At 32.7% G+C, this 276,264-nt stretch overlaps 14 protein-coding genes, 5 long non-coding RNA genes and 3 pseudogenes across 23 annotated transcripts; 10 read left to right on the forward strand and 12 right to left on the reverse strand.

Moving 5' to 3' along the window:
• Positions 1-1,120: 1,120 nt before the first annotated feature.
• LOC134237464 (uncharacterized) lies at positions 1,121-50,071 on the forward strand. Of its 2 annotated transcripts, none has more exons than XM_062719551.1 (10): positions 1,121-1,197; positions 42,826-43,039; positions 43,619-43,692; positions 44,628-44,738; positions 45,336-45,545; positions 45,836-45,951; positions 48,604-48,718; positions 48,915-49,140; positions 49,485-49,549; positions 49,851-50,071. In XM_062719551.1, the coding sequence occupies exons 1-10, from the start codon at positions 1,146-1,148 to the stop codon at positions 49,997-49,999; spliced, it is 1,332 nt and encodes a 443-aa protein (XP_062575535.1). In that variant the 5' UTR covers positions 1,121-1,145; the 3' UTR covers positions 50,000-50,071. The 2 variants fall into 2 exon arrangements, with proteins under 2 accessions (XP_062575535.1, XP_062575534.1); XM_062719550.1 differs by lacking the exon at positions 1,121-1,197 and adding an exon at positions 40,129-40,351.
• Positions 4,480-8,276, forward strand: LOC134237480 (uncharacterized). Its single transcript, XR_009985832.1, has 7 exons — positions 4,480-4,580; positions 5,166-5,374; positions 6,741-6,862; positions 7,025-7,139; positions 7,240-7,461; positions 7,936-8,000; positions 8,173-8,276. It is a non-coding gene; the product is annotated as an uncharacterized LOC134237480 (long non-coding RNA).
• On the forward strand, positions 24,984-37,812 carry LOC134237465 (uncharacterized). Its single transcript, XM_062719552.1, has 10 exons — positions 24,984-25,085; positions 27,806-28,016; positions 28,608-28,681; positions 30,930-31,040; positions 34,344-34,553; positions 35,505-35,620; positions 35,803-35,917; positions 36,193-36,418; positions 37,312-37,376; positions 37,580-37,812. Exons 1-10 carry the CDS (start codon positions 25,034-25,036, stop codon positions 37,726-37,728), a joined length of 1,329 nt encoding a protein of 442 aa, XP_062575536.1. The 5' UTR covers positions 24,984-25,033; the 3' UTR covers positions 37,729-37,812.
• Positions 50,072-52,453: 2,382 nt separating the features above from the next.
• Positions 52,454-53,571, reverse strand: LOC134237482 (zinc finger protein 182-like). The gene has a single exon (XM_062719567.1). It carries the CDS (start codon positions 53,530-53,532, stop codon positions 52,663-52,665), a length of 870 nt encoding a protein of 289 aa, XP_062575551.1. The 5' UTR covers positions 53,533-53,571; the 3' UTR covers positions 52,454-52,662.
• Positions 53,572-64,064: 10,493 nt separating this feature from the next.
• Positions 64,065-89,953, reverse strand: LOC134237467 (uncharacterized). Its single transcript, XM_062719555.1, has 13 exons — positions 89,821-89,953; positions 85,129-85,342; positions 84,396-84,486; positions 83,052-84,125; positions 81,700-81,815; positions 81,396-81,483; positions 81,007-81,092; positions 78,256-78,318; positions 77,889-77,980; positions 76,613-76,686; positions 76,057-76,288; positions 75,061-75,163; positions 64,065-64,269 (listed from the first exon to the last, which is right to left on the reverse strand). Exons 2-13 carry the CDS (start codon positions 85,335-85,337, stop codon positions 64,065-64,067), a joined length of 2,433 nt encoding a protein of 810 aa, XP_062575539.1. The 5' UTR covers positions 85,338-85,342; positions 89,821-89,953.
• LOC134237466 (uncharacterized) lies at positions 68,039-71,007 on the reverse strand. Of its 2 annotated transcripts, none has more exons than XM_062719553.1 (2): positions 69,821-71,007; positions 68,039-68,123 (listed from the first exon to the last, which is right to left on the reverse strand). In XM_062719553.1, exon 1 carries the CDS (start codon positions 70,939-70,941, stop codon positions 69,835-69,837), a length of 1,107 nt encoding a protein of 368 aa, XP_062575537.1. In that variant the 5' UTR covers positions 70,942-71,007; the 3' UTR covers positions 68,039-68,123; positions 69,821-69,834. The 2 variants fall into 2 exon arrangements, with proteins under 2 accessions (XP_062575537.1, XP_062575538.1); XM_062719554.1 differs by having other exon boundaries at positions 68,060-68,120.
• Positions 89,954-91,624: 1,671 nt separating the features above from the next.
• Positions 91,625-94,736, forward strand: LOC134237483 (C-signal-like). The gene is made up of 3 exons (XM_062719568.1): positions 91,625-91,966; positions 93,066-93,243; positions 94,436-94,736. Exons 1-3 carry the CDS (start codon positions 91,637-91,639, stop codon positions 94,714-94,716), a joined length of 789 nt encoding a protein of 262 aa, XP_062575552.1. The 5' UTR covers positions 91,625-91,636; the 3' UTR covers positions 94,717-94,736.
• A 1,091-nt stretch (positions 94,737-95,827) lies between these two features.
• On the reverse strand, positions 95,828-106,950 carry LOC134237470 (26S proteasome non-ATPase regulatory subunit 4-like). The gene is made up of 11 exons (XM_062719559.1): positions 106,923-106,950; positions 101,957-102,097; positions 101,341-101,455; positions 100,882-100,968; positions 100,563-100,631; positions 100,240-100,301; positions 98,149-98,302; positions 97,707-97,815; positions 96,928-97,080; positions 96,409-96,485; positions 95,828-96,124 (listed from the first exon to the last, which is right to left on the reverse strand). The coding sequence occupies exons 1-11, from the start codon at positions 106,946-106,948 to the stop codon at positions 95,957-95,959; spliced, it is 1,161 nt and encodes a 386-aa protein (XP_062575543.1). The 5' UTR covers positions 106,949-106,950; the 3' UTR covers positions 95,828-95,956.
• A 428-nt stretch (positions 106,951-107,378) lies between these two features.
• On the forward strand, positions 107,379-117,788 carry LOC134237471 (3'-5' exoribonuclease 1-like). Its single transcript, XM_062719560.1, has 6 exons — positions 107,379-107,506; positions 108,114-108,277; positions 109,810-110,020; positions 113,529-113,612; positions 116,535-116,644; positions 117,180-117,788. Exons 1-6 carry the CDS (start codon positions 107,426-107,428, stop codon positions 117,628-117,630), a joined length of 1,101 nt encoding a protein of 366 aa, XP_062575544.1. The 5' UTR covers positions 107,379-107,425; the 3' UTR covers positions 117,631-117,788.
• A 572-nt stretch (positions 117,789-118,360) lies between these two features.
• On the reverse strand, positions 118,361-126,524 carry LOC134237468 (uncharacterized). Of its 2 annotated transcripts, none has more exons than XM_062719557.1 (10): positions 126,501-126,524; positions 125,005-126,103; positions 123,958-124,033; positions 123,270-123,299; positions 121,847-121,969; positions 120,922-121,022; positions 120,298-120,403; positions 119,951-120,124; positions 119,538-119,698; positions 118,361-118,563 (listed from the first exon to the last, which is right to left on the reverse strand). In XM_062719557.1, the coding sequence occupies exons 2-10, from the start codon at positions 125,812-125,814 to the stop codon at positions 118,465-118,467; spliced, it is 1,680 nt and encodes a 559-aa protein (XP_062575541.1). In that variant the 5' UTR covers positions 125,815-126,103; positions 126,501-126,524; the 3' UTR covers positions 118,361-118,464. The 2 variants fall into 2 exon arrangements, with proteins under 2 accessions (XP_062575541.1, XP_062575540.1); XM_062719556.1 differs by having other exon boundaries at positions 123,832-124,033.
• Positions 126,525-136,233: 9,709 nt separating this feature from the next.
• Positions 136,234-140,819, forward strand: LOC134237454 (uncharacterized; annotated as a pseudogene).
• A 17,799-nt stretch (positions 140,820-158,618) lies between these two features.
• On the forward strand, positions 158,619-160,959 carry LOC134237455 (uncharacterized). The gene is made up of 2 exons (XM_062719543.1): positions 158,619-158,633; positions 159,166-160,959. Exons 1-2 carry the CDS (start codon positions 158,619-158,621, stop codon positions 160,957-160,959), a joined length of 1,809 nt encoding a protein of 602 aa, XP_062575527.1.
• A 966-nt stretch (positions 160,960-161,925) lies between these two features.
• On the reverse strand, positions 161,926-192,335 carry LOC134237456 (uncharacterized). Its single transcript, XM_062719544.1, has 37 exons — positions 192,233-192,335; positions 191,782-191,888; positions 191,420-191,544; positions 191,011-191,162; positions 190,526-190,759; positions 190,034-190,267; positions 189,481-189,714; positions 184,752-184,861; positions 184,441-184,521; positions 184,007-184,081; positions 183,468-183,540; positions 182,782-182,890; positions 182,289-182,345; positions 181,485-181,566; positions 181,051-181,245; positions 180,679-180,805; positions 180,260-180,376; positions 179,542-179,648; positions 179,147-179,271; positions 178,698-178,852; positions 177,751-177,987; positions 177,428-177,541; positions 170,983-171,092; positions 170,175-170,249; positions 169,959-169,976; positions 167,921-167,993; positions 166,862-166,991; positions 166,649-166,730; positions 166,063-166,257; positions 165,207-165,336; positions 164,439-164,555; positions 164,072-164,178; positions 163,615-163,739; positions 163,155-163,309; positions 162,484-162,720; positions 162,158-162,271; positions 161,926-162,006 (listed from the first exon to the last, which is right to left on the reverse strand). The coding sequence occupies exons 1-37, from the start codon at positions 192,285-192,287 to the stop codon at positions 161,984-161,986; spliced, it is 4,596 nt and encodes a 1,531-aa protein (XP_062575528.1). The 5' UTR covers positions 192,288-192,335; the 3' UTR covers positions 161,926-161,983.
• LOC134237473 (uncharacterized) lies at positions 184,011-184,857 on the reverse strand. The gene is made up of 3 exons (XR_009985830.1): positions 184,752-184,857; positions 184,441-184,521; positions 184,011-184,081 (listed from the first exon to the last, which is right to left on the reverse strand). It is a non-coding gene; the product is annotated as an uncharacterized LOC134237473 (long non-coding RNA).
• An 828-nt stretch (positions 192,336-193,163) lies between the features above and the next one.
• On the reverse strand, positions 193,164-197,469 carry LOC134237457 (blastula protease 10-like). The gene is made up of 10 exons (XM_062719545.1): positions 197,442-197,469; positions 197,107-197,210; positions 195,628-195,708; positions 195,161-195,232; positions 195,012-195,038; positions 194,733-194,805; positions 194,486-194,615; positions 194,211-194,289; positions 193,538-193,729; positions 193,164-193,305 (listed from the first exon to the last, which is right to left on the reverse strand). Exons 1-10 carry the CDS (start codon positions 197,467-197,469, stop codon positions 193,168-193,170), a joined length of 924 nt encoding a protein of 307 aa, XP_062575529.1. The 3' UTR covers positions 193,164-193,167.
• A 3,314-nt stretch (positions 197,470-200,783) lies between these two features.
• Positions 200,784-202,367, forward strand: LOC134237484 (uncharacterized). Its single transcript, XR_009985833.1, has 4 exons — positions 200,784-200,891; positions 201,353-201,469; positions 201,693-201,853; positions 202,286-202,367. It is a non-coding gene; the product is annotated as an uncharacterized LOC134237484 (long non-coding RNA).
• Positions 202,368-207,777: 5,410 nt separating this feature from the next.
• On the forward strand, positions 207,778-209,719 carry LOC134237485 (uncharacterized). The gene is made up of 2 exons (XR_009985834.1): positions 207,778-207,895; positions 209,422-209,719. It is a non-coding gene; the product is annotated as an uncharacterized LOC134237485 (long non-coding RNA).
• A 4,246-nt stretch (positions 209,720-213,965) lies between these two features.
• LOC134237458 (uncharacterized) lies at positions 213,966-234,789 on the reverse strand (annotated as a pseudogene).
• A 10,717-nt stretch (positions 234,790-245,506) lies between these two features.
• LOC134237486 (uncharacterized) lies at positions 245,507-250,305 on the reverse strand. The gene is made up of 2 exons (XM_062719570.1): positions 250,269-250,305; positions 245,507-247,796 (listed from the first exon to the last, which is right to left on the reverse strand). Exon 2 carries the CDS (start codon positions 247,765-247,767, stop codon positions 245,731-245,733), a length of 2,037 nt encoding a protein of 678 aa, XP_062575554.1. The 5' UTR covers positions 247,768-247,796; positions 250,269-250,305; the 3' UTR covers positions 245,507-245,730.
• A 3,749-nt stretch (positions 250,306-254,054) lies between these two features.
• Positions 254,055-257,854, reverse strand: LOC134237459 (uncharacterized; annotated as a pseudogene).
• A 2,464-nt stretch (positions 257,855-260,318) lies between these two features.
• Positions 260,319-265,302, reverse strand: LOC134237474 (uncharacterized). The gene is made up of 5 exons (XM_062719563.1): positions 265,207-265,302; positions 263,725-263,956; positions 262,959-263,036; positions 262,243-262,479; positions 260,319-260,567 (listed from the first exon to the last, which is right to left on the reverse strand). Exons 1-5 carry the CDS (start codon positions 265,297-265,299, stop codon positions 260,323-260,325), a joined length of 885 nt encoding a protein of 294 aa, XP_062575547.1. The 5' UTR covers positions 265,300-265,302; the 3' UTR covers positions 260,319-260,322.
• A 3,546-nt stretch (positions 265,303-268,848) lies between these two features.
• Positions 268,849-272,008, forward strand: LOC134237487 (uncharacterized). 2 transcript variants are annotated; one of them, XR_009985836.1, is made up of 4 exons: positions 268,849-268,907; positions 269,037-269,283; positions 271,654-271,763; positions 271,990-272,008. It is a non-coding gene; the product is annotated as an uncharacterized LOC134237487 (long non-coding RNA). The 2 variants fall into 2 exon arrangements; XR_009985835.1 differs by lacking the exon at positions 271,990-272,008 and having other exon boundaries at positions 271,654-271,818.
• The last annotated feature ends 4,256 nt before the right edge of the window (positions 272,009-276,264 follow it).

Below are 276,264 nucleotides of genomic sequence, written 5' to 3' on the forward strand. Positions count from 1 at the left end.
GGCTCTGGTGTTAGGGCGGGGCTCTATTGATTATATACTAGTGAAAATACATTAAATCTTTGAAAATTTTCTTCTCTGTCTCTGGGTATGAAGCAGATGAACTACCTAAATAGTTATGATGAGCAAGGGTCCTAATCTTGCAGAATTGTGAATTCAAGGCCCCAGGGGGGGGGGCTCTGCTTTTATACTGAAAATGAATCAATTGTTTGAAATCTGCTCCTTTCTATTTATAAAACATGTATTTATTGTTTGATAGGCAATTTTAAGGGTACCTTTTTAAAATTTGTGCAATGTGTGGACCTAGGGTCAGGGGTTTACGTCACAGTGTTAGGGGCACTACTGATTATTGCTGAATATTACTGATTAGTTGGAATGCAATATTGTTCCCCTACCCTGCGTATGGGTATTCAGTAACCAAGCTAAGCAACTGCTAAGTGTTTTGTTATGATGATCAATGGTGCCTCTTTCAAAATTGTGAATGCCATATAGCATCTGGCTTAAAACATGAATCAAATTCAATCACTGGAAAGTTGTTGCATAATGCTCAGGTGACCTATAAGGCCCGTGGGCCTCTTGTTGTAAATATATACATAATTTGGAGTTTACTTTTTTGTTGTTTAGCCCCCCTCCCCCATTTTCAATTTGCTTCCGACGCCGATGTTCAAAAATTGAAATGACAAAATGTATGCAAATTGCTATGAACAGGATTTGAAAAAAAAAAATATTGTGACATACAGACCTATCATAATTCCGAAAATTGTTTTAAATTTTATGCCAATGCTATTGTAATGTTATATATTGAGTTAAGGTTTGTGTCAAGGCTATATATATTTCCTATCACCTATTGGCTCATTTTTCTCATCAGACACTAAGACGGATCGATTAACCACTGGCTAGATATATTTTCCACATATAAATTCATTCCATCTGCCTTTTCACGGAACTCTCACTTTCTGTGAAAATGGTATTATTTTGATACAATCAGTAAAGTTTAATACAATGAATTATCTCTTATCTCAATTACATCAGAAACTACGACAGATCGATCACGTGAGCTGCGTTCAACGTCTGGACTAGCGATGTTTTTCCACATATAAATCCATTTCATCTACTTTTTCACAGAACTCTTGCACAAAAGCTTAGAAATGGTTGCGTTGCAATACGTAATATGTTTACTTTCAATTCTACATGTGACCAGTAAGTTTAACTTTTATTTTATACATTTACATCTGCATGCTTAGAAATGTCTTCTACATAAATATCTATACGTCTGTGAATTGCATATTTTAAATTTACATTGTCTTTAAAACACCAGACTTGTTGCATTGTATTTAAAACACCTGACTTGAGAAGATATTGGTGCCTCGAAATGTTTACCAATAATATATATTAAGTGTTGTTGAGGAAGGGGTGGTAGAAAACAGTTATTTTTATTGTTCAAGGGTATTTTTGTAGCTATCCTTACGTTTTTTTTTTACTTCTGGGATTGTGAATTTACGGGAAAAAATCACATTATAAAAAGAGCACAATTTAAGTATCATAATTGTCTTCCAACACAAATAGACAGATAACTAATCATTCCGATTTCAAATCGATTTGCTTTCCATTCAAGTTTAAGGTAATCCTATTCCCAGGTTGTGAAAATCAGACATTGAGTTATTGAAATGCTCACAAAGATGTCACCTAGTTCTCAAATTAATGAATATTTCTTGTGTTTCTTGAAATTCGATCTTTAATCATAAAAAAATGCAACTTATTTTTTAACAATAGTCTTTCTGGAAAATTTCTTCTCTAAATATCTATTTTATGTTGAGAGGATATTGATCGAAAAACATTTAAAGCTACAAAACATAAAAGCTTTCATCTAGATTATATAATTTGCTACTGTTCCCTTTTAGAAAATTTTGTAACTACGCTTCAAATATGTATTATTGCTTTTTTTGAAAATTCATTTATACAATATGTGTTACCCCTTTTATCTGTTTACCTTATAAAAACCTTAGTTTAAAAAATTGTAATGAAGATGTAAATGACATTTATAGCAAAAACTGAACCTTTCTTACTTTAGTGAATTACAGATTGCTACAATTAACTATCTCGGGAACTTTAAGTTTAAAATTTATTCAATTCGATACTAGCGACGAAACGGTTGGTAAAAATATGTAAATATATAGATTTGTTTGTTTTTTTTTTTTTTTACTATGGTTAGAATCTTTATTTGCTATAGTATTTTTGTCAGGGGTGGTACCAATTAAAAAATAAGAATGCACTTTTAAAAAAAAATGATTTATATTGCAATTATTTTTTGAGCAACAAACTATAGAAGGGTTTAAAGTATAAAAAAAAAAAAAGGCTTGCAAAAAGGTAAACTTTTGAGCATCTTTAAAATTTAAGAAATTGTTAATATATTTTTTTTTAAATTTACTTTTATTTTGCATGATTATTTTTATTACAATCACATTTGTTAAAATATATATATATCAATCCAGATTTCCATGTTTTGTTTATATGATTTGACCTTAAACGTAATGCGTAGTATCAATGCATTCAGATGCAAAACGGATGAAAAATAAAAAAAACAATGATGGATGGATTAATTAAGCGAGCTAGAGCATGTCGAAGGCATATTTATAAAAGTATTAATTTACGCCGTTAAACCATTGATCACAAACGTCAAAATAACTGTTCCTGTAATTAATTTATTTTATATCGAAAAACAGTAAAGGTAACAGGTAGATGCGCCATACCTAAATATTTCCATGGAGTCTTGTACAGTCGGGAATCGGGAAATGACGTCATAACAACGATAACTGCCGAGAAATGGGACAGCGATGAGGACGAAACAGAGTTAAATTTTGAGGATTTCTTCATCCACCCTAGCCCAACGCCACAACAGGCTGGCAACAATGTCACGATGTTAATGGTCAGCAGGTAAGAAGTTTGTGTGATCGATCATCAATGGATGCTTACTCCTCCCAGGCAGCTGATCCCATATCTATAATTCCAGATGTCTTTTTGTTGCTCTTTATCATATTTGTATTGTTTGTGGATTATTAAAAGATCAATCGCTGTTTACAATATTTCCCCTTTAGTTAAAGTTTTTCATTATCCATTTGCATTTCATGAGAAGTTTGAAAAAAGTTTTTTATACAATTGACATGAACTGTGATGTATAAAAATAGAAAATTCAAAAAAATTGAAATGAACATAGCCTTGTGAAAGTAAAGTTTGTTTTAATATCTATGAGACAATCCATGTATTTCTTCTTAACACGCGTAATAAAGGTATATATAATTATATTGTAACATATGTAAAACATATTACAATATGTTCAATGTAAGCAAGACGCGTTTATCAAAATACGAGTATATATATTTTTAATTTTGATTTTTTGACTTTAAGCATTAAAAAGGGGGCATGTACTTTTCTTTAAAGAAAATCTGATTATCTTTTTCATTTTCTTAATAGTGGAGGTTCGGGAAAATGTTATTTTTGTGTGGATGTTTTATGGAGAACAGATCAATACCGGAAAGGTAAATACGCATGGAAAATCAGATAAATCAAGTGATAGAATAAAAACAATACAAATACAGTAATTTTTTTGATGCATATAAAAAAAGAGACTTATTCTATACATTCACAGTACAGGGACTGATCTTTTCTGAAAATAGTCAATTCTTGATTTAAGAATTTCAAACAACAAATAAATAAATGAGGGCTTCAACAGGAATAAACAATCATAAAAAATCCTACAAAATAAATAAATATAAATTATTATAACAGTAACTTGATCCGAAGGGTCGTATCACGTCGAGTTGACAGATGCAGATCATCAGATCAAACGAGATCTGATGATCCGCGCCTGTCAACGAAACGTGATACGGCTCTTCGGAGCAAGTAACTGTTTTAATGATAAATGTATTATATATCCCCTTATAAATAGCTAAATATAGCAAAATAAAGCTTGAAAGATAAATTCTTTAATATTTATCCAAAGAACAAAGGATAATGACAAGGGATTTTTAACGTGCAAGAAAAATAACGTCATGTTTTTGCCTACTACGTGATCAGTTTCAGAGAGTGCTGATATGGATTCAGAAAACCACAGTGTTGTGATCCGGAGAGTCGGATCACGATGTCAGGTGATTGCATAAAATCAACAGTAAAATTGAGTGCTAAACATTAGGTATATAACTAATGAGCATATTTAAGAAATGACAAAGAAACCCTGATATGGAAAAAACAAAAAAGAAAAACTACAACAACAAAAAAACAATGAATGTAAAATCAAAGCAATGCAGACACTGTAGTTGGCCCTCATTTCGTTCCAAAACTAGCCGAAGTTTTTCATTACAACAAGATAGTCCAACATTTAACCTCAGCTGCCATTTTGGAACTAAATTATGATCAACTACCGTATATACATCAAACAATAAAACTGAGATATAATTTAAATGAATATTTTTCAGGTGATTGTATACCTGTTAATGTAGGGTATACTGTTTCTCTGAACATCTCCTGTAGAGCTATGGATCCCTGGTATGGCCTTCCACACACTGACGACACCGTCACCATGTTTAGTGAGTATATAATGCTCTAGCTAGAAATTGTATTACATTTTTAAAAAGTCTAGTGATATATCTACTGAATATCTGAATCACTGATCATCATCGAAGGACACCTCAGAAAAGGCAGGTGTGTTGTATCATTTCAAAATATATTAATATTCATTATTAAAAAAAACATCTTTGGATATCAGAAAGTAGGCGAAAAATGAAAATATATAGAAACGGTTTCTTGTTTTTCATTAAAACGCATGATGTTCGTTTATCATATGATATTAAGTGTATTTATTTCCTTTAATGAAGATCGTGTGAACCATTTGTACATTTAAAAAATCAGGAAAATATCCTCTGCGAAATACGAAGAAATCTTTTCCCTCTCAGAAAGAGATTTTTTCCCCCAAATATATAATGAATCAAATACATGTATAATATCACTAAATAAATGATTTTAAATCTATTATTTAAATCCAAACAGCCATTTTGATTATACATTTTTAAAAGGGGTATAAGAAATAACAAATGATAACTTAGAAAACATGATGAGTGCCTTATAAAATCATTCATTAGATTACACTGTTAATTGTGTTTCGATTATTGCAGGGCGAATTCCACATCGAGTTAACTGCGAAAGTCTGTTTAAAGGACTGTACCAGTTTTCTTACGAGAAGAATAGGGGAGACGGAGATCTGTGACAACTTCAATAATCAAATCAGTGCTTGTCAAGAACCAGGATCCCAATACGTAGGCAACGAAGTTTTTCTCAATGACGTATGCAAGTTGTCCAAATATACTGACGTCAACAAATAAAAGTAAGGAAACATGAGGAGTCAGAAAAATAAATTTAGTTTTTTCTTTTCAGAATAGTTAAATTACTAGTAATAGCCATATATCTCCATACCCCACCATGGAACATGATCCCATCTCTGAGGTTTTGGAGGTCTGTGTTTGTTCTGCTCCAATTTGGTATTGTTTTATGGACTTTTGATCTTAAAAACTTTTTCATACAGTATCACTTTTCTGTCATAACTGCATATACCCTTTTTTTAATGCACGGAATCAATAATTGCACTAAACGATTAACTTTTTTGATTTACTTTCTCTGTGGAAATTTGAATACATAATCTGTGGTATGCTTGGATGTATATAAATGTAAGAATTAAAAGCCAAGCAAAACATATTCATTTACATCAATAGTTTGAGAGACATTTTCGTGATTTACAATCTTAAATATTTCATACAATTACGGAAGTATTGCTTAAACCAAAATAATATTTGTGGTAAACAAATTATAACACGTATTGACTTTTATTCTATAATAGTCACATTTACAGGAAAATAGCATGCATGCATAAAAAATAAATTGTGTTTCAGTAGGCATAATTTAGCTAATTTTGGAAAAAAGTGGTCATGTAGCCTGGTTTTGACTAGACATACATGTATAATTAAATCAATCCTACATCGAATTTGATGTATTTCAAAGAAATTTACTCATTCTAATACGATTTTCTTTTTAAAAAAGAAAATGCTTAGTTTACTAATTGTATAATAAAATGAATGAAATCTGTATTAATTAAAGCCCATTAGAAAGGTTTTGCTCCCTGTGACGAAATATACAAGATTCAATTGGATCTGTGAAATAGTAAAAAAAATCACATCAGCCTGATGTCATCAAAAACAGTTTCAAAAATCCACTTCAAAAGATTATGCAAGTATACTCAAATAGACAGCACTCCTTGGGGATCCGGGTTAGAATAGGTCCTCAGTACCCCCTTGCTTGTCTTAAAAGGCGACTAAATGGGGCGGTCCTTCGGATGAGACCGTATAAACTGAGGTCCCGTGTCACAGCAGGTGCGGCACGATAAAGATCCCGCCCTGCTCAATGGCTTTGAGTGCCGAGAATAGGCCTTAATTTGCAGCCCTTCACCGGCAATGGTGACGTCTCCATTTCAGTGAAATATTCTGGAGAGGGACCTTAAACAGTATACAATCAATCAATCAATCAATCAAATATACAGCCTTAAACTTCTGACCTTGATCTAACTTGATGTTTTACTCAGAGAAAGTAAAGAATCTGTTTATAACAGTCACCATATGTTTAACGAAATAAGAAGTTTGTACTGAGATCTGGCAATAAAATAATGAGCTTATGTTTAATAACTGTTTGCAGTGTTAAAGAGGTGAGATACCAGTGTATGGGCACATGGGATGCTGAACAGAATGGCCGGTTTTACACGTTTGCTGCCGTTTCTGACCTTGCGGAGAGGGAGACTAACCCTAGTTTTGGATTCCAGTGTTTGGTAAAGTCAGAATCTCAAAATCGTATCAGCCCTACAGGGTTTATATGGATCTGCGGGGCTGATGCGGATCAATATCACATCCGTAGTAAATTAAACCTCAAAATACAGTTCTTTGATAATACATTTACATTGTAAACATAGTCTGCACGAATTTGATTACAGATGACATTAAAATCCCAGAAAGGAGATGAGATGCGATGGGTGATGTCCCGTTTTGCTGATTGCTCACGTTTGTATAGTATTGGCGGTGGACCAGTTAGATTAGTACTAAAAAGGGGTGAGTCAATCTATTACAAAACAGACAATTAATATCAAATAACAATTAATTTTCGATTTATTTGCATTGATAATTTACAAATATGTTGACATGTTTTCAGTTGTTGCCACTGAGCACATGAACTCTCGCTGTAATCTGCCGAGCGATCTTGCAGGAAAATGGGAAACCAAGGGACCAGGATTCAAATATGATGTGGTCATAAATGAAACAAATATCCGTTTCCAACTGAACCTAAGGCAATCGAGTTCGTGGATTCTATATTCGCATGTCAGAAAAAATCTGGTACCAGGTACTTAATGGCGCGTGCTATTGCTGGAGAATGGTAAATTCTTAATCCATATGATACTGTTAAACTACTTTTTCTGCGTGGTATTAATTTACACTATGTACGCGTTCATTTTTTCGCGGAAACCTGTCCCATTGAACCTATTATTTGCGTGTTAGGCATGTAGTGTAAGTCTTAGAAATCCGCGAAAATATCTACCCGCGGATTAAACAGAAGAAGAGATTCAGCAAAACTTTGACCTGGTGGAACAAAAACGTTTGCAATACAACAATATTGCAACAATAAACATGAAATTCATGTTTAAAACCGTTAATTTTGGACTATAATACTTTTAAAATTGACAGTTTTTATTTCGAAACAATTTGTGTTATTTAGTACAAATATATCACTTAATTGAAATCTTAAATACACTTAACTAATTGAATGACTAGTGATTCAATAAATGTAAAAGAAAAAATCCAGTGACATCCAAATAAGACATAAAATCCTGTATCATATCTTATGTTTTAGTGATGAGGTCTTTGTATGCATGGATATCGTGCCACAAACTTACAACACCCTTAGATACAGAATAGGTAAATATTTATTTTTCTTTTAGATTTAAAATATAACCTACCTTATTTTAATAGGTGAATAATATATTAGTAAGCTTTCTTAAGATTCAAAATATATTAACCTAGTTTTTTTTATCATAGATTCTTTCGTTTCTTTAGTAAATCGTGATTAAAAATAATCCTTACTTTTTAGGTAAACCAGAAAAAAGTCCGTTGCATATCTTCCGGGAAGAATTAGATATTACCAGAATGTTTAGGGTTGCTTGTCATTGGTTTGATCGTGTAGGTATAAAGGGAAATCAGGCTTATGGAATCCTTAGTCGTAAAGTGAATATCAATTGATATTTACCAAAGAAAGGAGTATTATTATAATATTCTAAAGTACTATAGAATGTGCCCGGAGTCCAATCTAAGTATGCAATAAATGTGTTTTAAAGCGTGTTTATTGAATTGGGTTTTTTGTGAAAATACAATGAAAGGGTTGTACATAAACAAAGATAACGCACAATCTCTCAACTCCCTGCTTATTCAGGAGTATTCCCTCAACTCATGATCCCTCATTTGCATTGTTTGAATAGAATGTTGAGCTTGAATATGGATCTTTATATGCATTTATTACATGCAATCAATGGGATTTATGAATTTTGTTTATTATATAATGGAATGACAAAAATTATGCAAATTGCTTTTTTTTTTTAATAAAAAAATCATTTTAACATAAACGATATTAAAAAAACGAGATTGTTTTTGGTTATATTATCTTTTTTGATGCCAAGACTAATGTAATTTCATAAATCCAGTGTTTTCTACTGAGTTAAGCTCATTGTCAAGCTCAGTGTCAAGGTTAAAGTTAGAACTGCACAATTTCTAAGAAATGACAGATTTTGTAACATGTGCACTTATAAAAATCTGTATTTTTTTCATTGTCAGGCTCATTGTCAAGATTAAGGTTAGAACTGTACAATTTCTAAGGAATGACAGATTTTGTAACATGTGCACTTATAAAAATCTGTATTTTTTTCATTGTCAGGCTCATTGTCAAGATTAAGGTTAGAACTGTACAATTTCTAAGGAATGACAGATATTGTAACATGTGCACTTATAAAAATCTTCATTTTTTCCTAACTATTCAGGGCATTGATTTACAAAAGAACTTAAGACTAAGAGCGTGTAGCTTTGCTTGTAACGTTCTACTTGACATAAAATGAAAATTATTTTATTTTTTTTTAAGGAATACTTAGAACGATGTTTTAATAATATCAATTTTAAAGCCGCTTCATCCGAAACAGGCACATATTATCTTAAACATTAAAACTACGTCATTACATAGATAATATATAAACATAAATTATAAGATTGATTTAACAGCTTATCACAACAATCCTAACATGGTAGACATAGATCAAAACCCTTATTGAAAAACAGAAGTTCCTGATGGGAAGTTTAGATCTGTTGTGAAGTCACCTTTGAAAAAAATAAATTTATCGGTTATATCTAATTATGAAGAGAATTCAAACCCGAGTACTCTTTTTTCCATTAGTAGAAGCCTAAGTCATAATATATCTTTTAAAAATTTAAGAAATTTATTGAATATAATCCATAGTAATTTTCATATTAATGTGCATATTTAAAAAATAAAGGAAAATCAGATATTTTTTAAGATTTTTGAAAGGAAGTTTAGAAACAAAGGCTAAAACATTGCTCGTGTACAGGTATAAGTACTTTGTTGTGAAAAAATGCTCGGGTTTGTTCCTCATTAGTTAAACATGTAAGCGATTAATTCAATTTTTTAAAGGAGATTTCACGCGATATCAACATAGGATTATTTTTTTTGTGACCTAACTTTTGAATTTTGACACCTTTTAAAAGAAAAAGACTTTGGGGATATAATTTGACAAAAGTTGAAACAATTTATGAACAATTATTTTTCAAGAAGAAAAACGATTATATTTTTAAGCGATTAGAATCGGACTTAGTGGCTTTAAAGAGTAATTAGTTTGACGAAATTCTACTATCATTTGAAGTTTTTGGTCTTATAAGTCGAACGTTTTTTTTTTTTTTGGTAAAACGGGTCCCTGTCATTTAAATGGAGCATCAGTTCTGAAAATGATTGCGCAACAAAGAGAAAGATAAGAAATAAAGGAAAACATTATTCAAAATGAAATGAAACACCAAGACAAATTTATCGTTCAAATTTATGTTTAAAAAATTCTAATCAAAGTTTACAATTTTGTGGCATAATTCACGTACCAAGTTTAATGAGCGTTAAACTTAGTCGCCAGTGCATGTTAATTTTCCAACATTGATTGCATAAAGCCATATATTAAGCACTTTACTCAAACAAACAGCAGTAGTTTGTGATTTTACATCATGCCTGGTGCGTTTATGCCTTTTGAGGTCATGTTTTCTTTTAGCATAGCTGAAGAACCGGAAAGGGGAAGTACCCCCAATAATTTTGCGATAAATGAAATTCTATAGCAAACATAGTGGGAGGGTATAAAGTAATCGAGATGTCCGTCCGTCTCTCTGTACATCCGTCCGTCCTTCCGTCTGTTACGTTTTGGACACCCATCTCTTATCTGCAGTTTCTTTTTCTTCCCAGGGCTTTTTTACACGCTTCGATACGCAACGATTCCCGTTTTTTAGTATGTGGGTTAGATACCGTGACATTGATTGAGTAATTAAGTACATAAGCTATTTGTAATTTTATCTCGGACAAAGACATTGCAAAATTTAAATATTTATTGTTCATTTAATACTGTTCTTATATTCATATATTTCATTCACATAAATTTTGACCAATATCTTACAATTGCCCACTTGACATTTGGTAAATTTTTAAAGAATTATTGTAACTTTAACATCCAACATAAAACTGGTCTTAATTTGATACAATCAGTGAAGGCTATTACAATGAATTATCTATTAGCTCATTATATCATCAGAAACTACGACGGATCGATCATGGGAACTTTGTTCAACGACTGGCGACGCGATATTTTCCACATATAACTTCATTCCATCTGCTTTTTCACAAAACTCTTGCACAAAAAAAGCTTAAAAATGGTTGCGATGCAATATGTTTTATGTTTACTCTCAAATCTACATGTTACAGGTAAGTTATACTTTTATTTTGAAAAAGTACATCTGGATGTTTAGAATTTAACATTGTCTTTTAAAAATCTTGAAAAGTCATTGGTGTCTCGAAATGTTTACCACTGCTCCATAAGTACTCAGACATGGAAGGAAGTAAACAGTAATTTTTATTGTTCAGGGATATAATTATTTTGTAAGAAACAGATATTTTTTTCATTTCTAGGATTGGGAGGTTACGAAAAAATGATATTATAAAAAGAACTTTATTTGAATACTATAGTCTCAAAACACAACTTGATATATAACTATTCATTCAGATTTCAGATAGATTTCCTTTCTGCTTGTCCAAGATTGATTTTTTAAAATTAAATTCAAATCATTTAAAACGATAACTTAAGAACATGGTATCTATCTGGAGGCACTATCTATTGCATTTAACAATAATCACACAATTTCCTTTATTAAATACAAATTTCATTTCATGAATTCAAAAATGGGGGATAATTGGGTCTTCTGGCATTACATTAGAGTACAGTTTTTGCAGACATATTTTTCTATCAATCTTCTTGCAATTTGAAAATTTATATGATGAACATAAACTTAATATGTTATTTTACAAATAATATTCCATCCTGAAATGTACACTGGTTCAATTTCATTTTAATATAATTGTATAATCTTGTTTCCTCAGCAGATATAGACATATATTTAGTCGGTTTGTTCATTTTCCAGTTTTGGAAAGCTTTATATTCTCTAATAGTCAACATGAAATTTGATTAAAATTACAATTTTCTGATTTATTTTTCTGCCTTCAATAATCAAAAATGTTTTAAAGCATTTATCAAAGAAGAGGCTTGCAGAAAGGTATCATTTTGAATATCTTTGAAAGTTAGCAAACTACGAGTATATATTGATTTGAAATTTACTATTTGCATTACTATTTTTCTTACCATCAAATGTGTAACATAATTATCAATCCAGATTTTTATTTTTTGTATGTATTATCTGTCATTAGATATAATGCGTAGTATACATGCATCCAGATGCAATATGACCGGGAAATAAAACAATGATGGATGAATTAATTATGCAAGCTAAAGCATGCCGAAGGCAAATTTGTAAAAGTAATATTTTATGCCGTTAAAAACTTCTGAACTGATTACAGATGTCAAAATAACGACTTCTGAAATGAATTTTTTTTCGAAAACAGTTAGAGTAAGAGGTAAATGCGCTATATCTGACTATTTCCATGAAAACTGGTACAGTCGTGGCAGATGGGGAGATGACGTCATAACAAAGATAACTGCTGAGAAATGGGACAGCGATGAGGAAGAAACAGAGTTAAATTGTGAAGATTTGTTCATCCACCCCAATCTAGGGCCACAACAGCCTGGCAACAATGTCACGATGGTTATGGTCAGCAGGTAGGGGATGCTTAATTCTCCAAGGCATCTGATCTCATCCCTGGAATTTACGCCTCGTCCAATATGGATTTTTTTAAAGACCCCACATATTTCCGTATTACCCCTCTAAGTGTCTACATAGCTAATAATGACGGATGGATTAATTAAGCAAGCTAAAGCATGCCTACGGCAAATTTTAAAAAGTATATTATATACTGACGGACTTTAAAAACGCAACACCTAAAAATATTTGGTATTTTAAATTTATTCATATATCTTATAAACAAATTATTTCTTGTATACATTCAACCATGTTCAATGTTCAGTATTCTTTAATTTTCAACATCATTTTATTCACAAAAGGGGTACAACAGAAAAGAATGTCAAAGAGGGGTGCGTCAAAAATGTGGTTTTGGTCACTAATACCGTGTGTGGCCTCCATTGGCACGGATTACGGCGCGCAGGCGACGTGTCATTGACTGGCAGACACTTCGAATAGTCCTTTGAGGAATATTCTGCCACTCCTCCAACAAAGCTCTCTCAAGTTCCTGTGGGTTCTGAGGCTGAGGCTGGCGTCTGCGCACACGTCTACCAAGCTCGTCCCACAAATGTTCAATCGGATTTAAGTCTGGAGACAAAGCGGGCCAATCAAGGACGTTGATGCCGTTCGTTTGCAGAAAATTTTGCGTTAATCTTGCCGTATGTGCGCGCGCATTGTCCTGTTGAAAAATAAGCCTGTTGGCTTGTCTATGCTGATGCAATAATGGTGCTAAAACAGGCTGAAGAATTTCGTCTATGTACCTCCTGGCAGTGAGAGTTCCGTTCAATATTACCAGTTGTGAACGAAAATGGTGGTTTATCGCACCCCAGACCATGACGCCACCCCCTCCAAATCTGTCGCGTTCAAGTACACAATTGTCCACAAAACGTTCATGTAAACGACGGTAAACTCGACATCTGCCGTCTGCATTGCTAACATTAAACTTGGACTCATCTGAAAATACAACCTGTGTCCAATTCCTGCGTTGATTCAGATTCTGCCTGGCCCATAGCAATCTGTTACGTCTGTGATGCTGCTTTAGTTGTGGCCCTTTGTAAGGTCTTCTGCACCGAATCCCATGGCGTTTTAGTATTCTAGAAACTGTTCTAGGATGTATAGGCCTCCCATGACGTCCAATAATATCCCTCGCCGTGGTCGCAGCTGCCGTAAAACGTTCTCGCAAATGACGTTGGCGTATGTACGCCTGTTGACGCGGTGTTGTCACACGCGGTTGACCTGGTCTTGGACGATCATTTATTGATCCTGTCTGATGAAACCGATGCAGCAACCGGCTAATTGTACAGGGATGAACGTTAAAGCGCCTTGCAACCTCCCGCTGACTAACGCCTGCTTGCAGCAGACCGAGTGCTCGATTTCGCATTTCATTATTTAACCGCGGCATGGTCTTTATTTTGATTTCTTCTGTTAGTGGTGACTATACTTTCATCGACAAAGTTGAATGATCACGACAAAACCCCCTTTTCACTTTTCCATATGTTTTTAAAAAGGCCCGAATATCTCGTGCAATACTACTCACATCATGTAAACAACTAGCACAGGTAAGTCAGGTAGTGGAATTTAAAAATCAGCACTATATATGGTGAACGAAGATTGCAATAAAAGTTTTCAATATTTTTTGAAAAATAATTATAATGAAAAAATATGTGTTGCGTTTTTAAAGTCCGTCAGTATACTATTAATTACTAAACTGATCGCAGATGTCAAATCGACTATTCCTGCCATGAATTTATTTTTATTTATTCAAACGGTTAGAGTAAGAGGTAAATGCGCTATGCCTGACTATTTCCGTGAAGTCTGGTACAGGCGTGGCAGATGGGGTGATGACGTCATAACAAAGAAATCTGTCGATAATTGGGACAGCAATAAGGACGAAACAGAGTTAAATTGTGAGGATTTGTTCATCCACCCGAACTCAGGGTCACAACAGGCTGGCAATAATGTCACGATGTCTAGTAATATATCTACTGGACATCTTAAAAGGACACGAAAGAACCACAAGTATTCATATGTAAAGGTACACTGTATCATTTGAAAAATGTAAATATTCATTATTAAAAACATCTCTGGATTTCACAAAGTTGGCGGAAAACGGAAAATATATAGAAACGGTTTTCTCTTCTCTTATTAAAACGTATGCTGCTCCTTTATATGATACTTGGTGTATTTATTTCCTTCGATGAAGGTCGTTGGAACGGTCTGCAAATTTTAAAAAATCCGGACAATATCCGCTGCGAAACGTTAAGGAATCTTTCTCTCTCAAAAAGAAATTTCTTCCCAAATATTTTGTTGTATTAAATATAATTGCACTGGATAAATGATCTGAAATCGAAATCCAAATAGTCATTTCGATCATAATTTAAAAACAAATGAGTATAAGAAATAACAAATGATAACTTAGAAAAGATTATGAGTGCATTTATAATTATAAGATCTTTCATTGGATTGCACTGTGAATTGTGTTTTGATTATTGCAGGACAAATTCCACAACCACTTAACTGCCAAACTATGTTCAAAGGATTTAACCACTTCACCTATGAGATGGATCAAGAAGGCGAAGGAATCTGCGACAACCCTGACAATCAATTCAAAGCGTGTCAGGAACCAGGATCCCCATACGTAGACAATGACGTCCTCTCTATGACTTAAGCCAGCTGTCCCAATGTACTCGCGTCAAAGGATAAAGGTAAGAAAACAAATTCAGACAAAAAAGATTACTTTTTTTCAAATAATTACATTACTAGCAATAGCCATATTCCTCCATACTCCTCCATGGCACCCGATCCCACCTCTGATATTTTGGAGGCCCGTGTTTGCTCTGCTTCTATTTTGTATGGTTTAATGGACTTTTGATTTTGAATACTGTTTGTTAACTCCAAATATGTTTCATTCAGAAAAAAATAAAGAATATGATTATATCAAGCATCATAATATTTGATGCAATAAGAAGTATGTACGAAGATTTGGCAATGAAATATTTGCACTTATGTGAAGTAACTGTTTGCAATGTTATAGATTTGAGATATCTGTGTATGGACACATGGAATGCCGAACAGCATGGTATGGTTTACACGTTTGCTGCCGTTGTAAACATTCTTTGTTTGGTGATTTTTTTTCTGATGGAAATTCTCTCTCTCTCTCTCTCTCTCTCTCTCTCTCTCTCTCTCTCTCTCTGCTTACAGAATTTTTGCATATGCGATAAGGCGATAAGTCTGACGTCACAAAAGCCGTATCAGCCCTGATATAGATCTGCAGTGCAAATAAGGATCAATATCACATGATACGTGATAAATTAAACCTCAAAAACAGTTCATATTATGATAATGCACATACATTTACCTTACAGATGACATTAAAATCCCAGAAAAAAGACAAGAATCGATGGGTGATGTCTTGTTTTTTTACTGATTGCTGACGTTTGAATACGAGGGGCGTTCAATAAATAATGTCATCAGCTCCATGACATACAACATAGAAATCATATGACATTAAGCTTGACTTTTTCTAATTATTGAATCTTTAATGAATTGATAACAGTTTATGTGACCACTTTAAATCGCATAATTTCATTGTGGCAAGCTGGAAAACAAGGGCTACTCGAGACACTGCGTTAAAAATGAATGGTCAAGAATCAGTAAATTAGAGTAAAATTGAACGCGTCATAAAAGCTGCTGTAAAACTTGTTAATTTCCCAAACATATATTAACTGGAATATGTGAAATTTACAGCAACTTATGTCTATTTCATACACGCATGAACAGGGGGATTTCAATTATTAAAAATTATATAATAGTCATCAAAAATTGGTACCCTCCCTGTCAACAAGGACAACAACCAATGTATATTAGCGATAATTCAACAATTTATCACAGATTATGTTTTTTTGACTTTATGTTACATAGCAAATTTGCTAGACATCCTATCGGGGGTAGTTCACACTGTTTTAAAGAAACATTTGTTTTAAAGAAACATTTAAAAGAAAAGTTTAATACTCAAATGTCACCCTATTTTTATAAATATGAGTGAAAACGAGAGCGTGTAGAAAATCTAATCAATTATTTTAAAAAAAACAAAAATTGTTCTTATCCACGTTTTTCTGAAATTCAAACAGATCATGAAACTTGAATCCATTTTGCGTTAAACCCTCAAAACAAATTTAGAATAAGATGTACTTGACAAAACTGCAAAGGCCTAAGAAGAGCAACAATTTGCAAAAACAGAAAGACAGATTTATACGCTATTTTCTTAAATATTAGCGGTCTTGTTGTTCAAATACATATATAGGGAGGCAGTTTAATTTCTGGAGGAGTCTAGTAAGCAAAATATTTGCAAAAAAATTGAAAGGTTTATGAGAGGAAGGAAAGAGAATGAGGAATTCACTACATTAAATTTCTTCCTGACAGCGTCCAAACCCACAGGCCATGAAGAGTAAATGTGTTTTGGGGTAAACAGAAAGTTAATGTTTTGTCACATCAACAATATTCGCCAGATCTTTTATACTTTGACTTGTTTCATTTCCCAAACTTAGGAATTTTTCCTAAGTTTGGGAAATGAAACAAGTCAAAGTTTAACACCTTTCAGAAAGAAAAAAACAAGCACAGCAAATCATAGGATCTGCCATTTTCCAGTACATGTATACGAAGGATCATACTCAAAACTGTGTTCTAAAAACAATTAGAAATTGAATAAAAATGTTACGGACATGTCTTTTAATCAAAAGAGAATATTTTAGTTAAATCATGAAGACAAAATCATAGAAAAGCGATTTTTGTTTCTTTCCGAGCCCTGATGACATTATTTATTGAACGCCCTCGTAGTATTTACTGTGCACCAGTCAGATGAGTTTTAACAAGCATTGTGAGAATCTATTATAAAACATACAATTATTATCATCTAACAGAGAACGCATTTATTTGCATTGATATTTACACGTATGTTAATATAGAGAGAAGAATTATAAAAATATACAATTTATTCACCTTGCAATTGATTCAATCTTTTTAAAAATATGTTTCTAACATTATGTTTTAAGTTGTTCCTTTCACTGAGAACACGGTCTCTCGCTGTAACCTGCCAAGCGACCTTGCAGGAAAATGGGAAACCACGGGGTCAGGATTCAAATTTGATGTAATCATAAATGAAACAAATATCCGTTTTCAAACTGAACCTAATGCAATTGATTTCGTGGATTCTATATTCGCATGTCAGAAAAAAAATCTGGTACCCGGTACCTAATGACACGAGTTATGGCTGGAGAATGGTAAATGGTAAATTCTTAATCCTTATGATATAACAGTATCACAACAATACACAATAACTTAAAGTTTTAAACGTATACGAGTATTCTAATCTTTTATGCTTATGATATCCGATCCACAGCCAGAAAGAATAACTTCAAAAAATTGATATCTAATTTGAAATGAATCAAAATGAAGTTTGAAAACTGAATATTTTTATGCAACAATTTTCATTTTATTCATCTTTATAAGATTCAAGGTCTTTGGAAGACGTAGAAAAGGTCTTATGAAAGTTGACATTTGTACCCTATAAAAGTAGAAAAAATTAATAGAGTCTTAGATAAATAAGATTTTCTTGAATCCAGCCTTACCAATACTTATTAGCATCATATGAAATGAGAAGTGATTTGTGGTGTCTTGCAATGATAGCAAAAGCCTTTTACACTATGTATTACAGAATACATGACGGAAATAAAAGACAAAATTACCAATAAGTATTAAAATCATGACAATTTCTCTGAATGCCTGGATACCTATTGTTTTTAACCTAAAATACATGTATATATTTGTTGATCAATTTGCATTTAGAAAATGCATTGTTGGTATTCCAATTCGCTTTTTCTGCAAAAATATTGGAAATTTGATCATTTTTCCTATATAATATGATTAACTTTTATCGTTAACTATAAAGAAATACTGTGGATAAATTTACATAACTTTGTGGATTCAGAGATACTTTTATGAGTATTTTTGATTACTTAACTGCTAATTTTATAAACCTGAGGATTGGACTACCTTAACAATTGACATGTTTTAATTAGAAACAAATTTTACTGAATTTATTTCTTAGTACAAGTATATAAATGTATTGGAATCTTAAATGATACTGTATAACATTACCGAGTGAAAAATAGTTACATCGGACAAGTGAATGAATGAATGTAAAAGAAAATTCAAGTGACATCATAATATCTCATTAAATACTGTATTATCTTATGCTTTAGTAAAGAAGTCCTTGTATGCATGGATATCATTCCACAAACTAACAACACCGTTAGATACATAATAGGTAAATAATAAGCTTTTTTAAGATTCAAAATGTAATCTCTTTTATTTTCCATCATAGATTCTTTCGTTACGATAAATTTACGTAAATCTTTATTAATAATAACTTTCATTCTAGGTAAACAGAACAAAATCCGTTGCATATCCCTCGGGGAGAATTAGATATTTCCAGAATGTTCAGGAATGCCTTGGTTTAATCGTGTAGGTATAAAGGGAAGTCAAGGTTACAAAATCCTTAGTCGTAAAGTAATATCAATTTATATTTACCAAAGAAAGGATTATTATATTATTCTGAAGAGCTAGAGAAAGTGTCCAGCCGAAGTATGGAATAAATGAGAATAAATGTGTTATAAAGCATGTTTATAGAATTTTTTTTTTCTTTTGTGTGAAAAAAGATTAACGATTAAAGGGTTGAACATAACAAAGATAACGTTTTATCACCCCACTCCCTGCTTATAGAACCAACTTATTCGGGAGGAGATAAACGAATGCAGTTTATCACAAGAAGTTGTTAAATGTTAGATCTTGAGTAAATACATTATTTTTTGCAATTCAAACAGGAAAAGAGAAAAAAATAAAGCCTAATTAAAAAAAACTAGTATTGTTTAATTATCTTCAATAGTTATTAATATCCGAAATACTAAAACTGATTTAGTTCATATATACCTGAAGCACATTTGCAGTTATGTTCTGCAGCAAATCAAATAATAAAGAGGATGTGTGTGTATAGAGCATTTATTACAAATGCCAAATGAAATAACAGATTTTTCAATTTAAAAAAAAATATCACACAACTTATACAAATGAAAACTAGAACATGTATTGAATATGAATGGAGGACTGAAGGGTTGGAAATAGATAATTGTAAACCGCCTTTTCGGAGTCTAGCAAAATAGCTGTTTTTGTAACCAGGGCACGAGCACTGTTATTTTTAATGTTTACGTTTCACCGGGTGTGTTCAATTTTTCTAACTTTGCATACAACCATAAGAACATCTTTTTCAACAAGGCGAAGAACATGATTAAGTTTTTTTTTATTGAAATGGACAATCCTTTAAGAATATGTTTAAATGTTCTTCGTCATGACACACTCTTGGTTTGCTAGGATCTGTGGTTAACGTATGATGACTGTCGGCTATGCAAACTCACCTAATTTTAATTTCCCCGAGGGTGAACTGAACCCATTTTCAATCGATTCAGCCTTTCTCCATGTTTGAATTCTAAGTACTAGTAGTTTTACAGGTTGTGAAATGGTTGAAAAGGGCTCCGGGGGTTCTCCAGAATTAACGTAGGTCGCGGGTTTACAGGGCTTTTAAAAGTGTTCGAAAACATACCATGAAAATTACCTATATGATTTTCCTACCTTTGATTTCCATTCTCTGAAACTTTTATAAAATTCGTCTGCACCGTTTTTGTGTAATTGAATTCCAAAGATGTCATTGTTGTAGTTACATTTCCAACGGTTTTCTATTGAATTCTATAGGAAAAACGTCGTTTTTGGCTTGTTTTTTAGGTAAGGTTATGTTTACAAAAATATAAATAATTTTGAAATAGTGCAAACGAATTTGTTTATCCTTTGATATTTGATTAATAGAATTGATTTAAAATACATCTATGTAAATAAATTAATATGTCTTTGGGTTCATTTTTCGTAATTTAATCATATTGAAAAATATAGCATTTTCAAGAACAACGTCATAAAATATCGCGACGTCACGCTTGACGTCGTGAATATTGATCCGGTATACAGAGCACAAAAGAAATTACAGGGATTTTAAGAAAAAGGAAATTCACACATATTTGCTTTCAAATGACCACTATCGTAATAATTTAAGGGGGGGGCTTTGTCCGAAAAGTCTTTGTGTGAAATTTTCAAAACTTTGACATTTCTTTCCTGACCACTTGCTCTTAATTTTTAGGTATTAAAAAGAATGCCTTTATATGCTTATTTTTACACAGGAGCACGTGCAAAAACAGTGTGAAATGCTAAAAATAGATTATTTTCAGAATCCACTGTTCTACCCCAAATATGCGCTAAAAAGAACCAAAAATGACAAAAAACATTCAAAATCAACAGGTATTGAATTTATATGACTTGCATCTTTAAAATGACTGCAAATTCACGGTAATTCATCTCGCATGAAAAATTATAATGGAGCACAATGTAAGTATCACCCCGTTTTTCTTGTCGTATTTTTTATAAGTCCGACATGCATAACAGATAATATCTTAAAAAGCTTTTGTGTGAAAATGTTGTAATTCATATTTTTTAAAAGAAATGATTCATCTATTTATTTTAACAAAGAAAAAAATATACCTTTATGATAAAATAAACGAGAAATATGACGTTTTCTTTTATTTTCGTACTCTTGTGTCATAAATATTGACCTTTTTGCACTAAAATAAGGTAAGTAAGTACTGACAAAAATCCGAATATAAAACTATTTTGCGAAAACCAGTATTTTATTTTGATTAGAAAAATTTAAACAGATTAATTCTTTTCTTCTTCATTCAAATCATTCTCCCCCCCCCCATTTCCCCGTCAATCAACACCTATCAGAACCTAGGAATGACTTTATACAATAAAATCTAAATGTATTATAAATCAATAAGCAAATATAGGTACAAGTACATTTCTAATTTTTTTTTTCTTAGTTTTATCCTGAAAATACAAATAATGGTAAACATAAAATGAAACATATTTCCCTGATTTAGGCTGCTTTCTTTGCTGAATTTAATCTTATCTATTTGCACTTATATATCAGCATATCATCGAGGTATTTCTTAACAACTGAAATTGCTATGAATTATCAACCGAAGGAAGATCATTCTAATATTAACAAACTCCATAAATCAAATAAAACGGTTATTAATGATGAATAAATTTTCTTTTTGTAAATTGTGTACGGTTCTGATTATTAACAATGTTATGCCTATATCACAGTTGCAAAAGTCAACAGGTAAAAACAAACGTCGCTATTGTGACGTCACATAACGCTGCTTTGACGTAGAACGACATAGGTCCCCCCTTAATAAAATAACTATTAGACATTTTCCCATTTCAGCTTATTACGTCTAATATTAGTGAAAATTCACGTAAAAGGCGTAAACCAACAATCAGTCCTTTAGTTTGTTTTTTTTAAATATATTTTCTTTATGTGTATTATTTCTTACCGTTTCTTTTTTATTATTATTCATGCGCGGATTTTCGCCGGACTTTGCAAAATAAAAGTGACCTTGTATTCCCCTCAGGAAAAGGCAGACTCCCCATCCCCGTTGAAATCGCAGATCTGTGATCTGAGTTTGTTTGAAGAGTCGTAGGTATAAAGATAATTTAGAAGTCAAGGACTACTAACACCCCCTAACCACGAAATATGTTTTTACGCTTTGTATATATCCTTTTTCTTTAGAAAAGTCAGCAAGACTATCAAATCAACAATAACTTCTGAATCAATTTCCGCCAAATATCCTATATTTTTAATTTAGGGGAAAATGAATGGAAGATGATTTTTAAACTTCCATTTAAAATTACAAAAAATAGTAAACTTCAATGGTTTTAATATAGAATTTTAAATAAAATACTAGGTACAAACTCATATCTAGTATGTATATTAGGAAAAAGATGATAACTTATGTTCTTTCTGCAATATGGAAAAAAAACATGTTTATGGGAGTATGACAATGTAAGACCTTCCTCAAAAGTTTTGAAAGATACTGTGAACAAAGGATAGGGTTGCACTTTCATTTACAAAGCAAAGTATTATTATGGGATCTCGAGCAAAAAACAAAGATATGCATAACTTGCTGGCCGTATGGATTATATATATACAATGAGATTTATAGAAAAGAAAGTATATTAAAGACTTGACTTCACATATTAAACTTTTCTCTGAAACTCATACATATTTAGCATATTAAAATGGTGACAGAGAGATTTTTGACATCAAATGGAATCAGTGGAATCAATTGTATCATAAACTTTTATAAAATTACACAGTCTTATTTATGTAAAGGAATTAACATTCCAACTCTCTCTCTCACTCGTGCTCTCTGTTTTTCTCTCTCTCAAAAAAAACAATCTGTAAAAATATTAAATTTTGAAAGAGGAACAATGAAACAGATTGTGTAAAATTAATAAAGAATTTTAAAAAATTAATCAAGGAAAACGCTCATTCACATTAAATTCTCATTGTTATTTATTAATTTGTTTTGTTTTCACCTGTTACAATATGTATTTTAAAGATTTTTGACAAATAGGCACAAGAAACTTGATCAGAAGTGACTGGTCGGCAAGGGGTGTTCACTCCACCATGGTACCTTATCCAAACTCTGAGCTAGTGTAGATGTGTATTTCCTCCACTCCTGATCCCTGATATTGTGCGAATGAACTTTCGTGCTTGAATACGGATCTTTATATGCATATATTTCCTGCAGTCAATGCGAATTACGAATTTGGTTTATCATAGGTATTATGGCTAGTTCAACATAGGCGTCGGAACCGGGGGGAGCTAGGGGGGCATAGCCCCTCATTTTTTGTAAATATATACATGATATAGGCAGTGAAATTTGGAGTTTACTTTTTTTTGTTGGTTTAGCCACCCCCCCCCCCCTTACTTTCACCTTGTTTCCGAAGCCTCTTCTTCCCAAGTCAAGAGTTTCTGATCCGCTCCGCTCCACATAAACCCTTGACCGAATAGGCTAAGTTTGATGGGGTTAGAAATGCGTTCTCTGATTGGCCTCATGTAAGTTTGCATGAACCAATCAAAGTCATTGTTTTATTTAAACTGAAACTAAATCGTAAACAGAAAACCACGCCAGTTTTCGTCTCAAGGATAACATCTTTTTCCTTTAATAGAACAGTCAAAGGTTTGTCTTGGCTTTTTAGTTGAGTGATATTGAATTTATTACCGACTACCAATATTATCTCGAATTCTCTGTTAAATTCGTTTACTCTGATTGGCTAATAGCAGAGGTCAGTAGAGTTCAAAATGTGTAATCTCACTAGATGGCGTGACAGTAAACCCCGTCAAACTTAGCCTATTCGGTCAAGGGTTTATGTGGAGCGGAGCGGATCAGAAACTCTTGACTTGGGAAGATGCCGAAGCCCATGTTCACAAACTGAAATCACAAAAAGTATGCAAATTGCTATAAATAGGATTTTAAAAAATCAATACAGCATAAAGACCTATTATAATACCGAAATTGTTTTTGGTTATATAATATTTTATGCCAAGGCTATTATATTGTTAACTATTGAGTGAAGGTTAGTGTCAAGGCTAACGTTCGAATTGCACAATTACATTAAAATGTCAGATTTTGTAACATGTGCAATTATAAAAATCAAATTCATATCAACAACTGGAAATATTTTATGTAGCAATACATCATTCTCACCTATATATGGGGTTTATGTCTCTCAGTTGCTTCGATACGCAAAAGCATGCTCTACGAATTTGAATTTATTAAGCAATTTCCAAAACATTTTTGATAAAACAAAATATCAACAGTCGCATTTGAATTCATCATTTTGCAATTACGTTTGCTCGAAAAATGTCCTTATCAACAAAAAAACATTATTTTCATTATATGCTGACTGTCGTTTTGAAGTTCATACTAATTGTCATTCATTACACACTTAATTTTTCCTGATTAATTCAAGGGGCACACAGCTCTTATAGCTAGAATGCTCACTCCTTCATGACACCTGATATATGTATCACCTCTAACGTTTTTAATGTTCATATTTGATATGCTCCGGAATTGTATCCATATATGTCGTTCACATAAATTTTGATTAATACCTTATAATTTCCCTCTTGACATTTGATAAATTGTTAGAGAATGTAACATCCAGTGTAAAACATGTTATTTTGATTCAAACAGTGAAGGTAATACAAGAATTTATCTATTAGCTCATTTTCTCATCAGAAACTACGACGTGTCGATCACATGTTAAACCACTGGCTAGAAATATTTTCCAAATTCATTCAATTTGCTTTTTCACAGAACTCTCACTTTCTGCGAAAATGGTGTTATTTTGATACAATCAGTAAAGTTTAATACAATGAATTATCTCTTATCTCAATTAATCATCAGAAACTACGACAGACCGATCACGTGGGCTAGCCATATTTTCCACATATAAATTCATTCCAATCCGCTTTTCACGAAACTCTTGCACAAAAATCTAAGAAAATGGTTGCGGTGCAATTCGTAATACGTTTAATCTTAATTCTACATGTGACCGGTAAGTTACAGTGTTATATTATACATATACATCTGCATGCTTAGAAATGTCTTCTGCATTAATATCTATACGTCTGTGAATTGCATATTTTACAATTTGCATTGTCTTCAAAATATCTGTCTTGAGAAGATATTGGTGCTTCGAAATGTTTACTACTAATATATAAGTGTTGAGGAAGGGGTTTTAGTAAAAAGTTATCTTTATTGTTCAAAGTTATTTTTGTAACTTACCTTAAGTTGTTGTTTTTTCTTGCTTCTGGGATTGTGAAGTTACGAAAACAATAACATTATAAAAAGAGAGATTTTAATATGATTGTATCAAAACACAAATAGACAGATTATTAATCATCCAGATTTCAAAGCGATTTGCTTTCTATCCAAGTTTAAGTTAATCCTATCCTCAGATTTTGAAAATCAGGCATTGAGTTATTGAAAATGCTCAAAAAGATGTCACTTAGTTCTCAAATTAATTAGTATTTATTCTCTGTGTTTCTTGAAATCCCATCTTTAATCACATTATATAGAATAAAGTTTCAAAAAATGCGAATAAAACATCTCTACGGCATTATTTTGTAATTGAAAATTGATCAACAAATACATTCTGCGAAAAAACATAGATATCCAGGCTTTTGAAGAAAACTGCTTGAATTTTACACTTATTTAAAACTTTAGTATATCCTATTTACTTCGATCATTGTTTAATGCATAGTGTATGAAGAGGTTTTTTTTTCATCAAAAACACAACACATAATTTTTTTTATTTGATATCCTGCTAATAAACATTGGTAGCTGTGGCTTCATTAAAAAAATTTCGATTTTTCTAAATATGCCGTTTCTAAAAACGTCAAAGATGCTTTAATCGTATTGAGAAATATAAAATGAAAATTGTTGCACGAAAAGATTTCTATTTCAAGCTATCTTTTGGGACTTCTTAATAAATTACAAATCAAAGAGTTTTCCGTCCTGGCCGAGCATCGGATATACCGGTACTTAATTTTTTTGATTTAAAGAAAGTTTACACGATAACATAACATCATAATATTTATCTGTTGTAAAAAATGGGAAGCATTATCTACAGCATTTAACAATATTCATATACTATCCTTAACTGACTAAAATTTTCCTTTTATAAATTCAAAAATGAAGGATGATTGGGTCTTTATTCATTAAATTAGAGCATTTTGTCGCATATGTTGAATTACACACATATTTTTCTATCAATCTTCGTGCAGTTGGAAAATTTATACCATAATTGTCAAACATTTCATGCATTATATTGCATAATGATATTACATACTGACATTTACACTTGTTCAATGTCATTTTAAGTAAAGTTGTATAATCTTAATTCCTCGGCAGATCTAGACAGCAGATAAATATTTTCTCTGCTTGTTTTTATATCAGTTTTGGAAATTGATTGAGTGTATGTTCTTTAACGCCCCTCTTGAAAATTTTTCACTCATAATGAGAAGCCACCACTTGCCGGTGGAGAGCTTCAAACTTTGTCTGTCTGTGACACTCAGGGCCATTTCGAATTTTCCACACCAGAGAACCCTTTAGCTTTTGGAACACGGGATTTAGCATAGCTCATCCGACTAAAGGACAGGTCTCCACGTCCCACAGTGGAAAGCCTTATATTCTTGTAAACGTGAACATGACAAAGCTTTCTAGTAATTGGGACTGTAAGGAAATTCCATGCTTTTTTAAATAAAAATTATGAGAATTTTCAATTCTGAAGTGTCAGGAATAACAATTAAATTAAAAAAAATGGATATGTGTATGATTTCTAAGATCATAGTGTTCAGAACATACAACTTTTTTTCTTAACAAAAGAATCTTCAGAATTCCCCTTCAGAATTTTTCTTTTCTAATTATCTATTCTATGTTGGTGGCATTTTGATCGAAAAACATGAGAAACTTTCAAACTAGATTATATCATTTGCTACTGTTCCTCTTTAGAAAACTTTTTTACTACCCTACAAATATGTATTATTTTTGAAAATTAATTTACACAATATGTAATACCCATTTTATCTGTTTACCTTATAAAAGCCTTAGTTGGAAAAAAAATTCCAATGAAGCTATTAACGACATAAACTTGCAAATATTGAACCTTTCTAAAACAAAATAAAATTTGAGTGAATTACAAATTGCCACAATTAACTAACACGGGAACCTTAAGTTTAAAATTTATTCAATTTAATAATAGTGATGTCAAGGTTGGTAATAATATGTAAATATACAAAACTGGTTTAATATTTTTCTGATAATAGTTAGAATGTTTATTTACTATAGTAAATTAGAGCTATAAAACACACTATAAAAAGGTTTTAAAGCATTTATCAAAAGAAGGCTTGCAGAAAGGTACAATTTTGAACATCGGTGAAAGTTTCCAGATTGTTAATATAGTTTTTTATTTACTATTTGCATTATTGTTTCTCTTACAATCAAATGTATAAAATATATATCAATCCAGACTTCCACTTTTTATTGGTATTATATGTCCTTAAACGTAATGCGTAGTATTCATGCATTCAGATGCAAAATGAATAAAAAAAATAATTAAAAAAAACCCAAAAACAATGATGGAAGGATTATTTAAGCAAGCTAAAGCATGCCGAAGGCAAATTTAAAAAAGTAATAATTCACGGCGTTAAATCACTGATCACAGATGTCAAAATAACTATTCCTGTAATAAATTAATTTTTATTTCGAAACCAGTAAAGGTAACAGGTAGATGCGCCATACCTGACTATTTCCATGGAGACTGGTACAGTCAGGAATCGGGAAATGACGTCATTACAACGATAACTGCCGAGAAATGGGACAGCGATGAGGACGAAACTGAGTTAAATTGTGAGAATTTGTTCATTCACCCCAACCCCGGGCCCCAACAGGCTGGCAACAATGTCACGATGTTTATGGTCAGCAGGTAAGGGATGCTTAATTCTCCCTCCCAGGCACCTGCTCCCACCACTGAAATTCCAGAGGTTTTTTTAATGCCCTCTTCATATATTTGTATTATTTGAGGATTTTTATAAGATTGATCACTGTTTGTTTCATTTCCCTTTTAGTAAAAGTTTTGCATTTTCTTTTTGCATTTCATGAGAAGAAGTTTGAAAAATGTTTGAAAGAGTTTTACAAGTGACATGAACTTAAACTGTGCTTTATATAAATAGAAAATTAAAAAGAAACCATTGAAATGTACGTAGCCTTGTTAAAGTAAAGAGTTTTTTTAATATTTCTAAGACAATCCTTGTATTTCTTCTTTTTCTGAAAACTTTTTTTAAGATTGGTAAACAAAATACTTAACACGCGTAATAGAGGCACATGTATATTGTAACATTTGTTAAACGTATTGCAATACGTTCAATGTAAGCAAGACACGGTTATAAAAAATTCTTTATTTTAAACTTTGATATTTTGAGTTTAACCTTTTAAAAAAAAAATGGGTGCCACGAAATGAAAGGGTATGTACTTTTCTTTAAAGAAAAGCTGATTCCCTTTTTTATTTTCTTAACAGTGGCGGTTCGGGAAGCTGTTACTTTTGTGTAGATGTTTTATGGAGAACAAGCAACATTTTGCAATATCGAAAAGGTAAATACTCGTGGAAAATCAGATAAATCAGATGATTAATTGAAAAGAATTCATGTACAGTAATTAGCCTGACAAGGCTTAACTATCACATTTTGTCCGTCGTCCGAACCTTCCGTTTAAAATTGTATGTCCGTCTGTAAACTTTTCACATTTTCGACTTCTTCTCAAGAACCACTGGGCCAATATTGACCAAACTTGGTACAAAGCATCCTTGGGTAAAGGGGAATTTAAATTGTTAAAATGAAGGGACATATCCCCTCGCAAGGGGAGATAATCAAGAAAAGACAAAAATAGGGTGGGGTCTTTAAAAAATCCTCTTCTCAAGAACCACTGGGCCAGTAAAGCTGAAACTTATATGGAAGCATCCTGGTATAATGTAGATTCTAAATTGTTCAAATCATGACCCTATTTGCATTATTGCGGGGCCACAATGGGGAATCAAAGTTTTACATAAAATATATAGGAAAAATCTTTGAAAATCTTTTTTCAAGAACCACTGGGCCAGAAAAGCTAAACTTATATGGAAGCATCCTGGTATAGTGTAAAAAAAATAATACAAAACAAAAAAAAAATTGTTCAAATCATGACCCCCAAGGGAAAGCATGCCACAATGGGGCAAAGTTTTACATAAAATATATAAAAAATCTTTGAAAATCTTCTTCTCAAGAACCACTGGGCCAGAAAATCTGAAACTTATGTGGAAGCATCCTGGTATAATGTTGATTCTAAATTGTTCAAATAATGACCCCAGGGGGAAGGGCGGGGCCACAATGGGGAATCAAAATTTTATATAGAAATATATAGGAAAAATCTTTGAAAATCTTCTTCTCAAGAACCACTGGGCCAGAAAAGCTGAAACTTATGTGGAAGCATCCTGGTATAATGTAGATTCTAAATTGTTTAAATCATGACCCCCGGGGGAAGGGCGGGGCCACAATGGGGAATCAAAATTTTACATAGAAATATATAGGAAAAATCTTTGAAAATCTTCTTCTCAAGAACTGGGCCAGAAAAGCTGAAACTTATATGGAAGCATCCTGATATAATGTAGATTCTAAATTGTCCCAATCATGACCCCCGGGGGAAGGGCAGGGCCACAATGGGGAATCAAAGTTTTACATAGAAATATATAGGAAAAATCTTTGAAAATCTTCTTGAAAGAACCACTGGGCCAGTGACTGAAACTTATGTGGAAGCATCCTTATATAATGTAGAAAATTGTTAAAAATGAAACCATTGGGATGGGTGGGGCCATAATGGGGAATCAAAGTTTTATATAGAAATATATAGGAAAAATCTTTGAAAATCTTCTTCTCAAGAACCACTGGGCCAGAAAAGCAAACTTATGTGGAAGCATCCTGGTATAATGTATATTCTAAATTGTTCAAATAATGACACCTGGGGGTAGGGCGGGGCCACAATGGGGAATCAAAGTTTTATATAGAAATATATAGGAAAATTCTTTGAAAATTTTCTTCTCAAGAACCACTGGGCCAGAAAAAGTGAAGCTTATGTGGATGCATTCTGGGGTAGTGTAAATTCTAAATTGTAGGAATCATGACCCCCGGAGGAAGGGCGGGGCCATTTTGGGAATAAAAGTTTTACATAGAAATATATAGGAAAAATCTTTGAAAATCTTGATTCAGGAACCACTGGGCCAAAATTTTCTTAACATGTGCCCATGGAAGGATCATGGGGAAGCTGTTAGATTTCAAAATGTCTAAATTATGATCAGTGGGGTAGGGTTTTGCATTATGTATAACAAGGGTGAAATCTGGTAAAGAACAGAATGGTCAAAGCTTCTCAGGTGAGCGATGTGGCCCATGGGCCTCTTGTAATTTTTTTTTTATTGCTGATCAGAAAAGACTTACTCTATACATTCACTGTACGGGGACTGATCTTTTCTGAAAATAGTCGATTTTTTATTTTAAAATTTCCTGACAGCAAATAAATGAATGAGTGCTTGAACGGGAACAAACAAACATAAAAAAAATTCTACAAAATAAATAAATCAGCATGTTTCAGAAATGACAAAAAAACCATGATATGACAAAAAAAAAACAATGCATGTAAAATCAAAGCAACACAGATACTGTCGTTGGCCCTTATTTAGTCGTATTTTTTTTTATTACAACAGGCTGGCCCAACATTTATCGTCGGCGGCCATTTTGAAACTAAATTATTCTCAACTACCATAGATATATCAAACAACATAACTGATATATTAATTATAATGAATATTTTTCAGGTGATTGTATACCTGCTGATGTAGGGTATGGTATTTCTCTGAATATCTCCTGTAAAGCTATGAATCCCTTGTATGGCCTTCCACTCACTGTAGACACCGTCACTATGTTTAGTGAGTATATAATGTTTACCTTAAAAATTTGGTTTCGATTTTGTCTAGCAATATATCTACTGATCATCATAAAAGGACATCAGTACCTCCTTAAGGACGTTCGATCCTGAGCTTTTGAGCGGATTTTGGTCCTGTCCTTTATTAAAGTTCTAACATTTGATCTGAATTCTGCAATGCAAATGAAACTATATTCAATAAAGAAATACAATTAAATTCCATTCAAGAAGGATTAAGCTAGGAGATATATTTTGTGGCGGAAGGTTTTCTTAAAAAGAAAATGATCATTGTTATCCCTTTATAACTATCACGGTACCATAAATTTTAGATTCCTATTTTTCCACGCTGGTTGCACAAAAAGCTGTTTTTAGCTCACCTGAGCCGAAGGCTCAAGTGAGCTTTTCTGATCATATTTTGTCCGGCGTCGGTCTGTCTAGCTGTCCGTCTGTCTGTCTGACTGTCTGTAAACTTTTCACATTTTCGACTTCTTCTCAAGAACCGCTGGGCCAATTTCAACCACAAAGCATCCTTGGGAGAAGGGGATTCAAGTTTGTTCAATTGAAGGGCCACGCCCTCATTCAAGGGGAGATAATTGGGAATTAATGAAAATTTGGTGGCTTGTTTTAAAAATCTTCTTCTCAAGAACCACTGTGCCAGGAAAGATGAAACTTATGGGGAAACATCCTCAGGTAGTGTAGATTCAAGTTTGTTCAAATTATGACCCCCCAGGGTAGGGCGGAGTCAAAATGGCCGACCAAAGTTTTATATAGAAATATATAAGAAAATTCTTTAAAAATCTTCTTCCCAAGAATAACAAAGCCATAATTGATCATATTTATATGGTAGCATCCTAAGTAAGTGTAGATTCAAGTTTGTTCAAATCATGACCCCGGGGGGTAGGGCGGAGCCAAAATGGCCAACCAAAGTTTTACATAGAAATATATGGTAAAATTCTTTAAAAAATCTTCCACTCAAGAATAACAAAGCCATTATTGATCATATTTATATGGAAGCATCCTCAGGTAGTGTATATTCAAGTTTGTTCAAATCATGACCCCCGGGGGTAGGGCGGGGCCACAATGGCCGACCAAAGTTTTACATAGAAATATATAGTAAAATTCTTTAAAAATCTTCTTCCCAAGAATAACAAAGCCATAATTGATCATATTTACATGGAAGCATTCTCAGATAGTGTAGATTCAAGTTTATTCAAATCATGACCCCGGGGGGTAGGGCGGCGCAAAATGGCCGACCAAAATTTTGAATGTTATAAACCAATTTCTACTTTTTCCTAGCCACAGTGCTCAGGTGAGCAATGTGGCCCATGGGCCTCTTGTGTTTTTTTTTTTGCAGTGAAATGTGTTATACTGGCTCTGTAATATCTATTAAATTATTTCTTATGAATTCTTTCAACGAAGTGTGACAAATATAGTAAAAATATTCTGAAAGTCCGGGGAAAAATTGATCAAATTTTCACTTAAAATTGACACTTTTTTTAGTAATATCTGAAAATTTACAGCATATACAGCCACTTATGATGTTCTTTTCTAAATATTTAGATAACTTTGACCTATTTGCTAAAACGCAGAAAAAGTTTAGGACTTTAAAATAATTTTCTTGCTTATTAAATTTTCAATGCCAAAAAAATCACATTTTATTAGCGCAGAAAGGTCAAATAATTGATTATGCAGACAAATTTGAAACTTTTTCTTTGTAACAATTTTAAAGTATCTTTTTTTAAAAATCGTATTAGAGTTCATTTTGTTTCATGCTTTAATTGGATAAAAGAAATGAAGGGAAAATGTAATTTCAGTGAAAAAAGGTCATATCAAATGAACTGTGTGGCCAAAAGAAGCATATTGACACCCATTTTGTGACTTGAAATTTAAGTAAGCTATGTATGTAGAAACTAAAAATATACTTGGCAAAATAAGTTTAAGACTTTAAATATCAGGATCCAACCTCGTTAAAGTAATCATACGTAAGTATATTTTATCATTTGAGAATTTATAAATAAAAATAAAAAAAAAACATGTTTGGATTTCACAAAGTTGGAGAAAACGGAAAATATATAGAAACGGTTTTCTTTTTTCTCATTTAAGGATATCCAATCCTCAGCCAGGAAAGATAACTCCAAAATTTAATATTTAACTTGAAATGCATCAAAATGAAGCTTGAAAATGAATTTTTTTCATGCAACAATTTTCATTTTATTCATCTTTTTAAGATTCAAGGTTTTTGGAAGTCTTAGAAAAGGTATTATAAAAGTTGAAATTTGTACCCTATAAATGTATGATTGATTGATTGTATATTGTTAAACGTCCCTCTCGAGAATTTTTCACTCATACGGAGACGCCACCAATTGCCGGTGGAGGGCTACAAATTTTGTCCTATGCTCGGCACTCATGGCCTTTGAGCAGTGAGGGATCTTTTTCTTGCCAGCACCTACTGCGGCACGGGGCTTCGCTTTATACGGTCTGTACCCTATAAAAGGAAGAAAATTAATACAGTTTTAGAGAAACAAGATTTTCTTGAACCCAGACTTAGATACCCATGCTTATTAGCATGATATTGAATAAGAAGTGATTTGTGGTATCTTGCAATGATAGCAAAAGACTTTTACACTAAGTATTATATATTATATGACGGAAAAAGAAAACAAAAAAAATACCAAATAAGTATAAAAATCAAGACTATTTCTCTTAATGCCTGGATACCTATCGTTTTTAAGCTAAAATACATTTGTTGATCAATTTGCAGTTAGAAAATGCATAGCTGATATTCCGATTCGCTTTTTCGGCAAAAATATTTGACAATTTTCCCTATATAATATGATTAACTTTAATCTTCAACTTTTAAGAAATACTGTGGATAAATTTACATAATTTTGTGGATTCAGAGATACTTTTATGAGTATTTTTGATTTCTTAACAGCTAATTTTATAAACCTGAGGATCGGATTACCTTAAATGCAGGCTGTTCGTTTATCAAATGATATTAAGTGTATTTATTTCATTTAGTGAAGATTGTTTGAACCATGTGTACATTTAAAAAATCCGGAAAATATCCGCTGCGAAACGTGAAGAAATCTCTCTCTCAGAAGAAGATTTTTCCCAAATATATGATGTGTCAAATTTAATTGCACTAAGTAAATGATTTTAAAATCTATTATTCAAATCCAAAAAGTTATTTCGACTATAAATTTTTAAAAAGAGTATAAGAAATAATGAATGATAACTTAGAAAACATGATAAATGCATTAAAAAAAATTTCCATTAGATTACACTGTAAATTGGATTATTGCAGGACAAATTCCACAACGAGTTAACTGCGAATCTATGTTCAAAGGATTGTACCAGTTTTCTTATGAGGTTGAACAAGGAGACGGAGGCATATGTGACAACCCTGACAATCAAATCAAAGCTTGTCAAAATCCAGGATCCCGATACGTAGACAACGAAGTCTTCTCAATGACGTATGCCAGCTGTCCAAATGTACTCACGTCAAGAGATAAAAGTAAGGAAACAAAGTCAGACAAAAAAGATTAATGTTACTTTTTTTTCAAAAAAAAATTTTATTATTAGAAATAGCAATATATCTCCATACTCCTCCGTTGAACTTGATTCCACCTCTGAGGTTTTGGAGGTCCGTGTTTGCAATTCATTGGTAATTTCAAATACATAATCTGTGGTATGGTTTGAATGTATTTGGTTGTATAAGGAAAAAGGTTTTGTATCTAAATGTACGAATTAAGAGCCAAACAAAACATAATGCATTTAAAGAAATAGTTTGAGAGACATTTTTGTGATTTACAATCTTTTAATATTTCATAAAATCACGGAAATTTTGCTTCAACCAAATTAATATTGATGGTAAAAAAAATTATAACATATCTTGGCTTTTGTACAATATTAGTCATATTTACAGGAAAAATAGCATGCATGTATCAAAAAATAAATTGTGCTTTAATACGCATAATTTAGCTAAATTCGAAAAAAAAAGAATCATGTATCCTGCTTTTGACTAGAAAAACATGTGTATTTAAATCACTCCTACACAAAAGCAATTTACTCATTATGATACGATTTCCTTTTTAAAAAATATAAATGCTTAGTTTTACTAATTGTTTATTAAAATCAATAAAATCTGTTTACAATTAAAGCCAATTAAAAGGACTTCTCCCCGTGATGAAATATACAATATTCAAATGGATCTGTGACATACGCAAATAAAATCATTTCAGCCTGATATCGGCAAAAACAGTTAAATCCACTTCAAGAGGTTGTGCAAGTATCCTCAAATAGAGAACCTTGAGCTTTTGACCTTGAACTCACTTGATGTTTTTCTCAGAGAAAGTAAAGTATCTGTTAATAGCAACTACTATATGTTTGACAGAATAAGACGTTTCTACGGAGATTTGGCATTAAAGAATGGACTTATGTTTAATAACTGTTTGCGATGTTATAGACTTGAGATACCAGTGTCTGGGCACATGGGATGCTGAACAGTATGGTGTGGTTTACACGTTTGCTGCCATTGCAGACCCTGTAGAGACGAACCCCAGAGATAGATTCCAGTGTTTGGTAATGTCTGACATCTCAAACGTCCTATATTAGCCCTACAGGGTTTATAGGGATCTGCGGGGCTGACGCGGATCCATATCACACCCCTAGTAAATCATGTAAATTAAACCTCAAAATATACTTCTTGTGATAATACACATAGTTGTACATTGTAAACATAATATGCACAATTTTGATTACAGATGACATTAAAATCTCAAAGAGGAGACAAGAAACGATGGGTGATGTCCCGTTTTGCTGATTGTTCACTTTTGAATAGTATTTACAGTGGACCAGTCAAATTAGTGCTGAAAAGCAGTGAGTTAATCTATTATAAAACATAATGTTATTATTAAACTAATAAATAATCCTCGATTTATTTGCAATGATATTTACAAAATATGTTAACATAGTGACAAGACTTACTAAAAATATATGATTTGTTAACCTTTATTCAATTTGAAATATATATATATATATATATAATATATATATATATATATATATATATATATATATATATATATATATATATATATATATATATATATATATATATATATATATATATATATTCTAAAATTATGTTTTAGTTGCTCCTTCAGCTGAGAACACGGTCTCTCGCTGTAACCTGCCAAGCGATATTGCAGGAAAATGGGAAACCACGGGGTCAGGATTCAGATTTGATGTAATCATAAATGAAACAAATATCCGTTTCCAAACTGAACCAAATGCAATTGATTTCGTGGATTCTATATTCGCATGTCAGGAAAAATCAGGTACCAGGTACCTAATGACACGAGTTATGGCTGGAGAATGGTAAATTCTTAATTCTTATAATATAATAATATTACAACAATATACTTCACAATTATATGGACTGTTTTGGTGTTGAATATGATTTGTTGTTTACCAGAAAAAAATCAATATTCGCTTCGCCTCGGTCAATTTGATATTTTTCTGGGGAATAACAAATTATTTTCAACGCCAAAACAGTCCATAATTGTTTTTAAAACAGTCCATAATTGTTTTATTATATAATCCGGATAGAAAAAATAAGACATTGAAGGCTGCATGACGACACCATTTACATTTCCGAACTCTCATCAATGAAAATGAAAAGTCCAGATTACAGTTTGTAACCTCGGTGTTTTCCTTTCCTAGTTTCGATATGTGTAAGACGTTTTTTTAAAAAAATCCCACGATAAAATCTAACAAATTTACTAATTATACAAAGCGGGCTGCGGTAATTAATCATTTGTTTGAGGTGTTGATTGTGACGTCACAATGCTGCTGCACGCGCACTGATCTGCCGGTGAATACTGCCTCAAATCCGATTAATATGTAGTGTTATGAACTGTTCGTGCTTGTATAGATTTTATAGGGACTATAAATACACTATATTATAATTTATGTTTAAAACCGTTTGTTTTATTCTATAATACTTTAAAAATTTACAGTTTTAAATTAAAAACAAATTATACTGAATTCATTCCTTAACTGCATGTACAAGTATATAAATGAATTGGAATCTGAAATAATACTTTACTATTGAATTACTATAAATTAGATTTGATAGAAATTACCAAGTATACCAGTGAAAAATAGTTACACACACATCTGATAAGTCAACAAATAAATATAAAAGAAAAAAATACCAGTGACATCTAAAATAGAACATATTAAAAATACTGTATCATCTTATGTTTTAGTAAAGAAGTCTTTGTATGCATGGATATTTTGCCACAAACTAACAACACAGTTAGATACAGACTAGGTAAACAATACGCTTTTTAAGGTATATTGATATTCTGATAAGAGAGATAACTTTTAATGACATATATGTCTATCGTTCCTTTATAAATTTGCCAAGTTGAAGTGTATTTTTGCCCATTGTTGAGATTTAAAATATAATCTACATTTTTATCATCATTACGGTAAAAGTATGTAAATCTTCATTAATAATAATTCTGATTTTAGGTAAACCAGAGCCAATTCCGATGTATATCCCCCAGGGAGGATTAGATATTACCGGAATGTTTAGGATTGCTTGTCATTGGTTCGATCGTGTCGATATCGAGGGAAATCAGGGTTATGAAATCCTTAGTCGTAAAGTAAATATCAATTGATATTTACCAAAGAAAGGACTATTATATTGAATGCGGCCAGTGCCCAGTCGAAGTATGGAATAAATTTGTTTTAAAGCATGTTCATTGAATTGTTTTTTTCTTTTTATGAAAAAGTTTTTACAACGAAAAGGGTGGAATATAACAAATCTAACGTTCTGTCTCCCAACTCCCTGCTCATAGAAGCCAACTTATACGGGAGGAAATAAACGAATCCAGTTTGTCACAAGAAGTTGAGTAAATTGTTAAATCTTAAGTAGAAAACATTTATTTTTAGCAATTTAAACATGAAAAGAGAAAAGAAATGAAGCCTAATTAAATAATGCTAGTTTTGTTTTATGATCTTCATTATTAATAAATATTATCTTAATTAAATACTGAAACTGATAAATTACAGTGTAGTTCAAATGTACCTGAAGCACAATCTTGCAGCTCTGTTCTGCAGCAATTACTAGTAAGTCAAATAATGAAGAGGATGTGTGTCTATAGAGCATTTATTACAAAATGCCAAATGAAATAACAAATTTTTACAATTTCAGAATGCAACAGAAGGTGAGCCAAAAAAAAAAATCACACATCTAATGCAAATTTATACCAGCACATGTAATTTCTTCAATAATAAGAAAATACTATGGAAAACTGAGGGGGTAGAGGTGGGTAAAAATTGTAATCCACCTTTTTTGAGCCGAGTCATACGTTATTTTGATATAGATAAGTTAAAGGCCAAACCGTGGCCTAATTGGAATAGTTATTTTGAAAATTTGAAAACCTTATCGAAATGTTGAAACAATTTTATGCAAAATTTAGTCCCCCAAAAAACTCATTCACATAAAATTTTCATTGTTATTTGTTAATTTGTTTTGTACATACTGTTATAATATCTATTTTAAGATTGATCACAAATTGAATGAAGTAGGCATAATTAAGAAACATGAACAGATGTGACTGGTCGGCAAGAGGTGCTCACCCCTCCATGGCACCTGATTCCATCTCTGATCTTTTGTGTGTGTGTATTTCCTCCTGATCCCTGATTTGTATTGTTTGAATGGACTTTTGAGCTTGAAAACGTATCTTTATATGTATATATTTCATGCAGTCAAAAATTGACCTTGCCCCCCCCCCCCCCAGAATTTTGTCAAATGCTGTCGATCGTTTTAGATTTCAAACTAATTGTCAGTCAATTGATTACACACTGCATTATTATGTTTCCGTTTTTCTCGATCATGACAAGGAACACAAAGCGGTTGTGGCCAGTTAGCAGGGATGCTTACTCCTTCATGGGACCTGATATCACCTCTGATGTTTCAAATATCCATACTTGCCTTGTTCCTGATTTGTATTTTTTGAATATTGTTCAAATACTGATCGATATATTCATATACTTTATTGATTTCACGTAAAGAGCCATAGCTGCCTTACCGACGAATCGGCCTACTCAAGTATTTAAATGGAAATCACCTGTTTCTATTTATAGAAACAGGCACCTTTTCAAAATCAAACATGTTTGTAATCATTTGTGGAACAGTGTTATATTTTCATAGTTGCAAGTTTGTTACGTGACAATAATTTTACTTGTTTAAGTACTCTTATTCTAAATTGATAGAAAATTTTAAAAATAAAACAAGCTAGCAGCTATGACTTGGGGTCATTAAAATAGTTTAAGACTGTTTTTCCCGAGATACTTTCAAGATGTAATGTTGTATTATATATCTCTTATATTATTTATACATGTATTATAAAAAAAAAAAATAAAAGAAAACAGAAAAAATGCACAGAGAAAAAAATAATAAAATCGTTAAAAAGAAACACGCACTGCATGTGAGATTCGAACTCACGATCATTATGTCTTCAGTCCAGCAATCATACCACTATGCCACGAAGTCATGTTAGTTTAGTGGATAAAATTAAAATAGATTGTTGAATCTTGAAATAATTTTAGAAGAAAAATTAAATTCATATTTTCAACATTTTCAATATGAAGACCACCTTTAACCAAAATTATCTAAATGTAATGAAGTGCAGTCATATCCAAATAATTTTTTTCAAAAGTTGTTTCTCTGGTTAAGGCTGGTCTTTAGCTACAGTTTCTCATTGTTTAGGGGGGTACCTCAGTATTTACTATATTCTCCATATAAACTGGACGATTTTTATATCTATCATATGAAGGAACTATTAATATTTGAATATTATTTTTGTGTGATTTGCTTTAAGGCATGTATAAACTAACATTGTATGACAAAATTTTGGTTAAACAATGTATTTAAAAAATCACTACTAGAGTAGGCGAAAGTGACTATCAAATGCGCTATGGCTCTTTTTACCGATACCTTAAAAGACCTCTTGACATTTAGTAAATATTTAGAGATTTATTGTAACATTCAGTATAAAATTGGCGTTATTTTGATATAAGTGAAGGCTATTACAATGAATTAACTTTTAGCTCATTTTATCATCAGAAACTACGATGGAACGATCACATGAACTTTGTACAACGACTGGGCAAGCGATATTTTCTACATATAACTTCATTCCATCTGCTTTTTCACAGAACTCTTGCACAAAAGAAGCTTAGGAATGGTTGCCTTGCAATACGTAATATGTTTACTCTCAATTCTACATGTGACAGGTAAGTTATATTTTTATTTTAAACAAACACATCTGCATGTTGAGCAATTTACATTGTCTTTTAAAAATCTTGAGAAGTCATTGGTGCCTTGAAATGTTTACCACTGCTATATATAAGTGCTGAGACAAGGGTGGTACTAAACAGTAATTTTTATTGATCAGGGACATTTTTTGTAAATAACCTTAAGTATTTTCACTTCTGGGATTATGAGGTTACGAAAAAAAGATCACATTATAAAAAGAACATGATTTTAAAATAATAGTCTTAAGGACGTTCGATCCTGAGATTTTGAGCGTATTTTGGTCAGGTCCTTTATTTATAAAATTCTGTATCATTTTTAAGTTCTAACATTTAATCTAAATTCTACATTGCAAATTTAGCTATATTCAATGAAAAAACCGCGATTAAATTCTATTCAAGTAGAATTAAGCTAGGGACTATATTTTGTAGCGGAAGGTTTTTTAGACGAAAATGATCAGTTTTTCCATTTTGAACTATAACAGTGCTATTAATTTTAGATTCCTATTTTTCCATCCTGGTTGCACACAAATCTGTTTTTTGCAGTGAAATGTGTTATTCTGGTTCTAAAATATATTGAATTATTTCTTATGAATTCTATCAACAAAGTGTGACAAATATAGTAAATATATTCTGAAAAACCCATTAAAAAATTGAGCTAATTCTAACGTAAAATTGACACTTTTTTAGTAATATCTGAAAATTTACATCATATACCCCCACTTTTGATGTTCTTTTCTAAATATTCAAGATATATTTGACCTATTTGCTTAAAATCAGAAAAAGTTTAAGACTTTAAAATAATTTCCTTGCTTATTAAATTTTCAATGCCAGAAAAAAACTTTTTATTAGTGCAGAAAGTCAAATACCGGTAGTTAATTATGCGAAGCAATTTGAAACTTTTTCTTAGTCACAATTTTTAAGTGTCTTTTTTTAAACAAACTTAGAGTTCATTTTGTTTCATGCTCTAAATGGATAAAAATATTGGAGTGAAAACAAAAATTTAATTTTTAATTAAGACACAAATTTCAGTGCGAAAACGTCATATTAAATGTACTGTAGCGCCAAAAGAAGCGTATTGACCCACATTTTTTGATTTGAACTTTAATTAAGGTCAAGATCTAGTAAATGACTTTAGAATAACTTTTCAGTGCTAAATCCATTATGACGTCATAATCACTTTCAACTATCTTTTTCCCGTACTTTACGGCTCTAATAGAATTATGTAGAAAATAAAGTATTTTCATGGAATTCAATTTGAAATCACATAAAAAGTAGTCCCGATACCTATCTTAAATTTAACATTATTTTAAAGTAGAGACTAAGAACATACAAATAACCGTTTTCTGAAAAACTGTAGGCAATCTGGATACATTTTCTTTGTCTGATATGGTAAAAACTCCCATTTTCAATGCTGGTTTTCTTAATTTTTCATTGAAACTGACAGTTTAAAATATGGTTTTTCATCTTCCTTTTCTACAAAATATGCTCTGAAACACCTTTTTTGACCAAGCTAATGTTATAAAGCATCATTAAAGGAATTAATTTTTTAATTTTGAAAAATCTGTAAGTACCTTCCATTTACTAGATCTTGACCTTAAAGGGCAGTTTGAATGATAACTTTACAGCACGGTATTTATTTGTTGAAATACAAGGGATGCACTATCAATAGCATTTAACAATAATCGTATTATGTCCTTAATTGAAACCAATTTTCATTTTATAAATTCGAAAATGGGGGATAATTGGGTCTTCTGTCATTACATTAGAGTACAGTTTTTCGTCGCATACGTATTTTTCTATTAATCTATTAATTTTCTTTTAATCAATTTAAAAATTTATATCATAATGAACATAAATTTTATATATCATTTTACAAAATTATATTCCATACTTATATTTACATTAGCACCATTTCATTTTAAAATTGTACAATCTTGTTTCCTCAGCAGATCTAAACAGCAGATAAATATTTTGTCTGTTTGTTTATTTTCCAGTTTGAAATCATTATATTCTTATGACGTGAACATAAAATTTGATTAATATTACAATTTTAAGAGAAAAAAACTTCACTAAAAATGTTTTAAAAAATTATCAAAAAGGAGGCTTGCAGAAAGGTAAAATTTTGAACATCTTTGAAAATTAACAAACTACAAGTATATTTGTGAAATTTACTATTTGTGTTATTATTTTTCTTTTTCTCGATCTAGATTATCATTTTTTGGTTTGTATTATCTGTAAATAACTGTAATGCCCAGTATGAATTCATGAATTCAGAAGCAATTTGAAACGGGAAATAAAACAATGACGGATGGACTAATTAAGCAAGCTAAAGCATGCCAAACGCAAATCTATAAAAGTAATATTTTATTCCGTTAATAATAATACGTAACTGAGTAATCACAGATGTCAAATTAACTACTCCTGTAAAGAATTTATTTTTATTTCAAAAACAGTAAGGGTATCAGGTAAATGTTCTATACCTGACTATTTCCATGGAGAGTGGTACAGTCGGGGGAGATGGGGAGATGACGTCATAACAAAGATAACTGCCGATAAATGGGACAGCAATGAGGACGAAACAGAGTTAAATTGTGAGGATTTGTTCATCCACCCCAACCCAGGGCTTCAGCAGGCTGGCAACAATGTCACGATGTTTATGGTCAGCAGGTAAGGGATGCTTAATTCTCCCAGGCACCTGATTCAACCCCTGATTCAAGAGGTAATGTTTTTTGCCCTCTTCTCATGTTTGTAATGTTTGTTGATTTTATTTTTAGATCGATCACTGTTCGCCATCTTTACCTTTTATATTATTTCATGAGGAAAAGTTTGAAAAATTTATACAAGTGACATAAACTTGAACATTAATGTATGTAAAAATAGAAACATAAAAAAAACCCCAAAACATGGAAATGTACGTATAGCCTTGTTAAAGTAGTTTTTTTAATTAAATGTATTTCTTGCTTTTCTTCAAAAGTAATTTTTCTTAGATAGGAAAACAAAATACGTTATGCATGTAATAGATGTAGATACACATTGTGACATATATGAAACCTCGTTTCATATTAATATGTTCAATTTAAGCAGGACATACTTGAAAAAAAAAATATTCTAAACTTATTTTTTGATATTTTGACCTTCGGCATTTTCCCCATTTGTTCATAAAAATGGATGCCATGTAAAATAAAGGTCATGATCATGTACTTTTCTTTAAAGAAAAGCTGATTCCCTTTTTTATTTCCTTAATAGTGGCGGTTCGGGAAGCTGTTATTTTTGTGTAGATGTTTTATGGAGAACAAGCAACATTTTGCAATACCGGAAAGGTAAAGATTGGTGTAAAATAAGATAAATCAGTTGATTAGATTTAAAAAAGATACAGTGATTTTTTTTTTTTGGATTGCTGATCAAAAAAGACTTACTCTAAACATTCACAGTGACTGATATTTTCTTTAAAAAAGTTGCATTTTAATTTTAGAATGTCGAGCTCCTGACATTAAACAAACAAACAAATTGAAATAGATAAAAAAAACACGAACAAATATTTTAAAAATCCTACCAAAAAGTGAGTGAATGTTTTAAGTATTGAAAAGAAATCATGAATTGACAGAAAAAATACATGCAAAATCAAAGCTTTATAGATATTGTAGATGGTCATAATTTAGTTCCCAAAATAGCCACAATTCACAAAATTACTGTTATGATCTGGGGTTGTATCACCTGTTATTAATGGTGTCGGAACAATTATACTTATTAATGGAAACATGAATTCCAATATTCATTGAAATTTAGATAGATAGTTGTAGCAAAAAGTTTGGAAACCATCCTTTGACTTTTCAAATAGATAAATGCTTCTTGCCACGTATTAAGATAATGTAATGCCCAGATATGAACATAATTGAAAATTAATGTATGAAGTTTTGAAAATCCGCATCAAACTCCGCATCCTTGAAATTAACAACAAGTCAGATATTGAGAGAGTAGTGACTGAAATCTGGGCATCACTTCTTACATTATATTAAAGTATTCCAAAGAGAATCAGAGCTGTTATCAATGAAAAAGGATTCATAACAAAATACTAGTAATTTAAGGTAAGTGCGTGTCATTGTTTGCATGCTATTTATTTTTTTCATAACAATAGGCTTACCAAACATTTAACGTCGGTGGCCATTTTGGAACTACATGTAAATCATGGTCAACTACCGTAGATACATCAAACACCATAACTGAGAAATTATTAATTATAAAAAATATTTTTCAGGTGATTGTATACCTGCTTATGTAGGGTATGGTATTTCTCTGAACATCTCCTGTAAAGCTATGAATCCCTTGTATGGCCTTCCACTCACTGCAGACACCGTCACTATGTTTAGTGAGTATATAATGTTTACCGTAGAACTTTTATTACGTTTTTGTCTAGTAATATATTTAAACTGATCATCATAAAAGGACACACATCTAAAGTATTCATATGAAGGGTTCATTGTATCCTTTGAAAAATATAAATGTTAATGTGTATTACATAATATATTATGATATACAATATGATATAATTAACATAATATAACATCATATAATAATATAATATATTATGATAAATATAATTGCAGTGGATGGTAATCTTAAAGCTATTATTTAAATCCAAATAGTCATTTCGATTATAACTTTTTAGAGAGAGTATTAGAAATAACGAATGGTAACATGATGAGCGTATTACTGTAGATTACTTAATTTTCGCGACACCTTTTTTTCGCTAGATGGTCATTGACTCTTGAAAAGCGAGACAAATTTTCACGAATTGTGGTCCTTGCTCTTTAATATCCTAAGAAATACTATACGCGAGAATTAAATTTTCGCGAGCATACCGTCTCCCGTAATAACGCGAAAATAAAGTTCTCGCGAATAAAAAGTGATTTACAGTATTAACTTTCATTAGATTGCATTGTAAATTGTGTTTTGATTATTGCAGGACAAATTCCACGACCAGTTAACTGCCAAACTATGTTTAAAGGATTGTACCAGTTTACATATGAGATGGATCAAGGAGGCGGAGGTATCTGTGACAACCCCGATAATCAAATCAAAGCTTGTCAAGATCCAGGATCCCGATACGTAGACAACGAAGTCTTCTCAATGACGTATGCCAGCTGTCCCAATGTACTCGCATCAAAAGATAAAAGTAAGGAAACAAAGTCAGACAGTAAAAGCACTATTTCTCCACACTCCTCCATGGCATCTGCTTCCACCTCTGATTATTTGGGGGTCCTTGATTGCTCTGCTCCTCTTTTGTATTGTTTTATGGACTTTTTATCTTTAATACTGTTCGTTAACTCCAAATATGTTTCATTCAGAGAAAATCAAGAATCTGATAATATCAAGCATCATTATATTTGATGATATAAAAAGTATGTACGAAGATTTGGCAATGAAATAATGCATTTAGTGAAGTAACTGTTTACAATGTTACAGATTTGAGATACCAGTGTATGGGAACATGGGATGCCGAACAGCATGGTATGGTATTCACGTTTGCTGCCGTTGTAGACATTCTGGAGACGGAACCCAGAGTTCGATACCAGTGTTTGGTGATTTTTATAGAGATTCTCTGTCTCTTTCTCTGTCTGTCTTTGTGTCTCTCCTTCTCAGTCTATCTCTTTCTCTCTATGTCTCTCTCTCTCCCGTATCAGCCCTGATATGGATGTAGGGCTGACACGCATCAATGTCACACCCGTGATAAAGGATGAGATGACTTGCGGCCCCCGCGGTAAATTGACAAAAAATTGAATGTCGAAATTTTATTCTAGTTTTTGGATGCAACTAATCACAGATACATGTATGTGTACCCTAACGGAATACTACTTTTATCAAAAATAGATGTGTTATTTGAAAGATATCTAGATCTTTCATTTGGATAAAGGTATCGTGTTTACATCCAATTCCAACTGAATTTGGACCTCACCCCACTCTTTGAAGCCCTTAAAATATACAAGCGCAGGTAGGTACAATTTTCTCCTTTGGCGGGGCACTGTATTTAAATAAAATCTACCTTTATGTGGAAGGAGAAAATTGTGCCTAACTGCGCTCACATACTACTTTTAAAATAATTGTAAAATCTAGCTGGCCTTTCCCATTATGAGCAGATCGACGAAACTAGATTTTTGCCGTAAGCATAGATCCATATGCTGATTGAGGCACTGGCTATACTTTCTAACTGACCAATCAGCTAAATGTAATTTTTACGAGTGCATGAGTACCACAAAAATACTATAAGGAAACATACTTTATTTTACCCGTTTTCCAAAATTTTTTTTACGCATTTCAGTCACAGATTAGACACGGATCTACATACATTGTATATACAATTTCAGAGATCACAGTTACAAACAATTGATAAATATATACTCACCGTCAATAGAAACGCAACACCCTAATTTTAGGGTGATAATTATATACAGGTTATAACTATGTTCCAAAAAAGTTAGGACATCTTTTACTATGCCAAATCAGTTATTTTACGGTTGAATGAATTTCTTTCAATCACCGGAAGTTGCTTTTTAGCCCTCTTAACAGAATTCAAAATTTTCGATTTTTAATAAAATTTTAACAATATTTTGGGTTTCCAAGGTTTTAAAACTGTTAATCATAAGCATTGTACTAAAAGGCCAGGAAGAAAATCCTTCTTTCTTTACCGGATGTGATGCCTATATTTCCTCAAAATGACTGATTTTCATTGCTAAAGCTGGAAATTCTCAAAATAAAGAAAAAAAAGAGCTGCAGATACAAATGTACACTATATAACGACTCATCAGGCTAATGTGTTTCAATAGCATAAATGACAGTTTCTTGACCGGAAGTCAAAAAGTTGCTACACTACGCCAGGTTAGAGAAAATTCGACCCCAATATCTGAAAAACATGTATTCAAAATGCCCAAGAATATTTATTTTGCTCAGATTAAGACATTAATAAACTTAATGCATGGTAGAAATCGGGCTGCATTTGTTGTATATGGCGGACTAACACGTTTTCATTAAATGGTCGGAAGGGGGGATTTTTAAGATTCACCGGGTATTTGTTTCTTTTTAGGGTCTAAAAATAACATTTAATGTTTAAATGGAGCATTAATTTTTTGTAAATTTACTTTATACCTAAAGATATTTATTTTTAATATTATCATTAAACTTTAGAAGGTAACACATGACTCTTAAAACATCCCCCCTTCTTGCTATCAGTCATTTTGAGGAAATATTGGCATCACATCCGGTAAAGAAAGAAGGATTTTTTCCCCGGCCTTTTAGTACAATACTTATGATTAACAGTTTCAAAACCTTGGAAACCCAAAATATTGTTAAAATTTTATTAAAAATGGAAAACTTTTAATTCTGTTAAGAGGGCAAAAAAGCAACTTCCGGTAATGGAAAGAAATTCATTCAACCGTAAAATAACTGATTTGGCAAAGTAAACGATGTCATAACTTTTTTGGTACGTAGTTATAACCTGTTTTTAATTTTCACCCTAAAATTAGGGTGTTGCGTTTCTATTGACGGTGAGTATACATAGTTTAAAGTATTGAAACGTGTTTGGTGGGCAATTCGCTAGGTCTACACATATTCCCGAGTATCAGTGAATACAAGTTTCATGTGCATTTCTTGACCTAAAAACCGTAAAAGCTGAGAATTCATGCGTATTATAAAGTATAAACAGCCTTGGCTAACCATTAAAATTACAGTTTGAAATGTAGAAGAGGATAACAGATAAATTGACCTAAACCACGTGGCTGTGATACTAGTAAAATGCAAATGTAGTAAACCAGCATGTTTTGTTGTTCTGTCATCGGATTGGACAATGACTATGTGCGAAATAATAACAATAGCCATATGAGGTAGAATTCTCTGACATGCATACCTCTATCATACTAAGACCCGCCCATTCTCCTTTCATAAATGAACATATTGTCACAAACCTGGTCGAATTTTGTTGTGATAGGGTCTAAAAATCAAACATAATACAATATTCCTTATAATTAAAATGTGTCTGAACTATTGAAACTATTCAAAAGGAGTCGTATTTATTCACTCATGTTTGAAAACTACTAAAATCATTGTAGATTAAATATAATTCGTCGTGGAAAAGGTGGCCCAAGATAGCAGTTGAGTCACCTCATCCTTTAACCTGAAAAACAGTTCATATGATAATGCACATGCATTTACATTGTAAACATAATTAATCTGCACAACAGATGACATCAAAATCCCAGAAAGGAGAAGAAAAGCGATGGGTGATGTCACGTTTTGCTGAATGTTCAAGTTTGAATAGTATTTACAGTGCACCAGTCAGATTAGTATTAAGAAGCAGTGAGTGAAAATACTACAAAACATACAATTATTATCAACTAACAGATAATTCTCGACTTATTTGCTTTGATATTTACACATAGGGTAATATAGACGATAATAAATATAGACAATGAATAAAAATGTATAATTTGTTCACCTTGCAATTGATTCAATTTTTTAAAAAAAATATCTATTTTTAACATTATGTTTTCAGCTGTTCCTACCACTGGGCACATGATCTCTCGCTGTAACATGCCAAAAGATCTTGCAGGAGAATGGGAAACCAAGGGGTCAGGGTTCAAATTTGATGTAGTCATAAATGAAACAAATATCCGTTTCCAAACTGAACCTAACGCAATCGAGTTCTTGGATTCAATATTCGCTTGTCAGAAAAAATCTGGTACCAGGTACCTAATGACACGAGTTATGGCTGGAGAATGGTAAATTCTTAATCCTTATAATATAACAATATTATAACAATATACAATAATTTTGTGTTATTCTATAATACTTTAAAAATTGGATTTTTTTTTAAAATTAGAAACAATTTTTATTACTGAATTTATTTTTAGTACAACATGTACAAGTATATAAATGAATGGCATCTTAAATAATACTTTACTATTGATTTACTAGTACATATATATGTAATTAGATTTGATAAAATTAGAGCATTACCTAGTGTACCAATTAAGAAGTTACATCTGACAACAAGTAAATGTAAAAGAAAATACCAGTGACATCCAAAAATAGCACATTAAATACTGTGTCATCTCTGTTTTAGTGAAGACGTCTATGTATGCATGGATATCGTGCCACAAACTAACAACACCCTCAGATACAGAATAGGTAAATAAAAAGCTTTTGAAGGATCATAATCCCTCTGCTCACTCATTTTAAATGTTTCTTGAACCTTAATAATGTATTTTATAAGTACATGTAAAATACAAACAATATATCATAGTTTGCTGGGCAAAATTTGACCAAAAAAAACCCCAACACTTTTGTCATTAAGAGTTATCTCTCTTATTAGAGTAACGATGAACCTTAAAATTCAATATATAATCTACTTTTAGTTTATTTTTTATCATACATTCTTTCGTTACGATAAATTTATGTAAATATTGATTAATAATAATTTTGATTTTAGGTAAACCAGAGCCAATTCCGTTGGATGTTCCCCGGGGAGAATTAGATATTACCAGAATGTTTAGGATTGCTTGTCATTGGTTCGATCGTGTAGGTATAAAGGGAAATCAGGGTTATGAAATCCTTAGTCGTAAAGTAAATATCAATTGATATTTACCAAAGAAAGGATTATCATATTTTGAAGCACTACAGAATGTGCTCAGTGTCCAATATAAGTATGGAATAAATGTGTTTTAAAGAATGTTTATTAAATTGTTTTTTTTTTTTTTTGTGAATAAATTTTACAATGAAAGGGTTGAACATTACAAAGCTAATGTTCTATCTTCCAACTCCTTGCTCATTGCAGCCAAATAAACAAATCCAGTTTATAACAAGAAGTTGAGTAAAATGTTAAGGACCAGTTGCAGTCCACATGAAAATCAGAAAAAATTGTATGAAGATGATACATGAAGGTTTTCAGAATTCGATGATTTCTTTAAGGAATCACTGTCTAGTTAGGAGGGTTTGTCAGGGCATCAACAGTAGTGGGAAACATGGGATAATTTGCATAACGGGCGAAGCCCGTTATGCTTAAATTATCCCATGTTTCCCACTATTGTTGATGTCCCTGACATACCCTCCTAACTAGACAGTGATTCCTTATATTTCCATTTCATTGTGAAATAAAATTGTAGATTTAGACTTTAAAAATGTAGATAAATAGATTTAAATCACATGATGACTTCCATGCCAATTTCAATAGTCCTCGCCAACCGACGTCAAACACAAAGGCAGCCGCACGAGATTTACATGCATATTTGGCCACCTTAGCGTCAGACACAGAGACAGATGCGCAAGAGAATTGCATGCGTATTAGACCTCCTTAGCTCCCGACCTATCGACCTGCCTAATTTACATTCCGGCAGAATTATCTAGAAATAAACTACCCCTAACTTTCAAAGAGTTATCACAGAGAAAAAATTAGAAATGGAAATATTACTCAATTAACATACGGTATATGTTAAATGAAAAAAGTTTTGAGTCATGGTTACCATGGAAACCCGGCCAAAGAAAATTCCTTAACAACCAGAGGATTTTTCCATGTTGATGGGCATAAAAGTCATCTATCTTTAAGGCTTAAAATAAAAAGTAAATGCCATAAGAATTATTTCTATTCACTGGTGTAATAAATATACAAATTTGAAGTGTTTTAACAATGCAATTAAAAAATTGAGGCCTTAAGCAAGTTCTGTGCTAGACATTGGAAGGTCACACGTTTTGCAATTTTTCCTGATTCATATTTCATGACTATGACAATATTCAACGCCTAATTTAAAAAGAGGCCATCTTAATACATTTGCGTGTTTTATTGTGTACATACACATGTACTTATAGAGTCCTATATGCGTTATTGTTCTATATTAATTGGGACAAATTTAAGATATGCATTTCATTTTTATTGTATGTACCTTTTGGGATGTTTTTATTTTTTTACTGTGACAGGTGTAACATATATTTAGTATCAAACAATACTGCGGTATATTTCATTGGCATTTGTAATAAATGCTCTTTTCAATTCAAATATTTTTTGATATCATTTTTGGCAAAAAACAGAGCAGAGTAGATTCTGGCAGAAAAATGAGGAATGGTACTTGAAGTAAAAATAGACTATGGTATTATAATACAGTTGTTGCGTGTATTTCAAACTAAAAACAGGGGAATTTCTCTTATAGAATTAGTATTGAAAAGCAGTCAGTGAATCAATTATAAAACATACAATTATTTTTAACAAACAAATAATTCTCTATTTATTTGCATTGATATTTACAAATATATAATTATATGAATAGAAGTCAAATCCATGGGGTTTTTTGAAAATCAAATATGTTGCCTAGCAACAAATAAGGTCCATGTTTCTACAGGAGTCTGAAGTTTTTATCGTAAAAAAAAAATCCGGAAAAATATTTTCCCACCCTCAACTACAAAAAAAAAAAACACGTTTTTTTTTTTTTTTGAGGGTGGAGATTTTTTTCCGTTTTTTTTTTTTATCTTATTTTAATTTTTTTTTTTTTGGTTTTATTTTGTTTTGACGATAAAGATTCCTGTGATGTTTCATTGCCCTTTACGATCCTCTACAAGCACTTCAATTTGAATTTAAATATGGTAACTTGACAATTTCATGTCATAAAACACATCGCTGATAAAGTTTTTAAGTAAATTTTTAAATTAATAAACTTTATGCAGATGGAAATATGAAATGAGTGACAAGGAAGTTTTCGGCGGAGCAATGTATCGACCTGATGCGTATTCCTCCACTTTCACATCCGAGGTTTGAATCATGGAGCGTAGCGGTGTCAGCCGAGGACTGCCGACCGTGACTGTACAGATTTACAAACTTACAAGATGACATTTGTAAAAATAACTTTATCAGCAAAAACCAAGGTTTAATTTTTCAAATATGAAATTTGTGAACAACAACGTAATAGTAAAGAAACAAAAATAACATGAATAATACAAAACTAAAAAAAAAAATGACTGTACACAACATGTTACATGTAGCTTCCTGTGACTGGAAAAACACTTTTGTAATCGAAATTTTAAAAAAAAAATGGTAACGATCTCTATTGTATACTACATGTAAAGTCTATATTAAAAATTAAATAAATGAACAAGAATTTATTTTGAATTATTATACACTGTATTAATAGATGTTATAAAATCCTAATGAAATTGATTATTGTAATTGATTTTAGTGGCATGCAAATTTAAAAAATGATAATTCCAAAAAGTAGTCTGTAATTCAGTCCGTCAGGATCCGATACTTAACATCCTTTTCAAGCATGGTGTTTCTTGCAGTGAATAAATAAACCGGACGGTTGTTTGAATCTTTTGCAGCAGATTTCACAGGAATAGGGTTCTTCCATTGTATGGCGACGCTCGTGACAGCGCATGTGCGACAACTGGCGAAACGACTTGTGACAAAATTTACAATTGAACGGTCTAGTGTCGGTATGAATTCTTTCATGGATAATCAAATTTGTCTTGTTATTAAACATACGATTACATTTTTGGCACTGAAAGTAATTTTTGTCCCGTTTCTTCAAGTGTCCATCCGGTGAGTTTGGCGATTCCTTAGATATACCTTTGATACATGTATCTTGACTCTTGGGACGACCACGTTTTCTAAAAGTGTAAATTGTGTTACAATTTTCATCACTTTCAATTTCAGCAAACGGAGTCCGTTTTTCTGCATCTAAAAATTTTTGCACTATGGCGCGCTGTCTGTCCAATTTCCTTGTGCTTTTACCGAATTCATGTACACGATTTTCTGTCAATTGAAATAGTTTGGGCGTTTGCATCGAGTTTTCTGAGTTCAATAAATCTGCACAGTAACTATTTTCTCCTTTCACTGTTTCTTGTATAAAATTTGAGTTATCCTTCATGCAGTTTCCTTCACCGTCCATATGATGTATCAAATCCTGTCGTCTGCAAAATCCTCTCGAGCACCCGGGACATTGCGTCATCAGATCCGTCACGTGGCGTCGCCACATGTTTTCCGGTGACTGAAGCGGAACAGAATGGCAAAACAAGTGCATGTCCAGTTCTATTTTCCGACAGTATGCCTTTCCGCACACCATGCAAAAATGGAGTTTTCGACAAATACCAGACCGAACTGACATGTTTTGGTTTAAACTTCCATTCATGTTGCTCAATCTGACAATAGGATATGGTCGACTTTCTTTGTCAAAATGTTTCTACAAAAAACAATAAAATAATGTGACCATTGTATTATTTGATTCAAGTTAGAATAAAGATGAGCGAAAAATAAAAAAAAATACTTATATATTGTACATGTACTTACTGTACAGAACATCTTATTTAATATACCTGGTACAAAATACGGCCTAATAGTACACTGAAGTTAATAAATATATGACAAATGTTAAACGTGTTTAAAAGAAGCATCATCTTCTAGTATTCTGACAGATTTTTCTTAGAAAAAAACGTTTGCGAAGTCATTTGGAAGAGGATCGAATTGCTTCTATATGTACACGTAAAAATCGCAAGCGTTGACGTTGTATAGAATATTAGAATGTACATTTCTGTATTTTCGACTAATTACAGTTTATTCTTTTTCTACAAAAAATCGGTCAGAATACTAGATGCTTCCGTTTTCCTTAAGAATGTCACTTCTCAGCTTTTGAATAATGTAACAGCAGGTACTTGGGGACAAGACCCCCATCCACCGAATAATACACCCGTAAATATGCACTAAAAGAATAATTTATAAAATTAGAAATAAACTCTATTGACTCTGGGTGTAAATTCGGGGTGGGTGGGTTTGCTGTCCACAAACACCTGAGGGAAGTTTGGTGATCGGTACCTATAACCTGTTATAATCTGTCCCACGGTATACCATTGTGGCAACGCACTTTGAAACCAGAAGTCTCTGTCGAGACTGAAGCTCTACTGGTTTGTACTTATAGCAAAGGAAGAGAAAAGTACTTAAGCAGTTGGAAATTGAAACTTTTCAACAGCAATAAATAGAATAATGATCCTTGATTAAGTCTCTTTATGTTCTTAGTGCAGTCTACTTGCATGCCACATTTATATTATAATCAGACTAAAATTGTATTTGGAGTAGCATTTTGAAAGAATTTCACAGAAATTTCTATTTTTAGTAACCACGGCAACACCGTTCATCGAAATCAATAACCGATACACAGAATTATGTATCTTATTGTAGTCTACTTGTGTGCCAAGTTATATTGAAATCAGACTAAAACTGTAGAAGGAGTAGCATTTTGAAAGAATTTCACAGAAATTTATATTTTTAGTAACCACGGCAACACCGTTCATCAAAATCAAAAACTGATATACAGAATTGTGTATCTTAGTGTAGTCTACTTGTGTGCCAAGTTATATTGAAATCAGACTAAAACTATAGGAGGAGTAGCATTTTGAAAGAATTTCACAGAAATTTCTATTTTTAGTAACCACGGCAACACCGTTCATCGAAATCAAAAACCGACATACAGAATTATGTATCTTAGAGTAGTCTACTTGTGTGCCAAGTTATATTGAAATTAGACTAAAACTGTAGGAGGAGTAGCATTTTGAAAGAATTTCACAGAAATTTCTATTTTTAGTAACCATGGAACACCGTTCATCGAAATCAAAAACTGATACACAGAATTATGTATCTTATTGTAGTCTACTTGTGTGCCAAGTTATATTGAAATCAGACTAAAACTGTAGAAGGAGTAGCATTTTGAAAGAATTTCACAGAAATTTCTATTTTTAGTAACCACGGCAACACCGTTCATCGAAATCAAAAACCGATGCACAGAATTGTGTATCTTAGTGTAGGCTACTTGTGTGCCAAGTTATATTGAAATTAGACTAAAACTGTAGGAGGAGTAGCATTTTGAAAGAAATTCACAGAAATTTCTATTTTTAGTAACCACGGAACACCGTTCATCGAAATCAAAAACTGATACACAGAATTATGTATCTTATTGTAGTCTACTTGTGTGCCAAGTTATATTGAAATCAGATTAAAACTGTAGAAGAAGTAGCATTTTGAAAGAATTTCACAGAAATTTCTATTTTTAGTAACCACGGCAACACCGTTCATCGAAATCAAAAACCGATGCACAGAATTGTGTATCTTAGTGTAGGCTACTTGTGTGCCAAGTTATATTGAAATTAGACTAAAACTGTAGGAGGAGTAGCATTTTGAAAGAAATTCACAGAAATTTCTATTTTTAGTAACCACGGAACACCGTTCATCGAAATCAAAAACTGATACACAGAATTATGTATCTTATTGTAGTCTACTTGTGTGCCAAGTTATATTGAAATCAGATTAAAACTGTAGAAGAAGTAGCATTTTGAAAGAATTTCACAGAAATTTCTATTTTTAGTAACCACGGCAACACCGTTCATCGAAATCAAAAACCGATACACAGAATTGTGTATCTTAGTGTAGTCTACTTGTGTGCCAAGTTATATTGAAATTAGACTAAAACTGTAGGAGGAGTAGCATTTTGAAAGAATTTCACAGAAATTTCTATTTTTAGCAACAACGGCAACACCGTTAATCGAAATCAAAAACCGATACACAGAATTATGTATCTTAGTGTAGTCTACTTGTGTGCCAAGTTATATTGAAATCAGACCAAAACTGTAGGAGGAGTAGCATTTTGAAAGAATTTCACAGAAATTTCTATTTTTAGCAACAACGGCAATACCGTTAATCGAAATCAAAAACCGATACACAGAATTATGTATCTTAGTGTAGTCTACTTGTGTGCCAAGTTATATTGAAACCAGACCAAAACTGTAGGAGGAGTAGCATTTTGAAAGAATTTCACAGAAATTTCTATTTTTAGCAACAACGGCAACACCGTTCAACGAAATCAAAAACCGATACACAGAATTATGTATCTTAGTGTAGTCTACTTGTGTGCCAAGTTATATTGAAATCAGACCAAAACTGTAGGAGGAGTAGCATTTTGAAAGATTGTTTACAGACAGACAGACAGACAGACGGACAGACAGACGGACGGACGACGGACGCATTACTATCGCATAAGCTCTTCTGGTCTCTGACCAGTAGAGCTAAAAATTACGCACTTTGAAAAAAAATTTCAAAGTGCGTTAAAACTGGGACAAAATCAACGCGCTTTGTTACAACGCACTTTGAAAAATTAAGCACTTTGAAAAAAAATTTCAAAGTGCGTTAAAATTTGGGACCAAGCTAACGCACTTTGAAAAAAATAATTTTTTTTCAAAGTGCGTTAATATCGACCATATTAACGCACTTTGAAAAAAATGTTAAGATTGATCAATATTCCTTCAAATAATCGGTATGATAAATAACAGATCCTGGTTTGATAACTTTTTTGAGATAAAGTCACTGTAGGACCTGAGATATTGACGTTTTAAATATTTAAGGTTTTGATAAAATAAAAGGGAAAATTAAAGGGTCTTGAAAAAAAGAGTGACGATTGTTTATGTTCATTAATTCGTTTCTTCTTCTTTTTTTAATTCAAGTCTTTGATAAGTAGATGTAAAGGTGTATAGGGGGCACTAACAGAGGACAGCTTCAAGCAACTTAGCATTTATCATAATAAAAAGGGGCCAATTTGATTGTTCAAAACTATGAACATTCTTTCTCTCTCACACGTTTTACTGTACTTAAAAATTTCTAGTTTTAATCTGTTTTAATTAACTCATTTATCATTGGAAGTTTTCAAGGTCATACCAGTTAGGTAAATACATAATTATATGAATGCTTTGAGTATAGCATAGACATTGAGACTGGGCGAAGGGCCAGGGTAGGGGATGGGGGGCTAAGCCCCCAACTTATTTTGGAAAGATATATACATCGTATAAGCATTGAAAATGCAGCATACCCTTTTTAGGTTTATTGCTCCCCTCCCCCGTTTGTTACCGACACCTATGTATTGGAAAGATAAAGATTTGGACTGAGGGATCTTATACCCGTCTTCTCCTCTTTTCGACGGGAGTAAATCAATTCATTTTTGAGGTTAGGGTTAGGCTTAGTTTTTTGAAAGATAAATAACATATAAAATCTTTCTATGACTAAAATATGATTTTTTTTTTCAAAGTGCGTTAAGTGTCTCCATGGTAAAATATAATGTTGTAGACTCTTAACGCACTTTGAAAAAAAATTTCAAAGTGCGTTGAGCTGGTCCCAAATTTAACGCACTTTGAAAATTTTTTTCAAAGTGCGTTGATTTTGTCCCAATTTTAACGCACTTTGAAAATTTTTTTCAAAGTGCGTAATTTTTTCAAAGTGCGTTGCCACAGCGCTTTGAAAACAATTCAAAATGCGTGGAAACACACTCAACGTAACTTGAATTTTTTTTCAAAGTGCGTTATGAGTGAATATCAATTTTTTTTACTATGCGGACACATAACGTTAACGCACTTTGAAAAAAAAATATGTATAAACAAAAATTCTGGTAATTAATTTTTAACAGTCGTATCTTTGAAGAGTAGGTCTCTCAGCCCAACTAGTTTTTCCCATATACTTACCCCCCCCCCCCCCAATGTATAAATCCCAATTTTCAATGCCTATATTATGTATATCTTTGCAAAAGAGTGGGATACCTAAGTCCCATAGCCCCCCTCCCCCTGCCTATGCCCTGGTTCTGATGCCTATGCTACAGTAAATGGTATGACGTTGAAAACATTCAATAAATTTTAACTTACATAAAATGCATGGAAACTGGAAAATTTTGAGTAAACTAAAGTAAAACATTTAAGAGATCGAGAAAGAATTTTCTAAGTATGGAAAAATCAAAATCGATCCCTCTTTCTTAAGAAAAATGAGATCTTGAAGTCGATCATTTATAGCCCCCTACATTTATCGAACAAATAACATACCAGAAAAAAAGAAACGATATTATACTTTTAAAAGATTATTTCCATATAAGGATCTCACTTAGCTGCAATAAAAAAAATTTTTTTTAGAGAGCTACAGCTCTACAGTTTTGACCTCATTTTGATTCCTACAACTTATTTAAAAATACAAAAAAAACCTTGGCCTGCAACCAAGATTCGATTCGAAAGTCATTTCAGCTTATAACTATTTATTAGAATTTTATTTCCATAACATATAATTTATGAATTAAACAATGCAAAATAAACAATTATACTAAATTAAAATCTGAGCTGCTCAGTCACAAAATCATAAAGAAACAAGATATTTATTGTGCTTTGGTGAAAGGATATTTAGAAGAAAAAAAAATTATATGCATGGAGAATGTTTTTCGATGTAATAGATGGCTAGGAATATAAAGTAAAGGTTTAAATACATGATAATCTTGACTCAGTCAGCACTACTATAGTATTTAAAATCATAAAAAAGCTTGATACAAAAAAAAAATTCGATTTTTAATATCCAACATGTCCAAAGCATGATTAGGTGCAAAACGGTCACAAGGTCAACGGGCATTTTTGCAGGATTTCTTCTAGCTGCCTAAGTGCCGAGTATAGGCCTAATTTGCAGCCCTTCACCGGCAATGGTGACGTCTCCATATCAGTGAAATATTCTGGAGAGGGACGTTATTTAAACAGTATACAATCAATCTACTATCAACATAATAAATAACAGTTATATGTAATTCTGAACAGAAGTTTTTAACTGTTTAAGAATAAAAATCAATTATGTGTTTACAATTAAATAAACAAACTCATCTATTGGTTTATTTGAAGAGGGGGTCCTTTAGCTGGTACCGACCTTTTGAAATTTCAAGGAATAGAGAGAGAGAGAGAGAGAGAGAGAGAGAGAGAGAGAGAGAGAGAGAGAGAGAGGGATTACTGAAAAGTTTTATCTGATAAATCATTCATATTTTTTATAAGGGTCTCTTTATTTGGAGATGTCAAGTATGTTTTATAGTTAAAGGAGTTGATCCTTATGTCGCGGGTTCAAATCCCACTGTGGAGTCGTGGAGACCGTCCTTCGGATGAGACCGTATAAACCGAGGTCCCGTGTCGCAGTTGCTGGCACGAAAAAAATCCCTCACTGCTCAATGGCCCTGAAAGCCGAGCATAAGTAACAAAAAATGCAGCTCTCCACCGACAATTAAGTGATACATGCCTATACATGGATATATACGTGTTATGCAATAAACTCTTACCCTGTTTTCAGTGAGCGTAGATAAAAGTGACAGTTGACCAAACTCCAGACTAACCAGAGCACCCTTCTGCAAAAATCACGTGGTATGGAATGCCGTTTTCGCCATAATTTTTTATGGACTACAACTATGAAACGGGTTAATAATAATTTAAAGGATATGTGTAGAGTGACAACCAAGGTTTTAGCAATATTTGATTACAGGAAAAGGGCTTTAGCTCTTTAATTAAAAGAGGAAGGATGTCATCATATTCTTGCAATGTTGTGTTTAATTGGCTTTGGATTGGTTCGATCTAAATTACTTAGATCTGACCTGGATTTTGAATGAACTGCGTTCGCGTGGATGATACTTACAAGTGAAATTGGAAGCGTTATAAAAAGGTTTTTACGAACTTCACTAAATCTGAAGCAAAGAATATACAACTATATATTTTTAAAATTCAATTAAAGAACAAACCGGGGGGGGGGGGGGGGGGGGGGGGGGGGGGTTGGTCTTGTTATTTACGGTTTAACTCCCCCCCCCCCCCATCCCCAAGTCAACCCCTTTTTGATTTCACTTTGCTGGGTGATGTTTACATCGTTCTTTTTAAATAAACATAATTTCAAAGTTATTGGGTCAAACATTTTTTGTCGGGGAAGCAGGACTGGAAATTTGGATGGGATATGGGCAACTCCCCAAAATCTGACAACTAAAACATAGAGTAAAAAAGGATTAATCTGACAAGAAAAAAATAACTTGATTAACTGTCCAAATCGTAGAATTAGCCAGTGCTCAATCTTACAGCAAAAGGGGGATTGGGGGTGTATTTAAAGGAACGTTTTCTATAGCAATACCGAGTTTACTCAAAAAAAGTGGAATGGTGGGGGACGGGCTCTCCGCATTATACAGGCACTGGAAAGAGGTGGTGTTTTTTTTTTTTATTTTCCACATAACCTAAAAATGTTATTAATCAAAATATAAAGTAATTTACCCAAATATGGAATAACTTCTTTCGCCCGTGTGTGGACGGGATGGGGGGAGGGGGGGTTCTTACAGTTAATTTAGTTCATCGGATATTTAGTTTGTAATTCATCTGAACCATTTTTGCACGAGTCCATGTGTTTTTTGGAAGGGGGTGGGGGTTGAAAGGAGGTTAGTTCAAAGTAGGAGTTTTTCGCTATTATGCATAAAAATTTCTTTAATAAAATACATTGTACTCTGAAAATACCCTCGTGGTCCGCACCCATCCATCCCTTATACAGATCCGCGCATGTTGACGAACATATTATAGAGCTAAAAGAACAATTTTTATGAGTTTGTAGATGCATCATTAATATTATTGTTTTGATGGCAACATGTATTTTGTTGGACCCCAAAAACCAAACTGTCGTTAGAGGAGCTGAGCCGTCCGAAAAGCCTAGGCTAGCAAATATGACAGATAGAATCATAACTTTTAACTTTGATGAGTGACAAATATACAAGTAAACATTTTGGTTTAACGACATGGAACTTTGACTCATATTTGTAAGCCAGTTCCTTCTCTGTAGCCGTAAGTGGTTGGAGTTACTCAATAGTCCAATCCACACATAGGACATACTAGTAGTTATGTCCCTTTGAGAGGTCAACCAAAAGGTAATAAATTATAACATTTCACCTCTTTATTCTACTAAACAACTGGGCATGTCCCATCTTGGGACAATCATTATACAAGATTTTTCCAGTCAGATGACAAAGTTACAAATCAGAAAACTATAAAGGCTACTGTGAGGATTATATGGTATTTCCCCAAAGATGGCGACAAACGGGCATAACTTTTGAAACATTTGGAATCAACTTTTGTGGTATTCACATCATTGGTAGACAAATCTGGACATTTTCACCCTTAAATGAATGTGGTTGTATTTCTGGTCATCTTCCATTATATAGACTTATATAGTAAAGGATCAGATAGTACTCTTCTTTATCAAATCTATCTTTTATTACAAACTAAGCTAGTACATGTTATGTACTTTACATATCTATTGCAACTGTTGCAGGAAAAAATAAGCTTCTGTAAAAATTTTGTGAACAAACTCCTGTACCAAGTTCATGTAATAGTGTATTAAAATACTGACACAACACAATTTATGGTGATTTTAATTAGGATGATATCTGTTCAAATGAACATCAATGGAACATCTTCAATACCTGAGATCAATTTCTTCTAATCATAAATCACTAATTGCACATCAATAAATGAAATATTTTTTGGACAAGGTACATGTAATGGTTTGTCTGTTGAAGAGCTGAAATCTCAAATAAATGTCGTTTTTTTTTTTTTTAATACAGGCCCTGAATTTTTTTCCTATTGTTACCGACAAAAAATTCCAGACTGGGAATTATCAACAACTTCTTTCTCATTTGAATAAAATTTCTTTTGTAATATTATTCAGGCTTTAATTTACATTTTGTACATGTAAATATTAAACAAAACATTTCTATTTGTATATAAATTTTGAAGTAAATTATCTAACATGTAATAAACAATTTTTAGCAAAGAACTTTTTCATAATCATACATATAATTATTACTTTCAAAAATTCCTACAATTAATTTGGAGATTATAAAAAAATATTTTCATTAATAAAACAAGTAAAGATTTAAACATATACATGTATAATACTGTACATGTAAAGTGTATTTCAATAAATAAAACTTTTACATGTACTTAAGAAATAAGGTATCATTTTTTGAGTGTTATTGGGATGTAAAACGGGTTGGTCACGTGATCAAATCCCATAAAGCCCGAGCTTTATGAAAGATTTGATCATGTGCCAACCCGTTTTTTAAACCCAACGGCATGTATGTAATCCACTGAACAAGCATTGACCCTTTATGACGTCACTGAGAAATTACATCTAACGTTTATCCATATGAACATCTATGACCTCTTGACCCCGTATCTGTATTTATACAGTTATAAAAACACTTGCTTTCAATAGTGTTATATAAAGGAAAACATTTGCAAATGTAAATATATGCAGTTAAAAATTCTTTAAACATTCCATTAAATTGATAACAGAGAAATTTAGTAACTTTTCTTGCCATTTCCATTATTCATCATCTTCATATTCTCAAGGTTCTTTACCTGTTCATAAAACTTTTATGACAAAAGTCAAGGTTTCAAAATATTCGGGCTAAAAAGCTTACTTTTCAAGTATACAACTTGAAGTCCAAACAAATCAGAAAACAGCTTTTATTGAAGGTAAATTTTCTAAACAAATATGACTCATCTTAAAAATGGTAAGTCCAATATTGTAGGATTTGTGACTAGTTACCTCTAATAAACAAGAGATGTTTGTAAAACACTTATGCCCCCCTCCCCCCAATATTGGAATTTTTCCAAGTCCAAGGGGCATAACTCTGTCAAAAATGGTGCAATCATACCTAAAACAGAACTTGACCTAGATATTAATGTGAAATATCTGTATACAAAATTTCATTTCAGTATGTGCAAAGGTTGCAAAGAAAATGAACGAAACTGCAAATAATTGAAATTTTTCTAAGTCCAAGGGGCATAACTCTGTGAAAAATGGTGCGATTGTACCCAAAACAGATCTTGACCTAGATATTTATCTGATAAATCTGTATACTAAATTTCATCTGAGTATGTGCAACGGTTGCAAAGAAAATGAACGGAAACTGCAAATAATTGAAATTTTTCTAAGTCCAAGGGGCATAACTCTGTCAAAAATGGCGCAATCGTACCCAAACCAGAACTTGTCTTAGATATTCATGTGATATATCTGTATACTAAATTTCATCTCAGTACGTGCAACAGTTGTGAAGAAAATGAACGGAAACTGCAAATAATTTTTCTAAGTCCAAGGGGCATAACTCTGTCAAAAATGACGCGATCGTACCCAAAAGAGAACTTGACCTAGATATTTATGTGATATATCTGTATACTAATTTTCATCTAAGTATGTGCAACGGTTGAAAAGAAAATGACCGGAAACTGCAAATAATTGGAATTTTTCTAAGTCCAAGGGGCATAACTCTGTCAAAAATAGCACGATCGTACCCGAAACAAAACGTGACCTAGATATTCATGTGATATATCTGTATACCAAATTTCATTTCAGTATGTGCAACGATTGCAAAGAAAATGAACGGAAACTAAGTGGACCGACAGACCGACAGCAGCAAAGCAATATGCCCTCCCTTCTTCGAAGGGGGGCATAAATATTGTAGATTACTTTTTTTTGAAGATTTTCCTCAATATAATCACAAAAGATGTGCTATGGCTTTGAGCCACTTTAAAAGATATATTCTTAAAGGTTGGTTTATAATTTACCATTGGATTATATCTGTAACCACAAGCCCAACTTTTAAATATTGACTTTTTTCAAGGGTTTGTGAAGAGGAACTTTAATACAAAACCTTGAGAGATGTTTATTCATATACAACTGAGAGTTTTTAAAAAATAAAATTCTCTATTCAATTTTATAAAAAAGATAAAACCTCAAATAAATATGAAGTATCTTCATATTAAAACAGTTTAATAAAAGTTGATGCTGCCATTTTCAATAATTTTCTCAAAGAAGTCATGAGGAAAAGAAATCTGCTGAGATGATCATATCACATGCACTAGTGTAATCTAACATGTCTTTGGAAAAGTTCCTGAAGCTTCTGAGAAGAGCCTGGTCCTTCTTTGTATTTCGTTTGTAACGTTTCCCTCGGATGAGTTTATCTGCTAAGTAATGTAGCCAGAACACATTGGTCTGGGCATGAAAACCCTTCCAGTCATTTCTAAAAAAAAAAAAAAAGAAAGATTTAATAATGAAAGAAATGAAGAAATGACCATTTTTGAGGTCCCTCTTTGAAAATATTCCCATATTTTCCAGATTAGCTTGAATCAAATACATGTAGTTGAAAAACTGAAGTAAATCAAGAATTAAACAAGCTAATTCAGAGAATTTGTGCCCCCACTTAAGGAAAAAGTCGGATCCCCCTGACTGAATTCGTAGAATTATTAAATGTATACATGTATACTGAAGCAAATAAAATACATGTATGTCAATATGCATATAAAAATTTGATTAAAAAAAAAAGAAAATGGATCGTCTGGGATTTAAACCCAGGACCTCACACTTGTGAAGCGAGAGACATACCACTAGACCACAGAACTGCTTTACAATGGCGAAAATTATATGCAAAGATGAAGTCACATACATGTATTTATATATTCACGTTCGATATTGTCAAAATTTTGCACAATTCATGGTGTCTAATTTAACCTTTATTAAACAGTTCTTAAGAAATAAGGTATCATTTTTTGAGTTTTATTGAGATGTAAAACGGGTTGGTCACGTGATCAAATCCCATAAATGCCCGAAGGGCTTTATGGAAGATTTGATCAGGTGCCAACGCGTTTTAAATCCCAATAAAACTCAAAAAGTGATACCTTATTATTTATATTTACATTTGTGACTTATTCATACTTTATATTTGCCTGATTGTTACTTTTAATGTGTGAAATGCTTTAATTTTTCAAACCCAACGGCATGTATGTAATCAACTAAACGCGCGTCGACCCTTTATGACGTCACAGAGAAATTACGTCGAACGTTTATCCAAACGCACATCTATGACCTCTTGACCCCATACCTGTATTTACACAGTTATAAAAACGCTTGCCTTCAGTAGTGTTATATAAAGGAAAACATTTGCAAATGTAAATATTAAAATATAAAGTCCACCGAGAACCTGTTTTATACGTAATAACTCTCCTCATGCCCCTGTGCTAAAAATAGCGACATGTAATGCAATAAATACTAGAAAAATACTAAAAAACCAGAAGTCTCTGTCGAGACTGAAGCTCTACTGGTTTGTACTTATAGCAAAGGAAGAGAAAAGTTCTTAAGCAGTTGGAAATTGAAACTTTTCAACAGCGATAAATAGAATAATGATCCTTGATTAAGTCTCTTTATGTTCTTAGTGCAGTCTACTTGCATGCCACATTTATATTATAATCAGACTAAAATTGTATTTGGAGTAGCATTTTGAAAGAATTTCACAGAAATTTCTATTTTTAGTAACCACGGCAACACCGTTCATCGAAATCAAAAACCGATACACAGAATTATGTATCTTAGTGTAGTCTACTTGTGTGCCAAGTTATACTGAAATCAGACTAAAACTGTAGGAGGAGTAGCATTTTGAAATAATTTCACAGAAATTTCTATTTTTAGTAACCACGGCACCACCGTTCATCGAAATCAAAAACTGATACACAGAATTGTGTATCTTAGTGTAGTTTACTTGTGTGCCAAGTTATATTGAAATCAGACTAAAACTTTAGAAGGAGTAGCATTTTGAAAGAATTTCACAGAAATTTCTATTTTTAGTAACCATGGCAACACCGTTCATCGAAATCAAAAACCGATAGACAGAATTGTGTATCTTAGTGTAGTCTACTTGTGTGCCAAGTTATATTGAAATCAGACAAATCTGTTGGAGGAATAGCATTTTGAAAGAATTTCACAGAAATTTCTATTTTTAGTAACCACGGCAACACCGTTCTTCGAAATCAAAAACTGATACACAGAATTATGTATCTTAGTGTAGTCTACTTGTGTGCCAAGTTATATTGAAATCAGACTAAAACTGTAGGAGGAGTAGCATTTTGAAAGAATTTCACAGAAATTTCTATTTTTAGTACCCACGGCAACACCGTTCATCGAAATCAAAAACCGATAGACAGAATTGTGTATCTTAGTGTAGTCTACTTGTGTGCCAAGTTATATTGAAATCAAACTAAATCTGTAGGAGGAATAGCATTTTGAAAGAATTTCACAGAAATTTCTATTTTTAGTAACCACGGCAACACCGTTCATTGAAATCAAAAACCGATACACAGAATTCTAAAGTTAAACGAGACTTACCTGGAAGGTGAAGTTTGACTGGAATTTCTTCGACCAATTGGGGGTGCAGAGGGATCAAATGAGATGATAAGCTTACCACGTGATTCATACTTTTAGAGTTATATTTGGATTTATCAATTTATACTTTACGGGTGGGTGTATACTGCAAGTATACGGGAGGGCATTTGATCCCTCTGCACCCCCAATTGGTCGAAGAAATTCCAGTCAAACTTCACCTTCCAGGTAAGTCTCGTTTAACTTTAGAATTTCTTCTCCCAATGGGGTGCCTCAGTCTCAAATGAGACTTTAGAGTTGATAAATCCAAATTTTAAAGTTTTCTATAAGTATTAATATAAAGTTAAACTTGCATCCGCTTTAAAGCCTTCTTTAGCTGTGTCTCACGTATAAATAATCGTAATCCATTATGTCTATGATTTAGTTATTAAAGAAATATTTTCTTGCTTTTTAGTAGTAATCAATATAAAGCAGAAGTCAAATTTGTTTCAAATCTATTAAAATGAAATAAACACTGGCATACATGACATATATATGTGACAATCAAACTTGATCATATTTGGAAAGCATTCTTTGACTAAAATTGTCATCCACAATGATAGGTTTGTTATAATATTTTCTAAAAACACAGTCACTTTTCCATCCAACAGTCTTCAAGATGGTAGACATTGGAAGTTTGCGCGCAAGCGCTGCGCTGCTGGACGCCGCCCTAGTACTATGGGGTTTGAATATGTTAATGTCAATTCCAGCCGCACACATAACGGATTTCATCCATCTGCCAACAGTGTCCCTGGACACCCCGCGATGGGGTTTCTGCGTTGTAATGAATAAGTTTGTAACATCATTTCTCAGGTTACTCGTTCTTAGAAGATAGTGTTTCATAACACGAACAACACATAAACTTTCATCATGAGGATAGCTTGAAAAATTTAGTTCGCCCATATGTGACTTAGGATTTGATGTTTTCAACAGATCACCTATAACAATTTTCAATAATTTGTCTTCGACATGTACATTTCTTATATCTATTAAATGCAACGTTTGACCCCTTTGTCCTGACAATAACGCAAGTAACATTAATAACTTGTGAGATACATGTAACAAGGTCAAATCCATTAAAGGTTCTAGAGATTTCAAATAATCCAACACAATATCTACATTCCATGTAACACTATATTTAGGTAAAGCAGGTTTCATTATAAAAACACCTCTCAAAAATCTACAAACTAAATGATGTGAGCCAATATTTACAGAGTTTGTTAATTGTAAAAACGAAGATAATGCACTTCTGGCGGTATTCAATCCGCTGTAACCTAAACCTGCATTATACAATTTTGTCAAAAACGCCAAAACATTATTTACATTTGCGTCAAAAATATCAATTTTTCTTTGCTGACAAAATAACATCCATTTTTGGTGATATGTCCAATATTGTTTCTTTGTGGATTCCCTCCACGAGGAGAGGAGTACGTCGATAGTGTCCTCCGATAAGCCTCGGTTCTGGAGCGATTTCCGGACACACGAAAAACACCCAGTCTCATCTTGGGTATCGGATGTACTTTGTCTGGATTGTTCGGTAGCCTCAGAAGTTGCTGATTGTTCGGTAATAAATAGCTGTTCGCTGCTATCAGCTGTAGTAACTTGGGAAACCAGGGTTGCGTCGGCCATATCGGGGCTACAATGACTGCTTCCACACTCTCTATCAATATTTTCTGCAGTACCCTGCTGAGAATACAGAAAGGACAGAAAATATAACATTTTAATTCACTCCATGAAATTGTAAAAGCATCTATCGCTATTGCATGTCTATCAGGGGCATATGACACATATGGAGAAATTTGTCTATTGTATCGGGATGCAAATAAATCTATGTCACAATTCCCGTATAGTCTTGTAATCTCGTCAAAAATCTCTGGATCAAGCATCCATTCCATATCAGGATTAAAGTTTCGTGAAAGGTAATCAGCTTCTACATTTTCTACACCTGCTATATGACATGCCGTTACCCAAATGTTTCTTTTTATACAAAATTCCCAAAATTGTTTTGTTAATTCATTTAGGGTTTCAATTTTTCCTCCCATTTTATTAATATATGTAACAGCGACAGTGTTATCTAAATACAGTTTTACATGACAGTCTTTCAAGTATTTGCACATGCGTGTCAAAGCGAGATAAGCTGCTTTCAGTTCCAGGAAATTTATATGAGCTTCCTTATCGTGGTCATCCCATAATCCCTGAATGCACTCCCCGCTGTTTTCATTGATAGCGCCCCAGCCATTCCCCGAGCTGTCAGTTTTTATCGTAACGAGGGGGTTATCATGCATTATTTTTCGAGGATAATTATTCACATTATTAATCCACCATTGTAGGTTAATTAGGGCATCTGGCGAGAGTGAAATACGAGCTTCATAGTTTCCAACGTTTTGTTTTAGAAGTCTATCTTTCTCTATTTCTAATGACTTGTAATACAGAGGTGCGAATTGGACTCCTTGCTCACTTGCCACGAGTTTTCCTATCAGTTGCGCTAATTGCCGAATTGTTAGACTTTGCGAGGCAATGATTTTGTTACAAGTGTCTTGTATAGATTTTGCCTTATCGTCCGTTAAAGAAACTGTCATTGTTTTCGAATTGATGATAAATCCCAAAAACTCGATTTTCTGTGTAGGAATAAAGACTGACTTTTCTATATTCACTGTTAAACCGAGGTTGTCTAGCAATGTAGCAGTGGTTTTAACGTTTTTTACACATTCAGTCTTAGAATCACTGATAAGTAATGTGTCATCTATGTATGCAACATTTGAAAAACCTTGTTTCCGTAGAGTTGAAAATGCGGGTTTCATTAATTTGGTAAATATTCTGGGCGCTGACGCTAATCCCATTGCCAAACATGTATACTGATATTTTTGTCCGTTCCACAAAAATCGTAAATATTTTCTGTCATTAGCATTGATCTTACAGGAATAATACGCATCTTGTAGATCTATTGAGGCCATGAAACAATCTTTGGTCACTAAATTTATTGCGGCTTTTAAAGTCTCCATTTTGAAATGATGATATTCTACACAATTATTCAGATTTTTAAGATTGAGAATTACTCGATATTTCCCATTTTTCTTTGGTCTAATAAAGATATTTGATAAGAACTCATTTTCCTCCGAATCTATCACTTCTTCGATAATTTTCTTATGCAATAATTGTTTGATTTCTTGATCTACCAAAATCATTTCTTCATTGTTAAATTGAATTGGTTTTGGTGAACACATTTGATAGGGAAATTCATCAAATTCTATGGAATACCCTCGAACAGTTGAAAGTACTGTTGCATCAGAAGTTATTTCTGCCCAAGCTTCAATACAGTGGGATATTTTCCCTGCTTGGAAATTATCATTTGTGTTCATGAAATTCATATCAAGTTTACTCACTTCTTTTGTAGTTTTTATTTCCGCTGTTTGTATTGAGTGCTCGGGGCCTTCTTCCGGAAATGAGGAGTGGATCTGTGGCCTAAAAAATGGGACTGTTTTCCCGATCCTCCGTACTGAGTGTAATTTGACTTGTATCCATGGCCAAAAGGTTTCCTGTTATAAGGTTTTCTATCCTTAGGAAACGTTCCGGATATCTTCGATCCTACTTTATTGCCTTTAACAATATCTTCAACAACTTTCCCGAGGTCGTCTCCAAACAAGTTGTCAGTCACCGGATGATCATTGGAGCACAAAGCCTTAAACTCCTCGTTTTTGTCCGGCTGAACGATCAGCTCTCTGCGCCGATATGAAAGGTCGCAATATACAAAAGTCATTAATTTGAGGCTGTCCATCGCTAGTTTCGTAACCTCGCCAATCGGAGCTGTTTCGCCCCCCTTCTTTTTTGACTTAAGAAGTATATCCAGCTGTTGGAGTTGTGGCACAATAGCTTTGCATACCAGTGCTTGGGTTTTTTGAAGTCGGACATCCTGTGTTCTGACTTTCCTGTTAAGATGTGCCCAGATTTCGCTGTTCACTTTCGGTGTTATCAGATTTGCGACATTTTTCGGTCTGCTATACTTTTCACCGATCTCCTTAATTTTGTCATTGTTTAATTTTGTCCGCATGCCTTCATTTGCGACTTTCGCCAATTTCTCATAAATTGGTTCGCTGCATTTGTCATCAGAACCAAAACATTCTGCTAGCTCTTCTAAGAGATCGTCTGGATCGCTTTCTTTTTCTTCTGTCACTTCAGACAGGAGTTCCTCAAATTCGTCTTTGGTATTGTCTGCCTCCGACTCGGACTTGCTACAGTCAGGTGCCTGCTTTTTACTTGTTGATGCAGACTGGGGATTATCCAGCGCCTTGCGCTTCTCCCCCTTATTTGTTTGTTCGCCATTCATGCGTTCTTGCATCTTTTGTACAGTTTGTGTAAGACACAACATTGATTTTTGATTTTCTAATAATTGTTTTTGCATTGTGGCAACTAGTGATTCCACAGCTGTCTCAGGTGCGTCACCTTTGAGATCTTTAGCATTACGATCATTGCCATTGACGGCCATTGTTTCTGAGTCTGTGCTCATGTCTTTGGGCGCGTCGCCACTAGACAATTTATATATATAATGTTCAATTAAGAAAGTTCCAAAGATAGTTAATCCTTGTAATCACGAAAAGAATCCAATTAAAAGTTCACACATATTATCTAAACAAAACTATAACACTAAACTAGAACACAAATAAAACTAAAAAATCCAAGAGCGTAAAAATTTTGCTGCCGTACGAATCACGTTTGCTTTATCTATGAATCACGTGGTAAGCTTATCATCTCATTTGAGACTGAGGCACCCCATTGGGAGAAGAAATTATGTATCTTAGTGTAGTCTACTTGTGTGCCAAGTTATATTGAAATCAGACTAAAACTGTAGGAGGAGTAGCATTTTGAAAGAATTTCACAGAAATTTCTATTTTTAGTAACCACGGCAACACCGTTCATCGAAATCAAAAACCGATAAACAGAATTGTGTATCTTAGTGTAGTCTACTTGTGTGCCAAGTTATATTGAAATCAGACTAAATCTGTAGGAGGAATAGCATTTTGAAAGAATTTCACAGAAATTTCTATTTTTAGTAACCACGGCAACACCGTTCTTCGAAATCAAAAACCGATACACAGAATTATGTATCTTAGTGTAGTCTACTTGTGTGCCAAGTTATATTGAAATCAGACTAAAACTGTAGGAGGAGTAGCATTTTGAAAGAATTTCACAGAAATTTCTATTTTTAGTAACCACGGCAACACCGTTCATCGAAATCAAAAACCGATACACAGAATTATGTATCTTAGTGTAGTCTACTTGTGTGCCAAGTTATATTGAAATCAGATCAAAACTGTAGGAGGAGTAGCATTTTGAAAAATTGTTTACAGACAGACAGACGGACAGACAGACAGACAGACAGACGGACGGACGACGAACGCATTACTATCGCATAAGCTCTTCTGGTCTCTGACCAGTAGAGCTAATAATGTATGATTTTACCGGTATATCGGTATATTGCGATTTTTTGTTTTGTGATACGTATCGTGATATGGAGAACTAAATACCGGTCTTTAGGTACATATTACAAAGTCCAGAAATTATTCTTTTATTTGTTCAATCTTTCAAATTACAATGATGGAAAGTGTAAAAAATGTTGTAAAAGGTGAAAGAACAGCATCTTACCATTCAAACATGACTAATTTTATGTATATAAAGATTTTTAAAAAGTGAAACTTTGTTTTTCTAGCAAATTTTTATGAAAAATTATGACAATTCATTAAAAAACATTGTAAAATTTGATTGTAAAGGTATCATGATATTATTGTGATATTTTGGAAAAAAATCCTGATATATCGCAATATGAATTCCCTGTCGATACCTATCCCTAATAAATACTAAAATCAAAGTACTGAAAGTACTCATGGGAGTTGAACATTGTTATCTGAAAGATCTCACAGGAAGTATAGGAACATCTTCATGCATTCAGATTCAATTCAGCTAGAACTGATTTGTTAGATAGAGATACAAAACGAAACATTAAAAATGATTTCTATTACATTTAAATAGCCAAGATCATGGGACTGCTCTTAAATTAGCTGCAAAATTGTAGCTCTCGGAAAAAAAATTGACAGACCGGAGAGCTACAGTGCTATCCATTAAAAAAAACTGTATATTTATTGCGCACGAACAGTTAAGTTTAGTTCTGGATATTCTTTCTAATTCTTACCTCAACAATTTGACCAAACCAAACAAACAGGTTAACCCCATCACCAAAAAAATTTTTTTCAAACTCGAAAATACTATTTTTGTTGTTAGGTTTTAAACTTCTTTCAGTACCATTTATTACTAAAACTCTTATATTTCTGAAACATTTGAATCAAAACGCCCCCTACTCTCTTTAGAATGTGTACAAGATATTTGTCCCAAGAAACAAACAAACAAACACTCTTTATATTCGATGTTACCATCACCAGACACTAGATTGTCATTTTTCTTTCTCTGATTAAAACAAGTATTTGCTATTCTCTTTTGGGTATGAATGTTTCTTTTCGGACACAATAATTAATTTTTATAGAACTCCATGCTTATCTATTTTATCAAATGTATCTATCTTTATAACTTAATCATCAAGTTTTGTTATTCCATAATTTTAAATTTCATTTCAAGTAATATCTATATAGAAGTAAGTATGTCTGAATACTTTACATATTTTTTGTTTTACGTTCGATAATTTTTCAATCATATTGAAACACTTAGCTACATGTTAGTCTACAATTTTTTACCTATACACGGCTCTCAAAACCATTGAGTAGTGAGGGATCGTTTTGTGCAAGCACATACTGGGACATGGGATTTCGGTTTATATTATCTCATCAAAAGAGTTTTCTCCAAATGCATCGCACAGGATTCGAACCTGCGACGTAAGGATCAATTAACACATTACGTTGAATCTCTAGAGCAAACTATTTTAACAACTGTGCCACGCGAGTGAGGCTTAAAGTTTGTGATTTTGATTTCATTCAAATGTAATTAAAAATCAGACATAGTTTAACAAACTACTACAAGAAAAAAAATAGTTGTAATCATGAGGAACGATCTTCCTCACATATCGATCATTGGGATTATCATACCATTGTGTCTGTGCATACGCATGTATTCATTAATCTTAACTGTTTTAATTATATAATAAAATCAAATGATACATTGTATAAGGTGATACTGCAATACAAGTACACACACATTTTTCAAGTTCAGATTTGGTGTTGTACATGTGACCAACTGAATGCTGATAAAATCATGAAATTAAGGATGCAAAATTAATGTCATTTGAAATTGTGTGATCGAATATCAACAAACTTTAATGCTATTATTTTTCCCTTTACCAACGTAAAAAAAATGAGTTGCATGTATCTGGTCTGACAAAAATTTTCCAGTCTAACAGATCATTTTACTTGTCAGAGCAAATAAATATTTTCCGCAGTGTTTTTTTTAAAAAAGAAACGTTGTTCTGTCTCTTTATTGCTGAAACAAATTGAAAGAAGTTTGGTTAAACCTTGGCGTTCCTTTCCTTACATCTTTGTTTACATCTCTATATTTAGACAATCGCGTCATTGTCAAACCAGTTAGACCAGTTGTTGCTCCTTGGATGACCTCGCACTTTTTGTAATGGAGCGTAGTGGAGTCAGCCGAGGATTGCCGAATGATAAATGTCGGAAAACTGGGACTTTTTTTTCATACAGAAATCAAAAGTTATGTGTCATTTCTCAAAAAAGATGACAAAATATGCTATTCAAATTAAGTTTAATAAAATTCTATTTCATTTACTTTCAAATCATTTATGAAAATTAGATTAATTCAGAAAAATGAGATGGACTATTTTTATTGCGGAAGTTTCTTCGAGTTTATATAGACTGATACGAGTTTGTATTGAATACCGGTATCACAGGGGAGTAAATTGGGCGACACAGAAACACCACGACGACCGCTATATAATTCATTGTAAAATTACTGCGCTAGAAACCGCGTGACAGCCTAGGGAGTCTGAACATAGTTCAACTCCCAAAAAACAAACGGGGCAAGACACTTTGAGAGGAGTGAGAGAGGTCCACGGGAGTTTTGGTATAAAATTACATTCTAAAAACTCAAAATCTTCTTGAAATATCGCCAGGAAACGATAGTGTTACACAAAGACAGAATGTTTAAATTTAAGACCTTGAACTTTGACCTCAAAATCAATAAGGGTCTTCCTTAGGCCACAGGGAGTTGTTATTTAAAATTTCATTGCAAAAACTCTAAGGGTTCTCAAGATATCACATGGAAACAAAAGTGTTATAACAGACAGAATTTGCGAATTTATAACCTTGACCTTTTGACCTCAAAATCAATAGGGTTCTTCTTTAGTCCCTATGGAATTCCTATGCAAAATTTCATTGCGAAAGCTCAAAGGGTTCTCGAGATATCGTGTGGAAACGAAAGCGTTACAGACAGACAGAAAGACAGACAGACGGATGGACGGACGGACGGACCAAAATTAATATCCCCCACTTTTCAAGCGGGGAACAATTAAAACATTGTATAAGTAGGGAAAAATAAATTGAAAAAATCTGACACCCAGACTCAAACCCTAAGAACTTGATTTTCTTTAACTTCAGACTATATCACTTACTTGTTAAGCTCTCTCATTTTCCTGTAAATATCAAATTGATAATCTCCTGTGCCTTCAAATAAGCTCTCATCTGTTGAGAGATCGGTGAAGATTGTGCACCCATCTAAATATAAATAAAAAAAATCCATGTACAAATAAAATGGGTACAAGATGAATGTTTGTTTGGTTTGCAAAAACAGTTTTTCCTTCTACTCTTTTTTCAATTCTTAAAAATTAAATATTTATAACCTTTCAATGCATTTAAGCCTCCTTATTTTTAAAAGCACATCTCATTTTAACCATATGTTTTAATCTGAAAGACCCATAACAACAAAGACACATAGAGATAGAATTTTTATGCAAAATTATTTCCTTTACACCACATCACATAGACATACATAAAACTAGACAGACAGACAAACACACAAGGATAAAACAGTATACTCCCTCTCTTTCGGAACAGGGGTATAATGAATGAAAACCACTGAATACAAGAAGCAGAGAAAGGGGTGCTTAAATATGAATACCTCTAAGTCTTAATACATTTACAGAAACTTGACATCTGTAAAATCCTCTCACCTTTACAGACCTGTTTACCCATATCGTTGTCTCTCAGTATTTTTGACTAGATTTGTCCGTGAGATTTAGCATTTGTCAGTAAGATTTCATTTTCCATCGACTTTACATATATTGATGAAGAACAAAATTTCTGATTACTAAAACATGGTTTAATAACATGGTCTTGGTCACTTTATACCACAACGTTTTGGCAAACCGACATAACTTCAGTGTTTGAAATCCTTCTTAGCGATAAAAAAAGCATGAAACCGAGACAGATCATAACGAAAACTAACTACACAATTCCAAACAAAGGTATTTTTGATTTTTGTATTTTCATTTTAGCAAAACAGGAGACATATTTTGGACTAAAAATCCATACAAAATACGGCAAAATCTTAAGAGTAAACAGACCTGCCTTTATCTAACCTAGACAAGGTAAAATCTATATCCCCTCACCTTTATCCAGCCTAGACAAGGTAAAATCTATGATGCTGACATGGACGCCGTGGGATTCCACTTGGAATGTCTGTCCCAGCACAACATACTCATGAACTTTGACCCCTGTCTTCTTGACCAATACATTTCCCCAGTGAAGATCTCTGTGTTCGAACTGAAGAGCTTCCTCGGCAACTGCCAGGGAAAATGTCACCTGTTCAAACACACTCTTGGCCTCAAAGATATTGTTGAACTAAAGAAGAAAATCATATAATCCATGACATCACACACATTCTATACAAATACTGTATACACAACTATTTTCGCCCCATGATTTTTTTCCCTTGCTCTTTTGCACTTGTGAACAATTCTGCCCCATTTTAAATTTGCCCAGTCAAATTTCTGTTTAAGAATTTATGTTATGTTCTCTGAATTTGCCCCAACTTAGAACAGAGCAAAAAGGGCAAAATAAAACTGGGATGAAAATTACGTGTATTCGGTATCAAAAGTCTATATGCAGGGGTTTAAAAGTTTCATTTAGTTTTATTAAAAAAGTTTTAAAAATAATTCTATGTACCTGAGCAGCCTCTAGGTCCTTCCCTCCATCAGCAAACTCAAACATAATAAATAACTGATCCTCCTTAAACATATCTGTAAATAAGAAACATACATCCATAACAACATTTTGAAAGTACAGTGGACCTTCAGATATAATAGGGACCCCATATATCCGGATGCTTCAGTACCCGGATGATTTTTCGTCAGGACAGAATTTTTAAATGTTATTTTGTCCTGTTTAACTGGTGATTCAGGTATCCAGACGCTTCACATATCCGGACAAATTGACTAGGAACCAAAGCGTCCGGTTAAATGAGGCTCCACTGAAATTTAATATCCCTAAGAGTATGTGTTATAATACCTCATGAGCAGAGCCAGTGTAATTTTTCTATCACTATCCACGTTGAGAAAACCTGCACCAACTTCACTGCTTTTGCATTCATCAGTGGCAAATTTTTCTCAAAAAATAATTGTCTACATAGCCAAGCTCAATTTACATATTTCTCGGGTAGTTTTTAGCTTTGTACTATGTTAAAACTAAGCAAGTATTTGTCTTACTTATCATGCAATATTAAGGTCTACACAATATTTTTCTTAATTAGTATTAATTGCCCTGTTGGATAAATTCAGACCAAACAAGATTTTGAAAAAAATATTCGGACAGAATATTGGTCTAGAAGTTAAGCTGCAATATCAGTGTAATTATTAAGTTACGAATTCTTTGAACTAAAAGGTATTAGAACTTTAAGCTCTCTGCCGGTTTCTGCCTTAAAGAAGTCCCTGACTTACAATGCACATTTGATGTACATGTGTATCATACTTGAAAACAGAGCAAACACCAGAATGCTACGTAAGTCTCTATATCAAATTAAATTAAACATTTTAATGCCATGAACTGACAGGCAAAAAGAAAAAAATTAGCAGATACATGTATGTGATCAACTTTGTTATTATTTTCCTTTGATTAATCTTCACATTAACAACTTTTTATTCTATTGAAAAAACATAAAAATTGCAATGCTGCTACCTCAGAACAGAGGCTCGAGAACCATACTGTAAACCAAAATTTATTCATATGCGAGAAATATCCGCAAGTTCCGCAACCTACTCTAACTCGTGAATATAAATTGCCGTGAACCATTCATTTTCCTAAAGTATTTGTAGAGAACATTTCCCCAGTCGCGAAAATTAATTGTCGAGGATTGATTTCATTTTTGAAGAATTGTGAATAAAAGATGACGTGAATAAAAGTTGGTTTACAGTAATTTCAATTTTATTTAGCCTGATTATTTTACCTGGATTATCATTTTCTGAACCCTTCTCTTCATGAAATGTATTCCATTCACTTAAAAGCTTAGATGGATATCTTCCTTTTATACATGAAACCCTGAAAAAGGAGTTGTAAAACTCATTTTTCTACTTAAAGAGCTATTTTTATTTATAAGCAGAGAAATGGAAAAGTTGTATTGTCCTTACATTGTCCTTTATAACGTTGATTTACTTAATTTTTTTTCAGAAACATAGACTGAACAAACTTGTTCATTAACAATGATCGATTTGTAAATTTGTGTTCATTTTGGAAAAAAACCAAACGTTACCTAATATACAACAAAGCTTCAAAGACATATACATGTAATATAATAAGTAAAACATGCAAATTACCTTTGGACTTCACAAAAGTTCTGTGTGTAGCAAATATCATTCTCTCTGAGCAAACTCAATTCTCTGAAAAAACAAGAAGCCCATGGGCCTTATAGGTCACCTGAGCATTATGCAACAACTTTCCAGGGATTTAATTTGATTCATGTTTTAAGCCAGATGCTATGGCGTTCACATTTTGAAAGAGGCACCATTGACCATCATAACAATCACTTAGCAGTTGCTTAGTTTGTTTACTTAATACCCACAGGCAGGGTGGGGGAACGAAAAATGCATTTCAAGTAATCAGTAATATTCAGCAATAATCAGTAATGCCCCTATCACACATGAACCCCTGACCCTTAGGCCTAGATCCACACATTGCACAATTTTTGAAATGGCACCCTTGCTTTTCAAAAAATATTTGATTAATACCAAGGAGCAGATCTTACACATTTCATTCAGTTTCAGTATATAAGTACACCCCCTATGGTACCCCTGACCCTGGGGCCTTGAAATTCACAATTCTGGAAGATTAGGGTCCTTGCTCATCATAACTACATAGGTAGTTCATCTGCTTAATACCCAAGAGCAGAGAAGAAAATTTTCAAAGATTTAATGTATTTTCACTATATAATCAATAGAGCCCCACCCTATCACTAGAACCCCTGACCCTAGGGCCATAAAATCAAAATTTTGGAAGAGGTATTCTTGCTCATCATAACCATGTACTTAGTTTATTTAATTCCTAGGAGCAGAAAAGAAATTTTTCAAAGAATTCACGTCTTTTTATTATATAATCAAAAGAGCCCCGCCCTAACACCAGAACACTGAACCTGGGGCTATCAAATTCACAATTTTGGTAGAGGCACTCTTGCACATCATAACTATGTACTTAGTTAGTTTATTTAATACCCAGGAGCAGAGAAGAAGATTTTCAAAGAATTCATGTATTTTCACAATATAATCATTAGAGCCCCGCCCTAACACCAGAACCCCTGACCCTGGGGCAATAAAATTCATAATTTTGGTAGAGGCACTTTTGCTCATCTTAACTATGCACTTAGTTAGTTTATTTAACACTAAGGAGCAGAGAAGAAGATTTTCAAAGAATTCATGTAATTTGACTATATAATCTCTAGAGCCCCGCCCTAACACCAGAACCCCTGACCCTGGGGCCATAAAATTCATAATTTTGGTAGAAGTATTCTTGCTCATCATAACTATGCACTTAGTTAGTTTATTTAATACCCAGGAGCAGAGAAAAAGATTTTCAAAGAAATAATGCATTTTCACTATATATACTTATTTAGCCCCGCCCTAGCACTAGAACCCCTGACCCTGGGGCCATGAATTTCACAAATTTGGTAGAGGACTCAATGCTGATTACAATCATGCAAACTGTTTGACTGCTTGATGTCCAGGAGTAAAGAAGAAGATTTTTAAAGATTGCATTCATTTTAGTGGTTTTTGCCCCACCCCTCAGGCCCCAGGGGGGCAGGGACCATGAAATTCACAATTTTTGTTCCCCTTCACACATAGATGCTTTGTGCCAAATTTGGTTGAAATTGGTTCAGTGGTTGCAGAGAAGAAGCTGAAAATGTTCAAATGTTAACGGACAACGCACGACGCACACCGCACGACGACGGACGAAAACAGATAGCAATAGGTCACCTGAGTTTACTCAGGTGACCTAAAAAAATAAATAGTCAAACATTTTAAAATACAAGTATAACCAAATGATAATATGTATACCAGTATATACATCATGACACATCATTTCTGCAAATTTTATCGCAAATCTTGCTTCAAAGTATACACTTGGACCGATATACTGATGCGTTGAGTGACGACACTGATGAATCTGACTGAAATACAATTGCAAAATCCAACAAAGAATCTGATTGGTGCTTTTCTATAGGCCCACCCACTTTCTCATGGAAACAGCTGTAAACAAGTGGTAGGCCTCTACCTACTAAGCGAAGTATATAGTGGACCTATGTAATATCTTATTAAATTAGTTTGAGTGTGGGTAACCTGTATAATGATCTTATAGTGAACATATGAATAATATTTGCCATTACAGTAAAAAATGCACTGCATGAAAAAAAAAACCCACAAGGATTTCGACTTTTTTTCTGATCGCATGTTTTAACAGTAGCACACACACATTTGAAACATGGTATTTTTGACAGTCATGAGAACAAAACAATTAACTTTTGAATTAATCCGATCTTTTACCACAAATGAATATATATATTTTTTCATCAGGTGCTCCGGTATATTCTTTCTACGTAAGTACGCGGTGCAACATCGAAAATGATGTGTATAGAAAATCACAATAAAATGAAAATAGGTGTGTCATCGTACGCTATAAACATGTACCATCTGTGAAAGGAAAATATCACATGCTAAAAAGTGATTTTATAGTTTGTTTGTTTGTGTTTTTATTTTGTTCAAAAAGTCACCATCGATTTTCAACAATCACAAAACCGTTGGACGCTTTCCAACTTAAATCGGCAAAGGATACTGCACGAGAGTGGGCGGGTCATAATCAACCAATTAAAACGCTTGTTTTATAGAATGCAACCCGTGATTCAAATTGTTCAATTGTCAAATCCAATAGTATCAACACTCAAGGCAACGCTATTTCGGCCGCAGTGTAATACTTACAGGCGAGATTTGCGATAAAACATTTCAAGATAATAATTGCTTGGGAATTTATAAAAAAAATAAAAATAGACAATAATTAAATATAAAAGAGTTAATACATACACAGAAATAACAATTTCTGGTAAAATCTCGGCAAATGATTTCTGTTTCTCATCGTTGACCTCAAAATCCCCCTCCACTGGAATCACCTGTACAAAACAATATCACATTTCATAACTGACCACAAACTTTTTGCCTTACTTAGATAATATTAATACATGTATTGTGTATTATAGATTCAATGATGATAATTCAATATCATATTAATCAGTACACTTTTTAAGGAACAGTTTACAGCAAATTTCTGGGGACTGCTCTCTGGGACTGCTAGGGCAGTCTTGCAGTGGTTCAAAAGCAGTCCCCAGGACTGCTTGGTTGTCAGGTTAGGTCTGGTTGGTACCATATATACATGTTTCTGTATAATTGGTTTGTTCTGAACATGCTAGGCTAACCTTTAGGGCTACAGAGTTATTTCCCCTTTTCGTCCGGAAAACCTCTCCATAAACACCTTCCCCGACCTTTTTGCACTGTTTCATCATACTAAAATAAAAATTTTCTTGTTTTAGACAAAAGAAGATATGAAACATAAAATTGGTAGATGAATAATGTGAAAAAGTATATATACGTATATTTTTTTTTTCAAGACCAGAAATACCTGTATAGATACAAAAATGCTTTTATCACAGAACAATTACTTATCACAAAATGTTTTGGAGTGAGAACGAGAAAAAAAAAATTATATTTACTCCTACTCACGTGGTACTTATGCAGGATTGAAATGTTTCTATGTCCTTCTGTTGGCACACTTCCAAAACTTTGGAGCGAGGAGAGGCTGGAGTTAGACTCTTTTTCCTCTGTGGGGTCAAGATATCCTGGAAATATAGTAAATTTGACTTAAATAAACATGCAATATCTTCAAAATATGTTAAATTTGACACGAATGTATTTTAAAAGATGAACCAGAAGTCTCTGTCGAGACTGAAGCTCTACTGGTTTGAACTTATAGCAAAGGAAGAGAAAAGTACTTAAGCAGCTGGGATTTGAAACTAAATAGAATAATGATCGTTGATAAAGTCTCTTTATGTTCTTAGTGTAGTCTACTTGTGTGCCAAGTTATAATGAAATCAAACCAAAACTGTAGGAGGAGTAGCATTTTGAAACAATTTTACAGACATTTCTATTTTTAGTAACCACGGCAACACCGTTCATCAAAATCAAAAACCGATATACAGAATTATGTATCTTAGTGTATTCTACTTGTTTGCCAAGTAATACTGAAATCAGACCAAAACTGTAGGAGGAGTAGCATTTTGAAAGAATTTCACAGAAATTTCTATTTTTAGTAACCACGGCAACACCGTTCATCGAAATCAAAAACCGATATACAGAATTATGTATCTTAGTGTATTCTACTTGTGTGCCAAGTTATAATGAAATCAGACCAAAACTGTAGGAGGAGTAGCATTTTGAAAGAATTTCACAGAAATTTCTATTTTTAGTAACCACGGCAACACCGTTCATCAAAATCAAAAACCGATACACAGAATTATGTATCTTAGTGTAGTCTACTTGTGTGCCAAGTTATACTGAAATCAGACCAAAACTGTAGGAGGAGTAGCGTTTTGAAAGAATTTCACAGAAATTTCTATTTTTAGTAACCACGGCAACACCGTTCATCGAAATCAAAAACCGATACACAGAATTATGTATCTTAGTGTAGTCTACTTGTGTGCCACGTTATATTGAAATTAGACCAAAACTGTAGGAGGAGTAGCATTTTGAAAAATTGTTTACAGACAGACGGACAGACAGACAGACAGACGGATAGACGGACGGACGCCGGACGCATTACTATCGCATAAGCTCTTCTGGTCTCTGACCAGTAGAGCTAATAACCTATCAGTTCTGAAAACTGATTTTTTTTTCACAGACTTGCCTAATTAAAACAATTGTATAATCCATATCTTTCTACCAACTTGTCCATACAATTTGATTTTTTCTACTTTCAAAAAAAAAATATTAATACAAATCAAAAACAGAAACAAATCAGTGTTCATGATGTTCAAATCAAACTAAACACACTGATTGTATTTCTGCTTAAAACTCACAAAGTGGGATCTGTTTAGCAGACTTCTGTTGATTGACACCTCAGGACCGCCCCCATCAATTGACATGTTAGGACACTTCTCATTGGTTGGAATATCAGAATCCTCTTCACTGATTGGCTGATCAGGACCTCCACTGGAAGATAGAGATGAGTGAGCAGTATAGAAGTTGTCCTCTTCAGAGCTGGCCAGCATGAACTTTGTTACGTTCCCTTCATCTTCCCCTTCTTCCTCTGGCTCCTCTTCTTCGCTGTCTTCCGTAACTTCTTCATCATTATCTTCTTCGCTTATCTTACTTAAATCTTCATCAGAATTTTCTTCAGTATCCTCTTCCGAATCATTGTCACTTTCATCGTTTTCTTCAGAATCTGAACCCTCTAAATTAGATTCCGCAGTCACACACTTTAAGGAATTTTTCTCGTCAAAACTGCTAAACAGACTATCTGAGTGGTTAAAATTAGACTGTTTGGAGGTCCGATGAGACACATGCATAGAGAGGAAACTCTGTCTTAATTTCTCCAGTTGTACCACACACGGGTTAACGGGACTTTCATTCTTGGAATTCTTCAACAAAGATTTGCTGACATTGCTGGAATCTGATATATTATTACATGATGGCACTTTTGAAACACTTTCTTGAGCATACGAGCTTTGATCTATATGAACAGAAGGTGACAATGGCACATCTTCATCCACATGGTCAATTACTGACAAATTATTGATGTCGTTTGCCGAACATGTCCGTTTGGCACATGGGGTACTAGTTTCGATTTTACTTTTACTTCGTAAAAAATGCGGGGAAAATATTCCACCATTCTTGAGTTGACTGTTATTCTGAGCGGGAGACCCTGATATCACAAGACTATAGTCATCAAACTCACTGAAGTTTGTCACAGAAGACAGGGAGTCCGACTTTGGATTGGTCCTAAGTTCTTCCGTTTTCGGAGCCCGCTTCCGTTTGCCTACATATTTGGGTTTGTTCTCCCCAGGCTCCTCCTTGTAGTTCCTGTCTTTCAGGGCTCTCCTTGGTCGACGTGACTGGAATAGGCTGTCACTTCCTGTACTGGAGCAGCTATCCTGTAGTTAGAAGATGTTTTAAATCAGACCTCTGAAAATTACTCATTACTTATTGAAAGCATCTGTTAAAAGGGATTAGTGTAAAAGATGCCAACCTACAGATCTACCATACTTAAAATGTTGTTAATATACACATAGTCTAATTCGGAATTTTTTTTTTTGATAATGGTAAATTACTTGTCATTTTTAAAATACTGAATCGTAAAAGAAAAAAAAAGAAAATCATCATCTTTGTTGGTACTGAAAACTGTGGCCAAATGCTGTACTCACCCCTTCGGATCCCAGCTTCTTCTGAAGAAGTCTCTTGTTAGTTATACGTCCACCATTCTCCTTGTTATAACCTCTCAAGGGTTTCTTTGTGCTGTAAACCAGAAAATCCAAGTTTGCTTTTTAAAATTTTCATTTAAAGAACTTAGAAGTGTCTGCCACATACCAATGCATGTGTAGAATTTAATTTAAATCAATATTAATGAAAAATATACAAATGGAATTATAAATTTTATGGACTATAACATGCTTAATTTGAGAAATTGCAATTTTTCATTCTAATTTATCTTGATGATGGGTTACAGACTTAAACATGTTAAACCAGACAACAATTAAATTGTAAATTTCATTTTTATTAAATATTTTTTTTTATCGTGTTAATTTTACACACCAGCAATTGGAACTCTTATAATGTGCACACTATACATGCAATTGACAAAATCTAAAATAATGAATTTTCAAAATAAATTTAATGTTTTTTTTTTTTACAAGTCTTAATGTAAACAGTGTAAAACAGCATGAGAACTGAGCTTGCTGAGAAGGATCTAATGTACTGACCTGGGGGCCATAACACTTAGACGAGCTCACTTTTGATCATGTTGATCTTAGTCTCACTTTTCCAATATTTATTCCTTTGGTAAAAGTTAGACTGGGGTCAAAAGTGGGTTTGTTTAAGATTTATGGCCCCTCCCCCAGGTCTGTAGTAATTAATTAAAGCACATAATCATCTGCTAACCTTCTTCTGATTGGTCCACTAAACAAACTGTCGTTTGTAGTGTCCTGGTTGGAGAAATCCAGACTGGAACCATGAGAGCTGCTACTGCTAAAAACACCAGCACCGAGATCTGCCTTTTTCTCGTCGTCAGAACTCCAAATGTCTGCCGCTATGATCCTTTGTCTGTGTCTACCATAAGTTTTTATAGTGTTTCTCGTCGCTCGACTCATTTTGCCTGAAATTTATGGGGAAAAAAAAATGAACAAAGTTTTGGTCTTGAACAAGGTCCAGGGTACAATTTACTCATTCTCGATTTGTCTTCCCTCAGTCTTTATTTTTATTATTAAATCTCAGTACTTACAGAGATTCAGAATGTGAGGCATTTTCTACAAAATAAACTGTATACTCTTTAAGTATGTGCTAAGCAACTGTTAAGATAGCATCTGCACCTGAACTATATTTAACTATGACCATGATAATGCATCCTTTTTTCACTAAGGAAGAGTTTCTTAAAGCTCTTAGTGCACTCTTTTGTAAAAAAGTTGCAAAATGTACAAATCTAGCAGGATTTCTGGGACAAACGTAACATAAACTTATAAATAATAGAGAGGTTTAGCAAGCTCACTTGTACGTGTACATGTACGTGTAAACTACCAGAGTTTCCGAAAACTATCGGTCCTACCGGCAAAACCGATAGAAAATCGAAATGTCCGATGAAATTGGCTATAGTACCGGTCCGTGTGACCGATTGTGGTGAGGGCTTGTCCTGATTAATTTATTGCACTCTGATCTACTGCTAAGTCTTCATAAATGAAAATTATCAATGCAGCATGAACTCTTCTTCGTAAATATCCATAATCTTATCCATTTTGCAATTCTACTTGACTTATTTACTTCCAAAAACGATCGTTTTTTCCTATTCCGAATTTTCTCTATTCCTCTGTTAATGGTAAACACATGCAGTATATAGGTCATGCAGTGCAATGTTTTCACTGAGAAAACGTAAAGATAATTTAAATTTATTTTTATCTTGAATTTCTATTATAACTGCTATTTATATATGATTCAATTTTACAAGTGAGTATTTAATTTTAATTTTAAAAAGAATTCTAGTAACCATGAGACATTTTCTTTTTAATTTTTTTTTTTTCATAATTTCTTGTTTCTACTTGGGGATAGTGACTTTATTGCTGCCACAAGCCTGTGTGGTCTTTTGCCATGCTTGAATTAAGTATAGTTGCATAACACTGTTATCACAATCAGTGTTAAATTGGTGAGCCCTGATGAAAATTTATACATATTTAATGCCATTTGAAATATACACTGTATATATTTTAAAATTTATTCGGACTGATAGAATATACTTCGGACCAGTAGAACGCATTAAGTCATCAGTCCTAATGACTGATAGAAATATTTGGTTTTCGGAAACTCTGAACTACAAGTTAGAATTACACGTACACGTTAAAATTTTTTTCTTGTTTAGCAAAGTATAACCTGTACTTGTACTTGTAAGTTTTTAAATGTAAAAGTGGTTTACATTTAAAAATCATCCGCAAAAGCAAAAATTTTAATACGTATAACACCATTCTACATAAATAAATGCCTGTAATTATGAGATAAAGATTGTACAGAGTTCTTGTATTTTTAATCGGTCGAAGTCTTTTTCGAAAATCAAGATGTTGTAATTTTAACTCCCTATAAATTAATATTTTTCAATTACTGACGTTCAGTTCTTATATCAGTATTTGCATTATATATTCAGGTTTCAGAAAAACGCACACTTTTTGAAAAATAAACAGCAGTTAAAGAATTATAAGCTACAAGTTTTAACTTACGTGTACTTGGCTATGTTCACGTAATTTGCGTAAGAAGATACGTGTAGAAATTTGTCATTAGCAAAAGTGATGACGTAATGCACAGATTTCTGGTGCTACACGTACGCGTACACGTTTGGTTTGCTAAACCTCTCTAATATGGTGGATGTTGGTGAACAAATCGGAAATAATCCTAACAAAAGTCAAATTAATCATTTGATTGTTCTGGACTTTATATGCTTCAAGAGTAGAAACGATAATATTAATTTTTATTTATTGTTTATCGTATGTATCTATCATACAATGCACATGTCGTATTTTTATCAACGGGTGATGCATTACCAGGGTAAATAGGGTTCTCGCTCTCCAATCTAATTAAAACAGATGTTAGGTCTGCTGGCATACTCGCTACACTAACATCTAACAACATCCCAAAGAGGGTCACGTCAGAGGTTCAATTCTATCATTCAATCAAATCGTCGCTGCAAAATCATCGTATATTTGTTGAAGGGAATAAGTCTAGAGTTGTTTAGAATTTGACATCTGACGTGACCCTCTATGGGATGTTGTTAGATGTTACATTGTAGTGTAGCGAGAATGCGAGCGTATGTAACATTTATTTTTAATTAGACTGCTTGCTCTCTTACATGTATATATATGTCTATTAGTTTATATTTTCTTTAATCGGAATGACAAATATGTATAACTTTTAAAATTGGATTGAGATTTGTATGTTTTGTCCGCCATGCGGTCCCAGTCAGTTCCATAATGGAAATAAAACGTATTGATAAAGCATGCATGAGTTCAAATGATCTTGGCATTTCAAATTTTATAACACTGAAAATAGTTGCCTACAGGGAGCAGTGGTTAGAGCATCTGCTCTAGAGTAACAGAATAAGGAGCTGACACATTAAAATTTAAATAAAAAAGTGAAAAAAATGGGCAGGTTGGGACCACTCGCCAAAATGGGATATAATTTTATAGCGAGCGCAGCGAGCGTCGCAAAGCAACGCTCGTAACTGCGAGATCTAACGACAACGCCTGGGCGAAGAGAAAATTCAGACTACTGCACATTCATTCTTTAAAATTTTTTGCTGCAGTAATTTTGACCCACAATGCATCACTTAGCAAAGCTGCGTTCTTGCGAGAATGACGACAAATGTTCAACAAAAAGTTTACTCGCATTGATTAAATGGATACATATTGAAGATAAATAGTAAACGTAATTTTTTTCATTAACTTTCAGCACTGTTCAGTTTTTTCTTGGTATTTGTAACTTACATACGACGTCATCACTCTCTACCATCGGCTCATACATTCACCTCTGTCATTGGCTCGCGTATATCACAGTGATAAACACGAGAAATAGTGCGTTTGTTTTAATTCATTATAGTTCAATTTCTATGCTTATGTCTTAGTTTACTAAATCAATCCAGAACTATTAATTTATGTTGAAACAATCCTGCAAATATCACGTTTTATTTGTTATGTCAAAAATCTTGACGTGAGCCCATTGCAGAGGTGTCTGAGAGAGGAACGAACGACAACTCTGCATGGGAGATTGACGACGTCATGTGACGCCAGAGTCTAGATGCACCAACTGTCACGTGCGGTTTGACAAGCTCGATCTAAATTTTAAAAAACAATAGAAGAGTTTGCGCTCCCTCTAGCGGTCGCACCGTCAACATATTAGTCTAAAACTTTTTTTTTTAATTTTGGCTATCAATGTCTGAGGAAAATGTTTGAAGATATGCCATAAGGCCAGATAAAATTAATCTTTAGATTCTCATCCCCGCCCGCCCCTCTCAAAGTGTCCCGCCCCGGCATTTTTTATTTTGATTTTTGGGTGTAAATAAAGGCATTTTCAACTATTTTTATTCAGTAAGAATTTGGGTGAAGTTTAAGAGTTATCTCCCGTCTGTATTAAAAGTCGCGTGTCGCTATTTATAGCAAAGGAGCCATGTGAAGAATGGAGAAAAATCGGCAAAAAAGCAGTTTAAATATGTAAGGAAAAGCATGCGCGGATCTAGAGGGGGGTCGGAGGGGGGGTCAGGATCCCCCCCCCCTGGAATTTACAAGGTTAAGAAATGTATATACAAAAGCAAGAAAAGAAGTTACCTTGGACCCCCCTTGGAAAATGCTGACTCCTCTGGTAAACGTGAATATGTGTGAAATAGGTTTGAAAAGTGAAAGATTTTAGGCAATAGAAGTCAGAGGCAATAGAGGCAGACTTTAGAGAATGTTTAGTGCTAAGAAAATGTTAAATCTTAAAACTGTTCAGGCCTAGGTTTTTTCGGTAGGATATTTTATTAGAATATTTTATAGATTTTGTAAATATGACCTATTTTATTGTCGAACATGTCAAGTCTCAGGAACAATCCAATTTTTGAGGAAGGTGGAAATCTATAATATTTTACAGAAATCAGAGGGATTTGTAGGTAAAACTAAAGGGTATATAGGAAAAGGCCGATGAGAAGTCATGCATACAAAATTTATTGGTATCAGAACCCCACCTCATTTTGTGTTGCGTGTGCCGTTTTTGTGTACTTGATAATTTGTTAATTAACAATAAATATCTAATTATTTAAGCAAGAATTTTCTTTAAATATTTAAAAGAATACGAAAAAATAAAATCTGTTTATATTGGCATTAACATAATGAAAAAATGTGTACGAAGAGTCCATGTTTTGTTGATACTTACAATTTACCAATTATAAAAAATAAAAAATAAAACCCGCCCACTCGCCCCAATTTTTTAGCAAATTAGGATGAGAATCTAAAGATTAATTTTACCTGGCCTAATGGGCAGTTTCGAATTCGTATGTCACAACACCAAGAAATTACATAAAACTGTATTAATGCATTATTTATCTCTTTTGATAACCTTCAAACTTACAAGGAACAAGATCCAAAAATGTAAAACTTTCAAAACTGCACTAGGCCTAGCTTCGACTGTTCTGTCAACTTTTCTTTCGAAGCATGTCACTCCTTCGGCCTCCAATCTTTTTAAAGCGCACTTAAATGCATGATAATGAAAATGTCTTTAACATGCCAAATTCACATTTGTACTTCTTACAAATCATTTAAAAAGATTTCTAAAAATCTAGAAAGTAAACACGCATAATGTTTTCATTTTTGATCCTTTGAAATCGAAAATGGCGGCGCTGTTTGTTACAGGCTTGCTGATTGGTTGAAAATTATCAGGTAAAATTAGAATATGATGGCGCACTGCTTATTTCCGTAAAAGTCAGGCCCTCGTGGCCCTTTTGAGGTGTTAAAATGTTTTGCCATTTACTTAACAGTTGTGTTTCAGACGGACTTGAGATGAAAAAATGATGCCTTTATACGTAGAATATTTCATAATTAACATCACGGAAAAAAACATTATGTACAGAATTGGTTTTGTATTTAGAGATTAATTGAGTAAATTACATAAATCTGTGGGTTTATGCCTTCTAACGTCTCTTTAGACATTTTGTGTGCAAAAGTTTAGCAGAAAAAAGTTTAAGGTAAGTTTACAAAATGTTGTTAAGTCTATCAAAACATAGACAGTATTTCACAGTGTATTTTTTCATTCGTTGATGAGAGTTGTCTTTTCCTTAACTGTGATTTTGATGGTGGATCCAGGATTATTGGAGTCAAAGGCGGACCCAGGGCCGGCGCGCCGGACGGCCCCCCCCCCCCTCCGTTGATTTTTTATTTTGAAATTTGTTAGTCCTGGCCTCAAATCAAAAACACTACCTGGAAATAGTGGGATTTATTTTGTCCTTGGAATTTAAGGGGTTTTAATTCTTATAAGACTTATTGCAAAATTCTAAAAGTTATATATGGGATTTCAAGAATATTTCCGAAATTTTGGAAGGCGGTTAATTATATTATTCTCTTTACAAAAGTAGACCAACTATGGGGTAGTTTTGCCTATATTAACTTTTTCAAATTTGTATGTATGCGTGTGTGTGTGTGTGGGGGGGGGGGGGGGGTGAAGGGGGTGTTTCATATACATGTATCACGTTTAAATAAATTACGTGTAAATCAATCAATCAATAGAATAAAACAAAATATATAGAAAAGTTCGAAAATACAAATTTTGAGTTTCTTTTGCTATTGCATGGGAAGCAATTATTATACTACAAATTAAGGGTAAATTTATCGGACACCCAAAGTAGTGCGGAGGAGAAATTTTAAAACTACAGGCGGACAGATGGACAATTAGACAGACCGAAATAAAGTAATATCCCCCACTTTCAGCGGGGATAAAAAAATCACCTTATCGTCTTTCCTTTTCAAGAATTACTTATTAGGCTTTAAACCCACCACCCCAACACCCACCATTTAAACACACACAAACACACTCTCACAAAAATTTGAAAATGAAATTGCTTTTAAACCCCCTCCATTCAACCACACACAGCTAAAATAAAATCCTCCTGTCTGCCTGATTATATTCTAAGTCTTGTATCATTTTATTGATTTGATGGTTTAGTCATTAATCATCTAGAGACATATGAAGATCATAGCTTTATTATCCCTTTCATTTTTTTCTTTAGGTCTCTTACATGTCATCTTCGCTAGCCAAGGGTTTCCGATCCGAAATAGAGTAGATTTTCGGATCGGAAACCTCTGGCTAGCAAAGATGCTTACATGTATACGTATCTTTTTCGCTTTTATAGGATTAAAAGGTTGTTTTTGTAGGTACAGGTGTACTCAATAGAATGTCAGTGGTCGGTGCCATAGCACTTGTACAGGGCGCAAGCCGCGGAATCGGGCTTCAGTTCTGCAAAACCTTATTGCTCCGCAACTCTGCAACAACAGTGGTAGCAACATGTCGAGACACAAACTCATCAAGCGAGCTAGCGCAACTGAAGGGCAACAATGATCGCCTCCATGTTTGCAAGTTAGATGTCACGAAGGAAAATGATATTGCGGACGTTTCTAAATATGTAACAGAAAAGTTTGGTAAATTAGATTTGCTTATCAACTGTGCAGGGATGTTGCATCCGAGTGGAAAAGGGGAGACAAGTCTTAAGAGTGTTGATGGAGAGGTATTAGCATGATTAGTAACCATTTAATTTCTTGTTTTATATTGCTTATACAGATTGATATCTACCTGCAATTAACATAATATACTCAGTAGTGTAATCCTCTCCTTTTTCAAAGAATCTTGAATCATATAAATTATGAATCGGGGTCATTAATTAATTGGGATGCATAAAATGAAAATTGTTGCATAAAAGGAGATGGGTTAAGTTAACTTGTTGAAAGCCTTTAGCATCAGATATTAAAAGTCATATCAAATTGTGAATTTATTATTTAGAGGAAAGTTCTCATTATATTGATATTTATGAAATTATGATAAGTAAAAAACTTTTCTAAAGACAATGGTTTCGGTAAAATTTACTCTTTCATATAAAAAAAATGGTATTCATTGGGTTCGAACACTAGCAACAAAAATCCCTAGTAACATTTCTTTCAAGACTAGCACGCTAACCACTTGACTACGATTTAAATCATGATTTTGATACGATCCTCAAGTGTTTCTTGAAAATTATGACATTTAATTGTATTTTTAAGGTATAGTGGACCTTTGCTCTATAATTTTTGTAATCCAAAAAAGAGTATTTTTTTTTCAAACTTTACTTTTAAAGAATGGAACGAAGACCTTGGTCTTATCGAAAAATAGTGTTACAGTGTGAAAAAAGACTATTGCGCCCTTTTTGTGTGTGTATAATATGTCACACTAGGCAAATAACTTCAATTTTCGTGAACATTTTTCAAGTCGTAGAAATTTTACATTAAGTATACTCTATTAAGGAAAATTTTGATATAATTGAAATAATTTTTCATCTTCAAAGTCGCGTTATAGGCTTTTCGATCGCGATGTCCATCATCTCCTTTTCAATTTCAAGCTTCATGTTGAGACTTTTTAAATCAATTAAATAATAATTTTCAGAGTTAGCCTTCCTGAATAAGGATTGGATAGCCTTAAACTTTTTTTCTCCTCTTTTTTTTTCTTTGCTCTGTCTATTTTGAAAGAGTATATATTGCTGATATGTAAGTGGAATATCAAATTCCTTGATTATGAAGAAATTGTCAATGAACCCTCTTTGTACTGTACTTAAACAGCCCTAAAACCTTTTTCAGGATTTGATTCGCACGCTGCACACGAATGCAGTTGGTCCACTGATGATGGCGAAGATGTTCAGTCCACTACTGCTGAATGGCAGTGGTCAGTTTGGTGTCTTGTCCTCTGACCCCCAGGCCGCCCACTGTGGTGTCATCGCCAATATGTCGGCTAAAGTCGGCTCCATCACAGACAATGGTAATATAATTCAGAGCTTCTTCGAAAAATACATTATTCCGATTATTCTACGCATGCATCTATAAAATACTTTCATGTGTCTTTGTGGATTGAAATATAGAAATAACATATATACATGTATTTTAATATTGATACTTTTCCTATATATAGAGAGAATTTATTTTAACAATTCCATTTACCAGATCTATACATTTATGAGAGCATAATAAACTCGGTCATGAATGTTACATGTACCATGCACGAAAATCCCGAAAGACTAGCTACTTAAGAATGACTTTAAAATATAACTTGCATCATATTATATGAAAACTTCTGTGTTCAATCCTTCAGCACTGAGCCTACTTCAGGCTTTTATTTCTGGCTTCATATGTTGATGTATATAAAACTAAACTACAATATCAGAGGCGTAGTCACAAACTTAAAAGGGGGGGCTCAACTCCAGAAATTCTTTGACAAGGAAAAAAAAAATAAAATAAAATAATGTCCACTTTTAAACAAGAGGGGTTGGGTTGGGTTGTACTTCAGTACCAATTTTTTTTTTTTGCGACGTGACTGTGGAGGAAGAAGGGGGGCTATACCTACGAAGCAATGTTCAATGTCTATATTAAGTATATATCTGGGGGTAAAAGTGGGGGATAAGCCCCACCTAGCCCCCCCCCCCCCCCTGGTTATTTAATTAAATAATTAAAATTTCGGAGGTTTGACAATACGCACTTTGTGACTATGTGTTAAACAAGAAATGCGATTCAGCAAATAGATAATGACTTTCAGATGTCAACACACGGGGCAGTTTGTGATTCTCATTTAATTTTTTTAGATAACAGATGCTGAGTGAAACAGAAAACGTCTAAACTTAAATTAATGACCCGCACTCCCTATCCCAAACTTGGGAACGCAAGAGGTCTTGACAGATTTAATTACTATATTACATTACTATATTATACAACTATTACTTGAAGAGAAATGCTTACTCTGTTGTTGTTGAAAATAAAATACATTTGCCATAAAATGAGGTTTAAGTTTTTTAATCAACATAGCTATGATTTTGTTCTACATAAAGTGGAAGGGGGGGGCACAGACATACTCTCCCCCCCCCCCATCTGAAAGTGGGGGGGCTAGTGCCCCCCCCCCCCCCTTGACTACGCCTATGAATCCATGTTGTATAAATTGATACAATTCTTTATTTCCTCAGGTCTTGGAGGTTGGTACAGCTACAGAATGTCTAAAGCAGCCCTTAATATGGCCACCAGAAACCTTGGTATAGAATTTGGACGAGGACGGAAGAGAATCATCTGTGTATCGCTTCATCCGGGCACCGTCGATACCGACTTGTCCAGACCCTATCACAAAAACGTACCCAATTTATTCACCACTGAATACTCAGTTAACTGTTTGTTAAAAGTTATAGATTCATTAACTGTGGAGGACTCTGGAAAATTCTTCACTTATGACAGGACTGTGTTGCCTTATTAAATTTAGCAGTAAAAATGTTTTACAATTGAATTCTCATATTTTCATTGTCATATAAATCATATTAAAATGTTTTGACAATTCTAGAATAGTAGATGTATTTGTGATTGATACTAATTCAGCATCCTGTTCATTGTCTCAAATTTTAGAAGGGCACGCATCTTCTGAAGTACACTGATGGAGCACCGACTGTAAATCACTTTTTCTATGAGAGAACTTTTTAGTGCTATTACATGACACAATGTGCTCAGGAAAATATCATTCTCCTGTATATGTTTTCCTAAAAACTATATTAGAGCTGTGACCACAATTTGCTTCAATTTGTGAAAACTTGGTCTTGCTAGTAAATGTATATCTTGTGAAAATAATTTGTCATGAAAATTAAGTTAACTATACTAGTATTTATACAGACTAAGCAACCTCATTTATGAGTATCATAAACTCTCTTTTAACTCATATAAAATGTTCCTTGGACCTTAGTGATTTTGAAAAAGAAATGTATTTTATAAGTACATGTAAAATACATATAGGATCTCACATGATTTGTAGTTGGATATGATTTTCATCCAACAAGTTGTGTGGATTTTATCCCCAAGCCTTGGCTAGGGGATAAAAACACACAACGAGTTGGATAAAAATCATATCTAACTACAAATCATGTGAGAATCTTTTTATCCCATGTTTTTTACACCACAATGTTTGACACTGTTTTTATAAAGGACTCCACTTCATTTTACTTCATCACTCTAACGCAAAATCCATTGTGACGTCACAACTGTGTCATACGAAAACGATATCACACTATATCAACGGGATAAAGGGTTAAACATGGGATAAAAACAATTATAGCATAGCTCGCAGGACAAAATTGGACAGAAAAGACATTTCAACTTGAAACGGAATAATGAACATTTATGTCTATAAGAGTTATCTCTCTTATCAGATTATCAATGAACCTTAAAGTCAGATCTTTGCTACGCTCTGAAATTCTGATGATTGCTTTGTACAGCAGAATTTCGGAGCGCGTAACAATAATTTGATTTTTTAAAATCAGATTGCAGCCTCGTAGGCATAGTTTAAATAAATAAATATATACATTAAGACAATTTTCATCTTCTTACTTTCAATATTTTAATGAAAAGTTATTAAATGTCAAATATACAAGTTTAATGAACAAATGACTGCTCTTTAGCCTCACAAAAAAATGACAATACAGAGAAGGTTGTAAATTCTACACAGATGCCTATTTTGAATCTTTCTTATTTTGATCGTCTTTTTTACTTCCATCTTTGGTCATAGAACTAACAGCGCTCTGTATGGCTTCGTCGTGGGGGTCTACCCCAGGGAGGTTTTCTAACACCTGTTGGAGGAAGGCGGGGTCATTCATCACATCCGAGTAGTCCTCGTCCGCCTGTTGTGGTCAAACAGAAAACAACAGATGAGATTAAATAATGGGAAAAAAATTAAAATATTGGTAAAGGTCAAAAGGCCAATCAGCCATGATTCAAATAAGAGAGCTGCTATAACATGGCTGATGCAGCCACAAACACTTGGCATGCCTTCATGCTATGCGTGTCCAAAAAACTGATAAGTAGTAATTGGTGGCAATATGTAATATTTACGAATCATAAAAATCATCAAAATTTTATCGCTTTTTATAGCATTAATAATAATATATTATCCATGTTAACATACCGCTTTTTTATCATCAGCTGATTTTTCTTCGCTATCGACATCCATAGGGGCTGGGGTATTTTCAGTTGTCTGGGCAGCTAAAATAATCAAAAGTAATAAAAATTATTTGATATTTACCCCCCCCCCCCGTTATCTGAAAAATTAAAAGCATTTTCTGGTTTATATTATCAATTTTAAAACCAGCCCCCCTTTCATTGTGTAAAAGTTATTCTGAAATGTTGGTTTCTGGAAACAGTTTCAGTATCAATAACAATGGAAATGTTCATCACTGGATAAAATTTTAAAAAATTGTAATTCATCACATTAATTAGATAAGTTTTACTCATTTCGTGTAAGTTAGAAGCCATTAAATTATACCAGAGTTCGAAAGTTTTGTTCATTTCATGTAAGTTAGACGCCATTAAATTTTATTGGAGTTTAAAAGTTTTGTTCATTCCGTGTACGTTAGAAGCCAATTAATTTTACCAGAGTTTGAAAGTTTTGCTCATTTTGTTGAAGTTAGAATCCATTAAATTTTACCGGAGTTTGACAGTGACATCTGCATGGCATACGCTATCTGTTCCTCCTCCGTCATTGAACCAAAGTCTGGCACACTGGGTGTAGGCTGATCTCCAGTCTCCTGCTGTACTGACATCGCTAAAGCCTGCTCCAACATGGCTTCTTCATTGTTCCCTTTATAATCAACAAAATGACTTTACATTAAATTGTTGGCTTGTATGCAGCTAACAGAGAAAGGCCGAGTTTAGGAGTTCATGCCTTACAGAATGAGATTCAAATGTGACTGTTTTCATAAAATCCATTTTGATTTGCTAATGCAATGCAGTTTAAGACAGTTAAATGAGCATTAATGACAGGGAAAACTTTTGATTGTGACGTTATAATAGAATGAGATTCTAATATTACTGGTTTGTAAAATTCATTTTGACTGGCTAATGCACTCAGTTTGAGGCAGTTAAAATGAGCATTAATGAGAGGGTAAACTTTTGATTCTGACATCATATTAGAACAACGCAAAACCACAACCCTTTATGACGTATTTCTTATAACAAAACTAAACAAAAATGATATATGAACATTGAACAAAATGTATGTATTTCATTCGAATGAGAAAAACTGTCTTTATATTTGTAATTTGCTACAATTAATGCTAATTTAACAGTCACAACATCCATTTCACCAGCTCTACTTACACGTCACTGGTACAACTCATTAAAGGTTGCAAATATCAAATGATAAAACAGTTTTCCCCTAATTATACTAAAATGTACAACATGAAAATGGATAAAGTGAGTGTCTACCTCCTGCTTCTGTCGGCTGAGATGCGGATTCAGTTGGAGCAGCCGGATTAGCCTTCTTAGCTTCGTCCTCCTGTCTGGCTCTCTGCTCCTCCATGGAGACACGTAATGCCTACATAACATTCACATGGATACATGTAATGACTAAAAATTAGTATGAGACTTAACTTTTTAATTAGTTATAAATAATAATTCTTCCATTTTATTATAAAAGGTTAATAATTGCAAAGTTGCAGAAAAAATACAATTAACCCAAGTAAGTTTAAACTTTTTTTATCCGATTTTCTTTTTTTTTTTTATTTTTACACTAAGTCTTGTATTTACTGTTATGTGGTATTTACCTCTCCACATTTTATTCAATGCAATCTTTCAAAAAAAATGACAAGAAACGATTTCCCACCCATCTAAAATTAAGAATTTTGTATGATTTTGTACAAGTCCTCACCAGTGCTAATTCTGGATCTTCATTTGGATCCACTCCGAATTCGAATCCGACCGCTGAGAGTCCGGCTCCAGACCCATCCTCACCCACCAGTACCGGGGAGTTCATCAGAGCCTCAGAGAGCATAGGGCCCGGGGGGACCGTTACCAAATGGCAGCTGTAAACGTCAACATTTATATTACTGTATACATGTACCACAGCTACAAACTTCAACATTTATATTACCATACTGTTACTAAATGACAGCTGTAAACGTTTATATTTATGTTACCATGTTACTAAATAACAGCTGTAAACGTCAAGTATATTTTACCATGTACCAAATGACAGCTGTAAACATATACATTTATATTACTATATACAACAGATGGTTACTAAATGACAGTTGTAAACCTCAACATTCAAGTATAAAACAGCTGATAAAATGGCAAAACTTCTGTCCTAAAGAAATAAATTAATGTGATATTTTGCAAACCATGCCCTAAACAACAAAATGTAATCCTGTCTGCATGTGTCTGAAGTAAAAATATTTTCTTTGGGCACTTAAACATGTTAAAGAAGAAGTATCTAAATTATGACCATGATGAATGTACAGATATGCAGGATTAATAGAAGACAGACTAAAAGTAGAAATCTCTACTCTATGAGACTATGACTGTACAAATATGTGGGGAAATCTCTACTCTATGACTGTACAGATACATGGGATTTAGAGAAGAGAGACTTTTAACATAAACTTCTACCCTATGAGACAATGACTGTACAGATATGTAGGATGAAAATGAGATAAACTGAACAAGAGGCCCATGGGCCACATCGCTCACCTGAGAAGCTTTGAACATTCCGTTCTTTACCAGATTTCCCCCTTGTTATATATATTGTGACCGCCCCCCCCCCCTACCCAACTGATCATAATTTAAACAATTTGAAATCTACAGTACCATAGGATGCTTTGATTCAATATAGTAAAACTTTGATTCCCCATTGTGGCCCCACGCTACCCCCGGGGATGACATGATTAGAACAATTTAGAATCTACACTATCCCAGGATGCTTCCACATAAGTTTCCGCTTTTCTGGCCCAGTGGTTCTTGCGAAGAAGATTTTTCCTATATATTTCTATGTAAAACTTTGATTCCCCATTGTGGCCCCGCCCAACCTCGGGGATCATGATTTGAACAATTTAGAATCTACACTACCCCGGGATGCTTCCACATAAGTTTCAGCTTTTCTGGCTCAGTGGTTCTGAAGAAGAAGATTTTCAAAGTTTTTTCCTATATATTTCTATGTAAAACTTTGATCCCTCATTATGGCCCTGCCCAATCCCCGGGGGTCATGACTTTCATAATTTGGAATCTACACTACCCCAGGATGCTTCCACATAAGTTACAGCTTTTCTGGCCCAGTGGTTCTTGAGAAGAACATCTTAAAAGATTTTTCCTATATATTTCTATGTAAAAGTTTGATTCCCCATTGTGGTCCCGCCCTATCCCTGGGGGTCATGATTTTTACAATTTAGAATCTAAACTTCCCCAGGATGCTTCCACATAAGTTTCAGCTTTTCTGGTCCAGTGGTTCTTGAGAAGAAGATTTTTAAAGATTTTTCCTATGTATTTCTATGTAAAAGTTTGATTCCCCATTATGGCCCCGCCCTATCCCCGGGGGTCACGATTTTTACAATTTAGAACCTACACTACCCCAGGATGCTTCCACATAAATTTCAGCTTTTCTGACCCAGTGGTTCTTGAGAAGAAGATTTTTTAATCACCCCACCCTATTTTTGTCTTTTCTTGATTATCTCCCCTTGTGAGGGGACTTGGCCCTTCATTTTCACAATTTAAATTCCCCTTCATATAAGGATGCTTTGTACCAAGTTTGGTCAAAATTGGCCCAGTGGTTCTTGAGAAGAAGTCGAAAATGTGAAAAGTTTATAGACGGACAGCTAGACGGACGACGGACAAAATGTGATCAGAAAAGCTCACTTGAGCCTTTGGCTCAGGTGAGCTAAAAATCAGAGAAATTAATACACAGCTCTGTAAATTCAATAGATTGGGAAGTTTCAGCTAAGAGTACACAGATGTAAAGCCTGCCTACCTGTTTCCGTCTTTTCCATTGATGGTATTGATAAAGGTTGTCAGCTTATCTGTATTTAATTGCTGAAATAAATAAAAAAAACTTGCACAAGATATGTAGAATTGACTTTAATTTTGGGAATTTGTTTAAAATCAATGCAAAACATATTTGTGTAATGCACAATTCAAATTCATCTCTCGATCTAATTGAATGTCACACTTAATATTTGTAAATTAAGTGCATACCATTTCATATAATATTTCTTGAAAAATACTATAATACTTTGGACAGCAAATAAGTTTTGATTAAAAAATGCCTGTGGTTTCAATAAAAGATATTTTTACCTCTTCACCAAAATTAATAATGTCAATGTTGACTTTTTCCTTCTTAAGTTTCTTAGCCAGCTTCACCATCTGAAAATATCCAAGAATTAAATGTGATGACACTAAGTGGGATTCTGAAGCACCATATTGATGGTTAAAGACACAAAGTTATAAATGTAATTCTTCATGTCTGTATAATTTAAATTGTACTTTGAAGCCAAAAAGAATGAAAATCACTTCATTTTATTCATCAACTCATTTTAAGTGTGTTTTTTAATAATTAAAATTGTGTTTTACTCTTTATCAATGAACTCCATGTCATTACTCTTGGTACATGTACCTCTTTTTCATCATCCTCAATAGGGCTGCCAACAAAGACCACAATTCTCATTTTGTGATTCCTTCCTTGTCTGTGTTTGAGTGCAAGCTACATGTACAATAGGACATAACAAAGACATTACATAAACAGTCATTTCTTGTAAGTCTTCTATTTAAAAATAAAAAAATATTTGATAAGTGGATGTTTGATATGAATTTGTTGATGACATTTCTTTAAATATAAGACCTGTTGATAAAAACTTGATACAGTACTGGTTATAGCAAAGTCACTGGGACCTATGAAATTACTTTGTTATATCAATAATTAGTTAAAACCATTTAAGGAATATAAGAAATAAATATACGGATTAAATATTTATAGCTGGGGATCCAAGATAACTTTGCTATATATATCTGTGAATTCACAATATCTGTGCTCGTACTAAACAAGTTTTACTGTACTTATTGATTAAATAATTACATGAGCAACTTTGACTCCAGTGTTGAACTTGATGTTGCCTTTGGGCTGCACTTGATGCAGTTTACTTAGAAGACGGCCTACATCTGTTGTCAAGGTAACCAAGACATCCACGGAACTGAAAAAAACACAAAACTTTATTTTCACCATATCAATATTATCAGGATTACAAATTTATCTCATATGTTTGTTATTAAAATTATTGTGAGTGAAACAGTTAACTGCATTATCGATTCATTTTTTACCCTTTGAATTGAAATACTGTAAACCAACTTTTATTCGTGAAGACTTTATTTCGCGATTTACCGAGGGTAAACTAGTTTGCGACGATTAATTTTCGTGATTAAGCCTATTTAGACCTCTTGTTAATAAACACAAAGACTTTGAGAACCGGTTTGCGGCCAGATGATGAGGCTCTCGCGAACCTCTTGAAAATTTCTCACAGACGAATAAAAGTTGGTTTACAGTAATTCCAAATTAACTATACCCTGGCAAAATTACACAAGACATGCATGTATACACCTAATACATGATTATAAAGTTCATACATAAATCAGATAAATCACAGTCAGAGTTTAAGATTCTTTGAAATTCATCAACAAATTTAATAAACATGTACCTTCCCATAGAAATTAGTCCAACATTATTCTCAGGGTTGGAGCGGGTTTTGGAATGGCACACAAGATTGACAGCATCTTGCTGAGCTTGAAATCGTGTTGGAACAAAGTCTCCATTCCTCATATAATCACTGCTGTCAACACTGTGAAAGAAAAGGCAATACCGGTAATAATTATTGAATTATATTTTCTTTATTACTTTTTTTAAGTATACTTGGTAAATCATAAAACATGATAAAAGAACTTTGCAAACTATCTTGGAACTGTCAGTCTCTTTTCGTAGAAGCTAAAAAAAAGTAAGTCATCATTTAATATCAGCTGGAGAACTGTAGCTCTCTGGTTGAATATGAACTGACAAATCAGAGAGCCGAAGCAGTACAATGTTAAAACCTTCATTTCATTGCGACACTTCTTAGTTGCACGCTAAAGGTATTATTTTTCTTTATCATATGTGTTTCCTCCCTTATTAACATGATTAATAAATCATATATTTAATATATTTAACTAATAACTTTGACATAATCTTGATACTTTTGTAATGGGGGAGGTGAAAATGTGATGGACCAGGCTGGGATTCAATACTGGCCCCCCCCCCCCCCTCCCCCTGGATTTCCAGTCAGGTACTCTACCAACTGACAAATGGAGCTGGCCACTGGCAAACAAATTAAACCCATATGACAACCAAATTTCTCCTTCCTTAAAGGTCTTAAAAGCTTAAAGGCAATTTGGCAATGCACTTGCAATGGAGCATGTCTCATGATGTCTGAATGCCACACTTTATTAAAATATTTACCTTCCAAAATGGATTTTTTTAGGGTGTCTAGTGCTTATGTTCCCATTCTGTGTGCGACCTGCGTGGTTACGACCCAAGTGGTTTCGAACTGCTTACACAGGTAAAAAGAGGCGTACACACTATACAGTAAACACAGGAATATTAGGTAGCTGTATATCAATTACCTATGGCTTCAGGGAGGGATACCTGTCAACAATTGGTTGACAAGTCAATAGTAAACACGGTAAAGATTGTTATACCATGTATACCTTTAAAAATTTGTTCCTATACAAATCTATACGAAAAAAAATGTAGAACACTTTTAATGTTTGGCTGAGCGGGCAAAAAAAAAAATCGATGTTGGACCGCTCGGAGAGATGTTGGACCACTCACATCACAGAATGGGCGGAGCTTAATCTCATTTTCATTCATTGGTGTTAAACAGTGACAGACCTGATGTTACATTGCGGAATATAGTACAAAATGTATGTATGTCAAAAAATATCAAATATAATGAAAAGTATAACCATGATACAAAACATTTATCGACAGAATTCTCAGACAAAATGTGTTTTGTTGGACCCTCGAACCAAACTGACTGCCTTCGGCCTAACGGCCTCGGGCAGACAGTTTGGTTCTTGGGTCCGTCAAAACACATGTTGCCCTCGAACTCAGTCAATAAATGTATTTTGTTAACATTGTTTCTTAATGTTTTTTAGGACAAGAATGTAATTAATTTCATTTTAAATATAGTAATAATGATTTATACTTTTAATCAGTTTTACTTAACGAGGCCGAGTCTAATTCAAGTGCGCATCACATTGCGCACTTATTTATTTCATGCAGTCATTTGTGTGACAGTACACCTTTGAAAATTATTTTAATTTTAATATAAAATTAACATTATTTGTAACTCCTGCTGATCTGAAAATGTGATTTTACGACAATAATTGGAAAAAGAACATTGAAATGGCTCTTACAACGTCACCATATTCGGATTTTGTAAGCAATGCTTGACGCTAAAGAATGTCGCATGACTCGCTTGTATGTTCAAGATGTTCATGAATATTATACTAAAAACTGTTGACATAACTTCCCAAGAAACATACTAGCAATCTAAAAATTGCTATTTTTGCCGAATAAAATTGTATGCGCCGACAATTCATCTGCAAAGATATGAATTTGTACCGTAATATGTCAATTTTAGTGGTATTTGGCTTCGAAAAAATAAACTTAGAAACTACTACCTAGACCAATCGAGATGGTGAACTTTTTTGAAATTTCACAATTTAATATGTTTTTACATTAACTAACATTTACTTGTCAATGAATGAAAAAGAAATCCCTAGGGCAGAAATACCAAAAATATGGAAAAAATGTCATAATTTTGCGATTTTCCAACAAATTCCCATAGGGTCCAATAGTAAAGTTTGACAACATTTGACATACATGCCAACTTTTGAAAATTTTCTTGGGGGAGATTGCGCGTAACGACATTTTTTAATGTTCTTAATTCGCGGCATTTTGTCGTGAAAAATAGCTATTTGTAGGTTGTTTTTTTAAATATCAATCTACTACCTTGTATCATATATTATCACTACTTGTAAAAGTGTTTTCTTCTCTATATAGCAACTTCAACAAAAGCACAAATATAATATCATTTGAAATTATAAAAAATACTTTATTCAAAATTATTTAATATGTTTATATTAGGATAAATATACTCCTTGTCTCAAAGAATGTGATACACAAACAGATATGTAAGGATGCTACACTCTTCAAATAAGCTGTTGCAAGTTAATTCATTACCATGTGATGACTGTTCATTGTCTGTTGGTAAATTACAAAGTTTATAAGGCTACTGTCACAGACACAGAATTATTTTTTTTAGTCAGAGAGAATATTAAGAAGTCACTTTAAACTATTTCATTCAAAGTCTTCCAAATCATGGTCTTTTCCTTTCTTTTTCTGAATCACTCCTAATGGTTTGTACTTGCAGGCACATCTTTTCATGCTGGATTTTGGCAGTGTCTTTTCCATGAAGTACATCATAATTTAATGAGGAATGCCATATTTTCAAAACTTGAAACTTTTATAGACAGTTTATATGTATATTGTCAACGTTTGCTGTAAAGTGTGAACTCTCACAAGTTTGTCAGTTTGTATCCTGTCGTGTGTATTTCTAATATTTCCCACATCTGGCTTAATTGTCCAGGTTAAAATACACTGTTAATGAGGTTCAGGAGCAATTAAAACCACTTTAATGACCGGTAGCACAGTTGACACCTTGTTGATTACCTGTTATCAGCGGCAATAAACAGATATCCTACCGATAAACAATGAAACAGCCATGTTTTCTGCACACGGAAATACTGTATCATTCAAAGTGAAACGGTAAAAAATCCGGATTTTCGAAAAATCGGTAGAAATGGTGGGAAAAAAATAAATCGGTAGACAAGCGGTAGACAGGGTTCAAAATCGGTAGACTCACGAAAAAATCGGGAAAGTTGGCATGTATGATTTGAGATGCCCCCCTAAGAAATCGGGGTGGTAAACATTCGATTTTTTAATCCTAAAACAATAAATATAACAGTAAAAATTAAATATCAAAAAATTATCAAAATCCCTAGGGCAGAAATAATTAGACTCGGCCTCGATAAATACAAATTAGTTCTTTGTTGGATAATTTAAGAATTCATTGTCTAAATGTATATTTAAATGTAGTCTTAAAAACAGCGTACGTTTCTCCAAGTTAGATAAACATCATGATTAGCTCTATTTTTAATAAAAAACAGATATGGTCAGTTAAAAAATCTGCATAATTTGAACTACAGAGCTCCAGATAATTTTTTACCCCAAAGGGTATTTACTCCCTGATTTTCAAATCAATGCAGATTTTGATTTTCAGCAAAATGATTGAAGAGTATTTTCATAATTTTGTTTATATATAAATGTTGTTACATTTATTTTTATTTTGAGCTTGTAATAGAAGTACAAGTTTTTTGAAGAGGGAAAAAACTTCAGTCAGTTCCTGCATTTATTTTAATGAAGTTTGTAAATTTGGTAAGATTGGGAAGCATTCTTATTTAACAATGAAGATTGTACAGTAGGTCAAGGTACACTGTACCATCAGAGACACGGAAAACTTTTCCTTCATTTAAGATATCGTATCAAGAGTAAACTGAAAGAATCTTCGTTAATATGGCAAGTTGAGAGAGATGAACCCATGCAATAATAAAAAAAAAGTTATGCCGAGTGCATAGTCTTTCTGCATGGAAATTAATTTTAATCTAAATATTTGATTCTTCTACCCGAAATGGAGATCGTCGTCGTCATTAATTAATAGAATATTCCTGGTCACTAAAAGGCTTTTATATCTGCACTTGGTTTTGAGAAAAATCAAACATTGAATTAACCTCAATTCGTATTGAGGAAGTCGTACATGTATTCTTCAACTTGTACGCAGTACTTTCGTAGTGTAATGCGTATCTATGATTGCTAATGCGTAATTGTACGCTCTATTTTAATTTTAAATGCGTATTTTGTAAAATTTAATGCGTATTTCTGCAAATACGCACCTTATCTGGAGCTCTGGAACACAAAAAAAATGTTACACTATTGAAATTGTTAATTAATATTGCTTCAGAATGAAACCACTTGAGACAAAATCATGCGTGTCAAACTAGGAATGGGCTCGAAACCATGAGGGTCGAACACACAATCGGAATGTAACAACCTGCATTCATTTTTTTGAATGCAAAGTTTTCGAATCTGACATTCCAAGGCAACATAGGGCTGATTTATGAAATGTATATTGTAAAGTGTCACCGGGGGGGGGGGGGGGGGGGGGAGATATTGTGTAGAAATTGATTCAGAGCCCTCACCCTCACCCAAAGAAATATACCATTGACATGGTCGATGTTCATCCTTAATACAACTGAAATACGTAACAAACAAAATAAAATCGACAATTGAACACATAAAACTCTGTGTATTTTCCTTAACGTGCATTGTTTAACACTCAATTTAGCTTACTCATGACACCAATAAAACGGTCAAACGACTTACTTATGGCTATTTCTACTCCATAATTTCTATGTGGGTCTTGATTGTTGTCTTTTGAACATTGAAAGCGCAAACCCACATTAAGTAGCCTCAAAAATGACAAAATATTGCCCAAATATCCATAAACTTACCAAACTACTGTGCTTTCCAAAACCATTTTTGCAAGTTATGTGAACGCTGCTAAAAAATCTTATTCGGATGAAATTGGAAAAAAAATTCACCTTATTCACGAAAAAGTCCTTTATGAAAGGCTTTATAAATCTATCTAAAAATTAAATAATGTTTATATGATTAGTCAAAAGAACTGAATGATTTTTTAAGAAAATGAAGTTTTTTTAAGTTTAATGATTTTCCGTAAAATTGATTTCAGTACTTTTTACAAAATATCATTATTATCGCTTACAACCATAAAAAAAATATAAAATGTATTATTTTTAAATGCACCACAATTGATATGGAAAATTTTTCTAAAATATTGAATAAGAAGTAGAAATTGAACACTATTTACTGAATACTTTTAAGGTGAAATGAATGAGTGAATATTTTTAAAAGGATATAGGCGGCATGCAAATTCATTTTATTGTGGGCACCTCAGTCATGTTAGTCAATTTGCCATGATTATGGTCCTATTTCAATGTTTAAACGTTTAAGAAGAATTGATCTGATAATGTCATTGGTCGAAGAAACGAAAAGCGATATCGCAGCAGACGATAAGGTATGTTCAGGTCCAGTCTAAAGACTATATCAAGTTCACAAGATCAGAAACAGTACAAATTGTAAGATGATGAACAATGTCTGACCTGATTTAAAAATGCTCTTTAATTATTTTTTAATTTTATTTTCAACGACAGGTAAAAGTAGGTAGAAGTACTTCCTCAACATGTTCAAACTTTACAACAGGTCTGGTACAATCACTTATTTAGCTACGTAGCTTGATTTATTACATTTTTACCCGTGAAAATCAAATGCTGTAATTTATTCATTGAATAAAAATGATATCCTGTCACAGTGTGACGAATATCAGAAGTGTGGGAAAACTCTTGATTTGACAATTTCCCTTCCGATATCTAAGATTGCTTTAAAAAAATCTTCCTTGACCTAACATAAGATAGATGGAAATAAATAAACCGTTCTGACATCGAATAAAACTGTCAAAATTTGCTAAGTCCATGTATGACATCACGAGCCTATGACTCAGTATTACAAAAAGACAGAGGCAAAGGAAAAATCAAAGAATTTTTTTTTTATTATATGTAATAAACAGATGTAGTTGAATATGGAATTTATTTCACTCGTGAGACAGGATTTTTTGATATTCACAGAGTGGAGAAACTCCTAAGAAAGTTCACAGAATGAAAGCTAAGAAGGATGAGGCGGGTGAAGTAGACCCTGTGTACAAAAAGTTATCAGCAATAAATGGAGAGATTAATCGCATGTCGGTGAAGGAACTACAGGACAAGTTAGCGGAATTAAAACTTGATGCAAGGTACTGTAGATTTGCAAATAATCATGATGGTTTTAATTTTGTGATTTATCATTTTCCTGCAAAAGGACAGGACAAAAAATATATATACCCCTGAATCTTCAATTACAAAGGTATAAAAAACTGTCATGAAAAGAGAAATATTTATCATGAATGTTATACAGATTTTTAGCTCACCTGAGCAGAAGGCTCAAATGAGCTTTTCTGATCAAAATTTGCCCGTTGTCTGTCGTTGTCTTCGTCGTTAACTTTTAACATTTTCGACTTCTTCTCAAGAATCACTGGCCAATTACAACCAAACTTAGCAAAAGTATCCTTAGGTGATGGGGATTCAAGTTTGTTCAAATGAAGGGCCACACCCTTATTTAAGGGGAGATAATTGAGAAATAGTGAGAATTTGATTGTATGTTTTAAAAATCTTTTCAAGAACCACTGTTCCAGGAAAGATGAAACTTATACGGAAGCATCTTAAGGTAGTGTAGTTTCAAATTTGTTCAAATCATGATCCCCAGGGGTAGGGCAGGGCCACAATGGCCGATCAAAGTTTTACATAGAAATATATATGAAAATTCTTTAAAAATCTTCTTCTCATGAATAGCAAAGGCATGAATGATCAGATTTATTTTGAAGCATTTTCAGGTAGTGTAGATTCAAGTCTGTTCAAATCATGACCCTGGGGAGTAGGGCGGGGCCACAATGGCCGATCAAAGTTTTACACAGAAATATTTAGGAAAATTCTATAAAAATCTTCTTCTCAAGAATAGCAAAGGCATGAATGATCATATTTATATGGAAGCATCCTCAGGTAGTGTAGATTCAGGTTTGTTCAAATCATGACCCCCAGGGGTAGGGCGGGTCCACAACATGGAATCCAAGTTTTACATAGAAACATGTAGAAAAAAATCTTTAAAAATCTTCTTTTCAAGAATAGCAAAGCCACAATTAGTCCTATTCATATGGAAGCATCCTCAGGTAGTGTAGATTCAGTTTTGTTCAAGTCATGACCCCGGGGGGTAGGGCGGGGCCACGATGTAAGTTCAAATGTAAAGGGCAATTAAGCCACAGGTAGTCAAAGAAATATGCAAGCATCCTTAGTTAGTGTAGATTCAAGTTTGTTCAAATCATACCCTCTCGGTTTACAGGATTGGTTTGGACCACTATTGGGTTTAAACTTTTCAATAATAAACTGATTTCTGCTTTTTTCCTTGCCACATTGCTCAAGTGAGCGATGTGGCCCATGGGCCTCTTGTTGTCTTAGTATTGGAAATTACACTCTAAGAGGGAAGAAATATCTGAAGTTAGCATGATAAGTTCCTTCATATGTCTAACAGTTAACATGGTGAAAGGTCTCTAATAAGGAGAGGAAACCTAGATCCTCCTCCTTTTTTCCTTTACTCCTCTATTTCAATTCTGATTGACCACCATGCATATTGGTAGCATGTCCTCATTTTAGAGAAATATTAATTGTCATTATCATTATATAAATTTACGTTGGACTTTAACGTATAATCTTGACAATGTGGTCTTTATTTTAGAGGTTCCAAAGACATTCTACAAAAAAGACTGAAAATGCATTTCAAGCAGAGGAAATTGATGAAAGCTAAAATAAAGCCTCCAGTGGAATGTACATATGATTACGTAATTGTCATCGACTTCGAAGCTACATGCCAAGAGAACAACTATAATTACACCCACGAGATAATTGAATTTCCAGCAGTTTTAGTAGACTGCCACACCAGAGAAATAGTAAGGACATACCGTTGAATTATTTTGATATCTAGGGGCAAATGTTTATGGGCAAGAAAAATTTTACTTGCTCTAGGGACAAAATTTCAAGAGTTACTTGATTATACTGAAGGTTCACTGAGCCAATATTTTTATAAAATAGATGTATAAGGGATGTTAATTCGTGGGCAAGGGTGACCCACTAAATGCACAGGCATTGGTCCCCCCCCCCCCCCCCCCCACATGAACAAGGATGATTCCATGGTAATCATCATCACAAACAAAAGCCAAATTGCACAATCCTCCACCATTCTGGCTGTGGTGGAATGAGACGAGGCCAAGCTTAAAAAACTTTGTTTGCAGTTGCCGACCAAAATATTTTTGAGTGGGTACACTAGGTAGATTGTTTTTTTTGGAAAGAAAGTTGAAGTTTTCATTTTTCTGTAAGATAATAAAAGCATGCCTACTAAACATAGGTAAGTTCCACTTCTTATAAGCCACTGATTGATAAAATCAAAAATAGAAAATTACATAATTTTAATATCGTGAAAGCTTGAAATTAAAAAAAAAATACAAAATTGCTGAAAATGTTTTTGGGTCAGGTGCATTTTCAGTTGATTCATAGGCAACTGCAAACAAATAGCAGTTGCAAACACATTTTTATTTTAGGCCCAAGAAAATTTCCTGGCTCATTAAGATATTTACCAATTTTTTAGTAAATCACACAGTCAGAAAATATCTTTGATGAAACTTTTCGTCATTCAATCACAGTTTACAAAACATTAATTCATTTGTCGAATTTAATTGCTAAAGTATTTGCATGTTTTTTTATTGGTCATGTTGGATTATGATGTGATGTAACACATTTTGCATGATTATTAATAGACAGGAAATCCCAAAACCTTATTTTTTGAGAGATATTTACTCACTCTTTATTAGAATAACTAGAAAAAGTTTTCATGTAATGTAGTTATTTAAGCATTGAATTCATATTTTTGGATGTCTTCGGTCCTATAACACACCTGGCCGTGCCGACAAATTGAATACCGTGCATTAGCGCGGTATTCAATTTGTCGGCACGGCCAGGTGTGTTATAAGACCGAAGACATCCAAAAATATGAATTCAATGCTTATATTTACATTCTCTAATTTTCCTTTTTCATAATTGCTTATTTCGTTAATCTTAAATGTGAATTTAGCGCCCTTCAAAACTGCCATGATGAATAGATGTAAGAGCCGTTTGTGACTTCAAATGACGTCGCAAAGTTAAATATCGCAAGCAAACATAGCGAGGAAAAAAAGTGACAAATAAAATTTATAATGCACATTACGTTAATTTTTACGTTAATTTTTCAGGGTTATAGTTTTTCATTAAATTGAAATAAAACATTTTACATTTTGGTGTTCCTAGAGTATTGAAAATGCATGTAGCAGGGATCACTTTGGGCTGCGCCTTTGCGCCATTGGTGCTCAATATTTGTAAATGGCGCACTAAAAAATTAGAAAGGGGTCAGTCTGGTGCATGTCTTACAGATATGGCGCTATAAGATGCAAAATTGTGGGTTGAAACTCTGATATTGGTGCATTTTTATTTTTAGGACAGTTTTCAAGCTGACCGATTGTATTCATGACGTATCTAAGCATACTGTTACTCGTTCAATCAGACTCTTTGTAGCCTCGTATGTTCTTTACACCAGCAGAGCGTCTGATTGATCAAGACTAAAATCGGAATTGTACATGGAATATTTCCTTCGTTTAGATTACGCTACTAGAATTTTTTTTACCGAATACTGAGTCAATTATATTTATTAAAATTATATGTAATGATTTAAATAATAAACACTTGAAAGTAATACTCCACTAATTAATATGTAATATGTTCTAATATTTCTTAAAACTTTGATTATTTATTTCGAAACAAAACAAGTACAAGTTACTCATTGTGTATCCAGACACTTGCCCGAAATGCCTCCAAAGCGAAGATTGGTATTGGGCCAACTGACCCAAAACAACGAAAGCTTTCGTTTGTTTTACAAATAAAACGATGGAAACTTTTTCATTCCCAGACTCCTGATGTCAACGGCAACGATGTTTGTCATTTCCAGTCCAAGTGGCTAACTTTGCACCCGTGGTTGGAATTTGATCAGATGGGACTAAAATGTTTTCCAAACAAATCAAAAGTTTCTCATTTAAGTTTTTTGCTCCGAGTTCTTTGCATACAAAACCAGTCCCTACCATTTGAACCAAATTTAATCTGCAACTGCCCCAGGTCTATTCAGTAGAGAAATGTGCATGTAAGTTAGCATCCTTTATAGTTTAGCTCTTCAACAACTTTCGAGAACTAAATCAATAAAATCAAAGGGGCGAGGAATTAACTTAGGTATTCTGTTTATCAATTTTTTGAATACTCTATTGTATGAACTCCAGTCTGAAACAATTCTCCAATATGACATTTTTCAGTACTGAGATGAAATTTAAAGAAAAAACCTTTCTTTTATATTCATAATATTATTCATTTTATTTTAAAAAACTGAAATTGGTTGTGTCAGAAATGGCATTTAAAAACCCTCAAAGACCCATCAAATTTACTTGAAATTCATCACAAAATAGCATGAAATATCAATTTTCCCAGGGAGCTTCTCCCCCCTGGACCCCCTACCGGGGCATTGCCCCTGGACCCCAATGGGGGCCTAACGCGGCCCCCATACCCCCGGCGGATGACCCATGGATTTTAATGTTGATGGGCCATTGGCCCATCAACATTAAAATCCAGAGTGATCCCTGATGTAGTTCCTACTGTGTATTCTAACGTGCGGTGACAAGGTTTCGCGTGTGTTATAGAAATTTGAACGTCGTGGATTTCTAATGGATTTCATAAGGAAAATTACACTGAATGTAAATGTTGTTCTATATAATCTTAAATACTAGTATCATGAGTATATATGAGAAATTTTCGTGATCACACTGTCTTGCTTAAAAATAAAGTTCTGGCAATAAAAATTGATTTACCACGGGTACAAATTTTACAGCAGCTTTGAGTCAGTGCAACCCAGTCCATATGACCTAAGAGAAAATGGAACATTATGTACTTGCAGTTGTTCTCAGAAACACCATCACAAACCACGGCCATTATGTACGGTCCTCTCACATTCTGGCCAAGGTAAAATGAGAAGAGAATTTCTCGTAGTTCATATTAAAATATTGACAAATGCGAGTAAAGCATAGTCGGATGATGAACTTTGTCACAAACTTTCAATATCCGATCGCAGTGTACGAAATATTTCTTGTATACTGCTGATGTCATTTGTTGATTTCAGTTGCTATGGAAACAAAACTTGTCATTGACTGAATATGACGTCACAATAGAGAGGCGTAAACATTCAAGATTACGACACTTTTTGTGATCAAGCAACCACGGGTAGGAGAGAGCTATGTGTGGACTCTGGACCATGGCTTGAGACGATGTCGTAGCAGCTGATTTTGATTTGCTGGTTGCAAATGTCAACATTTCTTCTTTTTTTTTTTAAAGGTTGATGAATTTCATGAATACTGTAAACCTGTTCTTAATCCAAGATTAACAGAATTTTGCAGTAGTCTTACTGGAATTTCACAGGTTTGTTTGAAGACATTTGATTGTTGGGGGGGGGGGGCAAAAATGATACTATGGCACTAATACACATTATATCTTTTGCATTTTTAGGTCACCTGAGTCACTCAGGTGACCTATTGCTATCCGTTTTCGTCCGTCGTCGTGCGACGTCCGTCATCCATCGTGTGTTAACATTTGAAAATTTTCAACTTCTATGAAACCACTGAACCAATTTCAACCAAATTTGATATACAGCATATATGGGTAAAGGGGAACAGAAATTGTGAATTGATCCCTGCCCCCCTGGGACCTGAGGGGTGGGGCCAAAACCACTTAAATTAATGAAATCTTTAAAAATCTTCTTCTTTACTCCTGGACATTAAGCAGGCAAACTGTTGGTGTGCATGTAATGAGCATTGAGTCCTCTACCAAAATTGTGAAATTCATGACCCCAGGGTCAGGGGTTCTAGTGCTAGGGCAGGGCTCTATTGATTATATAGTGAAAATGCATTAAATCTTTGAAAACCTTCTTCTCTGCTCCTGGGTATTAAATAAACTAATTAAGTAAATAATTATGATGAGCAAGAGTGCCTCTTCCAAAATTGTGAAATTCATGACCCCAGGGTCAGGGGTTCTGCTGTTAGGGCGGGGCTCTATTGATTATATAGTGAAAATGCATTAAATCTTTGAAAATCGTCTCCTCTGCTCCTGGGTATTAAATAAACTAACTAAGTACATAGTTATGATGAGAAATAGTGCCTCTTCCAAAATTGTGAATTTTATGGCCCCAGGGTCAGGGGCTTTGGTGGTAGGGCGGGGTTCTATTGATTATATAGTGAAAATGCATTAAATCTTTGAAAATCTTCTTCTCTGCTCCTGGGAATTAAAAACTAACTAAGTACATAGTTATGATGAGCAAGAGTGCCTCTTCCAAAATTGTGAATTTTATGGCCTCAGGGTCAGGGGTTATGGTGTTGGGGCAGGGCTCTATTGATTATATAGTGAAAATGCATTAAATCTTTGAAAATCGTCTCCTCTGCTCCTGGGTATTAAATAAACTAACTAAGTACATAGTTATGATGAGAAATAGTGCCTCTTCCAAAATTGTGAATTTTATGGCCCCAGGGTCAGGGGCTTTGGTGGTAGGGCGGGGTTCTATTGATTATATAGTGAAAATGCATTAAATCTTTGAAAATCTTCTTCTCTGCTCCTGGGAATTAAAAACTAACTAAGTACATAGTTATGATGAGCAAGAGTGCCTCTTCCAAAATTGTGAATTTTATGGCCTCAGGGTCAGGGGTTATGGTGTTGGGGCAGGGCTCTATTGATTATATAGTGAAAATGCATAAAATTTTTGAAAATCTTCTTCTCTGCTCCTGGGTATTAAGTAAACTAGGTACATAGTTATGATGAGCAATAGTGCCTCTTCCAAAATTGTGAATTTTATGGCCCCAGGGTCAGGGGTTCTGGTGCTAGGGTGGGGCTCTATTGATTATATAGTGAAATTGCATTAAATCTTTGAAAATCTTCTCTGCTACTGGGTATTAAATGAATTAACTAAGAAAATACGAAAGAATGCCTTGGTGAATATTATGACACCAAGGTCAGGGGTTCTGTTGTTAGGGTGGGGCTCTATTGATTATATAGTGAAAATTAAATTGATTATATAGTGACAATTCAAAATTGTCTTCTCTGCTTCTGGGTATTAAGTAAACTAACTTAGTATAAAGTTATAATGCCTCATTCAAATTTGTGAATTTCATGGCCGTTGTTTCAGGGTTTTGCCATTTGGTGTAAGGGGGGGTGGTGGGGCTCTTTTGATTATAGATTGAAAATACATTCATTCTTTGAAAGTTGTTTTCTTTGCTCCTGGGTATTATGCTAATGATCCAAGTTTATATATTTATGATAAAGTAAGGTGCATCTAGCAAAATGGTTAATTTCCTGCCCCCTGGGTCAGGGGTAGAGGTGGGGGGGGGGTAGATAGTCTGAAAATAAATTAATGCTTTGAAGTGTACTCTTTGGTATTAATCAACCATTAACGATGAAATAAAAATCATGATAAAATTTCCAAAATTTTGACATATGTGGCCCCAGGGTCAGTGGTTCCTTCTGGGTGCATAACTGGGTATAAAGTGGAAGTGCATTTTCCCTTTGTTATTCTGATCTACCTCTTGGTATTAAGTAAATAGAGTACGCATGCTTAGTTTATAATTATGATAAGCAATGGTGCCTCTTTCCAAATTTTCAGAATTTCATGGCCTCTGGTTTAAAACACGAACCAAATTCAATTGTTGGAAAGTTGTTACATGATAATCAGGTGACCTATAAGGCCCATGGGCCTCTTGTTTTTTTTTTTTCTGTTCAAATGATGTGCAAGTTTAGAGTGAATTGTGAATTATTTCAAAACTTATCAAAGTATTTGGTTAAATAGGTCTTTCAGAAACAGTTTGTTCTTGTTGAGGCTTCTTTTAGGAAATTGTTAATTATGTGCAATCAGACCGAAATATCACCAGTCAATTCAAAATTATTTTTGGGCACAAAAGCAAAAGTTTCACAAGGTTCATAAGCAAACCAAAGAGATTTTTTATCCTTCATAATGAACTCTGAGGGGATATAATTATAGCAATCTCTTTTTAGTTAGGGTTAGTGGGTGGCTGAGTGAGTGATCCAATGAGTGAAAGTACATGTATAGTTTTCTCAAGATTTTCAAGGTTCTTTTCTAAGAAAATTTGAAGGAAAATATTTTTCTTTTTACATGCTGCAAATGGTATAAAATAATTTAAATTAATTCTCAATAATTAGCCAATTTGTCTTAACATCATAATCAAGAGGAAGAAAAATGTACATGTACCACAGAAAGATAATATAGGGTCCATGCCATAAGATAGGGTCCATGCCATAAAGGTTATGGCTCACCTCACTGAATTTATTTTCTATTTCCAGGGACTTGTGGATAAATCAGATGAATTTCCAGCTGTCCTTGACAGAATGCAGTCATGGATGACTAGTCACCACCTAGGAATACATCATACGTTTGCCATAGTTACTGATGGGTAAGTTACCATAGCAACTATATTGTTTGTGAATCAGAGATGTGCATGGATAAAGTATCTTCTCTTGGATTTGATTTGAGTTTGTATAGAAATGCAGTAGTGGATCCAGGATTTCAGTCATGTAGTTATTTTGTGTAACAGTTCTTTCACCATCTGACATGCTAAATAAATTTCACCTCATTCATCCATATATTCTGTTACATGAAAACTGGTCTAATTTTTAACCCACAGATGAATTGATGGATTGGACAGGTTTCATTGTATTACATATATTTACTTTAAAATACATGAATATGAAGTCATTGAATATATTTTTCTGGTTTAAATTTACATGTAATGTAATTTAAACTTTAAAAGGCTAGATCGGTAAAGCATATGCCATTTCAAAGCAAAAAATAAAGGAAGACATGACTGTCAACATTTTTATTACAGGTCAAATGAATCAAATTTTATAAAATTTAGTCTTGAAAATTAATTGTACCTTATAAAGTTATGATAAAATGAATTCTGAGGTGTATTACTTATTTTTTAACAGACCATGGGATATGAGTCGCTTTCTTCAAATGCAGTGTAACTTGAGCAAGATACCATTCCCTCACTGGGGGAAAAAGTGGATAAACATTCGTAAAGTGTATTCAAGTCACTACTCATGTAAACGTATGAATCTGGAAGAAATGTTGATAAATCTAGGACTGAAGTTTGAAGGCACACAACATTGTGGACTCCATGATTCAAGGAACATAGCCAAGATTGCTATTCAGCTTCTGGAGGATGGGTGTGATTTGGTGAAAAATGAATTCCTGCACGTGGCACAACCTCCGCCCGGGCCCAAGGGGTCCAGAGAAAATGGATCTCGGGGCGGTGAAGGTAAAATTAGGTCCAGGGAGGAAATTGAACAGAGACTAGAGGCACTCAAGTTAGAGTCACAGAACTTTGTCGAAGAGAATCAAGATTTATTAGAATACCACAAATTACAGTCAGCATAAATGGACTTTTAGTGCTAGAAATTAAAAAATGAAGTTGTTCATGTTGTGTCAATTGGTTGTCTAACATGAAATGTTGAACATCAAGTTGACAGTGTCATGGAACACAGTGGAACAGGCTGTGCAATACATTTACATTACATAAAGGAAGTCAAATGTTACATAGCATGATGTTGTTTTTGTCCTTATGCTTCATTTGTTTTGTCACTTTTCACCCAGGAAATCCCACATTAGATCCAACCTGCTGAAGGGGAAGTTGAGGGCCCTACCTCACTTTAGAGTGCAGAACACCCCCTCATCACACCCCCAAATAAGTTATTCTATGGAATCATATGGCCGTCATATTGTAGGTCAACATTCGCTGATCCCTTCATTAATCAATCATGTTTAATTTGTCATACTGGGTACTGAGGTAAAGATAACAATGTTTATCTTATGAATATAGTTTTGTTTAAGTCTCTTTTAATTCATAATTACAGACTGTAAATATTTTCCCCCATAGATTTCTGGCATGCATGTTTAAAATTGGTTGCTCAAAGGGAAAAATTCACTACTTTGCTCTACAAGATAATGGCCAAGGGGAATAACTCCAAGGACCGAGGCAAAATACATCATAGGAAAACAATTTACTGAGGCACATGAACATGTAAGGTTGTTTTACAGGATAATCTTAACTGTAATTTCGACACATGTGCACAAATTTCAAATTTGGAACTGAAAATATAATACTTTTTATCTTAATTTTTTATTAATATGCCTGTACATGGTACATGTTTACTATCTTCCTTCAAAGTAACATCCAAAGGTTTAAATATATAATTGTTTTATTCCAGTTGCTCAACAACTTATTTCATTGTATTGATTTGTCAGGAATACGTGAAGTGTAGTCACTTGGCCCATGTTGTATAAACATTCTGGTACTGTTTGGAACATTTTCTGAAAATTAAAATGAAAAAATTAGATTAACCTCCACATATTTTATCTATATCTTGCCCTACGATAGGGCTTTAAGACAATAATAATTCTTGAAATCGACAAATAAAATACTTCCATGATAAAAATACTGTAGATCACTAAATTTTCGCAACACCTTATTTTGGCGAGATGGTCATTGACTCTTTGTAAGCGAGACATAATTTTCATGAATAGTTGTTATTGCTCTATATAATCGTAAGGAATAATTTTCACGAATAGTTGTTATTGCTCTATATAATCGTAAGGAATACTTTTATATGCAAGAATTAAATTTTCGCAAATGCATTGTGTTGCGTAATTACGCAAAAATAAAGTCCTTGCAAATAAAATTGATGTACAGTATTAGGACTTGAAAAACTGTTTACGCAGTGATATGCCTTAATCATAATATGTCATTAACATATGTCATAGACTGTAGAGTTGGTTATATGCCATTAAGTAAACATATTACATCATTGACATGTCATACTCAGTATCTGATAGTCAATCGGAACATCTCTCGATCACCCAAATTTTTTATCAAGTCGAGAAATTCTCAACTTGATGAGAAAGGCAGAGTGGTGTTCAGATTGATCTTAGGTCATTAGTGCTATTCTCTGTCATCCTTGGACTTTCAGTAAGGTGTGACATTCTCAGTGCTACATATTTTAAATTATTGTTGACAAAAATGAGATGACTAAAGCCTCTCCTCCTAGCCATTTGAGACACTGTTATTTAATATTTGCTTCAACGGAATTTCAATCCCGTTTATATTTCAACAGGGAATAAAAGGCTGTGTAAATTTCAGACACTGATTATATAACGTCAAGAATACCACACCTTACTGAAAGTCCAAGGTTAACAGAGAATTGTTCTAACATACGTCAATACGTAATTGATTAGTTGATACACTTATGTCATTGTGTATATACATGTGTAGTTGATTAGTATCTTACTGAATACATCGATGGTGGGATTTTCTCAAATACTGGTGACTGTATGTCAGACACAAAGAACCAGGCAAAGGCCACCAGTTTACCCCTGTCATACATCAAGTAAAATGGCGCCATTTCCTCACAGTACATATCTCGTCGGACATTGAAATGATACTGGTTACCTAGCAACATCAAATAAAGGATCGTTTACTTGCATCTTTGTACTTTCATCATTGAGAAAAACAAAATAAAATGGAATACTTCATAGCTAAGTTTATCACAGTTCTATGCATGCATAGAAAATTATTTCGAAAAACAACTGTCGATGTGAAATATTCGTTATAAAAACTAGGTTTTACACAGTGTTATGATTTGTGGAATCCCCCCCCCCCCCCCCCGCCCTTCCCCACCCCAATTTGGAAGATATGACCTACCTAATCTGGACATACACTGTCCCTGACCCCAGAGGGTCTCCTGAATGGTAGTTTCGTCTATTGGTACAGGCACAGAATCAGACATGGGATCTGGTCCATTCTGGAAATACAGTCCTGTTCCTATCCCCTCAGATACCAGCTGTCTCTCGGTTCTCGTAGAGGCACATATTTTGGCTGTAGCAGAAAGTACAATATTTGTACACAACTGTCAAAAGCATGTCCAATCCCTTTATGTAAGGTAGTTTACATACATGTATTCACTATAATATATGGTGAATTTTTTCATCAAAATTGTGTAAAATTTTGGCATATTTTAAAATTTCTTTTAAAATATTTCAAAATCTTACAAGGTTCCATGAAGTATGCCGTAACGAAGAGTAAATTTCCTTCCTGGACAAAAGGGCGGGGCTTCAGATTTCTCGTGGGATAGCCATTGGACAAATTATCTGGGATCTACAAACATGAAAATTTAAAAATATATCTGAGAATAATCCAACTGTATCATATTTTTATGACCTTATCCTTCTCTTTCGGTGACTTTGACCTCAATTCTTATTTTTTCTTTCGGCAGTTTCAAAGAAACTATAAATACACAATATATTATTAAATATTCTATAATGCTGTACATAGTGTTTAATTTTGACTTTGAGCAGAGACCTTCAATATCTGGTGCATCTATTTCTTGTACATAGCTCTCAACGTAGCTGTAACAATGTAGCCCTCTCCGATTAAAACAGGCACGTAGTATCAGGGGGGGCCTGGCCCCCCCACTTTTTCTCCCGACATTACCTTTACTACAGGAAATGTATACTGAAAGGAAGGTTGGCCCCCCCACATTTCAGCACAGTGTAGTGTTATAAAGGAAATTTACCCCAAAAAGTTTGAATTTAAAGAAAGTTGGTCTTGAAAAAAGTTAGCCACTATCCCAAAGTTAGCCACTATCTACACTACATTGTTTCAGCTACCCTTACCCCTGTTTGAAGTCCCGCGATAAGGCCTTGGGAATCGTAAATAAGTATAACAGCGGGGTCGTTGTTTCTCCAATAGCGCTTACCAATAAAGTTGACTGATCCTGAAATTTACAAAAAATATCTTCATTGAGGAGCTTAATTTTAAATAATTAAATTTAATGGAGTGCATCTAAACTTGGTATATCGTTTTTAGATTTTACAGCAAAATATTTCACAAATATACCTCGACCTTTAGAGTTGACCTTCAGTGTATATATATTGAACACTGATTTCTCGGATACTTTGGATATATATATATATCAATTTGAAAGTGATAGAAGTCCTAGTCTCTTAATCTACCAGTAATTTTACCTTGGAAATTTTGAATCCTTGAATACCTCGGAATTTTTTTTTTTTTTGCCCAATTGAGTTCGAGGTAACGAGGATTGACTGTAGTATATTGCGTTAAATAACATTCTTTTCTTTCATCAATGAGTATTTACCGTGTAATAAATCAAACGATGGGTGTTTACAAATTCGTCATTTGATGAATCGTTTTGTAAGCAGGAAATGTCACAATAAATCAATCAATAAATGTTGATTGAAACGTCGTTCCTATCGGCACAGTTAATCAAACAGGTTAACTTTTAATCTCAATTCTGTTGCATGTTATCTCTATATTGTTTGCATTGTTTATGAGACATATGTTAAATTTGATTGATAATGGATTCAAGTTTTCTCCAAGTGATGACTCTGATGTAATATTTTTTAAAATTTAATTTATCGGTAGTGCTGTAACTTTTTTTTGGGGGGGGGTGGTTAGGATATATTGTAGATTCCTAAAAATATTGTATTCTCAAAGCATGTAAACAGTACTATTCTTACTAGATTTTAACTCTAATTCAATGAATAAAGAAATTAAAATTTGATCGTTTGATCGAATTACCTGAACAGTCAGTCAGCATTGTGAATCCCTCTAAAATGGCGTCAGATTCTCTTAATGGAAGTTGTGCAAAAGCAGCAGGGTTTGTGTTGAAGCTTGGACTTGTAGAGTTGTAGTCCCAAGTTACTAGGAGAAATGAAGAAAATTAGGAATACAAAGTAGGACATTTTAAAAAAATATTTTAAAATTTGAAATATTAAGGAGGCTGGGGGTAAAAAAAATTAACCATCAGATAAAACTTAATTTTTAAGATATGATATATTACATGTAAGTTGTCAACTGTCATTTAGCAAACAAGAATTTCATACATTTTAATTTTAATTTTATAAACTATCTTCATATGGAGTTCTTCTTACAGGGGATTAGGGGATTAATATAGTTTTAAAATGGCCAAAACTCCCAGCCCTCGACTTAAAGATGAGAAGATACGATTTTTTTTTTAATTTGAAAACAACTATACTCACTGATAAAGTAATATCTACTATGAATAATTTTAACAGTTTTGATTTTAATTTTCATTCAAATTACACAATTATGTCCAATAAAAAGTTTAAAAGTTGTGTAGATTTTTAAGAATGATTGCAGAAAGGTAGCTGAGATTTGGGGTAATATAGAGCACATTTTCCATAAATCCGAATTTTAACAGCTACTTAACAGTAATTCATTAAAAGTATATATTCTTCAGTTCAAAGGATAGTTGTTTGATACCCCCCCCCCCTCTACTCCAACCCTTAGTAATACGACCCCAATTCCTTTCTAAAAACTCAGTTTCCCATTACTGAAATACAATAGACTTATTTTCTTTAAATTGTCCTTGACATTAATAACCTGTTGACCGAATGTGATATTTCCCGGAGATTGACATTTAAAAAAACCCACAAACATCCGCTTGTAAGTAAATCATATAAATGTCGTATAATATTTTGGTTGTTAGGCCATCTTTAAAAAATATTGTGGTTGCCCTGTCCCGACCGACTGACTAAAAAGGCCCAACTCAAGACTTTTTAATTAATTATTTATTTATATTAATTATTCATAAATTAATTTTGTAATTTTTTTTTTTTTGGAAAATATAAAAATTTATCATTGAAGTTGTCTGAGAAAAATAATTTTCTTACCTACCTACCAACTCAAACGTATGATTCCTAGTCGGGAGTGGGAAAGCAAATATTAATTTAAAGCTGGCCTTATGTTAGTTCTTTATGGACCAAAGTTCAACATATTATAGGCCAATGCTTTATAAAATTAATGTTGAAAATAAGAGTATTTTGTTTATTATTTAATTGTTATATTTTTTACGCTAATGAGTGCCTTTTAATAAAGTTATAAAATGCACATTTCTTTGAAGCAAACAGAAAACAGGATAAATTCTTCCTTCGAGTTTTCTCTCTACATGTACCATATGTTTATATATACTTATACTTACTTCGTAGGTCGGTCCATTTCGGAGATTGACCTGAAATGCAAAATTAAGACAGTATTTAACATAAAAGTGCATAACTCAATATGTTGCATTGATCATCTTTTTTATCGTCATATAATTATAAGTTAATACCTTGGTAGTGGACAAAATCCCCCCTCTCCAGTCCCTTTCTCATAATTCTAGGAGAAAAGAACTGAAATCGACCAATATTGAGTATCTGTATATGTGTATATGTATATGTTTTATATATGTTTCTGTACCTCATATACCCTTTACGTGGTTTTGAGAGAATAAATTAATTTGTACGCCAGTTGGGAAAGACAGTCTAAAAATATAAGAACATTTACTACCGGGTATTTTGGTATATTTGCCTCCAATTTTTAGGTTTTTAAATCAACTCTATATAGCTCCAATATTAGCCCTTTATATGATTGAGCATTCTTTAAATTCACCTCTCAATATATGAAGCAACTATTGTTTACTTGCAATTTGAATTTTTTTTAAATCTCTTCCAATACTTAAAATCATTTGTGTAAAAATAGTCTCTTTCATTCGAATGCGTTACCGTCTATAGACATCACTAGGTTACTAGATTCGGGGCCAGGTTTCTGAGGGGGAACTTTTTGTTGCTCTGCAACCTTTACATCCGAGGTTGCTTGAGGGTTTGTTGTTTGTTGCTGGGAGCTCGTACCGGAATTAGGTTGCTGCGTGGGTAAGTTTCCATTGTTAGTTTCACTTCGAAGCTGAGCATTTGTTGAGACACTGGTCTGCAGTATAGCAAAAAAAAGAAATATTTTATCAAAGAAAACTTGGATCAAAATTCAACACTCATATATGCGTCAAAAGTTTCCAAGGAGACTTTGCATCTATACATTATATACCATAAATCAACATTATCCATTACTAGAAATCAACATTTACTAGAAATCAACATTATTCATTAAGTAAACATTAACGTTATCCATTTCATTTTTTATTTTCATCCAAAATATTATAAAAGCTCCAGCCCTCCCCCCCCCCCCTCCCCACGCTTTTCGCAAAAAAAGTTATCCTTACAATTACCATTTTTGAAGAGATAGTGTTTTTAAAAAACAAACATAAATCACGACCTGAAAATAGTAATTACAGGTAAATTACAGGTATTTTCTCAGATCTTGACCTTAACATGGTGTCATGCCATATTAGCCAGAAAAACCTACATATATTTATTGCATATTAACAGAGGACAGGTGTGGTACATAAAGCTATAACACAAATAATTGTTTTATGACATGGTCACGCGCTTTTGACATAAAAGACATGACCACCGTTACTTGTATTCATTGACGGAAAGACAGTTAATTTTTTTTTCAATCGGTCATACCAGAATATGGCCATGTTGTACATACGTTGTGCGACAGTAATTGCCAGTGCCCTATAATAATTTATAAATCTTGGAAATATATTACAATGCAAGAAGTTATTTCACACGCTTAATATGTCTAATTAATTTTACTCATATTGATCATAAACCGGTAATTAAGATAAATTTGATACTAGTTTTCCTTGACCACAACTCTGATTTTAAAAAGCGATATTTCCTAAAACTAGTATATACTTTTAAGCAAAATTCAATGATATGGCATAATGCAGTTTTAAATCGCTCAAAATCATATAAATTTTTTTGTATACAACTGTAATATTGGGGAGGGGGTTGGTGATGGGTGGAGTGGGATATGGGTACTCAAAATGTACAAACCGGAAGGGCTGGTACTGCTGCCTCGTACAGTGGTAGATTACTTCCGGGGACAATGGATGGTATGAACATTTCCGGTTCCTCTCCTTTCCGTCGATTTTCGTTGGGTTGGAACGGTATATAGACCGGAAAAATTTCCCCCGTGGTGGGAATACGCACAGCTAACTGAGGGTATGGCAAATAAATTGGCTTTTCTGGGTATGAAAGTCTCCTGGAATTGTCACTCGTGAAGGGTAAATATGCCAATGCGTTTTGTTGCGGCAGAGCGTATTGCACGTATATAGTTGACGGATCGTCGGACACGACAGCCGTTCCCGCTACTCCAGTATTCCCTTGGAAAATTTGTAGAGTCGGTCTATTCTCGGCCCTCCGAAGAGGCGGCACATTGGGGTAATAAGTATCGAACATCGATTTGATTGTGACGTAATGATCATCAAATCCATTGTCTGGAATTGAAACAGAAGGAAAAGATCCAGACACAGAAACAAAAGTGATAGTAGGAGTAGATCTAGGTGGCGCTGTAGGCATGGCGGGAATATTTCCGCCATTTTGAGCTGAGAGCCATGGTGGTGGTTGAGTGGGAGACTGACTTGGGGCTGCTGTAAATGAGTTGCTTGGCGGAGGTATGACACCACTAGGGGGTACGGGAACTCCATTTACGGAAGAACCACCGGTAGGGGGCAGTGTTCCCCTGTTTTGGGATACTGGTAGGTTGCTCACAGTCGGCATGCCTCTTATCAGCATTTGTCCGAGTACTCCAACGTTACAACATGCAAGTATAACAAGTATAACCACCGCAAACTTAAAATCCATCTTGAACGAAAAATATGTTTAAAGTTAATTTCCCCCACTTTATTCTAATCCTGATTATTTGAATAGAACAGTTTCCTACCAAATGAATATTAGATTTTCGTTGAAGCAGGCATCACATCACCATTATAATGTCCTCAATAAAAAACCCACCACTTGTATAATGGATGTCTTCCTGTGTATTTTATTATGCTCTTTTTTCCCTCCTTCTGTTGGCAAATATCACAACGCGGAAACGACGGCCCTATATCTAGAAATAACGGCCTTTTCCTCTATTCTTCTGTTGGAGATTCTATAAATGAAAGCAAAGAAAAATAACGTGAATTTTAAAGTTTTTCGTTCTTGTATGACCCGTACCTTATGTTGTTGATTTCGTGTCAGTCGCGCTGATTGAAATCGATCTTCATGTTCCCCTTTTGTCTTTTGATGTCATGATTGAAAAATACGTATGTGGACATAGGTTTAGTTTTTTAAGCAATCAGAGGTCGAACAACACACGTTAATTATAAACAAATAAAATGTAAAATCATGCAGTGGGAAATTTTATTTTGATCGAATATAATGCATTTCAGTAATAAAACAGTTTATGTAAAATGTTATTATTTTTTTTCCTTCTTCAAAGAGACAAATTAAGCATAACTAATTATCAAATGTATATTTTTTTAGGTTTGCAAATACTTCTTACTAACCTTGGCAATACTTTACAGGACGTTTAAATCCTGAACGAAACATTCATTTTTTCGAGAGAAAAACAAGAAAGATAGGATGTTCTTAATATAAAAGTCCATCTAATACAAACACGCGTTCAACTATTTACTAAAATTAATGCATAATTTCAATCTTTTTCTGTTCACATAAAAGTCATGAAATAAAAGGCGTATTTTTTATTTTATTAATTGGTTCACCTTTTGTGATAAATTGATAAATTCCAACCTAAATCCCAAATCCGCAAACATAAAGCGTTGCGCGCATTAATTAGAAAACCCTGTCTCTTGTTAAAAATCTGCGTGACGTAATGTTTAGGCTTTTGATATTTAAAACAAGTAAAAGAAAATGTCAGCGGACGATTCTCCGATTTTTTGTTTATTCTTAATGACACCTGTTCAGGGCGTGTGATAACGTTATATCTGTTCTGTAAATGTACGTATATACTAGTAAAGGATCATTGTTTTTGTTTTGGGGGTAGGGGGTGGGGTTGGAGGATGTGTATGAAAAGTAAGTGGGTTGGGACTCTATGCACAATTTAAATAAGAAAGTGATAAAACCCACGAATTTTATTCTTTTCAAAACAATATTTTTCTATAGAAGATTGCTAAAATGCTGTTTCCTTCCTTCTTCTTGCTAATAGGTACGTTTGTTCTTGGTTTTAATTGTTTTATTGTTTTTTACAAGTATAACTGTATGCATGGCGTCACTGACTAATTATTCATCATAAATTAGTACTAATGATTTCCACTTTCCTGATGAATTGTCCTGACACCACTTTGTGTCAACTATAGTCGCATTTACCTATATGTACTATGGAGAGCGTCAAGTAACACTAAGTTTATTGTGGATTCAAATCCAGCTACATGTAATCACTTGTAAGTCGTGTCTATTTAGACTTAATGCAGTCGCTAAAAAAATAATAGTAAATTGTTGAAATAATTCCTGCAAATTGACTAAAATCAGCTTCAAAGCAACGCTATTTCTTTAAGGAAATCACCATTGACAAAGATATTGTTAGTGTTGAGCCATGTAACCTTCTGGTCAGTATTACAAATGCAGTACACCATCAAAGACAATATGAAATCGACATCGATATTTTTATCGATATCCTTAGTAATTTATCGATAAATTTATGCTCATCGCATTTTTGAGGTAGTTTGAAGAAAACTTTTTAGCTCACCTGAGCCAAAGGCTCAAGTGAGCTTTTCTGATCAAAATTTGTCCGTTGTCTGTCGTTGTCGTCGTTGTCGTTGTCGTTGTCGTTGTTGTAAACTTTTCACATTTTCATCTTCTTCTCAAGAACCGCTGGGCCAATTTCAACCAAACTTGCCACAAAGTATCCTTGGGTAAAGGGGATTCAGGTTTGTTCAAATGAAGGGCCACGCCCTTTTCCAAGGGGAGATAATTATAAATTAGAGAAAAATTAATGGCATTTTTCAAAAATCTTCTTCTCAAGAACCACTGGGCCAGGAAAGATGAAACTCATGTGGAATCATCCTCAGATAGTGAGGATTCAAGTTTGTTCAAATCATGACCCCCGGGGGTAGGGTGGGGCCAAAATGGCCGATCAAAGTTTTACATAGGAATATATAGGAAAAAATCTTTAAAAATCTTCTTCTCAAGAACCACTAGGCCAGGAAAGATGAAACTCATGTGGAATCATCCTCAGGTAGTGTAAATGCAAGCTTGCTCAAATCATGACCCCTGGGGGTAGGGTGGGGCCAAAATGGCCGATCAAAGTTTTACAGAGGAATATATAGGAAAAATCTTTAAAAATCTTCTTCTCAAGAACCACTGAGCTAGGAAAGATGAAACTCATGTGGAATCATCCTCAGGTGGTGTAGATTCAAATTTGTTCAAATCATGACCCCCAGTTGTAGGGTGGGGCCAAAATGGCCGATCAAAGTTTTACTTAGGAATATATAGGAAAAATCTTTAAAAATCTTCTTCTCAAGAACCACTGGGCCAGGAAAGATGAAACTCATGTGGAATCATCCTCAGGTAGTGTAAATTCAAGTTTGTTCAAATCATGACCCCCGGGGGTAGGGTGGGGCCAATATGGTCAATCAAATTTTTACACAGGAAGATACAGGAAATTAAAAAAAAAATCTTCTTCTCAAGAACCACTGGGCCAGGAAAGATGAAACTCATGTGGAATCATCCTCACGTAGTGTAGATTTAAGTTTGTTCAAATCATGACCCCCGGGGGTAGGGTGGGGCCAAAATGGCCAATCAAAGTTTTACATAGGAATATATAGGAAAAATCTTCTTCTCAAGAACCATTGAGACAGGAAAGATGAAACACATGTGGAATCATCTTCAGGTAGTGTAGATTCAAGTTTGTTCAAATCATGACCCCTGGGGGTAGGGTGGGGCCAAATGGCCGATAAAAGTTTTAAATAGGAATATATAGGGAAACCTTTTAAAATCATCTTTTCAAGTACTTCAAAGCCATGCTTAGTGATATTTATAGGGAATCATCCTCAGGTATTGTAGATTCTAGTTTGTTCAAATCAAGACCCCCTGGGGGGTTAAAATTCAAGCCCCCTTCCCCCCCCCCATCCCCGCCCTCAGTTAACTTTCAGTACTGATCTGATATGTGCTTTTTTCTAGCCAATTGCTCAGGTGAGCGATGTGGCCCCTGGGCCTCTTGTTTAGGGTACATGTACAGTATAAACAGCAAAATTTATGAATTCCTTTATTTTTAACAGTAATACGTGTATAGTTTGTCAGCGTATACAAATGTAAAATATTCAGTCTATAAATCTACTGAAAAATTAAATAATTTATCCATCAATTCATTTTTTTCCCCACTTTTAAAAATATCCATTTTTGAAAATTTTGTAAGGTGCCTCTGACCTATAAAACTAATGATTTATTTAAGAAGTGGATTTAAAGTCAGTCAACCAAAACCTCAAGAAAGTAATGAAAATGCAAACGAAAAGGAAGATTATGCAATGCAGAAGTCGCGCAAACATTTGCATTTAATACTTTCTCTAGTCTACTAAGTTAAAAATAAAAAAAAAAAGACTCTGAAACACATTGTTAGGTAAATGCCAAAACTAAATTTCATTAAAAAAAAATTAAGATCAATTTTGAAATAATTCATCATGATATATAGTAACTTACCGCAACTTTCTCTCTAAATCCATTATTCAGCGAGGCAAGAAATGCAGTATTGGCAAAAGTTACACGGTTCCTCGCCACGATCGTAAAACGGGCGATAAATTCACCAGGACGGTGACAAGATGATCATTAATGGACAGGGACACGTGCAATAAATTGCAAAAATTGGCAACCGTGCACAGTACTTTTGATCACCATCAACGTTTTTTTTGTTTGATTTGAGAGTTTGTTACGACCTTTTTAGGTGATCGAAAGCTGCTTTCTTTGACAAATAGCATGGTTTCAAAAGCTTCAAAAGTCGTCTTTTATTGTCATTCTCATAAACATTGTTAAATGTTTTAAGAGTTTCGTTTTTAGAAGCGATGATCTCAATATCTGATAACAAAAGTACATACTGGGAAATTATTTGAATCCATACATATGTAATAATATTTGATTTGAATCGTTCTGTTCAACATTATGATTCATAATGTGTGAATGTATTTACAAAACGCACAAAACCCTAAATTATCAATTCTGCAATAATGTTATTTGGATCAGTTGTTACATAACACATTAAAAAAAGAAATTAGCAATATATATATAATAGATTTATATTCAAGTATGTTACCTCTTGATTTTTGCCAGATAAATGTGAAACATTTTTTTCAATGTCTAAAAAAATGTGCAAAATTTTGTTTCGAATAACATAAAAACGACACAAAATTGCATATCTAAGCACATAGTCACTTTACGATTTTTTTCATATTTATAAGCAATTTCAGTTCACAATCAGTCAAATTATATACGTACATCAATCCATTTATCAAATTTTGTTTGTGTTGTGCATCCTTAAATAACACAAAATATACATTGAAAGTAAAGAATACTGTACAATTTATCATATATATATATATATATATATATATATATATATATATATATATATACTAATACACGAATTATTCCTCTTCTAATACTAGTAACTTTTATTTGCCACTAGGTTAATTAAAGTTTCAAAGATGAGCTCCATTTGTCTGTCATGAATATGTATGTATCGAACAGCTTATCCGCTTTAATGATCATTTTTTCAAAATTAGCACTAATGTTCTCACAAAGATTTTATTTTCATATTTAAAAAAAGTTATGATAATTTTGATAATATTTTCGTTTCTTAATAATCTTCTATAATTAGCTGGATACCATACCAATAAATTTGCCTCTAGAAATCAAAATTGATTACTTAATCATTTGTAAGCCTACCTCTCCATGGTTAAATTGAAAAACTTACAAAATTTACAAACTATTATTTTCATACTTTTTCATTTAACATTATCACTGGAGAAACAAGTTTAATAACCTTACCTGTATTTCTTGAAGTGTTGTCCTTTACTTCTTATAAAGGTGAGATTTCTTGGAAAAAGACAAAACTGAGTTCTTTGAAAGCTAATGGCCATTAAGGGGTTTAGTCTTAATTCGTGGAAATTGACCTCTGACTCTTCAGATATAATTCAGAGCAAAAAAGTATAATTCATTCATTATGATTGTGATCTTTGTTTATTTACACTCAGACCATACAATGGTATATGAGGTACAGGAACATATTTACATATATACAAAATACAAAGTCAAGTAAGGAAGAGTAGTGTCAATTAAAGAAAATAGTTACTACTAGAGTAGTAGGCTACGTAAGTAATTTTTAATCAGCAAGGAAAAATATGCAATTAAAATAATCAATCTCAACAAAAATATTGAAATAATGAATTAAAGAAATGAAATTGAATAGAAAATGATTTTAAAAAAGAAGAAGAAATTTTAATGAAGATAACCAAAGAAAAATCATTCACCAGTCAAACTTTCGTTATAATGGTCTTCCATTTGTTTGCAAATTCACCAAAGTATATTTGGGTCAATTTTGACCGACTTATGCCATGTAAAATGTCAGATCATTGTTTCTATACAATAAAGTTAGACAACGGCCTATTTCGTTTACCTGACACGAAACATATGTGGACGCAAGCGTCAAAAATCGGCCGCAAACCAATTGGTCCTTTCAATGAAGCAATTAGAAACTGGAATGCTTGATCTGTTATTAAAATAACTTATATTTATCCATGTTATTTAATATATCCCTGTGACATTGAACATTTGCATGCGACATTACAGGATTTTCTTCAATACATAATACATGTACCCTTCTACATGTTATGTATAAGCAAATTACTCCTAGTCCTCTGTGTCTTCGTGCACAATTTGGTACAAACCAACTCTGTTGGACGTTTGCTGTTTTTAAAGTATATTAGTTTTAACATTTAAAGATTAAAACTTAAGTTTAAATTTATCTTAACCATAGAGAAATATAGTTTTACTTTAATAAAAACGCAACAAATATGTGGGGCTCTTCGCTCGCTCTAGATCCGCCACTACTTTTCTGTGAGATGTGGCGGGAAAAGGCTTTGCATAATTGTAAAACTCGCATTGTCCTTGTCTGTTTGAGCAAAATCTCGTAATATTCTGTCTGATAATAAATTGTCATAATTTAATCATTTGGAAATTGTATTTCCGAAACGTATATAATACACAGCATTTTAAAATATATTCGACAAATCCTGTTTAAGGTCATACAATGTAGTTTGAACTTTATTGGGTTCTTCCCTGGAGTTGAAGAGTTCCACTAAATGAAGGACATGTGTGCAAGATTTTTAAAGTCTATATATGGATTTTTATACCTCTTCTAAAACAATACTTGATGAAAAAAAATCTGGAATTTATGTTTTGTAATTTTGGTACATTTTTCTTTGATTAATGCAAAAATTTTTAAAATTTGATATCTTTTCAAAACCCCTGGTAACGCATGCTGATTTTTTGTCTAAGAATATGTAATGGTATTATAAGTTTAAATTTAGAATATCTTGAAAAATTATCAGTAGGTAAGGTACCTTGCGTATGTCCTTAAATAGAGAAAGTAAAATTGTTTATACTTGTAAACTGTATAGCGCAGTCTTTGCTTTAGACCATGCCTAACAAGTGTGCTTATCTCTGCACCTCGGTTATGCCAGAGTTTGTCAATTAGGGTTGGATGAAACATTGTGCGTATTTTGTTTAACATTTAAACACTGTTTTAATATTCAATTTTATGAATATTAAATATTTTTATCTAAATTGTTTTAACTCCGCAGAAACGCACGACGACTTCAAACTTTCATATATCAAATAACCGACCGCCTCCTGGCGGCCGGTAATAATTACATAGGGCTCTCGGCGGCTGTGACTGGTCGACAGGGGATATTTTGTTACTCTCGTCACCTGATCCGACCTTTGGAGTTCCCAGAGGTCCCTGTTATTTTCCTGGTCAAGGGTTGATCACAAGTATATGAGTTACTTCAGTGCTTGTTATATATGTAACATATTGCTGTGCGAAGGCTGTCCCAGAAATACACAAACTGTTTCAGTTTCACATACGTATATAAATCTGAGAAATTTTATTCTATAAAGTAACACTTTCTCGCTCAGTGAAATGATTCTAACAAAACAGTTGCCGAAGGTACAATGATCAGGTGCCATGGACGAGTGAGCATCCCCTGCCGACCGGTCACACCCGCCTTGCGCTCCTTGTCATGTTCGAAAAAGCCAGAAAAGCCCGTCGATATGCAACAACCCAGTGTAAAAATGGCCCAACAATCAGTGTGAAAGAAGTGAGTGACTCAGCATTTGACATAATGATGATTTGTATTTGCTGCAAGTCATTGTATCGACCATATCTAGCCTACATAAAATGATACTAAACTTTTAGCGAAATCGCTGATATTCTTGCTTTATCAACTTGTTTGTCAAGAGGAATCACGCCACGTGGGGATTCGGGTTAGAATAGGTCCTCAGTACCCCCTTGCTTGTCGTAAAAGGCGACTAAATGGGGCGGTTCTTCGGATGAGACCGTATAGACCGAGGCCCCGTGTTACAGCAGGTGTGGCACGATAAAGATCCCTCCCTGCTCAAAGGCCGTTAGTGCCAAGCATAGGCCTAAATTTTCAGCCCTTCACCGGCAATGGTGACGTCTCCATATCAGTGAAATATTCTGGAGAGGGACGTTAAACAGTATACAATCAATCAAGAGGAATCACAGGAGTGAAGTCGACAGAGATAATTACTTCTCCATGCCAACTGATCCAACCTCTGCTCTTCTCAGGGGTATATGTCTGCTCTGTTTAAATTTATATTATTTAATTGGACTTTCGAACATAATTAATGACTAATTATCAACTTTGTGATATAAATGAAAAGAAAATAAATTTCTTGTCACTGTTTATTATTCTGTATTTCATGATTTAAAGAACTATCGCATCTAAAGTCATTTGTTTATTATATAAATGATCTGTGTCACCAGTCAGTATGTTATTGACAACTTTAACACCTACTTTTTAGTGATCATAAATGTATCAGGTGTAAAGTATTGCTATCGTATAAATTGTTCGCATTACAAATGTTGGCATACAGCGATCACCTACACTTTACCAGAAATATTAAAAATTAATTTAAATATATTGAGAGTAGATAAAAGATAGTTCGCAAAATAAAAATATTGCTCTTCGTTGTTAAAAATACCCATATAATTATAAAAAAAAAATGTCTCTTAGCTTAAAATTGAATACTAATCATAATTAATTTCTTAATATACTTTTAATCTACAATGATTATGCTGCAGATAATATATAATCGAATTTTGAGATTTGATAAAGCAAATTGATAACAGGTTCATAGGACTTACTAGTTATGTGTTTCTCTTCAAATGAACGCACCATAGTTGTAGCACACTATATTTAAGAGAAACTTGATGTACTGTGAGCACTGTGCACAATCACTAATTGATACTTACCCCACCCCACCCTTACCCCACCCCAAATGGTTTTGGAAAAGTCCATGTTTTGCCATTGGGAAGCCCGGAATATGTGTCCGATCAAAATGTATTTTAATAGGACGTGCACAGTAACAATATGTAACAGAAATTCATTAAATTCCAATCAGTGGTATAAGAGGAGCTATGGAGAAGAGATGGGTAGCTCAAAGCGTAATGAACAGACGGAAGGACGAATGGACATCCCCATCACTATATGCCCCTTGCTTTTCATTGGGGTATATAGAAACAATAACTTTGCTAAGGTGAGCTAAAGACCTAAAATCTGTTACATTAAATTTTATTACACCAAAGCTATTAACTCCGAAAAAGTGGTGTTTAAGAACTGTAGCTTTTATGATAAAACCCCAATTATTATAATTGTGTTAATACACCCACAGACCATCTGCCTGATCATTGCAAGATTACCTTCTTCAATACCGAAATGTAAGTTGAAGTTTCATGTTTTAGCTTATTTGTAAAAATTTTTACACCTGCAAGTTTTAATCTTTTTAAAATGATAAGTTTTGTATCTTGACTTGTAATAATATTGAGAGAAAAATGAAATTAGTATATTGTAGAGTTTGGTTTATATTATTTGCATAAGAGATTGAAAATATAAGAGATAGTTTTTGGAGATGATCATTGCTTATATGTAAAATTACCAATGGAATTTGAAATGTGTATATTAAATGTGCGATAAGGTATAAGAAAGTATTGAAATATCGGCACACTCTACGAAATAAAAGAACTGTAATACAATCCTTCCCGAATAAGGTATTGTGATATTAAACACAATAAGAATCTTAATAATATGCTCTCCTCCTGACTGATTTAATAATCTGTATAACAGATGTGCAAAAAGCCTCCTGGTGATAGCGGACTGTATCTCATTGAAAATCACTGAAAAAAATAAAAATCGTTTATATTACACCACCGAAACACTAGATTAGTGTCGAGTCTCTTAATTTGAGGTACGGTACGTGGCTGATGGGAGCCACTTTCTTTGAAAGCAAGCACTGGCATCGAAAAACTCAGATGTGGGATCAGGTGCCATGGAGGAACAATGAAATCAAAAAAGATCCATGAGTCACATGAGAGTTTGATGTAGGATAACTCTGTTAAGAAGTTTTTATACCCCCGCTTGAAAAGTGGGAGGGTATATAGTAATCGCCATGTCCGTCCATCCGTCTGTACGTCTAGCTGCATGTACGTCCGTCTGTCTGTCTGTTACGCTTTGGGGTACCCATCTCTTATCTGCAACTCCTCTTATACCACTGAGTGAAATTTAATGAAACTTTCACAGAATCTTTATTACATATTGCCATTGTGCACCTCCATCTTTTACTTTTTGATCCGACACTGGACTTTGCCATTATAACCATATGGGAGGCGGGGAGTATCATTTAGTGAGCTCATTGTTCACAGTACCTCTATTTTCCTTCAGTTATCAATTATATTAATAGGAGTATGAAAAAAATCAAAATAAATACAATTGAGTGTTATCAATTCAACACAATTATTCAACAATGTATTATTATAGATATTTAAGGAATAACTCTAATTATTGGCTAAACTATTCGAGTATAGCCTGGTTTGGGTCAGTTCAGACTTTATAATGTGCGAGGGGTTATAACACATTTAATTTCTTATAATCAAAAGGTATACTGGTATGTAGTTTGTGATGCATGTATTGGGAATTTCTAGATAAGTAAATTATGCATGAGTTTTGCTGGGTTTTCCCCAATGAGGAAGAGGTCTGTTTATCATACCTAACTCAGAGAAATTTATAGAGTTATGTTATATTTTTTTATTTTCTCATCTTCTTGTTTCCGAAAGATTAACGGCCCGGATAAGAGCTAAGTTACATTTTGATTAACATATCTTTTTTGTGCATTACTAAGATTAATACATTACTAAGATTAACACCAGATGTTCATCATTTCATATATATATATATATATATATATATATATGAGAGAGAGAGAGAGAGAGAGAGAGAGAGAGAGAGAGAGAGAGAGAGAGAGAGAGAGAGAGAGAGAGAGAGAGAGGAGTTAGCATTCCTTACTGACCGGTCACACCCGCCGTGTGCTCCTTGTCATGATCAGGAAATAACGGAAAAATTCGTCGTCAATTCACTGTATAAATAATGGACCAACAATTAGCGTGAACAACGTCAGTCAACATTTGACTCAATGATAATTGTACTTGCTGACAAGGTCATTGTATCGACCATAGAACTTACGAAATGATGACTTCAAGACTGATGATATTCTTTGTTTCGTCAACTTGCTTGTCAATAATATACCTCGTTTTAGAAATTGCTCATACGTAGAGCATGCTCTTGCGTATCGAATCAACTGAGATATATAAAATACATGGTTACTGTCTTGAAATATAAGCGATATTTGGGCGAGGGTAAGAAAACGGGATAGAGGGCGAGGCTTGCTTGCTGCATAAATAAGGGAAGTTAAAAAGTTAAAGTCATCAGGTTTATCATATAGCTTGGTTTTTTAGATTACCGTTAACGTCTTTTTCAAGTAAAAAATCCAAGTAAGAAACAGATGTGTCAGACTCTGTGGTATCTTTAATCTTCAGCTCACCATGATATATCGTATCGACGTAGGAATGAAAATTACCATTGTTAATTGACAATACGTCATCGATATATGTAAATGTCGAGTTGAAGGCCACAACAAGTGTTTTCTTCTTTTCAGGCATGTGATTTTGCACAAATTCTGCTTCATATGAATTTAAAAATATGTCTGATAAGGTACCCATGGGAATTCAAATACATTGTTGGAATACCTGGTCTTCAAAAAACCAGATATTGTCAAACAGAAACTCAAGCATCTCTTTGATGTCAACTTCAGAGCAAAATAATTTTGCAAATGACCAATGACCAGATAAATATATTTACGAGTTCCATTTTTATTGATAAAGCAGCTGTCAATGGTATAAAAAAGCCTGGACTTTAATTTATCGTGGGGAATGGTTATGTATAAAGTTGAAAAGTCGAAAGTTTTTAAGGTGTTGGATTCAATCTATCAAAGGTAGAGTCTAAAAATAAATCCCAAAATATTTTCGAATTAATGTCTACATATTTTTTTTGGTAAAATAAATATATCAATTACCATGTCGATGTGTAAACTTTTTTAAATTCTTGTTTTTTTTTTCGCAGATGATGAAACTTTATCTTCTTTTCTATTTTCTTCTCCACGTATTCGAAGGGAATACTAACATACAGGAAAGAGGTATGACTCTACCATAATATCTACACTACTTATTATCTTTTCTTGTCATGTATTTAAAAGAAATATTAAATTCTTCATTGTAGAAATTGGAAACAGAGAGGTTGTATATACCAGATGGGGTAAGAGTATGTGTCCTCCACATGCATAATTAGTCTATTCAGGTAAATGAAATTTTCATTGTGAAAAAGATATGTTAAAAATATGACATCAAACGAGGATGGAATTATTTTTAACTAATGCATAAATAATTAATTATTTATACAGCAAAAAAGTTTAAGAATAAGATATCAATGATTGATACAACTTTCAAATGCAGATTTGCTCCTTTTATAGGGTATACCGCAGGATCACATTATACAAATCCAGGAGCGGCGGTAGATCCTCTTTGCTTACCGACGGATCCAGAGTGGGGGATCTATAGGGATGGATTTGATGGAATTAAGGGTTATATTCATGGAGCAGAGTATGAAACAGCGAACTTTAAGGAAAACGCGTATTTCAATGCATTGAACGATCATGATGTACCGTGTGCTGTGTGTACTGTTCCAAACAGATCCATTTTAAAGATGTTTCCGGGTGAGAAAACCTTATACAAGTACCAAGGTGGTAGATCTGTAGATTTCATATAAATAGTAGGTACATAAATATTCTTGAAATAAAAGAATTTCTAGTTTAATTTTAGCAGCATTTGAGGCCGTTCGTTGTGCATTTAGGGCAATAAGAGATTAAAATCGGATTGTAGCAAAGCAGGTTTTGGTATGTTAGCTGCATGGGCAACAGGCTTTTAAACATGAATTTGATTTCCATATACCAGAACGAGAAACTTCATTGGACCTCTTGCAAAAAGGCACACTATGTATTCCAGTACTAAAGAAATTAATTACCGTTCGTTTCCATGCTTATTAGGTGTGAATTGTGTCCTTTCACTCACTCACTGATGAAAAAAAAATATTTTTGTCATTTCTGCTTGTTAGAGCTGTTTGAACATTTTGATGCAAACATTTGGAAATTAATATTTCGTTGTCGTAGAATACTAATATATAAATTTCATTAGAATTCCTTTCTTTTTTCATGTTGTTGATTGAGTGTGATGCACGTATTTGTTGGTAACCACCGTTGTTAGGCTAGCCTTTCTAATTTAATAAGATAATTGATTGCACTCAGAAGTTTCTGAGAAGCTTATAAGTTCGAAGACATATTCTCTATAAGCAAATGACAGTGGGAAATATCATATAAATAAGGAACGTTGACAATAGGAAAAATTGAGTTTTGTTTATTCTGAAATTTAAAAAGTTTACAATTAGAGTCTGACGTGCTTTTCATTGATAATTTTTCTTTTGCAAAAGTCCACCTTTGTTCTCAGCTATGTTAAGGACCGATATGGAAAACGTGACCTTTGCACCGTTTTTATATGTATTACTTCTTCTAAAAATTGTAACAAAGCAACTGAATACTTGTAGAAAATGTAATATAGCTATTAATTATGGATAGAATAGGGCCGTAGTTATTACTAGTTATATCGCATGTATCAGCTGTTTGTCACGTGACTTGTATAAAAATAGAATTGTTAAGCTGAATGTAGGAAATGAGGATAGTGCAATGGCATACGCTTGTTTTTCAAGAAAAAAAATTGATACACATTAAAAGATGTTTATTTTCAATTTCCCCAAAAAGCGGTGGGAGCTAGTCTGTGCTGTTTGCGAAGTACTGAAAATTTTGCCGAAAATGCTTATAATAGCGAAAAATTTCAACTTCGCTTAAATTCTATTATAAATAGAATTAATGTTATGCACACCGGGATCAGCTCCCAGTACTTTTCAAAATATACACTATATAAGGAATAAATATTCCAAATTTCAGCTCAAACAAAATAGTCTATGCCCTTGCACTTTTGATGTAAATCACGAATATGCTTATGTTTTAGCGATATTCTCTACATTCCTTGTCCCTGTGCAGCTCCACAGGCCTTTGGCTAGCTTAAAAAAATTGCCTGTATTTTTTTTTTCAACATCTCAATTTTTTAAGCTATCTAAAGGCCTGTGTGCAGCTCCAATATGCTACTTGATAAATTCATATTCTATACAAATTGTATTTAATAAATTATTATTTTTTAGTTTTAATGATTAAGTTTAAAATTAGCAATGATATCATATTTATTTAAGCATACTTGTATATATTAAACCAGTGAATCTAGTCCTTTGTGTTACCTGTGTTGCGTCATGTCAAGGCTGATGACGGCATATTTGACAAAAGTCTTTCTTCTATTACTCTACTGTATTGTTATCAAGTATTGCAATTTTACAAGATTTTATAAATATTTGATAAAATAGATAAATTTAACTTGTTATTTATATATATATAACTTGTTATATCATGTCGTTAATTAATTTTTGTGGCTTGTTAAATTTCAATGAGGTCACAATTAAACTTCCAATACGATGTACCAGGAATGTGAACTCTGACCTTCCTTAACAATTAGCTGCAGGTTTCATGCTTTATGTGTTGAAACAGGGAAGAATAAGTCTACTAGTAATTGTATTCGTATTTACTTAATTTATATAATTACCAAACAGTCCGTAAGAACTAGTTTATGAATAAGTTATATTCCAATCAGCTGAAATTAATCATTGTAAATCTTTACTTCGACTTTTGATAGTGTTAAACAGCTTTTACAGGAGGATTATTCATCCACCACTTATTTTGATTTTTGCCTTTATTTCCTTCAGTCATCGCAATAATTTCTTTTATAAAATGCTTTAGTTATGTAATACATCTTTATGAGATGAATGTGATATTTCATTTTAGCAAGAAAAAGCTGTTACGAAGGTTGGTCACTTGAGTACGAGGGTTATCTAATGGCGGGACATTATCTCCACGCAGCGGGTACAACATACACATGTGTAGACAAGAAACCAGAAGCCATACATGGTGGCCATGCAAACTACAATGGCTACCTATTTTATTTTGTTGAAGCTATATGTGGCTCATTGAAATGTCCCCCATATGTTCTAGGGAGAGAACTTACTTGTGCCGTTTGTTCCAAAATGTAACCAATAAAATATATTGCTATACATGTATATGAGGATATGACTTGTTTAATCTAAGCTGTAAAATGCGTTCTTTGGTTGTTAGTATGGGGACTAATGTCGCCGCTGTTGCAGAAAAAATACGTGACTCGGGTAAGAGGCAACCTATTTTATTTTGTAGAAGCTCAGTGTGGTTTATTGCATTGTCAATAATATTTTCAAGGGAGAGAAATAACTTGTGCCGTTTGTTCTAATATGTAAACAATCATAAAAATATATGCTTTATGGAAATCAGGTATGATTTACACGATTTGCTTTTATTGATTATTAGCACGGGAATTAATGTTGCAACTGTTGCAGGAAAGATATATAAACTGCTTGTAATTAAATGTAATCCTTTTCTACAATAGCTGCGACAATTATTCCCGTACTAACAAACCAAGAAATTGTATTGTCTATATTTACATCTGAATAAAATATCAAATTAAATTGTAATTTATTTATTAGGTCTAAGTTATAAGCTCAGGCATTTTTCATAACTGTAAAAGAAACGTTTTTTAGGGATGTCAACGAATAATCGACTATTCGACTGTCCGTCAAATGGACCGACGATCGAATAATCAAACAACATTCGAATATTAAAGAAATGCAAGAAAAGGGGGTGATAATGAAATTTTCATCTCAAAATTGAAAAAGAGCCCTTCCTCAAACTGTACAACAGTTGCTGTATAGTGTACGTCCTAAGACGAATAAGAGATCAAACACATTGTACATATGGAAACTTCAGTAATTACATAGCGCGATAATGATTTCTCAATCAATGACTTTTTTTGTTATTCTACTTAGTAAATTAGGCAAGGTTATACTGCACTATGAAAAATAATTGACTTGTACCAATTATATTTATATACTCTAGGAATTTCAAATGCTTAGATACACCCTTAATATTTGCATAGCCTTGAAGTTTTAAAAGTTCGATGATTATTAAAACAATAATCTTACATAAAAGACAATTTGATATATAGCTGCGGTATTCATTAATTGAACAAACAGTATTCAACAATTTCATCGGATGTGTGGATAGTGTGTGTCTACAATTCCCCATTTCCATTTTATTTTAATTTTCCGATTAATTTTAATTAATAATCTTTCAAATACAATGTACTATAAAAAAAAATAAATGCTCCGAACAGTTGACTTTTGTTCCAATAATGCAATTGAATGTTTGACTAAGGGCAATAAATATTTTGATATCCCTATTTTTTTAAACTATGAAAATGACATTTTGGGTTTATATTCTTTATATTTGTAGATCTGCAATTGCTTTTTTGTTTTCATAATAAATTTATAAACTGAATCTATGTTTTCCTTCTTCACTTGGTTATATTTGGCGTCGCCAAGAACTAAAGCAACGGCAGATCTACAAAATGTGGCCCCGCCAAACACCCGGGGATCATGATTTGAACAATTTAGAATCTACACTACCCCGGGATGCTTCCACATAAGTTTCAGCTTTAAAAAATACATTTTTTAAAAATGAATATAAATCTGCCACACAAGGAAACTGAAAGGTCATGATACAAAAAAAAAAAAAAAAAAAAGAAAAAAGAAAAGAAAAGAAAAGACGCGTAAAACTCATAAACCTGTTCAATATTGCACTAGCACCAATTTTTCAAAAGATTCAATGCATAGAACTGATTTGAATGTTTAAATGTTGCTGCTTGTTAATTGAAATACTCCGAGTCTTGTTGATTTAAATGCTTCCTTACATTGCTGATTTAAGAGCCATTCTGTGTAATAATTTGAAAATTTTATATAGGTGCTGTGGCACGCATAGTCCCAGAATTTCTCCAAACTGTCTATGATAAAAAACATTGATACCCTGAACTGAAATCAAGCTAAATTGGTTGCTATGCTTTATAGTTACCATGGCAACATGTCTTAAAGTTCGAGAAATGGCATTTTTAACATGTTGAAAGCCCCATAGTTAACATTTGCGGCAAAGCAAACAATTGTTAATGACTGTTTCCAAAAGTTGAAGGTCAGATGTCTCAAATGCATGATAAACATGTTTGGTAAATCAACTATTACATACGTTACTATGGTAACAAAGTATTCAAAATAAAAAAAAATATTCATTGAATTTTATAGTCATACACGTAAAAATAAAAAGCAATTATAGGATAAAATGTGACCAAATAATAGAAAAAAGAGCTTTGAAACATATACCAAAAACAAAATATGATATTTCATTTTGGTTGACAATGGTTGCCAAGGTTTTTATACCACAGAGAGCCTTCAAAGTAACACTCTGTATGTTTAAATCAGATCCTATCTTTTAATAAAAAGCACATTTCCTCATAACTAATGATCAATTTTACAAGATGTTGGTGTGCTCCAAGTTTTCCCATTTGAAAAAAATCAGATTAGATTCTTTAAATAGAGCGTTGCTATGGAAATAAGCAGAACATATATGCCTAAAAACCTGAAAAACATTTTGTTTCCTTGGATAGGTACCCTTAAATGTAGATTCCCAAAACTTTTATGATTGATATTTATTAACAGCTAACTTGACTTTTGATTTTGACTATCATCCAATCTCTAAGTGGGTGCAAGAAGTTGGCACACAAGGTTTAATATTGATATAAAGTTCACAAAATCGAACATTTTCCTGCTTGGTAACCATAGCAACAGTGTTGTTTTATTCATCAGATTTTATCAATATATGATGTTCAACTTCAGTTCTAACAGATAAGTACTATTCAAGCTGAGTCCTTTAGTTTGTTTCTTGATTAAATGGCAATTTAATTCTTAATGCAGCGAAAAATAATTCACTTTTAAGCACTGGTACTTTGTTTCCATGGTAACACTGCAAAGTAGCAATTATACCCAATTTCTCTTGTTGTTTTGGTGTTGCAAGGTCCTAAGGATGCATATTTGCCAGTCTTGAATTTTCTTGTTTTTCCTCAAGACAGTAGCATTAACCTAATCTTAGTTACTGGTTTTGCATGGTTACACTGTGTTACCATGGCAACCATAAAGTTATGTATAGAATAATATTGCTTATACTTATATACTTAGGGTCAAACATTTTTATTGTTTTTCTTAAGTCGTTGATCGAGTTTGAGCTTGTACGGAATGTTTTTCAGCATATGTCAGCATTTTAAATGTATTCCAAATGTACCCTTGGTTACCACTTACTTAGAGATATATTCTAAACAGTTTCTTTACAGTATAAGTGACATCAAGGTGTCGTGTTTTTGTGAGAGTGGTTTGTTTGCTTTTTCTAGTTTTTATTAAGCCACAGTCAAGATTTAAAGTGGCTGAAAATCTCGATTTTTCAAACTTTTCCGGCTGTTGTCATAGCAACCGAGACACATAGCAACGAAATTTTGGTTGATATTTGTTTCTGGTGTCAAGTACTAAGCATGGGTGAAGTTTCATCAAAATCAGTGACCATGCGTGGCAACGAAGTTTAAGTGGTTACAGAGAATGGTTATTAAATGCTTCCTTACATTGCTGATTTAAATGCTTCCTTACATTGCTGATTTAAGGGGGGACCTATGTCCGAAAAGTCTTTGTGTGAAATTTTCAAAACTTTGACATTTCTTTCCTGACCGCTTGCTTTTAATTTTTAGGCATTAAAACTAATACCTTTATATGCTTATTTTTACACAGGAGCACGTGCAAAAACAGTGTAAAATGCTAAAAATAGATTATTTTGAGGCATTATTGTTTTACCCCAAATATGCTCGAAAATGAACCAAAAATGTCAAATCACATTCAAAATCAACAGGTATTTCATTTATATGACTTGTTTCTTTAAAATTAAAGCAAATTTATTGTAATTAATCTCGCATGAAAAATTATAATGGAGCACAATGTAAGTGTCACCCCGTTTTTCTTGTCGTATTTTTTACAATTCCGACATGCATAACAGGTAATATCTTAAAAAGTCTTTGTGTGAAAATGTTGCAATTCATATCATTTGAAAGAAATGATTCATCTCTTTCTTTTAACAAAGAAAAAAACTATACCTTTATGATAAAATAAACGAGAAATATGACGTTTTCTTTGATTTTCCTACGCTTGTGTCATAAATATTGACCTTTCTGCACTAAAAAAAAAAGGGTACGTAAACACTGACAAACATCCGAAAATAAAACTATTTTGCGAAAAACGATTATTTTGTTTTCATTAGAAACAATTTAAAAAGATTAATTCTTTTCTTCTTCATTCCTATCATTCTGTACCCCCCCCCCCCCCCATTTCCCCGTCAACAACCAACACCTATTAGAACCTAGGAATGACTTTATCGCAATAAAATCTACATGTACTATAAATGAATTATTAAGCAAATATAGGTACATGTACATTCTTATTTTTTTTTTAGTTTTATCCAGAAAATACAATTAATGATAAACATAAAATTAAACATATTTTCCTGATTTAAGCCGCTTTCTTTGCGGAATTTCATCTTACCTTTTTGCACTTATATATCAGCATATCATCAAGGTATTTATTCACAACTGAAATTGCGATTAATTATCAACCAAAGAATGAAAATTCTAATATTAATAAACTCCATAAATCAAAACTGTTATTAATGACAAATAAATTTTCTTTTTGTAAATTGGGTACGTTATTGATTGTTAACAATGTTATGCCTATATCACAGTTGCAAAAGTCAACAGGTATAAACAAACGTCGCTATTGTGACGTCACATAACGCTGCTTTGACGTAGAACGACATAGGTCCCCCCTTAAATGCTTCCTTGGCTTACTTATTTAAATTGAATGCTTTTATGGCTTGCTGATTTGAAAGCCTCTTTTGCTTATTTAATGTTAGTAAGCCTTATCGTGATGCCGTTTTATAACTGGGTAGATAATTAAATCTTTTGAGAAAGCCTGAAATGTCATATCTTTGGCGTCATGAAATACAAGGAATGAACAGTGGAATGCTATATTTTTTCCCAGCTATTACAGGCAGCCTAATATTAACGCTTTTAAAAAGGAGGGATAGGAAAATAATGACTGTGTATCTGAACAAATTTTGACAATGGGAAAAGGGGGTCTGTCCAACCTCAACATTTTCGTTTTTGGAAGGACAAGGGGCCGGGGTTAAAAACTTATCCAACATAAATATTTTATATAATGAAATATTCCCACTGGATGATTTTACCAACCACAAGTCCCATATGTTCCATTATCATTCCCTGTAAAATGACTTTGCCATCAAGCCACTTGAAATATCAAGGGAAAGTTTTGGGACAGTCTTGCATTATTTACCCTTCTGCTGACCAGATTCTTGTTTAATGGGCACGCGACTGGGAAAAACGCACGCATGGAAAATTTGTAAATTTTAATATCTATATATAAATTATAAGGTATGTTTACACACTGAGAAGAATCCCGATCTACGTGTAACAGCAGCGATTTAAGGTATACATCCATACAGTCTTCTACACAAATTTCTATTTTTCAGTTAAAATTTGTAGCTGACAAATTGACAAATGCATATTCTAATTGAAAGATTGAAAATCTAAAAATTATTCAGGGGTAAATTACCGTTCATTTATTAATTTATTTAAGATAATTTAGCAATATCAAACAATGACAGATGATAAAAATTACACATGTAATTAGCTTGGATTAACAGAAATCAAAGTTGTTATTATTAAATAAAGATTAAAGTCCACAATTTAAAACAAAATAAGGAAAATAATTGAAAAGAACAATATTTAGAAATAGTCATTTTAAAAACATGAGAACTTGGCTCAATTTTAGACACAAAAATAATCTCTTATACCGGGTACATGTAATTACGGAAGCGTATTAGTGCTACCTGGGCCATTTACTTTTTTTTATTTCTATACTTTAATCTATAAAATTTACACTTAAAAAGTGTAAATTTTACACTTAATCTGTAAATTTTACACGTTAATTTGTACATTTTACACACTTAAAAGTGTAATTTTTACACTTTTGTCTGTAAATTTTACTCTTTTATTGTACATTTTAACTTTAATCTGTACAATTTACACTTTAAAGTGTAAGTGTTACACTTTAATCTGTAAATTTTACACTTTTATCTGTAAACTGTACACTTTAAAGTGTAAATTTTACATTTCAATCTGTAAATTGTAATTTTTTTTCACTTCTTAGTGTACATTTTACACTTAATCTGTAAATTTTACACTTTAATCTGTAAATTTTACACTTTAATCTGTTCATTTTACACTTTATTTTGTAAATTTTACAATTTAATCTGTAAAATTTGCACTTTAATCTGTAAAAATGACACTTTATTCTTACACTTTAATCTGTAAATTTTACACTTTAATCTGTAAAATTTACATTTTAATCTGTGAAATTTACAGTTTAATCTGTAAATTTTACACTTTTTTGTAAATTTTACAATTTAATCTGTAAAATTTGCACTTTAATCTGTACAATTTACACTTTAATCTATAAATTGTACACTTTAATCTATAAATTGTACACTTTAATCTGTAAAATTTACACTTTAATCTGTAAAATTTACACTTCAATCTATCAAATTTAAACTTTAAGATATAAATTTTACACCTTAATCTGTAAATTTTACACTTAAAAGTGTAAAATTTGCATTTTAAAGTGTAAAATTTACACATTTATCTGTTAAATTTTACACAGTTATCTGTTTTATTCACAAAGTCAGTTGGGCAACTCCATACAGCCTAAGTAACACATTTTAAAGCCAAGAAATCATGAATCATGCATGATGAATCTTCATTCTTATTTTTTAATTAACAATAAATGTAAATAATAAGCAAATTAGTATAACTGATACAAGTAAGAGTTTCTTAGAATATTGGTGAAAAGCAAATCAAACATACATGCATACATTCTCAGTGAATATGATATTGATTTTATCCTACGCATATTCGTTAAATGCGCTCAGCAGTTCAATTATTGTAATCGTTTATCGTAAATACATTCTACGTGTAATTGTTAATTTTTGGATTGTTTTTTTTATATTAATAACCAGTTAATATATTCATCAGAAAAGCATACACATATATAAATAATTAAAGTATATTCGTTTATTTTAATTTACATCCTCCGATTCAATGACGTTTTTTTATTGCTACATTCAAAAATCACCAAAATTATATTGTTATAATTTATATCAACCTGATTGTAGAACCATAAACTTTCAATATTAATAAGAACGGCAAATAAGTAAAAAAAAATATTTGATGAATTTATTTTTAATGTTCTTCGCACTATAGTACTTACAACTAAAGAAATAAACTGAATTGAAAGCAGATTTCCGATATTATCCTGGGGAAAATTACTAGGCCAGTGAGTCAATCGCCCATCCTTATTAATCACAATATATGCATGAACATGCAAAAACAATTATGCCAACAAATGTGAACATCTCAATTTTATCATTTTTCAAATGTCATAAGTATAACACCGCGAAACAATCGGTTTTTTTAAATAACAGATGACAGTATACAGGTTGTTCAGAATAAGATTAAAGTGTAAAAGTCATACCTTAAAGTGTAAAAGTTACACATTGAAGTGTAAAAGTTACACATTGAAGTGTAAAATTGACACTTTAAAGTGTAGAAATAAATTGTTCAACTGGCACTAATACGCTTCCGTATATAAAACAGTAAAATCCCATCGTGATAATATTTTCTCTACGAAAAATTCAATTTTATATATACTTCCATGCTGTGAAAATAGCAAAGCTACCAGATGTCAGTGAAATTTTTCAGAATTTTAACTACGTATGTGACTATTGTCCTTTCCATATCTGTAAATTTTGAGGTCCAATCTCCCATCCGAGTCACTCAATTCACTTGACTCCACATTGATATCTACTCCATATCATATACAAGTTTGAAATTGAACTATGCTTTTCCAGTAAGAATAATACGTGCTTCAAAATACCATGATTTCTCAAGGGAGGCCTATACCATCTCATAACATACTGAAAAAGGAAGTCAGATGTTTCGGCTATTGATCATTTATTGTGCATACATATCGCACATATTAAAAAGTGAACTTCTGCGACCACACTGCGTATATTTGGTCAGCTGGGGCGTAACAAATATGCTACTTGCGGTATTCGCTTATATGTAAAATTACCAATGGAATTTAAAATATGTATATTTTTTAAATGTTCGATGAGATGTAAGAAAGTATTGAAAGTATTCAAATATGTACACACTCTACGAAATAAAAGGACTGTAATACAATCCACCACGACTAAGATATTGTGACATTAAACACAATATGAATCTAGATAATATACTCTCCTCCTAAATGATATAATAATCTGTATAACAGATGTGCAAATAGGCTCCTGGTGACAGCGGTCTGCGCCTCATTGAAAATCTGTTTAAAAAAAATAAATATCGTTTATATCACACCACCGAAACACTAGATTAGTGTCGAGTCAAGTGATTTGAGGTATGGTACGTGGCTGATGGGAGCCACTTTCTTTGAAAACAAGCACTGGCCTCGAAAACCTCAGAGATAGGATCAATGAAATCAAGAAAGATCCATGAATCACATATTAAGAATTTGATGTAGTATAACTCCGTTAAGGGCCTTTCACAATTGGCGCACGAGCAGAAGCGACAAAATATTCGTGCGATCGAAAAACTTTGATCTGGATCGTAAACTGTTGCTGAAATAATCGCATATGAAAAAGTATTCGTACGAAATTCGCACGATCTAAAGCGACCCTTGTGCATTAAATCTTACGATATATCTTGCGTCTATATGCGACTGTTGTGCAATGAAAGCGAGAGTTGTAAGATTATGCGAAAGGATCGCGCTTGTGATTAGGTGATCGGACGACTGAACGTGCAACAATGCGATTGGACGTAAGGCACTCGTGCAATCATGTGTTTCATGGTACGAATGATCGTGCGAGTGAGAAGGGGAATTCATATATACCAACCGTTTCTGACCCTCATCAGTCAAATGCAAGAGATGCCAACCGAAAAGATGACAAAAGCTACAGGTAAAGGCAAAGTTAACCATAGAAAGAAGCCGAGGAGGAGGAGGAGGCCCAGGACCTGCCGCAACTCTGTTCATAATCCGCCTGAGCTTTTGAGGGGGCAGAGCCACCAGACCAGCCAGTTGAGCCTTTAGAACCTGATGGGTACAGTGAGGATGAGGACAGGGTTTACATATACTAGTGGGAAAGAATGGGAAATTGAAGCTGATAAATCATGCATAGTAAAACGTTGCAAGATTACACGAGACACGTTGAGCAACAGTCTCATGGTCGCACAACACACGCATATACAGCTGCGATTCATCTTACGACCGTTAAAAATCGTGAATCACTCCTGCTAGTACACAAAACGTTGCAAGACGCTCGTACGAATATTCGTGCGTTGATTTGCGATAAATGTGGATCGCATTTGGTCGCGTCTGAATAGTGTGTATGTCGACTATTTTGAGGAGACTTGATGCGACTACTAAAACGCATGCAGTGAATGCGAAACATCGTGCAACGTATGCGAGAGCTCGGCGAGAGCTCGTGCGAAGATAAAAGTTTCCGATCGCAAAGTGTTGTAAAGTGCTCGTGCGCCAATTGTGAAAGGGCCTTTAAGAATTTATCATATGCCCCGCTTGAAAAGTGGGAGGGCATATAGTAATCTTTAGTCTGTCCGTCTGTCTTTACGTTTGTCTGTCCTTCCGTCTGTCTGTTACGCTTGGGGGTACCCTTTTCATCTGCGAACAAGAAATTCTTCTTGTGAATAATTTTGTTTGCTGCAAGCTTGCAGCAGACTTGCTGCAGGCCTGCAGCAAACATATCAGTTTGTTAAGGGTTATAATCCGCGAAGGGTTTTTAATTAACACATTTACTTTCTTATTCTTGAAAGGTATACTGTCATAGTTTGTTATACATGTTTCGGGTATTTTTAGATAAGTATATTAGGAGTTTTGCGGGGTTTTCCTAGTTGGGAAGAGTCTGTTTATCGAACAAAAATCGGAGATATCGATGGCTCTGATAAGAATTAATATGATTTATTTTATTTTTCTCATTTTGTATTTTCGAAAGATGAACGGACCGGATAAGAGTTAAGTTACGTAATTATATCTTTTTCGTGTATTTACCAGATGTTCACCATTTCAAATATACATGTACATATATGCAGGAAAATTATTATATCTGTGAATAAAAGATTCAATCTTTCAAAGGTGGAATCTAAAAACAATTATTTCAAAATATTTTGTATCAATGTCTAGACATTATTTTTTCGGTGACAAAAAATATGAATAAACATTGATTACCATGTCGATGCGTATATTTTTTAATTTTTGTTTTTTTCGCAGATGATGAAACTTTATTTTATTCTTTATTTTCTTCTTCACGTGTTCAAAGGGGAAGTGAATTTAATTAATGCAAGCATACAGGAAAGAGGTATGACTCTACTATTATATTGACAATACTTATTATCTTTTCATGCCAAGTATTTGAGAAAAAAAAATTCTCGTTTGTAGAAATTGGAAACAGAGAGGTTGTATATACAAGATGGGGAAAGAGTGTGTGTCCTTCACACGCAAAATTGGTCTATTCAGGTAAAAATTAATAATCATTTTTGAAAAAAAAATTGTTACAAAATTTGACGTCAGATGAAGATGAAACTATTTTTAACAAATGCAAAAACAAATAATTATTTATATAGCAAAGCACTTTTAAGGAAGCTCTAAACACTACAAACTAAAGAGTTCTAATTCTAGGGTAGTTTTACAATCGGCAATCCTCGCCTGACTCCGCTACGGTCTATTCCAATAAGGTTTGTGTGCGAGGTACGAGCCACCCTAGGAGCTCTGGGTGGTAGTATCTTTCCTGATATACTTTATTTTATAAAATGAAATGAATATATGTTGTATATTTTGTTTGATAAAATAAAGTATATCAGGAAAGACAGTAGTTCTATGACTTTAGAGGGATCTGTCCTCAATAGTGAGAGCAAAAAATGATCATTTACAGTCAACTACACAGTTTTTAATAGAATAAAATATGCTTTGCGTTACAAAAGACCAAGGATAAGAAATTGAATTCCTTATTTCCTTTAATTTTCCCAATTTAAGTAAACATCAGTGTCTCTGTTTATGTATAGTCCATTGTGATTGAACATTTTCCTGCAGAACTTAGGTATGTGCCCTGTGCTGTAATTGAATTAAATGGCCTAAATATGCACACCTTCATATATATTTTTTCTCAAAGTCTTAAAAGCATTTACCCAGTATTTAGAGCTTCCTTAAGACATAAGATATTAATGATTGATACAACCTTCAAATGCAGATTTGCTTCTTTTATAGGGTATACCGCAGGATCATATTACAAACATACAGGAGCGGCTGTAGATCCTCTTTGTTTACCGACGGATCCAGAGTGGGGGATCTATAGGGATGGTCTTGATGGATATAAGGGTCATGTTTATGGAGCAGAGTATGAAACAGCGAGCTTTAAAGAAAACATGTATTTTAATGCATTGCATGATCATGATGTCCCGTGTGCTGTGTGTCTTGTTCCAAACAGATCCGTTTTAAAGATGTTTCCAGGTGAGAAAACCTTATATAAGTACCCAGGTGGTAGATTTCATGTAAATAGTAGGTACATTAATATTCTTGAAATAAAAAAAATTCTAGTTTAATTTTAGCAGTAATTGAGGCCGTTCGTTGTGCATTTAGGGCAATAAGAGATTAAAATCGCATTGAAGCCAAACAGGTTTCGGTATGTTAGCTGCATGGGCAACAGGCTTTTAAACATGAATTGTAACTACATGTATACACCCTATGATAGTCACAATTGCATGGATTATGCATCTTAGGATGCAGGCAACCGGGCTAGCTTCAGATGCTTAATCTGACCAATTTTTTCCGGATCCGTGAACAGATTCATGTTCTTGTGCAGTCTTATTTCTTAGTAGCTATAAGAATTATAATGACCAAACTTGCATCTATGAATGCACACTATCAGGCTTGATTCGGATGCTGAATCTGATCTTTATTTCCCGGATGAGTAAACAGGTTAAAGTTTTTTGTGCAGGTTTCATTTATGATCAAGTAGTTGTGAGCCATATAATGACCACACTTGCAAAGGTGATACATTAAATAATGCATACTACTAGACTTGCTTCTGAAGCTGGATCTTAACTATATCCTACATATATTTTCCGGAAAATGGACCAGGTAAATGTTATGGGTGCAAGTCTATCATCAAGAAACTACAGGGGCAATATAAGCCAAACCTGCATAGATTATGCATCAAGAGATGAACACTCTCAATCTTGATTCATATACAGTGGATCTTCAGATACCCGGATGCTTCAGTATCTGGACGACTTTTCATCGGAACGGAAGAAATTTTGTCTTGTTTAACTGGTAATTCAGAAATCCAGACACTTCACATATCCGGACAAATTGACTAGGAACCAAAGCATCCGGATAAATGAGGCTCCACTGTCCTGGATTTGATTTAATTTTCTTGATAGATGACTTAAGTTGGAAGTTTTGGATAGTCTATTTCCAAGTAACTACAAGCCCTATCAGATCAAACTTGCATATATTTAATATATTGGGAAGTAGACTTCTAGGATGTTACTTAATTGTGGAATTTGCCTTACTTATAGACAAAATTCGGTGAGGAAAGCTCTTTAATCTCTGATTACCTATGCTTTTGAGCTCGTTACTAAACTCTTGCTTTTGCCTATATATGTTTGTATGTTGAGGATTTTTCATGGTGTAATCTTGAGATAGGCGTTAAGTACAATGAAACAATACAAAAAACATGGATTATTGAAAATACTGTGAAATCATTAATTTTCGTGGGGGTTTAATTTTCGTTGTTTTCGAGGTATGGATATAGACCCACGAATTCATTTCCACCAAGAAATGTAAATTTTCATAGGCATTACTACTATATGTAAATGTTTTCCAACCACAAATTCAAATCCTCACAATTTTTTTTCCTCAACCCTCGAAAATTTGACCCCACGAAAATATGTGATTTTACAGTATCATATTTTGGATAATGATTGAGGATTACAAAATGTTAGCTTCCTCAGTCGATATGACGTAAACTTTGTTCTTCCTAATCGGATAAACGGATAAATCAGTAGACAAATCAGAATAAAAGTAATTGCAGACGGTTAATTAAAGAGGTCAGTCACCATCCAATCTATAACGACCCATTATATTTTCAAATTCAATAATTTTATACATATATTGTAAACCTATAGAGTTTATCACAAAGGGCATTCCCATTTTTATTCTCAAAATATCAATTTTCTCTTCGCATCTTATTCTATTTTGGGGAATCATTCTTTTGGACTTTTGCTATTTATTTATTGGGAGTTAAGTCTTCAACTCTTTCTGTTTTGGACAGATCCATTGAAGATTTATATAAAAAGTTATTGGTCTGTTCTAATCATCTTAAAGAAACGATAATTATAAATCCATACCATCACGGTGAAATTGTCAATTCGAACTTATTTTATAAACTTTGAAATCAACCAAAGTTTCTTCATTGGCTTACAGTATCAGTCGATAAAAAGGCTTCATTTAAAAATATTATTAAAAAGGAATTAAGATCCTTTTCCCAATGATTGTTCTGAATTAACTGATACATATGATTCAAAGAATGAATATCGCATATGTTGATTAATCAATGGTTACGAGTCAAAGCGCATTCTGTGAAAATTCTGCATAATATATACTGTCTTCAATATAACTCAAAGATTTATATACATGTAAGAAATATTTGGATAATTAATTTAGCTGTTTAGTTTTAAAATTGACATGTTAAAAATACAAACAGATTTACTGAAAGTTCAAGCAAAGTATTTTTGGAGTTTGGGTAGATCGTTAGTAGAGCTTGCTCCTCAGCCAGGAATATGATAACTGCCTCTGCAGCATTGTCTGGACAACCCTCCTCCACACAAACCGGCTGTGTACTCTCCCCTGAGAACCACAGTGTTTACATCCTGACATACACTTTTCGCTGACATTGATAATCTTGACCTGTAAAATAATTATAATGATAATATTTTTTTTTTCGCTTCTTATTAATAGTGGTCTTTTGAAGATCCTTGACAATGTTTGAGAACTTTTTTTAATTATTAATACTTAGAAGACTTTGAAATGTAACTTTAATACATTTTGTATAACATTTATCCATAAGACAAGGCAAATTAAAAAAGTACAGTACTTTTTAACGCGCAAGAAAATAACGTCATGTTTCTGTGTACTACATTGTACGTCATGAGTTTCAGACAGTGGTGATATGGATTCAGAAAACCACAGTGTGGTGATCTCGGACTCTCGGATCACGACGTCACGTGATAGCGTAAAATCAACAGTAAAATTGAGTGATACACATTAAGTATATAATAAAGAACCTTCACTGCTCAATTGCCCTGAATGCCGAGTAAAAGTCAAATTTTAAAGCCCTTCTGTGCTATATAATGAAGTTTCTATATAAGTGGAAATTTATGGAACGAGATGATGTAAAACATCATACAATCATTCATAACGTACTTTTGATAAAATAGCGTGAGTGGAAATGACATGTTGTCGAGTTGACTTCACATGACATATGGCAGTGCATGTGATATTTCATGCAATTTTTTAAAGGAAATCAAAATTTGATAGAAATATGTTTTTAGATTTGTAAAGTTCAATATGTTCAATGAAAACTTGTACGATTAAGCAAATTGATTAAAAAAAATGAATGTATCTTATTTCACACAAAATTTTTTTTTAGTTCATGTTGCCTCGATCTACATTAATAAATTTCTGTCGTAATTCTTGGTGTCTGATTGACTCTGCATCTCACAATAAAAAAAACATTAATATGTAGACAGTGTGTTAAACAATGCTTAATTAAGGTAACGAGGTGTATAAAATGTTTCATCTGTTAATTTAAGTAAAAAGTAACGCTGTAGTAATCATTGAGTTGTACAAAAAAAAACGTGGCAATAAATACTGAAATATAGAGTGAAACTATCAGTTTCGTTAAATTTTGCGATCAGAAAAAAAATGTTGTAAAGTTCGTTTTATCATGATTATCGAGTTATTTGTTTAAATTTATCTTGTTCATATTACCAGATAACATTCAGTCCATTGTGTACCTGTATGCATGGTATGGCACCGTTTGTTTACACAATAAAGTTATGGATTTTTAAAATAATCCATTTAAATTTCTTAATATTTTTATAGGGAAAAATAAACAAGGCACACTAAATCAGTTATTAATTGGTTCATGTAACAGCATTTACTTCCCCCAAGGTAGAAAAAGTGGAACAGTATTTATCACTCCTCATGCTCAGTAATGTTGGGATGCGAGTGATCGGTTGAAGGCTGCAGATTTAGATCAATCATGTATTACGCCTAGATGATTACTCTGTTTATGCTAACCACATAGCAGTAACAGAGTAAAGGAAATTCTTCTTCCAATTTGTAAAAGACACAATACACAATCATACATATAGACATGTAACACACGTGTCATGAAAGATCGAGTTGCAATGTATAGATAAAATGATCTGCCATTAGTTCTTAAAATGAGAATAAAATTTATCAGTATACATGATATAGTGTATTTTAAAAATGTGACCAATTCAAGCATTCTTAACATGATTATTTTTCATTAACACTGTATAATTAAAGTTTGTTGTACTTTCCTAACTAAAACTGTTTATATACAGTGATTTAGGCACTTCATTTTGTCAGAACATTGTCAGCTTCTGAACTGTAGCTCTTCGAAAAAGAAATATAGTGTCAGACCGGCCTTTCGGAGAGCTACAGGCAGTTCTGCAGCTATTCTTGGGGGTAACCGGATTCAGTGTTGGATAAGCATTGCTATACAGCAAAATATTTAGTCAGCATCAACGCATCAGGATATGATCAATTTTGTTTCAGAGTGCTAGGGTGGGAGAACCAGTGACAAGCACATTACTTGATACCGTAGAACTTTTTGACTGGATAATGGCCAATATAGATTTAAGTAATTTATTACTGTAACAAAATTTTACCTTTTCTTTGTGCCACATCACTCCTTCCGGCTGACATGGGGTTAGCCAGATGCCTGCTGATGATGTCAGAAAAACAGACTATTTAATTTTGATGAATAAAAAATTAGAAAATGAGGAGTACGAGGGGTGATCAAAAAGTTCGCGAACTAATTGAATAACTTCAATAAAAGAAACAATATTTGGTTTCAGTATTGATTATACTTTAAATTAGTCCTCTCCAATTTTAATGAACATCTGCCAACGTTCTGCTCATGTGTTAATCACGTGATATAGGCGGTCACGTGACCCTCTCCGTAGCGTTCTGTCACAAAAACTGAAAGATTTTTCTGAGTTTTATATTTATCTCCATGTAAGTTACTTTTCATAAAAAGAAAAGTTCATTTGTCAGAAATGGTCAAATCTTGGAAACAGAATAGGTGGATAAGAATATCCTTTCCAAAAATAAGCATGTCGACCATCAAAACCCAAATCTTCTGTCTCGGGAGAGACGTTTATTCAAGGTGGATAGAGAATGTGTGCCTCCTTTTTATCATATCTAATACGTTTAAAATCTGAAGTAAACGACATCTTGGGTATTTAATAATTAAATTATTGTTAAAATATTCAACTACATTGTATTTTTCAAAGTGTAAATTGGACGTCTTTGATAGCTAATTGCTTAATTAAAACCAGATCTCTTTTCAAATTCGCTTTCACTGGACAAAATATCAAGTATCATTTTTATAGAACTTGTGCATGGTGATGTGTGTACCAATTTTTTTCAATTCTGAATTATGGTTCAGTAGATATATAGATAGTTCGTGAACTTTTTGATCACCCCTCGTATTTTTCTATATTTGAAATTTTGAATTTCTTTTACATTATGTTAGCAACTTGGTCGGCTTGATGACATGATATTAATGAAATAAACATATGCTCTGTATAATTCTGTTTAATAACAGTCTTTTACATAGCTATGGATAATTCAGACATAATTTAGTAAATATTTTTTTTTTATTTCTGGGAGGAGTAAAAATAATTTTTTGATCATGTTTGCATAACATGAGTCACTTAACTCTAAGTGATTACACCTTTATAATTAATATATTCTGAAATTGTTATTTTTTGGTCACTTACCCCGAGTTACAGGTTCAGAGGGCACTTATAACAGTTAAACTCAATTATTTTCTCAAAACAGACTCAGGTACAGTGTTTTCAATGTTACATGTACAGCTGATGAACATCACCAACTCTAGGCAAACGTTTGTTACGTCTTAATTTTCCAGAGATAAGAATAATCTAATGCACACCTTTTCGCCGGGATACATTATGTCTATACTAATGTATAAAATATTAAAGTTATGAAATATGAATTAAAATAAAACCCTGTTTACAACTTTATGAGTTACGCAGGCATCCATTGTTGTTTACAATCCCCGATTCACCTTTGACATGCATATATTATTAGCAAAATTAAAATGACGAACCCGAACGTGCAATAGGACTATTAAAGATATTTGTTCTCTGTAAGTTTATATAATGAAGAGATACCACAAATGTATATATCAGAAACATCAACAAAATTGCTTCAGCGCAAGGGCATACTTTACTTTGTTTTACAGACACAAGGTATGGTCGTTTCTCATCGATTCGTGGTACCCATTGATTCGTGGTATTTTCTTTATCCGTCATTGCGCACGCGTAATGCAATATTCCAGAAATTTATTTTGAGAAATCGAAAGTAGAGTTCCTGGTGTAAGCAAAGGGGCATAATTCAAAGAAAATGACGGAAAATTCGGTAAGTAATGCAAAAAATATACAAATTACGTATACATCCGTATTAGTCACTTTTGGAAGACATACCTGTTTTCCTAAAAATAGCTAAAGGGGTAAGAAATAATAGGTAAATTGATTTCAAATGAATTTCCAGATGTCGTCTGCATGATTGACTGTTTATATCAAGTGATGTTGCTAGGCATTGAATAAAGTATGGAAAGTTGCTAGCGTTAAATATCAGTGTTTTTATTTGTCATAATCAGCAGCCCAATTACAAGTGCTGTAAAAACTATAAGATATTCTTCCTTCAAATTAAAATTATTTTTCTCACTTTTTGCATCAAGAATTCAAAGACAAAATAAATTCCATTTTAAATCCAATTTTTAATTTTATAAATATTAATTTTAATTTTAATTATAAAAAAATCTTTTCAAAACGTGTAATTTATTGATAAAGTAAATTATTGAAGGAAGTGGCTGATTATATATCACTTTTAAAATTAAATTATATAAAGGTATTTGCAGTAAACTAAATAATTTTGATAATTTTTTAAGAGAAAAAGATATCAGTATGAGAAGGCAAATCTTCAACGTGCATATGATGCTGTTGTGTCAGAGGGAATGTCTGTTTATAAGGCGTCTAGGGTATTTTTCGTGCCAGAGCAAACTCTTAGGGACAGAGTAAAGGAAAAAGTTCCACTAACTGCAAAATTAGGTTATGATAACATTTTTACTTTCAAAGAGGAAGAAGCATTGGCACAGCATCTAATATATATGGCCGGAATCGGATATGGTTATACAAAAATGGACATTCAGAGGATGGCAAGAGAGTATGCACATTCCCTAAACAAAAAGCTTCACACAAAGAAGGAAAATACTGACCATCTCAGTAACAATTGGTTTTATGGCTTTTTACGCCGCTGGCCTGACTTGAAACTGGTGAAACCACAAAAACTTTCAATTGCTAGAGCAAAAAATGCATCCCCTGAAAAATTGAAAGCTTATTTCAAGGAACTGTCCACAATATTAACAAAACATGAATTATCGGACAAACCAAATCAAATATTCAATATTGACGAAACAGGAATTTCGACTGACCATTCGCCACCCAAAATTGTTTGTGGAAAAGATGTAAACCCTCAATCCATAACATCTCCACGATCTTCTACTATCACTATCATTGCCGGAGGAAATGCTGCAGGTCATTTTTTGCCCCCATTTTATGTTTTCCCAGGTAAAAGATTGAATGCTGAATTCCTAAATGGTGCCATATCTGGATCTTCGGGAGCAATGAGTGATAGTGGTTGGTCAAATGGCAAAATCTTTGAACAGTACCTGACAACCCATTTTGTAGCAAATGCCAGGATACAAAATCAGGACCCTGTTCTCATCCTTTTAGATGGACATCGATCCCATATTAGCTTAACGTTGACTGACTGGGCACAAAGAAATAACATAATATTATTTGTTCTCCCTCCGCACAGCAGCCATCTGACCCAGCCATTAGATGTTGGGGTGTTTGGGCCACTCAAAAAAATCTATAACAGAGAATGTGCTGTGTTCTTACAGAAGCACCCAGGGAGAAATATAACTAGGTATGATATTGCAGAGCTCACAGCAACACCCTACCTTAAAGCAATGTGTCCGGACAACTTAATTTCAGCCTTCAGAAAAACAGGTGTGTTTCCAGTTGACCCAAAAGCAATTACAGATCAACAGATGGCTCCATCAATAATTTATGTAGATGCTGATCAACCTCAACAGAATGTAGAGATGACAGAAACATGCTTCCAAGCTCATTTTGATCATGATCATCCAAGTTCTCAAAGTCATGATTCTTCAATTCAACAGGAACATGCCACAACGGAGCCATTATCTCAGACACGTATATGTAATGATCCCCCACATTTCTTCAGCAGTCGAAAAATTACAGAAGTCCGAACAGAAAGCAAGAAAAAAAGAAAATTCATCCCGCCATTCCTAGCTGGCTCTCTTTTGAAGAAAACAAACCAGGATATTCTGAAATCTGCGGAAGCAAAGAAGAAGAAGAAGGTTCTTGAGGACACGCAGCCATCCACATCTGGAACATCAACAACAGAAGTCAAAAAATCCAAAAAGACCACGGATCCGATTATTGAGGATGGTAGTGACAGTGAAGGTCAAACAGAAGATGAAGTTTGCTGTGTTTGTCAGAGGTGGGAACCAGCGGGGCTGAGAAGCATACCCGGTATTTTGTTTGTCCAATGGGGGAAGTGTGACTTCTGTTCCCACTGGACTCATTTAAAATTCTGTACCAATGTAAGAGTGCTTCGTACCTCGAGCACATTCAGATGCCCTCACTGTGAGTAATGAAATCAAATGATGTTACTATTATTTTAACCTTTTTTTATGTCTGATCAGTTTTATATGTCTCTTGTCTGATTAAAATTTAATTATATTTTACAAACATTGAATCTAATATCAATTACTGTTACAAGTATCTTTTTTAGTTTTAATTATCACTTCTACTGTAATTTATTATAATTGTTGTTTGTTTAAATATAATTGTATATTTATTGTATATTTACAGCAAAATTATATTTAAATAAATTGTTAAATTATCAAAGTTATTATTCTATGGAATAAAACAACGATTTTCGTCGATATCTTTTATCTTTTTATTAAGCAATTGTGCCCGAAATAGCACGCCATACAAATAACTCAGATTTTGATGACGTACCATACCACGAATCAATGAGACGCTTGATTTGTCTACAGTGGTGTAAACACCACACATTTTAAGGTGAATTTTGACACAGATAAGTGATGAAATTATACAATTTTTTTACTAAAGAAGAGATTAAATCCTATTATTATTAAATCACAATAAAAATAAGCTGAAAGTTTTGTTAATCGATTTTATTTGATTACGAATCGGTAAGTACCACGAATCCATGAGATACCAGGCTACACATCTTTCAAAAGGCGCAGAATATTCCAAGGATTCAAGATATTACTGCACAAATGTCGACAGTGCAATTGTTTAGTTATAGTTTTTTTTTATTTTAACTAGGGTAAAAATTTATAGTCCAGTGTAAGTTTCCTAAAATTTTTATCGATTTTTGTTGATGTGTTTTATTACCTTGAATGGGAAAGAATAATGACGTCATAATATGACGTCATAATGTTCACTTGCATTACTATACTATGGGTAAGTATGTATAAGAAAAAACAATTTACACTTTCCTTGTACATAAATATACAACTTACGCATTTCTATTTGGCACAGTATATTTCTAAGACTTCTTAAAGTAGTCAATGAAGACAAAAAGAAGTTGTGATGGCATTTTATTTACCTAATAGTAATCATATAAGTACTGTTTTCCAGTATTGTTCATCTTCCTCCAAAATATGAATCTGTAAAAATAAAAAGCAAAGTAAGTGTTTTAATCAAATAAATATAGAAAAATTTCAATATTAGAACCACTGATTATAATCTCGAAACTGTGAAAGCGTTTTAAAACAATCAGTTCGATCCTTGTAATGACAGTGATTATTTAAAACTTACATTGACAGTTTTGACCATAATATGGATTGGGACAGATGCAATATGAGGACCCTCCAAACACTTGGCATGTTCCTCCGTTTTGACAATAGGTGGGATCACATAACTGTGTTGTTTCTGTGGAAAGAAAAAGTATTCTTAGTCATCTCGACCAAACAAAACGGTACGATCTGTTTTATTTCATATAAAAGGGGTTAAATTGGATTTAACTCAAAAAATGTTATCAAACATTATGGATTGAAAACTGGTAGCTTGAGCCAGTAAAACTTAAAATAGAACAAAAAAAAATGTTAAAAACATTTTTTTCAAACCCTGGTTTGAAAACATACGTTCACAGTTGGGTCCAGTATATTGAGAGGTACAGCTGCAGATGATACTGCCTCCGGACAACTGGCAGGTCCCGCCGTTTTGACAAGGATTTGGCTGACAGGACTGTGAGGCAATTTCACAGTTAGTACCGCTCCAACCGGAAGGACACGTGCATGTATAAGACGAACCAGAAACGCTACAAGTTCCGGAATTTTGACATGGGTTGGGACTACAAGGGTTTGTAGGGTTTGTTGATCCTAAATGAAAAGCATGTAATAGCAATCTAATTTTGAAATATGACATCAAATAGAAAAATTCCAAAAACATCATCTACATGTGCTAGATGGGGAAACATGTTTTAAAACATTGAACACTGCGATGAGTATGTTTCGAGTAAGTTAAGACGTGTTCTTTTCTGTAAAATAAGCTGTTAATCTTCTAGGACTATGAATCTGAGATTTACAGACTTGTGTGAAGGTTACAGAATCTTTTAGTTTGGACCTGATAATGGATTTTGAATCAACGAAATTCAGAATGCTTTCATTCTAGGTCATTTAGATTTTCATTTTGTTAATTATAAGTTTGATCTTTCTATGACGATCCATTTTTAAGTTTTTGTTTTTATAAAAAAGTTCGAAACATCTAAAAATCCCCTCAGTAGAAATCTGAGAACAATCTTTCAGTATCTTACCAGAAATGGCTTGGACCTTCAACTCGAACCTCTGATTCTGAGAAGGCTGCTGGTCTCTGGATAGCCTGCTGTCAAACTTCAGGATCATAATGTTTTTGTTTCCATCGTCAGTTGTCGTATACTCTAAAACTTGGTTTGCTGGAGTATTACACTGCCTGAAAAGAAAAGTCTCTTACGATTAATTAGCAATAAAGCTTTCTATTGATAAGATTTCGCGCATAAACAATTTTTCTTGCCGCGATATACATTAGATTAAGAGAGAGAACTTAAAAAGAAAATAAAATACTAGTTTGTTAGCGGTATTCAATTTTAGCGATATCAGAACCCTCGCCAATAATTCCAAAATTGAATTCTCGCTGAAAATTTTACTGATACGATCTATGTATACTGTTATATGTTATTCGAAATTTGATATTTAAGGTATTGAATCATATTAATTTGCTGCTATAATAAAGCTCACTTGATTCCGGTCTGTCCTAGAAGGTTATAGCGGATCTCCAGCCAATGATAGCAAGCTGAAGTTTGTGTATTTCTTGCCAAATTTAGTTCTTGAATTGTAAGTTTTATATTCGAATTGGTTGGTCCCTAGAAATGAAAGTTTATGAGAATACCTTTATTTGCAACATTATTGATAAACATTTTTGCAAAAAGTTTTATTTAACAATCTGAATTTTAAAACAAATCAAGTCCAAAACAATTGCTAAGGCTAATTTTGTACATGATTATTTATAATTATCAACATTATGAAAGCTTCAGCAGTGAAACTGAGTATACACACAAACGAACACAAATTTAAAGAGCTGTATATATGCCTATTAACGAATTGAATGTCAATGTTTATGATCTGCATACCTAGTATAATTAATTAAAATTTTTAAAAATGCTTTATCATAAAAATCATGTAAACAATAATATACCCTGATCATCCACACACACTCTTTATCCACACTGTAAGTATTGGGGTAGTTTGGGGACTTAATATTGTGTTCCTGTCCAGCAGCTAGATCTATGATTCCACCACAGTCTGAAAATTTTATTTTATTCATATAACATGTCAGGTAAAAAAAGATAGGTGTTTTCTGATATTGATGAATTAACAATATTTGTTTAAACAGATCAGTAATTTGAAACATTTGGGGTTTTCGTTTTCAACTTACTGCGTTCCGTAATTGAAATGTTTTATATGTGTAAATCTCATTTTGAAGAACTTCCAAAGAGTCCATTGAGAAAACCATTGTAGATTCATCCAACCATGTGATAATATATTATAAACAAAATTCGTACCTGAATCCGTGTCCACCTGTTCACAGGTACTACCGGTTAGATCTGCAGGACACATACACTGGCAGGTGTGAGCAACAAATCCGCTGTTTTGACACGAAGGGGGATTCTGACAGTTTGCTTTAAAACACATTGAATATAAATAATGTACATTATAATACATATGGCAAAAACGCTTTAACGAAATGAAGCTTAATTATGGCGAAGGAATATTTTCCTTTAACTTTCCCCTTTAAACACATTTTAAACTCAAAGTCTTTAACGAACTATGCTTATAAGTTATAAGAATTCAAAATTGTCCATATCTAGTTGTAATTTTGGAGTTTTTTACTGTATATAAAAGATGGTGCATTCTCTGTTATCCTTGGACTTTCAGTAAGGCGTAACATAATCGATGTTACATGATTAGTGTCTGAAATTTACACACCTTTCAAATTCACTGTAGAGATATACATGTGATAGAAAATCGGGCAAATGTCAATAAGTGTAGCAAGGATCCAATCACAGCGTCTCATACGGCAGAGAGCTGGGGTTAAAATCAACTCATCGTTGTCAGCAACAGTTGAAAGTTGCTGATGTTATTAGTTTCTTAACCAATGAGAATTTAAGAAAAGCTAATTATGGAGCTTTGAGATTGCCATGCGTTATTGAAAGTTCAAGGATGATCGAGAATTGTTCTATAAGTATTTTACAATAAAAAGTAACTATTACTATAATTGATGTACTCATTTTAAATTAGAAATGGTATTCGTAATTAAACAACTTTAATACCTGCACAACTATAGGCTATTGTGATTTCTTTGACGTCATTGTGAGTGAGAGTCTGGGCTGTATCAACAAGAGATTCTAATCGGCTGTCTTTTAACTTCATAGTTCGAAGACCTGGACTGGAAGCACCAGCCTAGAACACCATTTAAAGAAATATTTATTGTCACAGTCTTAATTATTAAAAATATGCCTGGAATGTACAGAAGAGAAAACTTACCTAATGGACAGCTGATGAAAGAACAACTCTGGAACGAGCATTTATTTTTTTTTCGAAAACAAATGAAAATGAAAGATTAAATTTTAGTTTAAAGATTAAAGCTTAATATGTTTATTCATTGTGTAACATGCTGCATGAAAGGTTGCATTTTAAAGTAATAGTACTGGTTTTCATCAAGCCTTTTAGTAGTGTTATGAACTTATGATAGAGTTATATAAAGTTGTCTGTCCAAAGTAAAGAAAAGCATTCCTTTGCGTCGTATGGACGCAGGTGTTATTAGCATATTCCAGAATTCTAACATTCAGTTACATGTACCATTCATTGCACAGCTATTTTCTCGAAAAATACATGGAAAAGAAAATTATCAAAAGAGTGCAATGTTTTTTTTTAAACTGAGTTACAAGTTTAGTATAAACCAAGTAAAGTTCTTCATATTTTAAAAACAAAAGCAGGAAGAAAAAGAAATCAAGAGAAAAATGAGTTACATATGTTTACAGGTCGAATAAATGTTAACAGTTTTATATTTTGAAATTCCAATAAATATATATTTTTGTTTAAAAAAATCAGAATATTTAAGAAATATTCTCTGAAGAAAAATGAAAATACGCCCTTCTGAGATAAAGTGTATATAATAATACTTACAGTAAGTGGATATTGCATGATAGATTCAACATCATATGGAGTCCTATCGTAAGTCGGTTTGTCATTTACGAAGTTGTCCTCTTGACCTTGGGCGAGGTTTGAAAAGAAAACCTCAATATATTTGTCGCGATCTTGCCTCGATTGTTCATGCATTTGTCCTACGGCGTGCATCAGTTCATGTACAACAGTTTGAGTCTGAAATTGATTTTGTTTTTAATGAAATATAAAGAATATACTTAAAGGATGTTCATACCTGATTGATTAAAATGAGAAAAAAACCCACATATTTTACTCAAATTTCTCGGTCATCAATTGTTTTGTTTATTTATGTATATATATGTATATTTTATACATGGAGTCTGTTGAGTCCAATGAAAGATATTTATTATTTTCAATCTTACAACAGTCTTTACATCTTTATCTCAGCCTTATAAGGACAGTGAAAATTTTTTGAGATATCCGAATATTTTCGATATCAAGGGTAAAAATAACTTGAGAGTAAGTAGTTGGGACTTCTAATACAGTTCGAAATATCCATGGTTTTCGAGATTAAGAATATATTGGGAGTCTATAAAAAGTTTCCTACCTTTGTACAGGAAGGTTCATCAAGGCTGACTTCCTGACTAGTCATATATGTAACACGACCGATGTAGGACAAGCATCCTCGTCTGTAAAAAGTACCGAATTAAGATCTCATTCACCATTCTATCAATATAACAATATGCGGTAAACAGTATTATATTACTGCACGAAATATAAAAAAAGAGAAATCTTTGTGGTAAATTACATAAACTCTTACCCCCGGGAAAGGAAAAGATATGTATTGTGCGACAAACCAGTGGCTTGGGCTCGTGGAACAAACTTAAGGCAGGTTAGATCATGGAAAATTTTAAAAGCATCCTGGATATATTGCTGCATTTTAGGACTAACTGTTAAACGAGATAAGGCATATATTTCTTTACACATAATCTGATTTTCAGACGTACCCAAAAAGACAGATTAGGCAAAAGAAATAGAGTGATATGTTGAAAATAGTTATTAAGCAAACCCACTGAGTGAAAAGAACAATAATAACATTTATTTTACATCTGCGATTTCTACAATCATACGGAAGCCCATTTAGGACCTATCAAAAAATATTTTTGAATTCGTTATAACGAATTTTAGAATTCGTTACAACGAATTTTAGAATTCGTTATTACGAATTTAATTTGTTATAACAGATTCATTGAATTCGTTTTAACGAATTTAATTTGTTATAACAGATTCATTGAATTCGTTATAACGAATTCAATTTGTTATTACAGATCTATTGAATTCATTATAACGAATTTAATCTGTTATTACAGATTTGTTGAATTCGTTATAACGAATTTAATCTGTTATTACAGATTTCTTGAATTCGTTATAACCAAATTCTTGAATTGGTTATAACGAATTCAATAAATCTGTAATAACAGATTAAATTCGTTATAACGAATTCAATAACGAATTCAATGAATCTGTTATAACAAATTAAATTCGTTATAATGAATTCAATGAATCTGTTATAACAAATTAAATTCGTTATAACGAATTCAATGAATCTGTTATAACAAATTAAATTCGTTATAACAAATTAAATTCGTTATAACGAATTCTAAAATTCGTTATAACGAATTCAAAAATATTTTTTGATAGGTCCTAAATGGGCTTCCGTACAATCAGTTATTCTGATTGGAAATAAAAAAAAACATTTAAAATTAAGCATTATAATATTAAAGCTTGTAACTTTAACTTCTTTCACGAAAGTTTATGTAATAAAATTTAAACAAACACAATAAGAAAGAGAAAGAAAGGGAAAAAGAAAGAGACTTACATCCAGATTGAATTTCATATGGGACTATATTATTTTCCCATAGTACAGCACTTTTAAGGAAATTTCTCTTTTTCTAAAATATATAGACGTTTGCCTTGTGAGAATTCAACGTACTTATAATAATAAACTTAAACTAAAACCCCATGGGTAACATTGCTCACCTGATCTCAGTGGCGAGGAAAAGGCAGATATCATTTCAGTATTGAACAGAAGGGGGAGGGGCTCTAATTTACATGACCTCTGGACGTTTCCATATCAATATTACTAATCATGGCTTTGCTGTTCTCCCCCCATTTTTTTTATTCATCACGGTAGCTAATTCTGTAGAGCTCTTGCTCCATTATCAATGCCTGGCCGCGACTGACTTAAGTAAAAAAAGAGAGAGAGCATTTCGTTTGCCAAGCGCTCGACGCTTTGAAGTGAATGTTGTGGGTCCCTCAGATGATACCTTAATAACCGAGGTCCCATGTCACGACAGGCGTTAATTGGGACAATAAAATTTGGTCTAAATTTGAAGCTCTTTACCAGTATATACTGAAGTCTCTATAGGACTGAAAAGTTTTTGAATGGTATGTTAAACACGTACAATCAATCAATCGTATGTTTTCTTGTGTAAAACACTGAGCTCTCATTGTTGCCCAACCCTAAATTTAAATCTGAGGTTGTTTCTTTAATGATTTGACATAAATAATGGTTTTGCTATTCTTGATCAAACGATTTTTTTTTCAGATGATTCTTATATATTCTTATGTTAAACTTTATCTTAATTGACCCTCTGTTGTGCCCCTATGATTTGAGCAAACGTGAATCTATAATACATAAGTTAATACTGTATAAATACATACACGACTAATAATGGCTAAGTTGTTCTTGAGAAGCTTAAGATTCTAAAGATATTTCCTATGTACGGGTTCAAGTATTTCGTAGTAGAAAAGGATTCACAAAGAGAAAGTTTAAACTTTCAATCATTTCATAGTAGAAAAGGTTTACCAAAGATATAGTTAAAAAAATGACATTGACTAAGCAGTAGTTAATTAACAAAGATTGCATTGAAGTCTATAGGGACAACAAATTTAAAAAAAAAAATCAAATAATAAGAATATCAATTAATACTGTGGTGAAAAGACACATTAAATTATTGAAAATATAATGACTATTGAGAAAGATTTTTTTTAACAAGACAATTTTTTTTTAAATTTATTTTTTAATAATTAAAAAGAGAGGGCGATAATCCTTACCAAATTCCAGGCCATAAATTAGGACACATTCCTTTCTTACGTGATAATAATTATAAATAATTAATTATGTTTAAATAAAATAGAATTAACCATCTACACACATGTTATGTACTAAATTTTATTGAATCTGTTGCTGTTAGGGATGGAATAACTTAACTTCTAAATTGATGATTCAGCATCCAACCTCTTCAGCTCAATTGACTTTCCTTAAGCATTGCAAAGCATTATAAACCCTTTAGTTTGGCTAGTCCATTCCAAGGGTTGTAATGTAATTCAATTATTTGAGGTCTTCAATGTTTAATTATTACACAGCTGAATCATACTATGTAAAACTTTAACCCACTGTTGTAACCCAGCCCCTACCCCCATACTTCTATTATATTATAAATAATCATGGCTTTACTGTTTTAAAGTAGACGATTTTAGATACATTTTCTATATTTTCCTATATATTACTTCGACTCCCTCTCGCGGGGCTGCCCTTCCACGATGGTCGTAATAAGATAAAACTTGTATCTGCAGTATGTAAAGAAGGTTTCATACAAGCATCATCGTTTTTTGCTCAGTGGTTCTTGAAAAGAAAAATGCCATCACACTTTAATTCCCTGTGTGGCAAGTAGTTTGATTGAAATTGACTCAGTGGGTCTTGAGAAGAAGTCGAAAAGTGAAAGGTTTACAGATAACAGACGGACACTTTTTGAACAGGTGAGCTAAAAATTATATGAAATAATTTTATTTTCAATGTTGCAATGTCATAAATTGGTCTACGAAATGAATGCTATGTAGTAATCTCTACATACCCTTCCAAAGGAACCTCCCTACAAAAGATTTGAGTAATTTTTACGCAAAGTTTATCTTCAGAAGGGTGAAAGACATTTCACAAAACAAATCAAATATGAGAGAGAATAATACGCCTTTGCAATTAGGTAAAAAAGTGTAATTTAGTTTTTTGTCTTCTTTGGTTTCAATAGAAGACAGAATTAATAATGATTGATAAAACTAAAACCAACACTCACTGCTTGTGGAATAACATGGTGATCAACAGCAGCTACTTTGACGCTGTCCTTGGCAGCCGGGTTTATTCCAAGAGGCTGTAATTTGTAGGAAGAAATGTTAAACATATGGACCATTATAGCTGTATATTACACGAGTTACTAAAATCTGACTAAAGGGAGATGAATAAAGTTATCATTTTATTATTGCAATTTTGGACAATCAATAGATGTAAAAGATTTTGCTGTGGCTTTACTATTGATCGTTTTTTTTGTTTAAAAGACACACACAAATATATAAAACCGATCAAGAATTTTTATTTCTAAAAAGAAAAAGTATTTGTTTAACACAGTTAGTTAATTTTAGGTATAGAAATCACTTTTTATTATCAATAGGATTTGATGATATTTAGTAATTTTTTGAATCACCTTAATAACTTCTTGATATTTACCCAAATCTTTTAAATTATTAATCCGAAATAACTTAAAATCTTTACCTTATGCGTAGAAGATCATTGTTTTCCGGTGTGTCTTGTGATCATCCTGTATTCAAAGAAAAACAATTAAATGATATTAATTCATAATTATGATAACAGCAAAATTAAAAAAAAAAAATAAAGAAGTTCCTACTATTCTCAGTTTGCATTCTATCATAATGAAAATTAAATGTGTTAAAGTGTGTTACAAAACCCCTTATCCTTGTATTAAAAAGAAAGAAAAACAATAATAAATGATACTTTTCAAAATAAATTTCATAATTATGATAACAGCAAAATTAAAAAAACACACATTAAATCCGTTTTTTTTTATTACGTAAAACAGTATTACTTACCCAGGAGTTGATGAGATTTGGTTGCCATTGATCCACTTGCTTAAACATTTCCCAGGGATACCAGTAAAACCCAGAGGGTAAGTGAAACGATGTTGATGCCGAGGCAAAAGCTGAAATGTGTTTTTGATTATATTGATATTCATGCATATTGTAATTTATAAAATTCTTTTCAAAAGCCAAATGCATGCAGATAGCAAGAAAAGTTTGATGAAAAGTGAAGATCTGAAATTAATTATTTGTTCTAAATTTCTTCAGAACTTTATTAAAAAAAAAATTCAAAAAAGATAGATAAGGGATCAAACATATGTTCCTGATGATCCTGTCATTAAAACTTGTTCAGGTTTTAATCATACGTTCATTTCATTTTGTTATTACATCTATTTAGGACAAGACATTTTGTTTATTAACGAAAGATATTTCAGAAAAAAACCTATTCACCTCTCCTGGAAACGTTTCCACTTGGTAAAGCTAGACCATAGCTTATAGCAATGACAGTCAGAAACAAAGAGAGGGGGTTCATCTTCATCTGTTTCCCACACTCTGGTATACCTCCGAGATGTTGTACCGTGCATTATATAATATATGAACAGGATAAAAACACACATTAAGAAATCATTTTCTGATCATCAGAACAGATATTATTATTTGTAAAGTAACAGATAATTAAAGACCCAACCCAGTGTGCTCATGTAGCTCAAAAGGGTCATATTTTCATCCCTTTTATTACTTTTTTTTTAGAGAAAGTACACGGATTAAATGACTTTTAAAGAAAGTGAGCATGACTGAAAGATCAATATTAAGATCCTTTAGATGGTAATCACCCTGAAATCTTGATTTTAAGTACAGGTTTGCCAGACATCTGCCTGACTGGTTTAGATGTTTGTTAAAAACAGACTGTGCTTAACCGAGCGCAAAAGTTCATTTTTAGTTGCACTTTTAAAGATTTCTTCTTTTTATTCAGCAGTGTGTTTTTGGTGAGTGATAATCATATTTTGCAATGTTTATTTTTTCAGGGCTTTTACTTCAAACGTATAACCATGTTTATCATTAACAGAAACGTTTGTTGAACATTGTTATTTTCATCTTGCGAAAACCTTTCGTAAAGATTAATGAAATAGAATTAACATTTTAAAAATGTTTTTCCGTTTAAACTTCCAAAGAAATAACAGATTCAATTGATCTAATTATTATTCAATTTGATATTGGCACGCATAATTTTTTTATTTATAATTTATAATATATAATTATAGTAGTTTATCTGCGATTGGAAGGTTTGAAGAATTAAATTTGTTTGCTGTGTAGAAATATTTTTCTAGCGAAAATGAACAAAACATGCAAGATGGTTGCATTATTAGTGTTCACAATTGTCAATAAAGAGTTTCAACCACTTTAGTTAAAATATTTGTTTCCCTTAAATACGTGAGAGCCATTTTTTTTTCAAAATCACTAATGAACAACTCTCTATATTTACAAAGTAATAAAGAAGTTAAGCTACATTATATTAATTTTCATTAAATAAAGAAGTTTTCAACAATGAACAAGTGTATTTTATGTATATATAGGAATTTATGTGATCTAAATGCGAACAAAATTGAATATTTTTATTAACCACCATTTTGTGTGAATCCATGGGTCCCGAAGGGATTTTCCGGGTTTTATATTTAAGCGCCCTCTAGTTACGGCTATTAGCCTTATCCTTATCAACTTCGGGCTCCGAAAGTGTGGTTTACAAATTTTACCCACCTCCACCCTTTCAATCCTCCATAACTATTGTTATTGTAGAAAATACATGTACTAGTTTCTTTTATATAAGTTGCCTATTGTTATTATTGTAGAAAATATATGTACTAGTTTTCTTTTGTATATTAAAGGTACTTGGACACAGAATTGAAGTTAATTTTTTCTCTTTAATATTACGACTTATATATTTTAATAGCATTTCACACAAAAATTAATTAAAAATCTTGGACAAAACAAAGCAGCATGGTAAGAGAGGGAAGCCCAGTAGGCCTGCTACATTGACAAAGTCAACCAAAACGAAAAACGAAACCAAAAATAGGGCTTGAAATTTACAAGCAACTTCCCTGACAACAATTTAATTGGGAGATTAATATAATCATTGGATAAAGAAGAAACGGGATCTCGCTGACACACACGTTGGGCTCGCGAAGGTTCTACCCTACAGGTTTGTTGATCCATGCTGTCATTTCTCGTATCTCCATGGCTTTCAAAGAAAAAAAATTCACTGTAAACTCAACATACAAATGCACTTACGACATATGAAAATTATTGCCATTTGAAGTGCAAATTGTATTGGAACTGCAGAAAGGTATTATGTTTGACATTTTGCCGCGATGACGTATGATTTGGTGGATTTCCTTTCCTGCACCCCAATACACAAAGCGCCAACATTTATACTTAATCAAGTTAAATTCATCTGAATGCAGACTAAAATGTTAACTATTATTAATTTACCGGAGAGTCATGATATTTTGATTCTGGGAATTGCTTTTACCTAATATTCGATTATAATTGTAAACCCTACATTGTCAATGATTGTATGCATGTGCCATTTTAGAATTCATGCGGTACAAATCAACAGATCTAAGTTGTATGACCCTTGATTTTCCGGCAGATTCTAATGACGTTAATTTTGTATGAGGAGAGATTATTTATTTTTCTCAAACTGCTTACTTCAACTTTTTACCTCATTCCTTAATGATATATTGGGTAAATTTGATTTAAAAAGCACACGATTTGCAGCCGTATTGTCGCTTTAAAAATTGCTTGATTCTGTTTGGTTACATACAATGCATCTGTTTCAACCAAAATAAGTATAATTGTATACATTCTTTTGTTTTTAACTTAAAGGAATAAAGGTGACTGCAAAATAGTTTTGTTCAGTGTCTGATGAGGAAGGGGAAGACATTTGACCGTTATGCTAAAATTAGCCCATGTTTCCCACTATTGTTGATGTCCCTGGCATACTCTCCTACCTAGAAGTTATTATTATATTTCCATTTTTACTTGAAATAACTCGAAATACCGTCTAATTTAGTAGATTTGAAATGCACGAAGCATTCCATGTTATTCTCCATTGCCCCACCCCATGACGTCAAATTTTACTTTAAAAAAATAGTCCCATACAAACACGAAACAAATTTAATTATTATAATTACTTTTATAAAATAAACAACAAAAGAATTTTAAGTTATGATCAAAGCAATCTTGTTAACTTTAATTATATATGTGACCAAGATTTAGGTTGTCGGGAACACGAGCACGTGTATAGGCACTACGTCATTTCTCCGCCGCCATATTGAATGCAATATTGCAGTTGATGAAACGGGAGTCGGTCAGCATGGTCAGGAAACAGAATTATGTGTGTTAAAATAACAGAAGACATTGAATTGCGTAAGAAGTTGGATGTTAATGACTGAGGGACGATGTCTGTATCGGCCGATTTCTCTACGTGGTTCAGATGTGCTGTTTACCATGTTTACGGAAGTGGAGTTCTCGGTCTCATGAGGCCTCGGTGATAATGGTAAGAGTTGCACTCGTGACTTGCTTTTTATCCGAAGATAATTCATTATTTATTTTTTTTGTAAAAAGAGATATCATATCTGATTACTTAGTAAACAATTAAAGAAAAACATTTTTTTTTTCAGTGTATTTATACGCCATTCATATACATGCAAGTTTGACATTTGACCTTTCAGTAGTATTTCAATAGAGAAATTTACATGCGACAGGAATCACGGAGGAATAAGCAAGATTCACTTTTGTAGTGTTTATCATAGGGAAAACAATTGGAAATGGAAATATATATAAGGTTAAGAGATCGTGTGTCCTAGTATATCTTATGTCACATTTCGGTAAAATATTAAGCCTCCAATATGTTGCTCTATTTTTGTCCTTTAGACATAGAATTGGCAAATATTTCATTCATTATACTTTTGCAATGACAATATCATTTGGCTGGAGAATTTTTTTTAATTTTTAAACTTCACTAAAGAGAAATTGGATTATTTTTTTTCTTATCTTGCTCATTCAATTATAGAGTACAATTTCTAACGTCTTCATATACTGTCAAATCACTAATTTTCATGGGAGGTTAATTTTCCTTGTTTTTCGAGGTATGAAGAGACTCACGATTTCATATGCACCATGAAATGTAAAAATGTCATATGCATTACTACTTAACATTTTAAAACCACGAATTCAAATCCCCACAAACCAATCTTTTTTCCTCAAACCCTGAAAATTTGACCCCAAGAAAATATGTGAATTTTCAGTATTTACATCATCTTTTACTATATATACAGTGTATACTTTGCAAATATAAAGACTTAATAAGTGAGTGTATTGTATGATTGTATGTTGCTTCATGTCCCGTTTGAGAACTCTATGTGTTCACCCAACATTTTTAAAGTTTCTTTAAGAACAAATTAAATATATATATAACAAATAATTTTTTAAATTCAAGGTTAATGACGCATATTTTAGTTCGATGGTGTGTAAATTTTATGTAAGTTTCTCTTTAGAATTTTCAGCAAAGTGTAAAAGACATGATGTACCCTCAACATGAAAATTCAATTAAAATAATCTCTATGGAATAAGACGCCCACTCGCTCTAATTATTGCAAGACATCCTTTTCTCATGGATGCCATGTACCCCTAAATAGGAGATTGTCCCATCTGCTGCCACATACTGCATGAATATTTTTAAACCATTGAAATTGATTGAAAGGTGGAAGGGGGAGGGGTGTGAAATTCCTCATAAAATTCCCAAACGTGATCAATGGGATTCAGATCCGGGTATTTAGCATTGCATCATCATTCATCACAAAGATAACTTTTGAACAATATCTTTTGGCATTTAGCACGTAAGTGTACCGCTTAAAAGATGAAGACTGTTTGAGATGTTATTTGACTACCAAGACCACCATTTTCTCATCATTTACTTACAGCTGAATTTGTTTTAGTGTTCCTAAAATTATTTTAGGACAATGTAATAATCTTTTAACCTGGTTGTGACGCGAAACCTTGGCCTCAGACGAAGATCCAGAATCCTTCCGGTTAGGTTAAAGTTTGTCCAAAGCTTTCAAATTGTGATGAAAGTTAATGAACATCCTATTGAAAAAAATTTAAATGAAATTTTAAACAGGTTGTTTATTTATTTGAATAATATCAATCAGAAATAGGCACTAAAATAAAAGTGCGTAAATCGTAGTGCAAGGATGATCCAGATATCAACATTCGAATAGCTCTCCCTCATTTTTCAATGGTCATTTACCAATGTTTAATTTTGTATTATTTAGTAAAATAATTTTAATTGATAATTGTCATAAAATTATGCTGATTAAAAAACGTGCCGTAAAGTACCTATTTATTGTTTTAAGCATCGTCACAGGATGTTGTTTTTCATCGGTGATAATAATTTTTCTTTCAACAATGGTTTAGAAGACTCAATATTTATAATAATTAAAAAAAAATCTTACCATTCTATCATTTAGTTTTTGAATAAATACATTTATTAGAGTGAACACTAAGAAATTTTGTTAAGTATAGACTCTACACTTAACACCTTAGTATTAACAAGAATTAGCATACTACGGCACTTTAGTAAGTAGTCAATCGTAGTCGCATATTAAATTTTGAATTCCTTGTTTCGTCTCCCAGCTATTTGTAGAAGAAATCAATTGCATTTGATAATAAGTTGCGTATACTGTAGAAGTACTTTTTTTCCGCGTGGTATTAATTTACGCTATGTACGCGGTCACAGCGGAAATTTGTACTTAATATAAATGAAGGCATATAAATCAATTGCATTTGATAATAAGTTGCGTATATTTTACATTTATGTCTTTTAATTAGAATTCTTGAAGATAATGAAGCAATGCAGGATGATGATGAAAGCGCTGAACAGACTGGTAAAAATAATGAACCCATCGACACAATTGTACTCGGTGCATCAAATTGCAGAAAGCTCCCAAAACTGACGCCGAATGTTTTTAACGTCTCCGTGTCAGGAGCAGCATATTAAAACGTCATACCAGAGTTTATAAATCATGCGAATTATAATCTTTGAAGACTCTGAAAGGGATTGGATACATGTTCTAAAAACTAAGACATTCGTTAAAGAACAATTATTAATGTAGTCAATCAAACCAAAAAAAAAAAAAAAAAAAAAAAAGATAAAAAGGTTTTGTGATGTACTTTTATTAATGTAATAGAAATCATATAAGTGATGTTTTCCGGTATTGCTTATCTTCTTCCAAAATAATGATCTGTTAAAATAAAAAAGAAAAGTTAGTGTTTCATTCAAATAAAAGTAGAAATATTTCAATATTAGAACCATTGATTATCATCTCAGAACTGTGAAAGAGTTCTAAAACAATCAGTTCGATTCTTGTAATGAAAATGAGTGATTATTTAGACTTACATTGACAGTTCGGACCATAAAATGGATGGGGACAGATGCAATACGTGTATCCTCCATACACTTGGCAGGTTCCCCCGTTTTGACAAAAGGTGGGATCACATAACTGCGTTGTTTCTGTGGAAAGAAAGTATTTTTTGTCATCTTGACCTAACGGTAAGATCTGTTTGATTTCATAAATGTATAAAAGGGGAAAATTGACTTTAATTTAAAAAGGTTATCGAAATATTATGGATCAAAAACTGGAACTTGGGGTTCTAGTCTGAGCTAATAAAACATGAAATAAAACAAAAATGATAAAACAGTTTTTATGTTCAAAAACATACGTTCACAATTGGGTCCAGTATATTGAGAGGTACAGCTGCAGATGATACTGCCTCCGGACAACTGGCAGGTCCCGCCGTTTTGACAAGGATTTGGCTGACAGGACTGTGAGGCAATTTCACAGTTTGTACCGCTCCAACCGGAAGAACACGTGCATGTATAAGACGAGCCAGAAACGCTACATGTTCCAGAATTTTGACATGGATTGGGACTACATGGATTTGTTGGGTTTGTTGATCCTAAATAAAAAGCATGCAATATCAATAAAATTTTGAAATATAGGACATTTGACTAATAGTTAAAATAGATTATCTAGTAGTAAAAAAACACTAAAGACAATGGCAATTAATTAAAATTGCCTTTTAATAAGATGTTTCACAAAAAATATATATTATAGTTAAAAGTGAAATAGTGACCTTCTCGAAAACCGTAAACAAACTTGGAGTTTATTAGGGATGTTAGCCTTATGCTGTTGATTAAACAATAAAACCAGAATAATCCATTGATACATTTAACTACGCAATGGGTATTTTACTTTATTTTAAATTAAGACAGGTTCCATTCTGTAGAATTATGCATGTTGAGTCTAGGTCTATGGCAATTTATGGACTTATGAAAATTTCTAAATCTTTTAATATAATATAGTTTAATGAATGGGTTTTGAAATGACGAAAACCAGAAGGTATTTTTACTAGATTATTCAGATTTGTTTTACTTTGTTAATTATAATTAAAATCTATCTATGACAATTCTTATTTTTATTTTTTTTATAAAGAGTTTGACGACACATAAAATTCCTACAGCAAATATCATGTTGTAACTTTTGACTTTACTAGGGCGATGTAAATGCAAAATTTATAAATTGACTTCCCCCTAGTAAATTCAGAATTTACAACATGATTGCAAACTTCATGAAAAACCTGGGAACAGTGTTTCAAATACATCTTACCAGAAATGGCTTGGACTTTCAACTCGAACCTTTGACTCTGAGAAGGCTGCTGGTCTCTGGATAGCCTGCTGTCAAACTTCAAGATCATTATGTTTTTGTTTCCATCGTCAGTTGTTGTATACTCTAAAACTTGGTTTGCTGGAGTATTACACTGCCTGTAAAAAAAAGGTCTCTTACGATTAATATTAGCAATAAAGCTTTCTATTGATGAGTTATCGCACATTATCAATTTTTCTTGTCTAAATATATACAGCATATCAGCAAGAAGCAATGATGAAAGATTAATTGCAAGAGAGAAATTTAACGATATGAAATTGTTTGCAAAAAGGAATATGTATATCAGCGAGATTGCCGAGAAGCAATGATGGCGATTTAATTACATAAAGGGAGATAACTTTAACGATATGAAATTGTTTGCGGTATTCAAGCTTAGCGATATCAGAACTCACTTGATTCCGGTCTGTCCTAGAAGGTTGTAGCGGATCTCGAGCCAATGATAGCAAGCAGAGGTTTGTGTATTTCTTGCCAAATTAAGTTCTTGAATGGTAAGTTTTATATTGGAATTGGTTGGCCCCTGAAAATGAATGAAAGTTTATGCACATACATTTATTTGCAACATTATTCATGAACATTTAAGCAAAAGTTTTACAAACATCCTAATTCTAAAATTTCAATTTCAATACAATTACAAAGGTTAATTTTACACTTGATTATTCATAATTATCAACATTATGAAAGCATCAGCAGTGAAACTGAGTAGAATTAAATATCAGCGCTAATAATTCATACCATTTAAACTTCATTAAACCTTTTTAAAAAAATTAAACATGTAAAACATAAATACCCTGATCATCCAAACACACTCTTTGTCCACACTGTAAGTATTGGGGTAGTTTGGTGACTTAATATTGTGTTCTTGTCCAGCAGCTAGATCTATGATTCCACCACAGTCTGAAAATTTTATTTCATTCATTTCAACAAGTCAGATAATAAATTACATAAAATAATTACATTAAATAAGTAATTAAAAAAATGTATATGCTATTTTGCATTTCAAATTTTTTAAGTCTCTATATGAGTGAAAAATTCTCGAATGGGACAATGGACAATATACACTCAAAAGATCAATCAAAATTTGTTTTAAGATTGTTTGCTAAAAACAGATCACTTATTTAAAACACATGTGATTTTTTCCTTTCGTACTTCTCTCCGTTCAAGTGAATGTTTTTAATGAAATTGTTTGTCAATTATTTAGACACTGAAATGACGACGGGTTTTTCCGTTATTTCCCGATCATGACAAGGATCACAGGGTGGAGACCGGTCGACGGGAATGCTCACTCCTCCATGGTACCTGATCCCACCTCTGATGTTTTCGAGGCCTGTATTTGCTTTGTTCCTTTTTTTGCATTGTTTTATGGACTTTTGATTTTTAATTAATGCTCGTTATCTCCATATTTTTCATGTATAAAGCTCATTTTAATAAGCAGCAATCAAACCTTTGAAAAAAACACTGTTGATTTATTTAAGCATGTGATAATATATCATAAACAAATTTCGTACCTGAATCCGTGTCCACCTGTTCACAGGTACTACCGGTTAGATCTGCAGGACACATACACTGGCACGTGTGAGCAACAAATCCGCTGTTTTGACAAGAAGGGGGATTCTGGCAGTTTGCTTTAAAACACATTGAATATAAGTTATGTTCATTTAATTTCATTTATGGCAAAAAAGGAAGAGCGAAAAGATTTCCCCTTATATCTAATATTCATGTAAACTTAAAGAAAGTTAAAGGTATAATGAATTTTGCGTAAAACAAATCAAAATTGTCCATTTCTAAATCTAAGTTTTAATTTAAGTTCCTTTATCTTTATAAAGATACCTTTTTACAATGAAAAAGTAATTGTTACAGAACTGGGTTGACAAATTTAAAACCTTGAAGATTAAAAATCATAAGTTTGTTGAAACGCTTTTCATACCTGCACAACTATAGGCTAGTGTGATTTCTTTGACGTCATTGTGAGTTAGAGACTGAGCGCTATCAACAAGAGATTCTAATCGGCTGTCTTTCAACTTCATAGTTGGGAGACCATTTATGGAAGCCGCCTAGAAAAATTCACAAGTTGCTGAATACAGCAATTATCCATAAAACTGGGGGCGACATTTTGCCTTAATTGATAAATAAGGCAAAATTTGGTTCCATTTTTATTTTCATTTCATTCATACCCACACAAACTCTCGAGCACTTACAAATTCCTCGATTTTGTCAGTTCATCATGTTTGCCCCCCTCCCCCCACCTTGCATCGTAGCTTCGAGTCTGTGATGATAAACGGTATATGATAATACTTACTGTGAGTGCATATTGCATGATAGATTCAACATCGTATGGTGTCCTGTCATGGGTAGGTAGGTTATTTTCGAAGTTATTTTCTGCGCCTTGTTGTATGTTTGAAAAGAAAACCTCAATATATCTGTCCCTATCCTGTCTCGATTGTTCGTGCATTTGTCCGATGGCGTGCATTAATTCATGTACAACGGTTTTAGTCTGAAAATGATTGAATTTTAAAAGAAAATAAATAAAGATTCTCATACATAATTCAATTGAAATGAAAAAATCTCGTTATCTCAAATTCATTAGGACCTAGAAAAAAGACATCTAAAGATTTTAGACATTAAAAATAAAATACCAAAGTAATAATTGCTTGGCACTTCCGAATCACTTCGACATATCCAAAGAATTCGAGATTTCATTGTTGGAGATAAAGAATCTTGTAATGTACTCACCGAGGTACACATAGGCTCTTGAAGATTGACTTCCTGTCTAGTATTTCTATAATCACGACCGACCAATGACGAGCATCCTTGGCTGAAATAAGACCATCCTTTACATTTTCATTTTTAATAATGATTTCCTATTATCAAATGTAAATGTATTATCCATTTGTTTTTTTTTAAACTGAAATGTTTTAGATACATTCATTCATGTAGTAGTTTTTCTTTCAGTTTGAAGTATAAATCTATACGTTTTTCATCAATCTTGGTAAGTTTTTTAATTTACGAGGGGTGATTAAAAAGTTCGCGAACTATCTCTTTATTTACAAAACCACAATTCAGATCAGAATGAGATTTGGCACACATATAGTCAAACACATTTTCTAAATATAGCATATGAAATGGAACGTTTCATCCCGTATTTGTGACGTCACAAAGTGAAAAAGACCTCATAAGGTTGATCACTTGTAACACAAAATGGTTGACTCAGTTAGAGAAACGAACGGCTTTAAAGTTAATCGTATATCTTGGAAATTCCTTTGCAGAAGCTTATAATAATAGTTTTTGTCATTATGTGGATTGATTGTTTAAGTGAAGGATGGGAGATGTTTAAAAATGATGATTGTTCTGTTGCCCAGTGAAAGCAAACTGGTAAAGAGACGTGTCCTTTGTTAAGCAATTTGATATGAAATATCGCCAACTTCCAGTTAGAAAAATAGATGAATATCTTTACAATAATATAATTATCAAATCCCCAAAATATCGTTTTATTAGACTTTAAACATATCAGATATGATAAAGTGAAAACACCAATACTTCATCCACATGGAATAAACGACGAGGACTTTGATTTTGATGGTCACCACGCTCATTCTGCAAAAGGATAACATTATCTACTCATACTATCAGTATTGCCGATATTTGGCCATGTCTGACGAATAAACTGTTTTTGTTATAAAGAATAACTTGCATAGTAAGAAATACAAGAGTCGGAAAATTTTTTAAGCTTCTGGGACAGAACGCTAGGGAGCATGTCACGTGACCACCTATATCACGTGATCCGCGCATGGGCAGAACGATTGCAGATGCTTATTAAAATCGGAGAGGACTATTTTGAAGAAATGTCAACACTGAAACACGATACCATTTCTCTTTTGGAAGTTATTCAATTAGTTCTCGAACTTTTTGATCACCTCTCGTACATTTATATAAATGCACATAATATTGAAAAAAGGATTTTTTTGTTAATTAAAGATAAAACAAATGAAAAAAGAGGACGATTAATTACCCCTGGACCAGGTAAATGTACCCTTGATGCGACAATCCAGTGGCTTGGGCGCGTGGAACAAACTGAACACAGGTCAGTTCATGGAATATGTTAAAAGCTTCCTGGATTGCTTGCTGCATTTTTCCACTAACTGTTAAATGAGATCAGGCAAATATTAGTATACTCTTTTCACTAAATATTTGTGACATTTTATTTTTGCGAGATAGGTATTTGGTATTTATACATGGAACAAAATTTTCGCTTATGATGGTTTTTGCTGTATATATAAAAAAATAGTATCATAAAAATACATTGTATATGAAAATTAAAATGTTTGCGAGAAGTCTGCCTCGCATAATAACGCAAAAATAAAGTTCTCGCAAATAAAACGTTAGTTTTTGTAAAGTTGTATGTGCACGAAGTCAGTATATGGTAAAATGCATGATTCTGATATCTTCCACACTCCCACAAAAGCTAAATTTTACAAAAGAAATAGAGTGATATGTAAGAAAATGAATAAGTAAAAGCAAGGGACTTGAAGGTACAGTGGTAATTAATTTAATTTTGTATGCATCTGCTTTTTCTCGTACCAGTTGTTAAAATCAGAGTTAAGGAAACCTTTATCAAGCTTTAGAAAAGTTTGTAAATATCAAACGTGCTATTTCTTCTTAACATTATACAAAGAACGAGAGATAGAGAGAGAGAGAAAAGGGGAAAGGGGGACTTACATCCAGTCTGAATTTCATATGGAACTATATTATTTTCCCACAGCAATGCATTCTGAAGGAAATTTCTCTTTCTCTAAAACATAAGAACATTTATCTTGTGAGAAAAACCTCATTGTTGACATTAAACTTATTAGACTTTATTTTACGTTCAAAATGTGTAATAAGTTGTTCCAAGGAATTGAATAAGTTTTATACTTGCCCTTCCGAAAGATCCACCCTACAAAAGATGCAATATCCAATCATATAAATTTAATTTTTTCTCTATGGAATTAAGTAGAAACATTACGGTTTAAAAGGAAAATTAATTGCATTGTATAGAGCATTTTAAAAAAAGTAATAAATCATGTAAATGAAAACATAATGTTAGTGCTGATGCTGATCACTTTATTCAATAACATCTTGTTATACTCCGTTAAATTCACAGCGAGCCTAAGACATTAAGAAATAATTTGAAAAAAAGTGCTATTTCTATTTTGATTTTTGTTGATAAAAATCCTAATGATTAGTCATAATGATAGAATCATGGCCCCAACACTTACTGCTTGTGGTATATAATGGTGATCTGCAGCAGCTACTTTGACGCTTTCTTTTGCAGCCGGGTTTATTCCAAGAGGCTGTGATATTGTAGGAAGAAATGTTATACATATGTACCATATTAGTTGTACGTGTATGATACCAACATCTGGCTATTAGGAGGACGAGTAAGTTCTTTGAATTCAGAAAATTTTCCATGATCATTGCAATTTTGGTCTATCAATACCTACGAAAGGTTTACTGAACTGTTGATCATCTTTTTATATCATACATCATGAATTTAGAAGGAAAGGGTTTTTGTTAAAGACAGTAATTTCATTTCAGGTCTAGTAATCAATAAATCTGTACATCTAATATTTGGAATAATCCAGAATAAATCTTTTTTCCAGCTTTTTATATTTAACTAAACATGATATTATTCTACTTTTGACGTATTTACCTTATGGGGTCTTCCTTGATCATCGTAGAAGATCATTGTTTGTAAAAGGTTTGCGATCGGCGTGTCTTGTGTTACTCTATCCTGTGTTTAAAAAAACGATGAAAAAAATTAAAATAGACAAAGGGGAACATACAAAGAAAATTTTATTTTGGTTTTGTCTCGTAATACTATAATGATAATAAACATGTTAAGATCAGTATCATTATTCAAAAAAGAAAAACTATTTAATGATAATAAAACTAAAACATTGCAACATAAAAACACATTTAAACCTGTTTTTTTATTTAATCATGTAAAACAGTATTACATACCCAGGAGTTGATTAGATTTGGTTGCCATTGATCCACCTGCTTAAACATTTCCCATGGAAACCAATAAAACCCAGAAGGTAAGTGAAACGATGTTGACGCCGAGGCGAAAGCTGAAATTTTATTTGAAATGATTATTAATCTATTTTTTTAAAATTATAATATATTTCATTGATAAACTACTTAGTAAACAAACTTTATAAAGCATTCATTGAATTTACTTCAAACGTTGATTTAATCATGCTCAAAGAGGATAGTTTAGTTTTTTAAAAAATATATATTGTTCGAAAAATTTTCTTAGCATTATATCAGAGAATCGTATGAATTACATCTTTTAAACAATGATAAATTAAAATTATGAAATCACTCAATAACAAAACATTTTACAGCAAAAATTATTCACCTCTCCTGGAAAAATTTCCACTTGGTAAATATAAAGCTAGACCATAGCTTATAGACATGACAGCTACAAACAAAGAGAGGGGATTCATCTTCATAGGTTTCTGAAGACACACAATCTAGTATACCTGTGAGATGGTGTACTGTGCTTTATATATCATATGAACAGGATAAAAACACACACATTAAGAAACCATTTTCTGATCATCAAAACAGATACGAGTATTTGTAAAATAACAAGTGATTATATACCCAAACCAGTGTGTACAAGTAGCTCTAAAGGGTCTTAGCTCTATCCCTTCATTTCCTGTTATTTTTTCAGAAAGTACACGGATTAAAGACATTGAACGACTTTTTTTAAGAAAGTGTGCTTGATCAAATTTGAGATCAATAATAAATTCCGTTTGATGGTAAACATCTTGAAATCTTGATTTAAAGCATGATTTTGCCAGATATTTCTGTCTGACTGGTTCAGATGTTTGTTAAAAAAATTAACGGACTGAGCTTAACTGAACGAAAAGTGCATTTTTGCGGTGTACTTTAAAGAAGTTTTCTTTTTATTCAGCAGTGTGTTCTTGGTGAGTAATATTCATCTTTTTGCAATGTTTGTTTTTCTGGTCTTTTATTTCATAAATGTATAGTTTATTTAACCATTTTAATCGTTAAAGAAACATTTGTTATACATCATTATTTTCAATCTTGCAGAAACTTTTCTTTCAGTTTAATTTTTTAAAATGTACATGTATTTCATCTTGAATTTTCAAAGGAATAAGATATTATATTAATCCTAATCATTATTTTAGTAAAGACCATCGTTCTTTTTTTTCTATGAGAAGAGCAATTATTGGCATATATAATTTTATCAAAGGTCTATATTCGAAGGGAAGATTTAAGGGGTTCACTTTGTTTGCAGTTTTTTGAAAATTTTCCAGTGAAAGAGAACAAAAAAAAACATGCAAGATTGCTGCATTATAAGTATACACAATATTCAATAAAATGTTTCAACAAATTTTAGTCGAAATATTCCCTTCTCTGAAATGCTCTCAAGCAATTTTTTTCAAAACACAAATAAAACAATTCTGTAAACCTTGTTATACGTTATAAATGAAGAAGATAAGTTGCGTAAAGTTTCATAATCATTAAATGAAGAGCTTCTCAAAATTGACCTTTAAAATGATAAGAATTACAGATTTATAAAAATAATATGAATGGTAAAACAATAGAAATTATAATCGCTTAGGGTGTTAAATTTTTTTTGATTTCGGTTTGTCTTGCTACATGCATCTTTTTAAACTAAAAAAAAACAGAAATAAATACACATTCATGCACCCAATTTGTTTTTGTCTTCAAGAAATGAAAACGACTGCAAGATAGCTTTGTAATGTCAGCCGAAGAAAAGGAAGACATGTACAAATGTACAAAAGATTGTCTGGTAAAGAACTCTTCAAAAGCAACGTGTTCAGGTCTGCAGTGAAGTGCCACCAAAGTATCAACTGGGAACAAAGAAAAATGTGGTAAAACATTGCGGCCGGGGCCTTTTGCGCCTCCAGTACGTGTTCATATTTATGGATAAGAGATCATGTGTTCTAGCAAATCTTATATCACTTTTCGTTCGGTATTAAAATTTTAATCCTTCTATATATTGCTCTATTTCAGTCCTTTACACATAGAATCGATAAACATTTTATCCGTTTTACTTGTGCAGCGGCCTGATGCAGCAATGCACCATGACCGTGGTTTGAAACAATTTTCAAACTGCACTTAAAAGAAATTGGATTTCGTCTTATCTTGATCATTGAGTAGAATTGAGTGGAATTTCTAATGTCCTCATCTATTTTCATCATCTTTTACTACATGTATATATACAGTGTATACTTTGCAAATATATAAATTAATATTTGATTGTATGTTGCTTTACATACTGTTAGAGGATTGTTCACATAAAAGCCATAAACCGATGAAGAGCTTACAATTTAGACTTTTCTTTTGGAATGAAGGAGCCGTGATTTTATTTTCGTGCAAACACATGTCCTGATATGAGGCTTCGGTTTTTAATGTCTAATTTGTAAGATTCGGAACTTCAAAGTGTAGAAATCCTGATGAAGAATTAAACAGTTGGTACCTTTTTTGTTAACTAAAGCTTAATTGCTGCCTTGGGTTGGAACCCACGACCTATGATTACACAATATTTTCGAAAAAAAGTTTCATACAGTCATTTGACGATGCATGATTTTCTTATTATAAAAAAATAACCCCATACATAAGGATTATGTATGGACTTATTTTTAATTAAATAACAAAATATGAAACGCCATGTGCCTTTGCCTAATCCTTATCTTGAGAACGTTTAGTGTTCGCAACCTAATGATATTTGAGCAAAACTTTGTCAAAATATTATTTTTCCTTAGTCGAACATTCGGTTGCATTTTTCGATCAATAGTCGACTATTCGGAGCATTTATTTATTTTTGTTATAGCACAGTGTTTTTGAAAAATTATTAATTAAAATCAATTGGAAAATTGAAATAAATTGGAAATGGGGAATTATAAACATACACTTTCCAAATCTCCGATGACAATGTTAAAGTTTGTTCATTAATGATTGCCCAAGCTATCAAAATGTCTTTTATGTAAGATTATTGTTTTAACAATTATCGAAGTTTAATACTTCACGGCTATGAAAATATTGTGTGTTCCTAAGCGTTTGAAATTCCTAGAGTTTATAAGAATAATTGGTAGAAGCCAATTTATTATTATAATTTTTATAGTCCAGTACAGCGTTGCATAATATACCACGTACAATAAGAAAAAAATAAGCGATTGAGATATAATTATCGCGGTATGTAATTACTGTATTTTCCATATGTATATTTTAGATGTGTTGATGTGTTTTGATGTGTTTTATTTGAACCGGAGACATTGTATCTCATAGGTATACAATATTCATACATACATACATAAGATTTGATCAGGCTATACATGTACAATATGCGTGTGTTAATTACATAACAAAATCTTTTAATTATTATTTAGAACATCATTTCTTAATTGAAAAAAAAATACAAAAATTTACCCAGGTAAAATAGTTCTAGAACTCAGTAACTGTACTAATTTAAATACTGATAGTTTTTTAAAATAATAACTATTGATATATTTAATTCTAAGCTCTTCATATGGAGGACATTTTAATACAAAATGAAATTCGTCCTCTGTCTCACCTGACATACATATTTCATATTTTCTATCTTTTCTTTCTATGTTACTGTATCTTCCCCTCTGTACTCTTAAAGCATGAGCTGATAGCCTTAAACAACTGATAGGTATTCTACACTTTGAATGTAATGGTTTTCTTAAATAAGTTAGGGTTAGGGTTATTATTTATATACTGTAACAGTGTTTGAGCTCTTATTCCTCTGAAGACGTACACTATACAGCTGTATAGTTTGAGGAAGGACACTTTTTTTCATTTTTGAGATGAGAATTCCATGATCACCTCCTTTTCTTGCATCTATTTATTCGAATGTCGTTTCATTATTCGATCGTCGGTCCATTTGACTGACAGTCGAATAGTCGACTATTCATTGACATCTCTAGTTAAAATCTACAGTTAGATCCAGAGAATGTCCAACATTTGAGGACAGGGCTATGATCAGATATTGGTGTGATAATCCAGATATCGATGACATAAACAGATATTGATGTCAATATCGATTGATGCCTTTGGTTGACTAGATTCACTCTCATTAAATCAAAAATTGTTTACGATAGGGTTTTTATTAGATGTTTGTAAATAATAAAACGTCATTTAAAAAAAGAATCCAAACTTTTATTCAAAATATCGTATAACATATCAAAAACATTAAATAATTAAAAAAATGTGGATTTGTGTATTTGGCGAAAAGTCTTGATTGGTTGGTAAATACTATCTTCTACCCCACCATCCACCGGTGAAAACTAAAAAAAAAATGGTATTATCGTTAACCTGAAAAAAGCTTATCATATTTCAGATGCTTTAAAATGTCATGCCCTATGATTGTAGATGTGAGCGTATAAGAATTGCTCTTTATATATCATAAAATTTACATAATGAAAAACATGTACAATTGTATAAGGATAGAAAATTTATGCGATAATTGCTAAAAAGTCTCATAAATTTGCTGCTTTTGATACCTCAAGTAAGAGAGAGCAGGCAAAACCATAAGATAATTCTTATTTTCAAAAGTATTGAAAACCCAACAAAATGGGCATCCTAATCGTTTTATTTAAGGTTAATTTTATTGTTTTCATAGAGAATAATAATGATAAATCACTAATTGTGTCATACACAAACTTACTTTCACAATTTGGACCAGTGAATCTGGGAGGACAGCTGCATCTAGTACTGGTTCCTACAACTGAACATGTTCCACCATTCAAACAAGTGTTTGGTTGACAAGATTGGGCACTAATATTGCAGTTCGTTCCAGACCAGCCTACACGACAGGTGCATTGATAGGTTGATCCGATTGCTCTGCAGGTTCCAAAATTTTGACACGGATTCGGGTTACATGGATTGGATATTAAACTATCTAAAATATATAATGCTGGACTTGATATGATGGACAAAGAAGCAAACATTTCATATACTTAACTCCGAAAACAAAAGTTTAAAATTCCATATGTTGTCTAAAGGACACTTCCTGGAAGTTCAATATCGAAAAGAATTCAGTTTTTATTCATATTAGTCGTTTACAATAGAAAAAGGTACCACTCAAGTTCAAACAGTTACTAGTGTTTTTTTTTCGTTACAACGAAATCAAACCTACCGGAAATATCTAGTATTGGGAATTTAAAAACTGTCAATGATTGTCAACTTACATATTTTTTTTTTAGATTTCCATAACTTACTTTCACAGATTGGTCCTGTGAAACTGGGAGGACAGCTGCATCTAGTACTGGTTCCTACAACTGAACATGTTCCACCATTCAAACAAGTATTGGGCTGGCAAGACTGGGCTCTAATATTGCAGTTCGTTCCTGACCAGCCGGTACGACAGGTGCATTGATAGGTTGATCCGATTGCTCTACAGCTTCCAAAATTTTGACACGGATTCGGGTTGCACGGATCAGATATAAAGCTATCTAAAATATATCATTCTTGACTTGATATGATGGACAAAGAAGCAACCACTTTATATGTTTAACTTTGTCTTTATAAGTTGTCGCAATAGTTAAATATCTAAAAGGAATCAAATTTTATTGTCCAATTTAAATAAGGCCTAACTTCAGTTAGGTTTCTGGCTTAAAAAGTTCCAGTAGGAAACGTCATCAATGCTTGCGCTCATTAAAATGATTTGGATAAAAATGAAACAAATGTACTATAATCCATAATATATTTACCTTCACAGTTTGGACCAGTGAATGGTTGAGGACAGTTACATGTAATACTGTTTCCAACAATAGAACACGTTCCGCCATTTTGGCATGGATTTGGCTGACATGATTGCATTTCAACATCACAATTAGTGCCTGACCATCCGGAAGTACAGGTGCACTCATAGGTCGATCCGGAGACGCTACAAGTTCCGGAATTTTGACATGGATTCGGGTTACATGGATTGGATACCAATGTCCCTAAATGGCAGCATTTGAAAAAAAGTATTAATATCTGTGAAAAAAGTTATTTCTGAAAAAGACTACAGCTATTATCTAATTCTACTGCCTTTAAAATGTATGGGGTTAATTTATTTTCAAACGGTGCGAAATGGTCTTTTTCAGATTATGATAAAGAATGACACGCTTTCCCCCTTTTAAAATATCATTTTATACGGATAAAAGAATTACAAAATGACAGAAAAATAACGATAAAAAATCATTTGAAATACCTCCTACAGCTGTAACCTGCAAACTAAATCTTTGATTCTGAGATGGCCGTACGTCCTTAGAAAACTTGCTGTCAAATTTCAGGATCATAATGTTTCGGTCCCCGTCGTTCGTGGTTGTGATTTGCCGGTTTGCACTCTGAGTGTTGCATTGCCTTGAGGTATAAATGGATTTTGCTTTAAAATTTTCTTATATACACATCTACATGAAGCAGGTACAAAATTTTATTTTTGTTTGATGTTTACATCAATACATTTCAAATATGAAATAGAGATGTACGTTATTGTAGGTGCAAAACATTGATTTTTGTTTGATTTTACATCAAAGTCAAATATGAAATGGAGAATCTTAATTCAATCATAATTGAGACTTTTTCATTAACCTTTTCTTTCTGTAAAAGATCAAGCCTACCTAATTCCTGTTTGTCCGGGAAAATTGTATCGGATTTCCAACCAGTGGTAACAACTCAGGTCATTTGAGTTCCTCGCGAGGTCCAGCTCCTGTATAGTTAATCTTACATTGGAGTTTGCGGGGCCCTATAATTAAATATTCAAATAATTTGTTATTTTATTTTCTCGACCGGTGTGACCGGTCGGAAGGGAATGGTCACTCCTCTATGGCAACTGATCCCATCTCGGATGTTTTGGAGGTCCATGTTTGCTCTGCTCCTATATTGTACTGTTTATGGACATTTAATCTTTTATCTCCATATGTTTCATTTCATTAAAATACCGAGTCCCATTTTTTTTATTTTAGGAAGAACACAAAATTACCTTGATGAGCCATACGCATTCACGATCCACTGGCACTGTACTGGGGTAGTTTGGGGACTGAATGGTTCGGTTCTCTCCCGAAGACAGATCGATCACACCACCACAACCTGTGAATTACAGATCAGATCACTCCATTAGGTCACTCTTGTTTCAGTAACACAGAATATCTTATAGAATTTTAAATATCCAAATAACACTTAATAACCATATATCATAGAAGGAAACAAATGTCAAAATCAGGCTGGTACAAATGTATCATAGAAGGAAACAAATGTGTCATCGAAGGAAACAAATGTCAAAATCATGTTGGTACAAATGTATCTCTGAATTGACATTTGAAATAAAACAAAATACTCATTTAAAGCATCTTGAAAAAAAAATACTACATCTACGATCTTTAAAGTTCCAGAAGCTGTCTAAAAACGTGATTCCTTAGTCGATTGTACTATACCTGTATCTGTCACCACTTCTCCACACGTGACCCCTGTGAGATCAGCAGGACACATACACTGACAGGTGTGGGCCACAAATCCACCATTTTCACAAGAAAGTGAGTCCGGGCAATCCTCTTAAACGTAAAAATAGGAAGGATGCACTAGGAAGGTTATTTGTTTTTATAGAATGACATAATTTTAATTTTTTAAAAAGTATTTTCTATGACCGTTTCAGAAATTGGTACGTATTTGAAAGAAGAAGGTATGGTTTTAGCTTTATTGCGCCCTAAAAATGTAATGACATCAAAAAGTTTTGAAACTGGCTTAAATATTAGCTAAATAAATGACTCTGATAAATCAGGAAAGAATATGGCATGAAGGTTTACCATTTTGCAAATATGACGTCATTAATGTGAAAAATTTCTCTATTTTCAACAGAAAAAGCCTCAAAATGGCACATTTCAAGGGTGATTTTCCATTAGAAAACAGTGTCCACAGCCGTCGCCCACGTTAATTTTTTGATATTTTATGCAAAATTCAATAACAAATCACATATCTCAAGAATCTTTGTGGGCGATGCCTGTGGACAATGTTATCTGAAAGAAAATTCCATTGAAAATTGGTGTCTTCTGCAACTTTTAAAGAAAATACGGGAAAATGCACATGTTTATGACGTCATAATTAGCATTTAAAAACACATGTGAGAAAAATGACTTGTATGATTTTTCTGCATTGAATTTCAATTATTTAAAAAGCATGAGTTTTCAACTTTTACACCAGTTTCATTTTTTAGAAAATCACAGGGCAAAATTTGTATGGAAACCATACCTTCTTCTTTAGTACCTAAACTCAAAACAGAATTTTTTTTTCTCTCAAATATAAATAAGAATTTCATATCATTATCAAGGGACAGACTTCAGATGTTATACTTCTTAATTTCATAAGAATTCCATCACTTACCAGCACATTGGTATGCAATAGTTATCTCCTTTAGATCGTTAAGTGTGAACGTTTGAGCTGTGTCCACAAGAGCTTCTAGCCTGGGATCCTTCAGCTTCATCGTCGGTCGTCCATTACTCAAGGAGAACGCCTGTTAAGTTAAAATAAAGACATTATTCTTCTCAGTCATGAATACCGATTTTCTTTTACCAGTAATGTTGAAGTATTTACTATATCAACGAATTCATCATTTGCATTTTTGTAGTAGAATCTCTTTACATTTCAACTTTTTATAATAGTTTTTATTATCTATATCTTTAAAAATTATGCATACATATATGTCAGATTAGAGTTTTTCACCCATATAGTCTGCATGTACTTACCGTTAGGGGATATTGTAATATGGATTCTACGTCATAAGGTGTTCTGTCATGCGTGTTTTCCTTGTCAAAGTTATTTCTTTGATCAGATGGAACATTTTCATACAATATCTCGATGTATTCGTCTCTATCAGTCCTTTGTTGTTCGTGCATTTGTCCAATAGCATGCATCAATTCATGAATCACTACTTTGGTCTGAAATTTGAAATAGATTATAAAGGTGTTAAAGAAAGAAGAATTAAAAACAAATGTGCACAGTACTTGACCATGCATTTCAATACATATAACTAAAGTTATAAAATATTTCAAAAATTATAGAAATACTTTTAGTGCCCTGCGCAGTATCTTTTGCCAGTACTTCAATTTGACAACTAAGTATTTTAATGAGGACGACTTATTTTTAATTTCTGAACGCATACAAAGTTCAAAAGACTTCGATATTTACAAAACACCTCCGCCAGTTTTCTGTTTGGAATGCGATATCCAGGAAATTCTGAAAGTCTGCTCCTTTGTAAAACACATGTACTTAATCTGTTATTTTTAAAGGTATTATTAGATACATAATTTTATTGTGACTGAATATAAGTAATACTTCCTCTTCATGTGACAGACTTCAACCAATTGTTAGCCAGGATTTCATTTAAAAAATTAACAGAGATGGGGTAAATATGATTACCTGTCCACAGCCTGGTTCTTGTAGAGAAATGGGTTGTTGTCCATTCAACTGACGCCCTACATACGAGGAACATCCTTGCCTTCATGGATGAAAAGACACAAAATATAATTAAGCCAAGTGATTAGTTTTACATATATTCCATTCATATTCTAAATATTCCTTGAAATTCATAATTGATTGTAAATTGTTTTTTTTGTTTTGTTTCTGAAGAGATGTACTTTTATTTGAATGTTTTGGAATATTTTAACCAAATTGATAAGGCTGATTTAACTTACCCATTGACAAAATAAACGTATGAGTTGTGACCTAAATTAGTCGCCTGTGAACGAGGTACGATCCTTACACAGGTCAGATCCTGAAAGGCTTTAATAGCTTCAGCAATCTTTTCTCGCGTGCTGGGTGCAACTGAAAAACCAAAGTTTTAACGAATCTTTTATCATCATGATGTTTTATTATTTTGTTACCTTTTATATCCACTAATAGTGTGGTACTGTTATGGAAAAAATACAGTGCATGGCATACCTCCTTGTTGTATCTCGTATGGTACAGTTTTTTGCTCCCAAAGTCTGGCACGTGAAAGGAAATTTCGCTTTCTCTGCAAAAGAATGTAAAATAAAACATTGTTTCTAATGGGTAATTATATTGATTCAGTTATAAGATTCTCCTACCAGAATGTAAGATATTGTATATTCATTTTTCCTTTAAAAATATATCATTCTCTATCAGAAAGGTTATAGCAGCTCTTATCTAATTTCTAAATTAGATATTTTTCAGAATTCAGCAGGTTTTAATGCTACTTACCCTTCTGTGGTGAACGAATGGGTTTGGCTAGAATAACAAGATGTAAAAATGAAAGTTACTAAACTGGGAAATAAGCAAACATATCAAATTGATTTGTTCAAAGACCACATTAAATGAGTAGAGAAAGAATTTAAGCTAAAATTACTGACATTTGGAAGTCTGTGATGATCCATGGCCGCTATCTTGACGGAAGATTTTTGTGTTGGATCTATTCCTCTCGGCTAAAATGAAAAGAATGAATATGTTTTTTTCTTCTTTTTATAATGACACAATGTATATCCATTTTGATCAAATTTTACACCTTAAAATACCAAGACTGAAAAATATCCATAAGAGGAAACAAAAAAGGTTTAAAATAAGAATGGGATGTTTGTCTTCGTGTAAATACATATGTACTATCAAATTCTTTTTTCTTTTTAATTCTAATGGTCTACAAAAAAGAAAAAAATATCTACTCCATGATCGATTTGAGATATAAATCATGTATCTAACGACAGAACATAAATCTGCAATGACGTGTGTAAGCATTTTGTCGATCGTTCTTGTCTACATCTTTAATTAACAATTTGATATGGTTCATTATATATAATCAATTATACTAAAATAATTGTTTTACCTTGTGTGGTCTTCCATGCGAATCAAAAACAATCATAGTTTGTAACAGGTCAGCGATCGGCGAATCCTGATTTTTACGATCCTGTCAAATGTAAAGAGCTGTTACAGATGCATGTATGAATAAGACGCTCATGTTACCTTGCACTCCTAACTTCATCAACATTAAAATGGATGATTTCAAAGAAGGCAGAATTTTCTCTTTAATATAAACGTGCAAATCTATAACGCGGATATCTTTATTTCAATTGTTAAGGGGCAAAAAACAAACCCGGAAAAATACTGCACATAATTCTTACTGTATATTATATTAGCACATAAAAGTTGGTTTCATTCAAAAGTTAGAAACCAGCAACTGTTAAGTCGACAAGTACAGACGTCCTGATAACATTTGCACAATGTACTAACATTTGGAAGTATGTGATGGTCCATTGCAGCTATTATGAATTCAAAGACATTTTTTCTAGATGATCTTGTAATTTGTAACAAATGTTATGAAATGTTAGCTAAAATGTCTTCAAATATGTGCATACTGATGATATTTCTTTTAATATTCAAGGTTTTTATTATCTAATTTCAATTTATTAAGGAGAAATGCCATAAGACGACAATCTTATTTCATTGATCTTTTGGACAACTACATAAAATCATTATTTCAGTATCTTAATCATTTAGTAAGAATATTTCCCCAGTTTAAAAAAAAAATGATTTCATAAAATGATTCCATCCAGAAATTTATAATAATTAAAAAAACACGGTGTTCACTTTGAAAAAGGATTCTGGTTTGTTTAAGTAGAACAGGAGTGACAAAAGTAATTGAAAATGACAACTGAATTGATTTAACGGTGGTCAGTACATAAAGAAGGTATTTCATCATTTTGCATTTTAATTTGGTTTTAATTATGATTAGGATCAGTTTAATTTTGATCTGGAAATGTCCAAATATGAAAATAATTATATAAATTATAAATTTTCGCAATATCATTTCATTTCTTTCAAGATAAGATTGACTAACATGTTCTCCATAGTCCTGACTAGTTTTATGAATATTTTATCCATATGTTTAAAAAATATTGAGAAATAATGTTTTGATTTCATAAATAATTTTTTTTTTAAATAAAAATGTCTATCCAGTCTTTATTTATATATTTTATTAGGCATTCAAATTATGCATATATTAAACGCAAAATGTTAAACCATATAACATCTTGTTGCCAAATAAAATATTTAAAAAAGAATCCCCGAAAAAAAAATATAGAGCTTATGTCGACCTTTCAAAGCTGGAAGAATAATTCAAAGGGATTCTTAATGATCTATTAAATAAAACTCTGTTGTGGCATACCTGCTTTAAATTTTTTGCTGTATCCACATAGTTAACAAATAAAATGTTTAAAGATAATGGAAAGTATCTCTATTTCTATCATTTTTTTCAAAAGCTACATTTTAATATTAAATCAACATTAATATTAATGAAAAGAATTACCCAAGAATCTATAAGCCCTGCTTTCCACTGACCAGGTTGTTGAAACTGCTGCCATCTATTCCAGAAAAAGTAATTCGGCAACTGAAAAGCTCTGTGAGGAAAACCTATAATAAACATAAATATTATTTGATCAAAAGAAAACATGTAAGACCCGACAAAAGCATTCAAAATTTTATATCAAAATGCGGCTGCCGGGTGCTTAATTCAGTCATTTTGTTTAATATTCCTTTTGCAAAAAATATATAATAACAAACAGTTTACACTTATAAACTAAAGAAATAATGTCTTTACATATGTGAAATTAATATAAGTTATAAAATATAATTGGTACTCACGGAAGAAACGTGGTCTTCTTTGAGCCATCAATTGCAGTCTGCATAAACATACCATACAAATAAAAAATAGTAGTCTTGACATCTTGGCGTTACCAATAAATACAATGTTACAATATTTTTTCACTGATCAACTTGGGACAAAATTTCATCTTTTATACTTTATCCAGCAAAAGTACAGCACATTCCGGAAATACATGTTGTGATAAATATTTACCAAGATATTCTTTTTAGAAAATCATACAGCTTCAAAGTACATGATACTTTCTTGATCTACGTAGATTCCTGTTTGTATTAAAAGTACTATTATAATGAATCATTTGTTGACATAAAATATTTCAAATCGAAAATGAAGTTACCAAACACAAAATGATGAAGAATGGGTGAAATTTATTCATAATTTTATTCCAATTGCTTTTAACCACACAGAATCATAATTACTGCATGTATCAATAATTATTGATTACTTTGTTTAATTACACTTTGATAATGTATATTTTTTCTATCAGGTACATGTTCACCGACATGCAATAATAAAATATAAATATTGCAAGTGAATAAAGGTCAGACAAGATTTTGTTCAATCATTAGGTTACCTCTTTGAGACTGAATAAATTATCAATTAAAGGTAATAAATATTAATTGATTTGATTTTATTGTTTTAAACCCCCACTCATACCAGGAATTTCGTTCGTCACATTTCCTATCCAGTAAATAGTTTATAAATCTAAAAATTAATTAACTATCTGGTCTTGATTGATACCCAATGTAATTAGCATAACGGAAAAAACAACAACAAATCATTTTATGTTCACTACATTTGGAGCATATCTTAACTATGTCTCCTTCCTCACTTTGCACTTTTCTTAAGATTTATGTTTCGGTAAATATGTAAGAAAGACTGAGGGAAATAAGGCCAATATATTTATATCATTCTTATCTCCAAAACTTTGAATTATTGACAATTATGCACTTTTTATAATTTGGTTGGATTTTTACACGAATTTCTTTCAGAAAAAAATGAAAACATCGTATAAAATTATATTTCAATATAAAAAAAAACATATTAATTTAATCATGTTAATTTTTTTAATCAAATAATACATGTTATTGTGTTGCTCAGTCCTTTAAAACAAAAAGAAATCTATGTACATAAACAAAGTATCATGTATTCTGAAGCTGTTTGCTGTTGCTTTGACAATTTCTTAAGATAATATTTTGCTTGCATTTGCAGCTCTGGAGATGATTACCTCTAAGCTTCACTTCGTGGATAATTGATTCGTAATTTATTTAATGATTGAGAGATCGAATGGATAATTTAATTAAAAGTCTTAAAAATGTATTCGTAGTTTTGTATAGATATGAGTCGAATTGAATCAGAATTCATATAAAAACGTTTGCTGCAAATATTTACATTAAGAAATGTTAAGAAATGTTTACACAATATTTACATTTCCAATGTCTTTGTCGGAGATAGAATTACAAAAAGTAATTGTACTTTATTTCCCCATCAATGTATTGGTTCATCAATAGGCGAGGTAAAAAAAAATCACGTGCAGGGCGGGATAAATAGCTAGACAGAAGCAGGATTTGGAGCACGTGGATTGGCGGAATCAAAAGCATGTAAATATAAGGCATAACTGTCAGATTTTTCAATTTAATGACGATGATCAATCGATTGGCATGCGTAATAATTTCAAGCAGAAATGTATATGTTTATGTAAATTATCACGCAACCAAATCGATTGATCACACCATGAAATCGAAAAATAAGACAGTTATTCCTTAATTAAATGTATGGAGATAGATTCTATTTATTTTTGAGAATAGAATACCTGTACACAAATACATCAAAACACAATAAAACACAGAAACAAAACATAGATTTAGTATTGTTTTGTTATTTTTGGGAAGAGGGGGTGCTATTTCAAAATAAATTACATTTTTTGAATTTCTTCAACTATTAGGCAAATTTTGAGATTAATGATTGTAATATTTGACATCGGTCACAACATAATTTTTTTTTCGGTTAATTGCCGATAAACTCCGTTTACATTCATAATATTGTTCAAACTTAATGTCAATATTAAAATATTAAAGCTCTTAATTTTTTGCTCGAGTTGTTCTCTACGTCATGCATTTAATTATACGATCAATCATTTTGAATAACATGTAGGCAGTGTTTGGCATGCATGCCTTTTATCACTAGCATAAAAAAGCATGAAAAAATGGACCCTTTAGTTAAATTTCTTTTCTTTTCGAAATTCTGCAAGTAACCAGTATTTTATTTCATTGATATATATATATATGCTACACCTAGTAACAGTAAATTCTTTCTGAAATTCTTACAAGTGCACAAACCTTTGCGTTATTATTTTTTTTACTTAATTTAAAATACACACTAAAGCATTCATAATTGTCATGCAGAAAATTACATTGCAAATTGGTAAATGATATCCTTATGAAAAAATATAGAAGACTCATATACCTTTGACTTATACTTAAAGATGTCAAAACATTTTTTCTTTTTTTTTTTTCTTTTTTGCTTTTTCTGAAATAAAATTTCAATTGATAAAGCATTTAATATTAATAAACCTAGGTCGAATATATTATACATTCAGATAATAAATAGATAATACGTAGGTATTTACAATATTCAGAGTCGATTTCATCAAATTTACACTGTCAGAGAGCTTGTCATATCCGACTACATTACGATATACTGAATTTTGTTTGTGATAAACTTTAATTGTTTTTTTTTTAATTGAGATATATGCTCGTGTTTGGACTATCACATTACGTGTGCTCTTAAAAGGATATCTTCTTAATTAAGGAAGAAGTCTCTTTTTGCCTTTTTATGTCAAATATTAAATTGAGCAAAATACACATGATTGAAATATCTATTGACTGGCACCGTTTTTTGTATAAGTTAACTAATCTATAAAAATGATACATATGTAAACTTAACTACGCATATATTTATTAAACTTACATACAGGTACAAGTTTCGAATAATCAAGGGATAAATTGTGAAAGACATCAAATGTCAAAATACTGACAATCTGGTAGTTTGATTTTAACTGAAAAAGACTGTTCAATGCTTATGAAAAAATATTTTTGTTATTTTCGAAAATAAAAATTATCAAGTGTTTAAAAAATGCTGATAGGCATCATTTTTTGCACTTGTTTGAGCTATTTCTATGCAACCGAAATATTTATGCAGTAACAGTGCAACAAATGCATAGCAACAAAAATCCTTTATACTTGTTGAAATAAATTAAGAGCCATGTGTTGCATTAATCAAATGTATAAAAGTTGGCGAATCCCTTGTCCTCTTTATCAGCTGATCACACGTACAAAACTCTGATACCCTCTACTCATCGACGACGATGCAAAGTTCCATTATCTTCTCCATCTTTGTCCTATTGATATTCTCACTGGGAATCGATGCAGGTATTTAAAAGCAAGTCCTTTGATATGATGATATATAACTTTTTCGTAATCAAAGATATCCTTGTAAATAGATTCAAATTCATTATTTTTAAATAAGCAAATTTGAGGTTTAGTAATATACTTTAAGATAAAGCCAAATAATAAACTTACGTTTCAGTCTAAAAATCTTCTCTAAGAGATGTGAATCGTTAAAGAAGATACTAGTATTGGAGTTAAAGGCATTACTCATGCCTGCTCAAAAATTGAAGTAAAGATAACGAGCTTGAGGATTGAGCAATTACGGATCCTGAAAATATCTGGTGGGATTATGTGCCATGGAGGAATAAGTATCCCCTCTTAACCCGTCAAACCTATATCGCAAGTCTTAATCTGGTGGATAGACTTAACCTAAGATTTGGTAAAGAGTTTTTTGTTTGTTAAGTATTTGTTAGAATGATTTATCTGTCGTGAAATATATATAGGTAGCGATGCCAGATGCTGGGCTGTAAATGGAAGATGTCAATACACAAGTGAGGCTTGTGATGGGTATGCAACTGGAATGTGTGCTGGCCCCTACAATAGACAATGCTGTGTTAAAGGTAAGAAATAAAAAGGAATGATAAACTTACTACAAAAAAATTGATATCCTGATCTCATGAATTTTGTCAGTATTCCTAGTTTTATAAAGGAGAAGACAGAAGAAATTACCTGATTTTACGGGAATGTGCATGCCTAAAAGTATAAAAAGTAAATAATGTTATGATTTTACCAAGCAAATGTAATGTACCTAATGTTGTTTTAAAATTACAAACTTGGTACCAGGAGCCGACAGAAAATGCACAGAGAGATATCTAACTGGAGCGTGTCAGGATACCAACAAAGCCTGCTGGATGGGTTATGTTAGCAACTTATGTGGTGGTGGGAATAACCGTAAATGCTGCAAAGGCTTTGGAATTTAAGTATTAATTCGACAACAGAGATAGGTACATTTCCGTTTGATACTTCTACACACTTTGACTATTTTTTTTAATGCAAAGACTTACTATATTACATGTTTATGTCAATGAGTAATTATTGAAAAAAGTATATATCACAATTTCTATGCATAATTTTTAGAGCTTATTAACAAACAATAAGTAAGTAATATTCATTTCTCAGCAAGGGGTTAATTTTTCTTTCACATTTTAATTATGAGTCACAGATTTTTCTCTAAATGCAAGACTTTGTTTCTTAAAAAAAACCTCCAGTTTTTGTAAAATACATTTTTACAAAATATAAAAGCCTCTTCTGTAAACAAAATTCGCATTGTATTTTAACTTTGAACAAAGCTAATTTTCCCAAGAACATCCTAAAGTGTAAATTTTATGTCCTGTACATTACATTACATGTAATTACTTTACTTTTTTGTTTTGCAGGATTAGTCGCAGATACGTTCATGTGTAATGGCAATAAATAAAAGTTTGTGAGATCTAAAACTTTTTCATCTAACGTTTTTATCTGTTTTCAATATGATTGGTAATAAAAACAGACAGTGGTCGATCTCTAAAGACTATTAACAATACAAATATGTGAAGAGGCACAAAACACGGACCTCAGAATTGGTAAGATACCTAGGAAGATTAAACATCCCCATTTGAGCGGTTATATCCGTAGTTAGAATACTGCATTGATCAGTTAGACAAAAAAAATTCCGTTGTCAAATTCAGTATTTAAACTAGAGATACTGTGAGCAATAAGCTCACTAAATGATACTCCCGCCTCCCATATGGTTATAATGGCAGAGTTCAGGTTTTGCTCTGGAAGACCCGAATAAGTGTCAAATCAAAAAGTAGAATAGGAGGTGCACTATGGCATTATGTTATAAAAAAATCTGTGAAAGTATCATAAAATTTAACCAATGGTATTAAGGAGAAGTTGCGAATAAAAGATAGGTACACTCTGTACCTTTCAATATTATAGAAAAAAATAGCCGTGCTCTTGTTTTGCTCTTTGAAACGCAAAATATTTGTGTAAGTATCCAAAAGTAAGATAGGGGGTGCAAAATTGCACTATATAACAAAGATTTTGTGAAAGTCTCATTAAATTTCATTCAGTGGTAAAAGAGGAGTTGCGGATAAGAGATGGGTACAAGTACCTCAAAGCGGAACAGACAGTTATCCCAATCTCTACATACACTCCCGCTTTTCAAGCGGGGATATGGCACGCCGAAATACGGTCCAATGAAAGGTTTATTTACTAACAAGATCATTATAACGACCATACAATTTACGAAATATCGACAGATTAGTTTTCATAAAAGCCTTACGCAGGTCAGTCTTTGATTAAAAAGAAATTCAACTATTGTATTAAGTTAAAACGACATGATTTGACTCTTAGTTAAAAGTTTATGATTAAAGAAAACGCAGTACATTTAAGGTGACAAATGGAAATATCGGCGAATATTGCAGAGAAAAAAATATTCTTTACATGGACGGGCGATTCTTTTTAGAACTTTACTGATATCAGACATATGACTTCACGTTGCGGACATTAAGATTTGTTATTTAAATTTGTCATGTGATGTCCGAATCGCATAATTTTGGCAAATCTAATTGCAGTGTAGAGATCTTCTATCAATTCCAATATTGCAAGGCCAAAACTACATGTAAGTAAATTAGAGGTACTGTGAGCAATGAACTCACAAAATGATACCCCCGCCTCTCATATTTTAAAATATAATGGCAGTGTCTATGTTTTGCTATGGGAAACTCAAAATAGGCGTCGAATCAAAAAGTAAAATAGAAAGTCACAAAGGCAATACTAGTATGTAATCAAGATTCTGTGGAAGTTTTATCAAACTTAATTAAGTGATATGAGAGGAGTTGCGGATAAGAGATGGGAACCCAAAAGCGTAACAAACGGATGGACCTACAGATGCACAAACGGACGAACAGTCCGATTACTATATAACCTCCCGCTTTTCAAGCGGGGGTATAAAAATCTAAATAAAATATTGAAATACAGATCAGAAATTATAAAAAAAGACTATTTGATTAATTCGACTTTTCAAGCGGGGTATAAAAATTATGATAATATAGAATCAAACTTGGTACTCTTCCGGCCACTTTGGACTACTCAGTAAAGTTGGCTTATGATTTAGTCCGCCGTTATCAGGCATTTACATATTCATTTAGATATATAGATGCCATTTAATTAATCTTCATTTAAACTTTAATTAAGACTCAAGAAAGCCGAAGTTAAAAGCTCTTGTATGATCCAAGAGATGGGATGTAATAGGAAAAATATTTTTGTGATTAATTTATATCCTGATGATTCTTGCCATTCATTTTTATCGAATCATTTTCATTCCTTAAGCCAATATCTTTTGTATGAAATAAATGTTAAGGTCAACTTTTTTTTTATATTCACTCTTTTCACTTTCAGCTCCAAGAAATCATATCTTTCCGCTTTCACTGTATTTTTACTTCATGATTCCATACCTATATAACCCTTTGATTTTTTTTTCATATTTGAAATAAATGAAAAAAAAACCTCGTTCATGACAAACTAACGTACAAGGCTAACATCACGGGTGTGACTTTTTGCTTATGCGAGTTTGATAAATTATATGGAGACAAATAATTTGAATTGTATAGAATTATTGCTTTGTGTTTTCCAGTTATAAAAGTAGTCCTTTGCGGATCCGTTAATTGTTGAAGCAAATCACGCGACTTAAAACAAAGGTATATATGCCAGTGTAGTTAAGCTGCGGGATTCTTTAAATCCATTTGACACAGATAACAAGATTCTGATTTGGATGGATTGCCCATAATTGTGGGCTACCACATTTATTTTATCAATACTAGGTGGAATGTCTGACGGTGAAGGTTTGCCACAAAAAATAAGTTGCATGACTAAGCATTTGGAGGCAGACGACATAGAGATTGATTGTATATTGTTTAACGTCCCTCTCGAGAATTATTTACTAATATGGAGACGCCACCACTTGCCAGTGGAGAGCTGCAAATTTTGTCCTATACGCAGCACTCAGGGTCATTGACCAGGGAGGGATCTTTTTCGTGCCAGCATCTACTGGGACACGGGACCTGGTACGGTCTCATCCAAAGGACGGTCCCCACGTCCCACAGTGGGATTTGAACCCACAACGTAAGAATCAACTCCTTACTTTGTGACTATTGAGCAAACGCTCTAACCACTGCACCATACAGATGACCAGCCCATTAAAGATAACCGTTCTAGACACGGTGTCTCTGGTAGCAGTGAATGACTGTACGTCCTAAATAAGGACAACGCAGCATACCTTCTCTTGTCAGAGGCTGACCACTGTGATTAAGTTAGGGCTTGACATCGTGCTTGACACTACGAGCCTGAAAAATACATAATTTGAACCTGTCCGGTGGCATCGGTGAACCCTTAATTTCGAATTCTGTTACATGTATTTGTAAATATAAATATATCTTAATTAAGTGTGAGTTCCCTGAAGTAAGGGTAAGGCCATAACTCTATATGTTTGCATGTCAATCATTTTAAACAACCATTTTAAGAGCAAAATTAATTAGTTGTTATATCAAACCCGAGATCCTGGAATCAACCAAGTACGGACATCTCAACATGTTCTAGAATGACAGAAACATTCGTCAGTTGATGAGAAAGTCGTTGATATATCTCCATGTCGAATTGGTCTTGGCAAAAGTTTAATTCATTCTCATAAAAACCTGATATAGATTTAAAAAAGATTAAAAAACGTTATAAATTAAACTCTAAGCACTACACCAGTGAAGCGAAACGACAATGATGCCTCATGCATTAGTTGATTCTTACGTCTCGGGGGGTCGAGTCCAACTGTGCGACGAGGCGACCTGTCCTTTGGATGAGACCGTATATACGGGTGTACCGTGTCGCAGTAGGCGCCGGCACGAAAAAGATCCCTCGCTGCTCAATGGTCGTTAGTGCATAGAGTCCTAAGAGTATAGGACAGAATTTGTAGCATTCCACCGGCAAGTGGTTGCGTCGCCATATGATTGAACAATTTTCGAGTGTGACCTTAAAAGATAGACAACCAATCCTCATGAGTTGAATAATAATATTTTTCATAGTCTGTGTGTCATCTTATAACAAATGTCGTAAATTTTGATTTGAATTTTATATATAATGATAAAAAATAATCTACCAAACTCATCTTATGCACAATTTGATATATACATGTATAATAATTGTACATTTATCATTGTTTATTTCTTAAGATTTTTTTCAGATTAGATTTTTCTTATACATACCCTCGAATCATGAGTTTTCGTGGCATTACGTTTAATTTGTAATGAAGTGCTTCAAGACTGAATAATTGAGATGTCTGCTTTTTATCGCATATATAAACAATAATTCTCCTTATTTTAAAATGATTTTAACTCACATATTATTTGTTATTTGTTCAGGAGGTCATTGAATTCTTGCATACTTGCTCTTTCGATTTTTTTGTTGACGTCATATGTTTTCGTGGTATTTATAAAACAAGTAAACTATGGAAATCTAGGCGGGTAAAATCCTGATAAATTTTACAGTGACAAAAATACTGGTTAATTAACAAAATGATCACATTTTTTGACATGAAAATTTTTTTGTTTTAATTAAGACCACATCTATCTAGGTGCCTAAGTTGAATTGCTAATTAATGTAAAAAATTTCTCTTTCTCAAGAGTGGGCTAGAAGTAATTTTGTAAAGCTTTATTTGAATGTTTCATGTTTTAAAATATAAACTCCATGTGTATTCAAAGAAGTTAAATGTTTAATTCAATTAATTATCAATGGCACAATATTTTTTTTATCATATAACTTTTTAACACCCCGATATTTTCTTTGAAAATTATATAAAAATTGACGTTACTAGATAATTCCAAATTATTGTCACATGACCGGTAGCTGTATGATAGTTAACAGATGATGATATGCATGATCGCCGGCTATTACTTTGTAAGTTTGGTATTCTAGTTCAAAACACGACGAATAAGCGTACATTACGCAAATTATCAAATATGCGAACTATGCATAACTCACTCGCTATATTTTATTTTGGGAAAGGCAAAAAGGTTTAACAATTTTCATAAAAACATGGACAGGGTTCCATTACTAATAGCAAATATGACGTCATCTCGATCTTGCATTGTGCGATTATACCTAAAAATAAAAAATACCACGAAAACGTATATACCACGAAAACACAAGACGGGACGGTATATTATTGATTGTCACACTCACATTTATTTTCTTTTAAATTAAGCAGCAAAATTATATTTGTGTTTATTTATTTTTGAAATTTATCACACGTACATGTAAGTACAAAAAACCAACCTTAATTATAAGAGGGATACAAACGGTGTGAAAAGAATGTAAAGCTTTGTTTTATGTGGCATTTTCAAATCAGTTAGAATTATATAGATTCTCTTAAGATATAACAACAATGATAATAAAGATTTTCCGTACCAGCACTTTTTAACATCAAAATGAATCCATAAATATTTCATGTGCGCAATGATATTGGGGAGCTGTGATATATCGCCAGGAATGAAGAGCGTTAGTGAAACAGGTGTGAGAAATTGTAAAATGAAATTTGCTATTCATGCAACATTTTGGAATGCAATCAAGAGAACCATTTATATGTACGAAGTAATCCCAGTCTTAAATCAGTAATATTCCCATTTGATTTTTTAACAAGTTACATATCGTGGCAAAAGTAGTTTACTCACAATTTCTAGCCTTACTGGTATAAGTAAATACTATTTTAGTTATGGGTAAGAGTCTTTTTTTTTGTTTTTAATTCTTGAGAGATATAATTCTTGTATATATTATAAAAATTATTCGATTTAAACATTTAAACAAAAATGAAATTATGTAAATACTTTTTGTGATTACAGCTGATGAATCGCCCTGTTGGTCTATGAATGGGCGTTTTCAGTACACAAGTGAACCTTGTGGGAGATACAAACCTGGATACTGTGCTGGACCGACAAACATACAATGTTGTGTTAAAGGTGAGACTTAATAGAATGCAGTTGTTTCTGTTTCTTCTTATTTTATTGAGACAGAACTCTAGACCTTGGTCAGTACGTACAAAGATTCTGATGTTTTTTTTTTAATAATTCTATTGTACAAGTTTTTTTCTTTTATACATTATAAATTGATGGATTGCAATAAAAATTGACATGGACATATACCTCATTTTTATCTAAAAATAAATTTAAGGACAGATAATACAAACACACTTTTGTCATAAAATTTAAAATAACAACCTGAGTTTCAGTGAGTAAAATGAACAAGTTTAAAAATTTTTAGTCAAATTTTTACATAAAAAAGGAAATTGAAGTGTCAAATATTTGTATAGATTAAGAAAGCTTGACTGCAGACAAGTAGAATTTTTAACATCATAGAAGTTTTGCAATTCCTTAATAATTGAAATTTTTTTTAGATACTTCATTTGCAACATTTTTGTAAACATTTTAGATTTAGCAAGATTTTGACCTTCAAAGAAAATCAACCCCAATAAAAATTGTCAGCATATGATTATGAGATAAAACTTTATACAAGAGTTTATAAGGTGTATCATAACGGAAATTTGGAATAATTGTTTTGGAGTAATTTTTGCTTTGTGTAGATATCAAAATTGAAATAGGCTTACAATGTTAACTCTTTGCTTAATTTTTGTGTTTCCGCAACTAAAAATAAAGATTAAGATAAGGTAACTGGCTAACAGGCATTTCCCTTTATCGCCCTTCATCATAAGTATTACTTATTCAAAATTACATTCAAAAGCCTTATATAAGTATAAATAATTGAATACTAAAGGGTGTTAAGAAAGTTCGTTCCACATGTTTTCTTTTATTCTTGAAAAGAAATACAATAAGAAGATAATTACAATTTGTGATATTTCATGTTTACAGAGTCCATTCTTGCTACTCATAAGGTTTTATCTGTCTTTTGTGGAATCAATAAGGGGAGGGCAGGTATAAAACCAGATGATGTCTGTTCAGAAAGATCAGGGATGGCGTACATTTGCGATATATATTAAGCAACAGGCCAAAACATCCTTTCAAAAAAAATTATCAAATCTGTGGAAAATTTCAAAAATTACAAACCTATTCTGTTGAAAATAAATCTATCGTTGTTATAACTTCGAGCATCAGCATGTCTGATGCAAGATAAGCCATGAAGAAACAAAGGTAAATTAGCCTTTATTTTTATTCAAAATGACCAGCATTTCTATCATTTGTGTGCTTTCAAGATGTTATATATATTTCCATATGGATGAACAATTCTATAATTTTCTGCTAAAATGAATTGCTTTAAATTCAAAGTACATGTATACTCTTGTGATTTTGTCAAACTTGAAAATTAATCTCTTTAGTTAAGCACTATTTTGAAAATTTTGAAAATATTTCATCATGGAACAAACTTTCTTAACACCCCTTAGTACTCAAATATTGTCAAAAATCTTTAAAAGACCACTATCGATAAGAAGTGAAAACAAATTAGTATCATTACATGTATAATTATTTTACAGGTCAAGCTTATTAATGTCAGCGAAAAGGTGCATGTCAGGATGTAAACACTGTGATTTGCAGGGGAGAGTACACAGCTGGTTTGTGTGGAGGAGGGTTGTCCAGACAATGCTGCAGAAATAGTTATCATATCCCTGGCTGAAAAGCAAGCTCTCCTAAACTATCGTGGAACGGGTCACATAATATTCAATATACCCTAACCCCCGAAATACTTTGCTTATCTTTCATTTAACCTATCTATTTTTATCATGTAGGTTTTTAAACTAAACAACCAAATAAATTGTCCAAAGATCTCTTAAATGTATCTTAATCTTCGGGTTACAGTGTATTGAAGACAGTAAATATTATGCAGAATATTCACAGAATACACATTCTTGCGTATTGATTTGCAACCATCTGCAATTATTTTTATTTTGATTTGACTACTGATTTATCCGTTTATCCGACTAGGAAAAAAAGATTGTGTCATATCGACTGAAGAAACTTAAACCTCAATCATTACCCCAAATTTGATCCTGTAAAATCACATATTTTGTTGGGTCAAATTTTCGAGGGTTGAGGAAATAAATTTGGTTTGTGAGGATTTGAATTTGTGGTTGGAAAATATTTGGTAGTAATGCATATGAAATTTTACATTTCGTCGTGGTCATGAATTCGTGAGTCTCTCCATACCTCGAAAACAACGCAAAGTAAACCCCCACGAAATTTACTGATTTCACAGTATTTTCAATGATCTATGTTTGTTTGTATTGTTTCGTTGTACTTAACCTATCTCAGGATTACACCAAGAAAAGTCCTCATTGTTATACCATACTTACAAAAATATAGGCAAAAGCAAGATTTTAGTAACGAGCTCAAAAGCATAGGTGATCAGAGATTAAAGAGCTCCCCTCACCGAATATTGTCTATAAATAAGGCAAAGTCCTACAATTAAGTTACATTCTATAAGTATATACGAGGGTTGTCCCGTAAAATCGTGGACAAGTTGTCTAGTGTAAAAAATAAACATCACTGCGTTCTGAAATTTTCACTATTATTTAGTAAATATTTTAGTAATATACACAGCAAATTTCAGATAAATATATGCATAAATAAACAAACTATGTGTTTTTATGCCCTGTATTGTATCACCTTACGGCGCATGGATTATAACGTCAAAGTGTCTAAAACAGCGTCACGTTTTATCTTTGCTGAAATGAAGTTGGATGAGTACAACTTAAATTTGGTAATTTCATTGATACACATTTAGTCTCCATAACAGCCGAAGAACCAATTGGCACCCTTTTGCGATCTTCTGAAGATTTATCAGTAAGTTACGAACAATATTCTCACCATCATTCAGCTAATAGAAAATCTCATATCGGCGGTCTACTGTGACAGCGTCTTTTGCTATTACATTAGGAGTTTGTCCGTATGTTTTGTACTCCCCAGGGACTCGATCAAAAAAAGAATTCGCTAAGAAAACCCCTATTTCATTTGTATACTTAAGATATGGTGATATTTTTATAATTATTTTTCTTCTATGGTCATATCAAGTCTCTAAAGGTGTCATTACAACATCCAATTAAAATGGAACTGCTCTCCGGTGCGCCGTAACGTCATAAAACGTCGCCATTTTTCGTGTGTTGTGTTTACACTTTCCCATTTCGAATGCTCGAGAAACTGCCAAAAATTAACCAGATGCTTTAAAATTTTTACAAAGACTACAAAATTGATTGTTGAATTGAATTAGGATAATTTTAATCCAAATCTTATGTATTTAAAACTTTTATTTTGAATTCAAACTTGTGTATTTTTTAATAAAACCTTGGTTTTTTGTCCGTGCGCCGTAGGACAATACCTCGTGCACATTCAAGCATAACAAAATCTTTATTTTTGCCTATATTTTATCAAAAAAAATTATCATGCACTTAAATATGATAAATAAACATTTACTGAAATTTTCAGCTTAGTGCGCCCATTACTTTTCGAGAAAAACGCTTTGTCCACGATTTTACGGGACAACCCTCGTACATCCCAAAAATATAAGATTTATGCATTTTTGATCTGATAGGGCTTGAAGTTACTTGGGAATAGACATACGCGTATCAAAATCTTCAAACTAGTCATCCATCAAGAAAATGAAATCAAATCCAGCATCTGAAGCAAGATTGAGAGTGTTCATCTCTTGATGCATCATCTATGCAGGATTGGATAATAATGGCTTTATAGTTTCTTGATGATAGACTTGCACCCATTTACCTGGACCATTTTCGGGAAAATGTATATCGGATATAGTTATGATCCAGCTTCAGAAGCAAGTCTAGTAGTATGCATCCTTTAATGTATCATCCATGCAAGGTTGGTCATTATATGGCTCCAAGCTACTTACATATAATTATAAATGATACCTGCACCAAATAATTTAACCTGTGTACTCATCCGGAAAATTAAGATCAGATTTAGCATCCAAATCAAGCCTAATAGTGTGCATCCTTAGATGCAAGTTTTGTCGTCATAAGGCTTATAGCTACTTAGAAATGAGACCTGCACAAGTACATTAAGCTGTTAACGGATCTGGAAAATACAGGTCAGATTCAGCATCCGAAGCAAGCTCGGATGCATCCTTAGATGTATTATCCATGCAAGTGTGACTATCATAGGGTTCATAATTACATGGAAATAAAACATACACCAAAACTGCACTAAAAATGTTAACCTCTTTCAAAAACATTAACCTGGTCATAATCTTTGCTAATATTGCAATATTGCAGTATCTGAAACCCTGTCTGGTACAATGAAACACACTAGAAGCATCTTTCATGCAAGTATGATCAATATAAGACGAAGAAGTACTTAACAAGCTAATTCAGAGAATTTGTGTCCCCCGCTTAGGGAAAAGTAAACCATGCGCAGTTCGGGGTCGGGGGTTCGGATCCCCTTCACTGAATTTGTAGAATTATTAGATGTATAAAATGTATACATACAATGTAAGCAAATAAAATATGCCAATATGGATATAAAGGTTTGATGGATTATTCTTTATTATATGTGTTGAAGATTCTTTTTTATATGGAATATTTATCACACTGTAATAATGATATTATAAGTTTGTAAAAGCCAAACCTCATAAATTTTTCATTTCACATGCTGAATACTATCGTTTATTAAAAACAGAAAAGTATTTCGAAAAAAAATGTATCGTCCGAGATGCGATCCCGGTCCCTCTCACATTTGAAGCGAGAGACATACCACTAGACCACGGAGTCGCTGTAACATTGAGACAATTGTATACAAACATGAAGTGACATACATGTATATATTCACGTTTGATATTGTCAAAATTTTACACAATGCATGGTGTCTAATTTAATCTTTATTAAACAGTTCTAATAGATGTAATAAGAATATAAAGTCCACCGAGAACCTGTTATATACGTGATAATTCTCCTCATGTCCCTGTACTAAAAATAGCGACATGTAATACAATATATACTAATAAAACAAACGGGGCGGGGCACTTTGAGAGGAGTGAGAGAGGTCCTAGGGAGTTTTGGTATAATATTACATAGCAAAAGCTAAAAATCTTCTTGAAATATCGCCCGAAAATGATAGTGTTTCATACAAACAGTATGTATAAAATTACGACCTTGAACTTTGACCTTTTGACCTCAAAATCAATAGGGATCTTCCTTAGACCACAGGAAGTTGTTATGTAAAATTTCATTTCAAAAGCTCAAAGGGTTCTTGAGATATCGTGTGGAAACGAAAGTGTTATAACAGACAAAATTTGCTTATTTATGACCTTGACCTTTGACCTTTTGACCTCAAATCAATAGGGGTCTTCTTTAGTCCATAGGGAGTTGCTATGCTAAATTTCATTGCAAAAGCTCAAAGGATTCTCGAGATATCGTGTGGAAACGAAAGCGTTACAGACAGACAGAAAGTCGGATGGACGGACGGACGGACGGACAGACGGACGGACAAACCCAAATTAATATCCCCCACTTTTCAAGCGGGGGACAAAAAAAAAACTACTACAAAAAACTTATCCTGGGACACAGACGCGAAGGGCATTTAATTAACTTTCATATACCTTCGTTTAATTAGGCGAGCTAAAATGTTATTATAACAGTTTAGATAGTGACTATTCAAAGAAGGTATGCCGATTCTAAACTCTAATCTCTCGTCTATGACAGTAAATGCAAGAAATGGCTGCGAGTTTATTTAAAACATACACGAAACAGTCCAGCAAGTTCGACTAACAATCTACGAGAGCAAATTACATGAAATATACCTCATGTCCTAATAGCATTATATATTTTATTCATATTTGTTTTCATATTAGAACAAACGACACAAGTTATTTCTCTCCCTTAAACATATGGTGGACATTTCATAAACCACTCTAGGCTTCTACAAAAAGGTAGCCTAGCTCTTACGCGAGTTATGTATTTTTTCTGCAACAGCTGCGACAATAATACCCGTACTCACAATATAAGACAGCATTTTATGGTTTTAATTATGAAAAAGTTGTATTCTTATATATTGTATTATATTTTATTGTTTACATTTTTGAACAAACGGCACAAGTAAGCTCTCTCCCTTGAACATATGGTGGACATTTCAATGAACCACATACAGCTTCAACAAAATAAAATAGGTAACCATCGTAGTTTGCATGGCCGCCGTGTATGGTTTCTGAGTTCTTGTCTACACATGTGTATGTTTTACCCGCTGGGTGACGATAATTTCCCGCCATTAGATAACCCTCGTACTCGAGTGACCAGCCTTCGTAACAGCTTTTTCTTGCTAAAATGAAATATCACATTCATCTCATTAACATGTATTGGAATAATTGCCAAGACTACTTTTAATAGGAATAATAAAGACATTTAAGAAACTTAAGATAAAAAATAAGTTGTAAAACTATAAGACCTTGTGTAAAGGCTGTTTTACACGTTCAAAATTTGAAGCACAGAATTACAATGATTAATTCCAGCTGATCTGAATATTACGTTCTTATTCATAAATTAGCTCTTATGGAATGTTTAGTAATTATATAGATTAAGTAAATACGAATACAATTACTGGTAAACTTAATCTTCCCTATTTGAACACATTAAGCATGAAATCTGCAACAAAGGTGGAATTTTGCAAATGAAAAACTATCATGGAAAAACAAGTCCAATGTGAACTTTTTTTAATTTCGGAAATAAAATTAAGTTGTTTTTTTAATATAATTGTATATTAAATTAGAGAAGACCAACCTTGCAAAGGTGGTAGCCAATAAATAAGTGCAATCAAATTCAATCAACACTACATGTATAACAAATAGAAAGGAATTCCAATAAGATTTATATATGCATATTCTATGATCAACAATTCATAAGTTCAAGGAGCTCTAACCAGCAAAAATGACAAAAGATTTCTTTCATCAGTGAGTGAGTGAAAGGACAAAATTTACACGTAATGAGCTTTGAAACGAACGGTAATTAATTTCTTTAGTACAGAAATGCATAGTGTACCTTTTTGCAACTTGTCCATTGAAGTTTCTCGTTCTGGTATATGAAAATCAAAATCATGTTAAAAGGCCTGTTGGCTATGCAGCTAACATACCAAAACCTGTTTTGCTGCAATGCGACTTTAATCTCTTAATGTCCTAAATGCACGTCAAATGCTGCTAAAATTAAACTATGAATTTTCCAAGAATATTAATGTACCTACTATTTATATGAAATTTACTACCTGGGTACTTGTAAAAGGTTTTCTCACCTGGAAACATCTTTAAAACGGATTTGTTTTGAGCAAGACACACAGCACATGGGACATCATGATCATGCAATGCATTGAAATATATGTTTTCCTTAAAGCTTGCTGTTTCATACTCTGTTCCATAAACAAGACCCTTATGCCCATCAAAACCATCCTTATAGATCCCCCACTCTGGATCCGTCGGTAAGCAAAGAGGATCTACAGCCGCTCCTGGATGTGTATAATGACCTCCTGCGGTATACCCTATAAAAGGAGCAAATCTGCATTTGATGATCGTATTAAACATTAATATCTTATGTCTTAAGGAAACTCTAAATACTGGGGTAAATGCTTTTTAGACTTTGAGAAAAATATATATGAAGGTGTGCATATTTAGGCTACTGTAAAATCACATATTATCGTGGGGTCAAATTTTCGTGGTTTGAGCAAAAAACCTTGGTTCGAGGGGATTTGAATTATTGGACGAAGAATTAATGAGTAGTTTTGTATGTAACATTTTACATTTCGTGGTGGACATGAATTCGTGGCTCTCTTCATACCTCAAAAACAACAAAAAGAACCCTCCCCCACTCGAAAATTTATGATTTTTTTGACATTGAGAAAAATATATATGAAGTTGTGCAAATAAAGTATATCAGGAAAGACACTACCACTCGGAGCTCCTCGGGTGGCTCATACCTCGCACAAACCTTAGTTGGAATTGACCGTAGCAAAGTCAGGCGAGGATTGCCGATTGTAAAACTACCCTAGAATTAGAACTCTTTAGTTTGTAGTGTTTAGAGCTTCCTTAAACGTTCTTTGCTGTATAAATTTTTATTTGCTTTTGCATTTGTTAAAAATAGTTCCATCTTTGTCTGATGTCAAATTTAGTGCCATATTTTTTTCTTCGAAAAAAATGATTTTATTTTTTACCTGAATAGACTAATTTTGCGTGTGAAGGACACATACTCTTTCCCCATCTTGTATATACAACCTCCCTGTTTCCAATTTCTACAAACGAGAAATTTTATTTTTTCTCTCAAATACGTGGCATGAAAATATAATAAGTATTGTCAATATAATAGTAGAGTCATACCTCTTTCCTGTATGCTTGCATTCACTTCCGCTTTGAACAAGTGAAGAAGAAAATAAAATATATGATAAAGTTTCATCATCTGCGAAAAAAAAAAAAAACACGAATCAAAAAATATATGCATCGACATGGTAATCAATGTTCGTTCATATTTTTTTGTTACTGAAAAAAGATGTCTAAAATATTTTTAAATAATTGTTTTTAGACTCTACCTTCGAAATATTGAATCCCTTCACAGAAAAAATACTAATTTTCCTGCTTATATTTATATTTGAAATGATGAACATCTGGTATTAATCTTACAGTATATACACGAAAAAAATATAATTAAAATGTAACAACCCTTATCCGATCCGTACATCTTTCGAAAGAAGGATATGGAGATAACGAACAGTATTTAATCTCAACGTCCATTAAACACGAAAATGAGAAAAATAAGATATATCATATTAATTCTTATCAGAGTCATCGATATCTCCTATTTTGATTCGATAAACAGACGCTTCCCAACTGGGAAAACCCCACAAAACTCCTAATTTACTTATCTAAAAATTTCCGATACATGTATCACAAACTATAGGCCAGTATACCTTTTAAGTATAAGAAATTAAATGTGTTAACTAAAAACCCTTCGCAGATTATAACCCTAACCAAACTGATATGTTTGCTGCAAGTCTGAAGCAAGTCTGCTGCAAGCTTGCAGCAAAGAAAATCATTCGCAAGAAGACAATTTTCTTGTTCGCAGATGATCATTGCCGCTAGCTGCGATCTTGTGGCAAACATTACAGCAAATTCGCAGGAACATTGCAAGAAACATACACGCCAACTTAATGTTCGCAGCAAGTTCTCATGAAACATTTCATGATTTGAATGCTTGCAGGAAGCTTTCAGCAATGTCTGCTGCAGTATTGCAGGAAATATTTGCAGGAAGGCAATATTTTCGGTAAAGGAAAGCCTGAATTGACCCAAACCAGGTTATACTCGAATAATTTGGGCAAGAATTAGAGTCATTCCTTGAATATTTATAATAATGCACTGTGTTCAGTTGATAACACTCAATTATATTTGTTTTGATTTTTTCATATTGCTATGAGTATAATCGATAACTGAAGGAAACTAGAGGTGCTGTGAGCAATGAGCTCACTAAATGATGCTCCCCGCCTCCCATATGGTTACCGGTATAATGACAAAGTCCAGTGTCGGATCATAAAGTAAAATAGAAGGTGCACAATGGCAATATGTAATAAAGATTCTGTGAAAGTTTTATTAACCTTCTCGCAGTGGTAAAGAGGAGTTTCGGATAAGAGATGGGTACCCCAAAGCGTAACAGATAGACGGTCGGACGTACAGACAGACGAAGTATAGACGGACGGACGGACGGACATAACGATTACTATATACTCTCTCCCTTTTCAAGCGGGGGGGGCGGGGGGGGGGCGATAAAATCCTCTTAACGAAGTTATGCTACATCAAACTCTTATGTGACTCAGGTGTCTTTCTTGATTTCATTGATCTTCTATGGTACCTGATCCCCCCTCTGAGGTTTTCAAGGTCAGTGCTTGCTTTCAAAGAAAGTGGCTTCCATCAGCCATGTACCGTACCTCAAATCACTTGACTCAACACTAATGTAGTGTTCCAATTCGGTAGTGTGATATAAACGATTTTTTTTTAAAAACAGATTTTCAATGAGATGAAGACCGCTATCACCAGGAGCCTATTGGACTTTTACGAGAAGCGCTGACTTCTACAGTTGACGGTTTACTTGGACATTTAAACTTGTATCATGTGCGCAAGTACAGAATTGATATTGCATAAGAAAACCTTTGTAGTGGTCATAGGTATGGTGTTACGGGCACTAACATGTGAAGACCGGGAGTTGAGGGTAGGGTGGTTGTCGTTTTCTTCAAGGACAACTTATATATATGCAGTGAAATAACCCGTTATTTTTGTTTAAAAACCGTACATAGCCCTAGTGTAGAAGTAAGCGTCAACTGTAAAAGTCAGCGCTCCTCGTAAAAGTCCATTTGTGCATCTGTTATACAGATTATTAAATCAGTTAGCTAGGAAGAGAACATATCATTAAGATTCTTATTGTATTTAATGTCACAATATCTTATTCGGGGAGGATTGTATTACAGTCCTTTTATTCCGTAGAGTGTGCCGATATTTCAATACCTTCAATACTTTGTTTTACCTTACCGCACATTTAATATCCATATATTTACATCCACTGAATATTTTCTCCTTTATTTCTTTAGAAAACCCATTGCGTTGATCATTGCATAAACTACATTAGGCATGTCGCCTGTACAGATTTCTTGATCAGTGGCTGTTCCATCAATGAAACGTATAAAGACGTTCGCATCATTAATACAATAATTCAACTTTTTAATCCTTCTTTAAATGATTATTTAAAAAGATATAAATGTAAAAATAAAATGTCTTTCTTTGTTTGTTATTACTGGAATTAACGGTCGCAGCTATTGCAGAAAAAATTTACGTAACCCGCTTACACGGGTTATGTATTTTTTTCTGCAACAGCTGTTTCCGTTAATTCCAGTAATAACAAACAAAGAAAGCATTTATTGTTTAAATTTCAAATTCCATTGGTAATTTTACATATAAGCGAATACCGCAAGTTGCAAATTTGTTACACCCCAACTGACCTAATATACGCTGTGTGGTCGCAGAAGTTCACTCTTCAATATGTGCGTTATTTATGCACAATAAGTGATTAATAGCCGAAACAATTGACTTCTTTTTTCAGTCTGTGCCTTTTATGAGATGGTATCTACCTTGAGAAGCATCTATTTTTTTTACTGGAATAGCAGATTTCAATTTCAAACTTGTATATATCGTGCAGTAGATATCAATGTGGAGTCAAGTGATTTGAGTAAAATCGATGATGGGAGATTGGACTTCAAAACTGAAAAGTTTCATTGAAATATATATAGCTTTGTTATTTTCACAGTATGGTATTGTCATATACAAAATTGAAATATTTGCAGTGAAAAGATTATCACGATGAAATTTTACTGTTATGAGATTTTCCTAGTTCTGAAATTAAGCTAAGTTCTCATGTTTTTAAAATGAATCTTTCTAGATATTGTTCTTTTAAATTATTTTCCTTATTTTTTTTAATCAAGGACTTTAATATTCATTTAATTATAACAACTGTGATTTCTGGTAATCCAAGCTAATTGGTTTTAACACCATTGTTTGATATTGCTAAAGTATCTTTAGGCTTAATAACATCAAAAAGACGCTAATCTGCCACTCAATTATTTTAAGGCTTTAAATCTTTTAATTAAAATTTGTATATGGCAATTCGTCAAATCCAAATTTTAACTGAAAAATTGAAATTTATAGAGAGGACTATAGGGATGGTATACCTTAAATCGATGTTGTTACATGTAGATCGGGATTCTTCTCAGTGTGCAAATAGACCTTCTTATTTTTAAATGTAAACTTTCAAAAGATGACTGCATTTAACGCTGTGTTTTGGGTCTTTTTCGATCGCTTTTGTTGCTTTTATATCTGAACTTAATTTCACTTTTATATATTTACTACAGAAATATGTCAATTTGACACCTAATTTAAGTGCTAAAAATAATTTTAGACTGTCCTTACATTTGTCCAAATACAGAGAATTTACACTTATACCTGCCCTTGGTTGAACATTATGTATGTTTGAGAGGTGGAGCTAAAATCGCAAGAATGGATCTAAACTAAGCTCGGATAAATAACAATGACATGTGTTTAAAAATACGAGATCTCTATTTTTCATCTTGCTATTTATTCTGTATGGCAGAAGTACATTATTTACAAACATTTTAAAAAAACGTATGAGCCAATGCATGTACGTAAGGAATATCTTAAATTGATGGCTGACTATTTAACGTGTTCGAGCACTGTGTCCTAGTTATGACAAAATATGCTATCAAAAAGTCACGTGACGGAATTTTGTATTCACAAAATTACCTGCGGAAAGATATCACGTGGTAAATTATAATATTCTACATGTCACAGCCATTTCTTACAACAGAGAAAGCGAGTTTAAGATTGATTGTATACTGTCCCTCCCGAGAATTTTTCACTCATATGGAGAAGTCACTGTATGCTGGTGAAGGGCTTCAAATTTTGACCTTTACTCGGCACTCAGGGCCATTGAGCAGTGAGGGAACTTTATCGTACCAACGCCTGCCACTGACAGAGGGCCTCGGTTTTTAAGGTCTCATCCGAAGTACCCGCATCTTTCACTTCAAAGTGCCGAGTGCATGGCGAAGGAACAGTTGATACCCATTTTTATCGACTTAGGTCAGTCGCGGTCGAGATTTGAACTCACGACCTCCCGATTACGGAGCGAGCGCTCTACCGACTAAGCTTCCGTGAACGGTGCAAGTTTAAGAAGAAGCAGTTTTTGTCACTTTTTAACCATGAGCGTATGTTTGTCTATTAATCTCCTTTTAATATAGCATTACTTATTCAAACATATACATGTAACTACGGTTAAAAGGAGAACAATAGTAACTCAGCCAACTGTCGCCCCGTTCAAAATTGATTATACAAAACAGAAAATACCGCTATCTTGTCACAAAAATTTTATATACTAGTATTCTGTAAAAAGAAAATGGGTTCTGAATGCCTTCCTGTTGTTTTAGTACAGAAACAGAGCACACAAAATTATATCAATATTTTTATTCCCTATTCTTTGGAACAGACAGCACAAACTATTTCTCTTCCCTCAACATACGGTGGACATTTCAACGAACCACATCGACTTTCTACGAAATAAAATAGGTAGCCATTTTGATTAGAATGACCGCCTTGTAGGGTGTCTGGATGCTTGTCTACACATGTGTATGTAGAACCCGCTGGTTCACCATGATATCCCACCATTAAATAGCCCTGGTTCTCGAGTGCCCAGCCTTCGTCGCATGTTTTCCTTGCTGAAACAAAATATTACATATAATACATGTAATAATGATATTAAAATTTGCTAAAATATGCATAGCTTTTGAAATTAAAACACGCATTCTGTGAAAGACAATAAATTAACTCAAAGCATTTTGCCATTCTTTCAGAAAATGAATACTCACACTACTATCATTACAATAACAGCGTGTCGCTGTGTTAAATGGAGTGTGTAAAAGATTAACATGCTGATAACAATATTTCCTATAATTGGATGTTTGATTTCAATGAAAAGAATACATCTTTGCCTTTGAATAGAGAAGCAAACTATGACTGAACATGTGTTGTTGCCTATTACAAATGCCGTCTTTGTATGCAATATTTCAATGTGATTGGTTAACACTATACGTGGGGTGATCAAAAAGTTCGCGAACTATCTCTGTATCTACAACACCAGAATTCAGATTAGAAAAAAAAATTTGGTACACACATAGCCATACACAAGTTCTATAAATAGCATATGCTGAATTAAGTTTTGCTCCTTGTTCGTGACGTCACAATGTGAAAATGACGTCACTACATAGGCCATTTGTGACGAAAAATGGTTGTCTTAGTCGTACTTGTTCAACAAACGACTGTAAAATTTATGGTATATCTTTGAAATCCATATGAAGTAGCGTATAAGAATTTGTACACAGTTAAATAAGACAAATTGCTTCCTATAAATTCAATCAATGGTTGGATTGATCGTTTTATTGAGGGAAGGCAGATGGTTAAAAATGACACTTGTTATGTTGTCCAGTGAAAGCATATTTGAAAAGAGATGTGTTTTTAATTAAACAATTAGCTATCATAGACGTTCAATTTACACTTTGAAAAATAGTTGAATATTTTAACAATTATATAATTATTAAATACCTAAGATATCGTTTACTTTAGATTTTAAACATATCAGATATGATTAGAAGGAGGCACCCATTCTCTATCCACCTTGAATAAAAGTCTCTCCCGAGACAGAAAATTTGGGTTTTCATCGTCGCCCTGCTTATTTTTGGAAAGGCTATTCTTATTCACCAATTCTGTTGCCGAAATTTGACCATTTTTGACAAATGAACTGATCTTGTTATAAAAATTAACTTACATGGAGAAAAATATAAAAATCAGAAAAATCTTTCAGATTTTGTGACAGAATGCTACGGTGTGCGTCACGTGACCGCCTATATCACGTGATTCGCGCATGAGCAGAACAGTGGCAACTGTGCATTAAAATTGAATAGGACTAATTTTAAATATAATCAACACTGAAACCAAATATTGTTTCTTTTATGGAAGTTATTCAATTAGTTCGCGAACTTTTTGATCACCCCTCGTTGTTTTTATAAGTGTAAGCTTGGATTCTCTGTTTTATATGCAAAGTATTATTCATTTCATTAAAATTATTTATCCAATCAATGCAAAATGTGGTGAACAACATGTAATTTATTTGGACGCTTGATCTAACAAAGCGACACGCTGTTATTGAAATAACAGTAAATACAATACTAGATAATTCAAGAGAGGTACTCAGTATACATGTATTATAATTTATTATCAAAACTATTTTTTTATTTAACACAATAAATATTAATTCAATATCTTATAGCGATAAGAAAAAATGCAGAAAATTTGGTCAAGTAGAACAGACTGATAGACATCCAGCAAAACCGACGGAGGGACGGACAAAGTACTGGGCAGAAATATGCAGAAAAAAATTTATATGCTCTTGTGCTTTCACGGATAGGGACGTGCTGAGATGAACAATAATGTATCGTAACAAACTTGTTATCAACGTCAAACTTCAAGATCAAAAAGAAGAATTATGTCAAAAATATTCTAGAAAATTCTAGTAATGTCAAAATACAGTAAGTGCATATAATCAACACCGAAACTAAAATGGTTCCAAATTTCCCCTCAAATTATAAAAGCAGCACCGTTATACATTTTTCTTTTGTCTGTATGAACGATTATGCATGAATAATACATACAAAATGTATCCTACCTGTATATATAATGTTAAAGTTTATATACCCTTGTTATCCCGAATCAAAATATTCTGAAATAATTTTTTTTCAAATAACTAAGTTAAAACATAGATTTAGGATTTGAAATGTAATGAATGTCCCATGTTTGCTAGTAATATGAAAACCAAATACTTAATGTTCAAGAAAAAAACCTAGTTTGCCCGTAATTAATACCGATTTCTTACTAATCTATATTTACGGTTAAACAGGTTCTTATCATGCTTAAAACTGAACTATCTAACACTTTCTGACTTGTGAATTAAACCAGAAATTTCAGTCGAGACTATAGCTCTACTGCAAAATGAATTTATAAGAAAGGAGTTTCTGTCGAGACTATGGCTCTAATGCTTTGGAACACAAAGTACCAACTGAATCCGAAACTTTGCAAAGCAATAAATTGAAAAAAAATGATCCAAATGATTCAGAATAACATACTTTAATTGTAAGCCATGTTTATTATATTGAAAGCAGAAAAAAGCTGTAGAAGGAGTAGCATTTCAAAAGTTTTTAAAAGTATAGTCGGTCTATGTACTAATATTTTTTTTTAATCAGACCAAAATTGTAGGAGGTGTAGCATGTTGAAAAAGTGTTTGCAAACAAACAGACAGACAGCTAGAAAGAATATTAGATGGCACGACAACTTACTATCGCATAATCTTTCCTGTTACTAGTAGATTTAAATCACAGTTAATATAATAGTTTAATGTAAAATAGAAAAGTTTCGTTAACTTCTATATTTACTAATTTCTCACCTGGAAACATTTGAACGATTGATCTGTTTTGAACAAGACACACAGCACACGGTACATCATGATCATGCACGGAAGTAAAGTGACTTGTAAAGGTACTTGTTTCATACTCTGCTCCATATAAATAAGCCTTAATTCCTTCACTTCCATCTTTGTACAACCCCCATTCTGGATTCCTCGGTAAACAAAGAGGATCTACAGCTGCTCCTGAATGTTTGTGAAGTGATCCTCCTACGTATCCTATTAAAATTTCAAAAATATTATATGATAATCTTTTTTAAATTTTCTGTTATTGTTTTTTAAGGTTTAGATGAAGGATTTTTTTAACGAACATACTTTACAAAGCAGGTATTTTCTTATTAAATAAAATCTTTTTACCTGAATAGAGAAGATTTGCGTGTGAAGGACACAACTTCTTTCCCCATCTTGTATATATAATGTCCCTGTTTACAATACCTACAAAAATGTGTGCGAGAAACACTGATACCAACGTATGGCAATTAAATGTATGAATTGGATTTCTTAGGGGGATGTCAAATGTCAAGGTCAAAAAGTCAATATTTTTGTAATCCAGAGGATCGTCTAGTCACAAGTAATGCACGTAGGCATTTCAACTGCCGCTAGGGTTCGCTGTAATGATCACCAACTCGTTGATGAGACTTGGTCAAAGCTGGTCCGAGGTACTTGTATATCGAACTGTAAATAAACAAGTCAGTTTTTAGCATTTCCAAAGTGTTTCTTTGCTGTCAGTAGAATCCAGAGAAAATTTAGCACTAATGTAAAAATTATTTACTTTATAATACTGGCATCGTTTAATTACATATACTTGTACGTAAAATTTTTGATTAAAATAAAAGTGAAGTCCACCTCCACCCCACCCTTCTTAGTTCTAACCTAATTTAAGTTTTATATTCGGTCGTTCTTCTTCGTGCTTAGTAACACAAATAAGATAATTAATCGTTGTATTTACTTATAAAAATGTATATGTTCATATAAGAAGCGCAAAAGTGCGCACACATAAAACATGATATTAAATTTTCTATTTGTTTTTTACCATATGTGTAACTTGAAAAATTAGTTGAAAGGCCTAATGCATGTGCTAACTATGAAAACCCTAGTTCAAACTGTTCAAAGGTTATGACAAAAAGTTTATTTAAAAGGGAGTCAAACTACAAGGTCAAAAGGCACAGAAGCAAAACCCTAATACAACTGTTAAAAAGTAATCGCTAAGGTTAAATTGGGTCAAACTCTAAGGTCGAGTTCAATAGGTCAAAATGATTTATACCTTTTGAAATGTCTTATCACAATAAATACACATGAATTGTAAGTATAAAAGCCCTACCACCAACAGTTCAAAAGTTTGATTAGTGTTAATGTATCGTGTCAAGAAGTCAATTTTGGAGGAGGCCAATTAAAGGATTTGTCAAATGGGAAAAACATCTGGGGAAAGGTATAACCGACATCAACTCGAAAGTTTTGGACAAGATTACAGATCTGCAGGCATGCAGGCAAACCAGATAGGGACATTCTGGGGACAAGATAATTTTTAAGATACTTTAAACCAAGAAAACTTACAACTGAATTTCACAACTTTTTCAGAGAGAGAGATTGACATCTGTAATAATAGTACCAATTAAAAAAAACTATTGAGTTAATATTCCAAAAATTGGCATGCACTCTGAAGTCAAACTGAGTAACACATGGTATTAGAGTTTCTATGTTGTTGTTTTAATGAAGAAAAACTACAGGTTCCTTAAACATGTTAAAACATAGAATGAAATGTATTAGACATTAAGTTATACCTCCTTCCTGTATGCTAGCGTTAACTGCCTCCTTGAACTTTTTCATCGATTCCTCAATGACTTCGGTGAAGCTTTTGAATTCCTGTCTTAAAGATTCTACCTGATTTGAAAGTTGCCCCGTCAAGTAAACGGCCTGTAAAACGTCTTTATAACTTGCGGTCTGTGTCTCATCTCCATGCGTCGTGCGGAGAATAAAAATCAGGACAAGACATACATGTAGCGCCATCATCTAAATTATGGGAAATAAAATAATATCCAAATCAACATGTTATTGAACGTTCATAACATGCAAGAATTCCTTTAGTTGAAAATGATCTAAAGTTTGATAAAAGAATATTTTGGAATCTTTTTTTCTAAAGCATACCTTTGTTATCACTAGTTCCTTTCTCAATGAAAGAATTTTTTTTTGTCATTTTACATGTATATATGTATATAAATAATAAATCTATATTGTGTATCAAATGGTGTAAGTTTGATGAACACCTGTTATCAACATTACAGTGATACACGAAAAAGAAAAAATTAAAATGAAACTCAATACTTATGCAAAGTCGATAAAGTTACACGTTGAAATCTGATCAAAAAATCAGAAAAAGAGAAAAATAAAATGTATCCTATATATTCTTATCAGAATCATCAATATCTCTGATTTAGATTCGATAAATAGACTCTCTCTAATTTGGAAAACCCCTCAAAACTCCTAATTTACTTCATATCTAGAATTTCCCACGATTTCACTTGAAAGTCTAAATCATATTGTAGCAACGTATGCAATCATTTCCGAATTTCTTGCAATCAGTCATAACATAAAATTACCTCGTGCACAAGAAAAAAATACAAATCTTTTTTTATGTCAAAATAGCTATGTTTATTTAAAGTGGCAATACGGCGCATCTCTTCAGAAACAGACTTGCTAAAATTTTTCTATTGGATTTGGAAATTTTTTTCATACTCATAAATGTATACATTTTCAGAAAATTATAAATTTCATAAGTAAATAATTCTGATTATTTCATTAAAATTGATAATCATTTATGGCCCATAAATATATACATCGCAACGTGTTCGAGGTTCCACATTCCATGCTATACACGCATGCGTCTAGTTTTCATAAACAAAACAGCATGGTAAGAGAGGGAAGCCAGGTAGGCCTGCTACAATGACAAAGTCGACCAAAACGAAAAACAAAACAAAAAATAGGGCTTGAAATTAAAAAGCAACTTTCCTGACAAAAATTTAGTTGCGAGATTAATATTATCATTGGATGAAGAAGAAACGGGATTTCGGCGACATCCACGTGGGGTTCGCGAAGGTTCTACCCTACAGGTTTGTTGATACATGCTATCATTTCTCGTATCTCCATGGCTTTCAAAGAAAAAAAAAATCAGTGTAAACTCAACGTTAAAATGCACTGATGCCTTATAAAATATATTGTCATTTGAAGTGCAAATTGTATTGGAACTGCAGAAAGATATTAAGTTTGACATTTTACGGCGATGACTAATAATTTGGTGATTTTCCTTTCCTGCACCCCAATACACAAAACGTCAACATTTGTACTTAATCATGTTAAATTCGTCTGAATGCAAACTTATATGTTAACAATTATTAATTTACCGGAGAGTTAAGATATTTTGATTCTGAGAATTGCTTTTACTTAATATTCCATTATGATTGTAAACCCTACATTGTATGCACGTGCCATTTTAGAATTCACGTGGTACAAGTAAACGGATCAAAGTTGTACGACCCTTGATTTTCCGTCAAATTCTAATTACGTTAATTTTGTTTGAGGAGCTAGGGAAAATTTATTTTTCTCAAATGCTTTCTTCATTTTTTTACCTTATTCCTGGATGATATATTGGGTAAATGTAAATGAAAAAGCACATGATTTGCAGCCGTATTGCCGCTTTAAGAATTTGTTGAATTGGTAACACTCGGTTATATTTGCTACTTTTAATTTTTTTCTTTATGTTATAAATATGACAGATAACTGAAGAGAATACATTCTCAATGGGGGTATACCACAGAAAACTTATATGACTCTTGGATATTTATTGATTTCATTGATCCATGGCACATGGCCCCACCTCTATGGCCTTTAACGTCTGTGCTTGCTCCGCTCCAAAATTTATATAGCTGACTTAACTTTTTGCTGCAGCATCAGCAATTTCATCGTTACAAAGGCAGTGGTCAGCAGAAAAAAAACATGACTAACTTGGATGTGTTTTTGTGTGCAGAGTAAACTGATTTTCAAGTTCGTTTTACATACACTGTAACGTACATGCTGTAATAATGATATTATTTCAAGAACATTCTATGCAAATATATTTTTAAAATATTACCATATTGGACTTTTTCGAAAAGCACTGATTTTCACAGTTGACCCTTAACTTGACATTTAAACTTGCATTATGTATGGAGGTACGGAATTGATAATAGATAAGAACACTTTTCCAGTGGTCATAGATGGTGCCCCTTATGTTGTTAGGGGCACTAAAATGTGAAGACTCGGAGTTGAGAGAAGGGTGGTTGTCGTTTTCTTTAAGTACAACTGATTTACGCTTTGAAATAACCCGTTATATCGTTTGAATCAAATGTTGAGCTAAATATTTTATCGTAAAAGAGCTTCCGTATATTGTTCAAGTGTAAAAGTAAGCTGTCAACTGTTAAAGTCCGTGAAACTCGTAAAAGTCCTTAAGCACAATAATTATTCATTCGTTGACCGGATGAATCAAGTAAACAAAGAGTTCATGTTAATACCAATCAACTTGAATTAACGTTTTCAAAAACTCTTTTTATTTTTAATAGATTTTATGTATTTTAAGAGATTGTTCGCAATTCCAAACTTTTAAATATTAAGGTAGGATTCTTCTCACATTTCTTTTATTTAAAAATTAAGGAAATTTTCACAGAATCAAGAAGACAATATCACTAAGTGATGGTATCAGTGAGATTAAATTTGACCGTTTAATATAAGAGGCAAGGTCAGGTCAGGGTCATTACCTTTTTCCTGGACATTAAGAATAAAAAATTACTGTTTCCAATCACGCGATCCCTACATGTAATTCAAAAAATTGAATGTTTTTTTTTTTGCATAAAAAGATACTACTATACAGGGCCTATAAGATGATATTACCAAATCGACATGGATAATCTAAATAAAATGGATATTTGCCAATCCGAATTTCCTCTACTTTTCTTAAATTTTTGAAGCATTTAAAAGCCAACATAGTTCTAGTATATGAGAAAAATCTTATTTATTTAATATATTTTGAAACTTTAGTCCCTTTTTATTAATTTATCTTATATTTGAAAATTTCGTCTAGTCTTTGATTACGTAAAAATTATAACTTAATTCAATGTTCTATAATAATTTTGAGAGGCAGAAAAGAAGATATTTTCATACGCCACCATTCCGCCAAAAATATAGTCCCTGCTGGTTTTCAAACGCAGTTTACCATTTCTATTTAAAGTTGTATAATTGTAATGAGGAAAGAAAAATATGGTCTTTTTAATCTCATATTTACATTTCCAATGTCTTTGTCCGAGATAAAATTGCAGATTGTAAATGTACTTTATTTCCCCATCAATGTATTGGCGCGGTTCCAAAAAAAAAACCACGTGCAGGGCGGAACAAACAGCTAGACAGAAGCAGGGCTTGGGGCACGTGGATTGGCGGAATCAAAGCATGTAAATATAAGGAATAACTGTCAGATTTTTCAATTCCATGAAGATGATCAATCGAGTGGCTTGCGTGATAATTTTATGCATAAACGCCTTCGGCGTTTATGCAAATTATCACGCAAGCCAATCGATTGATCACTTCATGAAATTGAAAAATAAGACAGTTATTCCTTGATAACGTCTAAATATATAAGACATATCAACAAATATACTTTGAATATTCCATCTAGTCAGAAACCAGAGAAGAATCCTACCTTAAGAGAAAAATGAATCCCTACCAAAAATTACAAAACAAAACAAGCAAACATAGCATATGAGGTTTGAGAATAAAAAATAACTGTTATTACTATGGAATTCCCATGCACTATGTGTGTACAAAACCAACTACATGTATCACAAAGAGTTAAGTAGCCATATTGTAAGGGTACATAAATGTGACTCTCATTTTCTTGTTTACTGTCAAATTTGACCTTTCAATGGTAAATGCTATTTATCTGTTAAGGTCAAGATCTAGTAAATGAAAGGTGCCTACAGATGTATTAAAAGTAAAAAAATCCATAACTTAAGGTTGGTCAAATAAGGTGTTTCGGGTCATAATTTATAGGTAAACAAGATGAAAAACTGTCATTTTCAATGAAAAATTAAGAAAACCAGCTTTTGATATCGGAGTTTTATTCATATTCGACGAAGAAAAAATGATTTGTATGATCATGTCCTCTTTTTTCTAATATTATTCAATTTATGATATAGGTGTCGGGATAACTCTTCGTATGGTTTCAAATTGAATGCTATGAATATACCCTAATCTGTTTCGTTTCAAATGAAGAGCCAGATAAGTTATTTAAGGATAATAGGTTAAAAGAAAGGACATAAGATGGCTACAATGAAAAATGTAGCTTAGTTGAATAAATTGCATAAAGCTTACTAGTCTAAGAGCAAGATGTTGGATATAAATAGCAGAAGTTTCCTTTCTTACCGAACAAAGGTCAGTAATATTAAATATTAAGTCTATGGCCAAAATACATATTTTACTAGAGGGCTTGATTGCTTACGAAAGTGTAGTTTGTATTGACCACAAGAAGTACAATCAATAGATTCCTTACTTAGTGTCTAAAGGGAAAAACAGGCCAGAGCCAAGTGATAGACATTATTATTTTGTGTCAAACAAACACTAACAGCATCAATATTAACATGGAAATATATTTTAACGCAATGCCATATACCACGCAAACAACTTACATTAGAAGACACTAAATGGCCATTTTTTAAAAATCTTATCAAAATAACCTTTCTTAGCTTTACTCCTTACATTTCATTGGAATCTGTGATGGACGTGTGTACCCTTACAGAAAACCATTTGCAAAAATTTCAAATGGAATAACCGAAGGTTACAATACCTTCCACAATGCAATTTATGATACGTTTGATAAAACAGATGAAGAAGTTTGGGCCTGGAAGACATCAGTTGTGCAAGGAATTGACACTTAATATGTTGATTTTTAAACAAGAAACGGAAATATTTCAAACTTTACTTTAAGCAGGGCAACTTGTCATTAAAGCTGTTTTTTTTTTACAAATCCAAAATGGCATTAGATGGCATATCTTTAGACAATTTCTTGTATCAAGGGAATGATGTTGATGAAGGGGTGATTTTTCTACTCGGTGATCTGCCAGATCCCCCAAATCATTTTCGAAACAAGCATCCAAAAGTTTGTTTTATACATTACATCTCAGGTAGAAATACATGTTTGTATGAACAAAGAAAAGACAGTTTTGATATATTCACTGACTATTTTGGGCAGATGGTCAAATTGATTATAAAGGACCAGGAAAAGCACTTTTAATGCAAGGCTGACTTATAAGTTGTTGATTTTTTAAGAAAGACAATTCATTATAATCCAAAAAGAGTTTGACCAGTCCTTTTATTAGATTCCAAAACTTCATACTCGTAAGAATCCTTACAAACAAAGATACATTGCAGATTTTTAGTAATTGTTCAACCAAACCTCTTTTGTTACTCGTCACTAAGATATTGAGAGTAGTGAAGGAAAAAATTCAAGAGTACTGTGCAACTATATATTCAAGAAGTGGTGTGAATCAGATGTGGATACTAAAGAATTCTAAAGAACTTTTGGACAATTTGAAATCACAAGACTAAAGAAAAATCAACAGCTTAAAAACTTACTACTTTTCAACTTTATATACAATAATACCCCACGACAAATTAAAATCCAGGCTTTTTGATATCATTGACAGCTGCTTCTTCAATAAAAATGGAACTCGTAAATTTACTTACCTCGACATTTTTCCGTTATTTCCTGATCATGACAAGGAGCACACGGCGGGTGTGACCGGTCGGCAGGGGATGCTCACTCCTCCATGGCACCTGATCCCACCTCTGATGTTTCGGGGGTCCGTGTTTGCTCTGCTCTTATTTTATATTGTTTTATGGACTTTGATATTGAATACTGTTCGTTATCTCCATATCCTTCATTTATCACTTACTGCGATGTATTTGTAAAGTTTCCTCAAACTGTTTCTGAAAAAGGCTATTGCTAAAATTTTCAACAAGAATGGTAACATTTCAGTAGATATTGATTGATTAGAGCAAATTTGCTCCGAAAGCCTCATAAATTGCGTTGTTTGTAAGTTCCCCATAAGAAAAAAGATCCTCCAGAATTCGAAAAGATACAAACGCTATCAATTTTATTTAATCACATTGCTTTGATAGAAAATGCTAGTTTTAAAAGTTTGGAATTCAAAGCAACAAATAGAAACTAATAGTTCTGTCGGATGTCTCCTTCGACAACATGAAGGAAAAAGAGGTATATAAAATTCAGATTTCATCTACAATGTCTGCAATTTGTATTAAATATAATGTTTGAAGTACATCGCCTCAATAATTTCCCCAATGTTTTAAGAGTAAAAAGTAAACTGGACATAACAACCAATGCATTTGTATTGGAAGAATATGACACAGAGGTTGATGACGATGACATTCTATAGGACAAGACGCTAATACCCTTGTCCCTTAACCCTTAAGAAGACTTAAACTTTACAATCGTCAACTTCTCTTACTTATGCAGCAATATACATGTACCACCATCATCTTCATACCAAGTTTATATATCTAGTTGATTCGATACGCAAGAGCATGCTCTACGTATGCAGTTTCTCACAGGAGGTAAATTATTGACAAACAAGTTGATGAAAAAAGAATATCAGCATCTTCGTTTTAAGTCATCATGTTCTATGGTCGATACAATAACCTGTCAGCAAATACAATTTATCGTTGAGTAAAATGCTGACTGACCTTTTTAATACTAATTGTTATTCCATTATTTATACACTGAATTGTGTACGAATTCCCCTCTTATTTCCTGATCATGACAAGGGACACACTTTGGATATGATTGGTCGGGAGGGGATGCTCAATCTTCCATGGTGCCTAATCCCACCTCTGATGTTTTGGAGGTCCGTGTTTGATCCCCTCCAATTTTGTATTGTTTAATAGCCTATTGATCTTGAAAACAGTGCGTTATATATATATATATATATATATATATATATATATATATATATATATATATATATATATATATATATATATATATATATATATATATATATATATATATGTTTTATATATATATATATATATATATATATATATATATATATATATATATATATATATATATATATATATATATGTTTCATTAGTCAATTGCTGATCGACAGAATTTTTTCCAGGCTTTTTGGGGGACAATTTTTCTCGTATGTCCTTATTTCCCATTGATGATAATGAGCAAACAGGGATTTTAACTGATCGGCGTGGGATGTCCACTCTTCAATGGTACCTGATCTCATATCTGAAGTTTTTAAAGTTCAGGGTATGCTCCAGTCCCGATTGCATTGTTTAAATTGACCTTGAGCATTAATATTGTTCGTCATCTTGATTTTTCATTCAAATGAGTCGCAATTTCAATTTTAAAAAAAGTTTTGCATACACTTTGTAAAAATAGTTTTAATTTGTTACATTTTAGAGCAGACTGCACACACTAGTTCTCTTCCCTCAACGTATGGTGGACATTTTAATGAACCACATCGGCCTTCTACAAAATGAAATAGGTAGCCATCTTTATTAGCTTGGCCGCCACGTAATGTGTCTGGATTCTCGTCCACACACTTATATGTTGTTCCAGCCGCATGATCATGGCGCCCAGCCATTAGGTAACCATGGTACTCGAGTGTCCAGCCTTCAAAGCAGGTGTTCCTAGCTTGAATTTAAAAAAATCCTAAATAAAACAAGATACAGTGTCCGTATTTAAATTTTGAAGAAACTGAGCGCAGCATTTCAATTTACTTGCAAAATACATTCAGTTTACTAACCTGGAAATATTTTTATCACGGATCTATTTTTAACAAGACAAACAGCACAAGGGACGTCATGCTGAATAAGTGATGTAAAGTGGCCTTTAATGAAGTTATATGTTTCATACTCTGCTCCATACACATAAGCCCTATTATATTCAGATCCATCCACGTACATTCCCCACTCTGGATCCCTTGGTAAACAAAGAGGATCTACAGCTGCTCCTGAATTACCATAATGTGATCCCCGACGAAACCTATAAATATTCTTTTTACATAGTTCCATACATGTGTACGAGGGTTGTCCCAAAATTTCGTAGACTGAGCTCATATCTTTCAAAGAAATTAATGTATCTTTGTAAAATTTTCAGGGTGGATTAAGCGTATTCTTGGCAGATAAATTACGAAGTTTTATCATGTTTATTTGAAAACTTTTCGAGTAATAATATTTAAAGTGGTATCGTTCTCTAACACCCGGAGCAATCTGCAACGTCAAAAAATACAAATGTCAACGGGTCAAATTTTTGGCGAAAATATTTCAATTACCAGAATCAAATTCTTAAATTAAACGAAATTGTTACAATCATAAATTTGAAATATCTTCATTACTATGATATGATCAATTTTTAAAATATGTAAACAAAGTATATGGATGTACAGGTACGAAATAATTATAATTTGAAAACGCTATATATCTATGGGCTTTTCATCTGTTTCTGTAATTGAGTTGCACAATGAAACTCTTGCCGATTTCTTAGTCCTGTCTTTTATTTAAGTTACTGTTATTCACATATGTACACACAGAGAACCCGTTTTAGTCATTTTAAATACTAAGGACGAGAAAAAGTTTCCTAGTCTACCAAACATTTTTGACTGGTAAGATTTCTGTCAGAGTGAATTCAGGATCAAAACACTTGATCATAGTCCACTGCGCCGCCTGTGACAACGCAGCCGCCATTTTGCAAAAAGTCGGATGTCAACTCAATGTTTATAAAATGTTATAAAATTCGTATTTATCAAAGCATAAACACCAAAATTTGAGGAAATATAGTTAATAAAACAGTATTAAGAATTATCATTTCCATTAAAAAATACGTGGTTGTAATTACTTTTCCATAGGATTTTGAATATGATATACCAAATTTAAATTGCAACTTTTGGGTATTGCGCCGCCTTCCTACACCAGACAATGAAATATGTCTTTTAAATTAAAATAATTTGTGTAGTTACTTCACATTTGTCCATAAATTTATTCGATATTATTGGTTTCATCAATATACGAAGTTTCATTAATGCATGACGTAGGGTTCCTACAAAACAACACCTGTCTACGGAATTTTGGGACAACCCTCGTACATATATAATTTTACGATTTTTTTCTTCAAAGATTTATTTTATGAATATACCAATCAAACTTTGCGAAAATAAAATTTTATAATCGCTTTGCATTTTTAATTCATGTATGTTTGATAGTGTTCTAAATATATTTTTCAAAAAATAGTTCCAGATCAAAGGTCTTTAAAATTAGATCTTCCTACTGTTTTCAAAGAAAAATTTGAGAAGTTTGCTTGCCTGCTATTTTTTCATTGCTCACAGAAATATGCTCCTGATTCATATTTGTCTACTTCGTACTTTATTTCAAATAATAATAAAAAAAAACCAAACAAATATGCCACTTAAAAAGGTAATTTCACTTTATGCCCATGTCCATATCCCTTTTCATTTACTAACACTATATGTTCCGTTTCAAACACTGACGTTTCTTAATATATTCATTCACCTGAATAAACTAAGTTTGCGTTGGATGGACATGTCTTCTTTCCCCATCTTGTGTACTCGACCATTCTGTTTCTTATACCTACGTATTTAAGAAACAAATTATATATTTATATTGAATTTATTTTAAAGAATTATTTTAGGTCAGACGAGACGTTCCTCAATATCTGTTCTGTATATCCTTGTAATGTATGGAAAATATTCAAAATTTTAATTACATTCTGAGTTCTAAACCAGTTTCTAAACATTTTTTAAAAATCCAAACACTAAAAAATTTGATATTGGAAAATTTTCCCCCTAAAGGATTATATAAGAAAAACTACCCTCTGGAATCGTGCGTAAATGCCTGGTAAGGTACTGTGGTACCTCATTTTTTGTGAGTTAACATGTTTAAGAAGCATTTCTTTAATGACAAAATATTGGAAAAAAATTATATATTATCAAGAAACGTTTCATCTGTCCTTAAAACGGTATTTGTTTTAAGGGAATGGTAGCCTTGGGGTAAAGAATGCCTTGAAAGAAGTTGTACATATATTTCTACTTTTAATTAACTAAAAGGACTTAAAATGAGTATACAAAAAGTAATGCAAATGTATAATGTTATAATTAATTTTTGTTTTTAAATAATTTTAATAGACTGAGCATAAAGTGTAAGGGATAGCCATATTAGCATGCTTTTTGAAACAATACATTCGTCAAATTTTAAATGAAAGATATTCATATTTGAAAACACATGAAAAAAATTATTTTGATTTGTTTTAAATGGACGAAAGAAATTAAATCAAATATGCCACACCTATAAAAAGAGCAAATCAACAACTAATTTATTTTTTTTTTTAGAGTTTTTAATCAAAGGGCAAGGAAATAAAATTTAGTATTCTTGCATGTACATGTATTCAATTAATACATTTCGCAAATGATTTTTGTTTTTACTAGGAATTAGTTACCATCTTTACAGGGACGTAACTTCGTTTTTGAAAGGAAAGTGGGGAGGGTTCACAATTAAAAAAACACAAAACGTATTAATGACAGCCTCAAATTATACATTGTACCTTCATCCTGTATGATAGAGTTCACTGCCTCCTTGAACTTTTTCACAGATTCCTCAATGACGTCGGTGAAGCTTTTGAATTCCCGCCTTAAAGCCTCTACCTGATATACTCGTAGAGCAGACGACAGTTGTCCTGTTAGATAACCCTGTAACATTTCTTTACAACTTCCGGTCTGTGTATCTCCGTTTGCAGCGTAAAGAAGAAACGCTAGGATTACATAATACGCAATCGTCTGCAAGAAAAGCTTTATTTTAATGTGATATATGTACATTTGAATTTGAAATTTTTTTTTTCAATGAAATGATCTATTTAAAAACCATCAATTATATCAAACGACACCAGAATTTTTTTTCAGAATGAAAGAAAACATAATTACGTCACTAAAACAGCAGTAGTACAAAATTCTTCAGCTACCTAGACTTTATAGACTAGAAAAAAATGTAACAGTGTTTTTATGAATTTAGCTGTATACCAGTGCTTGGTCCTACCGATTCATTTTTAGGGATAAAATTTCATTTGTTTATTAAGTCTTTCCTAAAGAGGTATAAACGTGAACTTAAATATGATGAGAACTTCAAAGTTTGCCTTAAAACTGATATGATTTATTATTTTCATAATCCTACCTGTTGATTGCTTGGTTCAATGCTAACAACAAATGATTTTTAGACAATGTATACGTTGTATATCTATATATTGACATGTATACCATTGTTACACCTAAAGGTATGATTTTTCCAGAATGATAGAAAACATCTCGAATCAACCCACACATAGTGATCTGATGATTTAAACACGAAGAAAATAGATTTAAATGTAATTTTACACCGGTAGGATTTTTGTATTGACAGAATATTTAAAAGGAGAACACTTCCTCGATTCTGTATATCAACTATTTTGTTTCTCTTAATAATTAGCATAAATTACAGATCTTTTAAATGCACTCAAATAAAACACAGCTTTATTAAATTCGATAGCAAATATAAGATATATGTATAAGCTTAAGAATATTTTTTGTGTTGTGTGCAATATATATTTGATACGTATTCTGTATTATTTTTATCAATTGGCTTAAACAATAGCGTGTCAAAATCGATAAAAAAAACTTGTTTTCTGCACATGTAAATAGTTTTTCATAATATATAAGTCATATATGACGAATTTGTTATAAGTTCAGACTAACTAAAATCAAAAAGATTTAAGTTCACTATTTGTTTCAAATTTACGTCTTGTTTCCTGTTAATTTCACAATTCAATTGAATCGCGTTTCTTAGATATCCGAGTTTTAAAATAATATTTTTTTCGACTCTGCAATAAATATCAAACATAGTTTAAAGTCACTTTAAGTATAGAAACTTAGGGATTCAAGGCATATAAGTTTTTAATCGGTGAGAAATTAAAGTTTGAACGTACAGAGCTTATTTCATGTAAATATAGACTTAATCTCGTATTATATTTAGCTCAGATACGCCATATATAGATTAGATATATTCATCTATTTACAAATTTATTACCATAACTGAAAATAATCTTTGGGTAAAAGTGTTTGGGGCTAAAGTTCAAAGATATTAAATTAAAGGGGTACCGGCCCTCTGATGAGATAGATTCGCACGTAGGTTAAGGTTACAACCAAATATTCTACTTGCCTATATGATATGACGTCATAGTAAGCTATATGACGTGAGGTTTAGAGATAACAATTTCTTAAAATCGATATCTAAGATTGATTTGAGGTCGTAAAAATGAATCAAAATATGCAGAGGCATAATATAAACGGAATTTTGTCGTTCCTGGGCCTCTGTAGTTATCACAGGGGTTACATACCAAACCCGTGACGTCATAACTGTTGATCATGCAGTAGCAGAGTGAAAATGAAACGTAACGAGAATTGGTGTAAACAAACACAAGAAATTGGAGTTTAAAAGCATTCAGAATGCATATCATATGTGATTCTTGTGGGAATAAAGCATATAAATAAGGTATGGTAGTATAATTTTGCAATTTCTTCGTAAAATTATAGCAGGGAGGGTGTTTACTTGCCGATCAGCCTTTCCTCTGTCGTTCGTAACAAAAAAGATGCAAAAGTTCAACATTACGCCGCATATCTTGAAACTTAATTTTTGTTTCTATCTAAAGTTCTTATTCTTTTGTTTTTGGGAAGTGCTGCTAGAATCGTATAGTTTACGGGAATTGATGCTTTTTTATCAATGTTATGAACAAAATATAAATATTTTGGGAAGGTTTCGTCCGAAATTGTTGAATAATTATTTCTATAATAGGACAGTACGATTCTAGCAGCACTTTCCATGGTACAGAGATGTTTTTACATAACTATTATTACAAATTGAAACTAATTATCCCCGGGGTGGTGTTAAACTTTTCACTTTTCCGTTAAGGCATATTTTCTAATTATAGACGTCACGTGGTGACGTCGTGCTGAAGTGCCTCCTATAGTATAAGTCTCATTGAAGTCTATAGAATGCATAATTATAGCAAAATTTTATCCTTGACTTTTCCGATTTATTAGTGTTACATAATTATAAAAAAGTGTTAATTCGCTTAATTCTGATCCATGTGCTGCCTTAACATACCCGCGTTACTTTCAAAGTACAAAATATGAATATTACTCACAGTTTTCTTAATTAGAATATACCTAATTGAGACCTCTTAGTAATCAATTCGATGAAATCTAACATATGATGGAAACTTTCTATTTCTTTTGCCAATTTCTTTGTAATTATTTTATTATATTAAACAATAAAACTTTAAATTCCAACTTCAAAATATTATAAATTAAATAAGTTGTAGTTTTTTAAAGAACCATTTTAGGAATGGTTTAATGTTTCAAATACTTAATACAGCATTTTTTATAGTATAACATTTTATTCACAAGAAAAAAAATTTAGAAGAAAGATAACTCCTCCTCAGAGATGTATTTTTTTCTTACAACAACATAGAGCATTGTGATTTTCTGACTTATGAAGCATCGCTTCATAATGTTTTCTTACAAGATTTTAATAGGTATGATACTAAGTATTAATTTCATATGCACCTGATATTCTAAATTTAATGTTGTGATAATAAATCGTTACTCTTTCTGTTCTCTGAGTTCAATTTCTTCATATCATGATCTGACATAAAAATCATTTATGAAAAAAATAAGAAGCGCTTCATACTTTAAAGTAGTGTCCATGTGACTCTTGTGTTCTTTATGAAAATCAATATTACGAATTTTAAATTTTCTAAAGTGAAATTTATAGCAGAAGGTCGCCTTAATATCTTATTCTGCAGATTTGCAGAATTTTCTGCTAAGTATTCTTCCACCACAAAAAAGTAGTCCTTCATAAATATTGCTTTCTTATGAATTTTTGAGCATTTTTCATTGAATGTTGAACAGTTTTCATTGCTTAATTTGAATACCGGTAATTATGTAATAAAAGTAGAATCTTGAAATGTAATTTTGAAGTAAGCAGTTCTGTCTGAACTTTTCTAAATAAACTGATGAATGATATACCTTAACATGCAAGATATGTATGTTGATATGCAACATATTATATTGCATGCTGATGAACCGATAATTAAATATTTTGTTTGTAAAATATAACTCGCATATTGACATAAATAAGTCGTTATTGACATAGATAAGTAGCATGTTTACATCATAATCTTAAATGTTAACAAAAATAAGTCACCTGTCTACCTGCATGTCGACATAAATACCTTGCATGATGACATAAATATGTCACATATGTTATTAGCTCACCTGGGTCGAAGGCTAAAGTGACCTTTTCTGACCAAAATGTGTCCGTTGTCTGTCGTCGTCGTTGTTGCTGGCGTTGGCGTTGTTGTCGTAAACTTGACAAAACTTTCCAAAATATATAATTGAGTAAAGGAGATTTAAGTTTGTTCGAATGAAGGGCCATGTCCTCTTCCAAGGAGAGATAATGATGAACAACTGAACAAACTCAGATGACAGCATCCTTAGGTAGTGTAGATTCAAGTTTCTTTCTAAACATGGTCCCCTGGGGTAGCATAGGGAAACAATAGACAAATTTCAAATTCCTAAGAGTTATCTCCAGATGTCGGCGTAACGCTCATTTTTCCCACTTTGTCCTTTGTAAGTTACCTGTTAATATTTTTAAATGTCAAACATTTTAGGACAATTTTGATATGTACCTGTATTGCCAGAGTGTGGGGCAACATGAAAAACATGAGCATAATTATTCAAATAGATTTCATTTTTAGGATACTGACCCATAAATTTGGTAAGGTTATAGAGGGAAAACGGCGTCTGACGCCGGTTGACCCCGGATTGACCCCACAAAGGGGAATAACTTCTGTAAATGTGAAAGTCGTCTATGGAGGATCAAAATTAAACGAAGGAATACATGGGGGGCTAAAATCAAATACCACGCTCTTTTTGAACCACAGATCTTGAGATCGCTTACTCGGCACCCGCTTTGGCATTCAGAGAGCTATACTAATTTTTAAGCAGAAATAACAGGACAAATTCCCCCATAATTTATTCTATACTAAATGAATAATTGCCCATTTGCATTCTAGAATTACAAGATTTTCTCTAATTTGATCATAGGTTTCAATGTTCCATCAACAACAGTCTAGCGGTCTGATTATTTTTTCTAAATCGAAAGGTTTATTATATATTCATGAAAAAAATTCGTTTAAACCATAGCTTCTTTTACATTCATGATCAACATGGCGTGTAGTTGTTGATGTTGACGTTTTTCAAATTAATTTTTCGCGAAAGGAATTATCACGAACTTAAACTTACAATCTGAAGTAAGAAATTAACTTTAAAATTTCTGCAAGATTTTGTAAATACTATGCAACTCGTAGCTGAACTTCAAACACCGTCTGTTTACATGTGAATGACCATGGGCGCAAACTTCTTTCGAGTAAAAAAGTTGATAATTTTTTATATTGCTTTCAGAAGATCTCGATACATGTGTACATGTTGTAAGTATATGGGATTCGGAATGAGCTTTGGTAGAAACAAAGGTTGTTTATCTATGAATAGAATTGAATAGAAAGTAAAATTTTAGAGCAATTGATTATAAAATAATTTATTAGCGAAATTTGGTACCTAGTGTAAGAGTTCCATACCTTTATCTTTTTTAATTTACATTTTTTAAGCGATCCAAAGGCCTGTGTTTTGAACACAAGCAGTTGGAGTGGCGAAATTTGGTACCCAGTGTAAGAGTTCCATACCTTTATCTTTTTTAATTCACATTTTTTAAGCGATCCAAAGGCCTGTGTTTTGAACTCAAGCTGTTGCATTGGCTCTATCATTAACTGGAACTTAACCAAACAATAATACAGGAATTTTGAAATATAAATGACATTTGCAATGAAAGGATGAGTGAGTTAAAAAATCTATGTATTTATAAGCAATGAATCATTATTTTTTTAAAGATATGGTCTCGTAACTGCAATAGTATATGCAAACAAATTTTTCACAACACGCTGACACGCGTTATTCATTTGTTTGTTGACATCTATACAGTTATGAGACTATTTCTTTCCTAAAATAATGATTCATAACATAAGTAAGCATCACAATACCATAAAAGCATTTTAAAGATACTTTAAAAAGAATATTTTTTTTCTCTCAAGTTTTTCTCTACTCATAAGAAAAGATGAACAAAGGCTGACGGGTAAAGAAGGCAACTGGGATCTATTGGTTACATCTCCAGTGTTTAAAATGATTTTAGAGGGGTATTCGGGATGGAAAACAACTGTTTTTACATATATTTATCAATATGAATTGGTCTTGCTCTACAATCCTCAGATTTATTTAAAGCTTTATAATTTTGTTGAGTATCAATCACAGAAAATAAAGAAATAGATTTATTTTTGGTGGAGAATTAATAATACAATTAATCGTGTTTAAAGACACAGCGTGATGCAAATACGGGAAAATCTTTATAAATAGAGAAAAAGACACTTTCATAGTTGGATCACGTGCAGACAAGGCCTTAACCCTCTTCAACCCCTCCCCGATTCCTAAAAACAAACACACCTAGTCAGTGATTGCAATATATATTAAATCGAAGCCATTTTAACTTGTAATAAAGCAAAAAAAAAATATTTATTGAACAGTCTTTTAGCAAATATTTGTTTTAATATTTGTAATAATATTACCCTATTATTTTTTCTCAGACTAAGATGTCAAAAGCGAAAATTTTATGCAAGCTACAGTTCTTCGTCCGGCAGATCTGCATTAATATTTTGTAATAGGGTCGAAACATTGCGATTACCTGTTGGTTTATCACAAGACTACTTTCCACAATATATCTGGAACTTATAGCAATTCAGTGATAACAAGGGCTCTCTTATCGTCAGTCATTGCAATATTCGAGATTCACCATTTGTATTGTTTATTGTACTAGTTATACCGTATAAGTTTTAATTCTACAATTGTTAAAAATGTTGTTTAGATTTTATATAATATTCCATTACTTTTGTAGAATTTAACTTTTGTTTCGCTTAGTGTTTACTTGGTTTCTATAACTTTTAATTGGTATTAAATAATCTGTCATTAGTATTAATAATGTAAAAATTGTATATCTGTATTTTGAAAATTTTATTTGTATTTTTTTCAATGTCCCATTTAAATCATATCACTTTACATTTAAAATGTATTGTTTCTATTTTTGTTCTATAGTTTGTATTACTATCCATATATTATTGTATGATTTCTTTATTTGTTTTCTGTATTCGTCAATGGCATTGTATCCCAAGCATATTTTCGTGGGGTTTCATTTCTCAATATTTAGGATAAGATGTTCAATGAAAACTGGCCTCCTTCACGTATTTGTGTGAGTTTAAAAGAATTTGTGCAAATAAAAAAAATCTGTCCATAGAAATGTAGAATTTAAAAACTACATATTTTGCTCAATTTTAATGGCACTAAACTATTTCTCTGTCCCTTTGCTCCCTCCCACAAAACGGAGTTTAGTTTTAGTGTTTGGGCAGATTTTCTTTCTCGTCCTATCTCAGGCCTCCTGGAAATATTTTTTTTGTCTTATGAGAAGGATATGGAGATAACAAACAGTATTCAATCTCAAAGTCCATTAAACAATATACAAAATAAGAGCAGAGCAAACACGGACCTCCGAAAAATCAGTGGTGGGATCAGGTGCCATGGAGGAGTGAGCATCTCCTGCCGATCGGCCACACCCGCCTTGTGCCCGTTGTCATGATCAGGAAATAACAGAAAATTCAGTGTATAAATAATGGACTAACAATTGGTATGAAAAACGTCAGTCAGCATTTGACTCAATGATAAATTGTATTTGCTGACAAGGTCATTGTATCGACCATAGAATTTACGAAATGATGACTTTAAACGAAACTGTTGATATTCTTGTTTCATCAACTTGCTTGTCAACAATTAACCTCGTTTAAGAAATTGTTCATACGTAAAGCATGCTCTTGCGTATCGAATCAACTGAGAGATATTAACTCCGTATACTGGTGATGAAGGTATATTGCTGTATAAGTAAGGGAAATTGACAATTGCAAAGTTTAAGTCATCACGTTTATCATAGAGCTTGGTTGTTAGATTACCATTTGTATCTTTTTCAAGTAAAATATCCAAGTATGAAGCAGAAGTGTCGGACTCTGTGGTATTTTTTATCTCAAGCTCACCAGGATATAACGTATCGACGTAGGAATGGAAATTATCATTATTAATTGACAATACGTCGTCGATATATCTAAATGTCGAGTTGAAGGCCACAGCAAGTGTCTTCTTCTTTTCACCCATAAGATTTTGCATAAATTCTGCTTCATATGAATATAAAAATAAGTCTGCTAATAACGGAGCGCAATTTGTACCCATGGGAATTTCAGTAGATTGTTGGAATACCTGGTCTCCAAAATCCACATAGATATGAGATCATTATAATACGATCTAAAAGACCTTACCACACCAAAACCAACAGCTCTTCCATATAATTCAAAATTTTCCCTCACATGCATGCGATAATGTTTTCTGCACTCGAATCCTTTCCTTCGTTCTAAAAACAAAACAGACTGACTTCTTCAATGAAGTTCTTTGTAATGAAACAACTAAACTATCCTTAGATGCAAATGCAAAATTTATGCATACAAACGAACAATAATTGCATAGAATAAAGAATTATACAAACAATGCAAATAAAACATATTGAATACCAATAAAAAAAAGCTATACATTCCACAAATGATTTTAAATTGTAAATGGAAATAATGGAATACAGATAAAAAGTTAAAATGTCAGATGAAAAATTATACATGTACATTTACAATGCTAATGAAAATACAATCTAGAATTATTGAAATTTATTTGAAAATTATATAATCAAAACAAAAACCGTATGAAACAAATTCAGACAATGATACATTACCTATGAGAATTATTTGAATTTAAAATGGAATATTATGAAACAGATAGGAAACGACACGCAATTAAAAGTCATACCATTAAAATGAAAAATTATACAATACAAATTGAGGACAAATTGAATATCGCTACTTTTGATATGTCATTGGTGTTGTAACATTCTAGGTTTGATTTTTCGTTATCACCAGTTTTTAAAAAATGGAACAATATCATTCAGAATTTATATTGGATAAAAATGAAAAATACTTCTTTTTTCAAAAATTACTTTGAAGAATGTTGAACGGCTAAAATGGTTCAAATATAATATTTCTTTGAAAATATAATTCGGATACTTTGTTTTTTCTCAATACATTTTGAAAGATTTAGAAAAATGACATGGAAATAATTCAAATTGTCAAAATTAATACAATAATTTAATACAATACTAAATTTATTTTATTTATTTCCGTTTTGACTGAAAAAATGAATAAAATCAAACCAAGGAACAATATACAACATAAATCTAAAATTACATAAATCACACCTATGATCAAGGAATAAAATGTTCAGTTGCAGGGAAAAATCTTAAATATGAAAAAATATAATACAACTGGTTTATAAAATTGGACAAGAGCTAAGCGCTAACTTTATTAAAGTGAAATAATTTTTTAAAAGTCGTCTCTCAATTTCATTGATCAAAAAAAAACTCTTCATGATCAAAACTGGTCATCCTTAGCATTGTAGCTTCCTGGATCTTGTGAAATGGCATTTGTTGTAAGGAAGTTTGATAAGACGACAGTGATCCCAAAGAGTCTCCGCAGACCTGTTGGCAGATTCCTAATACTTGCCATGAAATATCTCTGAGGGGAAAAGGGACATTAACCCCATCATCATACAGTAGCAGAGTCTGTAGATCTTGTAGAGATTGTTGTGATCTGACTGTGTTACCCAGTCTATGGTAATTCAGTATAAACAAAAAGTGTAACATCACTAGTGGTGGGATACGTAATACAGGTATTCCATTCTTCTTACTGATCATCTTTTCGGGCGCTAGTTTATAAACATAAGAGAAATCATTGTTTAACTCAACATTTTTCACCACAGCTATCCTTAGTTTTTCACTCAAAGGCATATCAGCTGTGTACTGTCTGTACATATTTTCGTTTACATTACGATGATACATAATGTATGGTTGTGAAATTCTCCCGTGTGCTTTTTTTAAATAACTGAATGAATGTTCATACCTACCATCATTGTTTAAGTACATAGCAAGATAGAGAATGTCTGACACACAACCAAACGTGCATGACACTTTCAGAAACATAGATACTATATCAACTTTGTAAAAAACCTTATTGCGAAATTCATGTGAATCAATAATTTCCTGAATTAGGAATGCAATGTTCCGTAACACACTTGATGTCATATATTGCAATGCAACTAACTGATGTGGGGTTAGGTTTCTCATGATTATTCTCTTTATTTGATCCATATAAACTTGGAATTCCTCAATACTATCAATTTGTATGTTTTGAACAAGTTCTCCAAAATAGCTAACATCTAAACCAGTGTTAGATATAATATTGTCTTCGTCTGTACAGACCCTCAGTGTTCTGTTTAATATAGCCTTACTGAGGTGAGGTCTCAGGGTTTGACTTAATAGTAGACACGGTATCCCCTTCTTGTACAAATCATACAACTGACTGAACAAAGAAGCTTGAACAAAGCCGGTAACTTTTACTCTAAACATGTTGTTTTGAGGAATAAAAAAGTTTGGACATTCTCCAATGTGTACCCAGTATATCAATAACTGAAAACATTTCCAGAAACAAGACAACAAATTATAAGGTGTCCATTTCAAGGCCTTATCATTCTGAATTACCCAAAATACACATGTTTTAATAAAATATGAACAAAGGGGGGAGGCATCATTTTGAGAATCAATTATTTCTTTAAGAAAAATTTTGAAGAGACCATAGCACAAAAACTGACAGTGATTCATTGAATACACAATTTTTTGTTCTGCTTTCGAGAATGAGATTCTCCATTCTAGTTCATTTTCAGGTGTGCTGCCAATAGGAACAACATGGAACCCTCCGCTTAATATATCAGATACAATTTTATCAGACGGCCAGCCTTGCTGTCGACATCTCTGTATCCATGGCAGGGCTTTTATTGGCCAGTGATGAGAATAGAAACAAAAAGCCATGTCTGCTTCTATATCTCGGAGACTGAATGTAGAACAAGGCCCATGATTGAAAGAATTGAAGGCATACCTAGACTCGACATATTGCAAATGGTTATCGCGAAATAATGTACTAGAAAGATAAATTTTGTCATAAATAAATACACATGATGATCTGATTTTGTTGTCATTTGAGGGACTCTTCAGATTTAGTCTGGTAAATCCAGGTGGAATATCATCACATTCAATCAACATCACAGTGTGTTGTGGCATACGGTAGAGACTGACTTGAGAGAGATCACAGATTACCTTGTGGTCTGGAGGCCAGAACATATAATCTGAATCTGAAGTTACCAGCCTGAATCCCTCACGTCTACTCCCACTCAACATTCTGTCAAATCCCCTCATGATGTTAGCTGTTTTATCCACTTCCTCGCCAGTATCGTCTACTTCTCTCCTCATCCTCACTTCTGTAGGACTCCCTATTTTGTGACATAGTTCCACATAGACCACCTCTGATAATCGAAGAATTGAATTCATTCCAAGATGTTATTGATTGAATTTAAAATCTGAAATAATAAATATTACGTTATTTCCCAAAAAGTAAAAAAAAATATTAAGATTAAAACTAGAGGTACTGTGATCATTTATGGTCTCACTAAATGATACCCTCACCTCCCATATGGTTATAAATAATGTAATGGCAAAGTCCATTTTGTGCTGTGGCCTAGAAACCCAAAATATGTGTCTGATAAAAAGAAAAATAGGAGGTGCAAAATGGCAATATGTAATAAAGATTCTGTGAAAGTTTCATTATATTTCACTATAAGAGGAGTTGGTGATAAGAGATGGGTACCCCAAAGCGTAACAGACAGACATGCAGACGGACGTACGGACGGACATATCGATTACAGTATACCCTACCACTTTTCAAGCGGGGGGTATAATTAATGAGCTTTATAAATATCCAGTAATATATAGTCCCTTCTTATTAGATTTAAGTCATTTTGAATTGATGATACATTTATCGTTTTTTCTCGGAAATTGTTGACTAATATAATCTTTTTTCAATCTTTTCAAGATTATTTTAAACTTTTTGAATTCCAGATAAAATTTTAAAGCTAGTATTCAGGAGAATGAGGAAAATATGTACCAAAATATTCTGTAACAAAACGGTATTAATGACTACTTATAGATACTCCAAAACCGGAAAAAGAATACCGAACGTATTTGAAATTCGTCTTTTAAAATTTGTGGAAGATATGTAAATCAACAAATGAACAAACGTTGCAAGATTTGGTAGGTACGTTAACCCAAAAATACTCTTAGAATGGTTTGAACAAAGTCAAAAAAATCTAGGAGTGTTCTGTTTCTGTTCTTAGTTGCCCTTAGCGATAGTCATCAAGCTATGAAATTTGCATTCTTTGCATGTATCTATTTGAAAGTTTAAATTAAGGAAAGGATACATGTAGTAAGATATTTTTTACACTAGCATCAAGTTCATAATGTTTTCTGGTTACAATCTTAATATAAATATGTAGATCTATGTTAGTATTTTAGAGGCAAATTACAAGTATGCGTGCAAATCATACTAATATAGTGCTATTTGAGTTAAGAATAAAGGAGTTAGGTGCAAAAGAGTGAGCTGTTCTTTGAATTTTAAAACAGGGCCCGACAAATATCTTGACCAACAATCCCAGGCATTTCTAAATTTAGTGTCAACGATGAGACGCCTGTTTCAATTTCGTATATGGTGATCATTCACGGTATTACAATTATGAGTGAGTCGCCTTCTAAGTGCCAGTGTATTTTTAACGTCCTACAAGTGATGTTTTATGACGCTTACACATTTTTTTCATGTTTGTAAGCAATTCATATGTAAATCATGCTACTGAATTATATACTGTATATCGTCAGTGAGTATACAAGAACACAAATTATTTATTTCTGAAATCGGTATTAAATGAACTAGTAGAGTGCTTACTTAAAGTTACAAAAATTTAAGACAAAAAAGTTTCAATTAGACCTTGTGTTGTACATGTATAAGATAAGAGTAATAATATTATAATTATCATTTTTTTAAATTTCGTCTAAGAACTTTATCGGAATAAAGCTTTTTTTAGATGTAAAGGATTTATCTCATTAAATGCACGTAATTCATTGCATTTCTTTATAAATAAATCAAGATTATGGCTTTTAATATGAATGGCAGACCCATGTGCTATTCATGAATGATTGTATATTGATTCAAAAATAAATCTTTCAATGCAACCTCCAACCTTCAACAAGGCTAATACAATGTAGGATATTGGCAAACAATTTATATCATGACAGTGTTTGACAATGCATAATATATGTCAAATAATTAAGATGACTGTTTAAATGACTTAATTAATTCGGGTTTAACATTGATCACAGAGCAGCTAATTCTCGTTTGCTATGGATTTTGAAGATTCCTGTATACTCTAATATTGTTTGGTTCCAACCAAATGATGTACAAATCTTAATTTCACAAAGGTTAAATGTTTCTTTTATTTAAGTTCCAAAACGTAAGATTGAGATTAAACAAAAATATCTTTAAGGAATACCTGTCCTAGATTAACTATAGAAAATGAAGTATGACGTCCGACACCCTACACTATAGCTCATCGCATTACTTTGCTCTGTATTTATATCCATGTATTTAGGTATCATGTGTATATGAGCTTCCGCGCTATATCTTTTCCAGTCCTGTTCTTGATGGTTTTTAAGATAAATAAACAGTGATAAATGCTTATTTTGAATAACTTTTCCCTCATAGTTTGTGGGATCCCAAATTAAGTATTTTTGCTCTTACAGAATTTTCGATAAAATGATAATCATGAAGCTATTTATTTAATTTCTTAACACCCTTTCAAGATAAATTATACGGCTGTGTTTTTTTTTTGCAGGATTGTACATCTTATGCGAAACTTTGCTCAATAAAATTAAAGATAAATCAATATATAAATTAAATTATCAACATTTCACTATATTAAGTAATATTAATAAAATAGTCAAACCTTATTCCTAAAAAATGGCATTATAAACGTCCATCCCTGTCTGTTCCATCAATTTGAAGCGCATTTTTTTTTACTCTAGCATGGGTAATAATTAAAATCTGACAGGGATCGAATAATTTAAAGAAATAATCCAAAAAATAATTGCAATTAATCTCTGTTTATATTACAGAAAGCACCACAGCTGTACTTTCGCTTTGAGATATCAATACACCATGCATGCAGTGTTAAATCCAAAACTAGACAAATCTCATTGTCCTTGGTAGAATATCAAAACATGTTTAATGTTTAACAATACTATGCTCATTATTATCAATGATCATCAACTATAACACTCACAACAAAGTTCTCTTTCTATCTCACAATTCATTCAAATTAAGCTAAATTGAAAGTCCTCAGATTCTTGTATGAATGTCAGAATTGAAGAACTGAAGGAAAAATAATTTGGAATATCATCCTTAACAAATATAAATCAAACTTTTATCACCATGGCTACATGTATATACCAATGCACAATTAGGGAAGTATTTACAACTATTCCTGTATTTGTTTTAATGAATAGGAGTAGATCTTAAAAGTATAAATATCTATATAAGACCAAAAAAGAACTAATGAAAATCATATTATGCAGTGAATTAATTTCCTCAAGAATAGACTTTCAAGAGGTATAAACATTAAAAAAGTACATTTGTTCGATATTTTATAAGTACACATTTTTTTGATACATGTAGTCGTAAATTGTGCATTTATAGATACATGTAAGTCTGGTCACTACTTGGCATTAAAAATATAAATTCGAATTTGAAAAGATGAAATTGACTTTGCAGTCAACGATGTGTTGAGGTACGTCCTACTCTCCCCATATGTGTATTTTACAGTTAAACCAAATTCCAGCATTTGAAAAAAAAAAAAAAAAACTAAAAAAAATTAACACCTACCACCAACTCCCCACTATCCCCCCCCCCCCCCCATGGGACTTTGTTTTGCGGTCTGAAAATTTTAATTTTTCTCTGCTATAGGTCTGTATTGAGATTCATTCATCTTTGATATTCATTGAGTTAGTCACTGTCAATTTTATTCTTTTGAAAAGAATACATCTTTTAGTTGATTTCTATATCTGAAATTTCTTGATACCCACCTAGAAGTATTATTTACGATTAATCGGAGGAAGCCCAAAAACCGAGGTCCCGTGTCAAGACAAGTGTTGACATTATAAAGATCCCTCATTGCTCAATGGCTATGAGTGCCGAGTATAGTTCAAGTTTGAAGCCCTTCTCCGGTATATGTAACCTCTCTTTATGACTGAAAAATTGACGAATGGATCGAAAAGCAACATACAATCAATCAATCAGTTATTCAGTTACTTATATAGGACTTCCTGTTTTATCAAACAGTCCGACATATATTACTTTTGATTGTCGAAGAATATGATTTATTCCGACGTATTAAAGTAGCAGAAATTTAAAAAAAAGAACATTTAACTTAAATGGTCATTTAATCAGGGTGTGATTAACATTAATACGTTATGAATGATCAAATGTTACTGGATCATTTAATGCATGCAGTATTTGTCAAACTCTTGCAAGTTTTAAGATCGTAATAAGCAATACTTTTATTGTTAAAATCGGAAATTAGTGGGAAAATCTGATTTTTTTAATACCGTATAAAAATAACTCTTATGACATTTCTTTAGTTCAATAGAAGTGCATGAAAAGTATAGGTCTAAAAAGTATGTAAATTCTTGTACCGATAATACAATAGCTATTCAACTCCTTGGCGTCTATAAAAAGTCATGATTGCATATTTATTACTTTTTATTTTCCAATCTTATTTTAAAATTCAATTTCTTTTATCATTTTCAATTCTGCATTCCTGAAGGTAAGAAAATATATATTGCTGACAGAAATTCATTTGCCTTAGTAAACAATTACCTGTTTTGAAGTTAAACCAATTTCCGTGAATGTCCCGACTTGGTTAGATTGACGTAACAATGTGCTGTGATATAACGTTTAATGAAATTTGGATAGACAAAGTTCAATAGAACAAAAGAAAAATAATTCTGTATACAATAATCAAAACATTTCATGAATTGAAATCAATCGACATGATCCAAAATACACAAAAAGAGACAAAGAATAAAGTACAAAAACGTAGAAACGAAGTTTGTAAGAATATAACTTATTTGCCGAATGTGAATATTCCTCACACGATAATCCAAAAAGAATTTTATATCTTTCTTGTCGTGTCACCATTCTCATGTCTATTTCATTATTAACATTTTGTAAGTCCATTTGACATTCTACTTTCCTTTTACTATCCTAACAGGGCTCTTTTCGACTGTGTCGGTTTGCAAGTAAATTGTCTTCAATTGTCTTCAATAAGATTAAAGAAAAAAATGCTTATTAATATTAAAAAATCTAATTTTTTAAGGATATCACGACCTGCTAATCACATGAATACAAAAAAAAGCACAAATACGCTGAGTAATATTCTGCAGAAAACAGCGATGATTGCGACTTGCGAAGTCTTACCTACTCCTATAAATTACCTTAATATTGTAATATTGTGTTGCGTATATCGGTTCAACTTTTTTCCTTTGGTAGTTCCTTTAGTTTTTAATAATTGTTATTATCAAAGGCAACATTATTATTTTGAAGGACTAATTTCAATCCTTGAGAACAAATTCCTGTTGAAAGCGACCATGAAGAAGGTAAGGGTGTTTTTCTATCCAGAATTCTATTGCTTCTTTTCCAATTTCCTTTGGAAAGTTAGTATAACTGAAAGTAAACAAAAATATTTAAAAGGAATATCCGTCCTTGATTAACTATATAGAAAATAATGACGTGTGTCGATCACTTGAACCCCTAGCTCATTGTATTACTTTGCACAGTATTTATATCCATGTATTTATGTATCATGTATATATGAACTTCTGCACTCATTCCTCGCTTTTTGAACCCTTTCGTCAATTTATGAATTAATGATGTGAAAGATAAATAAATGTTTATTTTGAATTAATTATTTACTCTAAGTTTGTGAGGTCTCAAGTCAAGTATTTGTATTTTTCCCAAAGAATGTTCAATACAAATAATTTTGCTATCTTATTTAATTTATTAACATCGTTTCAGGCCAGATGTTAATTCATTTGAAAAAGGCGTTAATGGTAATCTAAAACCAAGCTCTATGACAAACGTGATGACGGAGTTTACATATCTCAGTTGGTTAGATATTCAAGAGTATGCTGTACGTATGAACAATTTCTAAAACGAAGTAAATTATTGACAAACAAGTTGATGAAATAAGAATATCAGTAGTCTCGTTTAAAGTCATCATTTCGTAAGTTCTATGGTCGATACAATGGCCTTGTCAGCAGATAGAATTTATCATTGAGTCAAATGCTGACGGATGTTTTTCATACAAATTGTTAGTATTAGGTTTTTATCAGTTATTTCCAGATCATGACAAGGAGCACACAGCGAGTGAGACCGGTCGGCAGGAGATACTCACTCCTCCATGGCTCCTGATCCCACCTCTGATGTTTTGGAAATCCTTTGCTCTGCTCCTATTTTGTATTGTTATATGGACTTTTGATCTATATTGCGAAAAAAAAACAGCAAACTTAAAAAAAAAACAAAAAAAAAAAAAAAAAATAAAAAAAAAAAATAAAAACGTAACGTATCACTACAATGATATAATCGTTTAAAAGAAAGTTGGATCTAAATACCTTCCGTTGGTTTAGAAAACAGAAAAACAGAGCCCATAAAAATGTTGCACTATATTTTTTATTCCTTATTTTTTGGAACATACAGCACAAACTATTTCTCTTCCCTCAACATACGGTGGACATTTCAACGAACCACACCGACCTTCTATGAAATAAAATAGGTAGCCATTTTGATTAGATTGGCCATCAGGCAGTGTGCCTGGATCCTTGTCTACACACGTGTATGTTGAAACAGCTGCATGAAAATAATATCCAGCCATTAAGTAGCCTTGGTACTCGAGTGTCCAGCCTTTGTCGCAAGTTTTTCTCGCTGAAACAATATATTGTATATTTTATTTAATACTCAGTATATAAAGATTTGCTTAAACATGCTTATCTTTTGAAACTAAATCACACCATTTGTGAAAGACAATTACGGAACTCCAAACATTGTACCACTTTTAAACAAAATAAATATACAAACTACTATTATTCCAATAACAGCATGTCACTTTGTTAATGGAGCGTGTTAAAGATTAACATTGACCTGTTACTATATGTGCATTAATTAACCTTGTACCTGTGGAGAGGGCTTATATAGGCTATGCCTGCTGTCCAATCCTTTTATGTATTTGTTACATAATAAAATATGTTCAAATCGAAAATAAAGATTAACATGTTGATCACAATATTCCTCTATCGATTTGATGTTTGATTTCAATGAAAAGAATACACTTTTACATGTGAACATAGCAGCAATCAATGGCTTTTACTCACCACGTGTTTTTGCCTATAACAAATGCCGTGCTTGTTAACAATTTTTCAATGCAAGTAGTCAGTATTGTACGTGTTTTGCTTGATTGTCTATTTCATATGCAAAGTAGTATTCATTTCATTGCAATCAAACATCAAATGGATGCGAAATGTGGTGAACAAAATGTGAACATTTTGCACGCTTGATCTAACAAAGTGACACGCTTTATTGGAATGATAGTATAGCTAATACAATTGACTAAACAAGAGCTGTATAGTATAATTCATTAACTAAACTATTTTTTTATTGAACACATTAAATTTCAACTCAATACCTGAAGCTTTAAAAATGTAGGAAATTTTATCACGTAGTACGGACTGAAGGACAGACAGCTAAACATGCGGAAGGACGGACAGACAGACAGACAGATGCAGAGAATATCTATAGTCTCCTCAGGTTTCACTTGAGGGACTAACTAAGATGGATGCCATTAGGTATCTTAACAAACATGTTATCAAAGTCAAAAATCACGTAAAAAGGAGCAATATCTCAAACTATATTCTAGAAAATTCTGGAAATGTCAAAATACAGAACGCACTTTTCATAAGTACCGATACTAAACTGGTTGTAAAATCCCGCCTCTGATTACCGGCATAAAATAGCAGTACTATTATACAGTTAATGTTCTAAAATTATATTTTTTTCTTTTCAAGAACTAAATTTAACATAGATTTAGAATATGAAATGAATTAAGACAGTGAACAGCATTCAAACACTTAAAAGTAAATAAACAATACAAATCAGAAGTTGAGTGAGTAAATAATGGCCTAACAATTACTGTGGCATGAAAAACCATCAGTCAGCATTTGGCTTCAAGATAGATTGTATGTGTTTCCTGACAAGGCATCGTGTCGATCACACGTAACGTGTCATACTTGCTAGCAATAATTCAATATGAAAACTAAACACACAATTAAAAAAAAAAGGTCATTGACTAGAAAATTGATTTTATCTGGTTTATTCATAATGAATACGATTTCTTAATCATCTATAGAAATTTACAGTTTAACGGGTTCTAGATATTGGTAAAAGTACCATATCTGACATTTTCTGACTTGTAAATTAAACCGTCATTTTCTGTCAAGACTGTAGCTCTACTGGTTTGTATTTTATGAGAGTAGTTGAATTTTACTTTGACTTTGCAAAGCAATTCATTTGTAAATAATCGATTTATTTAGAATAGTGTACTTGTAAGTCATGCACATTATTCGAACTCAGGCCAAAGTTGTAGGAGGAGTAGCATTTTGAAAGTATTTAAAGAGAACATCTATTTAGGTAACAACGGCACTACCCTTCATCAAAACCAAAATTGTATGTAGAATTATGTCCTTCATTGTTGTCTACTTGTGTTTTAAATTATAAAGAAATCAGACCAAAACTATCGGAAGAGTATCGTTTTGATAGAATTTTTTTATAAATGTGTTTTTAATAACCATGGCAACACCCTACATCGAAATCAAAAACTAACAAACAGATTTATGTACAAGTTTCTTTGTGTAGTATAACAGGTTGTGTAGTTGTGTAGTGTGTATGTGTAGTGTACCAAGTTATATTCAAATCAGACAAAAATAGTAGCATTTTGAAAAAAAACATGTTTTCAAACAGACAGACAGACGTCTAGACAGATAGCTAGACAGACGGACAACGGAGACCTTACTCCTCGTATCTTAAAAGTGGAAATCATTTACCATAATATTTATATTTAAAATAAAAGAGTATGTTTACTTGTATTTATGATATTTTCTCACCCGGAAACATTTAAAGAATTTATCTATTCTGAACGAGGCACACAGCACACGGTACATCTTAATTAAGCAGGGAAGTTACATGACTTGCAAAGGTTTCTGTTTCAAACTCTGCTCCATATAGGTAAGCCTTAAATCCATCATTTCCATCCTTAAACAATCCCCATTCTGGATTCTTTGGTAAACAAAGGGGTTCTACAGCTGCTCCTGGATTATTATTCGATCATCCGACGAATCCTATTAAATGTTCTCAAATATTATAAAACTTCTTTTATTTTCTCTTATTATTTCCTTAAGATTTCCTTAAGATTAATTGGGAGAATTTTTCAACAAATAAAATTTTACACAGCAGGTGTTTTCGTATTAAATGAACTCTTTTTAACTGAATAGAGTATTTTTGCGCTTGACGGACACAATTTCTTTCCCCATCGTGTATATATAATGTCTCAATTTTCAATACCTACAAAAAAAGGTGCGTTTGTGAAACACTGATGCTCTCATATGGCAGATAATGATAAGGAATGAAATATTTCAGAGGGATGTCGAAAGTCAAGTTCAAAAAGACAATTTTATTGGTATCCAAAAATGGTCTAGTCACAAGAAATACACATGTGAAATGCTGTCAATGTTCAAAAGTTATGGCCAAGGTTAATTTTTGTTACATGTGTAGCAAACTTCAAGGCCATGTGGTAAAATATCTTTATATCCATTGAGAGTGTCGTTACAATGAATTCATACACATGTGAAGTATGAAAGCCCTGGCACAATTATTCAAATATAATGCTGACCACTTTCATTGAAAGATTTTTTATAAGGATAGCATTTGTAATAGGCAACAATACGTGTCCAGTCAAAGTCATTGTTTGCTGTTCTATTCATATGCAAAGAAGTAGTCTTTTAATTAAAATCAACATCCTATCAATAAGAAATGTGATCAATATGTAAATATTTAACAGTACGCTCCAACAAAGTTACAAAGTGACGCGCTGTTATTAGACTGATAGTAATGCCCTAGCAAGAATAGGTTAAAAAATTTGACCAAGTTTAAATTAACCACATAGAATGATATAAATTAGACATCTAGTTTTGGTTGAGCCACACATCCTTCCTGTACGCTAGCGTTCACTGTCTCCTTGAACTTTTTCATCGATTCCTCAATGACATCGATGAAGCTTTTGAATTCCCGCCTTAAAGATTCTACCTGATACGAAAGTTGCCCTGTCAGGTAACCCTGTAAAACGTCTTTAAAACTTCCGGTCTGCGTCTGATCTCCATGCGTCGTGTGGAGAATAAAAACCAAGGCAAGATATACATGTAGCACCATCATCTTATTAAAGGTGGTTATACGAAATAAAAATAATATGCAAATCAACATAATATTGTATGTCCATTACATGCAAGATTTCCTCTATTAGAAAATGTCTTAGAATTTGATACAAAAATATTTTGAAATCTTATTTTTCGAAGCATACCTTAGCCAGAACTAGCTAGTTCCTTTCTCAACGAAAGAATATTTTTTGTTAATGCACATGAATATATAATATAAAATAAATTATATTGTGTATCAAATGGTGTGACTTTGATGAACATCTATTTTTAACCTGACAGTAATACACGAAAAAGAAAGAATTAAAATGAAACCCAGTACGTTTAAAATGTATATTATGAGACCGGCAAAGTAAATTGCACTTAAAAGTTAAAACTATACTGTAGCAACTCTTGCTATAATTCCATAAATTCTCGTTAAGACATAATGGATAATTAATGCATTAAAAGCAAGACATAAGTATCTGTTTAGTTTAATAAAAGGAATCAAACAGTGATTGATATAAAAAATCTTTAATCAGTTAAATTAATAAATAAATAAATTAATTATTAAATATATGTGAAAAGGGCATCAACTCGGACTCTTGGAAATTTTAGTTGGGATCGGGTCCGCGGAGGAATAAGCATCCCCTGTTGACCAAACACACCAGCATTGAGTCCTGTGCCTCATTGTATTATTCTGTACGTAGTCAAATTAAAAATAAAACGGAGGGCCAATCTATTATTTTATTTGAGACAAGTCGGCCAAAATACGACCAAGTGATAGGCTATGTTTGCTTATTACATGTAAGTCATTATAACAAACATGAAATTAACGTTATGCTCACTTTAAACGAGGTTTTACATCCAATTATTTGTCATAATCCTACACTTTACATTGGGTTTAAGAATAGGTTGTACTCGGGGTATGGTCCCGAGTATCGAATACTTGAATAAATAAGTTTGTAGACATAAACACTGTATGCAGGTCGCAGCAGGATATCAAGTACTATATTTTGATATGGGATCTCTGTATATACGGTTAATAATAAGTCTTTATTGGATTACAGTGGTATAATAGACGCCATACATATAAAGTTATAAATTATGATAAAAGTTGTCAGCACATGCACTTCTAACTACAAGCCCTAAGTATAATTCACTAGAACTGTTTACTACTACAATCTCCTAGTAGCCTTTCTAGCAAAGGGAAGGCTGCTTTGTGCAGTTCATAAAGGGGTTAGATTCTGTTTGTGTGTCTCTAATTTCACTTTGTTATACCGATAGAAATGAATTAAAATTTCTATATATTTATTATCTATAGCTAGCACTTCAAGTGTTATCTAGCCTGCCTCTTTTAACGGACACAATGAGTCATAATCATGTATTTCTTTAAAGATATCTGTAGCAGACATAAGATATGACAATTAAACTGCAAGAAAAGACTGCACAATATAAGTGCCGGAAAACCATCATTTGTATCTACCGTTTTGTTGTTTCGTCTATGTCAAGGTCACACCACTTATATTTAACTCAATCTTGTGGACATCATTCAACTCGAGCATGTAAATGTGAGAAACGTGTTCTAACAACTTTTAAAACAGATTACATCAAAATTTTTGGTTGATTTATGTCGTTTATGGAAATCATTTTGATAGTCTCGGATATGTTTAAATGTTACTTATATCTTTTCTATGTTTTACGCAAATAAATTGAACAAAAATATTTTCATAATTGAAAATATAATGTTTTATTTATAAATCACTTTGAAATTATTAGGATTATAAGCATTCTTTGCTTGAGCTTGAAACAAAATACACCTCAGACAGCATACTACATCTGTTTCAAATTGGGATAAATTACACGAAAAAGATGATGCATGTTACCTAACAAGAAAGCTGTATGATAAATGTAAAGACTTCAACGTTTCAGTGGTCAACTTCTCTTACTAATATGGAGATCTAAATGTGCATAATAATTTTCTTATGAGATTTTTTTCTCAGTCGATTTGACATGCAAAAACATGTTCTTGTGTTACAAAATTATGAAAAAAATCACGCTTTTGACATACAAGTTGATGAAACGAGGATATTAATTGTCTCATCTAAAATAATAATGTCGCATGTTTAATGGACGATATTATTGGCTAAGTAAGCACATGCAGTGTATAATTTTGTAAACTGCCAACTGACATTTTTCAGGCTTGTTTTCGGGCTATTATTTTCTTTTTCCCCCTTATTTTCCAGTTATAATAATGAGCCTACTGGTTTGACCGGTCGGCGGGTGATTCCCACGTGCACTTTTCAATGGCATCTAATCCCACCTCTGAAGTTCTTAAAGTTCTAGCTGTGTTTGCTCCACTCCCGATTTGCATTGTTTAAATACCCTTTGAGAATGCGTGTTGTTCGTTATCTTGATATTTCATTCAAATTGACAAGCAATATCACTAAAAAAAGACTTACATATACTTTATAACACTAGTTTTATTTTTCACTTTTTAGAACAGACGGCACACACAAGTTCTCTTCCCTCAACATATGGAGGACATTTCAATGAACCACATCGACCTTCGACAAAATAGAATAGGTAGCCATTTTTATTAGAATGACCGCCAGACAGGGTGTCTGGATCCTTGTCAACACACTTGTATGTTGTTCCAGCAGCATGGTTATATTGACTAGCCATTAGGTAACCCTGGTACTCGAGTGTCCAACCTTCATAGCAGGTTTTTCTCGCTTAAATTAAATAAAATTATTATTAAAAATAATCATATAAGTAGAATATCAAATTTAAAAACAAAAAAGTAAAAAATACATTCAATTGAGCAATAAATAAATTATATAAGAAGATGAGTAGAGAAAATCTCGTTGCAAAGCAACTCGTAGGTATCCCGTCTGATTATCAGAAGTACTGCTTGTAACTTGGGTGAAGAAAATAATGTATTCGTTAAAAGAAGGCCTTCAGACCAAAAAAGACTTCAATCCATATTTAGTATTTTAATTTGTATAATTGAGTTCTATGATAATTTTCGTGAAATGAATCAGGTTAAGATAACTTCATGTTTGAACGGAAGTGACTTAAATCGACGGTCTTGTGGGTTGAAAGTCTTGGGTTAAAAAACCATTTGGTTTATGTAAATATATGCCTAAAGAGTTCATTTATGGTTACTTCCAGTTTTAACAAAAGTAACGATACTCGACAGGAAAATACGTTCGGAAGTCAACTATGACATGTATCATTCAAATCATTGCCAAATTGAGACGTTGAAATTTCCAAATTTTGTAAATGGTGCAGGTTCTGACTTTTTCCTGGCAAGTAAACTAGCAAAACCGTAAAAAAAAAAGCCTGGGAAATGTCAGATATTTCGGACAACCAGACATAGTGACCCTTAAAAATCACAATTATCGCAGAAATATCCGAGCAGGAAGTGAAGTCATCAATGTAAAACAGTCTTATTCATTTTATGTTAAATCAGTAGGTAGATCTGATCTGAAATCTCAATAAAAATCCGTCAATGCATTTCCAAGAATTTGCTTGCACAAAATCGGTAAGAAAAAAAATTAAGAAAACTAATTAAAAGAAACGCTTTTTGCAAAACAACGTGTGGGTTTTTCATCCGATTTTCCGTGTCACTGACTATAAGAAAAGTAAAAGAAGATTAGCCATTTGTTTAAATATTCATGAAACAAAAAATGGCGATTAATTATTGAAATCTCTCTGATATACATGTAAGTGATATTAAGCAATTGATGACAAAAAAATCTGAATCCGGTCCGGTTTAACCAGAAGTTAATGTAATCGACAAACAATAGATCTGAAGGTCATGAATGATGTAAACCATTCAAATTTTTGTTCAAAATCACCAAAAGAAGTCAAACCGGAAACTGTCGAAAGTGAGGATACTCGATAGAAAATAAAAATGGATGTTCTCGCCGGCGTGGTGTACTGGTAAGAGAGTCTGCTATAGAGTCGCAAAGTGAGGAGTTGATCCTTATTTCGAAGGTTCGAATGCCACTATAGGACGTGGAGACAGGTCATTCGGATGAGACAGTATAAAACTGGGTCCTGTCTTGCAAAAGTGGCTTGCACGAAAAAGATCCCTCACTGCTCAATGGCTGTAAGTGCCGAGCATAGGACATGCTTTGCAGATGGCAAATTTTTATCTATGATCGGCACTTAAGGTCAATATGCGGTGAGGGATCTTTTTGTGCCAGCATCTACTGCGAAACGGGACCTCGATTTATACGGTTTGTCCGAAGAACCGGTATCCGCGTCACTCTGGAATAAAAACCAGAAAGTAAAGATCATCTCCCTTCACCACAACTTTAGAGTAATTGCTCTGATCACTGTTCCAAGCGGTAAATCGAGTTAAATGTACATTTGCGTAACATTTACAACATATTTCCTCACCTGGAAATATTTTCACAACAGATCTATTTTTAACAAGACACACAGCACAGGGGACGTCATGCTCAACAAGTGAAGAAAAATATCCTTTGAACTCATATGTTTCATACTCTGCTCCATACACATAAGCTCTATCAGCAACATTTCCATCCACGTACATCCCCCACTCTGGATCCCTTGGTAAACAAAGCGGATCTACCGATGCCCCTTTATGATCATAATATGATCCTCCTACGAATCCTGTAAAGAGTTTTTACATAAATAATTTCTATTTGTTTTCTTTAAAGATTTATTTTGCTGAATATGCGGAGGTGTCATTGTTTTTACTGAGCTCCTCTGTTTTTTTTGTACATAAAATTATGCATAAATCGTTTTTTTTATTATCTATTTGCATATTGAATAGTATTGAAAGTGTTCTGAAATTATTTTGTTAAAAAATCCAGATCAGAAGTTTAGAAAGAAAGATTTTTCTTTTATTTTCGAAGAAAAATCCGGAGAGGTCTGGTTGCCCGCCATATTTTCATTCCTCAGTATCACGAAAATATGCTCCTAATTCATATTTGTCTACTTCGTTCATTGATTCAAGTAATGATTAAAAAAGAACAAATATTCCAATTAAAAAGGTAGGTTCACTTAATGTCCATGTCCATATCCCTTTTCATTTACTAACACTATGTGTCCCGTTTCAAACATTGAAGTTTCCAAACATATTCTTTCACCTGAATAAACTAAGACTGCGTTAGAGGGACATGTCTTCTTTCCCCATCTTGTGTACTCGACCATTCTGTTTCTTACACCTATTTCAGAAACAAATTATATATTTATATTAATTTATTTGAAAGAATAATTTTAAACTGTAATGATCGGCATAAGGTAAAAAATTCAGCATTGTGAAATGTCCTGAAAAAAAGTTATAGACTTTTAAATTTTTTGAATTACAAAAAGCCACTTTAAATGAGTCCACAAATGCAATATATATAATTAATATATATGAATAATTTTAACAGAGTATATAGTGTAAAAGATAGCCATATTGGCATGTATTTTAAACAATACATTCGTCAAATATTTAATTAAAGAACAAGTCCTTAACGGGGATAGTTGTTATTTGAAATAGGATGACAACAAGATGTTGCCTTGAAAGATATTTATATTTGAAAAAAAAAGTAAAAAAAAAGTTTGGATTTGTTTTAAATGGATTAAAGACATGAAATCAAATAGGTCACACCTATGAAAAGAAAAACAAATCTGCAAACAAAGTTACTATCAAAATTTTTACAGAGTTCTTAATCAAAGGGGCAAGGAAATAAAATTTAGTATTCTTGCATGTACCCAATCAATACATTTTACACACGGTATTTGTTTATTAAAGGATTAGTTACCATCTTTACAGGGACGTAACATCGTTTTTGAAAGAAAAGTGGGGAGGGTTCACAATTCTAAAGAATAAGCACAAAACGTATTCATAATAGCATCAAATTATACCACCATCCTGTATGCTAGCGTTCACTGCCTCCTTGAACTTTTTCATCGATTCCTCAATGACGTCGGTAAAACTTTTGAATTCCCGCCTTAAAGATTCCACCTGATAGGCTCCTAGTGCAGACGACAGTTGTCCTGTTAGATAACCCTGTAACATGTCTTTACAACTTCCGGTCTGTGTCTCCCCTTTTGCCGATGAAAGAGAAACAACCAGGGCTAAATAAAACGCCGACATCTAAAAGAAAATCAGTAAGCTTAATTTTAATGTGATATATATACATTTGAATTTCATATATTTATCAATGATATTATCCAAGAATTATTAAGAAACCATTATTTAACGACACTATATTTTTCCTTTCAGAATGAAAGAATATACACTTTCAAACAGTTCTATAAAACAACAGTAGCACAAAATTATCTAGCTGCCTAGACTATATAGGTAAGAAAGAACAGTAATAAAGTGTCAATAAATTCAGCTGAATACCAGTGCTTGATTCCGATCGCGAGAACAATTGCATGTACGACATTTTAGCTGACTCTTTTTCTGCATAACTTTTTCTTTGTTTTTGAAGTCTTTCATTCAAAGCTAGTATATGATTGAACCTAATAGTATGAGAAATCCAAAGCAAAGTCTGTTTTACAACTTAATTTTTATATGTTTTATTATTTTCACAATCCTACCTGTCAATTGCTAACAATACACAATTTTTGAACAACTCACATGTTGTACGAGTATGTTTATATATCTACATCTACATATTGTTACAGCCAAAGGTATGATTATTTTTTTTTTAAATATGGTAAACATCTGGAATCAACCCACACATTGTGTTCTAATTAGTTAAACACGAAGAAGATAGATTTAAATGTAATTTAACACCGGTAGGATTTGTTTTTTGACTGAATATTTAAAAGAGAGCACATTTATGGATCTGTATTTCCGCTATTTTGTTTCTTTTTGTTTAACATCAATTACAAATCTTTATAACTGCACTCACCCAAAAAAAAAAAAAAAACAAAAAGAAACAACACAGCTCCATTAAATTCTAAAGCATATCAAAGATATGACAAAAAATATCTTTTGTGTGTGTAATATATATTTAATACGTATTCTTATTATTTTCATTAATTGGCTTAACCAATAGCTTGTCAAAAAAATAAAAAAAAATCCTTGTTTTCTGCACGTGTAAATAAATATTCATAATATTAAATATATTCATTTATTTACAATAGAAAGGTATTGATAAAACATTTTGTGGTGACTTGTGACGATTCATCGTCTTAAGCTTTGGAATGAAGATATTAGTACTCCAGTTAGCCCTCTTTATCATACTCAAACATTCCTAGATACTTTGTCTCACCTACAAATATGTAATGTCGAACATTTGGCTTTAAAAGATCATAGTTTTCCTGTTTTATTATTTTGATATAAAGGATGACATTTTTTGCTTTGTCGTCTAGCTTAAAAAAATGAGTTTTTACATGCACTTCTTTGTTTTTCCATTGACAAATTCTTTGTTGTCGTAAAAAAATATGAAAACGAATTATATCAGAAAAGGTTTTGTTAAGTGGCATATTTCTGCCCAATACATGAAAGATTAATTATGTACACATGCAACAACATATATATGTCAAGATACAAGTTTATTATGTTGACATGCAATTACCAATCTTGTAATAAAATATAATTTAAAATTGGGCAAACGTACTAACTTACTCTCTTATCTGACATCGTTGATGCAAGATGCAAGGTAATTATGTCAACATGCAACTTATTTATGTCAAAATGTAAGATAATTATGTTAACAAGATATGCATGTTGATCTGAAACTTATAGACTTGAATGTTGACATAATTAAATATTTTGTGTGTAAAAATATAACTTGCATGTTGACATAAATCAGTCACATGCTATTTATATTATATATATATTATATTCCAGAATTTGAAAAAAAAACTATAAAAAATTAACACCCACCACCAACTCCACACTACCCACCCCCACCCCTACACATGGGACTTTATTTTGAGGTCTGAACATTTCTTTTCTCTGCTATACAGGCCTGTATTGAGATTCATTGATCTTTGATATTCATTGAGTTAGTCACTGTCAATTTTATTCTTTTGAAAAGAATACATCTTTTAGCTGATGTCTACATCTGAAATTTCTTGATACCCACCTAGAAGTGTTATTTACGATTAATCGGATGAAACCGTAAGAACTGAGGTTCCGTGTCAAGGCAAGTGTTGGCAATATAAAGATTCCCCATTGCTCAATGGCTATGAGTGCCGAGAATAGTTCAAGATTGAAGCCCTTCTCCTGTATATGTAACCTCTCTTTACAACATGTACGAGAGTTGTCCAAACAGATCGTGGACATTGACGTTTTTGTGAAAATAAATGGTTCTATACAAATTTGTTGTATATCAAAATATTTCTAATGAAAAAACAAGTCAGAATGATTTAGTTTTTATTGATGGAACGTAATATTTTTGTAAAAATCGGGGTCTTTAGAGGTCGCGAATAGTGTGCACGGACCAATGTTAAAATGATGTAATCTCTGATATAAAGAGTTCGGATTAAAATGATTATTTTCGTTGTAAAACAAGTCAAAAATAAATAAAAATTTTATGTAACACAAATAAAGAGGTTATTATCCTTTTATGATATCTTAAATATCGCTTACTATATAGCCAACGAAAATACACAAAGAAAACCTTAGCAAGTACGTGTCAAAACTTAACAGAAAAAGTGACGTCGTCTGTCGGCAAGGGGCAGCGTCCGGTCAAAAAATTTAGTTTTATAACGGTTGAAACGATGTAAAAGGCAAAATATTTGTTAAAACATCTCAAAATTATTGAAATATATTGAATGTATCGATTTGGGATTCGTATATACGATTTTTCAACAGTGTGTACAAATTCGAAGACACTACAAGAATTTAAAAACACATGTAATTAACTGTAAATGGAGATTTCTATTCATGACGTTGTTATAAATCTAGCGCAGCGTCGGACTGGGCTATTCAGTTTGGGTATACAAACTGTTAATTTAGATTACGCTCGTAAATTTGTGTGCATTGTTTTGAATTTTAAAAATCTAAATAAATTATACCTAACTTAAAGATTATTGCTAGCACTTCGAAGTGCGTTGCACCTTAAAAAAGAAATATAGTGTGTGTCCATGAGCATGTGTGTTAAGTCAAAATCCAAATGTTTGACGCTATAATGAAATTAGCGTAACGTCAGACTGGTCCGTGCGCACAATCTGCGATCTTCAAAGACACCGATTTTTACAAAAATATTACGTTTCATTAATAAAAATTAAGTCATTCTGACTTCTTTTTTCATGAGAAATATTTTAATATACAATAGATGCATATAGAACCATTTATTTTAACAAAAACGTCATTGTCCACGAACTTTTTGAACAACCCTCGTATGACTGAAAAATTGATGAAAGCAACATTCAATCAATCAATCAGTCATTCAGTTACTTACATAGGACTTCCTGTTTTATCCAACAGTCCTACATATTTTACCTTTGATTGTGAAGGAATGTGAATTATTCCGACGTATCAAAGTACATGTAGCAAACATTTTAAAAAAAGAACAAATAACTTAAATGGTCATTTAATCATGATGTGATTAACATTAATACGTTATAGATAATCAAATATTATTGGATCATTTAATGCATGCAGTATTTGTCAAGCTCTTGCAAGCATTAAGATCGCAATAAGCAATATTTTTATTGTTAAAATCGTTTTAGGAAAAAATCTGATTTTTTGATACGGTATAAAAATAACGCCTATGACATTTGTTAAGTTCAAGAGAAATGCATGAAGAGCCCTAATGTAGATTTTCCAAAGGGTTTGGAAAAGTTTTGGAATTCCATGGAATTCCAATCATTTCTATACCAAACTCGAAAAGTGTGTCTGGAAGTTTTTGGAATATTTTGGAATTTGAAAAAAAAATTGGACTTAGACATTTTTTGGGTTGGAAAGTAGTGGATTTCTTTGGAAAAAATGATAAAATGAGAAACTTAGCCATTTTCTGCGCTGGAAAACTGTGGAAAATTACTTAGAATTTTTTAACTGTCGAATAATAGTACAATAACATCGGGATCGAAGTCGGGCGCGATGAACAATTAATTAAAACAACACGCTGAAATTCAAAAATATCGAATGCCATGTAGCTATTCCACCTGACGCCATCTTATCTAAATATAGTAACTAACCGGAAGGCACGGGATCCATGTTTTCACGTTTGTGATAGACGACAGTCTCATCCGAGGGTTGAGGTAAGTAATTTATTGGCTCTAAGTGTGATTTAATTGTCTGACATTGCAATTCAAGAATAAAGATCGTTTTGTTTAGCATTTGTATTGATAATATATTCTTGAAATGGCGATAATATTGGTTAAAAGTAAAAAAAATTCAAGTAACACAATGCCTTGTCAACATATGAGAGAATTAGTATTTTTAATGTTAGTCTGTATAAAGTTTAGATTAAGTAATATTAAGTTGCATGGAATGATTGCTTATTACCTTTTATTTATTATTGATGTAATTAAATTATTATTATTGTTCTCACTTTTTCACATTCTTTTTTAAAACGCTGGTGTACTGTTAATAGAGCAAATATACTGTAAATAGATTATCTGCCCTTGTTATAGTTTGTTTCAGAAAAAATCAGTGTCTACATATGATACAATTATACATAAAAATTAATAATAATACGATGTTACAAGACATTTCAATTAAAGTGCATGTTGAAATCAATGTTTTCAAATCCATATTTTTATAAAGGATTTGCAAACATAAAATACTTCTGTGCACCTTTTAACTGCATGTGTTTTATTTTATTTTTTTTTTGGTTTTTGTCGAATTGTTTGTGTCTGTATTGTGAAAAGTTTTAATGAATTTAAGACTATTTAAAAAAAATTACAATCATTTTTGAATAGAAATGTTAAATCTTCAATATTAGATATTTGGTATGTTTCATGGCAAAAAAAATATATTAATATAACTGAAAAGCAGGATAAGAACAGACACTTATTTTCACATTTTGCATTACAGGTGCTATACTGGAGTGATAAAGAAAGAAAACAAAGTGACGTTTTTGATTTGACTGAAAGAGAGATTAACACAGACATAAAAGAGGGATTTCTATTTATCAGAGGTAATGCACTTACACAAATTGTAAAACATTATTGTTCTACTTATATTACTGTTAAATGACATCAGTTTAATGTCAGCATTGTGAAAGTTATTATTTTCTAAATATACATATAATTATATATTTCCTCAGACACAACTAGATTTGACCACTGCTACGCAGCTTCTTAAACACCCTATCCTTCTGTGACGTCATCTGCCATCTTGCTTTCCAATATTTGTGCAGGACAAGAGGTCAAGGTAGTCACACTCAGTCAGTGTGGGACTCCGCGCTATACTGTATACCATTGTGAATACCTTGACCTTAATAACCCTTGAACAAATATTGGATTTTGCAAACTGAAATTACAGTGATACAGTGACTGAAATTTCCATAAAAGGTAAATACATTTTTTATGAAGAAAATATTAACTCATTTTATATTATATATACATATCATATTTTTATTTCATTTTTTTTTATTATCTTCTGTTCACTGTCTTTGTCTTTTATTTTTAGTTCATTTTCTTCATCTTTTATATTTAGTTTATTGTCTTTGTTTTTTGTGTGTGTCAATCTTCATTTTTGTTTTGTTTGCGTTTCATTTTGCACAGCATTTATGGTAAAAATTCTGTTAACAATCACTTTTGTGCACATTTATATATAATCCTTCCGTGACTTCATCCACCATCTTGCTTTCTACCTTCCTCTGACAACTACATATCATCATCATGACTGAGTCAAAACTTTTGAAATATTTAAACCTTCCCGCACCAGAACCATCTGGAAAAAAAATATACCAGCCTGTTGTCCTCTCTGATAGTAAGGGAAAATGGCTCGAAAGAGCAATAACGACCAAGGTAGACATTATTTGGTTTTCTAAAAGTGGCGCGAAGATTGAGGACAGTACCGAGTGGCTCAAAACAAACATAGATAACAAAATCAGGAAATATGGAAATGTGTGGCTTTATGTCTGGTTAGGTACCTGCAATTTGACCAGTAGAAACAATAAGTACAGTAGTCTAAACCAAAATAAAAATGAAGTCGTAGAAAATATACAAACAAAATTTTATGAGATAATTAACATTATGAATAAATATCCAGGCTCGAAAGTCACCATCTTAGAAGTACCACCTTATTCAATAAAAGCCTGGAATATAAAGAAAGGACACCCAAACCCACAAATTTTTGAAGAACAAGATAAGGAACTAGAAGAACAACTTTTTAAATTAAACAACAAAATAAAGGAAATCAACACTAATCTTAAAACCCATTCACCAGCATTTTCTGTAGATCTACACAAAACCTCCAAAACAAAATCAGGAACAAAGAAAACATCAAAACTCAGGAAATTTACAAATTTTATTCCCTTTTGGCCGATGGAATCCATCCAGGATCATTAATTGCCAAAGTTTGGTTGAAAAAAATCAGAGATCAATCTATAAGAGACTGCTGGGCCTGAGGAAACAGACCAAGATATACAGAACACAAGTCTAATATTTGTCCAGTTTGCAGGCAAATGACTTGGTAGGGAAAGAAATTTTGCATACAATTGTTTTATCTTCAATAATGATAATTTTACACTGTTTCACAAAATTGCATGACACTTAATAACAATTTTTTAAAGCATATCCTCTAAATAAATTTACAAGATGTCAAATGGCCATAGTGATCAGCCGAGAATAATAAAACAGTACAATACAACAATGTAAAGGATCTATAAAAGTAAATATGTAAAATACAGCTCATGGGCAAAGAAAAAGATTTTCCAAGAAATAATGCATTTTTATTGTATGATGACTACCTAAAGCTCCACACTTCCTCCAGAATCCCTGTCCATTTGACACTTAATTTTGCTAAAGGGCTCTGTAATTATTACATTAGTGCCAAAAGTTTGACTGTTGTCCAACCATAAAGAAGAAGATTATTTAAAGATTGCATTAATTCTGATGGTTTTGCTCCCATCCCATAAGCTGCGGGGAGTGGGCATGAAATTCACAATATTTGACTGTTTCCCTTTACCCACAGATGCTATCGGTATATGCCAAAATTGGTTGTCACTGGTTCAGCAGTCCCAGAAAAGAAGCTGATGATAATAAAATGTTCACACACAATGCACAATATAACACACAAAAAGATAGAAGACTGAAGTACATATATGTACATAGATGACTTAAAAAAGGGAACTTTTAGAAGTCAATTCAGAATTTAAGAAAATATCCATTGTCTAACAAGAGAAACATATTACTCATTTATTAAAGTAAAGTCTGCTTTTATTATCAAAAATACTAGGAATTGTGGAAATAAGTCAAAAAATTTCAACGACTGAAAAGGTTGAATGTAAAATAATTCATTAGAATTGTAAAAATGGATATTATTGAATTCTTTCAAGGTGTAAAAAGTCACAAGATTTCATTTTCTTTCAATTTACTATTTGAACAATTTGAACATACATCAGTCAATCTTTTTTTCTTCTTCATATGATGCATTCATAACTGTCTAATTATTAATGGTAGTATGTTTATGTCTTGTGCATGTTTTAAAATGTTCATACATTGTTTATGTTAATGTTTTTGGTGTAAGGTGTATTGCCTAAATGTTCATTTGAAATATATGTAATATCTATTTAACTTAAAATATTTATAACTGTATCCGCCATACTTCTAAATTATATGAATATCTATGAATTATATTTTACATTGTATACTTGTTTAATAAACTAAGGAGCTGATAAGAACAGGTTTATAATCTCTAAACAAACAATATTTTAGGTTGTGTACTGGGATGATAAAGACTGGAAGAATGACTGGGAGTTTCAGTTAACAGAGAGAGATCAGAGTTGAAGATTATTTACTACATTTTGAGAAAAAGACTATAGAAGGTATGAAGTGAGAGTTATCTTTCATTATAGGAATTACCCCTTCAATAATGAGATTGAGTTACTGCCCTTTGGAGCCAACCTCCACTTCAGGTAGAGGTTATTTGAACTTATTTCAATAACAATGGGAAGGATAACCAATGAAATTCTTTCTATTTATAACTAAGTTCTGCACTTGAGGACCTATTGATGATCATTATATTACCAATGATTTCTATTTAATTTTTAGGTGGAATAGCTATGCCATGTTGATGTTGCTCAGAAGGAAAGTTGGAAAGAGGGTGTCTAGAACAGGGGAATCATGATTAGCTTTGGATGGAAGAAGATAAAGACATTTTAAGTCCCGGTAGGTACAATATTGTACAGTATTTTATGTGTCCTTAAATGAAGAACGCTTCTGCTACTGTTCATTAGTCTGGACACCACACATAAACTGCCCGACGGTGAAATCGTTAGTGCACTATTTCAATTTTGTAATAATTTAAGATCATGGATTTTAACTCGAATTTCCTCGTTTGGGATCGAACCGATGTAAAGAATTTTACCTGTACGTTCCTTTGTTCAAGATAACATTTATAGAGTATGATGTATACATGTAATTAATTATATATTTTAATGCATGTTATGATCATTTTCAGCTCTTATTTTAATTATTTTATAGTTGCTGCATTGTGCCTGAGATGATCCCCACAGCGATGGCGTTTGATAACTTAGACAAGTTGGTGGATATGGATGTAGATGCTTAGCCAATCAGTCACAATAGGCTTGTGAATATGGTGAGAACTAGCTCAAATTATCATTCAAACCAAGTAAACTAACTTTGATTTTCTTAATCCATGTCTATTAGCATAAGATTAAAAAAAATTATTGCAAGTTTGCCATGTAAACAAAATTTAAAGGTTTATATTCTTAACACGCTTAAATTCCTTATTCTGATAATTTAAAACAATGAATTCTGACAGGTAATCTAAACATGCTAACTGCACAGGCAGGCATAATTATTTTAGATCAAACAGCAATCATCTACTATGAAGTATACATGCATTTTACAGGAATTCGGATGCTCACAAGGACAAGAGCTGTATGACAAAAAAACCCAAAAGGTCAGATTTCTTAATTATTTTCTAAATCAATAAAATCACATGAATTGAAATTATCTTTTTCAGTATCTGCTCACCTGAACTATTTTAAGGCCTAAGTGAGTTTTTTGATCAGTAGCAGTTGTTGTCTGTCATCTATAAACTTATCACATTTTTACATTTATCAGAATTAATCCCAATTTGAACAAAAAATTGCAAGATAGTGAATTCATATTCTACAAGAACCAATTGTTTTGTATAGCTTTAGTTTATTATTTGTCATATATTTATATGGATATCAATAATGATGCATCTTAATGGTTATCTTTTCTTTCAGAAATTGTGCAAGGAAAGTTTGAAGTGTCTGTGGGACTGGGATTGATTATCATCCAACTTTCTGAGCCTTCGTACTGAAAGTGAATGCATTCGTGACACCAATTATCTGTTAACCGTATAACATAACCATTTACTAATTTCATGGGATTTCGGTGAGGAAGTGATTCTCTAGCAAACACATCAGAAGTTTTGGATCTTTATTAATTGGGATCTTTGGCACGTACGTTGGGGGAAAATACTTTAGCATCTGTTGATTTTATGGGATCTTTGTATCAATATTATATAGTTGTGTAGTACATATTTGTTTGCATTTAATACATGTGTTTGTCACTCTAGTCATTAACTTTGTACCAGTACATAAGCCACTGGCAGTTCATTGTAAATGTATACTCTGTCGAGGTTTCAATGACCTCTCCAATTCCATGTCCAATGTCATTTAATAAAACTAACTTCTTATTTTAGAAAATGTAGACTGGAGTTTACTAAATACATGTATATCTTAACATGATTATCATTAATTTAACTAAGGTGATTCTCCAGTAATCATATTCTTCTCTGTATATTTTTGTGTGTAAATAACCTTTGATGTAAAATACTTTCAGTGAGAATACATTTAAAAAGTATGCTTATATTGTACATCTTAGAGGTATATGCTATTATATTTGTCTCAAAAAACATTGTAAAAGAAACAATGAATTTTTCATTTTGAAAATATAGATTTGATCTATGAAAAATTGTGATGTTTTTTGTAATTATTTGGCTCTAATTTTTTCAGTTTTCATTGTACATGTATTTGGAATTTAGAATCCTGGAATTCCATGAATTTCCATGGAATTCCTTAGATTTACAAATTTCCTGGAATTCCATGGATTACCTCCGCAAATTTCCATTCTGGCATTGTTCCGCTCTTTTCCAGGCTGGATGAAAAATTCCAAATCATTCCGAAAAAAGTTCCATCCCAATACTCCGGAGAATTCCTAAGAATTCTGCGGAACAAAAATTCCATGGAATTCCATGGAATATGCTTTGGAATTCCATGGAAGTTGCGGAAAATCTACATTAGGGTGTATAGGTCTAAAATGTATTTAAATTCTTATACAGATCATACAATAGCTATTCAACTCCTTGGCGTCCATAAAAAATCATGATTGCAGATTTATTACTTTTTATTTTCCAGTCTTATTTTAAAATTCAAAACTTCTTTTTCATCATTTTCAATTCTGCATTCCTAAAAGTAAGAAAATATATATTGCTGACAGAAACTCATTCGCCTTAGTAAACAATTACTGTTTTAAAGCAAAACCAAATTCAATGAATGTCCCAACTTGAATAGATTGACGTAGCAATGTGCTTTGATATGACATTTAATGTAATATTTACAGACACAGTTCAATAGAACAAAAGAAAAAATAATTCTGCATACAAAAAATAAAACATATCATGAATTGAAATCAATCGACATGATCCAAAACACACAAAAAGAGACAAAGAATAAAGTACAAAAACGTAGTTTGTAAAAATATTACTTTTTTTCCCGAAAAGAATATTCCTCACATGATAATCCAAAGATATTTTTTTTCATAAATTAGAAATTAAAGTATCTTTCTTGTCGTGTCACCTTTCTCATGTCTATTTCATTATTAAAATTTTGTAAGTCCATTTGACATTCTAATTTCCTTTTACTGTCCTAACAGGGCCCTTTTCAACTGTGTCGGTTTGCAAGTTAATTGTCCTCAATTGTCTATAATAAGATTAAAGAAAAATATAAATATGCTTATTAATAGTACAAAATCTAATTTATTCAAGAAATCACGACCTGCTATTCACATGAATACAAAAAAAGCACAAATACGCAGAGTAATATTCTGCAGAAAACAGCGATGATTGCGACTTGCGAAGTCTTAACCCGCTCCTAAAAATTACCTTAATATTGTAATATTGTGTTGCCTATATCGGTTCAACTTTTTTTTCCTTTGGGAGTTCCTTTAGTTTTTAATAATTGTTATTATCAAAGGCAAACATATTATTTTGAAGGACTAATTTCAATCCTTGAGAACAAATTCAATTTGAATGTGATCACGAACTAGTTAAGGGTGTTTTTTTCTATCCAGAATTATATTGCTTCTGTTGGAAAGTTAGTATAATTGAAAGCAAACAAAAATATTTAAAATGAATGTCCGTCCTTGACTAACTACATGTATATAGAAAATAATGACGTGTGTCGATCACCTGAACCCCTTGCTCACAGTATTTATATCCATGTATTTATGTATCATGTATATATAAGCTTCTGCACTTATTTCTCGCTTTTTGAACCCTTTCGTCAATTTATGAATTAATGATGTGAAAGATAAATAAATGTTTATTTTGAATTAACTATTTACTCTAAGTTTGTGAGATCTCAAATCAAGTATTTGTGCTTTTCCCAAAGAATGTTCAATACAAATAATTTAGATTGATTGATTGTATACTGTTCAACGTCCCTCTCCAGAATATTTCACTGATATGGAGACGTCACCATTGCCGGTGAAGGGCTGCAAATTTAGGCCTATGTTCGGCACTTACGGCCTTTGAGCAGGGAGGGATCTTTATCGTGCCAAACCTGCTGTGACCCAGGACCTCGGTTTATACGGTCTCATCCGAAGGAACCCCCCCCCCCCCCGATTTAGTCGCCTTCTACGACAAGCAAGGGGGTACTAAGGACCTATTCTAACCCGGATCCCTGCGGGGCCAAATAATTTAGCTATCTTGTTCAATTTATAAACATCGTTTCAGGTAAGATGTTTCACTTGAAAAAGACGTTAAAGGTAATCTAAAACCGAGCTCTATGATAAACGTGATGGAGTTTACATATATCAGTTGATTAGAGATTAAAGACCATGCTCTACGTATGAAAAATTTCTAAAACGAAGTAAATTATTGACAAACAAGTTGATGAAATAAGAATATAAGCAGTCTCGTTTAAAGTCATCATTTCGTAAGTTCTATGGTGGATACAATGACCTTGTCAGCAGATACAATTTATCATTGAATCAAATGCTGACGGATGTTTTTCATACAAATTGTTAGTATTAGTTTTTTTCAGTTAT

This window comes from Saccostrea cucullata, unplaced genomic scaffold (assembly GCF_032062105.1).
Source record: "Saccostrea cucullata isolate Sc308-1 unplaced genomic scaffold, CSIRO_AGI_Scuc_v1 ctg999, whole genome shotgun sequence".
In the NCBI taxonomy this organism is placed as follows: Eukaryota; Metazoa; Mollusca; class Bivalvia; order Ostreida; family Ostreidae; genus Saccostrea; species Saccostrea cuccullata.

What these genes read in the sequence shown, in the direction of transcription:
- LOC134237471 (XM_062719560.1), top strand. Translation starts at nt 107,426, where the DNA reads ATGTTTAAACGTTTAAGAAGAATTGATCTGATAATGTCATTGGTCGAA. An exon ending in GAATTAAAACTTGATGCAAG is followed by an intron (nt 108,278 to 109,809) that starts GTACTGTAGATT and finishes TCTTTATTTTAG; the next exon opens with AGGTTCCAAAGACATTCTAC. An exon ending in TTTGCCATAGTTACTGATGG is followed by an intron (nt 116,645 to 117,179) that starts GTAAGTTACCAT and finishes ATTTTTTAACAG; the next exon opens with ACCATGGGATATGAGTCGCT.
- LOC134237457 (XM_062719545.1), bottom strand. Translation starts at nt 197,469, where the DNA reads ATGGCTCAAAGAAGACCACGTTTCTTCC. An exon ending in CATTCGTTCACCACAGAAGG is followed by an intron (nt 194,806 to 195,011) that starts GTAAGTAGCATT and finishes ATTCTTTTGCAG; the next exon opens with AGAAAGCGAAATTTCCTTTC. An exon ending in AAGAACCAGGCTGTGGACAG is followed by an intron (nt 193,730 to 194,210) that starts GTAATCATATTT and finishes TTCAAATTTCAG; the next exon opens with ACCAAAGTAGTGATTCATGA.
- LOC134237464 (XM_062719551.1), top strand. Translation starts at nt 1,146, where the DNA reads ATGGTTGCGTTGCAATACGTAATATGTTTACTTTCAATTCTACATGTG. An exon ending in ACTCGCATCAAAAGATAAAA is followed by an intron (nt 45,546 to 45,835) that starts GTAAGGAAACAA and finishes ACAATGTTACAG; the next exon opens with ATTTGAGATACCAGTGTATG. An exon ending in GAGTTCGATACCAGTGTTTG is followed by an intron (nt 45,952 to 48,603) that starts GTGATTTTTATA and finishes TCTGCACAACAG; the next exon opens with ATGACATCAAAATCCCAGAA.
- LOC134237466 (XM_062719553.1), bottom strand. Translation starts at nt 70,941, where the DNA reads ATGAGCACAGACTCAGAAACAATGGCCGTCAATGGCAATGATCGTAAT.
- LOC134237486 (XM_062719570.1), bottom strand. Translation starts at nt 247,767, where the DNA reads ATGAATTCAATTCTTCGATTATCAGAGGTGGTCTATGTGGAACTATGT.
- LOC134237470 (XM_062719559.1), bottom strand. Translation starts at nt 106,948, where the DNA reads ATGGTTTTGGAAAGCACAGTAGTTTG. An exon ending in TTGAGGATGATGAAAAAGAG is followed by an intron (nt 100,632 to 100,881) that starts GTACATGTACCA and finishes GGATATTTTCAG; the next exon opens with ATGGTGAAGCTGGCTAAGAA. An exon ending in AAGATCCAGAATTAGCACTG is followed by an intron (nt 97,816 to 98,148) that starts GTGAGGACTTGT and finishes AATGTTATGTAG; the next exon opens with GCATTACGTGTCTCCATGGA.
- LOC134237467 (XM_062719555.1), bottom strand. Translation starts at nt 85,337, where the DNA reads ATGAGTCGAGCGACGAGAAACACTATAAAAACTTATGGTAGACACAGA. An exon ending in AGAAGCTGGGATCCGAAGGG is followed by an intron (nt 84,126 to 84,395) that starts GTGAGTACAGCA and finishes TTCTAACTACAG; the next exon opens with GATAGCTGCTCCAGTACAGG. An exon ending in AGGACCTAGAGGCTGCTCAG is followed by an intron (nt 76,289 to 76,612) that starts GTACATAGAATT and finishes TTTCTTCTTTAG; the next exon opens with TTCAACAATATCTTTGAGGC.
- LOC134237483 (XM_062719568.1), top strand. Translation starts at nt 91,637, where the DNA reads ATGTCAGTGGTCGGTGCCATAGCACTTGTACAGGGCGCAAGCCGCGGA. An exon ending in TTAAGAGTGTTGATGGAGAG is followed by an intron (nt 91,967 to 93,065) that starts GTATTAGCATGA and finishes AACCTTTTTCAG; the next exon opens with GATTTGATTCGCACGCTGCA. An exon ending in CGGCTCCATCACAGACAATG is followed by an intron (nt 93,244 to 94,435) that starts GTAATATAATTC and finishes TTATTTCCTCAG; the next exon opens with GTCTTGGAGGTTGGTACAGC.
- LOC134237456 (XM_062719544.1), bottom strand. Translation starts at nt 192,287, where the DNA reads ATGTGTCCTGCTGATCTCACAGGGGTCACGTGTGGAGAAGTGGTGACA. An exon ending in CTAGGACAGACCGGAATCAA is followed by an intron (nt 178,853 to 179,146) that starts GTGAGTTCTGAT and finishes TTTTTTTTACAG; the next exon opens with GCAGTGTAATACTCCAGCAA. An exon ending in AGTGTGTGTGGATGATCAGG is followed by an intron (nt 163,740 to 164,071) that starts GTATATTATTGT and finishes TTTCATTTCTAG; the next exon opens with GGACCAACCAATTCGAATAT.
- LOC134237474 (XM_062719563.1), bottom strand. Translation starts at nt 265,299, where the DNA reads ATGCCACTTAACAAAACCTTTTCTGATATAATTCGTTTTCATATTTTT. An exon ending in GGAAAAACAAAGAAGTGCAT is followed by an intron (nt 263,957 to 265,206) that starts GTAAAAACTCAT and finishes ATTTTCTTTTAG; the next exon opens with ATGTCGGCGTTTTATTTAGC. An exon ending in CGCTAGCATACAGGATGGTG is followed by an intron (nt 263,037 to 263,724) that starts GTATAATTTGAT and finishes TTTCTGAAATAG; the next exon opens with GTGTAAGAAACAGAATGGTC.
- LOC134237482 (XM_062719567.1), bottom strand. Translation starts at nt 53,532, where the DNA reads ATGAATGGAAGTTTAAACCAAAACATGTCAGTTCGGTCTGGTATTTGT.
- LOC134237465 (XM_062719552.1), top strand. Translation starts at nt 25,034, where the DNA reads ATGGTTGCGGTGCAATTCGTAATACGTTTAATCTTAATTCTACATGTG. An exon ending in CAAATTAGTGCTGAAAAGCA is followed by an intron (nt 35,918 to 36,192) that starts GTGAGTTAATCT and finishes ATTATGTTTTAG; the next exon opens with TTGCTCCTTCAGCTGAGAAC. An exon ending in CACAGTTAGATACAGACTAG is followed by an intron (nt 37,377 to 37,579) that starts GTAAACAATACG and finishes TTCTGATTTTAG; the next exon opens with GTAAACCAGAGCCAATTCCG.
- LOC134237468 (XM_062719556.1), bottom strand. Translation starts at nt 125,814, where the DNA reads ATGGATTTTAAGTTTGCGGTGGTTATACTTGTTATACTTGCATGTTGT. An exon ending in AATGCTGACTGACTGTTCAG is followed by an intron (nt 121,023 to 121,846) that starts GTAATTCGATCA and finishes TGTAAATTTCAG; the next exon opens with GATCAGTCAACTTTATTGGT. An exon ending in ACAGTGTATGTCCAGATTAG is followed by an intron (nt 119,699 to 119,950) that starts GTAGGTCATATC and finishes TGATGTTGCTAG; the next exon opens with GTAACCAGTATCATTTCAAT.